General features: G+C 38.3%; 1 protein-coding gene across 2 annotated transcripts; it reads right to left on the reverse strand.

The window, feature by feature from the left end:
* Nucleotides 1-18,473: 18,473 nt before the first annotated feature.
* Nucleotides 18,474-235,877, reverse strand: LOC129774724 (neuroligin-2). Of its 2 annotated transcripts, none has more exons than XM_055778637.1 (10): nucleotides 234,504-235,877; nucleotides 211,786-211,817; nucleotides 162,846-164,385; nucleotides 47,620-47,837; nucleotides 47,406-47,555; nucleotides 46,275-47,337; nucleotides 34,692-34,810; nucleotides 34,330-34,584; nucleotides 31,073-31,834; nucleotides 18,474-24,242 (listed from the first exon to the last, which is right to left on the reverse strand). In XM_055778637.1, the coding sequence occupies exons 3-10, from the start codon at nucleotides 163,073-163,075 to the stop codon at nucleotides 23,911-23,913; spliced, it is 3,129 nt and encodes a 1,042-aa protein (XP_055634612.1). In that variant the 5' UTR covers nucleotides 163,076-164,385; nucleotides 211,786-211,817; nucleotides 234,504-235,877; the 3' UTR covers nucleotides 18,474-23,910. The 2 variants fall into 2 exon arrangements, with proteins under 2 accessions (XP_055634612.1, XP_055634613.1); XM_055778638.1 differs by having other exon boundaries at nucleotides 234,500-235,877.
* Between the last annotated feature and the right edge of the window lie 52,481 nt (nucleotides 235,878-288,358).

The raw sequence follows: 288,358 nt of genomic DNA on the forward strand, positions 1-288,358 counted from the left end.
GATAGTTTCTGCTTGCGAATCTCCTCCGGAACGCTGAATTTGTCCTCTGCGGAGAAGAACAACAGGCCCGGCAGCTGACGAAAGTCCGCTTTGACGTAGGTTTCGTCGTCCATTACCAGGCAATGCGGCATCGTCAGCATTTCGGTGTACAGCTTCCAGGCTCGCGTCTTCCCCACCATGTTTTGCCTTTCGTCGCGGTTAGGAGCCTTCTGAACCTTGTATGTACGCAGGCCTTCCCGCTGCTTGGTCCGCTGGACGAATGCACTTGACAAATTCAGCTTATTGGCGACATCCCGGACCGAACTTCTCGGATCACGTCTAAACTGCTTAACTACGCGCTTGTGATCTTTTTCACTGACGGAGCATCCATTTTTGCCGTTCTTCACCTTCCGGTCGATGGTTAGGTTCTCGAAGTATCGTTTTAGTACTCTGCTGACCGTGGATTGGACGATTCCCAGCATCTTACCGATGTCCCGATGTGACAACTCCGGATTCTCGAAATGAGTGCACAGGATTAATTCACGACGCTCTTTTTCGTTCGACGACATTTTTCCAAATTTACGAAAAATTGACAGTGAAGCATGGCCAACGTGATATATACACTCTTATCTGATTATAAGCGAAAGCTGAAGATATAATTCCTAAAAATTAAATTTCTACAGCTTTTTTTCCGTGATGCAATTTGATGTGACACACCCTTTATCATATTTTCTGTATCGAACATTTACTTCCATGTAAAACTGGAAGATAACTGGCCGTTTTCAAACAGTTTTATTTAAAAAAAAAACGGTTTTGATTTATCTGAAATAACCATTTTTACACAATCCAAAGCTGGATAAACAGAATTTTCGAAGCATTGTGTAGAATTTATTCCATGTAACGGAGAAACATGTTGTTTGCAAGTGGACGGAAAATCTTGCACGAGAACTGTGTCTGAAAATAATCTGATATTATAATGTCGAGTTTTGGTAGAAGAACTGAACTTTTATAGTGAAAATTTTTTTAGGGTAGATTAGTTGCGCTTAGTGAGGAAACGTGAATTTTTGAATGAAAAATAAACTTTGGGCGGAACGAAGTTTCTCGGATCAACTAGATACCTATAAAACCTTTATAACAAGGATGAAATCTAATAACAAGGGTGAAATCCAATTAAAATTCCAAAGCGTTAGCTGTTCGGTCGGTTCGGTTCAGCGGTAATTGACTACATTGCTAATGAAACCATTATTCGCGAAATCCATAGCAATTGCAAAATAATCGATAACACTTTGCGTCGACGGAATCAGCAACCGATTCTTCTCCCACAAATCCCACTTATTCAGATATTAGGCAAAATTTAAATTGGAATATAGAATCGGAGTGGAATAGAAAGCAAAAAAAAAACGCAAATAACGGGGGAATTAAACCGATGGAGCTTCGTCCAGAAAAGCCGAATGAAAATTGGATATTTACTCCACTTGTTTCGCGCCGGGAAAAAATCAAGTGAGATTATATTTATTTTTCATTATACACAATACCACACCATCACAGGCAGTATCGTTTCCACCAATGCGCATTGTTTTTTTGTACCCCTCATGAGGGGGTATGAGTGACACGGAGTTATGGTGTTGGTGGAACGGGGATAAGCTGCCTCAATAAAAGCACAATCGCATCATATATTTTTAATTGAAAAACAAACGATTATCATTTTCAAAAGTTCTGAATCTCGATATCATTTTATTTTGCGTTGCTTCCGTTGCTGTTGATGTTTTTTTGCCGCAAGAACGATTTATATTTTTCGGTGGTTGTTTGCTGTCAGACTTTTCGTAAAGATCGAATGGGGGATGAGAAAAACCGAAAATGGACAGTTCATTATTTTGTTACTCTTTTTTCTGTGCACGCAGTTTTTCTCCGTCGGACCAGCCAATGGGCAACGTTTTGCGGTTGCGGAAACATGCAAAATGTTGCACATTTTTGGGGTTTTTCGGGCTAAAGTGACGAATTTTGCGAACAACAGACCGCTGTTGATAAACGAGTGGGTCAAAATTTGCATTGTGAAGATAATGTGGACGGTTTCGACAAATTTTATGTAGTGGTTACGAAAGAGGGTGCTCAAAGGGATGATCAGAAATTGTTGATACGTTTGTCAACTTGGAAAACTTTCAATAACATTTCAGACTTTCTACATCCATTGTAATCGACAAATTTGTTTTTTTTTTGAAATTTTGCAGTTATACCTATTCATTAAAGGACATCAATTTGGCGATTGTTTTCCTACAAAAGCAAAATCATTCATGTTTGTCATGCCTTCTGACCTCCTTCATTGGTGCCATGCGATAAATTTCGGAAATATATTTGCACAGTACAAAAGCTACATAACTCTGAAGGGAGAAATGAAATATACCAATGCCGGAATTTTTATGCTTTACGCGATTTGCGATTGCGTAAATTCTATCATCGGACTCTTATTTATTCATCTGCAAAACGAAGTTAACCAATTATTGGTAGCCCTGATAAATATTTTTTTTTGCGTTTGTTTTCTCTTCCCAAACTCGATACGATTAGGGAGACAATAGTTTTGTCTCTATTGAATATACAGAAATCATAATTTCGTGTAACGAAATTACAGTTCAATTCTAAGAACAACGAAGAGTGACGATAGAAGATGCCGCTACTATGTTACACCGAAATATCAGGTAACAGGGTTTGATTGAATCTTTTTTATGGAATCTCATGGATTCATGATCATACCACAAACCGGCGACAAGATAACCAAAAGCATGATATTACTTAACATGTTGAGCCCCATTTTTCCGTAATTGTCAGACTCAGTCAGTCGGCGCTTTTCTACCAAAAAGCTCAATGTCATCTCCTAGGGACCGACGCGGGGCTCAACGTGTTAAGGGATTTTAGTCATAGGGCCCAGGTTAGCTAGCTGGTGGAGTTCGGTTGTTTCGATATGAAAAACCTTCTCTCCAATAGATGTTATGTGCTCCCGTGGTCGTGTGGTTAGCGTCACACCCTCACACACACACATTTGACACCGCGGGTTCGGGTTCGATTCCCGTTCTGGATAGGGGAATTTTTTATCAAAAAAAATTCTTCCAACTTGCACTGCGGTTACACGTACTGTGTAGCATGCCACTTAGAATACTTTCAAGACGCATTGTTTGGCATAGAAATCTCAACTAAGTACCGTTTTGATTCATATTTCGGACACTCTGTAATAATAATTTGAGATGCAATCCATGTCAAACCGACAAACCACTATGTCGGTTTGACATGGATTGCATCTCAAATTATTATTACAGAGTGTCCGAAATATGAATCAAAACGGTACTTAGTTGAGATTTCTATGCCAAACAATGCGTCTCAGATGTTCGTGGAGAGTGTTTGTTTTATTCCTTATCGCAAAATATTAGACCCGTATTTTGTTTATTTTGGCATTAGGGTCCACTCTTCCTTTTTAGGGTGGTCAAAAAAAATGCCTTTTTTCAATTTTTTAGAAATTAGGAAATATAATGAGTATTTGTAAAAAACCTTTTAGGTAGCATTAAATGTTTCTATGGTGGTTCGCAACTCCACACTATGGTTGGGAGGGAGGTGCTACACAAATGGGAGGGAGCTGCTACACAAATGAAATACAAATTTCTGCATATTCCGAGAACTGATCAAGCAAATGGATAAGCGCAAAACTCGAGGAAGGAATCGTCCGATTTTAGATGTCATGTTTAGAAGTCAAATTAGGAATTGTAATGTAGTGTAAAAATACACGAATTAAAACAAGTAACCAAAATGTAACCATGTTGTAGTCGCTACAAATTAATGTAGGCGCATGATAGCATGCAAACTATATAAAACAAATACAATCAATGAATTCCTTGAAAGCTCAGGCAGTTTTACATAACTTATCCGAAAATCAGAGAGGCGTTTTTTTTTGTTTCTGAGTAATTATTTTTCAAAGTTAACATACTTTCAATCTTCGTTCAATATTCCTATGCGACTAGACTACCATGCGCCTACAGTAATCTATAGCGAGTATAACCAGGGTTGCCAATAATATTTTTCAAAAAACTGGAAGAGAACTGGCCGTTTTAAAACTGTTTATCTGAAATAACCATTTTTACACATTTCAAAGCTGGATAAATAGAATTTTGACATGAACCTTTAATTAATCATATTATTCAAGCAGAGACGGACGTTTCCCACCATTCGAACATTACTGTGAAAAAATATGTGAATATATTTTTTTTCTAGAACCTCTAGAAAATACGGTTTTTTGGGCATAAATTTTAAAAATCTCGTATTTATTGCTTCCTGTCCATAAAATCGTTAATAGAAAATCGTCGCTCGTAACTGCTTGACAATGTGATTAATTGAGGTGCATGGGGACGTAGATTCAGGTCATAGATCACTGTATCGAACCTCTGTTTTTTCATCCAATTTTTGACATTTCTGTAGTGTTTCATTTGACCATCTTCGTTGCTATCCTTTTCGCACTCGCGAAGAATGTGGAATAAAAGCAATCCGCTCAAGTATTACTATGGTATTGAAATGATCGAATTTTGGTAATGAAAATATGTTTCTCCCTAATTTTTTGGTCTTATTCTTTGATTATCTATTTCTTATATCAGATTTGTCCAAACCAATCAAGATCAGAATGAAGTATTCTTAAGTATTTTTGAAAGAAAATATACATAGCATACATATAATATTTGCAACACAAAAACATTATCTCTTATTTTGCATTTTATGTAAAGTATGTGAACGAAATTTAAATGAGGTGTCCAAAAACTTTTGTGCCGCCTTAAAAGGTCAACCAACCATCCAACCAGCAAAAAGTGGTTTACGCAATAGAGAAGCGAAAAAACCTCTTTTATCTCCACACAGACCAGTTGAATTCCGACCGAGAAAGAGATCAGATCCAATATTATATCCAATCCATTTGTATAAACGTGAACGGTGATTAAACCAATTTTGAAATTGTTAAATCGAAAAAGGTGTCTTTGAAGAAAATTACATCGCTGAAGGTGAAATAAATAAAATCAGCATCGTGAATTAGTGCATGTTCGAAATCTTCGCAACGATTTATAAAAGGTGTCCGAAAATAGCGCGAGATTTGCGGTGCGGTTAATCTCAGTTTATGGCTGAGATCGTAAGCAGGAAAATTCACTTTCGATCCTTTGGGCCGCTCTAGGAAGCGGAAGAAAATCCTTCGTCACCGGACCCCCTCTGGTAAGCCCCCATCAGTATGCATTATTCTTTTTATTATGAACTATGCGTAAAATAGGAGACTTTAAATCATGCGTAATATTAATGCTATTTGAAATCAAAAATCCTTTGATCGACCATGAGAAACTAGTATCCCATTTATGTAAACGGGAGCAGGGTTACTTGGGTTTTATATTCATACTAGCCGACTCAAAAAACATCGTCTCGCCCAAAATGGTTTTTTGTTATAAATACTTTCAAACATTAACGTTTTCTCACTAGGCAAACGTTCATGGGTTAAACGCAGAACTGTTCATTGAATAATTTTAACCCTTTGGATAATTTTAATTTTGTGTTTCATTTGTATGGCAGCCCCTCCCTTAGAGAGAGGGGGAGAGGTTTCGAGCCACCATAGAACATTTATGGTTCCCTTAAACCTTCACATGAAAAGTTTGATTCCATTTGTTAAATTGTTTCTTGAGTTATGCAGAAGTTTGTGTTTCATTTGTATGGCAGCCCTTCTTACGGAGGAGGAAGGAGTGTCGTACCACAATAAAAACATTTCTTGTCCTCTAGAAACTCCACATTTTCATTTTCAGTCTCAAGTTATAGCGCGTCAAAGACGGAGTCCACCAAGCAAGAAATATGCCATATTTTACGTTTTTACTACCTGCGAGGTAAAACTGTAACGAAGGCGGCCGAAAAAAATTCGTGTATTTAAGGACCCGATACCGTAACGATTCGCACAGCACAGCGTTGGTTTGATCGATCAATAGGAATGGGTTTTTTCTTCACCAGGACAACGCTCGGCCTCACACATCTTTGATGACCCGCCAGAAGCTACGGGAGCTCGGATGGGATGTCCTATTGCACCCACCGTATAGTCCGGACCTGGCTCCAAGTGATTATCATCTCTTCCGGTCCATGCCTAACGCTCTTGGTGATACTAAGTTGGCCTCAAAAGGGGGTTGCGAAAACTGGCTGTCTGAGTTTTTTTTGCAAATAAGGAGGGGGGGATACTGAAGTTACCTTCTAAATGGCAACAAGTTTGCGAATAAAACGGCGCATATTTGACTTAAATTGGATAATTTCAAGTATGTTAAATAAAGCGTCAAATTTCGATCAGAAATACGACATATCTTTTTCCCCAACCCTATACATAGATCAATTTTAAATGTAATGGAGTGTAGCATGTTGCTGCTTAGGTAGGCTGTTAAATAAGATAAAAATGAAGCGATAGATGGTTTCCTGTATGTCGTATTAGTAATTAACACCAATTCTTTGATAGAATATTTATTGTAATAAACTAGAGATGGGCGAGCGCTCAAATGAGCCGGCTTGTTACTATGAATGAGCGGCTCTGAGCAGCTCACTGAAATGAACCGTTTTGCCCATCTCTATAACAAACACAAACTTTACATATTTTCCATGTTTTCTGGACCTTCTTCGTTATTTCTGGCACTTCTTTTAATCTGCTCGTATATTTTGTGGTTATATTCCAACTTTATAGTCTCGATTATGTTTTATCCCTCCTGATTTTTTTTTTCATTTTTAATCCTAGACTATCATGTTATACGCTGAGACTTCAATCAATATCAATGAATGCTAATTTTATTCCGAATCTGTCATGTGCATAACTAAAAACCAAAAAATTGTCTTGTCAAAATATTTAATCTAAACAAAGTTGCTTACAGTCCGGAAAAGATGTATTATCTAATTAATTTATGCAATCATTGATTCAAGTCTCTACGTATAACATGATACAGTGGTAGACATTCGTTTAACCGCACCCTATTTTTCGTCAATATTTTTAAAAATAAGTGAATTCTTTGTACAGTTTTGCTCATAAAAGACGATTATTGTTTATTTTCATCGAATTCATTATAAAAAAAGTATAAATTCACTTTTTGTTTTCTAAGTAATTCAAATATGTGGAATCAGGGTGGACATTCGTTTAGGCGCATCCTAAAATTTCAATAAAAGAAAATTTGTGCGGCAAATTTCGAGTCCAATCGGTAGCTAATATTTAGTATGTCCACCTCCATTTCGGATCACTTTGAAAACTCGTTTTGGCATCGAGTCAGACAGCTTTTAAAGTGTTGCCATATTGATTATAGGCCAACATTCCTGAATTACTGCCTTGAGACAGGAAATGTTGTCAAATTGTCATCCGTTTGCACAGACCATCTCGGCTAAGATTCTCCATAGGTTCTCTATGGGATTGCAATCGACTGCCAGCAAGTCATTCAAGAAGCGGAATGTCCTTCTCGGCAAACCAAGCCTTCGATTGCTTGGAAACATGGATCTATACATAATCCTGCTGACAAAACGACATCCTCGGTAGCGTTATTCTCAATATGGTTAATTAAAACGTCCTCCAGTAATTGAAGATACTTTTCGGAGTTCATTCGGGTGAAAATGAAACATATGAGAAGCTTGCTGTGATAGGAAACGGCTCTCCACACTGTCAAACTTCCGCCCCAAAGTTTCGCTTCGATATCACGACATGCCGACATTGACTTAAATTGTACCAATAGCAACTGTAACAGTCCGGACCATCCGAATTGAACTTTTTTCGCCGGAAAATACAACATTTCTCCATTCTAGTTTCCATTCCATGTATTGCCGGGCGAAAATGAGATGGTTCTGCTTATGGGTGACGGTCAGTTTCGGCTTCCCTTGAAGTTTCTTCCACATGATGTTTGGTGACTCATTCAAGATGCGCGCAATATGCCTCTTCGTTACTGGAACAACCGATTCTGCCTTAATGTATGAGCAGAATATCGTTTCCTGGTTGCTTCGTGTCTTATTCGACCTTTAAAACGCAAAGTAACATTGGTGTTCCCATTTGTTGGTCGTTATATCCCATATTTGTGGCACTATTTAAAGAAATTCCGTACTACTTTCTCAGATAGACCAATTTTTGTTACGATCGAGCGATTAGAAAACTTTTGTTCACTGAATATCTTCATTATTTTCCACCCCTCTACCGTCAACAGAATACCTTTCGCCATTCCTTTAAATTCTACGCAAATCACTAATATGACCAACTTCTTACGTTGCACATCTAATATACTGAAAATGTTACAAACGAGGCATCGGAGCGTCGAAAATGCGAGCGAAGCGTTAATTTTTAGGCACCCAGTTTTTATCCTCCAATCCTGCACATGTTCGTTTTCTGAAACTGTGATTTCCCTACGGAATAGTTTTACCATTAGGGTACGCAGTTCATTCCCTAGATATTGTATATTAAAGGGTGTGTCACATCAAATTGCATTACGGAAAAAACGCTGTAGAAATTCGCCCAGTAGACCGATCCTTTTGAAAATTTTAGACAGTAAAATAAAAACTATTAAACAACTTTTGGCATTTTCTTTTTATTCATACTTCGAGCCCAAGCCCGTATGCTCGCACCTTCCTCTTTACCCCGTCCATAAGGTTCTGTACAACGTCAGGTTGTAGTTTTTTTTTAACAGAAATCCATTTTCTCTTGAAGTCCGCCTCCGATTTGACAACTTTTGGGTTCTTCCGGAGGGCCTGCTTCATAATCGCCCAATATTTCTCTATTGGACGAAGCTCCGGCGCGTTGGGCGGGTTCATTTCCTTTGGCACGAAGGTGACCCCGTTGGCTTCGTACCACTCCAACACGTCCTTTGAATAGTGGCACGAAGCGAGATCCGGCCAGAAGATGGTCGGGCCCTCGTGCTGCTTCAAAAGTGGTAGTAAGCGCTTCTGTAGGCACTCCTTAAGCTAAACCTGCCCGTTTACCGTGCCGGTCATCACGAAGGGGGCGCTCCACTTTCCGCAAGAGCAGATCGCTTGCCACACCATGTACTTTTTGGCAAACTTGGATAGTTTCTGTTTGCGAATCTCCTCCGGAACGCTGAATTTGTCCTCTGCGGAGAAGAACAACAGGCCCGGCAGTTGACGGAAGTCCGCTTTGACGTAGGTTTCGTCGTCCATTACCAGGCAATGCGGCTTCGTCAGCATTTCGGTGTACAGCTTCCGGGCTCGCGTCTTCCCCACCATGTTTTGCCTTTCGTCGTGGTTAGGAGCATTCTGAACCTTGTATGTATGCAGGCCCTCCCGCTGCTTGGTCCGCTGGACGAATGAACTTGACAAATTCAGCTTATTGGCGACATCCCGGACCGAACTTCTCGGTTCACGTCTAAACTGCTTAACTACGCGCTTGTGATCTTTTTCTCTGACGGAGCATCCATTTTTGCCGTTCTTCAACTTCCGGTCGATGGTTAGGTTCTCGAAGTATCGTTTTAGTACTCTGCTGACCGTGGATTGAACGATTCCCAGCATCTTACCGATGTCCCGATGTGACAACTCCGGATTCTCGAAATGAGTGTACAGGATAAATTCACGACGTTCTTTTTCGTTCGACGACATTTTTCCAAATTTACGAAAAATTAACAGTGAAGCCAACGTGAGCTATACACTCTTATCTGATTATAAGCGAAAGCTGAAGATATAATTCCTAAAAATTAAATTTCTACAGCGTTTTTTCCGTGATGCAATTTGATGTGACACACCCTTTACTATCGTAGAACCAAAATTTCCTGTGTTACCTCGAATTCGTTAGTTCTTTTTGGGATATTGGATATATAGGTATAAATGCTCATGATCGTCAGGAATTTTCTCACATGAACAACTAGAACACAAAGCCAGCGAATGACATGTACATTTGACGATTACTAGATCTGGGCAATCGATTTTTATCGAGCGCATTACGGAATTCGAAACCCCCATCATTACGGTTGCACCGTCCGACGCGGATCCTTTCAGACAATCCTTGTAAGGAATTCCGTCCTTAAGAAACTGATCAATTATTGCACTGTAAATGTTTTTATGATCAGCAGCACCAAGCGATACTGCGGCGTAAAGGCATCATGTACCGTAATATAGCTTTGTTAAAGTTTTAAAAATTTCACACGCGAAAAAGTTGATGTGTCTGGGCCAAGGGGCACGGACGGGATCTTGACATAGGACTGTGATTGTGTGTAGTAATTTCATTTGAATTGAGTCTCAAAATTTGTATTTTTTTCACTTTTGATATCTCAAATGGAAGTCCTGAAAAATATGCTTGAGTATACCCTTTCGAACTTATAAATCAGCAGCCAGTTAAATTCATTAATTGCATTTTTTACATAACCAAACAACATGCTCGATATAATGACATCTTCGTCCACCATTACATAAACTGTTAGTAGTAAAACCTACACGAAAAAACGTGAATTGAGCACGAATTGATTCAATAACAATCTGTACCTTAATCTAATAAAATCACTATCAACGTTAAAACTTTTAGGTCAGGCTCTCGTCAAATCTTTGGGGGAGAATAGAGAGGAACCATTCTATACCATCTTCAAGATCATTTCCAGATCATCACTCCATTGATTCTGCGAACTGATAAATGTCTATTATCGGCAAATTGAGAATAATTCATAATACGCATCTAATTACATTGTGAGCTATCGTCGAATTGGGGGCAAAAGGATTTCTCGTTGCGTTGTGGGGGAAAACGAGTGGCAAGTGAAATCGAAATACCCATGCTTAGCGTAAATCTGTACCCTGTACCGTACAGAATCTGTAGCAAAAATAACGAAAAAATTTGTACCATTCCAGATAAATCTGTGCGTGTGTCAACACTGGTCCAGAGGCACATTTCTACCGGAGGACCGTGTGCTACCCGATGAGAACTCGGTTGGACACCGAATTGATTCTCTTGCCGTTTGGTGGAGAGTTTTTTTTTTGTAATTTTGCATCGCACGAATACATTGATAGTGTTTTTATTCGATGCCAAAGGTGCGGCATACAAAACAAGGCAGTCTACTTCCGTCAGTAAACAATTGATCTAAATGTAAACGCATGGTGTCAACGATGCCAGACTGGGTTTATCTGAACATGGCAGATGAAAATCACTTTGTTGACGTAGAAATACATCTTTCATTAAGGGTGCCGGAAATTCCCTAAGATTTGTTTGATATGCTATACATTACAATCCCATAGTCGGTACCGTTCTGAATCATATTTCGGACGCTTAAGGCATATGATGCAGAAAACAGATCGAAACTTTAATCACAGGTATTTTTGGTTGATATTTTCAATAAATTAGTTCAATATGCATTTAATCTTTCTACTTTGGTACCTATTTGATTGAAAATATAAAAAAATCATCGAATAAAATGCTTTTCAAATGAAGCGAATAAAAATCAAACTTCGGACACTAAATCAAATTTCGTACAGATTGAATTCATATTTCGGACACTTTATTTTGTAATTTTTTGGACGAAAAAATACATTACACTTGATTATATTTTATAATCAACTGCGACACACTTACCAAGCAATCACAGTAAACTGTTAACGATGATGAAAACTGATGAAACACGGGAGAAATTTAAATGTTTATGAACGGGTAAATTCTACGTTCTCACGCTAAGCAAACGTCAAACACAAACGATAATGAGTAGTGTTGTCAGATTTTTGCCGATTATGTTAAAATTCAAATGTAGTTCTCATATGAAATGATAGTGAAACCAAGATATTACTCTAAAGAAGCAATTGTGATATTAATTTTATAGTTATGTCATCAGTGCATTAAGTATTTCAAGATATTAGAACAAAGTGTCCGAAATATGATTCAGAACGATATATGGTTTAAATTGATGAAAATTGGAAGCATTCCCATTTTCTCATACATTTGCTCTGTCCATTTGTGTGCTTTCCCGAACAGAGCTGTCAATAACGAGCAACTTATCAACGAGCAACGAAGGGGAAATCGTAAGATGTTAAGTCTCCGTGAGCAAAGGAAAAGAAGAAGAACGAATATTTGCCTAGAGTATAAACGGCGGATCTCGCTCGCTCGAAGCAGGTGTTAAGGTTGTGCACCAAAAAATTTTTTGGGGAATACCAAGTTATTCAAAAAGTTATAGTTAAGTTATTAATTTATTTGGGCTCGCGTGCCAGTCGCAAAACTGCTTTCAACGAGGATTGCATTTGCGCTAATCTTGATCATAATGAAGCAGTGCTACTCTTTTCGAGGTTGTTGAGATTTATAGATAGAGTTTATTTCGTTTATTTAGTCACCAAGAAAGTAAATGTCGTTCTGGAATTTTGTATGTGATTTGGTTTCGCTTGCCAGTAGCAAAACTTTCTCCACTAAGGATGACAGCTGCGCTTATCTCGAGCTTGTATTGTTCTGCGAGCACAAGAATGACAATTATAGTCAAATAATTCTACAATAAAAAAAAACATTTCAGGGCGACCAAACTGGTAGAATGGTTATTTCAAAGTTTTCGTAGCATTATAAAATAATATCCGTAGTTATAAACAAGCGACTTGAATCAAACTACAGCGTAGTTCTACGTCAACAATGCGGTCGTGTCTTGAACACAACCACCTATAATTTTTGACGTAGGACTACGTCTTTCATTTCTATACCGGGGTGTAAAATCAAAGTTTCGAAAACGAAAGCGTTACGCCGGAGACCGAGATTTTGAGCGTTAATAGCTCCTAAACAACTGAACGAAATGGTATGATAAACACTTCATTCGAAAGATAAAATGTCTACGCGTTCTATACTTGTTACTTTCTGATCCAAAACTTGTTTCAATAGTCTTAAAATTGCTTTCAAAACAGGCTATTGAAATCACCAATCGGTATGTAAGCGAGCGCAGCTCGGAAATCCACTCAGTTCTAATTGAACAGTGATTGGAGCATGTTGTCGCTGTTGTGGTGAAGCTCTTCGTTTATCATGAAAGCGCGGATGAACGGTGTCACCAAGAGCCTGTTTGTACACCGTAGGCCAGAAGGGAATCCATCAGGAGGAGAGTGATGCCACAAACGGTTCCCCGAGAAGATCTCGAAGCAGCCGCTACACACACACACATACACACGCGGAATTCTTTCCGTTTGGATGCCATTCAGCATCGAGAAAGATCCGGAAAATAATCTGCCAGTTCCGCTGGGAATTTAAAAATACATTCATGTGAAAGAGTTCATTTGAATGTTTTCTATCCATGTAACACTGTGACCAAATATGTTTCAATCAAGTGCTATTAACAGATGGTTATCGAGTTAGCATTAACCACTGGTGGGCTTCCAGTATCGAGGAAAATGTGGAAATATCTAATCTTTACTGCAAATAATCTGCCAGTTCCTCTGGGAATTTAAAATTACATTCATGTTAAAGAGTTTATTTGAATGTTTTCTATCCATGTAACACTATAACCAAATACATTTTGTTTTGTGATTTTTCAATCAATCGCAAGTAACAGGATAGCTTCTGAAGATTATTCTTCCCCATCAGTAGGATATTTCCATATCCAATATTGTATGCGCCCGCAATCGATTATTGCTCAGTCGCCGAAAGTTCCGAGCTCAGTTCATTCCCCTCTAGTTTGCCTTCCAAATTGCCATCGTAAACCACGCCTTCTTTCGATTCAATCACGCACAAAAAGCATGCTTAAGCGATATTCTGGTGGTGAGACGCATTCATTTTTCGTGAGGACATCGACAAGACAACATTGTTGCTGAGGATGCTGGACGGCGAAGGATCGAGATCTGCCCTGAAACGCAAGCAGTTTGTTTGAAACTGTGAGGGAGCACAGAGAAGCCGATCCTTCAGGAGAAGAGAAGGTGACCATCGAAGCAGCCGCTACACACACACATACACGCACGGAATTCTTTCCGTTTGGATGCCATTCAGCATCGAGAAAGATCCGGAAAATAATCTGTCAGTTCCTCTGGGAATTTGAAATTACATTCATGTGAAAGAGTTTATTTTGATGTTTTCTATTCATGTAACACTGTGACCAAATATTTTTCAATCAAGTGCTATTAACAGGTGGTTATCGAATTAGCATTAACCACTGGTGGGCTCCCAGTATCGAGGAAAATGTGCAAATATCTAATCGTTACTGAAAATAATCTGTCAGTTCCTCTGGGAATTTAAAAATACATTCATGTGAAAGAGTTTATTTTTAAGTTTTCTATCCATGTAACACTGTGACCAAATATGTTTCAATCAAGTGCCATTAACAGATGGTTATCGAGTTAGTATAAACCACTGGTGGGCTTCCAGTATCGAGGAAAATGTGGAAATATCTAATCGTTACTGAAAATAATCTGCCAGTTCCTCTGGGAATTTAAAAATACATTCATGTGAAAGAGTTTATTTGAATGTTTTCTATCCATGTAATACTTATGACAGACATACAGCTGTACTTGCGTTGTACTTCGAAAATTGTATGTCTGTCACCATGTACAGCGCTAGAACCATGCAAGCAACTTGGTACAATCGTTGTACCTGTACCGCTGTACATGGCTACAGTTGTACTGTGCGCAGCGCCATAGACGGTTAGTGGTGGGTAGCATGAGCAAGCAGAATCAAATCACTTGATAAACGTTCTTTTCATTGACTTTCTTTTGAGTTAATAACTCAGATTGGAAACTTTTTTGTTGTGTTGGATAGTTTAGACACTAAATAAAAACCTTTTTCATTGAAATATGTGGTGAAAATTGGAAAAATATCTGTTTGTCAGTTTGACATACGGTACAATGTACAACCAAAGTATGTCTGTCATGGTACGATGGTACCTGTACAACGCTGTACACGCACAACGCAATTACAGCTGTATGTCTGTCCCTGGTATAACACTATGACCAAATACTTTCAGTTTTGTGATTTTTCAATTAATCGCAATTAACAGGATAGCTTTTGAAGATTATTCTTCCCCATCAGTAGGATATTTTCGTATCCAATATTGGATGCATAAAACCTTGTACCTCCAACGTAACGCTCTCGTTTTCGAAGTCCCCTAAATATTCATTTATTCATTCATTCAGAATGGATTCAGATTCAACTTCAAACAAAGGATTACTGAATCAACGATAGTCCTACGTCACCATTGCGGTTATACCATAGATATAACCCACTTTCTGTTTTTTCAGAATAAAATGATTGATTTCTTTCGTGAGCTAATATATGACACATTGGATTAAATCGTTTACTACACTCTTACGCTGCAGTCTATGCTCTTACGGTGTGATGTTTTTAATAATTCTATATCTAATTCGGACTAGGACGACATACATACGATACAATGGGTCATACAACTAAATCAAGCATGATCAAATGCTTCCGTGTATTTTTATGGTGCATGTTTATTCAAAAACTTCTATTATGGCCTTCACATTAACCAAGGAATGTTATGACAGTAAGAATTTACAATGTCTAAAATTGGTTTACGTGGTTTTTGGACAATCTTCAGGCTAAAATATAGTTTGTACCCCAGGTTGAAAGCAGTTTATAGATATACTAAATTCAAGTTACGCGAGTTAGCTGAGGACGTAGGCATTTCAAAAGAATGAGTGGGATACATTTTGCGAGCCACGAAAAAGTTATCCGCGCGATGGGTACCCCGTTTGCTGACTGTCGACCAAAAGCAGCGGCGAGTTGATGATTCAACAGCCGGTTTGGCGTTGTTGAAGCGTAATCGAGTGGACTTCTTTCGACGTTTTGTGACAATGGATGAAACGTGAATCCATTACCACACTCCTGAGTCCAATGGGCTGTCTGCAGAGTGGCACTGAGGTATATTTCGTTGACTTAGGCGTTTCGTATAAGTATAAGTTTTTTATGTAGAAAGGGAATCGAAATCTTGGAAACTCGCTAAACCACCATATAACATATACACCCTCAAAGGAAACTATGTTGAGGAATGAATACAGCTTTGCAAAAAAATTACAGCAGGTTGTGTCCAAGACCACATTCTTGACGTAGAACTACGCTGATATTTTGTTCAAGTTCTCCGCTTTGCGCTCTTCTCGACAGAAGCCCTTTATTGATATTTCCAGTCTCAGTCTCCAGAGCTTAATCCGAAACGAAGACATGTGATGACGCAAAACAAGGAAGAACAAGCGATGCTCATTGCTTTGTATCCAGAACGATACTAAAAGTTTGCCTCAGCGAGATCCAATATCCATGCTCTAGGCAAATATTCTCCTTCGTTATTCTTCTTCTTCCCTTCTTTGTTCACGGAGGCTTTTTATTCCTCTTCGTTGATCGCCGATGAGCTACTCGTTATAGATTACATGGGTAAGGAAGCTCACAAATGACAAATGTATGGGAAAATGGAAATGCTTTTAGTTTTCATCAATTTAAACCGTTTACACACCAGGGGATTCTAATATGTAGCATAAAAAACAAATCTTAGGGAATTTCCGATTCGTTTGGTATGTAAAACGTCAAAATCCGTTCGAGACAAAAATAGTTATTAACATTAACTTTATTTAAAAAAAAACGTGACCTGTTTTCTGAATTGGCACCCTTAATGAAAGACATAGTTCTACGTCAAAAAAACGATTGTTTTCAGACTTTTCAGCCCATGTAGTTGTTAGTCATAGCTAGTGTTGGAAAAAATCATCTTCCCTAAGATCAAATGCATAGATTTTCGGGCTAGGTTGCATCGAAAACCTATGTATTCCAAACGAAAATTAAAATGACAGATCCAGGCAACCAGTGAATATGAGCAAATGAACTTTTGTCCTTCAATATGTTTTGATGTTTATTTTTTCCACCCAGTGTCATTTTCATCTTGATTATTGGAACTTATCAGAACTGAATTTCATTTCAACCAAATGAGTTTCGGCTGTTGTTAACTTCTATCCTGAGGCTGCTGTGTGCGGTTGGGTTTTGCAGCTGCCGGATGCCGTATTCGGAAATACCTTATGAAATTCCCGATGTCGCAAATGACTTGACGGTAGCTACAAACACTCCATTCCATTCTGTATCCATTCTGCATATGCCGTTGCTACCATCCCGCCAAATAAAATTTATTTTGAACTTAAATTCACTGCCAGAACGAATATCGTTTCGGATGTGATGAATATCAATTTGTTGCTTTTGATATCCAAAGTATAAATAACAGCGAAGTTATGAACCCCACTCAACGTCGCATTCATTCATTATAGCAAATTTGTTCAAGCAACAGCGATATGAACAAAATGAACTGGAGGCGATCTGGCGTAGTGGTAACATCCATGCCTCTCACGCTAAAGGTCACGAGTTCAATTCTCACTCCCGATATTCTTCCAAAAATGGAAGTAAAAGTGACGAACCAGCCAAATGAGTTGAAAGTCACTATAATACAGTTAAAAAAAAAAAAAAAAAAAAACAAAATGAACTCGTTTGTTATTGTCATCAATATGATGAGGGCAGTGTGTTTCAAGCTGAAAAAAAGTCATCTACACTGAAATAAAATCATGTTCGTTACTCGTGAATATTTGTTGATATTATAAGACACTGGTCATAGCTACTGTGACTCGATTGACACAGTCGTTCAGACTTATTCAGCAGTATTTGGCGTTGTTGGAATGCAATCGGAATAATTTTTGTCGTCAGTTTACAACTGTTGGAGGTACCTGGATTTATTACAGAATATCACAGCTAAGTGAAAGCACTACTAATGAAGAGTTTTATGTCAACTTATTGGGTCCTTTCTGCCACACTCCATCCTCAAGTTAATACAATGTCGTACACGTGAAAACAAATCGTGAATTGGGGTATTCCTGCCCATCGACCAGGTGCTTATCATACAGTTCTCGTATGAAGAATACAACAATGAAGCGCAACCTAGGCGATATTTGCTTGTCGGGAGGGAATTTTCGATTTCCTGCCACATATTTTCCACATCCCATTCCCTTCGGGACACGGCACAGAGGGCATCGAATGCGAATAAATTACATTATATCAGCCCCGGTCCTGGAGGAAAGGATCATATTCCCAACACTCACGTCTCGCATTCATCCGTGGTGGGGGCGGTGGCAGATGGTTAGCTGGTAAGTAGCCTCCGGCGAAAGGGGTTTGCTGATTGGAAGGAACAGCCGGTCGTTTGTTTCGATAAGTTAGCTGTGGTGGCCGTTTGAACAACCGTAACAGCAGTAGGGCGGGATTGGGTGGAACCTGATTGCCGAAGTTTAATATATGAACCGCAGCAACATCGGGGAGCAGCTAAATGCGTGAAAGGTTTGATTATGTTTGCTTATACGTAATGAAATTTTCTGAATTAGGTTCGGAAACGGCGCAACGGTTCATTTCAATGGAATGGAATGGTAATACGATGTGCGTCACTGAGTAAGCATAATATTCTCCATCACATGGGTACGATTCGAATCTAAATTCAGTTGAGAGAGGAATACTTACCACCACCTTTCCCTGGGATAAATTAAACATAAAAATGAATGAAACACAATTTGTTATTTATATTACTCAGATCGTTACTTTTTACATGTTCTTTTTTATTTTTTTCCTCTTTCACTTCCATACTTCCATTCCCTCAGATACTCTTCTTTAAAACAGTTTTGAAATTATCATTATTTACCGCGACTTACATTCAATCAATTTAATTACTTTAGTTTAACACTTAACATTTTGTGATTCGCATTCGTTTTTGCTTCAACTCTTTCAGTGTGAATGTCTCTGTATTTGTTTCTGCTGTTACATTTGCCTAATTATTTAGTGTCTGTGACAAACTTCCTTTTCCTGGTTCCGATCCGGCTTTGCCATTCGTTATAAAGATTTACCTAAGTGTGAGGAGTTGATTCCTTCGCTCCCATTCGAATCGAAATTTTATTCCGATGAACTTGTTTTTGAAGTGTGTGTGTGTGTTCCAGTAATTGTATCGGGGTTTGACAATTTCGTTTTCAACCATATGTGGGATTGATTTTAGTTTTGAATTTCAATATTAGCTATAGTTCTGTTGTTTGTTTGGTATTTGTTCTATTTGGTAGGGTTTTTCTTTGTTTCGTAGAAAAAAAGTAATTTACAAAGTTTGGTTTTGCGCATCTCGATAACGAGTTTACCTCCGACCGGCGCGTCGATGTTTTTGATGAATGATTTGTTTTGAGATTCCGATTGTTGATGCAGATCGATCGTGGTGGATATTTTTTTTCTAGTCTATTCAACAGGGAAAATATAGCAATAAAATATATACCGTTGGTACTTCGTGGGTATAGCGTAGGGTATCATCCCTCTTCATCATCAGGGGCTGCTCAGCGTCAGTCTAATTTTCGATTCTGACTATTGCTTCATTAGTACAGCTACTTTACAATCAATATTTGGAGCTCGTGGTTTTTTTTTAATTGAAACGTTAGGCGAGATTTCACTTCAGTGAAACATATGTTTTGAACTATTTTGAAAGGTGTATATTACTTTGAAGGTGTTGTACAACAGAGCAGGAATCAGACCGCATTTAAAAGTTGACCAGCCTATGCGATTGTTCAAAAATTCCTCGGTCAGGATAAGAACACGAGTATGCCGATCCATGCATTTCGCAAAGCCTAATCCTGCTCCAGCATTTAAGGGAATGGATTATCAAAATTTGGTCAAATAGGCGTTTCATGTTTGCTCTACAGTTCTCAAAATAGCGTCCAAGTAAGAGAAGCAACGCAGGTAAATTTAGCTCGCGCAAAATGTCCAAGTTTCTCTCATAACAATAATAACCATAATAACCATCAAGTCATTCATACAGAGGAGATGCAAAACGTTTTTCTAATAACGACTTTGTCGTGTTTTCTTTGAAATTTTATTAATCCTATTTTTTTAAGGTCAAGATAGCGATAAAGTGTATTCGGCAAAGTTTAAGATAATATTAAAATATGAACTTCTGTCAAAGACGCCAACTATCTATCTCTTATAGGTTTTGAAATACATAGCATTTTTGCATGGAGACTCCTGAAAAACTAATGTTTTACTCGTAACATTTTTGTGTGTAAATTTTCGGGAATTACATGTTCTTCCGATGTATGGATAGCTTGTTGGTTTTTGTATGAGATATTCATATTTTTTTTCAGAATGTCAAAATATACTTTTTTATAAAAATGAATTTTTATTTTTAAAATATTTTTTTTCAGCATTTCTTTAAAATTTTAATAATCAATGAAATTCAAATAATTTCATAAATTTCATTCTTTCACAAAAAAAATCTCAGTATTAGAAATAGAAGTGTTCTAGTTCTATCTTTTTTAATTTCGCTGCAATATTGTCATAAATCAAAATCTCAAAAAATCACGATTATTACTCCATTGTACTTATAATAACCAATTAACTTTTACGTTCACGTTGAAATATTATATTTTTCTTGAAATAAAAAATTGAAACATAAACAAAAACATATTTAGTTTTCAAACTGTATGTAATCAAGTCATCTAATTCAACCTAAAAAAAAGGATCACTACGTATTACAATATGACGGAGCATCCTCTAACATGACGAATGTGGTTCAGAACTGGACAAATTTGACCGCATTTTTGTTCAAAGGTGAACGGCCTCCCAGTTCGTCAGATCAGAATTCTTTGGATCATTTCGTGTGGGTATACAGGTCGGACTCGATTACATATGATTCGATTAAATACATTTTGAAAAAAAATATTTTTTACAGTTGAGTAAAAATCTCGATTTTCGAAGATTTTGATTGAATTTTCACCAGGACTTGTTTATAACGACATTGTGTCGAAATCCAGAAAGATATATTGGGTGTCAAATTGTAGAGCTTGTAGAGTTTGAGGGCTTTAATTTGGTTGATAGAAATAATCAAGAATTTTTGGGTTAAAATTAACATCTTCAAAACCACTGTCGTTTAAGTTTTTCACTTTCAAAATGTTATTTAAATGCTCTAATTTATCCTGCACTAAATTTCTCATCTTTCAAATCAACAGTAGACAGAATTGTCCTACGTAGCGTACTTTTTGAAGTAGAGTCAGTTTAACGCAAACAGATTACGGAACAATAAAAAAGGTCAAAAACTTTGTCATTGTTGAAATTCTATATGATCGTAGCAAGATTTTTTCATCAAATATGATCCTCTTTCATCTCCTGAAAGATTCTGGATAATTTTTTTTTCGTGTGAGAAATGTGTGTGTTTAAGGGGATGAATTAAACATTAAATTCTTCTTTTATATTCAAACAACGAAAAGTATAGATATGTATAAAAACAAATGAAACAATTTTTTTTTGACTCGTTTGTATACAGGATTTGATTATATCCGATGAAAAGAAATAGGAGACTGTATATAATCGAGTCCGCCCGACAATATGTGCCGAAAATGAACAAGTACAAGGGTACCTGCCCATTTGAAAGCCGTTATTTTCCGAATACGGGACGAAATGCGTATGGATGTCGTGTGTGCCACCTGCGAATGATTTGATACACGTCATGAGCTGGTCAAAGAGGAATACCGAACTTCTGGAGTTATTCCGGAATTTATGCTGTAACTAATCAATATTGTATGATCTTTCAACAAAAATAATTGAAAATTAAATCTGAACATCTGACGCTAAATAAGCGGGGTTTGAATTTGTATGAGAATATATTGGACATATGTTTCGTTTGTTCTAATTCGACAAGTAGTTTTCAAGCAATGTTTTCATTTTAACAGAAGCAAAAAAATTCGCAAACGCCTTAAAAAAACTTCTTATCAGCCATATGAAATTGAAAAGTTGCATTTCGTGAAGCTACTGTTTAAACAGAGATTAGGAAGAAAGGAGAGGGTCGATTACATTCGAGCTGTTTTCGTTTCTAAAACTCGTCTTACGCCCCTTGATCTCGATGAAATTTTTGAAGAAGACTGAGCTTTATAGCCATTTTTCTCATGTACAAAACATCAACTTACAAATATTACGAATAGTCTCGTGAAAGATATTCAATTCACGGGCTAGCTCTCTCAAACTTGAATGACGATTTCCGAGCACCTCTCCTTTTATTTTGTCGATGTTCTCATCAGTTCACGAGATGGATGGTCGTCCTTGACGTGGCAAATCGTTCATTTTTTTCTCGGTCATCTTTGAATGCTTTATACCATTCCACAATGGTCCAGGAAGTGCATATAAGTGGAAATTAGCATCAAGAGTTAGTTGACAAAGTTTTTGCATGTGTTAAAGCGCTCATTTTGATGTTATAGAAAATAGGGTGACTAACATTTTCGATACAATAAAAAATCTAACTTTCGTATCTTTATAGATAGAGGTAGGTATGGTTCGACAATGTTTCAGCCTCATTTATTTTAAGCACATTTGTAGAACAAAGCTTCTTCTATTTCTTGAAATAACCGATATAGCGCGCTTTTTTTGTAAGTTGCGTTAGGGTCACCATGAAGAAAAAACGGTTTTTTGCTCTAACTTTTATATATCAAATTTTACATGCAAACTGTCTTCAGAAGACTTTTAAAGCTTACCAAGACAAATATTTTGTGATGCAGAACTTGTCAATATCGCAACTCTACTCAAAGTTGTTGATATTTCTTCCCAAAAAATACACTCTCTTCATTCTTTTTGGGGCAAACTTAAAAAAATGCTCGTTGACGGCATTTGAAAGAGCATATTTGACTCTACTTAATGTGGGATTTCCAAAACTATGTTATTTTTTGTATTTGAGTAAACTAAAGTTGAATTCATGAGTTTTTGGGTGAAAAAGCATCAATAACTTTAAGTAGGATTAAGATAGTGACAAAAAAAACCTGTTCTTTCATGGTCATCCTAATGAAACTTAGAATAAAAAGCGCTATATCAGATATTTCAAGAAATAGAATAAAACTTTGTTCTACAAAGCTGCTTAAAATAATTAAGGCTACAACATTGTCGAACTATATTTGCCTCTATCTAAAAAGATAAGAAAGATAGATTTTTTATTTCGTCGAAAATTTTGGTCACCCTATTTTTGATGACATGAAAATAAGAGCCCTATCATATTTAACAACTTTGTCGAAGACAGTTTTTGTCTAGAAAATAACTATCGAGCTCTAGATGCTAATTTTCACTTAAATGCACCTCCTGGACCATTGCGCATTCATACACCCATGTTTTCGATATAGTTGAGTCACCAAATGTATTCTGCAACATTTGCAACGTTTCGGCATAAAAATTGCAACACAAAATTTCATACAACAGCTTTGACCAATAGAATTACACCCAGGATGCGTACCTCGTAAAGAACCGCGTTGATTAGAAAATCCGCGTTAAATCGAAAATCCACGTAAAAACAACCAGGTCACGTAAAAATCCACGTGAGATTCGTCATAGGATGCGGTACTAATATTCCGTCATAAGCACATATTACCGTCATATGCTCTCAGGAGTGATATTGCCGCGTTAATTGGAAAATCCGCACAAAAAAAATCGTAACAAAAACTGGTTGTATTCATATAAAAAACCACGAAGCAAAAAAAAAAATAACCTGTTCTTATTGACGCTGTTAACAAACTGAATGATAGATCGGGCTCGAAATTGACATGAGAACCACTGTCAGTAGTACCAACTTAAAAAAAAGAATTTTAAAAATATTCAGCGGATAGATCTAATGAGAGAATGTATGATTAAAAAAGAATCGTCAACTATGGCACTTCATGGAATTCAAATTTTGCAAAGTTCATTGAACGATATCTGGACCGATCGGCTTACTACCCTAGGATGATGAAAGGAACAAATATACACCCACTATAACAATTAATAACAAACATCAGTAATAATCAGTTGGTCAACAAGGAAATATGTGTGGGCATCAACAAGCAGTGAAAAAGGAACTCCAGCTGACCGAAAGCCACTGAGCCACTGGCCGAACCGCGGCATGGTGGCGTGGTGTGGACAGAGATTATCCGAACAAAACATTAAACCATTTCACCATCAACCGGAGAGTGTCAGTCGCAGGAAAAATCCAATCAAACACGCATTTCACTCATCGCTGCGTGGGGCAGCTGCTGGTGGCATCCCTTGAGGCTTTGAAGTTGCGTTCCTGTGTCCTGCTGCTGCTGCTGCTGCTGCTGCCCAGGATGGGAGTGGGAGTGATGTTGGTGCGAGTGTTGATGTGCGCTGGGCGGCGGCGGGGGCGGATGCTGTGCTGTTCCGGACGATGGCGTGTGATGCGACCGGTGGTGATCCGGTGAACTATTACTACAGGATTGTGTCCTGCCAAGGGTGGCCGTCCCCGCGCTGGAGCGCATGTGGACACCGATCGCAGTTCCGTTTGGCGGAAGTTTAATTTGTTGAGCCTCTAGAAATAATTAGATAATGATAATGCTGTGTTTTTCTGAATCATAATTCGTGTGTGTACGATCGTTATTCATAGTTCGAACCGAAATGCCGGAACCGGTGACCGGAATAAATCGCCACAGTAAACAACTGCAACAGAAACAACCGCTTAGAAAAAGTGTAGTAGGCTAGAAATATTTGGCGCGGGAAAAACATCATGTGCCTCACATTTCTATTATAAATTTATTCTCTTGTTCTCGTTTTTCGAAATTTATTCTGAGGACAATGTAATGGGGACGAAGTCCCCATTTGGCGAGGATAAGGAATCGAGGCGGCCCATGCCGCCAAGATGACGCAATCCGAGTCCACCGCCGACCCGCCGTCGGAAGCGGCGGTGTCTCGCACGCAAACCTGGGATCCACTGATTGCCCGGTTAGTTTGAAACATAGGATACGATCCTTTAGCAATGTCCGACCGAGCTCTAGCGAGCGTCGGACGGTATACGTCTGCCCGGGGCGTTACGTTTGCCTGGGGCGATACGTTTGCCCGGTTAATTCTTGTTTTGAAATACAATACCGCGCCACAATATTTATAGCCTACTACACATTTTATAAGCGGTGGTTTCTGTTGCAGTCGTTTTCTGTGGCGATTTATTCCGGGAACCGCCGGAACCATGGAGTGTCTGTTTAATTTGTGTTTTAGCGTGTTTTTGCACCATTTCACTAGCCTTTGTGTTAGATGAACCTTGCAAAATGACCATTGATTACGCACTACTGGGTCTCGAGAGATGGGCTGACCTCAACAATAGAATAATCTCTGTTCGATAGCTAATTAGGGAATGCAATTTCAAAAAAAAAAAATTCCATAGCAATCCGTGCATTTACGCTAACAATGCCTAATTAAATCATTCATTTGTAATATGATTATTCTCATCAAAACTGGCCATTCGGACAATAGTTAGTTCACCATGATGGTCTCAATTTGACATTAGTATTATCTGAATTAACTGCTTCGAAAATTCATCCCTAACGGCCTACCCTCTATTGAACCCACCAATTAATTTCGGGTCATAAAACCGTTATCATTTGGCGGACCCAAAATGATTGATGGTTTCTGCCTCCGGAAATTTGGTGTTTTTCTCCCGGTCAAATGAAGCAGTGGACCGTGTAACTCCGTCAACGATGGAGTTATCCATTAATTACATCTTCTCCAAATGCGTAGCAGTGACGACATTGGATTTGAATTTGTTCCACACCAAATGAACTGAATCATTAAAATATAATCCCGGAAATTCCCAATCTAGATTTGCGAATTATCTCTCCGTCCTACTTACTTTGGAAGAAATCCGAACACCTGCGACGGTTTCCAGTGGTGGATCTGGTGTTGACATTGTACATTCTGTTTCTGTTTACAGGTGTGGGGCAAAAAGTGCGTTTTTCCGCTGTAAACAAATTTCGACCCATCAATCTCCGGTCTCGCAATGAATTTGATTTATTCCGGACGGACCTGTTTGGGATGGAGCAATCAATTTGCTTCATTGCATACTGGGTTGCATGGTTTTTTGTGCGTTTTTCCTTGTTTTTTTGTTTCGTGGGAACAAGGTTTCTTTTCAACCTACCAATTCTTGTTGCGCTGGCCGTCCGTTGGCTGGTGATAATGATGAAAAATGTTCCGGGACTCGGCTCGGAGCACTTTCCGGCATTTTTATTTTGCAGCTCATAATCGCTTTAATCATGGCAAATTTTGCGCGAGCCGTTTGTACAAATGGGGAAAATAACATTTTAAATCGTTGCGATAATGAGGCAATTTGTTTTGCGCGATAATAGGGCGGGATAAAGCAGGAGGATTTTTCTTTGAACGTCCCGGAGCGATTAATCGAATAAATACTGGGAGGTTCACATCGGCGTACCGACGCGGGAGAATTATTGTCTCGGTAACCAAATCTGGACAGAAAATCTTATTATTCGTGACACTCCCTCGGAAGCAGAAAATTTACTCCCCCGAAAAGCATAGACTGATTTGACTCAGCCCCACTAGTATATCGATGGACATTTTTTGTGTTGTATATTCAGTCATTCCATGCCAAACCGATATATTCGTTTTCAGATTTTGTTCCTTATCGCAAAATATTAGATCTGTATTTTTTTATTTTTTCATTAGGGTGCCCATTTCCATTTTGGTGAGGGTGGTCCGAAAAATCAAACAAAAACATCACAAAAATATCATGCAGATGAACAATACGTGTTTTGGCCGAATAAAGCGTCATCGAATTATGCCAAAAATACACAATCGTTTTTGAATATCGATCTCATTTGTACTCAAAACCCTCAACCCGACAGATCTGCCTAATCGAAGATTTCTTCAAGATTTTGAGCTCCTTGGTGTACAAAAATAACTGGAGAGCTAGAAACAGCAAAAAGTCGATTGGTAGTATCATTAGATGCATTCGCAAAGTTGACATGAAAGCCGTAAAACGCTCCTGTTCCGACATCAAACGGAAGCTCCGCCCAACAGCCGATTACGTTTTCAAATGTTCACTAATATTTTGTTCCATCAATGGACAATTCTATCTTTCTATTTTTTCTATCTTTTAAAATAATCGATTTAGCGTTTTTTTCTGAGTTGCATCAGGGTGACTACGAAAAAACGTTTTTTTTTGCTTTAATTTTTATATTTCAAATTCTACATCAAAACTGTCTTCGTACGACTTTTAGAGCTTATCGATACCAACATTTATCGATTTTGTCAATATCTTAATCCTACTCAAAGTTATTGATGGTTTTTACCCAAAAACTAATGATTTCAATTTTAATTTACTCAAACTCGAAAAATAACATAGTTTTGAAAATCACACATTATGTAGAGTGAAATATGCTCTTTCAAATGCCGCCAATAAACTCTGTTCATGTTTGCCCCAGAAAGAATGCCAAATAATTGAAGAGAGCGTATTTTTTGGGAAGAAATATCAATAACTTTGGGTGAAGTTGAGATATTGACAAGTTCTGCATCGAAAAATATTTGTATTATTTGTATGAAGATTGTCAGTAAGTAAATAATACATTTGAAAAGATATACATTTAACAGCAGGGTTGGCAGAAATACTAATGTTCCAATGTAAACTGCACACTAAAGGAAATAATTAGTAAATGTAACGATTTTTTTTTTTGGTAAATGCTACCAATCTATAATCATTTTCTACCGTGCTGATGAACATGTATGTCAAGCGGAGCCATGATTTGTAAGCCCAATATCAGCTACAATTTTCCCGGCGAAAATGCACATATTAGAATTGTATCCTTGTTATACTTCCGTATTGCCTTGTGTCAACGGTGAAAATGGTTTATACGCTCACCAGTCTTCAGAGGTCACATGGTTCAAGTTTACTGGTGTTATCGAGTGAAGTATGCTAGCCTCTGGTAGGGATGTGGCATAGTTGGCAATATGTACAAGGGATTTGTACATTCTACTAATGTTTGCTATCAAAGGTATTTGGTAGTTTTCCTACCGAGGATTTTTCTAAGTGCATAAACTTGAATGGAAAAATTGAAACTTGTTGCCTGAAACAACGATTTTTTTTAATTAATGCAGGTCTGTACTTTGATTGCTATAGAGTAACAACACAGAAATGAGAGAAAGAAAAGACGCAGACCACAGACGAACGTGAAAATGACAATATTGATTAGATTTGGGTTTTATTTAATAAAAGATTGATTCTATTATTGCATAGACGAGGTTATTGCATGCATCTCCTCTCAGGTACATCTTTGATCTCGAAAATGTCGATAAAATAATGGAAGACGATGGGTTTATGATGGATTTAGATCAACAGAAGACTTACATTGCATCACGACTGTTTGGAACCGCTTGAATAAGGCTAGATAAAAAAGAAGCAACCATATACTGCCACGCGGGTTAACGAAAAAAACCACATTGTTCAAATTGGCATCTACTAGTGGTTGCTGAATGGCAACATGATCGATAATCGAAGAGGCGCATTCTTGACGTCGTCAAATGAGAACGGTCGTGGTCAAAAAGTGGTAAGCCAACACACAGGGTGGCCAACCCAGTGATGACAAACAAAAATGTTCTGTAGAATCGGAAAACAATATGTGTTTGGGGGGATTGGCAGAGGACCAACTACTATGAGCTACTTCTTCACGGTACAACTCATAACTCGTAAACTCTTGCATATAGCTGGACCATCTGAGGAAAGCAAGCAAAAGTGTTCGAAATTAATTCACCATGATCTCTGCAAACTTGGTTGGTCATATTTATCCAGTTTATGTCCGGACCAGAAACCATGATTATCATCCGTATAAGACGAAAGATTTGTTACTGAATAAAGTCTAAAAAAATTGAAGTAAAAATATTTGCGGATCGGGATGACCGCATGAAAAAAAATGAAAATGATAAGAGTGCAGATCGGGACGACAGTGCTCCTTAAAAATGGAAGTAAAAATATTTGCGGATCGGGACGACCGTGCAGCTTAAAAATGGAAGTAAAAATATTTGCGGATCGGGACGACCGTATGAAAAAATGAAAATGATAAGAGTGCGAATCGTGACGACCGTGCTATGTAAGAATGGAAGTAAAATTATCTGCGGATCGGCACGACCGCGCAGAATAAGTACGGGCTCGGGACGACGCTATGGATAACAAAACTTGGCTCGATATTTTGTTAGCTAGACGTCATCAATTAGCTCATACGTTCTGAAAGTGGTTCAAATGTTTTATGTGAAGGAATACATACAATACAATAACTGATAAATGCCTATTATCGGTGAATGGAGAATAATTCATTATACGCATCAACTCACATTGTGAGCTAGCGCTCGAATTTAGGTAAAAAGATTGCTCGTTACGTCGGAGAGGAAGCGAGTGGTTAGTGCAATCGAAAGAAAATATACCCATTTCAATCATCATATTGTTAACTTTTTTACTATATGTGTTCATGTTTTAAGCAAAAAAAATTGCTGGATAAATTTCCTGTCTAATGGTATATATCACAACATATGTCGCAATAACGATCTTGAGTAATATGCGTTTGAAAACTCTTAATGAATCGTTACATTTTTGACATTTTTGAGAGTGAACCCCCTATATAGAAATCAAAGACATAGTCATCATTTTCTTGAAAGCTGTGGTTATGTCAAAAACCACAGCTTCCAAGAAGAAATATAAAAAATTGTCCTTATTCCCAAGGCCATCTAAACTATAAAAAGCAAACACAATCAATCATTACGAAGGGGGTCTCCGTAGCCACATTGGTTGCGCGTTCGCTTAGTAAGCGATCGATCGTGAGTTCAAAAGTCAGGACCCTCATTGACCATCTTTGTGTTTTTACAGAATAGCTACGTCCACGCAACAATCATCAGCGATGGAGATCGATCCACGGTCGAAATAAGATCGATTCATCCATACAACTGCTCTGCTCTGCAAGACACATCGGGCTGCTGTTCTATACATAACTCAACAATGATCAATCAACTGTCTCCGCTGTCCGGTGGTCCAACTGGATTGGATAATGGAAGAACAGAAAGAATACTCTAACGCCTAAATGGCTACTGTGTGAATGTACCATATGAAGGAATACTGGCGAATGGCAACTGTGTAATGTGCTAATTATAGATATGATACGATTCAAATTCGGCTCTGTTACAGCTAAAATGCTAATGAGCCTTAAATAAATAAATGGGATAAAAAAAATAATTACGAAAACCAAATCTAATTGTTTAATGTAATAATTTTTGGCTTGGCTTCAGTTTTATATGTCGATCATCTGAATCGGTCTAGTGGTTGAAAAGTAATGAATTTTGGTAAAAAAAGGGTTTTCCCATTTCCACCCCGGACCACCCTAAAATGGAAATGAGCACACTAATGAAACAATAAAATATATGGGTCTAATATTTTTCAATTAGGAACAAAACTACCATTTTTTATGAAAATCTGAGAACCCCTGTATCCGTTCGGCATGGCATGAATGTATAGATATCGGAGTGTGTTATACCTGAAAACCCATTACAATTTTCGAACGAAGATCAATCCCATGAACGCGAATATCGAATAGACTAACAACGCTTATCAATATGTCATTTTGGACCAAATGGGAAATTAATTTTTCGGGTTTTTCTCGCCGTAACATTGATCTATGGGCAGAGTCGAATAGCTAGCTCAAATCGAACGATCTATTCTCGAGTATTGCGCCCAGTAACACATTTCCGATCTATTTTAATGTACATAGATAATTTAACCGTGGAAAATAATAATTCAACCAAAGCCGCTGATGCAATTAACACGTTGAGTGCCACGTTTCATAGCAATTGGATAGACATTTTTGAACGTTTTAGGACCATCGTTTCTTATCGTAGTGGAAGGTATTTCTGCTCCAAAGGGAATGTTTATGTGCTCATATGATTATTTAAATTATTTACCTTTATTTTCATATGTTATACTGTCAGTCACCGGTGACTGACGCGGCCTGAACGAACACTCAGTGTCAGTCACCGGTGACTGACGTGGCAGTCAACGTGTTAAAAATCATGTTTCACAGGTGTCCCAAATGGGATGAAAAACAAGCTTTGGTGTGAGAGTACGTAACTGGTACACTGTTGCATACCGCTTTTTTCACGTGTTTTTCAGAAAAGTTATTTCGTCAAAAACAAAACATCTGAAGGCCGTAGTTCGATTTCTAGTTTGGGAGAAATTGACCCATCCTTTCGGTGTATCTGGTCATTGAATAATAAGCTTCCGCAGAAACTTCGGGAGAAGAAAAAACTTCACACGTCGCTAATGAAACGGGAAAACAGGTATAATGCTGGACACGTGTTATGTAGTAATAGTCTGCCACCCACCTGTGTTACCGCCCGTGGTGTTAATCCCCGCATTTCGGGGCAGTGTCATACACTCGTTCCGATTGTAGCTCATCGGGATGTGAACCGTACCGGGTTTGGGTAGGGTCATCATCCCTGTGCCCCCCGTGAAGGTCGAATTTTTGATTGGTATCGTAATGTGTTCGGCTCGCGGTTTGTACGAGGTGTTATTGGCCAGTGGGATTTTCGGATTATTTGTGGTTTGACCCGATGGGACGGTGCAGCCTCCTCCGACGTCACCACCCCCGCCCCGATCGTCATGCCCCGGCGAGCCGCTCTTCATCACGTTGATCTGCATCGAGTTGGAGCAGATATGGGGTGATTTGACGTCACTGGCCAGGATGAGCGCACCGGTGTCGTGGTTTTCCACATCCACTATCACGTTGGCAGACTGCGAGTGGCCCAGGTGGTAGTGGGCATGTTTAATCGGATCAAACGGTCCCTGCTGGTGCATTCCCCCCCGCTGCTGGTACTGCTTCTGCAGACTTTTCACCTCGAGCCGGGTCTTATCGCGCTGATAATACACCCCGGCGAAGATCAACACGTTCAGTATCAGCAGACTGCAGCCGATGGCGATGGTCACGCTGAGGGCGGTCGAGTATGCGGCATAACCGGCCGCCTCCAGTCCGGCCAAGGTGTCCATGGTGGCGTTCAGGACGGTCGATGTGGGCTGGACATACACCGTGTAGTTACCCACGGGCATGCAGGTTGTCAGCAGTGATGGCTCGGCCGTTGTCATTCCCACTGCGAGGGAAGAAAACAAATGAAATACGACTGAAACGGAAAGTCTCTAGCCCTGTTGGAATCTGCTAATGAGAGGGATGGAACACGTGGGATTGGTGTTGTGAATCGAAACGGATAAACTGCAGTGATTGCTTTTCACGGCTGGTTGGATATCGGAGGATGTTTACAATGCTCCGGGCAGCAATCAAGAGATAAAAACTTCAGCACTGGAAGGGTGGAAACTATGGGAATAGGCTAAACTGATGCCTCAGGTTCATTTAGCGAGAGGATTTCAAATGGCCGTTTTGCAGTGCCCAGTTAAGACATAATTTGTTTACGATAGTTCGATTTTTCCGTTCGTAACTTTGGGAGTCGTATAGATTGGCCCGGTGACGGCACGAATCAAAGTATTGTTCTTTATCTTTCGAAAAAGGTGTTGTACATGAAATATCCGTATAACTCAGCGCATTTATTTTCCCTCTCGAGAATTTTCAAACTGATCTAATAACACAATGTAATTGTGCTGCCAGAAAAGGCTAACCAACAATTTAATACAAGTTTTCTCATACGCGGACTTATGTTGCAACTCACTATTAGGAACTTTTCAACTTCGTCTCTGTGTTTGAATTCAAAACTACGGAAAAAGAAATACATAAAATACTACTCGGAACGTAGAACACCATTCTAATGGAAAGATCAAGCAGCAGTTGAAGAATTCGAAGAGTAATGCTCCTGGAAAGTGAGGTTGAAGGCTAGAGTGAACTATGACACGAGAAATGTGTGTGTGGCGGAGACAAGGGCAGCAATATAAGAAGCTTTTCCTTGAACTGTAACGAGGAACAGTGAGTGTGGTGAAAAGTTTTGTTGAATTTTTAGTTTGCCTCTTTTGTTGCACCAGAGAGAGGAAGTGAGTTTCATCATATGTATATACACACATTTAATACGGAGAGCTCAAGATGCCTATGATGTTCGCTGGGCTATCGTAGGAGTAGTCCATGGGATATACCTTGGAAACCAACTTCATGCCCGGGGCAGCATGATGATTGTAAAGGGTGTGTCACATCCAATTGCGTCACGGAAAAAACGCTGTAGAAATTCGCCCAGTAGACCGATCCTTTTGAAAATTTTAGACAATAAAATAAATACTATTAAACAACTTTTGGCATTTTCTTTTTATTCATACTTCGAGCCCAAGCCCGTATGCTCGCACCTTCCTCTTTACCCCGTCCATAAGGTTCTGTACAACGTCAGGTTGTAGTTTTTTTTTAACAGAAATCCATTTTCTCTTGAAGTCCGCCTCCGATTTGACAACTTTTGGGTTCTTCCGGAGGGCCTGCTTCATAATCGCCCAATATTTCTCTATTGGGCGAAACTCCGGCGCGTTGGGCGGGTTCATTTCCTTTGGCACGAAGGTGACCCCGTTGGCTTCGTACCACTCCAACACGTCCTTTGAATAGTGGCACGAAGCGAGATCCGGCCAGAAGATGGTCGGGCCCTCGTGCTGCTTTAATAGTGGTAGTAAGCGCTTCTGTAGGCACTCCTTAAGGTAAACCTGCCCGTTTACCGTGCCGGTCATCACGAAGGGGGCGCTCCGCTTTCCGCAAGAGCAGATCGCTTGCCACACCATGTACTTTTTGGCAAACTTGGATAGTTTCTGCTTGCGAATCTCCTCCGGAACGCTGAATTTGTCCTCTGCGGAGAAGAACAACAGGCCCGGAAGCTGACGAAAGTCTGCTTTGACGTAGGTTTCGTCGTCCATTACCAGGCAATGCGGCTTCGTCAGCATTTCGGTGTACAGCTTTCGGGGTCGCGTCTTCCCCACCATGTTTTGCTATTCGTCGCGGTTAGGAGCCTTCTGAACCTTGTATGTACGCAGGCCCTTCCGCTGCTTGGTCCGCTGGACGAATGAACTTGACAAATTCAGCTTATTGGCGACATCCCGGACCGAACTTCTCGGATCTCGTCTAAACTGCTTAACTACGCGCTTGTGATCTTTTTCACTGACGGAGCATCCATTTTTGCCGTTCTTCACCTTCCGGTCGATGGTTAGGTTCTCGAAGTATCGTTTTAGTACTCTGCTGACCGTGGATTGGACTATTCCCAGCATCTTACCGATGTCCCGATGTGACAACACCGGATTCTCGAAATGAGTGCACAGGATTAATTCACGACGCTCTTTTTCGTTCGACGACATTTTTCCAAATTTACGAAAAATTGACAGTGAAGCATGGCCAACGTGATCTATACACTCTTATCTGATTATAAGCGGAAGCTGAAGATATAATTCCTAAAAATTAAATTTCTACAGCGTTTTTTTCCGTGATGCAATTTGATGTGACACACCCTTTAGAAGATTGTTTTTTGCTTGCACAAAATATATGCAACAAAGTTGAAAGAGAGGAAGGGGATTCTATGGAAGGGTTGACAAAAGACGGAATGAATAGTTGCCTGAATTCAGTCCACATTCTGATACTCTGCGATGGGGGAGTAAACTGTAAGCAGGAAACAAACCGTACCATTGCTGTGAAGCGAATGGCCATACTGTGGCCCACTCATCCCTCTCCGTTTGAGGTCCTGCTCCAGGAAAGATAATCGGGCCAGCGGATTCGGCTTGACGATGCCCTCGTAGATGTCCAGATCGTCATGGTTTTTGAACAGATTGTGTCGCGCCACGACGTCCTCCATGCCGGCCTTGTGCAGCTCCGGTATCAGTCGTAGCCAGATCGAGAGCTGATGAGCTCGGAAGTGATTCTTCATGCGGGGTTTCATGCCTGAAGATGGGAAGGGTTGAATAGGGCAAACAAAAACAATAGCACTCGTTAGTTAGGAATGGTGAAATGGCTGGGTGCATCTTTTATTTTCTCTCGTGCAAACCCACCTATCTCAAGGTACTTCTGGTGCACTGGATCGTACTCGTCCCAGTTGATGCTGCGGAAACGGTTGCGCTCTTTCGAAGCGGTCAGAACTGAATCCTGACGATGGTGCTCGTTTGGGTTTCTGGGGATGAAAATAGGGACGTAAATCAGTGAAACGAAAAGTGATTGTGATTGAAAAACGACGACAACATCGATTTAATGAAATTTTGAATAGGCTCACACATTTCCTATCAAATCAGAATTAATTCAATTCGGTGCGAATTTAGGTAAACTGATTAACCCTAAGCATTTTATGAACCTTTTGAGGGTACACAGTGATAGACCGCACTAACCGCACTAACCGCACTGGTGCTGTTGCATGAATGTGTGAGAATATTACGCCTCATTATGAAATGAAGCTGGAAAGTGATTTCTTAGAGTCAAAAGGAAAGCATAAACGTGAATCTATATCTATCTCGGCCATGCATGTGGCAAAGTATGCGAAAAGCTTTAATGCGTGCTTATCTGCAATGTGTCTCTTGTTTCGCTCGCTCATATTGATCTTATATTGCTATCCCATATATATTATACAAATGCTATACCAGTATTCGATTATCATGACATTTTCTGTTATTTTTAGGTGATTTTATGTGATAAATCGGGATGACAAAAAAATTTTGTTTGTTTGTATTATAGTGACTTTCAATACTATTGGCTGGTTCGTCACTTTTTACTTCCATTTTTGGATGATTGTTGGGAGTGAGAATTGAACTCGTGACCTTCAGCGTAAGAGGTACAGATCGCCTCCCTCTATGACAAAACATGTGTTAAAAATTAATTTCGGGTGCACGTTAGGGTGCCAATGAAAATGGTCATCTCGAATTTCAAGAAGTTACCCCATAAAAAATGTTCACCACCTCGAAAAAACACTCTATGCAAAATATCAGCTCAATCGAACTTAAGGGAGAGTGGCGCATAGCGGTCAAAGTTTGAGTTTTCTGAAAATCAAAAAATCACCCAATAAAAATAATCATTTCGATTTTTCATTTGGAACTTGCTACGAAATGTTGATTTGCACGATAATATACCCTATGCAAAATATTTGCTCATTCGTACTTCATTTACTGGTGTCATAAACGTTAAAATTAGAGTTTATTTCGAAAAACAAAAAAAAACACCGAAAATCGAGGTTTTAAAAAAAAAAGTTTGATGCAAAATGTCTTAAAATTGCATTAATCATCGAGATTTACAGTTATCTCGAATTTTTTTTGTAAATTCAATTTTAAGACATTTGGCATCAACATTTTTTGTTAAAAATCCCGATTCCCGCTGATTTTTGATTTTGAATCAGCGGGAATCGGGTTTTTTAACAGAAAATGTTGATGCCAAATGTCTTAAAATTGCATGACACGTCAAGATTTACCGTTATATTTAAAAAACATTTTTTGTCGAAAATCGATTTTTCAGGCGGAAAAAACGACCAAGTGCCGAAAAAAACATTTTTTTTACAAAAAAAATTCGGTTTCGGTTTTCAAAAAATCTCAAATTGTAACGTTTGTGACACCAGTAAATGAAGTCCGAATGAGCTAATGCATATCAACATTTCGTAACAAGTTCCGAATGAAAAATCGAGATAACTATTTTTATTGGCACCCAAAACCATACTTTTCTTTTCGTACTCCGAAAAAAAAAACAATTCCCAGAATGCCGATCTTAGAAAAAAAAAATTTTCGAGATGACACTAGATCTCGACGTTTCATGTAACTTCAAGACATTTGGCATCAACATTTTTTTTCGAAAACCCCGATTTCCTTTACTTCCCCCTTGGGTGATTTTTCGATTTTCAGAAAACTCAAACTTTGACCGCTTTGCGCCACTCTCCCTTAAGTTCGATTGAGTTGATATTTCGCATAGGGTGTTTTTCGAGGTGGTGAACATTTTATATAGGGTAACTTTTTGAAATTTTAGGGTCGATTTTTTCCCATACATGCCAGTGACGTAGCGTACGTATATGTGTGAGTATCATCACGCATGAAAACAAAAGTTACCAATCGTTCATTTTGAGGGTACGCATAGCATTTTGTTGTTTTGGTATAGTTTGCGATGAAGTGAACGGCTGAACTTATCAATATGAAACAATCACAGGAATGTAAGGGATACACTAGGGTAAAAATTTACCTGCAAACATTAGAACTTACTGCAATATTTGCGAAATCACAAATGATTTTCTAAAATACTCAAAAAGACGTGTTTTTGGACCTTTGCAAATTTTTTTTTGTTAAAGCAAGAAATCACCTTTGTATAGAATACATACACCCACATAAAAATATGTTGGTGAAATATTCCAAAAGTTGGAGGTTCAAAATGAGTTATAGTAACGTCTCGTTTATATCACTTAAAATGTTTCGTTTATATCACGTTTTTCGAAACATAATAAACAAATAAAGCCGGAAAAAATTTAAGTATTCATACCGCCTCAAATGATCAGCCGTATCCACAGAGCTTACGAAAAGTTCTATTACTGTGGGATTTGTAGCGAATATCACGTATTTCTATTGAAAGTCCCTCGTACTTTTTTATAAGCTCAAAATGAACAACTATGGATGATTCTGAGCAACTTTCTTGTTGATAGTTTGGAATGAGATGTACTCCCATATCAAGACTTGTTGAGCATATTAAAGATTATAAATTATTTAAGTTTAGGAAACTAAAAATTGATTAACTGGTAAATTGAGAATTTTTTAACGTAATTTTAGAGCACTTATGTCGTTCTAAACTAAACAGTAGTACCTTAATTTTAAAAAGAGTTCCGGCAATCGTAAGCTTAAAATATTGTATGTGGCGGAAAGCTTTCGGCCGATTATCGGGTAATGGATAATTTCAACCAGGTATATACCGTTTTGTCTCATATTCCGAACAGTCTCAAATTCCGAACGCTTCATTTTTAAATGTAAATTTCCTAAAATTTTATGTTATAAATAATTGAATAATGAAAACACAGACATATAGACTAGAAAACATTGGGATATGGGCTTGATTTAGACATCATTTACAGGTATCGATACAAACATTTACAAAAAAGTGACAGTCAAAACCAAAGATAAAATGTTTGCGTTAGCAAATTCCATAAAAAACAAGCATAATTCATTTTTTCAGTTTTCGTAGTTGTTTCAACTATTTTGTTTACTGTTTTCATGTTAAGTGTTAGAGAATGTAAGAATCTACAAAAAATGGATGAAAAAAATGATATTTTATGCAGAAATTTTCATTAAAATTATTATTGAAGTAGTGTTCGGAATATGAATCAAGTTTCTACGCATGATTCAAATTCCGAACACTTCATTTTCAAATGTAAATTTACTAAACTTCAATGTTATAAATCGTTGAATAATCAAAACCCTGACATTCTTTGGGTTAAAGCCTTCATTTTAACATCAATTACAGGTATCGATACAGCTTATAATTCATGATAATAAGCATTTGCAAAAAATGTGACTGTCAGATAAAATGTTTGCGTCAGTAGATCCCGTAAAAAACGAGCATCGTTATTTTTTCAATAAAAAGCAAGTACAATCAATAATTACTAAAACAAAATACGAATTTTTGTGGGTATAGCATTTTTCAAAAGAAAGACTAGCTAATTGGCTTGAATTTGATGTATCGATCAAATAAATCCGTACAGTAGTTCAAAAGTTATATTTTTTTAAAAAAGGCTTTTTGCTGTTCGGAATTTGAGACATAAGTGTTCGGAATATGAGTCAGAGGCAAAAAAGGTGTTCGGAATTTGAGACAAATGTGGTTTTTAGTTTTTTGCCGTGAATATGTATTTGTAAATCAATTTTATTGCAGTCAAATGGAAAAGAAGGCTCTATTGTATTTAGAGTAACGAGACACTGTTCAATGACCATCAAAGCTTAAGTGTTCGGAATATGAGACAAAACGGTAATTGCGACGAAACTAGTAGGAATAGCTTTCATACCGTGTTTTTATTTTTATGATTCTCTGATACTCTCGAATTGCCATTGATAATCGAACTTGATCGGGCGATCGAATATTCATCGGTGTTCCAAAAACTTATCACTTCCAGTGCACTACCAAGGTTCTGTTGTTGCTTGAATGAACCGGCAGCTATTTTGTGAATGGTTCGGAAATTCAGCCGGCCTTGGTTCAATCCCTGCTTGGCATTGTTTGGGATTTTTTTTGGGTACAATTCCAGGTTAACATTCAGTCTGAGAGAATGAGAAGTCTGCTCCATACATACAAACATTTTAACACTCTTAAGAACAGTGGCTTTTTTTGTGCATTTGACGTACTAACAATAAAATACATATTTTCTGCCAATGATGATATTCTTTCTGCCAACGCTAGTTTGGGTTTATGCTCGAGAGTAGAAATTCGTGAGCAATGTTATATCGCGAGCAGTAGCTTCACTCGCGTAGTTATGCGAACACAATCGTATGTGAGTGAATCATGGGGCTGTCCATATACCACTTGGACAGAAAAAGCATGATTTTAGACACCCCCTTCCCCCTTCGTGGACAAACGTGGACATTCCTTATATCCCTCCCCCTGTTGTCCACGTGGACATTCCTCCGATTTTGAGGAAAAAATCAAGATATTCAATTTTTTTTTTCGCTTAAATTTCACTTCAAGTTTGTTTCTATTTTCTATTCTATATGATTATTGATAAAAATTATAGCCTTAGCAATGGTAACGATTTATCTTGAAATCTTTGATTTTTTCAACATTGTCCGGGAGCTCTCATTATTTTCTTCCGAATTCCATTTACGTTATTATTATTTTCCTCCGAATTCCATTTACGTTATCTCCATATCCATTTTAAAATGCAGTAAGTTGAAGTTCTTACAAGAATCTTAACAGTTAATAATCTGAAGATGCAATATGGCGGGTGGAATTTTAGAAGTGCCCTAGAAGCGTTCTGGATCGTTGATTTTCATACGTTCAGCCGCTAGCAGTACTTGTTGAAATTCATCGAAACTAGTTTCTTGGTAGAAGTTCATGATACAGATTTTCCCCCAGACCCAGCCATAACTTTCTTCGAGCGAAAACTGCTTCGGGGTTACATTCACTTGCTAAGATTTTTTTTAAATCAACATTCTTGTAAATTATTTGCCCTTTACAATTTGCTACAAATATGTATTTTCGTCGCGTTTATGAAACAGAGCAGATTGAGATAAGTCCCTTCAAGTGTTTTTCGGTAAAATAAACCCTTATTTCGGAATCCGGTAGGATTTGAAATTTGATTTGAATTAGTGCACCCGTGGCCGAGTGGTTAGCGTCATAACTAACATGCCGGGTGTTCGGGTTCGATTCCCGTTCTGGTCGGGGGAATTTTTCGTCAAAGAAATTTCCTCCGACTTGCACTGTGATCACGCGTATTCTAGAGCTTGCCACTCAGAATGCATTCAAGGCGTGTTATTTGGCATAGAAATCTTAACTAAGTACTAATTAAAATGACGCAAGTAATACTACGTTGAGACGGCGAAGTTCCTCTAGGAACGTTAGTGCCATTGAAGAAGAAGAAGAAGAAGGATTTGAAATTAGCACAATGTTGCGTTCTTTAAAAGGGTATTCTAGTCTAGAAATTTGAAAAAAAATCATCTAATTCAGACATTTAAGAATGTACCATAGAAGAGACTTTCCCCAAATCTCATTATTTGCCAAGTTATAGCCATTTTAGTGATATGCGATATCTTATCTAGTACGGCCAAAACAATTAACTTCAAACGCGTTTTTCTCGAAACATGTTTTTTCAAACTTGCGTACACGATATCTCAAGTTCTACTTATCCGTTCTATGTTTATATTAATACAATCTGTATGTATCTTTCTATCGCATGAACCTATAAAAAATCATAATTTCGTAACTTTACTATTTTAAAAAAATAATTTTTTTCTTCAAATTTCCGTCATTTTATCAAAAAACACGTTTTTGACTTGTCCGAGGTTCATGCGATAGTGGCATCTTTACTGATTCAGAATCTGATCGATTTGTACGTTTCAGAGAACCAGAAGTGCTGGAATCTTGTTCGCCATGGCACAACTTTTTTTTGAACCCCCTCACCTGATCAGCTTCTAATTATGGATATATTTTTTTCCGTTCAATTTTTGTTTTATTGTTGAAAGATAGATAAACAAAAATTGTTTTACTTTTTCGGAGCTCTATGAAACGTCCGAAATTCGTGTCTCTTTTCCCCTTAATCTGATCGAGATCAGATCATTCAAATCCTATCGGATTGTGCAAATGTTGCAACCTTGAAATGCAGAATGCAAAGGTTTATTTCGTTCGGATTGCGATATGTCAAATCCGATCGGGCTCAGTAATATGGGTTAATATGTAGTCCATGCATTGTTGCATGTTTGCATGTTGCATGCATGTTTTTCGTGATGTTTCGTTTCTGTGATTTCGGAGATTTTCGACATCTGTAGCGAATCTTCTAATTCATGTGCATGAAAGATTAATCTTTTCTTTTAATTAATCAGCAGTAGCAGCATGAACTATCCAGACAACTAAAAACCGCGTATTACAAAAATTACCAGACATCAATGAAGAACAACATCATTGCAAGAAATAGATCTCCAGAGATACGGTCCGAACACTCATGGAAGAATTTGTTGTTCGTTTCAATGTTCAGAAATCATTGGGAGTTCTCGAAAAAAAAACAGTTTTGTCATCAAGAGCAAAAGCTGAATTCAACCCGCACTTAAGTCGTGATTTTTAATACTACCAAAAATCCAACATTCTTTGTGTTATTGGGTGTCTTTATCCTGGCGGATTTAATGGCCCTCTATTACCGATTGGAATAAATTGGATCCTAGTTCATGTGCGTTACCTTCAGAATATACATTTCAGGAAAGAGGTTCAGTCATATGGAAAAATATGGATGTTTGACCGAGCAGCACTCTCAGGCAGTTCAGTTTTTTTATTGATGAATACTGAGTACTCAGGGCGGGCGTGAAGTTAAAAAAATCGTTTAAATACAAAACAGATCTCATTCATTTTTGACTATAACTTGAATGTTTTACGTGTCCACATGGACATTATCAAAACCCCCTCCCCCCTCACCGTGGACAAGCGTGGACATTTTCGTAACTATACCATGGACTTTCGAGGTACGCCAAAAACTATCGGAAGTCCATCGACATCGTAAGCTGAAGAAAGAATCGATGAAAAACCCAAATCAGCCGGACCTGTTTAGAGTATTTTACATGAAATTGAAAAAAAAACACTTTTTTACCCCGAATTTTTTTTGTTCGTTGGATTGTTCGTGAATTTTATTCCGAACCTAACATGAATACCATTTATCTTCTTGAAACTGTTGTTCCTAGAAGCAAATCGTTTTCTGATCATTGTATTATTTGCATTATCTTTATTCGTACTTGATATTGATATTCCAAATCTAAATAACACTCTCTGATTGTATTGTAGAGCTGACGGAAATCTAAATAACACTCTCTGATTGTATTGAAGAGATGACGGATTTCGCGCCAACCCGACCAGACGACCACTCAAAATTGACTCAAACTTTCTGGGCGTGAAGACCTTACCTAATTAAGCAACTTGGCATACTAAGTTTTCCGAAAATTTATCTAGACTAACATATGGAAAGGGCAAAATATTTTTGATCATTTTTTTTGCTACTCGATTCACCCTGTTAATCTTCTTAAAATTGTGTTTGACAATTGCCCTATCTTCCGTGACGCCTGAAGTAACTCGACTCGACTGTAGTAACAGCTTACAACAGCTTCTTCTTCTGTAGGCGCATTGTACCACTGCGACCATTAGTTTGATCTATTGTAGTGCACTCCAGTTTGCTATGTATGCAGTGTCAGTTCGTTCCATCACTCAGAGAATAAGTGATAGCCGCACCAGGACTTTGCATAGGTATGACTTCCTTTATGAAGTTACTCACCTGTTTTGGTTCAGTTATCATCTGCCAGTTTTCCGATTTTTTTAAGGTGTTACCTGCTCGGACAGTGTCCGGTCAATAGACCGGTTAATGTACTCAAATCAGCCTTATTCAAGCTGAGTAGCGTGTTATTCTGTTGTAATGAATAATTTGGATTGTCTTGGTGTTGATAGAGCCCTCCAGTTGGCTACAATCATTGATATTTCCCATGTTTTGAGCTCCGATTTCATGCATGATGTAGATGATCCACAAAATGGCTCATGCCCGACGAATTTAGTTGAAGATCCTAATCTTGCTAAGAGATCGGCTTTTTTATTACCTTCTATACCGCAGTGACCAGTCACCCAGTATAGGTTAACTTCGTTAGTAGCAGCTAGTTATTTTAAGGATAAAATACATTCCCAAACTAGCTTTGACTGACATGTGTATGCTTTTACTGCATTAAGAGCTGCTTGGCTATCTGAGAAGATACAGATATTGACATACCTGTATTTTGTAGTCAAACAAATATTTGTACATGTTAGAATAGCTTGTATTTCTGCTTGAAAAACTGTAGGCCACTGTCCCATTGGAATTGACATGTCGATTCCTGGTCCAGTAATACCAGCTTCCGTAGATTTACCGACGAGATCCATCGGTATAAAACACGAGTGATCCTGGACGAGTTATGGGACCATCTTCTCCCATTCGTTGCGATTGAATTCAATCGCTTTGAAGGGAACACTGAAGTTAGTCTTTGTTTCCATCCAGTCTTTATTCATGCTTACTATAGTGTTCAGTTGAAAAAATTGAAAAATTTGTAAAAGTTGAAAAAGTTGATTTGTAAATGCCCTGTGAGATCTCCTTCTAGAAAATGTTTTATACGTTTCAGCCTGAAAGCACCTTTTTCCGCTTCAAGTTGCACATATTGGTGCAAGGGTAGAATGTATAAAAGAGCATCTAGGGCTTTGGAAGGTGCGCTGAGCATTGCTCCAGTTATTGATAAGCATGTCCGACGTTGTGGTCTGGGCTTTAGATATTGCATACTCCAGTTGGTCGTTCCAATTTAGTTTTTGGTCAAGCATGACACCTAAATATTTGGTTCGTTTTCAAAGCTCCAATTGTACACCTCCCAATCTAAGAGGTGGAATCTTATACTTTCTTTTTCTGGTAAATGGAATTATGACTGTTTTTGAAGGATTAACACTAAGTCCTTCCAAGTTGCACCAATTGAGTGTATAGTTAAGGGCTGTTTACATTCTATTGGAAATAGTATACTCACATTTAAGATGATTATGTCATCACATTAAGATGATTATGTCATCAGAAAAATCAATAACTTCGTATCCTAAATTAGCTAGGTTATTAAGAAGATCGTCGACAACTAGGGACCACAACAGAGGAGACAGAACTCCTCCTTGAGGGCAACCGCCCTAGACCGCCCTAGCTAATTCATTAGCTCTATTCTCGTCTCTGATTAGATTGAGCTGTGTTGAAGACCTATGCGTGTCCGGGAATCAATTAGATTTAGCCTGGGAATTGTGTTTCCATCATGATACTAAGTGTTTCCTGGGAATCGGTTGTACAAGGTTTTCCAGCTTTAAATTCCGAAAGTAAATTGAAATAAAACACACTTAGAATTCTAATTTCGATGAAACTTTTATTTCAAATTAAAGTTTGGTTTATGCCATTATGTGTGAAATACAACATCATTCAAATGTCCACTTAGGGCTTCTTCGCACACCTTGATCCGGAACAGGTAATTTTCGATGACTTTTCGGCACATATGGGGCGGTATCTCGGTCATAACTTCACGAATGTTGTCTTTCAAATGTTCAAGAGTTTGTGGAGAGTTGGCATAGACACGGTCTTTCGCATAACCCCACAATAAAAAGTCTAGCGGGTTCAAATCGCATGATCTGGACGGCCAATTGGCATCTCCAAAACGCGAAATTATGCGTCCCTCAAATTTCGTTCGCAATATGGCCATGTTCGGTCGGTTGTGTGGCACGTGGCGCCGTCCTGCTCCGTATCCATATCTTCAATTTGTGGCAAAAAAAATCGGTTAACATGCGGCCATAGCGCTCACCATTCACAGTTACCGTCTCGCCGTCCTCATTTTCAAAGAAATACAGCCCGATGACTCCACCAGACCATAATGCGCACCAAACAGTGACTTTTGGCGGATGCAATGGCCTCTCAACAATCTCGTGTGGATTTTCTGAGCCCCATATACGGAAATTTTGGGTGTTCACATAGCTACCGAGCTCGAAATGTCCCTCATCGCTGAAGAAAATTTGATGCGAAAATTCAGCATTTTGCTGCTGTTGTTCGTTCACCCAATCGACGTATGCCCGACGCATTCCATGGTCACCACGCTCTAATTTTTGTACCAGTTGGACTTTATATGGATGTAGGTGCAAGTCCAAATGCAAAATTCGCCACAATGATGTGTTTGACAATCCCAATTGCTGAGCACGCCGTGGAATCGAAACATTCGGGTCATCCTCCACACTGGCAGCAACAGCAGCAATATTTTCGGCCGAACGCACATTACGATGATGCACAGGTTTCACAATATCCGCTACGGATCCAGTTTGTTCGAATTTACGCACTACATTAGCGATTGTGTGCTCTGTAGGCCGTCCATGACGACCAAAATCCGTCCGTAATGCTCGAAACATTTGCCGGTTTTTCAGGATTTTTATAGTATAATTTAACAAAATTAACACGTTGTGCGATGCTAAAACGATCCATATTGTAAAATGGCAGACATTCAACTAACGATATGACGCTTTGGTTGACAGCTATGTCAAACGGTTGTCAGCGCAGGGCTGTATACTTTCGGAAGCCCGAAATGGAAAACCCTGTATATTGACCATTTCCTTTTTTCAGACTACCAAGTCCGTTGGTATGATGCTTAGAAAGGGCTTTATGAAGTCTAGCTACAACCAGGTAAACTTTCTACCTGTTGACAGGTGAACTTCCAATCCCTTCTCTTAGATTTACGGATTTCTTTGTTATATTCTGTTAGACAGTTTTTGTAATCTGTCCAATCAGAGGAAAATTTTGCTTTGTTGAAAAGTTTTCTAGACAATTTTCTAAGCCTTTCAAGTTTTTTGTTCCACCAAGATGCATCCTTACTTGATTTTTTTTGCCTCAGTGGATAGTTTTCTTCGAAGGTGGATTTAATATTGGTTCTGATTCTGATGAAACTATTTCAAGCTGTTCAGTGGAAGAAATACTGAAGTTTGGAATGATAACTATACCAATTTGTTTTTCTCGGATCTCTGAATTGTTCGATCAAAAGATCACCAGAATTATAATTAAAAATTATATGTTTATGATCAGATAGAGATTCTTCATTTGACACATGCCAATTTTTTATCTTATCTGATAGTTTAGAACTGCAGAGTGTTAGATCAAGAACTTCTTGTCTAATAGAGTTAACAAATGTTGGGTCGTTTCCTTGGTTAATATAATTTGACATTAAATATTCAAGCAAACATTCACCTCTAGCATTGATGTCGCTACTGCCCCAGGCCGTATGGTGGGCATTGGCGTCACATCCTGTGATGAAGTGTTTGTTATTTAATTTACAATGTTGTAACAGCTTACCATATATGGCACAAATGCTTCGTAGGCTCTAATGTGTCTCATCATGTGTGTTCAATTTCTGTAATTCACCATTACTCACCCCGTTCGCGCGAAATTCGCCCAGTAGATCATGATTGCCTCCGACAGCGCCACCTCCGACTTGGTGTAGTTCCGGGGGAAGTGGTTGAATCCATCCACCAGAGGAGCGCCGAACACGTACGGCAGATCCTCCCCGTGGACCGTTCCCATTCGTTGTGGATAGTCGCCGTCTTTGGTTTGATAGTCAAACACGTAGAAAAAACACTTTGGACCAGAGGGTTCCTGGCCGGGTAGAGGCGGCGGCGGAGCAAGCTGGTCCCCAGTGTGTACCAGCGGGGCAACGAATTGAGCATCTGAGAGGGCTGCCACAGCAGCGTCTCTCGTGTTGATCGGATGCATGCTGGTACGCTCCCAGTCGGTGTACTCGTTGACTACGGTGTAGAAAATTTCACTAAGATGATACGTATAGGCGTTTCTCACGTATGTTCGGAGGATCCGGTCCCGCCGTTCGCCCTCGAAACCACTCTGAATGTCGGCCGCACTGAATCGCCACAGAGCTTCCCCAGTGACCACCCCGAACAGTAGATCATACCGACCGGCAGCACCCTGGGATCGCTTCGAGTTTCCACGGATGGGCATTTCGTCGATGTCCTGGTTGGTCCGACCGGGGCGTATTACTACTCCGTCCACTGAAGGGCCGAAGGCGCTAAGGAAACTAGGAGGCTGAATATCCGCTGCGAAAAGGTCCTCTAGAGGTACGTCTCGCAGACAATCCACGATCTGTTCGTGGTTTTTTATCAGATCCTCTGGTATTGAGCAATTGACTTCTATCGCCAGCTTGAGAGCGTATACTACTGGGTCCTCTACCAGGGCCCAGGATGAGTACGCCGAGCCGGACAGGAGGATGGCCCGATGGAACAGCCCGGGAACCATCGTCGGTGAGGTCATCAGGAAGTTGATACAAGCGGCGCCGCTCCCGTGACCGGCTAGCGTAACCGTCGACGGATCGCCTCCGAACTTGGCAATGTTCTGCTGGACCCAGTGTAATGCTGCCATCTGGTCCATCAGGCCGTAGTTGGCCACTCGGGCTCGTATTTCTGGACTTGGATTGGCATTTAAAAAACCTATGTGAGAATAAAAACGGGTTTGAGCGTTAGTAATTTTTTTGTGGTGTGTATAGAGTGGACTGTACCTAAGATTCCTAACCGATAGTTAAGTGTAACTACAACTAATTCACCATAACCGGCCAGTACGGTCCCATCGTAGGGGTTTCCACTGTTCCACTCGAATGATTCTCCGTGTAAAAATACTATAACAGGTAATCTCTTGTCGCTTTGAGCGGCTGAAAAAAAAAGATTTGGTTGTAGCAAGAGATCGCTTGGACCGCCAACGAACTCCGAACTCACCGTGTGCTGGTGAAAATACGTTCAAATATAAACAATCCTCAGATTGGTTCATTAAAAAAGGTAGCAAACGTTTCAGATACTCCAGTCGTCCTTTTGGCATCTTATCTAAAGCTGCTGTTTCGTTATTCACATTCGGCAGCCGCTGAGGGCATACCGGGCTGAACTTATCGGCTATCCGGACGCCATCCCACGGTGAGGGCGTACGGGTTGGACTAAACCTGGAACGAAAAAAAAAAGATGGAAGGGAAGGCTGTCACTACCAACGGTACCAATTTGTTTTTGCAAGCTATTGCATTCCAATTGCAGCTTTCAGGAATGCATCAGTTTTCAATGCTCTCTCTTGATTATGTCATTCAATTACGTAACATTAGGGTGCAAGGAAAAAAAATGTTTAATTGCATTCGCCGCCATTCTCGAATCGCATTCATTCGAACGGAAAACATGATACGAGGTAGAAAAAAAAACCAAGTTCCAATGAATTTGGAATGGAATCGACTTCCGTTTCCCCACTGTTTCTCCATAAATTAAGTGAAGACAGAAAATTGAACAGACATTCATAGAAGTTTAATTTCCACCCTTCGATAGCGATTGGAGGGAAAATAGTAAGAGAAAATTTCTCCACTTGAGAATGAACGAATCGAACAAAGAAAAACAGAAATGATCTAAATAATTGCATTCAATAATGAGATTTGTTTTCCGTACGTGAGACTGACTCTTCCCCACCTTCGAGTGGCAGTTTTAATAATAGCTCAATGGTAGATGTTTTTGCATAAATATTTCCTCGATCAGCTGTCGATTGCAGCATCGTTTGATTGGAAAGTGGAATGCGATTTTCCAGCTCTTATTCATTTTTCATTTCGAATTATGTTCCATCTTGGACTCGGCTTGAGGACCTAGTGAGCAAGAATTGAAAAGAAGCATCTGGTTCGGTTGAAGTGTAATGTTTTGAAATAATCCGAGCTCGATGTACTTAGGTGTAGATTATCGGGAAGTACCTCTTCTGTATATTATAATAATTCATGTACTTGAAAATCTCGTGAAATTTGAAGAGTTTTCTTAGATGCCAGTCTGGGGCTTTTCTGAAAAACTAAGTATAAAACATTAATTATTGCAGAGTGTTTCTCACAATTTTAGTAGCTATTCATTGTTATGCATATTATTGATGATGTGGAATAATTTTAATGCCAATGCACATATCCTGAGAACACGTAACAATAGTTCAATAATTTTACTTGAAATTATTGAATATCAATTAATTCGCTGTCGATAGTTTATTTATTCATCTAATGACTAGGATGTTATCGGTTAAAATGCCATTAAATAATTCGCTCCATTCCATCGCATCGCAAGAGCTCTATTTGCCACCTTCTGGGAAGTGAATTTCTTCCCAGCAGCAATATTCTACTTCGTCCAGCAGCTAATTCAATTAATTTTCATTCCCGCTTTGATCAGAAACCGCAAGCTTCTGGCTTCCCGGGGTGGACCTCATCCACAGCTGAATTCGCTGCAGAAGCCAAACGAAGTCTTTTTCCGCTTGGTAACCATGAATGCAGCTCACAGTAAGGACCGGAGTCCGATGCGGGCGCACCATCAATTATGGTTTTCCAGGGTGTTGGGGGTTTACTGGCTGCACAAAAAAAATGAAGTTGACACTTTGACACTTATCCAGCAGACCAGCAGATTTTAGAGAGAACGGAAGCGAAAAAAAAAAGGTTTTTAACATATTATGCTCTAAATGCAAAATATGCACCCAGGGAGGAGAGTCATGAATATCTTCCCTGCTGTCCTGAGAATAATGCGCCACTACAGGTGCATGGAATAAAATGAAATTTTATTAGCATTTCTCCGTTGCTTTTTTTTGTGTTTTTTTGCTGTTCAGTAGGAGTCTGCTGTGCTGGAAACGAAGAGGGACAGAGAAAATGATGACCCCTGGGGAAGCATTTGTTCTCACATGCTGAAAATACCGAAACAACACACGCTCCTCAGCACTAAAACGCTCCAAGCTGTACTGTAGTGAAAATGATAGCGAAGATTGCGGTGAAATTTGATAATTATACAATCATGGGAAATTGAGTGATATGGATGATATTATTCGTTTTGAACTGATAACTCAAATCGCCCAAATCACTCACAAGTGATTCATTATGATTATGAGGAAAATAAACAAGTTATGAACCAAATAATGAGGGAAATAACCAAATAATGAACGAATGAATGCTGATATTTCTGATTTTTTTATATTTCAGGAGAGCTGAACAAGTTAAATATTTGACAATTTGCACGAAGTATAGTCAATATTTCACAAGCTAGGAGTGTATTGGAGTGTATTAACAATTGTATCGTAAATTGTGAAAAAAAAATAATTTTCAATTCTGAGTCCTACACAACATTCATTAAGTGCACCATAAGTGCGGATGATGTGCCTGTCAGGCAATTTACGAGATTTTTAAGAACAAGTCTTGAGTGCTGTAAAAATCAAATCAGTGTAAACACGAGATGCTTCAAAAATATGGAAATATGTTTTCACACATTTGAAGTGTTGGAAAAGTGTGACGCCGGTCTGTGAAATCGGTGTCCAATTGAAATGTTCTCAAGCATAGAAGACATTCTGAAGATTCTGATCCAGTAGTCATTAAGCGCAAAATAACATGTGATGAGACGTGAGTATATGAGTACGACATTCGAATACGACATCAATCAAGCGAATGATGAGCTAAATATGTACCAAGACATAAAAAACAAGGTTGTTTTCAATCAAAGAAAAAGTCCAGCTTGGCTGTATTACCTAATACAGCGTGTCTGTTTTTCATCTTCTTTTTGAATGAAACTAGCGTTCCTGAAGGAATTTCTTTTTTTTCAGGAATTTTTTCGATGATTCGCATTCACCAGTGCAAGTCAGACGATCTTTCTTCGACGAAAGATCCCCTTGTCAGAACGATTATCGAACCCGGTGTGACATTATTTGTTCGGCTATGGAATTATAGTGGGATGGTTCATTGTGAATTCCGACATTCTCAAAAGTAGGGGTGGTAGGGTAGGTGTAAAGTTAATTAACAAGGTCTATTTATTTTTTCAAAGAAAGACGGCGATAAACATATTTTGGAGTTCTTTTGTAAGTTATGCGTTTTCTTCATCGAAAAATACGAACAATTTCATCTCAAACATCTAATCTATCCTCAACACCTCCAACGATAGACAACATCGATGAAGTGAAGGAAATGATGTCTGAAAGGCGTCATTCAAATGGCGAGTCTGATTCAAGAAGGTCAAAAAAATTTTTTTTTGCTCCAATCGATTATGTACTTGAAAATATTCACATAATGTTACAGATTTTAATTCAATGTTTCCATACATATAAAGCCGAAAGCAGGCTAGCGTCAGGTAAAATCAGGTCGTATCTATACTAAATGTATTAAAATATATTTTTTTTTCTAGTGAAATTTTTTTATATTTTTTAGATGTTTTTAAAGAAAATTTTTTTCACAATTTCACACAATTTGTTCCATGACAAAAATTTTAATCCAAAAACTATGAAACATTTTTAGGATTTTATAGTTTTTGGATTATAATTTTTTGTTATATTGTATTTTTCTAAATTACATTTTTCAACTAGCTAACTTTTTACAAAAGATTGTACTTCAATAATTAAATAATTTATTTTTTGGAGACTCCAGTGAAGGAACCCTTTGGTTGTTTAGAAAGATTTTCCACATCATTTAGTGAATAATGATCCAAACAAAACATTCATAACTTTTAAAGTAAATATGTTTAATTTGTTTAAAAGCTTTCATTTACTAATTTTGTTTTCTACGTGATTTTGTTTTTTGTGATTGACGATTCTACGGTCAGCACAAATCCCTCAATAACGCCGACCAAACCGAATGAACAGCTTCGAAACCTGTATCACGAATTTGTGTAGGATGAACGCAGGAAGTACGAGAAGCACAAGCAGCTACTGAACGATTGAGGCAGCTGCGTAATCGCAGGCCAAACGGTACCGAACGCCGAATTATAACGCGTCGCTTTCCAATATGACTGCACTGTTTCTGGTTTGTTTTCGAATGTGATATGCCAATTTTGCAATACGGTAAAAGTTCATTACGAGACATCAATGCAAATCAATTCTTCCGCCCCGGAGGCAAAACCTTCACTCGACGCCACTGGCGATATGCATACTTTTTGGCGCAGTACTCCGTTCAGCGCTAGCACTGCGACGGAGCACACTGCCGTAGGTTAAGGTACATGACTTTTACGGCGAGGTATCGCTTGGTGCTGCTGATCATAAAAGCATTTACAATGTAATAAAAGGTCAGTTTCATACGGATGAAATCCGTTGTGCTAGAGGCCAGGGTCCTACGATAGGGATATACAAGATCTTCAGAATGAATTAATCCGTGAGGGAATCATAGAAAACGAGCATGTGCAGGATTGGTGGACGATAATTTGATGTCTAAAAAGAATTGACGGCTCGCTCGCATTTGCGGCGCTTCGATGCCTTGTTTATAAGTTCCCGCTACGCCTCACTTCTCGGCCTCGGAATATAATCAGAACACCAAAAAAAAAAATACGGTTCTAAATCGGCGCAGCTATGAAACAATTAACACTATTTTCAGATTTTCAGAGAAATTATTGATTGAATGAAACAATTTTCGAATTTATTTGAATTCAGCATATTTGATTTGTAAGTAAAGAATTTGAACAAACACCATGTAATGTAAGGCTCCTTGGTTTTGCTGGCTGTGATGGGGAAATCGTAAATCGGACCAATCAAAACGGGGCAGTTAGGGCGTTTAGATAGCGCTTGACATTTCGCGGTTATTCAATTGCTTATCTCAGGAAAAATAACATTTAATTATCTATTGATGGAAACATCTTTCCGATCTATTGAGAAATATTTGAGTTATAAGTCTAGATCAACATGTCAAAAGGGCATATCTTCTTTGATCGATTCTCTTCATCTACATTCTCTTTCATTAATAACTCGCCAGTAATAGCATTTCCTGATATGTTTGACGATAAGGAGTATGGAAGGGAACCTCGATTATCAAACTACATGGCAAAACTGGAGCAAAATCTCTCTGAGAGTCCATGGTTAACGAAAGAGAAAGTCGATGAAAAGAATCGATCAAAGAAGATAGGCCCTTTTGACATGTTGATCTAGAAGTATTCGAAATCTTTCATTTTTTCCTGCATGTTCTGTGTATAGCTTTTTATTTTACCCCCCATATATCCAGTTAGACGTAGTCCCACGTTAAAATTTTTTTTTTCTACAACCAATATTTTAGATGGTACAGATTTTTTGAAGAAAAAGTACAGATGAAAAAGGAACCTTCTAGTACAGATGAAAATGTGGCAACACTGCTTGTCACTCATGCTTGAGGAAATGCTTAATGAAAAACTTCATGTGTTGCGGCACTATGTATTCGTAAAAGAGCATTGTTCTACATGTACAAGCAGAAAAATAAAAGGTAGACGACATCAAACTAATTATTTTTGTGATGCATGCGAAAACCAGGACTATATTTTGGGGATTTTTCGAAAGATATCTCACGAAGGAGAATCATAACATATATTTTTCATATGAAAACAACACATGTTATTTAGTAAATACTTATCTGATGTTTATAAAAAAAATATCTTGTTCATCTTTCATGACCTATTTCGTCAGAGAAATTTCTCCCGACTTGCATTGTGGTCACGCGTATTCTAGAGCTTGCCACTCCAGAATACATTCAAGGCGTGCTTTTCGGCATAGAAATCTCAACACAGTACTACTAATAAAAATGACGCATGTAATACCTACGTTGAGAAGGCCAACGTTCCACTGGGAACGTTAGTGCCATCCAAGAAGAAGAAGAACAGGATGCCAATCGTGGATAACGCTATTCGTTAGTCATTCATTTAGTTGTTGACAATCATCGATCCATGGGAAGATGATGGCTACTATGGCTCTGTCATATATATATATATATATATATATATATATATATATATATATATATATATATATATATATATATATATATATATATATATCTCTATTTAAGGCAGCACTAAAGTAACTACCAGTGGCTTCTACTTCTACTATTATACATCTTTTGGATTAGTGGTTATAAGCGCCAGACAGAAAATTTCTAATAAATCTGTTATCTCAACATCATTCGACGAACAGGCAATTTTCAGCAGAATAAATTATATACTTGTTGCAACAAAAATGATTTGCATCATTTTCATATTGTGTTCTTTTTTTCAATCGTCTACAAAAATCAAGAAAAGGTAAATTCATCAACATACGATTTCATTCAAAAACTTTTACGCTTACTAAGATGCACTTTTATTTTTAAAATTATATTTAATGTTGTATCACATCATATTTTAGTTATTATCAATGTATATTCATTGTTATTATAAAAAAATTATTCGCTATCAATCGAATACTGAAAGATTGTTGGCACAGCTGACAAGACTTCGGACCACCGTTTAGCAAACTCGTTTTTAGGTTATCTGAGTTGCTTTTAAGGTTTTTAGTCCTGCTTGTGTTAGGTAATCTGCTGTCCAACGAAAGGTGCAAATATTTGTATTTTAACTATATTTTAACTGTGCTGCTTCGTTTGACGAAATTACGCCGCAGTCGCAGTCGGACACTTGCGGCGGAATTCATCACATTGTTGAAATTTGTAGTCAATGTCAGGGGCACGCCTTGTGGTCTGCAATGATGTATGAGAAATGAGAGGTTCTCATTCCTCCGCGACATCAACGAACTAATTATTGAAACATTTATAATCTTCTATTTTGCAATAAATTGTTAGGGGATATCCAAATCGATAGGTGCAAAAATCACGTAAATCCATCAAGAAATGACCAAACAATAAGCGCCCAAAATTGGAGGCTTTCCATGATGAAAACTCATCCAACATCAAAATCTTTCCACTTGTGGAAAATACTTAGTAACATTCAAATATGAAAATGAAGAATAATCTTTTGTATGTGTACATATATTTTCAGATCATTTTGGAACTACTCTTAGGTGGTAGTAGCATGTCCGAAAAAAAAAAAATCTGAAACTATTGAGAACCAGATCAAAGAGCCCAAAGTTTCTAAGGATGATGGTCGTAATAGCTGTTATCCATGGTTATTACGCAATGAAAGAAATGGATAAGCCCCCAAGTCAGAGATTTCTTCTGTGACCTTCTCAGGAGGAAAATTTATCGTTTATTCGAAGAATATTGAATGAGTTTCTCGGCGACCTTCTCAAGTTGCCAAAAATAACCTAGGTCGAAAAAAGGTTGAAAAAATTGAAAAGGGAAATGAGCAATGTATATGAATATATAGTTCGAGAGTTTTTGAAGAAGTTTTCTCAGTTACCTACGCAGATCAAGAAAAATACCTACCAACTACGCACTATGAATAATGTATAACTGGATTAAAATGGATGTTATTTTCGAAATTTTGTTCCGTCGGATAGTCTCTCACCACAGTGAATCCTAATTTTCTAACCCATCCAGACTAACAATTTTTCCATTCCTTTCTTTCAGTTCCCGAATATCATACTAACATTCCTTGCCTTCCTCCTGTAAGGACTTAGTCGGTGTCATTATTGACTATTTAAGACTCGAATCACTGAAATTTTGACAATGAGAAAGATATGCTACTCCCAAGCGTCATACAGTGTGTTCTTTGTGCAATTTCGCTGGTTCAGGTCAGTCATGGAGAGCAACTACGAAGTTTACAATCTACCCAAGCAGAAGCTGAAGCTGTATATTTTGAGAACAGCTGGAAATGCTCTAAAGCAGGGGTTGGTCCTCTTGGGGTGGATATCGGTTTCCCAGAGGTCGACATAGAGGAAAACATATTTTGGGAGTCAACGCAGTCTAAAAATCGATCTTTATAATCAACACAAGCTCTTATTTGAAACTTTCAAGATACTGTATAAGTTGTGGGAACCAACTTGTTATAAGAATGTCGAATATTATAGTAGAAAGTATTATTGTTGTAAATTGTATTATTAGTTATTAATTGCACTTTTTTTTCCAAAATATATATTTTTATCAAGGTTCATATGGCGTTAGCCTCACGGGGCCGGGAGTTCAATACTTTGACAATTTTTCTTATTATCTATGTTTGTAATATGTAACCGATTACTCGCGGTTGGCTCGAGATTAGTATTACAAGTGTTTTCGTAATTGGGATGTTGTTGTCTCCAATGCTCTGTACGTGTGCCCGACACGGGATACTTCCTATTGGGATGCAGCTGACCATTAATCAGCAACGCCCCCCTAGTATGTAACCCATATCTAGCGTGGTGCATCTTTCTCGACTCGAGGAATCCAGGATAGAATGGTCACTAGCCGGCGCAATCATCAGTTCGTGTAGAGTTGTCATGAGCGGTACAACCTTTGGCTCTTGTTGAATGTTCAGTGGACTGCACAATTAATTGCACTTGATATTTATTGAATTTTATGTCTATTTATTGATGAGAAAATCATGTCAAGTTTACTTACTTTACTAACCGCAAAGTTTTTGAATTAGTAAGTATTTTCATGAATAAAATAAAGATAAAATGTTTATATAAATTTAGCAATAAGGGTCCTAAATAGTTTGAGAATCCCTGCTCCAAAGTATATGTGAAGACTAAACGACAAGATATTGTTATTTCGGGTTCAAATAACAAACACATTTTTCGGACATCGATTTTCTATCATCTTATTCTATGAACATTCTGTTTTCAAGCGACGTGGAAGAAATGGTCGAAATTGGTCAGCTTGTAATTTGATCTACTAATTTGGATCTGGAATAAAACGAACGATAGATCAAACGAATGGTCACAGTGGTTCAGTGCTCCAACAGAAGAAAACGGGAACAAAAACGCCAACAGCTTTAACGGTTTGCTTTAACAGAAACCTACAGAATGATACTGTCGACGGTGTCACAAATTCCCTCACAATGAAAAATCTTTTTCTATGTAGATTCGATCTGAAACGTGATAAAACTCCAACCATAATAATTGAATCAATGTTGAACACTATAAAAGTGTTTCGTTCTCAAAAGATATTTGAAAACATTTTACGCATCAGCAGAGGGGTTTCTAGTGATTTACTCTATTGCTGGATGAAAACAATCATGTGCTTCAAGCGTACGATAACTTATCCTCGTTGTTGTATGGGGGTGTATACGTGCTGGTTGAGAAGAAACTGGGGAGGTTCATCCTCGGATCCTTTTGGGCGGACATTATCTTTATGACTTGGGCCCTACCTGCCAAGTACACTGGACTTTTCACGAGCAGAAAGGTAGATTTTTTTTCTTCTACAAATGTCGATTATTGCTGGCTAAATGTGCGAGAGGCGGTAATGACAGACAATCATGGGGAGGATTCGGAACGAAAGTTTTCCTTTTTCTATTTGAGAAAAGGTGGGGCTCATTCTCGCCGAGAATCGAATTATGTCCGTTAACTTTTGGGTGATTTAATTTGTGACATCATCGAAATGCTAAAGGTGGTATTCCACTGCAGCAACACTGAACGGTTGCACCGTTTTGATTCGAAGGAAATACTATGTGTGGGGTATGTTAATGACGCAGGCTACATGTTACAGGGTCTTTCAGATTAAACGCTCACGCAAAAAAATCGAATAGCTCCTTATCTTTTTTTTCGCTACGTCATTGGTAACAGCGTTCATCGAAAATCGAAAATGTCACAAAATAAGCTTTATTTTCGTTTTTCAAAAATAAAAAATCACTTTTGTAGAAGTTATTAAAATTTGTTGCGTGAGCGTTTAATTTGAAGGACCCTGTACTTAAAAATTGTCTCAGTGGAATCTCGAGTTAAAGCTTCGCAAACAAGCGAATAATTCCAAATCAGGATAAATTTATCATAACCATTCACGAGAAAATTGAATGCCGATGAAGATGTCAAGTGTACGATAGAGCTGTTTCGGTGCTCCATTCTGAGAAAATCGAAAAGGATCCTGCTTCCAAGCCGAGCAGAAGGTGCAAATGTCACAACGGCTGATAAATTGCTAGCGAGATTACGTGGCTGAAATTACACATTATTACGCTATGAGTTTTGGCTTGGATCTCCTCTGAATCGTCACCTCCAACTGACAGTGGTGGCATATTCATATTCGTTATGACAGCTCGAGAAACACTGACACAGACTTCGCAATGGGAACCAATTGTTCAATTTCTCGGTCCGTCTGAGGCGTAAACTGGCGTAACTGGATACGCACCGATGTAGGCCGCTCTGAATGTTGGTCCGAATAGGAAGCTTGCGAAGCATATGATATCAGATGTAATCTGGAATTGTTGATCCTACGACATTGTGCTTCTTGGATTCATTGTCGATGGCATGAGATAATTTGAAGGATTGGGAATGGCAATTCCAAGCGACATTCTAATTCGTTGCAGAAGACCAAGGGAATGCTTACACATTTTTTACTTATCACAAATTATAAACGTTGCTATGAAAAACAGAAAAATTGAAGGCTTTTTATTGCACTTCACGATAAAGAATATCTTATAAATTATTAAATTATAATTATTGTCAGTTTTTGGACACTCCGTTTGATCGCACCGTTTGATCGCTAAAAATATTCGTTAGAGTTGTCATTGACACTTTCCATGACTAATCACCCTTTAGTATTAATTCTTTAAAAATGACAACATAATTTGAATACCGAAGAAATTGCGCTAAACTGCATAATTGCGGCATTTAATAACTAGACCTATCGCTTGCCATCTAGCTCAGCATTGAAATTATTGAAGCGGTAGAACTCGAACCGAAAATTACTTATTTCTCGTCAATAAAACACACGTGCTTCCGGCGCTGGCACAGCTGCCAACCGTTCCGGTACAGTAGTGTTGCCAAAAATTATGGAGAACCGACCGTTCCTGGAATGCAATCAAATTTTAAGCGAGAAGTGAACTCGGATCGAACCTGAATGCAGAGCGCTCGTCTCTTGCATAATTCATGCAGAACAGTTTCCAATATGCTTTTCATAAAAGTTTCATTTGCTGCCTCTACTATCGAAGTCCTAATGGATCCCGGGCTGAATGCAGATGAGAACTTATGAGAGTGGAAAGTTGTGCTTATTCTGTGTGCTGCTATCGCAAGCAAACCTGGAGCACGTGATTGAATGTTTGTTTGCTCGTGTATGTGTATGTGTGTGTTGATGTTATTGAATGAAGAGCATGATGATTAGATTTATGAGCTAGATTCCGTTGCTGCAGCTTTGTGCCGGAGACTGGCGGCAAAGCTGGGAAGATTCTGCAACCGCTTGAAATTAAATTTAACATTGAAGCCACTCACTCTACAAATTCCCATTTTCTATCGTCTCGCTATCGGTAATTGCTTCAGCAAAAAATACTCACCAATCAGCTGTCTCTACTCTGGCATCTGGATTGATAAGTGAATTTCCAAGGGGCAAAATCTCCCAGGAAAGCACAAAGAAAGCAGCAAGTCATCGATGAGATTAACAACAGACCAGCGGGTTGTGAGAACAAAGAAAATCCACCGGTCATGTTTGCTACGTCATGTCATCGGGAAACATTGCCCAAACAGCGGCGAAACAAAACCGAACGTGGGAAAATGTTGACGCTTTGGTGATAACTCTGGATTCTCTTTGTTGGGTGAAACTTTGAACGAACTTTTAGAGTTTTGCCTTCGAGGAAATTCTGAAGTTTTACACATTTCGGAATATTATCGGAATTACAAATGATTTTAATCGCTGGGAAGTTGCTCAGCTCGAGAAATAGTCGTTTCGATGGGAGAAATTGAAGGAGGAAACGAGCGTGTTTTCTTGAAGGTTCAACTGACAACGTTTGATACGATGATACAATAATAGTACTGAGTCTTTCTGTCACCCTGGCTTTAACAATATCCAAGATGTGAACTCTGCAACGTAGCATTTTTTCTTGTAAGTATATTACAAAAACTGGAAGCAATTAGTTGCGGAAAAACGGACCTGCCATGTCGTGCTTGAGGTCAGGCTTTCGTAAAATTGCTCTGAAATTACAGCACCATATCTTGTTGCTCACATGTATCCAAACAAATGGAATTGTACCGTTTCCGCCGAAATGGTTTCGATTTTTTCCCAAGCAAAGGCAGTTCCAATCCGACAATTGGACTCATGCACGTTTGTTTTATGTTTTTACCCCCGTTCCGTTCCGTTTCTCGGATATGTTCACTTGAGGATTCTCGGTTGTTCTGGCGCCAACCAGTTCCATTTTCTGTGGCCTGGTTTGGATTAAATATTGATTATGAAACGCAAGCCTTTCCGGCAGTGCTTGATTTTTCATTTTATCGTGCCCAGCACTCCGGAGGACGATAAATTGTAATTGGGCTTCTAATCTGGGCTCAACCCAAGCACAACACGCTGCCCCCCAAGTATCCACATAATCAAGGGGTACGTGAACAAATAGCCACCCTCAACGTGGAGTATGAAGTGGAAGGCATGCTTGTGGAAAAGGTTCACCTTTTCGGTCCCATTCTTCATTACAACTAACAAACAACCAAACGGTTGGTATGGGTCAAAGGACTGAAGTTTATTTGAAGAGAAAATTTGCACTCGCGTCCAGCTCGCATCAATTATTCAAGCGTCGAAAATTTTCGCTTTAATCTTGCCTCCTACAGATGACATCGTTTCAGGCCGTTTCTAGGAATCGAGTCCGACGAAAGTTTTGGTTTCATATTTATACAGAAACTTGACGATTACCCTCCGTCTGCAGTATTCTAAAATAACTGTCCATTTTATCACACCATTGACGTCAGAGATTCCCATGTTCTGCGAATTGCTCCGAGCTAGTTTGTAATGTTGTCTCAGCAAATCAAGATTTTTGGGAAGGAAGGATTCAAAAATTACATTATAATGGGCCTGATCACGAACATCACTGCCACGTACGCTTTCACGTCACTTACACTTCACTTACTCTTTTTGTGTCTATCATCATTGTCACGGACAGTTGCGTGTGAAAATGAACTCCGTGAAGTGAAAGTGTTCATTCACGTTTATAAGAGACATGTTGGTTGCATAATTTCGGACGTTTGAACGTTATTCAGGTAAAATTAATACAGCGTATGAGATAATATTCCATTTAATCAATCGTATATTTTTGAACGACAAGTTTGCGATTATACCTCGATGATTAGTTTGCTGATTCAAATGCTGGCAAGAAGATGAAGAGGAATACTTGGTTGCTAGGGAATAATGTAGTTGTTGAACATATGGGAACGTAATTCTACGCTAGAGATAAAACATGACTATTATGTTTAATAATGATGTATGAAATCTCGCATACTCTTGTACTTAGCTCTGTCTTACTCGTTTAAATAGTGAGAAATATTTAGAATCATTTTTTATGAACCGTTTCTACAATTTTGATGAATAAAAATATATAACAGAACAAACCCGAATTTATCCAGCTCACGATCAGTTTAATCTGAGCTACTCCCATATAGGATTCTGAAGTTTATTCGTCTTATCCTTCCCATTCTCGTGTAATTTGGTATACGGGACATGAGGTTTGATTTAATTATTTAAACAGAAACTGTTCAGCAGCGTCGGGCAGAAGCATAATCCTCATAGAAAACATCTGATGGGTTTCAAGGAATTTGACAAAAGCGGAAATTGATTCAGATTTTCTTTAGACGGATATCAAAATTATGGAAGCAGAACTAGAGAAGAATTTAAAAACATGATAGACTCATTTTTTCCTTTTTCAATACCGTTGAAAATATCTATAACGTAAAAAGTTATAACTATCGTCCGGATTCTGGTCTGGTCCGCCAATTGTGAATGTTTGAATTACAAAAAAAACTAGCTCTGCAATTTTGGAAAAACTTTACAGTTATTATTTTATATTCAAAATATCAACAAATCAACATTATACATAATCAAACATGATCGTATTTAGGCCAGTGGCCTCCATTGCCATTTTATGGTGTTGCAACTCTCTCTTAGTCTAATCCTAAACATAGAAACAAAAAATTACTATTCATTCAGGACAATCGGAAGTAGACCTCCGCCATGTTTCAATGGGCCTACGGGAACTACATTTATAATCCTTAATTACATCCCATAGCGCATTTACTGAATCCAAATAAACAAATTTACGTCCTCTGGATACGTCAGAATTTCGTTCTAAAAATGCCACCAGGCGGGTAAATTGCTGTTTATTTATCTTTTGTTTCTTAAACAAGACAAGACAAGATCCAAAATGTAAACAAAAAAGCTAAATAAATACATTAAACTTACTCCCTTCCTCGTGACTAGCTTTCACCATCTAAAACACAAGTGACAAATATACCTGTTTTTCTCCGTGACATGACAGTATCGGGTATTCATAATAACACCTAGTTCATCAAAGTTGTCACGACGGATGAACTCTTCTGAATTCTACACACACGGTGACAGCCGTAATAAGGTTGTATACAATTCACTTCGTTTTCATCGTGAAGTGACGTTCGTGATCAGGCCCAATGCTCCTTAAGCTCCAGAGTCGACTCGGACATTGTCTCAGCATTCACAAAGTTGTGTGTAGCTTTTTTTCTGTTCCCTAATCTCATCATTTAGCCGGAAGGACCCTCGAATTTCACATGTTTGTTTAGAGGGAGCCGAGGAGGAAAAAACAACAACATAAAAAAATACATTCGCCGTAAAAGCAGCGCAAAAAGTTATGACTCATTAAGACGGATTTAGAATTCAGAAAACACGGAGTGGAATTGAAAATGATCATAAAATCCATTACCATTTCGCGACATGGCAAGGCAATCATAGACATGTCACTTTTTTTTACTTTTCATTAGTATTTTGTTTTCTTTTGCTGCTTCGTGAGGAGAAGCAGCGCACCACCCCGAATTTAGCTCTGTCTAGGATTAACTTGGCGCGGGGAGGGGGTAAATTTGAAATACAAATGTTTGTTGACCGGGCGTTATCACGGAAAGCGTCTGTCCCCACGCTGTGGGGTACCAGGAAGGAAAGCCTATAGAAAGATTAATCACTTTTTGACCGCCGCTGTGTTCTGTCGTCTAAGAGTACGGGATCATTTGAGGTCGAAAAAAGAAATAATAAATACTCTGACACAATTATGACATTCCAGTACTTCTTGACAATGATTAATGCCTGTTTTGAGATCTGAAAAACATGTGTTATTGATCAACAATTTATTTTCGGTTCTGATTGCCGAACATTATTTTGCTTAGGAACTTAGTCCAGCAGCCATATTTTTGCTCTGTTCTATGCCAATTTTGTCGCTCTCATAGTATTTCCCTTCAAAAATAAACCGATTGTTAACCCTTTGGAAAATTGAAATGATCTAGAATTTCAGTTCCAGCACGGACGAATTGTTCGAACTGAGAATTAAAGTCGGATCAGCATGGAGAAAAGCGATAGAACGAAGAATTGACGTTTAACAGGAAGATATTGGATGAAAAACCAAAATTTGGAAATTCTACCCAAACAATGTATAGAAAGAACCACATTGTTCCATACTTCCCCGAAAAAATAAGAAAAATACTTCGAGCGAACGGAGGATAGCTACACCCAAATTTGATTTTTAGCTCATGTTATGTCATTCCGATTTATTACATTAAATGAGCCTAAAAATAACATAAAATGTCATGACTCTCAAATACTGGTCAGCATTAGTATAATATATATGGTACAGCAATATAAGATTAATACGAGCGCAGCACCCATCGTGCGGATAGTTTTTTCATGTCTAAAATGCCTACGGCCTCAGCTAACTCGCGTAACTTCACTTTACGATCGTTCAAAACGCACTTGTTTTAAGATTTCTGGATTCGTAGCCTTTTTTGACCTTTCAGAGCGAGATGCATCTGCGGTGCTTGTACAGCCCATTTTAAATCCACTAAACCATCGATAAAATGTTGTTCTCGAAGGAGCAGTAATGAAATAACATTTCGTCAACCAACTGCATTCATTGTTCAGTACGTTTTCCCATCGAAAAACAATCTATATATATATATATATATATATATATATATATATATATATATATATATATATATATATAAAAGGATTTCTGTCTGTCTGTCTGTCTGATTCTTATGGACTCGGAAACTACTTAACCGATCAACATGAAAATTGGTATGTAGGGGTTTTTGGGGCCGGGGAAGGTTTTCGTGATAGTTTGAGACCCCTCCCCCCTCTCCTAGGGGGGGGGGCGCACCGTACAAATTAAACACAAATTTCTACATTACTCGAGAATTAATCAAGCAAATGAAACCAAATTAGGCATATGGAGTGAATACACTCCTCCCCCCTCTCCAAAGGGGCTGCCATAGAAATGAAACACAAACTTCTGCATAACTCGAGAACTAATCAAGCACAATTTGGGATGTGAGGGTTTTTGGGTATGAGAAATGTTTCTATGATGGTATGACACTCCGTCCAAACATGACAATTGAAAATTTTCGGAGAACTCTGAAGGAAAACGGGAAAATTCGAAAAAAATCAATTCGTATGTGTTCTACAATTGCATATTGACAAGCGTTGTTAGTCCATTTGATGTTTGCGCTAGCGAAATTGATCTTTGTTCGAAAGTGGAAATGGATTATAATGTGATGAAACGCACACCTATATCTTTTTCTATCTATACCATAAAAGGATCGCCGAATGTGTTGATAAGAGCAAAACTCGAGCAAGGAATTGTCCGATTTAGGGCTGTCTTTATTCTATCATATTTTCTGTATAAACCATTTATTCCATGTAACGGAGAAACTGCGATTGGACCCATGAACTTGCTCATAGTAAGAAAACGCGAATGTTTGAAGGTATTGATTACAAAAAACAAATTTTGGACGGGATAAATTTTTTTGATAAAATTCGATATTCCTCTTCTTTCATTTTCTATACGAATGCTCAGATAGTGACACTCGAACAACTGTTCATTGTGAACAAATAAACGAAATGTCATGAAACTTCACACATAAGCTAGTGACAGATGAACCTCTCGAAATGAATCTTGTTCATTTTTTAGTGGCGCCATCTGTTGAAAAATCCCGGGACTTTTCAGCCCTTGTAGTAAATCTTTGAATAGAACAGTCAGATTATTCGTATAGTCTAGTCTAATTAAAATTATTTAAACAACAGCAATGTAATTTATAGTTCTAATGCATTGTAATTCTTGATCATGCAACACCTCATCGGTTTTCATGACGCCTGCTTGGGAGTGCTTGTATGTTTTTGCATCACATGCACATATTGTTGTTGGTTCAAGCGATGACAAAGAGAGCTCGCCTCTTAGGCCGCAATATCTGTGTCAACTGTTTTCCATCATTCCTCGACATAATCGGTTTGTGTGGCATGACATGCTCGACAGTATTGGAGGAACTACGTCATTTGTTGAAGATCATCATGATTCACCAGAATAATAAAACAACAAAATTAATTATTATGAAATCAATAATATCAGAAGAAATACGTGGAAAAGTTAGCGATAACATGTGTCATTTGGAGAGCATGTTTCGCATCGCTATCTCTCACATTCAACCTGATTTAGATAAAATGGCTCAAGAAAAGCAGCTCGAGTGAAATCGAAACAGTGTTGGAGTATGTTTAAGGATTTTGTACATTGACACAAACAAAAAATATTGTAGAAACTTTTTGATGATTTTTGCCAAATTTAATCGTGATACCGTATTCACAATATTAATATAGCCATAATTCTGTCAGTAAAATCTCGACTGCTCTCTGCAGAGAAATTTGGAGCGAAGAAAAATCGGAACACTGTAGTCGTGTAGTTCGATGTCCGCCTTCACTCTCACCAAGTTTCGTGGTCCCATCAGTAGGGTGACACGGGGTGAGTTGGACATACGGGGTGATATGGGCCATCCCTGTATCTCAAAATGTACGGTTCAACTTGGATTTTTTATAATGTCATCTCCTTTTATTGTTGAACCGTATGTACCTAACGTAAAAAAAAATTGGTAAAATTCGACAAGTGGAAGGAAACGGTAGCATGAACACAGCAAGCACATTAATTTTCTAATCGTGATTTTAAGGTTATTCCCGCTGATTAAACGAACTTCTCGTGTATTTTGCAGTAAAGATCTGTTCGCCAACACTAGAGGAGCAATTTGATACAGCGAAACTGTAAGTTTGATAACAATAAATTAAATTAATAGCATTTTAATTTTTGCTTGTTGTGTGGGGTGACATGGATACGTCTCTGTGGGGTGAATTGGTCCTACAGGTTCGAGGCTTTTTTTGGTCTAAAAAGAGGATGGACAGACAACGTTGGAAGAAGGACGAGCTTGAAAGAGCAACGCAGGCCATCATGAATGGATTTTCTTTGACCAAGCATCGAAAGTGTTTGAAAATGCTCGAACAACAGTGAAAAGATCCATACATAATTCGAGATGGTAACATAATCCCAAAATACTTTACATAAACATAAGTAAGTTTTTTTCGATGAAACACACACTGGACCAAATCACCCCACAGACGGTCCAAATCACCCCGCATCAAATTTTAATGTCCAAAATCTCTTCTACTTTATGATATATTTGGTAATTTGAAAGTTGATATAATGATTAAACATGATTGATTGAGAGAAAACAAGTCTAGCTCAGTACAATTTTATTTAGACCGTATTGGTTTGGAATTTCCCCCATTTCCCCTACTTGTTCGGTTTCCTAGCAACGTTAAAGTTCGGTCTGTACGAGAAGCTTGTGGCAACTGTTACGTTATTTGAGTGCGGGATAACGGTAAAACAGATCTACGAGCTGCTCAAATCGTTTTCTATGAAAAAACGATTCGTGTTCTGTACACTACAACAGTAGTGCACCTGTGGCCGAGTGGTTAGCGTCTCACTTTATCATGCCGGGTGTTCGGGTTCGATTCCCGTTCTGGCCGGGGATTTGGACCAAGTAGGAGGAGCGTGCTTGTGGATGTGCTCATTGGAATTACCAATCGCAATTGACGTTTAGCCTTAGCGTTTTCGACTCTGCGTGAAGAAGAGATGGTCGAATAATTTTGCCAAAAATGATTCTTGATACTTTTATACCTTCAATTAAAGTTTTCGGTTTTTATCTCATTTTGTACGCGAGTTATGAATTTTACAGATATGGAATGGAATGTTTTCTAATTTAAAGTAAAAAGTGAGTCGAAAAAGTACCAATTAAATACGTATATGAAAAGTTGCGAGAAAAAAAAACATTGCGGCCCGCGGCTATAATGAAAATTCTAATGCGGCTCGCACCATGTCTATACCTGGGCACCACTGTTCTAACTAGTCATTTCTAAGGTGAAAGGCGAGAGAAGAGAAGAAGAAGAAAGTTCGCGGTGCAGTGCGTTTGTTGACTTATGGGAAAAAAAAAGTTACAGGAGGGGTGTGTCCGAGATACGACCGTGTAGTTTACGAAGGATTCAGTTAGATCGTATGTTTGAAAAATTTCATCATTAATTTTTTTTATGATAATTTGGTGGCCCTGATAAGGACAGCTTAGTTTAATTGTTGAGAATTATTGTTTGTTCACTCCACCAGTGATATAATCCAGCGATGATGACAGAAGGAAATGAGTCAACACAAATTTCAATTGGACAAGTTGTTCCGTCTGCTGGGAACTAGGGGTGGACTGTATTTAGAAGGTTGCTCCCCTCGTGGAGACAACCGGTGCGTGGAAGGAACCCTTGTGTTCCTCACGCCTTGTTCAATGGGTGGGAGCCCTTGTGGCTCCGCTCCAATGCTCTGAAAAGAGCATGTAACTCTTTTGGAATGTGTTTCAGAAAACTCTTCGTGGATTCAGGTTTCGAGTAGCGCAGAATGAAACATGATGTATAACTATTTACACTTTCCTCATTTTATTATTGAATTCATTCAGTTTGAATCGTAATATTTTCACTGTTGCGCATGCGAATGCACCACTCTTCGGCTGCTGCTTATGTTGTTGTTGCTTGCGGCTGCTCCTATTATCGCACTCTTGCGATGGTTAGTTGGCGGCTTCTTGAGTTTGTTCGTTCCTTTTATTGTTTGTTGTTGCACTCTTGCACTTGTTGCTTGTTGGATGGTTGGATGAAAACTGATACTCCGCACAATCGGGTGGCTCGTTTTATACCCTCGCACCTCCTTGTCGAAAGAGGAGGGGAAGTGCTAAAGACGTCATTTATTTTCCCCTTCCGTACGCTTCGCGGACGGAACACAAGTAACACAACCACATAGACAGTTCAAATCCACTCTCGAATGATGCGCGAACGAACATTTTTGGAGATTGATTTTAATATTTGAAGATTTGGATCATTTGTTTCAGTTTTGAGGGTATTCCCAACAAACCTGCTACCAGTTAGTGTTACACCTACACTTATGGGGGATCTGGAGGGAATACGGGCAGGTTAAAACATGTTTTATAAAACCTCAATGCAGTTTTAGGGAGTTCAATATACTCTTTTCCGAATTAATCCGTGACATGTTGCACAAAGAGTGTTTCCCAATGGTTTTTATTTGAATATAAAAAATAAGATGAACAGGTAAGGCTTGATGCACAAATTACATAATGCTAGATAACCGGATTTTGAAACTAAACCACTCAAACTGCTTAATATCGAGGCGGCAAAAATTACATTCGCGCGCAGAATCACCTTTTCCACGGTTGGTCAAGGGTGATTCAGATATCATAGAATAATATGTAGGAAGTGTATTCGTTAACATTAATATGATATTCAAAATGAACCACTGTCCGTCTCAAAGCCATCAACAATGCAAAATTTTTATATCGACTCAACCCACAAAGATCTTGAAGGGAATTTTCAGATACAAGAAAAGCAATTCGAATCATCCAACGGCATTCGTTTCCTATTATTCATTTAGCCGACAGCCTCATCAGCAACAGCGACATGAATAAACGGAACGAAGATGTTGAATTGGATATTACACCATTAGCAACGATGATGATCTGCAGAATCTAAGAATCAGTTAGTGAGTCATTAGTGTTCAGCCATAGGTTCCATTTTAATTAACGCAGAATCAATAAACAATTCGTTGTTTAAATATTGAAATAACAAATGTAGCTGTGTGACATCTGCGAAGTTTCGATATTTAATCGCAACTATCGCAATTTGTTCTCTCGTCAAACTGCTTCATGGTTGTGGTATACACAATCATTGTACTATTTTATATGAATTTATATGAATGTAACATTACTGACCTCAACATCATGAAATTGGAACATTCAAGAAAACGTACTCAAACTGTACTTCAAAGTACACACTTCATGGTAGGTTTTCGAGTCACGTTAACCCACAATATATCTAGAGCGAATGAGGTCCGCGGGGCAACATAATCTATCTAACGTCTTAATCCGTATGGCGATGATTAATCCCACACAAACCTAAGAGAAACTGGTCCGAGCGTACTTCCTACTCCCACTAGGCTAATTTATACGTCTTTCCACACTGATTGGGTATGTTATGAGGCGCATCTGGGACAACAAAAAGAGATAAATTTATCCGATAAAAACGAAAACCATGCTTCCGGATGACCACCAACTTTTTTTGTTGTTGCATTATAGTATTGTTTTTGCGTCTACTGTTTGATCGTTGGATTCTCTGAGCCTGAGCTACATCAATGTTGAAAACATTTTGCCATCGAAATCCCAACGTGAAATCGATCATCCCCTCATTCCAGGTGGAATGTCACCAGCAGATACCGTGAGAAATGGTCATATTCCTCGTTACGAAATCATGTTACAGTGGATTCCCAAACGAGGGATAACAGTCAGAAAATAATGGTGCACAATAAACGTAAATAATGGCAACTATTAGCTCTTTTTATTACAATCCTCCTAATGCTAAAGGTGAAATATGAAAGCGGTTCCTGTCCTGCGAATCGCCCGGCAGGAGCAAACTTGAGATTTCAGGAATCACAGCCATTCCGCTAGGCCAAGCGATGATGGTATGATGAAATATCATTGAAATCTTAAAAGTGATTCGTATTCATTACGCGGGTTCGCCCGCTTCTAGAGCTTTGCGTTTTTATTTTATTGTTTGTGCTCATCGTTGGGGCCGCCGGTTCCGCAATAAACATGTAAACGTATTACGCGCGGAATGTATTGCACTCGGAAATGTTGCTCTGGCTCTGGAAAAAAATATCTTTATGAATTTTTGATTATATCTCTGTTCTGATCCTTCTCTTTCGCACGCTGTCACATCATTGGATAATAAGGGCCCAGTGGGAGCGAAGTAATACCGGGGACGTAATGTAAGCGGATCTTTCTCGTCTCGTCCTTGAACGGAAGGGACACACACACACGCCGGAAAAGGTTCTAGAAAAATCCAACGCTGTGCGAATGTGCCACCGTAGCTTTCTCGTTGATGGATCGCTTGGGATTATCGGCTGGCGGCCGCAGCACGCTTTTCCTCGGCGGCAAGCTAACAGCTGCCGCTGTCAGCTTCGGTCGACTAATGAAAATTCAGGAGCTAATATTGCGAATTTACGGTGTCACATAATTTGCAAATTGTCGTCCTCATTTTCGACTCCAACAGCGGATGAAGCGGAGGTGTCGGTGGGCGCGTTTGTCAACGTTGGTGCCCAGGGAGTGCTTTGCTGATGACACATGCCGGAGAGTTACGACATCCACACATTGGGCTGCGCTCGGTTTCCCATTGCCGGTGATAAATATGGTTAGAACCCTTTCTGTGTGGTAACATATCGTTCACCCCACATTGATAGGCATACAGCATTGAGCAATACACTTTCCGAAAGAGTAGTGATTTACAAATTGATCCAATTGATACACCAACGAATCCCCCTTCAGTGGCAATTCATGAGAAATAAACACAATATTTTTCCAGTTCCGGCAAGTAAATTATTTCCGGGACAGCTTGCAATATATGAAGCAATATAACATGTATTGTTGTTTTAGTGCTGACAGCAGCCTCCGCAGTGACGCTCAATATAAGCGAAGAAAATAACTCTTTCTTTCACTGCAAGCACGTTCACAGGGGGACCAGTTAGGAAAAAAAAAGCAGAAAATGAGAAACCGGTGGACATCTTTCTCTCAGCTAACCGCTGCGATCTCCATTTGGAAACGCCATCTTGGCTGGCTTCCGGATTTATGGTTGCCTCTTAGGGACGACTTCAGTACACTCGTAAAGAAGCAAACTTCGTCGTCAGCCAAGAAGCGTTCTGCGCCGTTTGGCCCGAGCGACGATGAATGTCGATCATTTCTGTAGCGAAGTTAATTTCAAGGTAGTGAAATATATGATGGTTTATTCCAACTGCTGGCGCTTGATGGTGGAGTTTTTATTGTGGCATAAAGTTGCCACTAACAATGGGTTGAGACGGGGGAACGAGGAGAGGAAACTTTTGCCTCACCCAGTGCCACCTGTCGATTGGGTGGAATATACTGCAGTTGGGCAAAAGTTTTTTCGCTTCACAGGTGCAGTCATTGTTCTCAGCATTGTTGATGATGCGCGGAATTGCCAAGCAAAGGTCGCTCACTTATTTAGTGGACCTGATTTATGGTTTTGCTCAAGTCGATAAATTTGGTTCTTCCGTCAGAATTTTATAAATGACGAACGAACGAATTTCGATAGAATTTTGAAGCGTTGTGAAGAACTTTCATGCTTTTACGCTATTTCTGATGAATTAGGGTGTTTCAATACAAAATTCCAAAATGATTCATTGAAAAATGATACAATTCGTATACGATATTTTAGGTTACAGCGAACGTCTGTTTGTAAAAATCCGCATTCAATGGATATACCACCTTATAAATTAGAACATTTTCAGTTCGTTGAAACAGTTCGATGATAAATTGAAGAGGCGATGGTAATAAATGGTAATGGAAATAAATGTTGAATGAAACGAAGTCATTTGATCGGAGGGTGTCTTCTTAGTCAGATGTGTTGCGTGTGCTTACTAAGTGAACGATTATTGGTTCAATCTCAGTCGTGCAATTCGAACAACAAACAGAGAACAGAGAACAAAAAATGCAAATTTCAAAAATTTTTACCCTTCCGTTTGGGTTGGATCAAATATGAGTTTTCCACAGCATTCGGGAATTTTTTGACTCAAGTGTAACTTTTGAAAAGGGCGTATCGATTTTAGTAAGATAAATTTTTGATAATTTATATCACAAAAGCTATGAGTCGTACCTAAATAGTATCTTAAAAAGAGTTATAGAGTATTGATGTTGAAACGTGAAAGAAATATACATCGAGAAAAAAAATTAGAACTTTTTTCTTATTTACAAAAAAAAACTTTAATTGGCAATACCTAAAATACAGGTCGGACTCGATTATCCGGAGTATTGATTTTATTTTCACTCCGGATAATCGAATCCTCCGAAGAATCGAGTCAAAACAATTTTTTTTCTTTATTTGTTTTTTTTTGCATGTATTTTTCGTTTTTTGAAAATAAAAGAGGAATTTGATTTTTGATTCATCCCCTTAAAGTCAGAAAACACCTTTCTCACATGAAAAAAATAAATTTATCCAGATTCTCTCAGGAGGTGATAGACGATCATATTTGATGAAAAAAATCCTCCTACGCATATGTTCGAATTTCAACAACGACAGAGCTACAGAACTTTTTTTGTTTCGGACTCTGTTGCTTCAAACTGGCTCTAAATTAAAAAGTACGCTACGGAAGACGATTCTGATGCTTTCATTTGAAAGATGAGAAAATTTGGTATAGGATATAGTAGTGACAACTAAATTAGTGAATTTAAATAACATTTTGGATGTGAAGAACTTAAAAGTTAATAATTTTTAATGTGTTATTATTAACTTTACACTAAAAATTTATATTAAACTAGATTGTTTCTATCAATCAAAATGAAGTACTTTAACCGCTCCACAATTTTTTCTTTGACGCACAACTTCTATCTTTCTTAATTTGGCTGCAAAATTGATATAAACAATTCCTGGTGAAAATTCAAGCAACAACTTCAAAAAACACGATTTCCACCCCACTGTACATGTAATAGCCACTTAAACTTCACCTTAACGTTGAAAGGTTACATTTCTTCATGAAATTAGCCATATTTGAAATATAAAAAAAAAATAATTTCAAACTGAATATAATCGAGTCCAAAATTGTATATAATCGAGTCTGTATATAATCGAGTCCGACCTGTACTGTACAGGTAAACTTCGATATAACGTACATTTCTCTTTCAAAATTGTACGTTGTATCGAATTGTACGTTATATCGAAGCATAATAAAGCATAATGAAGTACAAACGTAGTCTATAATACATTATTGTGTTGCTGTTTTAGTAAAGTTAATGAATAAATTCAATCAGAAGACGAAGCCAGCCTTTCTCATGATGTTTTCCTTCGTACTGTTGATTAAAGCTTTATTCATTTAGAATCCGGAATCACAAAACCAGCTGTATTTCGGGATTTATTGAAGGTACAAAACTCGTTTTAGCATCACAATACAGGTAATTCATTGTTCTATCAGAAAAAAAATATTGAAAAAAAATTTCCTTTACACTTTGGAAATGTCGAGGTAAAATGTATGTCGAGTGACGTTATATCGAGTGTTGGCAACACTTGCCTGAACGCACCTTCCAATTAGACAGACTTTGGCCAACACGTACTTTCAGTGACGGGTAGACCAATACGTCACTGGGTGAGTAGAAGGAAACGTAAAAAAAACAATAACACAGATCAACAATTGAATTCATCGCTTATGCATTGCTCATGGAAATCTTATGAATTGTAAAGTGCTTATATTCTATTAATCTTAAAACTAAATCTCAAATTTAACTATCTAAAGCGTCCAATAGGTAAGAGATGAGATTTGTACTAAAAGGTATCTAAACCTAAACTTAAACTAACTAGGACTAGGACTTATTACATAATTACAAACTACGACTACGGCTACGACTACGGCTACGACTACGGACTACGACTAGAAACTACGATTAGAGACTACGACTAGGGCATACGACTAAACCTACTGAAGAGTTAACGCTCGGGAACTCATTAAATTGGGAAAAGGGAAAACTAAACGTAAGTCTAAATCTATCCTTTTGTACCTACCTGATGAACAAAATAGTTAATAATTAAAATTGTAACAGGAAATTATATTCTCGCAAAATTGGATCACACGACTTTCATTCACTTCCAAGAATTCGAGAATTATATATTCGGAAACTTCCCGTTGAAATTCATTTCAACATCGAGGGTACGTTATAACGAGGGTACGTTATATCGAAGTTTCCCTGTATTCATTAGTCAAATCATTTCATTTGATATTGAGGGGATTGCAAAAAATACATAGTCGACCATTTTGTGGCGGCGACATTTTCGAATTTATGTTGTTCATAGTGTAGTGTATTCTCGAAATCAAACCATTCAGCCATTTTTTTTGCGGCGGCCAAATCGAATTTTTCAAGATCATAAATTACGCAGTTTTATAATGACAAAATAGAATTAAATGTTCCAAATTACAGATCAATCATTCAACAGGAACGGGGTCAATTTTCTATTAATGCGGGACAACCCAACAAACAATCCAACATACATAGGAACAGGTCAAGCTTGAATGACCCCATTCAAAAAGTAATTAGTTGTTTGGGGACTGCGGCCATCTTGAAATTGGATTTTTCATTATCTGCTATGTTCTACTAGTCGAGAGCCTAAATTCGATACATTTTTGGGCATTTTTCATAAATAACTGTGTTCTACTAAGCAAGCCTTTTCATTTGATACCCATATTGATGGGGTTCTGAAAAAATAGGTAATCCACCATTTTGTAGTGGCCGCCATCTTAGATTTACATTTTTCATAAATAACTGCATTCTACTAGTCAAGCCCTTTCATTTGATACTCATATTAAAGGGGTTGTGAAAAAAATATATATGGCGCCATCTTGCGGTGGCCGCCATCTTGGATTTGCATTTTTCATAAATAACTAACTTCTACTAGGCAAGCCTTTTCATTTGATACCCATATTGATGGGGTTCTGAGAAAATATGTAATCCGCCATTTTGTAGTGGCCGCCATCTTGGATTCGCATTTTTCATAAGTAACTGAATTCTACAAATCAAGCCCTTTCTTTTGATACCCATATTAGTTATTCAATATAGAATTATTATACAAATTATTCAAAATTTCCGAAAATCAAAAATAAAATACTCCGGATAATCGAATCTCGGATAATCGAGTCTTCGGATAATCGAGTCCGACCTGTATATTTTTAATTTTTTTTAAATTTTTTTTCATATAAAATAGAAGTCATGTAGAAAATTTGAAAAATGAGTCCACGATGGTAAAACTATCTTTGATGAACTTATCGCTACGCTACCCACATGCCTTCAAATGTTTTTCAACATAACTCCTAAACATATATTTTTACCATAATGATGTATTTGGAAAAGTGGTTGAAGATTATAAATAAATTCCTTAAATTTCATTAACATGGCGGCATAACACGACAAACATATTAAAAGAGCTTATTTATTACAAAAAAAAAAAAAAATAAAAAATAAAAAATAGAAAAATTTAGTACCTTAACCTTAACCTTAAATGCAGACATATCTCGCGAATGTCTGCATTTCGAAGAAGATTGATAAAGAGCGTTTTTGTTTTAAATCACATCAGGATTCATAATTTGTGCCTAGAAAAGATTGTTAACATACAAAAATTCCAGGTTTCGAAAATTCATAAAAATTCGATGTTCCACAAAGTTCGTCAAAAATAGTATTACCACCTTGAACTCATTTTTAAAATTTTCGACGTGACTTTTTTCATATAAAAAAATAAAAAAAATTAACATAAATTAAAAAAAATGATTTAAAAACACAATAAAATAGAATTGTTTTTAAACACAATAAAATATAATTGTTTTTTCAAATATCTTGAGAATGGCAGCATATAGAGGGAGATTGATAAAGAGTTTTTTATATTATAAATCACATCAGGATTCATAATTTGTTGCTAAAAATGATTATTAACATACAAAAACTCGAAATTTTGAAAATTCATAAAAATTCGTTGTTTCACAAAATTCGTCAAAAATAGTTTTACCATCTTGTACTCATTTTTTAAATTTTCTACATGACTTCTATTTTATATGAAAAAATAAAAAAAAATTAAAAACATGTATTTTAGAAATTGTAATTTTTTTTCTAAGTGTATATTTTTACACGTTTGGACATCAATATTCTATAACTCTTTCTAAGACACTATTTCGGTAGGACTCAGTAGTTTTTGAGATATAAATTATCAGAAAATTCTCTTACTAAAATCGATATGCCCTTTTCAAAAGTTACACTTGAGCAAAAAAAGTTATGATTTTTCAAAGTTAACCGATGGTTAAAAAAACAATTTCCCCCCCTTTTCCCAAAAATGAATTTTCCAAAAATTTATAACTTTTGAACTACTAGACCGATTCAGATAATCGACATATCAAATTGAAGCCAATGAGCTAGTCTTTTTTGAGAAAAATATCCATGCGAAAATAAATGGATTCTAGTAGCATATATCATGTCCTGTCCCATATGAATTTTGAACGAAGGCTGAAAACAAGTTAGTTTTGAAAAATCATTCATTTCAGTAAATTGTAGGGTAAAAAAACTTAAATTTTTTTTCATATAAAATAGAAGTCATGTAGAAAATTTGAAAAATGAGTCCACGATGGTAAAACTATCTTTGATGAACTTATCGCTACGCTACCCACATGCCTTCAAATGTTTTTCAACATAACTCCTAAACATATATTTTTACCATAATGATGTATTTGGAAAAGTGGTTGAAGATTATAAATAAATTCCTTAAATTTCATTAACATGGCGGCATAACACGACAAACATATTAAAAGAGCTTATTTATTACAAAAAAAAAAAAAATAAAAAATAAAAAATAGAAAAATTTAGTACCTTAACCTTAACCTTAAATGCAGACATATCTCGCGAATGTCTGCATTTCGAAGAAGATTGATAAAGAGCGTTTTTGTTTTAAATCACATCAGGATTCATAATTTGTGCCTAGAAAAGATTGTTAACATACAAAAATTCCAGGTTTCGAAAATTCATAAAAATTCGATGTTCCACAAAGTTCGTCAAAAATAGTATTACCACCTTGAACTCATTTTTAAAATTTTCGACGTGACTTTTTTCATATAAAAAAATAAAAAAAATTAACATAAATTAAAAAAAATGATTTAAAAACACAATAAAATAGAATTGTTTTTAAACACAATAAAATATAATTGTTTTTTCAAATATCTTGAGAATGGCAGCATATAGAGGGAGATTGATAAAGAGTTTTTTATATTATAAATCACATCAGGATTCATAATTTGTTGCTAAAAATGATTATTAACATACAAAAACTCGAAATTTTGAAAATTCATAAAAATTCGTTGTTTCACAAAATTCGTCAAAAATAGTTTTACCATCTTGTACTCATTTTTTAAATTTTCTACATGACTTCTATTTTATATGAAAAAATAAAAAAAAATTAAAAACATGTATTTTAGAAATTGTAATTTTTTTTCTAAGTGTATATTTTTACACGTTTGGACATCAATATTCTATAACTCTTTCTAAGACACTATTTCGGTAGGACTCAGTAGTTTTTGAGATATAAATTATCAGAAAATTCTCTTACTAAAATCGATATGCCCTTTTCAAAAGTTACACTTGAGCAAAAAAAGTTATGATTTTTCAAAGTTAACCGATGGTTAAAAAAACAATTTCCCCCCCTTTTCCCAAAAATGAATTTTCCAAAAATTTATAACTTTTGAACTACTAGACCGATTCAGATAATCGACATATCAAATTGAAGCCAATGAGCTAGTCTTTTTTGAGAAAAATATCCATGCGAAAATAAATGGATTCTAGTAGCATATATCATGTCCTGTCCCATATGAATTTTGAACGAAGGCTGAAAACAAGTTAGTTTTGAAAAATCATTCATTTCAGTAAATTGTAGGGTAAAAAAACTCGGCTTTCTAGAAAAAAATATAAAAAATATAGCGCTCTCTATATTTAATCATGTAAACTAAAAAAAAACAAACACAATCAAGAATAACGAAAATAAAATCCAATTTATTTGCAAGTGTACTATTTTTCCACAAAAGACTAGCTAATTGACTGAGGCGTTCAAATCGAGAGATCAAATAACCTCGTAGACCAAATTTTGTTTTTTTTTAAGAACTGTTCTTCAACAAAGGGGAGATATGTTATATCATGCATTTATTATCATTAGAAGTATTACCTTGCTTTATGACCATTGAACCTTGCTTTATGGTTTCAATGGTACAGTGCAAGAAAAAAAAGGAACGAAGTTTGGTGGTAGCCACAAACGGCACATGATGAAAATCGCATTAATCAAGAAAAACGCGACCCTCATAACATTCTCGAATCCGTCACCCATGGCAACACCTTCCTCTTCCAGAAAGACAGATACATGAAAATAGCTATACTCAACCTGCGGCCCGGCAGGCTCTTCTGGTTGGCTCTTTTGGTTGGCCCATCTGGTGTTACTTCATTTTAAACTATTTTGTACGTATAACAATAACAAAAACCTAAGAATTCATTAACTCGTAATTTGATGTAGGGCTACGTCATTCAGTAATGGTGGCAAATCATGGCGCGTTTGTATGAAATAGAAATCGCAAATGCAGACGGTTCTACGGAATTTTGTTTGGCGGATACCGCGCTGATTTTTATGCCGCCTAGTGGAAAGTGCTTCTGTATTTTTACACCATATCATTTCTGCATCTGTACTGGGGTGTACAGATAAAATTTCGAAAACGATAGCGTTACGTTTGAGTGGCCATATCTCTTTGCCGGCTGAATGAAGTGCTACGACAATCACCTACCAAAGATAAAACGTGTATGAATGATGTTTTGGTTGTTTTGCTGCTTTGAAAATAAGTTTGAAATCACAAAAATCTTTAAATATTGGTGAAGCCACAAAAATCTATGAATAAGCATGAAAGACCATCGAAGTGAAGTTGATAAGCGGTAGATGCATGTCGTCGGAAGCACTATAAATATATTTTATAGCAGAATGCAGAATTTTTCGCCACAAAATGTATTCTATGCACGAAGTAAGCATAGTACAAAGCTTACACTGACTTCTACCCGTCAAAGCAAAGCAAAAAAGAAATATTAAATAGGAAGTACCGCGTCGGTCTCTAATCCGTTATGTGGAGATTGGTTGTGTATGATTGAATCACACGCGCAAAATATTGATTTTATCATTATCAAACGGTGGTGGGGAAACGAATATATAATCGCCTTAGCTATACTGTGTCTAGCACGAGAAGATTGTTCGCGATGCATACTGAGTGCGATACGTGCACTAGCAATTAGGACTACAGATCAAATGGATATCCGGTAACTGTCCGGTATCCGGCATATCCGGTCAATATTTGCTATCTGGCCGAGTACCGGATAGTGACCTATTCGATTTATTGGTGTAATGATGATTGATGTTTTGAATTATAGAGGTTTTCTCCGACTTTTGCCGTTTCAACATATGCATTAACTAGCGTCATTTATTAATACTTAGTTGAGATTTCGTAAGCCAAATAACACGCCTTGAATGTATTCCGAGGGGCAAGCTCTTGAATACGCGTGACCACAGTGCAAGTCGAAGGAAATTTCTTCGACGAAAAATCCCCCCGGCCAGAACGGGAATCGAACCCGAACACTCGGCATGATAATGTAAGACGCTAACCACTCGGCCACGGGTGCACTGACATGACTTATTGGTGACTTTTTCCAATCGATCAATTGATTTTCGTGAATTCAAGTATTGCTTTCGGGTCAAAAGTGGCGTCCAAGTTCAGCGCATTTCATGCCGGATGTGAAGAAGGTGTTCCAGCGGTGATTGCTGAGTTTTTAGTGGAAACTAAAGGTGAACATTTGTTCCGCAATTTGTGTTCTTTTGTAGCGTCGATTTTGGGAGCATTGTAAATGTTATTTTGCTAAGAGATACTGATGAACGTGTTTCAGTGTCGCTCTAGAAAGCGAACAATCAAGAGTACGTGTTAATTTTGAGACTTAATTTAAAAATCTGGTCAAATTGGAGTTTTATTGCTTCGCGAAACGCTCAAGCCCATCATTCAGTAAAATTGTTCCGTCCTAGCGGAAGCGAAAAACCCCCGTCGTATGCCACACCACCAACGAAGAAATCACGCACCACAGCAGAGAAAATTAACAACAACGCAATTCGCGCTCGCTATAAAAGCGAGGTGCACTGCCCGAAAATCATCACTTTTACACCGACCACCGCGACGACAACATCAAACGAAGAAGCAGCCGAACACCGAAGAAACAAGAGTTGTAGAGATAGAAAGAAATATACGTATTAGAGTAAAAGTTTTCTACCATCTTTCTTCTCTGCAATCATTCCGGAAGAGTATTTAGCCTTTCTCAAGGCTTTCGATCCAGCGAATCAACCCGCATCCGATCACGATCCCCGACGAGAGCTCCACCCGTTCAGCCAATTGGTCCCGAGCTCAGAAGTTCCCGAAAATACAGTCCACCGCAACCTAGTCTTTGTTCCCAGACTGAACAAAAATCATTCATTCATTGGTTTTTGTCAGTGCTACCAAACACTTATTCGTTCTGAAGAGTTTCATTCTTGAGCTTCTGTAATGTTTGTTTCTCGCCGGCTACATCGTAGTCCTACTTGATCAATGCGATCGCGTCTTGGAACACCACCCTTTTTTGCGGCTCGCGACACCATGACTAACACGTGTTTGTGGCCCCAATGAAAAAAGACTGAGTACCACTGCCTATCGAGTCTGCTAAGCAGGATAAATGCTTAAGTTTCTGCTCACTGCGAACAGTAGGGATAATCAGATACCTCCTGTATTTTCAGTTAGAAGCATTTTTATGGAATTTAGAAGCTAGTCGAATTTAAGTGTTTTAGTCGATTTTTTTTTGAAGATTTGATACTTTTATGAGCCTAATTCATTTTAGATCATTGTTCTGTGTATTTTGTGAGACACCTTTACAAAAAGAAAAAAAGATAACTGCAATCCAATTTCGTGTCATTTGCAACTATTCCCCCTCCCCCTTTTAAAGTGTCCACAGAGTATATGAATAGCCTCTTAGTACTTTGAAATTATTGTAACAAGTTTTCACTCGTTTCTCTTGCGGTGTCGGTTCTATCCCGACAGGGCGTCGATCTTTATTTCACAACATCAATTTTTGTATCAAAATTCAAGTTCTACTTAAACAAATGAACAATGGATACTGTAGAATGGTTCATGAATAGTTGAAGAGAAGTTTTGTAACGATTTGAAGACGAAGAAACAAGAAGTCTTGGAAATGTGTGGAAATCTTTAGGGTGTCGGTTTTTAACTTTTGATTTGGCTCCTGTATTTTATGTAACTGCTAAAAAACCATACAGCTGCGGAAGTCGGAAGACAGTCGAATGATCTTACTATACAATTCAATACGGGAGTCGTCAAAATCAAATGTTTAAGGTACGTAATGGCTTTTTAAGCTATCATTTCGAAAATGGAAAAAAGGGAAACTCTGATCAAATTACGAATAATTCAACATGTTTTCGATCCAGGGAAAATAAAATATGACAAAACCAATCCTACATATAGGTCAGAATCTGAATGAATATACAGAACTGCTGGCGTCAGTTCGTTTATTGATAACAAAAGCGCATGGGAATAAAAAAAATAGTGACAATCATTACCATGTCATGCCAATAACAATAATAATAATAATATGGTAAGCCAAGCTTGGTGCTCGCTGAGAAGTGCCAACACTCCATAATAAAAATAATTATGAAACAGGATACACGCATTGCGCCGGATTCCCTCCGGTGACCGCGTCTCCCCATACCCATCACCGGGGCTCATAAAAGCCGGAACTGATAGTTATTTATAGATTTGATTGGGGCTGCCTTCGCTCGCTTCAATCAGTCGCGTTTCGTAGCACAGTGCAATAATTGCACAAATGCTCGAATGGATCGGATTAATACGTGCTGCGCTATCTTGAACTCCGAACAGGGGAACGAATTCTGAGCAAATGATTCATTTGATAAAATGGATTCCAATTTCCCGCTGATGCCGATGCAATGCAGCGGATATTATTAAGGCCATTGTTATTACCATGGATATTGTTATGATATTATCTGATAGTTGTCCTGCTCGGTGAATGTCGCGATTAAACACGTAGTCGGATATTTCTATGCTTCAGGATTCCCGGAATTGTTGTGTTATGAATTCATCCGCAGAAAGTCGTTTGAAACATTAGGTTGGGGAAAAAGTTATCCATTATTTTCTCGATAGCTGGCTTTAGTGATCAATATCTCGCGTTATATCGATCATACAATTTCAGGTATAGGCTCGTTGTAAAGGTTAAAAGGTTAAAAAAAAAGGTTAAAGGTTAAAAAAATTATCTTGCTGTGTTTTGTTTGTTCCATCCAGTTGTGAGTTACAGGGTGTTAACAATGAAGGTCAACAAAGAGAAAATTCGGTACATTTTACACTTTTGCTTTTATAAATACGAAAATGCAAGCCAGGCCGCTGAAATTGCGATTGGTGTGGTGTCGATACTGCAACAGTAAAAAACGTGCAACTCAATTTATTTTTAAAACAATTTTTTTTTATTTTTCTTTCTAAATTTAAAAAAAACAATTTTTTTAAATTTTTATTTTAGTGCAGTATACTAAATTGAGATCTCTGCTATCAACAAATGGACCGTTTGAAGCTAGTAATTGACCAGAAACGTTCAAAACTGGATAACAGAAGAGGTTTTCTGCTCCATCAGGGTAACACAAGACCACAGATTTCGGAGAGCTTGATTGGGATGTTTTTATGAATCCACTATATAGCCATCACCACCTATTCCGCGCATTGCTAAATTTCCAGAATAATAAGAAATTGGGATGAAGAAAAGATTGTAAAAATCAATTGCTAGAGTTTATCGCCAATAAGAACCAAGACCTCTATGATAGAGACATTATGAAGCTATCTTTAGAATTGCATCAAATTTTGCAACAAAACAGTGCAAATCAGGCAATCCGAAGCATATTAAAAATAGTTTTGAATTTCACCCAAAAATAATGGATTACATTTTCCCCAACCTAAAATATATGCGAGTTTAATTGTATCGTTTGAAGTGGAGTTGTCATCCACGTAGATGGAATTTTAAGAACAACATCAATCAGATTTGCAACATTTCAAGCACACACTGCCGAATGTCCTGAATCATCAAATGTTCCGCCATTTGTTCCTACTGACGAACGCATTAGTTCAATTTGGTGCATCATTAGTTGGGTCTCATTTTTGTCAGTTGTCGCCACCAAGATAATGACACCACTTTATTATTCGCCGTCAAAGCGGCATTGTAATTTTATCAATTTTTAATGCCCCGCAACAGCCACTGAAATGTTTTGGCGGAAGAAACGTCGAACGACACGAAAACATTTCCCAGAAGGAGGTGCCATTTTCTCAATGGCGCTTCCACCGTGCCATGCTGTTGATATTGTTGGCAAATTAGTTCCTTCCGCGCCATCATCGCCTCGCTAATAATCCGTGCAGGGAATATCGCGTGTTGACACCTGGGACTCAGTTACGATACCCACCGAAGGGCTGCCTGAGCTTAACGTCAAAAGCCGGGTTAGATTCTTTCCAGTGAAGTCGAAACGGTTTCCGGGAGCAGTTTTTTTTCACGAACCCGTTCCTCCAATGTTTAGCTTTGTGCGTTTCCGAAATTGAATCCTCATACTGACGTTTGACAACAGATGGTATCGAGCAGCACATACTTACAGTTATTGCGGAACTCGGAGTCGACTGAAGCCTATACATGACGTGAAACATGATAATTGAAGCTGAAGTACTGAGTAATCTGTTTCAGGCTGACAGCGAACACATTCCCTGGCAACTGGATTATTCAATTATGGTATATTTTTTACGATCACACCGTTGTTGCAATTAACCACATAATCGCATTGTCATATTTTATTCATTTTAATTATTATTTCAAAAGCAATATAAAGATAAACAAACTGCATACAAGTGATTTAACCTCCATTCAGTTGAAATCATTGCGTTGAATAAAGGCAGTAATAAATTATCGCACCGAGATATTCGCCAGTAAATAACCTCTACCCACTTTTGTTCGACACGACAGCAGAACAAAATAAATGTATTTCTTCGAACATTATCGAACGATTAGATCCGCAAAAGGTGCGATTCTCGCGCTCACACCCTCCCATGCAAAGCAAAACACTAGCTTAAGAGTCCATTGAATAAAAAAAAATAAAGGAGGTGGTGTCCAAGATACGACCACATTGTTGACGTAGAACTACGCTGTTATTTTATATAAGTCGCTTATTTATACCTTCCGATATTATTCTATAATGCTGTGAAATTTTAGAAACAACTGCTTAGTAGAATAATCTCTGAAATGGTTTTTTTCATTGTAGAATTGTTGACGATAATTGATTGATGATTCATTCTTGCCCTCGCAAAACAATACACTAGCTGATCGTATGTCGCAATTTATTTCATGTCAATGCATTGAAAATTTATCTCGAACGCTATTCCGGTGACCTTTTTCGCAATTGACATAGACTCGGCTACAGTCGATTGTATACATGTTGCACCAGCACCATTATTTCACATCTCATAACTTCATCAATATATCTTTGGCACCGCATGGAAAAACAATAACAACACTTGCAAGTATCAAATATAATGCTACATGTTATTTAGTATTGCCTCAAAGGAATCGCACCTCTAGGCATCGTTCGTACAACCAAGCGCCAAACAAGCGTTCACCATAGCATGCATACAGAGCCATGCATTGGTGACTTGAAACTACTTAGAATATAAACACTTCTCATCATTTTGCGCTATTCTCAAAAGAAACGCTTCTGTTAACCTCTTCACGTATAACGTCGAACCACACTCGTCGCGATTATACGGTGCCAGAACGTACAACATCGAACCTCACTCGTCGTCTATCGATGTGAAATGCATACATGCTTCAGGCGTGTGATGATGCGAGACTGCTACGATCGTAAGTAAGATACACACACTCAGCAGAGTATCGAAACGACTCACTGTGCTCGTGTTTGGGCCCTGTTGTTGGAAATCAAATCGTACGGCAAGGGGTTAATATTACTGGCCTCGAAAAAAGTTGCATTACTTTCCCATGCTCGAGAGAAGCGCAGCTGTCATCTTTAGTGTAGAAAGTTTTGCTACTGGCAAGCGAAACCTAATCACATACAGAATTCCTGAACGACATTTACTTTCTTGGTGACTAAACAAGCGAAATTAACTCTTTTTGTTAATAACAACCTCGAAAACAGTACCAATGCTTCATTATGATCAATATTAGCGCAAATGCAATCCTAGTTGAAGGCAGTTTTGCGATTGGTACGCGAACCCAAATAACTTATAACATTCTAGTGAGACATTCAAGATGCTTGGTATTTTCCAAATAATTTTTTGACTCAAAACCTTAACGCCTGCTTCGCCATAACGTCAGTTTAATGCATTGATGCATTCTCAAAGGCACCAACGAAGCCCTTATGATGACAGAAAACAAACAATGTTAATTGCTTGGAAAAAAACTGAATTATGCCAAACAGCTTGTACTCTGCTGTAACACCTATCGATGCGAATTCGCTGATGAGTTTGATAAGAGCGACCACCTTCACCACCAGCGGGGGGAGCTTGATTTTGGTTGCTGCCTGGGTAACGGCGTATACATTTTCGACCGACGCGTTGAAATCGCCTACTTCACTGTTGTTCGATGCGGTGTCACACTCGCGAAGGCTCGGTTCAGTGCGAACGCTTTTCACTGCATCAACATCGCGTGCATCATTAGCCTCGAAATTTTATTGACCCTGGCAATGCGTTCGTTTTTTGCAGGGCTCGAGCCTGCCTTTCTCTTCTTCTTGCTCATCACACAATACGCGAATCGTCCAATTTATGACGCGGAAAGAAAAACACACGATACGAATAACTCGAAAAACGAACAATAAATCCAAACGACGATATCCAAGTTGGATTACCATTGGTGGGGTCCAATCTTAGATCGAAGCGCAGCGAAAGCAAAGTAAACTGGATTGCTCAACAGTCCGATACCGAATGAAAGTTTGCCTCATTCTTTCTTTCTTTGTTTTTAAGAGGCTTTAAACTTTGAAATTCATTCGCCTCTATGGGTTTGCCTCAGCGAGATCCACTGTTTATACTCAAGGCAAGTAAAGGGTGTGTCACATCAAATTGCATCACGGAAATAACGCTGTAGAAATTCGCCCAGTAGACCGATCCTTTTGAAAATTTTAGACAGTAAAATAAAAACTATTAAACAACTTTTGGCATTTTCTTTTTATTCATACTTCGAGCCCAAGCCCGTATGCTCGCACCTTCCTCTTTACCCCGTCCATAAGGTTCTGTACAACGTCAGGTTGTAGTTTTTTTTTTTGAACAGAAATCCATTTTCTCTTGAAGTCCGCCTCCGATTTGACAACTTTTGGGTTCTTCCGGAGGGCCTGCTTGATAATCGCCCAATATTTCTCTATTGGGCGAAGCTCCGGCGCGTTGGGCGGGTTCATTTCCTTTGGCACGAAGGTGACCCCGTTGGCTTCGTACCACTCCAACACTTCCTTTGAATAGTGGCACGAAGCAAGATCCGGCCAGAAGATAGTCGGGCCCTCGTGCTGCTTCAATAGTGGTAGTAAGCGCTTCTGTAGGCACTCCTTAAGGTAAACCTGCCCGTTTACAGTGCCGGTCATCACGAAGGGGGCGCTCCGCTTTCCGCAAGAGCAGATCGCTTGCCACACCATGTACTTTTTGGCAAACTTGGATAGTTTCTGCTTGCGAATCTCCTCCGGAACGCTGAATTTGTCCTCTGCGGAGAAAAACAACAGGCCCGGCAGCTGATGAAAGTCCGCTTTGACGTAGGTTTCGTCGTCCATTACCAGGCAATGCGGCTTCGTCAGCATTTCGGTGTACAGCTTCCGGGCTCGCGTCTTCCCCACCATGTTTTGCCTTTCGTCGCGGTTAGGAGCCTTCTGAACTTTGTATGTACGCAGGCCCTCCCGCTGCTTGGTCCGCTGGACGAACGGACTTGACAAATTCAGCTTATTGGCGACATCCCGGACCGAACTTCTCGGATCACGTCTAAACTGCTTAACTACGCGCTTGTGATCTTTTTCACTGACGGAGCATCCATTTTTGCCGTTCTTCACCTTCCGGTCGATGGTATGGTTCTCGAAGTATCGTTTTAGTACTCTGCTGACCGTGGATTGGACGATTCCCAGCATTTTACCGATGTCCCGATGTGACAACTCCGGATTCTCGAAATGAGTGCACAGGATTAATTCACGACGCTCTTTTTCGTTCGACGACATTTTTCCAAATTCACGAAAAATTGACAGTGAAGCATGGCCAACGTGATCTATACACTCTTATCTGATTATAAGCGAAAGCTGAAGATATAATTCCTGAAAATTAAATTTCTACAGCGTTTTTTCCGTGATGCAATTTGATGTGACACACCCTTTATTCCCCTTCATTCTTCTACTTTTCCTTTGTTCACGAAGACTTTAAATCCTACGATTTCCCCTCCGTTGGTCGTCGATAAGTTGCTCGTTATTGACAGCTCTGTTCGGGAAAGCACACAAATGGACAGAACAAATGTATGGGAAAATGTAAACGCTTAAAGTTTTCATGAATTTTAACCATTTACAAACCAGGGGATTCTAATGTATAGCATATTAAACAAATCTTACGGAATTTCCGATTCGTTTAGTATGTAAATCTCCAAAATTCGTTCGCGGCAAAAATAGTTATTAACGTTAACTTTATTTCATAAAAACGTGACCTGTTTTCTGATTTGGCACCCTTAATAAAAGACGTAGTTCTACGTCAAAAAACAAAAGCAGCGTTAATAAGATTTTATTGCGCCTGCAGGAGTTATATATTAGCAACCGTCCATATGATCCATTATACCACCCCCACCCCCAACACCTGTTCTCCTACACACAAGTCCACGTACTGAAGCACACATCTATGAGTGTAGTACATTACAAACCGCCTTGGTACATAGGTGCTCTGTGACTTTCAAAGAAGAGTCTCAACGAGGATGACTCAGTCGTGATGGAGTTGGGGTCAACAGGATTATTAACAACCATTTTGTGAGTTTTTTTCGACGATTCAGTTTGAATGATACTTCTTGTTATGATTTGCGTGGGTCATTTGGATAGAAGTTGGAAGAGCTCAGGGTTATCTATTGGTGCTGAACTATAAAAAAGGAGGTACAATGAATGTGGGTGGAAAGTCATCTTTCCAAGTTGTCCTTTGGTAGATTTTTATCTAAAATGAATATTTTCGATGGTACAGATTTTTTGAAGAAAAAGAACTAGTGTACTAGTACTAGTGCACTATTTGATTCAACCAGTGTTGCCACATTTTACTAGAAGTACCAGAAGGGGTAAAATATTATTCATCCGTACTTTTTCTTCAAAAAATCTGTACCATCGAAAATATTCATTATAGATAAAAATCTGTTTTATTAACATGGAAAAAATACTCATTTATTTACTACAAAACAAATTTACCTACTAACTTTATATCTGCATTTACATGCTACAAATACTATATTCTTTGCAAATGTACATTTACAGTTGCAAGCCTCGAATCACTCGTGTGTCTGATGATGTTTATACATAGTCTTTCTAAATTTAGATAGTATACTATCACTCAATCGAATTTTCGAGTTGCCGCCACGATGTTTAATCAAATTCTTTGATCTTAAAAATGCATTTATCATGATGTTGCTGAGCCCTTTTCGAATATAATCAAATGTTCCTGTTTTGATTACATCCAGAAAAAGATCACTCGCCGTTTGCCTAGAAGTGAGGAATAGTGAGCACGTTAGAAACAAGGCAGTGAAATGCAGAAAATGCGAGTGAGACGTCTATTCTTTTTAGGCATCAGTTTTTTTTGGGAACAAAATACGGCTGTTAGCCACGAACGATCAGGTACGATCTCAGGAAAAGGTCACGTAACTACACGTGAACTTTTCTGTAAGAAACTCAATTCGGTTGATGCTCGGATTCCGCGAACGCGCAAAGAAATATTCCCAGAAATCTAACTAAGTCGAATGCAAGAACTTGGAGAGAGTGGAGTAGCCAAAATATTCTTTGAAAAAAAGACGGGCGGGTCTTGTCGGAGACATAGCCGAAGAGACGTAGGACTACACCAAGGACTCTGTTTTAAATAACTCATCGAATATCCGAGTAGTTTTTCTGTACCTATTAACATCATTCAAAAACAAATAATCAACAACATATATTTTTCGGCATCTTTCGCAGCACGGCAACAAAATTTCAAAATCGATTGTGTTGGTGTTAACTATAACAATTAATACAGTTTTCCCTTTTGGAGAATTTCTTAATTTTCGAATTCGTAAAAACTGAGTGATTGATCTTTGGTTGATCCACCAATTCATCAGTACAACTGATGGAAACATCGACAAAATTAAAGGAACGGTGCTCGGAAATCGTTATTTAAGTTTGAGAAAGCTGGACCGCGATTTAAATATATCTCACGAGACCGTTCGATCGGGGGGGTTGGTTTGCATAACTCGAGAACTAATCAGGCTAATTGAACCAAAATTAGCATATTGAGGTTTTAGGAAGCAATAAATGTTTCTATGGTGATTCGACACACCTACCCCCTCTCTAAAGGCAAGGGGACTGCCATACAAATGAAACACAAAATTCTGCATTACTCGAGAACTTATCAAGCAAATGGAGCCAAATTTGGGATGTGAAGGTTTGTGCTCCCTTGGCCGAGTGGTTAGCGTCATAACTAACATGCCGGGTGTTCGGGTTCGATTCCCGTTCTGGTCGGGGGAATTTTTCGTCAAAGAAATTTCCTCCGACTTGCATCACGCGTATTCTAGAGCTTGCCACTCAGAATGCATTCGAGCCGTGTTATTTGGCATAGAAATCTCAACTAAGTACTAATAAAAATGACGCAAGTAATACTACGTTGAGACGGCGAAGTTCCTCTAGGAACGTTAGTGCCATTGAAGAAGAAGAAGAAGGGTTTTTATGTACGAGAAATTTTTCTATGATGGTATGACACCCCTCCCTTCTCAGGAATGGAGAGGGGGTCCCATAATAATAATACACATATTTCAATCAAACATATTCCAACCAAACATGACAATTGAAAATTTTCGGAAAACTCTGAAGGAAAATGGCAAAACTCGGAAAATTCAATTCACATATGTTCTACAATTACATATTGATAAGCGTTTTTAGTTCATTTGATGTTTGCGCTAGCGAAATTGATCTTCGTTCGAAAATGGAAATGGATTTTAATGTGATAAAACGCACTCCTATATCGTCTTCTATCTATATAAATTAAAATGGATTACCAAATGTGTTGATGAGAGCAAAACTCGACAGAGGAATTGTCCGATTTGGGGCTGTCTTTGTTCTATCATATTTTCTGTATCAATTCCATGTATGTAATTCCATGTAACGGAGAAACATGTTATTTACAAGTGGTTGGAAAATCTTGAACGAGAATTGTGTCTGAAAATAATTTGACATTATAATGACGAGTTTTGGTAGATGTACTAGGAATTTTATAGTAAAAGGTAATTTTAAAGGATATTAAAGGATATATTGGAACAGTTCTGCGATTAGACCCATGAACGTACGCTTAGTAAGAAAACGTGGATGTGATAGTGAAAAATGAATTTTGGGCGGAACGAAGTTTGCCGGGTCAGCTATAATAAATAAAAAGATCAGGTTATTTAACATAACATATCAAAAATATATAATTCATCCTATTTTTATATTGATTTCGACGAATATACGCTCTTATATTCTAAAAAATGTAATATCAATTTGGAGGTAATTGTATTAAACTTCTTGGGAAAACGTTAGAGAGTTAATTTTTTAAAAAATGAACGTAATGACAAAACACGTTTGTGCTGACTGTCCCTTATCAGCGAGTACACCTCTAAAATATCACTGTGATAGTAACAGATAACAATTAGGTTAACGGCTTTGCACCAATGCTTGGTCATCTCTATATTGAGAATTATAATTATTTTTCGCGATAAATTCCTGTTTATGACTAGGGAAATAGTTAAAATTTGACTAATTAAAAATTCATAGATTTAAGACTTTGCTCAAATTAAAATAAATTGATCGAGGATTGAATTGTTTTACACGGGGCAAGGCGATAAGACTGAATTCTATATTCAAAGTTTTATCATAGTAAATTTTAATGTAAAACACCGTAGCAAATTTCGGAAACCAATATCTTTTCGTTGCAACGCATAACAACGCATAAAAAATTATTTGGAACAAAATAAATATGGGACGTTTGAACGAAACCAGAGCGACTTTTCTGTAGATCTATTTTTTCATGATGTTGCTGATGTTTCGTTGCTATCGAGATATTCGACAGGTTGTACAAGGTTGTTTTTACTGGAATCGAAAGGGCACTAAAAATAAAATAAAATTAACTAACTGAGTTGTTAGTTCAAGATATGCTTCCTCACACATCGCCGAACCATTCCACCGTGAAGGGAAGAGGCTTACTAAAAGATCAAACACCAAAACCTAACCAAAGTTTCTCTTTTTCACAGAATCAAGATCCGCTAGGGAAGCATGCTGATTTTTAATGATTTCATCAGCGTAAAAGCTTGCGGGAATTTCTGAAAGCTCTGCTAAGTGGAACACGCTGAAATGGCGTTGGGATGGGGATTGGGAATGGGTGCTGCGATAGCGTGATGTTGATAGAATGAGAGAAAGTAAGGAGGTAAATTAATCTCCCAATGGTAAGAAGCTGTAAAGCTAAAAGGATTCTGTTTTCCGGAGAAAAGAAAATGGTTTCAACTGCTGTAGGATTTGACCGGAAATTATGTGAAACAGCGCCGTTTACTGCAAAATGAAGCCTCCATTAGGTTAGCCCTATTCGGGGAGAGGCTGTTTATCGGTAAGTGTTTTCAAATGGTTTAGAGATAGGACATTTGTAAACAGTTTCTGTCTGAGAATGTGAGACTACAATGTAAATCTTACCAATACTGCTTTTTGATGGAAATTTACCTGAGAAGAGAAGAGAAATAGAAGATTCATTATTCTCAGTACATGTTCATCGAGTTAGTAGATATACTCATGAAGGGATTAGATATGGGGAAATTGGGGGTAAGATGGACATGTTAAGAAGAACTTCAATTGTATCTTTGGAAACTCATGTTTCCCAAAACTTAAAAGGAATTTCTTACAATTCAAGATACTGTTCTTCGAAATAATTGGCCAAATGTTTTATGAAAAAGTGTTTTCAATGTTTTTACTGGAATTAAAATAAGCCGAGAAGTAGACCATTTTGTTCTACGCGGGTGATATGGTGGGGAGGAGGAGGAGGTGTGTTGTGAGATACGGGCAGGTATGTAAAATAAGAGGCGTAGAAGTTTATCGCTCGCGAGAGGAACATTTCGCTCTATCTCTCAGTGTTTGTGTGCCTAACAACTGAAATAGAACAAACAGAGAAAACACTAGAAAAAAGAGTTAAATATTCTTTCCAACACTTTCCATCATGCATTATCCAATCTCAACATTTCTCTGTCCTTTTCAACCCCACCAGCAGTGTTGCCACATTTTAATCTTTACCAGAGGGGTTCAAAATCTTTCTCATCTGTACTTTTTCTTCAAAAAATCTGTACCAAAAATCTGTACCATCGAAAATATTCGTTGTAGGAAAATATATTTTATTAGAATGAAATAAAACACATTTATTTACTTCAAATACAGTCATACCTCGATATAAGGCAACCTCGATATAAAGCAACCTCGATATAACGTAACTCGATATAAAGTAACTTTTACCTCGATATAACGTAACTTTTTAAGATGTCTTAGAATTGAAAATAAACAATACAGAAATAGTTTTTGGAACATAAATTATATCGAATAAATGTTTCTAGTAAGTTAGATATAGAAATAAAATAGAAAATAACTTGCGGAAAAGCAATGTATGGATTGCTTTGTATTACAGTTCAAAATAATTTCCCTTATAAAATACGCATGCCTTCAACCTGATTTTTTTTTATCCCATTTATTTATTTAAGGCTCATTAGCATTTTAGCTGTAACAGAGCCGAATTTTAATCGTGTACATGTCACAATGGTTATCATTTATCTATAATTAGCACATTACACAGTTGTCATTCGCCAGTATTCCTTCTATACTATTACATATGGTACATTCACACAGTAGCCATTTAGGCGTAAGAATATTCTTTCTGTTCTTCCATTATCCAGTTGGACCACCGGACAGCGCAGACAGTTGAATGATCATTGTTAAGTTATTTATAGAACAGCAGCCCGATGTGTCTTGCAAAGCAGAGCAGTTGTATGGATGAATCGATCTTATTTCGACCGTGGATCGATCTCCATCGCTGATGATTGTTGCGTGGACGTAGCTATTCTATAACAACACAAAGATGGTCAATGAGGGTCCTGAGTTTTGAACTCACGATCGATCGCTTACTAAGCGAACGCGCAACCAATGTGGCTACGGAGACTCCCTCCTTCAACCTGATATTCGGAGAATCTGTTCTGTTTGCGATAAGGGCGATTTCTGCTGGCCCCGGTAGAAACTATCCAGTATCGGTTCGCTAGTGTTGTCGTCTCCTCTGACCCCATATCCAAGCTCGAGCCTTCAATCTGATATTTTGGGCGATTTTTCCACTTGGTTTTTTATGGCATTTTTTGAACTTTTAGCATTACATGTTTCAAGAACAAAATTCAGAAGAATTTCCATTTGGAGATAAAGTAGGGCAAACATAGAAACTATAAAATAAACATCGATATTAGAGATGAAACAAATATCCGGCCAATATTTGCCATTCGGCCGGATATATGGTATTGTAGAAAATCAACAATTTATCATTAACACAACATAAATCATAACAAAATAGCTCATCAGCTAGCTAACAAAGCATAGCAAAATCATTTATCCATAATTAAAAATAAGGTTTAATTACTGAAATGCCAGACTTTTTTAAATCAAATTATTGCTTACTCATAACATTCATTTATGAACTGTACTCAAAATTACTCAGTGGAAAATTATGGTGATAAATAATAAATTTTCAGAAGTTAATGATGACAAACGATTACGCTTTGCTTCGTACACCAGGCCAACTCCAGAGAACAATCTTCGTTGTAATACTATTGCTAAGAACTGAAAGATATACTCTAACAGTCCATGCCCTCGATTGACTGCTTAGATTTTAGATTTCAATGACCACCAAATGTAAGGATCATGATTGCGATCGATTCTTTTCACATTCGTCGTCGTCACATTTCGTCGATTTCGTTAGCAACGGGATTTTTTTTTTCCTGAACGCGACGCTAACTATTACTTCCATTTGCCACTTCGTTGAAACAGTCCCAAAAGGTGTGTGGTGAGTTTCGTGTATAAGGTTTGATTCAGTTTCGTCTCTTTTGTTTCATTTGCAGATCTTGAAGAAGACGGTAAGCTGTTACTCTCAGAAGATTTGTCGCAAGATATTTTATATACTCCAAAAACATTGCCAGCAAGACTGTTTACCTTTCAAGAACTCCTAAAAAGTCTGACTTAATCCTAAGAAGGTTGCAATTAAGTAATTTTGATTTTCTCCTAAGTAATTGAATCCTTATCAGAAAAAAAAACCCGGTTGTAGATTCCTTGCAGAAAACTTAATACTCTATTGAAGGATATCCATTCGAAACGGAAAGTTTATTCATAGTTCAATATTTTTATGTAAGAGTTATTTTTATGTAAGAATGTGTTTATTTTTTCTAAAATGTAATCCTTTTTTCGCTTCATGCACATATACAGTGTCTTCCACTTTCGTATTCGCGAATAAAAAGCCGAATATATGGCTGCAGAAAATTAGTTTTTGCGCATTTTTTGAGTAATCATAAACAGTTTTGTATCAATAAATTTTTTTTTGCGTCGATATAACGTAACTCGATAAAACGTAACGAGAAAAAAATAAAGTTGCCTTATATCGGGGTATAACTGTACTACATTTACATTTGCAAGTCACTCGTGTGCTTATACAAAACTACTATGTTTGACTAAATTTTTGGACTCAGAATAGTGTTCATCGTATCATTGCTGAGCCGATTTCAAACTATATTTTCGACAACAAATTTTTGTCCACCAATCCTGCACATGCTCGTTTCCTGAACCTGTGATTTACTTTCGGACTAATTTCACTTTTAGGGTACGGAATTCATCCTCCAGATCTTGTATATTCTCATCGTAGAACCCTCGAAACGTCTCTAATACAACGAATTTCCTTATGATGCTAATCAATTATTGCATTATAAATGCGTTTAAGATCAACACCACCAAGCGATACTGCGGCGTAAAAGTCGTCATGTACTTTAATGTTGCTTCTTCAAAAGTAAAAAATTTCACATGCGGAAAAAATCTGTACCAATCTGTACTTTTTGTCGAAAATCTGTACTCTGTACCGTACAGAATCTGTACCAAAAATAACGAAAAAAAACTGTACCTTTCCAGATTAATCTATACGTGGGGCAACAGTGCCCACCAATAGAATTATTCCAATAATTTAAATTTTCCACTCACAAATGAATTTACCCGAGACCATGAAAACACTGAAAAACAAATACAATCAATAATTACGAAAATAAAATTTGATTTTTTCGCAAGTAACATATTTAAAAAATAATGCTAATTGGCTTCATTTTGATATGTTGATCATCGGAATCGGTTCAGTAATTCAAAAGTTATGAATTTTTAGAAAAAGTCATTTTCTGAAAAAAGGGGTAAAAATTTGATTTTTCGACCACACTAAAATGGAAATGGGCACCCTAATAAAAAAAGGGTCTAATATTTTGCGATAAAGAACAAAACTACCACTTTTCACAAAAATTTGAGAACCATAATATCGGTTTGGCATGGAATGGCTGCAAATTAACCACCTGTCCATCTTACCCCCACTTACCCTTTTTTTTGTTCGGTGTTAGAAATACTTCCGTTGTAATTAGGGGCCCTCCATTCTGAATAAACATGACGCCTGCTGGCACACAAAAAGCGGATATAGAAACCTATGCACGCGGGCGTGTTTCGATAGGTTCGAGAAGTTGTTTCAGTGATGACGAGATTACCCCGTAGCAGCCAACATCCAGCTTTATTTTGGTAGATTTTTCAAGGGTATCATGGTGACGGTTGAAAGAGTCACTCCCAAAATGGAGCGATGGAAGTGATGGCGATTTGATGAAAGGTAAATATTGCAACACTATTCGGAGCGCCTAGCGTCCACTCGGTTGGTCGATAGGCTATAGCAGAGCCAGGTGGCCATTACCATTTGCGAACCAAGGGAGATTATCGGGAGTTGGTTCGTTGTGTTTAGAAATGTGGAAATTCTACCATTGCTCCCATCACTGGTGGCAGGTAAACATCATTCCAATGAACATTGGGTTTCATCAACCTTTTGTAACGAAATTCGAAGACACGCAGAGCACCTGCCATCTGCGAGCGGGACGTGCTGTGGACTCCATACCACGTTGCAACAGCTTTCGAAAGATTTGGGAAAGCCATCCCGGGTAATGTGATATTGATTATGTGCCGGAGTATGATATCAGTGGGGGAAGGCTTTCACGGTGCTTATAACTTGGAGGAGTGTTTCGAAATTGAACGATAAAGCCAATCAGGATTTGTGGCCTCTAATGGAAACATCGGGCGCAACGTGACTCTGCACAGGAGAACTTCCGAACTGGAAATGAAGGCAGAAAATATTTTCCGTATAACCTGGAAACGCATCAAATGCTGATGGAAACAAAGAACCGATCACTTTTCATCATCGTCATGACAGTCTTGTATCGATGAAAAGCAAATATGCAACAGTTGCAACTCTTACATGATGTACGAAGGATTGTGTTTTACATAATGTTACATAATATTACTCTGTGACAAGCCGTAAATGATGACGCTTCGTGTTTTGTCAACTAGTTGTATTTTAAGCGTATGACGTGTCAAAACCGCTGCTCCCTATATGCTCACTGTGCAATAAATTGTATATGAATGTTATACGGGGACTACATGAACATTTGCAATTCTGTTCTAATTTTCCAATTAATTTTACCAATAAAAAAGAGAAAAAATCGAATATCTGGTAAATCTATTCATCTAAAATGAGTTATTTTGGAAAAAAATCATATTCTTTAGAATTACATTGCGTGCTGTTACTTTTCATTTTTGTATGTCCTTTTAACATTATCCTAAAGAGAAGCGCACAAATTAGACATGAAGTTCGTGCTATGCATGATAACCCTCGAAACCACCCCTCATTATAGCGTCCCAAGATCTTGATGCATCAAGCGTAGGGAAAGTTTCATCCATCTCTCAACACTTGGAAAGCGTGTCTTCCGTCATCCGACTGCGATGTGCTGAATGTTTAATCCCGATGTCGGAGCGGGAGGGAAGCTTTGAAACTTCCTCACTGCGCTCTGCATGTATAAGGTCCTTCGGTCTTTGTTTCCATGGTTTATGTTCCCCAGCAGTTTATGTTTAATTAAAGAATCATGTAAGCACTTTATCATGGGTGTGCCCTGCGCAAAGGATTCCCGCTGGTGTAACATGGCGTTTCCTTTTTTTCTCCACCACCTTGATGACCGGGGAGCGATAAGAGGGTCCTGGTGTCGCTCTGCCGTTAGCTGTGATTGTGCGTTCGGGTTTAATGAGCAAACATGGTTTAAGCTGCTGCGGGAGGGCTTGTTTGGCGATGGTGTTCTCATGTGTTCTTCTGTTGATCAAAAAGCCAAACGAAAACGCTTCATCAGGTAAGATTTCTCGCTAATCATAATCCACTTCAGACGCTATTTGAATCATCGCATCAACGTATTGATTATTCATATGAAGAGAACAAGAAAAAAGTAGAAGGGTCTGGGCCTAGGGGCACGGACGGAAGTTTAACGAAGGACTGTGATTGTTCAGAACAGTTGGTTTTTTAAATGTAATTCTTTTCATTGTTCAGAAATCTGTTATTTTAACTTTTTTGAAACTCCGAGTAGTAGCGTGGAAAAAGGCCGTTTGTTATATATACTCATAACCGTCAAACGGTTCATACCGAACAAAAAAAATTAGCTTTTAACAGGAAATTCAACTGTCTAACTGAAAATGATTAATGAATATCAGTATGACACATAACAGGGTGGAATGGTAGATGAATGATATGTGGTTCGATAAACAAAAAAATTATATCGTCATTGATTACATTGAATATGAAGTTTATGATGAAGAAACAAAAAAACAAGTTAAAAATACTTACGATTTCGTGATATTTTGAGGTAAAATACACATGAAATCATGATGTTGCTGTTGTCATTCGCTAACTGGACTATCTTCAACTAGACTTATCTACAACAGAGCGTACGTTTACTGGGCTGCAAAGCAGTTATGTATCTATAAAAGATGTCATCCAAAATTTGAATTTGAATTTGCTGTTTTGTAGTCCAGTTAGCGAGTTGATTACTTGTTCACATTCGAAAAAGGTCTTGCTATTTTGTTTGATAGAACGAATTATTGCACACAATTTTGTGTTGTATACACCATTCATGGTAACGAAGTTGAAAGAAAGAATACATAATACATGATTGATATTCGCATCCGCTCGCAAAACATACCTCTTTTATTTGTTCAATTGCTCACTTGTTTTATTATTTTCACTGTTGATGTCTTAGGCGCAAAAATTGCTGGATAAATTTGCCGTCTAATGGTATATATTATAATATATATCGTAAGAATGATTCTACGTAATATACATTTGAAAACTCTTAATAAACGTTAGATTTTTCGTAGAGTGACTCCCTTATATAGAAATCAAAGACGTAGTCCTACGTTAAAAGCTTCTGGCAACGCCGAGCTTCTAGTCTCTATCTGATATTGGGGAGAACCAAATGAGAACAAACTGCAAGCAAGCACTCCGAGAAAACCCTCTGTCAGTACAATCACCATTCATCATTGGAATGTGTTTACTTCTTACTCGGGTATGTCATTTGCTGACTCTCGAAAAAAAATGCCCCCCGTTGGTGTGCTTCATAGTTTGAACCATATTGTACCACACAAATCCATATCTAAATAAAGAAATCTGCTTCCAGTCGCTCGCGCTTGGGCAAGGGCACGCAAACCCACCGCGTACCTGCTGGGAGACAGAAGATAAATCTCGTTTTCTTCGGTGTGTTCTTCGCTCTCGAAAACGCCTTTTCCCGTTCCACTTCCACCCAGCACGTGCGACACTCTCCTCCCAGAAACTCCCCCAAAACATGGGTGAGCACCTCGTACGTAAACCACTTGTCATCGTCATTCGATCGCAACCTCAAAACAAAGCTTCGTTGACTGGAAGAAAGCACCGACGCACCGAATTAGCATTTCGCCACCTTTTTTCCCTCCCGCGGCCTCCTGACGACGGCGTGACTGATGATGAGCCGACAGTGTGAAAATATCACGTTACATGCACCATCGGAGAGGTAAGCCTCTGCAGAGTTTCCGCCAGCCAGCCAGTTTATTTGCGTACATATTTATGTAATGTGGAGTTAGTGCCGGGTGTTTCCCAGCCGAGTCGTTACGGTAATTCATCGTTCCTCGCGGGCACTCTGCAGAGTGTGTCTTGTCATAATATCGAAAGCATTGCGTAGCTTGATATTTATTCACATTATGGATGATAAATGCTCGAGTTTTACCTGAACGAAAGAGGTTCCTTCGGGTGGGGATGAATGGAATGGGTAAATGATGTGATCATCATGCTGAGCCGATGTCAGTTTCATTGATTAAATTGGAAAATATGACGCGATCATTAGGAAATATTATGAAACAGGTTGAGCGGTATTGTTCAATTCGATTGGCAAGTAATAAGCAGTTATAAGCATATTTATTGATGAGTGTAGATAAAATACTGTTGTGGGAATGTGGATGAAAGATGAAGACAAAAAGTCACAGGAGGGTTGTGTCCAAGACACGTATAGTTGACGTAGGATTCCGTTAGGATGTTGGATGGTCCGTCAGATAAAAGATACCGAAGTGGAACGAGATATGATGAAAATCGCTCTCTGTTATCCTAGACGAGATGCCTCCTGTGTTATGTATGGATGAAATAAAAATGAAGAAAAACTCACCAATGTGATATAAGATAATTACTAATACCGATTATCAATAATTAATAATACCGATTATCAATTTTTCTCATCTGTAAAAACATGCTTGATTTTGATTTCTCTGTTAGAGCATGTGGTGTCAATTTTGACCTATCAGAAGTGGGTATTTCCGTTAGGATAGGGGTTGAGATTTTTCAATTGTTCGATAGTTATTTTCATGACATATATTATTTTCTTCAATATACAAAACTGTTATGGAGTGCCGAAATCGATTGACGCAAAAATTTCATCAATCCATAATGAAATGACTGAGTAATAAGCGTTTCAAATTTGGACAATTTTCACTATGTGCTCGATTTTCGATTTTCAATTTGTACCCCAATATGTTCCCGAAAGACGTAATCCTACGCCAAAAATATTAAGTCTGCTTCATTTAATATTGGAACAAATTCTTTTGCTCATTGTGGCGCTCCTAGTGGACGGATTTGGAAACTTTTTTCACCCACGTGTCGGGAAATTCATTACCTTTCACCATGTATTTATGTCATAACACCAAACGATAGCATTTTGTAAACAACCGCCATGGAAGCCGAACGGAGAGATAAAATTGTGCACAGTTTTCTTGAAAATCCTTTGTTGTTGGCATCTAAGCTAGCTAAACAGCTTAAAATGCCCAGAAATACCGTATGGCGTGTTATCAAGCAGTACAAGGAAACATTGACGACGGCTCGGAAGCCGCATTCGAAGCGTCGGAGTGGAACTGTCGACCGGAAACTGCGTGGGAAAGTCATCAAGGCCGTCAAGAGGAATCCCAATCTTTCAGACCGCGATTTGGCCAATAAGTTCCAGGCCGCTCACAGTACGGTTCGACGAATTCGTCTCCGGGAAGGAATAAGGTCATTCCGAGCCAGCAAACAGCCAAATCGGACGCTGAAGCAGAACAATGTGGCCAGAATCCGTGCTCGAAAGCTGTACGACCAAGTGCTGACCAAGTTCAACGGATGTATTCTGATGGACGATGAGACCTACGTGAAGGCGGACTTTGGGCAAATCCTAGGTCAAAAATTTTATTTGGCGACGGCTCGGGGGGATGTACCTGCAAAATTTAAGTTCGTGTTTGCGGATAAATTCGCCTGCAAGTACATGATTTGGCAGGGGATATGCAGTTGTGGACAGAAAACCAAAGTCTTTCTCACTGACAAGACAATGGCATCAGAAGTCTACAAAAAAGAGTGCCTACAGAAACGGATTCTGCCGTTTATTCGTGCCCACGACCGTCCAGTAATGTTTTGGCCGGACCTCGCAAGCTGCCATTACAGCAAAACGGTTATGGAATGGTACGGAACGAACGGGGTCAGCGTAATACCGAAGGACCTCAACCCCCCAAACTGCCCCCAGTTCCGGCCGATAGAGAAATACTGGGCAATCACGAAGCGGAGGCTTAAGGCAAAGGGAAAACTTGTTAGGAACATGACTCAAATGAAGAACTGGTGGAATCAAATCGCCAAAACGGTGGACGAAAAGGGTGTGCGCCGCCTAATGTGCCGTATTACGGGAAAAGTACGAGAATTTCTTCGAAACAGCAATGAATAATTTTTTTTTATGAAAGAGTAAAGAAAATGCTACATTTGTATGAAAAACAAATTATGAATTCGTTAATAAATGACTGAACTACACGCAATTGTTGGGGAAAAAGTCTCTATATTTTACAGTTCTACTACAATAACGGGGAAAACACAAGCTAGGCGACTATAAGTGTGGATGTGATCTATGGTCCTGTTTTTGTCGCAATGTAACACGTAATGTTGGCTTCACCGATTTAATTTCAGTAATGTTTATACAGGGTCCTTCAGATTAAACGCTCACGCAACAAATTTTAATAACTTCTACAAAAGTGGACCAATTTTTATTTTTAAAAACCAAAAACGTTTTGAACAGTGAACAAAATTCTTCACACAACTCTAACATTGCGATTTCGATGCTGTTGAAAATCCAAGTCATTTCTTCTTTAAGTTCCTCCACATTTTGTGGCTTATTAATAGAGCAACGGTCTTCTGAGGGTACCAGGGGAAATAATCGACCACGAGAAATGTTGAATTCTTACCATAAGAGGACAAAGTTTCATTAAGGCTTCGGTTGCTCGAGTAATACGATTTCACTACAAATACACGTTCGTGTAAACTGTACATCTTGACACTAAAAACCATCCGACCAGACTGAACGAGTAGCCGAATATTATCGTCCCGAAGTGGGGAATGCAGTGTTATCATCGACGAAGCAAATTTTTTTTTTTTAAATGAGCTATTCGATTTTTTTGCGAGAGCGTTTAATCTATTACAGATGTCAAACGCTATGTCGATCAATATTGGACTGAGTGTCGATTACATACTGGAAATCGTTGAGCTCGTCATGTAAGCGCCCCCAGCAGCTGAACATTGAAAAAAAATAACACCCATTCGATGATCCTTAAATATTGAAGATACAAGAAAGAAGCTCGGTTAAGCAAAACGCAACTCGTAAACTGAATTTCCACCAGCGAAACGCTGCCTTTTCGGACCTGTATTACACTCATTTGCACCGTCTGAAGGAAGCAATCGCTCGACAGTGGCTAGCTTTGGTCAAGAATTGTGTTCCATCAGGATTACTCCAGGCTACAGATATATATATATATATATATATATATATATATATATATATATATATATATATATATATATATATATATATATATATATATATATATATATATATATATATATATATATATATATATATATATATATATATATATATATATATATATATATATATGCGAACTTATAGTTCGAATTTACCATTAAATGATTACCATGAGGGATGATTTTGATTTGAATGTTAAAAATTCGCCTTAAGAGAAGCTTGGGAAAATCAACAGTTTTCTTACAATACGAACGACGGTTTTCACAAGAATTGAATAATGGTATTACATTAAGAATAGAAACACGTTATAGAACCATACAGTGCAAGTTTGAAAAGGTGCTAATTAGAATTCTTCTAACAATACTGAATAGAGGCTTGGAAATTACGGTGAAATAATGGATTTATTCCTCTCCGACCTTATTATTGGATGCAGACTCTAAATGATTAGAGAGTTTCGCTAAGTTGGGAACTATGTAACCAATTATTAATTAGTTTTTTTTATTTATGAGACTTTCACCCGTAGGCTGGTTTGTCTCTGTGTAACCATTTATTGTTTATTTCAATGACACATACAGTGGTAGACATTCGTTTAGCCGCACCCTATTTTTCCTTCATTTTGACGTAGGACTACGTCTAACCGGAAGATATAGGGGGTGAAATGGAAATCTAGGCACTGAACAAGTACGAAAAAATGCAAGATTTGGAACGCTTATAACTCGAGCATTTCTCAATAGATCGCAAAGGTTTTTACATCAATTGATAGGAAATATATCTATCATCTATCATAACGAATAACATTTAATTTTTCTTGAGATAAATAATTGAATAATTGTGAAATATCAAGCATTGTCAAAATGCACTATGTGCCCATTTTTGATTGGTCCATTTTGTGCTTCTCAAATCGTACCGACCAAAACGGGCAACCAGAGCAGCAGCGAAATAGAATGAAGCACGATTGGAAAGGAAAAAGAAAAAAATGAACGAAACATCGGTCACAGTCTCACACATGCGTAATTCTCGAGCCAGCCAGTCAGCTTAAAAATCCCCGCTCCGCTGCTGTAACGATCAACACGTGGACACCGACTGGACAACATCGTTGCTGGACGAGCTGGACGGCGAGGGATCGAGTGCCTTTCTCAAGGCAAGAGGGTGGAGGTGGTAGCGCTGGAGTAGAATAGAGTAGAGTTTTCAAAGGACCTTTCTCAAGGCTAGAGACGAATGAACTGCAAAAGTTTAAAGTCTCTATAATACAAGACCTTCCTTCCTTCCGTAACGATCATTCTCATTCAAACCGTACACCACATCGGTTCGCATCACAACGCATCAACAAACCAACCCAAGCAGCCATGTCTAGACATGGTAAAGGAGGAAAAGTGAAGGGAAAGGCAAAATCCCGCTCGAACCGTGTTGATCTGGAGTTCCCCGCAAGAGTAGCTAGGCCGAGCGCGTTAGTACTAGTGCACCAGTCCACCTAGCCGGCGTTATATAGTTTCGGTCGCCGAAGTGTTCGAGTTAGCTGGCAAAGCTGCTCGCGACGATAAGAAAACCCGCATTCGGAACAGAACACATTCGGTTCGGTGGACATCAAGACAACAGGCAGTTGCAGCGAGTGGCGAGTGGCAAACGCAATCGCAAAACGGCATCAGGTAGCAGAAGAAAAAAGTTTGTTCTTTATACAAACTGCTTTGGTGGCAAATCCAGAATAAGGCGGCATCGAGGGCGTTCGAAATGGTTTTTTTTCAAAACCACGAGTTCTAAGTTTTCTAAATTGGAACCATTCCATAAAACAAGGCGCTTTTCAGGACCATTAAACCTTCCAAAAAAGAGTTTAGGAAATACAGTTCAATGCTTTCTAAAACAATATCCAAAATAATAATAAAACACAAATTTATTTTTTCATAATTTGTTTGCCAGGATATGATGAGTATGTGAATTTGGCAGTTGTTCTGAGCTTATTGATTTTCACAAATTCTTAAATTGCTTCTAGATTGAAAGTACAGTAATTTACACTTATTACTGTACTTTCATTTAGCTAATTGGACGGACCTGTAATGCGACATATTTAGTTGGACATTTTAGTAAACATAGAGCTCGGGGTCCAAATTATGACCCCACATTGAAAGTCGACACTGTACCACTGTCATCGCAAATGTTCAATTACAGGTTAAAATTACCTCCAATCCGATACTAAGTGGTGGTAATGCGACGTACCATTCAATGTAATTTACTGTAAAATATGTCACAAGCTGAATGGGAAGAAATTTTCCAACTGTGAAAGCTGTAGCGAGTGGCAACAAATCGCTAAACAGGAAGGTTTAGCCGAACAAGATGGGGATATCGAGTAATAACAAAACAATAAACTCTTTAGATTGAAGATAATTTTGTGATCCTGAAAAGAACCCTTTTTAGCCGACATGTAAATCCAACGAGCGAACAAATCGTAATGAATGTATTTTTTTGCCATCGCTCCCTTTTAACGCTCATTCGTTCGTCTCGTTGGACTCGCCCCTCTGGCTGAGTCTGCCGATTTGTCTCTATCCTGTGAGTGTGTACCGCTAGAGTATAAAACACGCGGACCCCAAAAAAATATCTTATTTTCTTTCAAACCGTAAACCCGTGTGGTTGTACGGCATCGGCATCGTGGACGTAACAAAGGAGGACAAGTTAAGGGAAAGGCAAAGTCTCACTCGAACCGTGCAAGTCTCCAGTTCCCTGTTGGTCGCATTCACTGATTGCTCGGCAAGGGTAACTAGGCCGAACGGATTGGTGCCGGAGCACCAGTATACCTAACAGCGATTATAGAGTTTCGGCCGTCGGAGTGCTCGAGTTGGCTTGCAAAGCTGCTCACGACAATCAGAAAACCCGCATCAAGAACAGAGCAGCTTCGGTTCAAGGCAACAATTAGTTTCAGTGAGTGGCAAAGTGTTTCTCCGGCACGTCGCATCAAATGTAATTTACTGAACAACATGTCACAAGCTGGATGGGAAGAAATTTTCCAACTGTGAAAGCTGTGGCGAGTGGCAAACGCAATAGCTAAACAGGAAGGTTTAACCGAACAAGATGGGAATATCGAGTAATATCAAAAACACAACACCAAAGGTTCTTTTCAGAACCATCAACATATTCATGAAGAGTAAACAGTAAACTAATCCATTTTTAAGGTAGATAGGTAGGTATTCACGTAGGAGAAGAAAATAAAACAATATATTTAAAATATATATTTAACAAAAGCTGTCCCCTTTGTATAGTCCTACGTCACTCCGGTTATGTCCCCGACATTACCCACCCGTCTTTTTTTCCATAAATAAGTCAATTCTTTGTACAGTTTTGCTCATAAAAGACGATTATTGTTTATTTTCATTGAATTCATTCTAAAAAAAGTATAAATTCACTTTTTGTTTTCTAAGTAAATCAAATATGTGGAATCAGGGTGGACATTCGTTTAGCCGCATCCTAAAATTTTAATAAAAAAAAATTGTGCGGCAAATTTCGAGTCCAATCGGTAGCTAATATTTAGTATGTCCACCTCCATTTCGGATCACTTTGAAAACTCGATTTGGCATCGAGTCAGACAGTTTTTAATGGTTGTCATATTGGTTATAGCTCAACATTCCTGAATTACTGCCTTGAGACAGGAAATGTTGTCAAATTGTCATCCGTTTGCATAGACCATCTTGGCCAAGATTCTCCATAGGTTCTCTATGGGATTGCAATCGACTGCCAGCAGGTCATTCAAGAAGCGGAATGTCCTTCTCGGCAAACCATGCCTTCGATTGCTTGGAAACGTGGATCTATGCATAATCCTGCTGAAAAAATGACATCCTCGGTAGCGTTATTCTCAATATGGCCAATCAGAACGTCCTTCAGTAATTGAATATACTTTTCGGAGTTCATTCGGGTGAAAATGAACAAATGAGAAGCTTGCTGTGATAGGAAACGGCTCCCCACACTGTCGAACTTCCGCCCCCAAAGATTCGTTTCGATCTCACGACATGCCGTTGACTTAAATTGTACCAATAGCAACTGTAACAGTCCGGACCATCCAAATTGAACCTTTTTCGCCGGAAAATACAACATTTCTCCATTCTAGTTTCCATTCCATGTATTGCCGGGCGAAAATGAGATGGTTCTGCTTATGGGTAGCGGTCAGTTCCGGCTTCCCTTGAGGTTTCTTCCACATGATGTTTGTTGATTCATTCAAGATGCGCGCAATATGCCTCTTCGTTACTGGAGCAAACGATTCTGCCTTAATGTATGAGCAGGACATCGTTTTCTGGTTGTTTCTTGTTTTATTCGACCTTTAAGACGCGAAGTAACTTTGGTTTTCCCATTTGTTGGTCGTTATATCCCATATTTCTGGCACTATTTAAAGAAATTCCGTACCCCTTTCTCAGATAGACCAATTTCTGTTACGATCGAGTGATTAGAAAACTTTTGTTCACTGAATATCTTTATTTTTCGCCCCTCTTCCGTCAATAGAATACCTTTCGCCATTCCTTTAGATTCTACGTAAATCACTAATCTGACCAACTTCTTACGTTGCACATCTAATATTTATCTTGTAAATTGAACATTCCCAAGTATTTTTCAAAAATCACAGATAAAGGCTTGGTGACTATGCGAAAACTCGATTTTTATGCCCTGCGGCTAAACGTATGTCTCGGGAAAAACGACGTTTGAATGTTTATGTCCACCGATGCCGCCTTGTGTGTGTGTGATTGTGACGCACGTCCTTTCAATAAAAGTGACTTAAATATACTATCACTACAGCAAATAAGTATCCCGATAAAAAGAACATTCCTAGTTGTTTTGTATGTGATTCAAGTTTTTTTTAAAGTGCGGCTAAACGAATGCCTGTCACTGTATGGTGAAAACCGTACTTTTCAATTTTTTGTACGCCATCCTCAACAGCTTCGAGATTAAAAGTTGAAAAATGACTGGAAGTGCATCTTCCTATGGTGTATCGAGAAATATTATTAAATAGGGCAGAAGTACGTATTATCGCAATTGTACCTATTAGGCGGCTGGAGCAATAAGCAACTAGCAACGATAAGCAATATTATCACCAATGCGCAATGGTCCAGGAGATGCATTTAGAGCTCGACAGTTATTCTCTGGACAAAAACTGTCTTAGACGAAGTTGTTACATATGATAGAACGCTCATTTTTATGTTATCAAAAATAGGGTGAAATCTCTTCTTTGTCGATTTTAGTACTTGATTCCATGCGAAATATTTGTCTTTTGTTGAAAAATCAAGTTTGAAAATAGTGTTTCCCATTGATGTTTGCTTCTTAGCATTTTGCTAAGGATTATGTAATCAAAATAATGATATTCCCATACTGTGAAGCGGATGTTTTGATGCAAATACAGTGCAGACGTATAGATTACAACCTTCTTGATGTTGTGATTCGACCAACAATTTACACGATTTCATCGAAACTAACTTGTATTTTTGTATCACCATAATTGGTACAATTTTACATCTAAAGGGTGTGTCACATCAAATTGCATCACGGAAAAAACGCTGTAGAAATTCGCCCAGTAGACCGATCCTTTTGAAAATTTTAGACAGTAAAATAAAAACTATTAAACAACTTTTGGCATTTTCTTTTTATTCATACTTCGAGCCCAAGCCCGTATGCTCACACCTTCCTCTTTACCCCGTCCTTAAGGTTCTGTACAACGTCAGGTTGTAGTTCTTTTTGAACAGAAATCCATTTTCTCTTGAAGTCCGCCTCCGATTTGACAACTTTTGGGTTCTTCCGGAGGGCCTGCTTCATAATCGCCCAATATTTCTCTATTGGGCGAAGCTCCGGCGCGTTGGGCGGGTTCATTTCCTTTGGCACGAAGGTGACCTCGTTGGCTTCGTACCACTCCAACACGTCCTTTGAATAGTGGCACGAAGCGAGATCCGGCCAGAAGATGGTCGGGCCCTCGTGCTGCTTCAATAGTGGTAGTAAGCGCTTCTGTAGGCACTCCTTAAGGTAAACCTGCCCGTTTACCGTGCCGGTCATCACGAAGGGGGCGCTCCGCTTTCCGCAAGAGCAGATCGCTTGCCACACCATGTACTTTTTGGCAAACTTCGATAGTTTCTGCTTGCGAATCTCCTCCGGAACGCTGAATTTGTCCTCTGCGGAGAAGAATAACAGGCCCGGCAGCTGACGAAAGTCCGCTTTGACGTAGGCTTCGTCGTCCATTACCAGGCAATGCGGCTTCGTCAGCATTTCGGTGTACAGCTTCCGGGCTCGCGTCTTCCCCACCATGTTTTGCCTTTCGTCGCGGTTAGGAGCCTTCTGAACCTTATATGTACGCAGGCCCTCCCGCTGCTTGGTCCGCTGGACGAATGAACTTGACAAATTCAGCTTATTGGCGACATCCCGGACCGAACTTCTCGGATCACGTCTAAACTGCTTAACTACGCGCTTGTGATCTTTTTCACTGAAGGAGTATCCATTTTTGCCGTTCTTCACCTTCCGGTCGATGGTTAGGTTCTCGAAGTATCGTTTTAGTACTCTGCTGACCGTGGATTGGACGATTCCCAGCGTCTTACCGATGTCCCGATGTGACAACTCCGGATTCTCGAAATGAGTGCGCAGGATTAATTCACGACGCTCTTTTTCGTTCGACAACATTTTTCCAAATTTACGAAAAATTGACAGTGAAGCATGGCCAACGTGATCTATACACTCTTATCTGATTATAAGCGAAAGCTGAAGATATAATTCCTGAAAATTAAATTTCTACAGCGTTTTTTCCGTGATGCAATTTGATGTGACACACCCTTTACGTGCAAATTATCGCAATATAAAAAGTTGCCCTGTTCCTATTATGGTTGTTCGAAATCGCTTTCGTATTGCGGTAATAGGAACATATCAGAGTTGCTACCTCACGTTTTCATGATGTGCAATTGAATATCATAAGACGCGTCAGAACGCTCAGCAGTGTAGTGAAATTGCACTATGTGTGACAGACCGAAGCATACAGCAGAACCTCGACTATCCGCAAAATAGTCTGGCAAGGCCACCGTGAATAACGAATATCGCGGATAACGCGATAATGGGTTAAAAATGAGGGGCAAACACGATATTTCAGCATGAAAACTATGTTTTATAGATACAGAAACCATTAAACTATCAATCTGTAAGGTCACGTATACCAGTGGTCAGATATTTTGGAAGCCATTATCAAAACAAAAAAGCAAGTGTCTGCCTCTCTCTGACAAATTTCTGGAAGCTCTATGAAATTACTATAGAACTCGCTTTATCGGATAATCCTTACCACAAATCATCCCCTCGCGGATAACCAGGATTCTACTGTATTTGTTTGTTTCACTCTGTTGAATATTAAATCTTAGGTTAATGGGTTAGTATCCTTTGTTCAATTCATGAAGAGAAGCTAAAATTGCATCCCAACCCTCATTCCTTTGTGATTCACCTGTCAGCTAGCAGAGAGGCCTAGCAACGAGGAGCAGACCGTTATTTTCCAATCGAGAAGCACTCAACAACAGTCTAATCTAGAGATGAAACAGATATGCTGTAACTATCCGGTATCCTGTCTCCGGATATTAAAAACAAAAAAAATCTTTTTAACAGAAGTTAGATCATAACAAAATAGATCCAGAGAACAGTCTTTCGCTGTAAACACTACTGCAAGGAGCTGAAACATAAGCAAAACTTGCCAGTTGAGGGTCCAGCATAGAGTTTCTATTGGGTTTGAATCTCGGCAGATTTTAAAATGCAGAAGTCGGCCTCGTTCGGATTACAGAATGCAAGTCGATCTCGTTCGGCTTACAGGATCCAAATACGTTCGGGCTCCGGAATAGGAGTGTTTGTCTTTTTAAGAGGCGTTAAAATTAACGCTTTATATTAGAAAATAGATGTATTGCAGAATTTCGTAAAGCCAAGCAGGGAAAAATTGTACGGGAATGATCATTACCTGTTTTAGAGGGATGCAGTTCCTTCTCATGCCGCAAATGTTTTGGACAAAGCTGAATGGTCTCCTAGTTCACCAGATCTAACCTCTTGGATTACTTCGTATTGTCATACATGCTGTCGAAGGTAAACGAGCAAGAGGTCCAGTTTAAGACCGTGATCCTCGAAATTTGGGACGAAATGCCGATGAAATTTTAAAATTCAAGCAAATTCTGAATTTCATCGGCAGGTTCGTAAGTCTGAAATTCTATTACAATAACGATGTTTTCATGTGCATTTTGTACTAACCGTTATTTTGGTGGTTATTATTTTTCAACGAATTGGCTTCCTCTGACGGCGTTTAACAGCCAAATAAATGACTTATCTCTGACTTTCGGGCAAAAACTCTGACTTAATCAAAGAAAACAGTCAACACTACCTTCACTACCGACTTCGACGTAACTTTTTCGGTTTCGGCTAAGTTGGAAAGCACCATTCGGATGTTTGTCGACGGATTAGCAAGTCATATTCGTGAACCCTTGACTCATGACCAGTTATATTGAGTTTTATGAATGTGGGAACGAAAAATGACTTGTTCTAGAATGTCTTCAACTGCTTCAGTTGAGGTCAGTTGAAGACGAAACTAAAACGAGATGAACCTACACGCTTTACCACTCATACGCAATGATTTTAGATTAAATCGTGGAACGTGTTCTGTAATTATTTTAACATTTCCAGTAATTTGGCACAATACATTTAATATTTACAATACAAAATTTTAGAAAGATTCTGCTAAACACACGTGAAGTGGACAGACATAATCATGCATTTCATTCGCGTTTTATGTTTCCCGAGTAATTTCTACAGAAATCCGGATATTGTCAATTTTGTATCCATCTTTTTGACAATTTCACGGTGGAGCTAATACGGGATCCCATTTATTTACTTTCCGCAATGAACATGTAATCAACGCGAAAGCTAATTTTTGGAAATTGCACTCGATAGATAAACTTGATGTATACCGTATACAATATTTTCTCATACAAATTCAAACTTCAATTATTTAAGATCATATAAGATATTCAGATTTAATAGGCTTCTGTTTTCAATCGGATAGATAGACAAACCTTAGTCGTCGTTGGAAAATCGAAACGACGAAAATGGGACGGAAGAGTGTGTCCCTAATGAAAATTTACTCACGAAGGTGGTGGCATATCAATGAACAACCCCATGAAAAGAGGATCCTTTAAACAAATGGAACGTTCGGTCCTAGTGGTGGTAATTCTGCCTTAGCTGACGGGTTGTGCCAGTACCTGTGCTTCGTTCTCATGCATTCGCTCCGGAAGACCACACCCCTCCCCGTGGTAAGGTTTTGGGATCACAGCATCGGTGGGAAGAGGGTTTGCTCTCTTGTTGCGCACTGGAGAAATAGTGGAAAATTTTCATCTGTGAGTCAGCGGAGTGGAAAGTGGGAGATGAAACTTTTTTTCCTCCTCTTTTCCATGTGCAATATTTCCATGTTTTTAAAGGGAACTCTTGAAACACAACGCTGCTTCAACCGGTCAATCTTGAAAAGCCTTTGGCTTTCATTGAATATTTGAGAGAACAGGTTTGTTTTATACAGGGTTTTCCATTTCGGGCTTCCGAAAGTATACAGCCCTGCGCTGACAACCGTTTGACATAGCTGTCAACCAAAGCGTCATATCGTTAGTTGAATGTCTGCCATTTTACAATATGGAACGTTTTAGCATCGCACAACGTGTTAATTTTGTTAAATTATACTATAAAAATGATGAAAACCCGGCAAATGTTTTTCGAGCATCACGGACGGATTTTGGTCGTCATGGACGGCCTACAGAGCACACAATCGCTAATGTAGTGCGTAAATTCGAACAAATTGGATCCGTAGCAGATATTGTGAAACCTGTGCGTCGCATGGAATGCGTCGGGCATACGTCGATTGGGTGAACAAACAACAGCAGCAAAATGCTGAATTTTCGCATCAAATTTTCTTCAGCGATGAGACACATTTCGAGCTCGGTCGGCTATGTGAACACCCAAAATTTCCGTATATGAGGCTCAGAAAATCCACACGTGATTGTTGAGAGGCCATTGCATCCGCCAAAAGTCACTGTTTGGTGCGCGTTTTGGTCTGGTGAAGTCATCGGGCGTATTTCTTCGGAAATGAGGACGGCGAGACGGTAACTGTGAATGATGAGCGCTATGGCCGCATGTTAACCGACTTTTTTTTGCCACAAATTGAAGATATGGATACGGATGACATGTGATTTAAGCAGGACGGCGCCACGTGCCACACAACACGACCGAACATGGCCGTATTGCGAACGAAATTTGAGGGACGCATAATTTCGCGTTTTGGCGAAATTATGCCAAATTAAAATGTGCCGAAAAGTCATCGAAAATTACCTGTTCCGGATCAAGCTGTGCGAGGAAGCCCTAGGTGGACATTTGAATGATGTTGTATTTCACACATAATGGCATCAACAATAAAGCTACTTTTTCGGGCATTCATGAGGGCATATCTAGGTCTTTTTTCATGTTGCCATGAATTTAGAACTGATTGGCAACTTTCAACACTAAACCTACCAAAGCGACCAAATGACCGCTTTTGAAAGTTCAATCAAAATTAAGTTATTCAGTGAAACGGTCAATCGGCAAATACTACCCACCTGACAATTATTTTGTGTTGAATCACCTTTGGTAATACATGTATTACTTATGTTGAACTTGAAAAAATAGGAGGTTTACTCGAAAAGCGGTCATTTGACGCCATCGATAAGAATAGGTACATATACAAGGTAATTAAGGGGCTGTCCACATACCACGTGGACAGAAAAAGCACGATTTTAGACTCCCCCCTCCCCCTTCGTAGACAAGTGTGGTCATTTTCATACTCCTCCCCCTGTTGTCCACGTGGACATTTTTCATTATTTTATTAGATTAATTTAGAAAACAACTGAATTGCGCATAAATTAAAATTTAATTCCATTTAATTTTATTTTGTTTCAAATTTTACTAGCTACACCACATTTTGTTGTGGCATATTGCAGAAAAGAAAAATGAGAGAGAGAGAAATGAGAAATGAGTATGCATATTTTTCATATGAATTTCATTTGAAAATACTTGTAATATTTTGTTTTTTTTTATTATCTGCGAAGATATAAAGGCTATTTGATTTGCAAACATGGAAACGCGCAATATCCAATAATAATAAGTTAATTTAATAATAATAATCTAAAGTTAATTACTATATATATATAATAAAAACTTTATTTACGTTCACAACTAAATTTCAGAAGTGTGCTTATTCCATCTGGTAATTTTGAAGCTTATTGATGTGTTGGTAGTAGCAACAACAATTCTTGATTGTATATTTTGTCATAATATGAGCCCTCTCAGTGCCGAACTTTTGAATTTTTGAAGCGCACAAAAACGAACTGAACAATTTTATATGGAATTATTTTCTATCAATTCAAAGAATTTCATGAAAAGAATCGATTAAATTGAAAGCATACACTGATATCTATAGATCTTCGTTTGACAAAGGATTTAGAAGCAAAGGGTCGAAATTTTTAAGCGAATTCGAAACGCCTATACTGCCGTTCTATGCATCGTTGTCCCATGTTCCGAAATCAGCAACCGAGAAAAACGCAATCGAAGTTTTCTAGTATATTTGTCTACCAGAAGCTTTAAGTATTTAAAAAGTTTAGCAATCCACCGGGATTTTTATTAGCAGTAAACTGTTGTCTAATGAAATCTGAAAAGTTTCCCTCACTTAAATCAATCAATCTTGATTACGGACTCAAAAATACATGGTGGGACAGTTATATCTAGAATATCAACATGGGACAATTAAACATGATGTTGTCTCATTGTTATTAGACACTCACTAACAAGGTATACACGTGTTCTTTTGAACTTTTTTTCGTTTGTTTGAGAATTCCAAACCAGAAATGAGTGCGTTAGCCCTGCTGGAAGCGTGGCATAAAATTCTTGTACTTGTACCGTTTAATTTATTATGGATCTACAAAAAATAGATGATGGGACAGTTATGAATAGAATATCAACATGTGACAATTGAGCATGATGTTGTTTTTCTCAAAGCTGGGAACAAACAATAACTTGTCTTGTGTTTTACCGGAAGATTATGCATAAAAACATCGTTTTATGAAGAAAAGTCAAAATTGTCCAAAAGTAACATGGGACAATTAAGCGTGGAACGGCAGTATTGCTTTGATATAAATGATGACATGATGATAAAAAATACAAAAAAATTCTAGTTCAGGGATATCGTACGTAAAAGAAATTGCAATAAAAAATGGAGCGTTTTTGGTTTGCTTTCAAAGTTTCAATAGATTTTAAAAATATATTCCCAGTAACAATCCAATCAACCTGATTATTTCGCTTCCTTTTGATTTATAGAATATTTTCAGTAGAACTATTTACTACAGAGACATTCTCTATCGAGTGAAAAATTATCCTTTAATTTTAAATTTCATGGAATAATCAGCACACAGCAAATCGATGGCCAAAAATGCCCAATTCAAACTAGAAAACATTCTATACAAGATCCAGTTTTCGATTTGACGAATGCATTGTTACAGAGTTACAGCGTTTCAAAAATCACTCAAAATTTTCGTTGTCGCATTTTGCTCCTCTTTTTTTTTTGTCGAATGTAGTTCTTTGCTTACTACGGAATACGATCGATCACAGGAAATGTCGGTTCATTTACACACTCGATTCCCTTTTAGTCGTCAGCGCAATACGAAATGGTTTCCGCATTCGTTCGGGGATTTTTTAGCGGACGCTAATAGCGTATTAAAAATAGTTATATATATATTAAACATGGAACACAAAATTTTAAGTTTCTTTTTTACCTCTAAAAGTTACTAGGTTCCATTAACTTTCTAAATTAGAGTCAGTTTGAGAAATAAAATTAGGCTCGAGAAAAGTTCAAAAATTCTGTTTTAGGTTTGAATTGACCATACACGTAGACGGTTTTTTCCATCAAATATGGTCCTCTATCACCTCCTGAAATATTCCGAATCAGCTATCTAATTCCATGTATATTTTTATCAAAATACTGAATGCTATCAGAATACTATCACTCAACTGTTTTAAGTCTAGACTAGTGGAAAATGGTTTTACACGTAATTCTGTATGAAAATCTATACAGACTAACTGTTCTATATATAAAACATTAAATTCGATGGAAAATCATTTACGCATATCATGAAATCTCAACCATTATAGATTCGTTTAATTTTTATGGTTTTGGGCTATAATGCTTTATAACTCCATAACTATGAAAATGTATTTTCCACGTCAAAGCTCTCTATAACGACAATCTTCATAGCGATAAATCTCTCTATAACAACATGTTTGGAGGTTCCTTCAAAATCGCATAGAAATTCTTTTCTTTATTGTGATATTTCACTATAACGACGGTCCCTTGCGATGTCGCTATAGAGAGCTTTGACTGTACGATCATAGGAAATAGCTTGGTCATTCACTCATATTTTATAATAAATATTTTTATCATCCTATTTTCTTATTTTTATAATACAGATTTCACTGCGGAAGATAAATGATATAGGAAAAAAATATTTGAACGTTTGACTGAGCAGCACTTTTAGGCGGCTCAATCCGTTTATTGATGAATACGGAGAGTTTGGCATTTTTGAATATGTATTATCAAATTTAATTTTAAACGCATAGGTGGTTGTATTGAAAAAAAAACTTCATGTCCACGTGGACTCAGTCCATACTCCCTCCCCCCTCTCCGTGAACAAGCGTGGACATTTCGTTACCCACTACCCCCCTAAAGTTGTCCACGTTGTTCCAGCGGACTGAAGCTTTCGTTTCAATGTTTCGCTAGATTTATTTTTATCAGACGCTTCAACGCAAAATCCTTCCATACTATGAGACGCATGCCTCATTTAGGTTAGCCTTTGTCGATATTCAAAAATATGATCATGAACTTCCTCGAAGAATCTTATATTATAAATAATTTCGACCCAACTCTTATCCCAAAAATTGAAAAGACTGACTTCGACAGAAAACGGCAGCTTTTGATATTTTCATAGTATTTCTCGGATAACTAAAATATTATCATACAGATTTGTAGGTTTTGGTCTGATGTATCATTTTTATTGAGATTCGATCCTTGTAATTTTTCTTTCAGATCATATTTTTGATTAAAATGCTTGTAAAATTTAGGCTTTATGTATTCCATACAGACCAAATCGGCATTCTCAAGAACGTTACGACTCCACCAATTAGTTCGACATGCCTTTCTAACCATGTCAGTCGCTCAAGAAGACTATTGAGGCATAAATGATTTTGTTAGTGAATAGGGTAAATGATGTTGGTTTGTCCGGTGTATTCACGCAACTGGTAAATGGAAATCGATTTTTCTTCATGAAAATCACATGTAATCAAGACAAGTTTGGGTTTGTTGAAAAGCCCCAACTCTCTAGTTTCTAATAATACCAAAAGGCGTTCAAATGATTCATTTTTTATGTGTTTTAACGGTTCTCTTCAAAGAGAAATTATTATTATGATTTGTCCACATCTGATCACGGTTTGTTCGAAAAATGATCATGGTTTGTCCGATTTCAAAGATCACCATTTTTGAACGAAGATATTCGAATTCTCAAGTAGATGTTGCATTTTTCTGAGTTTACTATCATCATATTGTTCCATTAATAACTTAACCCTTTGCCATAGAGACCTTTTCTTGAGCATTTTAAAGGTGAACAGCATTCAACACAGAGAAACTTTCTTTCTGCTACGCGCGAAGGACACCATAAACACCATAAACATGGATAAAAAAAAAATGGATACTATGGCACGCCAAGCGGCTGCCATAGAAATCATGTGGACAAACCAACATCAGTGCATCGGACAAACCATGATAAAAATTGAGGTCATCGAGATGCATTCATCACATGGTTTAGATATATAAATCTGATACAAATGGTCTGCAAGCATGATTTCTACAATATTTGTAAGTGTTATAATCCAGAAAGCTCAAATGAGGGGCGCATTTACACCAATATAAGGTGGACTTTATAAACCTTTATAAACATGTGAAGCCTTAAAAACATCCTATAAAACTACTGTAAATCATGAAAAAGTCAATTTTATTTTTATGTTTGGAAACATTTCAATACCTGATTTGACACAGGTGCGCTGAACTAGAGCATGCGAAAATGTGGACAAACCAGGATCGTATTTTCGGCTGGACGAACCAACATCAAATACCTTAAGTTATTGTCAATCAGGGTCATTTGAATTTCGAATGCGCTTCATGAAATGTCCTTTTCAGTCTGAAACATTCATCAGCATCGCAACAAGCCAGCTGTTGACAGGTTCAAAATTGTAATGATATTCATAAACATGCGAACGAATTCATGAACCATAATTGGCGTGATTCAAAACATAACGAACAAGCCTTCACTCCGAACAAGAAAAAAACATTTAAAACAAGCTTTACTTTCAACGCTAGACCCTCATTAGCGTAATTTTGAAATTTTAAACTAAATAAACACATCCCCGTTCGGTGTGGTATTTTATACCAACGAAAATATATTCATACGAAACACACGAGTCCGGAACCTTCGGATCCTTCAACCGGAAAAACTTGGAAAAATTATGCCACAGAACAAATAAAGCCAGTTTAATCTGGGTAGAGAAAAACAAGAATTAGAACGAAAAACGTGGCACGGGCTGAACCTAATGCACACTCAGAGCTGGTCCCATCGAAATTTTATCTCGTTTTTTCAATTAGTCTTTCCGCACACCGAATAATGGGCAAATAATTTCCGTGGGATAATTTTAATTCCACTAGGGTGTTGTAAACCCCACTCGTCTCATTATCGCGGAGTCTGCGTGTATGATGTCGGGTGGCACCTGTGAGAGTTCGCCAGCCCAAGCAAGCTTTAAAACTGCCAGCTTTCGAAATTTCCGCTGACGACGGTTTGGAAAATGCACGAAGGAAAGGAAGAAAGTCCTCTCATCCAACCGTACACGTCTTCTCGCACACGTTTCTAAGGTATGCGAACAGTTTCACATGAGGCTTTTGATGTAGAAGTTAAAAACCACTCACGTTATAAAGTTAAAGTACTTCCCCCCCGAGGTTCTCACGAAGCTAACCGAACCTGAATGGCATTTGGCAATGGCTCGTGAAGGTCACCACAACGAGTTGATGCCTTCTCCTTCAACTTCAAACCAACTCCCATTCGGGAAAAAGAGAGTAGCAATCACACATGCAACCTGATATCGTCCTCAGTCGCTTGGATGCTGGTAGTTAAATGAAGTTTTTTTCCACCGTCGCTCTGTCTCATCCGGTTTCAGACGCTTTTCGCTAGGCTTATGGCTGGAAGGATCCGACCAGGCATAAACAAATGAAACCGAGTGTAATAAACGCAATGATGATTTCTCTTTGTCCCTCGCGTCATAGTCCATAAAGATGAATCTCGACTCGGTTGGTATGGAGAAGGAATTGAAGAGATCTTACAAACCTGGTCGCCCACCAACTGTTGGAATGAGAAATCAAGCATTTCCCATATATTTACAATGTGTTTGAAATTAATAGGTGGATTGATTGTATTCACCAAGTTTCTGACTAGACCGAAAATCAATTGAAAACTCATTCAATATAACCGACCCACTATCAGATGGATCGGAAGAATTTCGTGCAGATAATTCCAAATTATTATGTTTGCTCATAATAGAGCCAAAGACAGAAAAAAATGAATAGATGGCTGGGGCCCTTTCAGAATTTGTACGAGGCCAGGTCACTTGGAAATCATTCCACTAGATGAAGTCGAAAGGTATGGCTCGGAAAGCATCTCATACCCTTGCTGGTGGTTCTACCCTTTCAATTTGAATTCTTTTTGCGAAGAAAAGATGGAGGCTTTCCTGCAGAGCTAGGTTACGCGGGGAAAGTGGTTACTTTATCCCATTCCTTTTTTGTTTTTGTTCATTTTGCTCCATATTTGAGGAACGTGCTCAGAACCGTATCAAAAGGCAAGTTGCCTGTTTGGGTATGGGGACGAAGGGGGTTTGTAGTTCTAGAGTGCATGAAAAGTTGCTAGAATTTTCATCCTTCAAACGGGGATGGAAAAAGGAGAAATCTCTTCATCTCATCAAACGTCCATAAATTTGACGTTTAGCATGTTTGCATCTTACTCGGTTTCCTCAGGCAAATGAGGGACGAAGAAAAGAAAAGCTGTTGGCAGTAGCTTCGATCAGTGTTTCGACGGAATAACCAAATCAATTGGGTAACCAAAGGCATATATATTAACGATGATGAGGGAAAGAAAGGATATTTGTGTATAGAAATTTCCTGCAATAGTTGATTCAATAGGAATTTAACGCAATGCTTTCATATTTTACTTACCTCATCGAAAGACGCGTACATTTTTTTTACTTCTGAAATTAGAACTGTTATGTAATATCTGAGATTCGATCTACGCCCATGATGTTGTCATCGAATTTAACTCTTCAGGTGGTTAAAAATTATCCATCAATCCATTGTCCGAAAATCGGGCAACAGCTTTTCGCCGCATGTTCAGCATTTGAGTGCCGAACTTTTTTTTTAAATTAAGGCACCGAACATTACCGAACGATACGTGCGTCTTGGCTACAACTTTGAAGCAGGATCCAGAAGCGGTCACTTCCCATATAACAATGAATAGCTGAGCTAGAACGAATACTTTTACATATATATTTTTCTACGTAATTCTCATGTTTTATTCAATAATTTGAGAATGGAATAAATGGAATGGAATTCTTTGTCATAAACATTTGGTAGTATTGACAAGGTTCGATGAATAATGCGTGCACTCAGGGGCGCGAACGATTCACAAAGCATCAAAAAGCCAATTTGAGCAATTTGGCAAATTCACTATTAACATTAACATGTAAGGGAAGTGGGAGTAAGACGGACATGTTAAGGAGAACTTCAATTGTATCTCCGGAAACTCATGTTTCCCAAAACATGAATGCAGTTTCTTACAATTCAACATATCGTTTTTCGAAATAATCGGCTAAATGTTTTACAAAAAAGTTTAATGTTTTTACTGAAATTAAAAGAGACTGAAAAGTAGAAAAAAAATTTCGATGAGGGCAGTATGGACAAGTTGATAATATACGAAACGTAGAAGTTTATTGCTCGTGATAGAAATAATTTTATTCAATCATGGTCTGAAAATATCCCGAATTTCCATTAAATGACGAACAAATTAGATTAATCCACCTAGAAGGGATATTGGGCTTTTCAACAGTGTAAACGGAAAGATCCTCAACTATTTTTTTTTTGGTTCCAGTCAGCTTCTAGACAGACCACCTTTGGCGGTTTGATTTCCGTTTATAGACGCAGGGCATTCCTCAGGAATAGATTAAACTTTTCACAGTCCATCTCACTCCCACTGGCAACTGGTCCGTTTTACCCCACCAGTACAATTATTTCAATAATTTAAATTTTCCACTCACAAATGAATTTACTCCAGTCAGTGGTTATTTTAACTAACTAACTAATGAATACAAATCTGCCTCTTCATTCAACTGACTTCAATCCACACTCCCATTTCCCCCTGACACTAATTTTATACCCGCGTACGCAATCTCATTTTAAGTCCATATAAAGAGGAACGAAAACTTGATTTCTGATGCAAAAAAGCAGTTATCCCATCAATGGACGGTTTTTTGTCTACCCATCGTGAACTCAAATCGACGAACTTAGACATTAATCAAGTATGCTATAAAGGTTCTCGCGTTAGTATTAGTAAATAACGAGCAAAATAGCGCACACACACTGCACGATATTTTATACGTGTGAGTGATTTTCGTGTACGATACAAAAAAAATCTAGCCTGATCTAACCTGTAGCGTATGTCAAACCACGTTCAACTCAAACATCGATGCATGCATAATGATACATGGGAAAGAGAGAGAGGAACGAACTCGTTTTGGGGGGAGACAGTTCAAAATGCAATGAAGACAATTTGACTGGAAAGAATTAAACGATATAGTCGAGTCGGTAGAGGGAGATAGCGACTAAACGCCCGACTGACTGTTTAGTCGTTTTGGCGGTGAAACTGCGTGAAGAAGCCAAAAGTAATTTCCGACATATATTCCGACGGGTACAGTCAGTCAGATAGTCAGCTGACTATCCTCAGTTGACTATGACTATGCCGAGCCCTGTCCAGTATTCATCGAAGAACAAAGCTCACTGGAATCACTGGAAAATACCTTTTTTTTATATCTGGCTTGAAATACACCACACTTTGACGCCACTTTTAACCCGGAAACAATGCTCGAGTTCACGAAAATCAAATGATCGAGCTGAAGCGGTTTTAGGGATCTCAGTAGAACCGATGGATGGGTGGATGGTTTTGTAGAAACAGTTGAATATAGTTAATTGATGATTTGTTCTCGTCCTCGCGAGAGAAATAGATTCATTTAGAATTCGAAATCATAAAACCAGTTGTATCTTGAAATTGTTTGAAGGTACAAAAAATGTTTTTTTTCATCGAAATACAGATAATGTATTGTTCTTTTCAGAAAAAATATTGAGAAATTATTCCGTTACAGTTTTGATCAATTTCTGTACTTTTCTTCGGATACCCTTAGTCAGAGTTTGAACTATCTGTTGACCAACCTCCGCGGCCACCGAGTCACCATTCTTCAATTTCCGCTTGACAATTGCCCAATATTTTACGATTGGGCGGAATTGAGGCCAATTGGGAGGATAGACGACTTTTTCTATGTCCCCATTGTCACGGTACCACTGAAGTACCTCTCGACAATAGTGACAGCTTGCCAAATCTGACCAAACCTTCACCGGATGAGCACTACTAACGGATGGAGACGATTCTGTAGGCGCTCTTCCCTATACATTTTCGAGCCCTTTGTCTTGTTTGTGACGAGAACCTTAGTTTTCTATCCACAGCAGAGAATCGCTTGCCAAATACCTTGCCAAACTTCCTGGCGAATACGAACTCAAATTTGCTGGAGACATCTCTTCTGGCAGAGGCCTTATAGAATTTCGGGCCTGTGAGCTGTGTACGTTTCGTCATCCATCAGCATGCATCCTTCGTGCTTCGTCAAATCCTTGTTGCACAATTCTGGTCTGTAGAGTTGTGTATTTTGGCGATGTCGTAGTCCGAGATTCTCGGGTTTGCCTTAATAGTTCTAAAAACCTCTAACATCAGCTTCCGATCGTAAGTTACACTATGACGCGTCCTCTGATCCATTCGAACTACAGTTCATGGAACCATTTCAGCACATCATACACAGTCGAGCCACTTCCAGCGATTTCACTATTTTGGTACCTGACCACGCCGGATTTTTGATGTGAGTGTCCAGAATCAAATTTCTTCTATCGCACAACTTTTTCGAAACAAAACGAATCGACGTGATGCGTACTACATTGCGTTTCACAACTATAGAACCACTCCTTTTTTCTGAGTTTCCAGAGATATTTAAGAAGTCGGTTGAATTGAAGTATAATGTAGGAATAATATAATAAATATCTTCATTTAAAAGACTGGCCATTTGAACTTTATTGTTGTGTTCGTGGGCGAAACATTCAAAAAACTAGAATTCCACTACCATTTTGTCTCAAACATTCCGAACACTTAAGCTTTGATGGCCATTAAAAAGTGTCTCATTACTCAAAATGGTATTCTTTCGCGAAATTAAATTGATTCTTGGATACAATAGAGCCTTCTTTTTGATTTGGCTATAATAAAATTGATTTATGAATACTTATTCATGGTGAAAAACTAAAAATATGTTTAATCACTTTTGTCTCAAATTCCGAACACCATTTTTGTCACTGACTCCGAACAGCAAAAATGCATTTTTTTCTTTAATCATATCTTTTGAACTACTGGACCCCATCATAGGTTCGATATATCAAATCAAAGTAAATTAGCTAGTCTTTTTTTGGAAAAATGTTATACTCGCAAAAAAATGGATTTTGAATAGAATATCAACATGGGACAATTGAGCTTGATGTTGTTTTTTTAAAAGCTGGGAACAAACTATTTATTTTTTTGTGTTTTCCGTTAAATTATGCATAAAGACAACGTTCCATGAAGAAAAGTGAAAATCGTCAAAGTAAGTTCAGTAAATTCACATTGAAAAATGAAGTGTTCGCAATTTGAATCATGCGCAAAAAAACTTGATTCATATTCCGAACACTAATTTTAATGAAGATTTCTGCATAAAATATCGTTTTTTTCATCCATTTATTGTAGATTCGTGTAAATTCTAGCACTTAACATGAAAATAACAACCAAAATAGTTGAAAAAACTACAAAAACTGAAAAATTTACGATGCTTGTTTATTGTAGAATTTGCAAACGTAAAATTTAATCATTGGTTTTGACTGTCGCTTTTTTTGCAAAAGCTCAATAGTATATGTTATAGGCTGTATTGATACCTGCAAATGATGTTAAAATGAAGGCTTAAAGCCAAAGAATTTCGATTTTTCAATTATATATAACATTAATGTTGGATACCTGACCTCTCTGATGCTGTCCAACAGGTACCAACAGGTACCAACATCACAATTTCACCAAACGACCAAACGATAAACCATGCGCAAGCGTATGTGCCGAAATGCACCTTGATAATAATGTGAATGATACCGACGAGAACCACATCAGCGAACGTTCATTGATCAATTTCACGTTTATTTGCCATATATGCACTGAAGTGCCTACAGCGCATAATTAAACCAACACTTGATAACAGCAAACAGTTTATTCTTCACATTGCAGTCATTACACAGTTATACATATATTTTGTTTCACAACATTACAATTACATTTACATTCTTATTGCATTTTATATCACATTCGAATGCATTTCAATTTACAACATTTATTTTACAGGTCTTCAATAACTATCAATAACTAGCACAGTCTTCTCCATATAAGTTCTCCTGCGGTGGACCAAGTTGGAATGATCTGCTCTGCAGATCAGCATTTTTCCCATCCGCAGCTCCCGAATTAACCGAATTAACTTCGGCTGTGGTGAATTTCGCCCTCTGCTTTGATGTCTGTTACGAAATCCTGCAGCGGGAGCGAGATGTCCTGTTTCACGTACAAGTCCCTTTTTTTTTGTTTGATGTTGCTGTCTGGTCGAATATGATTGTTGCGCATTGTTTTTTTTTGTAGTGAAGAGCGTTCATTCAAGACGCAAACAATTAAAGTTCAGTAAATTTACATTTTAAAATGAAGTGTTCAGAATTTTAATCATGCGTAGAAATTTGATTCATATTATAAAAACTACTTAATGAAGATTTCTGCATGAAATATCATTTCTTTCACCCAGTTATCGTAGGTTCTTACATTTTATAGCACTTAACATGAGAACAGTAATCAAAATAGTTGAAACAACAACAACACAAACTGAAAAATGAACGATGTTTGTTTTTTTACGGATTTTGCTAACGCAAACATTTTATCATTTGTTTTGACTGTAACTTTTTTGCAAATGTCTAATATTATAAATTATAGGCTGTATTGATACCTGTAAATTATGTCAAAATGAAGCTTATACCTCATAGAATGTCTGTGTTTTCATTATTCAATTATTCATAACATAACAGTTTCGAAAAAATTATATTTAAAAATAAAGTGTTCGGAATTTGAGACTGTTCGGAATATGAGACAAAACGGTATAGAACCAGATGGAAAAACTCTTACTCCTTCACAAAATTAACGTCGATTTCACATACATTACAATAAGTTTCTGATTCGTAGGTCATCTTTAGTTCTCAATCAGCTCAGATGACCCATTCGAGGTGGTTTTCGCCAAGCTGCACCATGTTGTAGTGTGTATCTCGTTCTACGCAGATGATACTGCTCGTTTAAGCTCTTCAAATCATTCATACTGCTTGTAAGCTGCTTCTACTATTTGTACGATCACTCTTCATAAGTTCTTGATAGGTATTGATTTTGTTATTTTGTAAGCAAGCTAACCAGGCCAGAATCTGAAGCCCCTATTCAATAAACTATGCCTTGACTTTCAGGATGTTGTGAATTGATGCCAAATTACCCAATTGTCACGGTGTTTTTGATGCAAAAACAGAAGTAAATGATTCTGAAGTAATTCATTGCTCTTCTTACTGTACATTGGTGTTGATGAAAAGCTATTTGAACCAGGCCGTTCTGAAAATATTTTCCTCAAATCATCAAACTGCCGCCTGCAAAATTACGAGTAGAAAAATCACATAACACGTTCCGTAAGTCCTTCCAGTATGAGGAAATTCTATTCAAGTTGGATTTCTTTTTATTAGAGAAGTTCTCCTGAAATAGTGAAACACATGGTATTAGCTTCCACATTAGTTTTTGGACCCGCAGCTTTGGAGGTGGGATTTTTATGGTATGGGTAGAATGTTTTCAAAAAAGGTCTGGTTTAGGTAGCTTACCATCAACACGAATGAACAGTCAAAGGCGCAACAAAGTACTTCAGAACCATTTACTGTTGTTTTTACATCAAAAACAATGTGATAATTTGGTAATTTGGCATCAAATCATTAAAGAATGATTTGAAGAGCTTAAACGAGCAGTATCTTCTGCGTAGAACGAGATACACACTATAACATGGCGCAGCTTGGTCAAAACCACCTCGAATGGGTTATTTGAACTGATTGAGAACTAAAGATGACCTACGAATCAGAAACTTATTTCAATTCATGTGAAATCGACGTTAATTTTGTAAAGGAATGAGAGTTTTTCCATCTGGTTCTATAGTTATGAAACACTGGAATTTTTGTTTTTGAATGTTTCGCGCCTGAACACAACAATGAAGTTAAATGGCCAGTTTTTTAAATGAAGATAGTTATTATATCCTACACTAAATACTTCAATTCAACCGACTTCTTACATATCTCTGGAAACTCAGATAAAATGAGTGGTTCAAAAGTTGTGAAACGCAGTGTATGAATATGAAATAAAATGAACAGCAATAACTGATTCAAACTTTATGTAATAGATTAATATGTTTTCTTTAATAGGTGAAGAAATATTAAACGAAAGAAGGCGAAATGATTTTATATAATTACGATGAATTTTTAGTGTAATATTTGGAATTTCTTTTTATAATAGCTGAGTAAGGGTCAGGACTACGTGTTTGAAGTTTTGATGAATATCAAGCAATTATTCACATTCTATGAATCCAACTTATGTATACACAATTTTGCGTAGGAAAGCATAGTTGTGTTGGATAGCACCTCATTAAACACTGCCTGCTTTCTAACATAAACTTGTCATGAATAACAGAATTCATGGAAGGTCCGCTCCGAAACAGGATCAACATGATAGTACTGTTTTGAGACTTATTCATCCCACCATCCGACCATCCGACCTACGCCTTCGCAGAAATCTATAACGACATAATCGGATGCAGAGTTGGAGTCGTTTCAATCCATTAACCGGTGTCATGGTGAGAGGTGGTATTCAATTGAAAATTATACATGGAATGGTATTAGGTTGCGAGCAATGGCACCATAGTTATCCGAAAAAAGAAAGCATTACCTCCTGAAGGAAATTGCTCACGTATGAAATTTTCCCAAGCTTAACAAAATCTATTCCAGGTAACGGAAATTGTACAAGTGAAAAACGCATATATCCCAAGGAAACTATTTCCGCTACCAGGAACGAAGCTGGCTTGACATAATATGAGCCAAAAAAAAAAGAGAAAACTTCAGCCCCTATGGACTCCGTGGCGGTTCTGATTTCTGAGATCATCAAGCTTGATTGCATTAGATACCGCCAGCGGTATCGCTTCCGAGGCACACCAAGAAGCTGTAAAAAGACCCACAAGCTAGCGGCTGTGATGTGAATCCACCATCTCCGCTCCGATCCGAACAGCAGCCATCGGCAGTGATTTCAACTTCAAAGTGTGTATGTGCGTTTGTTTCCCTTTCCCCACGCAGCTTTCGATCGTCTTCGGAATGAATTTGTATCCGAGCTCGAAGGTTCAGAAATCTGAAGCACAATGGTTGATTGGGGACATCACTCGAATGGAAATTATCGCTAGGAGAAGCAATCCAATCGATAATGTTTCGAACTGTTCGGTTCGACGTTGAATTGAAAGCGTGAGCGAATTTGGTCTTCCATGTTGGTAATGGTGTTATTGTATCAAACGGGAAAAAGGAAATCTGGAAATCGAACTCTGGTGAACGATCGTGAGAAATTTTCGGCGAAGAACAGTGTCAATAATGCGATTATCCTTTGAAAACCTTTTTTCCTCTGAACAAAACTTTCCATAACTGTTTGGTGCAATTCATGTCGTTCAGTTTTATATCTTTTTCTCAAGCTTATCAATAAATTATCAATACGATCGAAGAGCCGATATTTCTGAAATCTATGGGAAGTCATAAGGAATGAATCTTTGAAACTTTTTGGTCGCAATTTCAGATAGTGTTTGAGATTCCATGGATCACTCTTTGAAAATACGAACATGGAGCCTGTTTGAACTATGCATGAAAAGCCGCCGACGGAAGCTTCCCATCTAGGTATAAAATCTGCACATTGTGCTAGAAAAATAAAAAAGAATGTATGTGAGGGCAGCAGCTTTTCTTTCGACAACAAACATTCTCAACCCAGTATTATGACAGTGTGTGCGAGAAAGGAATTTGTCCTAAATATCAGCAACAATAGCTGTGTACACATACCGTGAGAAGATACACACACGGATGCCTTTGTGACTATGAACTAGCGTTGAAAAGTGGAGAAAACCTTGAACTTATGTGCCCCGGGTGCACTGGGACTGTCAGAATTGAACGGGATTCCTCGTACGAGCAACATATGTTTCGGAGAATTTCAAATGAGTGTTTCGGAATGACTTTGACATTTTTTAGCGATCCACTTGATTGTCATCAATTCCCATTAAATATTGCACCACACTCTTTTGAATGTTAGCCTCTCCGAAACATCTCACAGCGAATCATTCCACCACCCGGATCGATATGTATCCATTAATATTCATCTTCATCCGGAAGCTATAACAAAATCATCAGCATAATGGCTTGATTTAATGTGTCCTTAAACTTGTCCCATTCATTGGTCATAATTCGACCACCTCTCCCCCAACACACCTTCAAGCCACGAACATAACTTTAGACGTTTTCATTTGCACGAAACGTCAAAGTTTCCCGGCGTGGTTTTATGCTTGATGGAAATCAACAGATACTTATATAATGAGAAAGTTTTGCTCACCTTCTCGAACCGGGGCACAAATCGGCAATGCCATTTTCTAATACATACTTGTTTGAGTTTTAGCTTCGAGTGCCGCGAAAGGTAAGACGCAAAACACATCAGCTAACTTTGACAGAGCCATCATAATCGTCATTCCATAATCTGAACCATGTAACGCAACGAAGTGTGGAAATGGAATTTTGCCACAGGACACGAACCAATCACGGTCGATAAGAGGCGCCTCCGATTCGTATTTTTTTTCCTATAGCCATCGGTTGAATCTTCGTCCCATTCTCGCGCCGGAAATGCGCATTATTTCCGACGAGCGTTAGGAGAATTTATGGCTGCCATTCGTGCAAATAACGAGAAAAAAAGGTATAACCGTCTCGTCACAAAATGTCACTTTTGCTGAACAAACACATCACTCATTTTCCGTATTTTTTCTTTTGTTTCTCGCCAGGACACTGGCAAAGTTCAGAGTTGTGTACAAGAAGACGCGTGTCACGTATCAACCGGAAAAGGGAATATCTATATTATTCTGGTTGAAGTGCGCGCGAGAATCGGATAAAAGGGGTGGGGGATTCGGTAGCGGGGGAACGAATCCAAACAAAGGGAAAACGTCGCCTTTCCGGTCGAATATTCATTGAACTGAAATCACATTGTGTTATTCTTGGGAATTTTCTCGGTTGTCACGCAGATATGCAATATGCGCGAGTTTTCGGTTGGCGGAATGCTTTGTGACAGTGACAAATTGCAAGATAAGTAATCAAAGTAACAATGTAATAATGTTAGCTATACAAAGGTGTAACTTGGTACACTAGTATAGTTTTTTATTTTCATAAAATCGAAATGAGACCTTCGATTAGTTAGAATAATCAAATTTAGGTCAAATGTGCACCGTTTAATTTTGTTTTGTATCTAGCCTTGTTCGAAACAGTGAAAAACGATTTTTTTTCCTGTAATCGATACGATTTCAATGGTCTTGTCATATGACTCGTAATCTCATCCATACTGTTAACCGTATGAATAATGGATTTACATTTTTTATATTTTGTCTCACAGACTTTAGATTCTATTGCGTCCAACCAGAGAGGCCAGCCATTTTTTTGAAAAAACTGGAAATTTTTTTAAAAAAAGTGAAAAAAGCTGGAACAATCGATTTTTTTCCCGCAATTTTGTTTACATCTACACCCAAAGTTAATTTTTAGCACATGTTGTGGCATCCCAATTTATTACATTGAATGAGCTGAAGAATAACAGAAAATGTTCTACTCCCCCATACATGTATATCATTTGTATCATATATATGCTTGAGCCAATATGAGCGAGCGAAACAGGAGACACATTTAAATGAAAGCATATGCTGAGACGAACCAGCCCAGGAGGCTGAAAGTCTCAAAAAAAAAGAAAAAAAAAGCGCTGTATCCTCTGTCTGCGCCGCTGACAGAGGATACAGCGCTCTGCACTTGGCGCAAGCGGAGTACCAACTAAACTGCAATCTGCAGACAGTGGAGGAGAAGATTGCAGCTTGGAAGCAGAAGGCAGTGCATGGTGCCCACCCCCATCAACTGGACCGGCCACACGTCGACAAGGCCGCATCTAATCTGTGGCTAACGCGTGGTGAACTCTCTTCAGTAGTAGAAGCCGACATGATAGCCATCCAGGACAGGATAATGCCGACGAGAAACTGCAGGCGGTACGTCTGGCATCAAGACGTTGATGACATTTGCCGGATGTGCCATCAACCAGGTGAAAACCTAGAGCACATTATGGGAGGCTGTCCCGTTTTGGCCAACGCAGCCTACACCGAGCGCCACAACAACGTGGCCCGTATTGTTCATCGACAACTGGCGCTCAGAAGTGCTCTACTGGAAGACAACGTACCAAACTACCGGTACCTGCCTGCACCTGTCCTGGAAAATGACCGTTTCAAGCTGTACTGGGATCGCACTGCTCTGACCGACCTCTCGATCCACCACAACCGTCCAGATATAATGGTTTACGACAAGAGCGACCGCAAAGTCACCATCATCGATGTCGCTATTCCACTGAACCAGAATCTGGAGGAGACCCACGGTCGCAAAATCTGCAAGTACCGACCATTGGCCGTGGAGCTCAAGGAACTGTGGGGGCTAAGGGAGGTCCCAAGAATTGTTCCAGTCGTTCTCTCTGGAACTGGAATTGTCCCGAAGACACTTCTGGAAGCGCTAAAGGTGTTGAACATGGAGAAGGAATTGGCCGGCATCCAAAAGTCGGTCATCCTTAGCACCTGCGCGATTGTCCGACAATTTCTCGGTCAGGACTGAAACAGCACGAGCATGCAGATACGTGCATTCCGCAGAGCCTAGTCCCCCTTTGGCATTCAGAAGCCCGGGGGCAGGTGAAAATTCTGGCTAGGTTCGCCTAGTTAAGAAGTGAGATAAGTCTGCAAAAAAAAAATGAAAGCATATGAAAGCTTTTCGTATAGTTTGCCAAATACACGGCCCAGCGCTTGTTTCCAGTGAAGTCGGTACAATTCAGTTTTCGGATCTCCCTAAATTCATCATCGATATTCTGAGTATCATTTCGATTGCAAATATTTGGAAGAGTTTGTAGAAGAGGAACAATTGAAATATGCTTCATTTTTTCTGACATTAGTTGGATCAATTAACGTCATGCAGATGATCAAAGGACCATTGAATTTAAAACATTGTAGAATTTGATTGCAGAGTGTAATGTGAAATCATATCGAATTCGTTGTGAATTTAGCTACGGCGCTGTGTTAAAATTTACATACTGGCAAATAGGCATCAATCAACATTTTAGTCGCAGCACTTTCATGAACATTATCCAAACTGACATAATATTCCTGATCGAACCGAATGTTGTTCAGATTGGTTAAATTTTTCATATAGTCTACCTTAAAAAAGTTAGTAAAATTGTCCTGAATAATCTTGAAATGCTCGAATGCAAAAGTGAATAGTTCCGGATTTTCGCTTTTATCTGTTAATATAAATCATGCTTAGAGCATAAGACAAGAAGGATAAATAAATAATCGTCGAAGGGTCATCTAAACCGTCATTGTTCTACTGCATTGAAGTAAATTGAAAAATAGAAGGCTAGTGTAGGCGACAGGTTCGATGTTCTAGGATTTAGGCACAGTCTAATCACCACAAGTATGGTTCGACGTTTTAGGCTGAAGAGTCAAAGTCCATTCCTGAGCATTAGTGAAATACTTCCTGGAATAACAGGGAGTATAATTGATGAGATAAAAAAGTGGAACAAATAATTCTTACCTGTTCAGAATCGTGTTTTCAAAAACGGAAAAAAAATTATAGAATGTGAGGCTTGCTGATTATATTTTGCGTTTACCTGGTAGTATCGTATCTGTTGAAAGTATTTTTTCTCAAGAATCAATGTTTGTACACAAAATTGTCGTGACTCAATGTTTAAACCATAAACACGATTATAAATGACAAATAGAACTTTGTTGCGTAATGTGACAAATTTTATGATTAAATTTGTTAAAATAATAACCTCCTTCGCACAGTCTCTACAGCATCTAAATATTCCTTCGTTGCTGAGATCAAAGCAGGTACATCTAAGAATGGTTGATTGATTGGTTTTATTATCGGTTTTATTTACTCATAAAATACATTATAAATATAATTTTTGACGTAGAACTACGTCATTCAGGAAGGGTGCCAAATCAGAAAACAGGTCATGTTTTTATGAAATAAAGTCAACGTTAATAACTATTTTCACTGTGAGCGAATTCTCGTGGTTTTTTATACCAATCGAATCGTAAATTCTCTAAGATTTGTTTGATATGCTATACATTACAATTTGCTAATCTCTAAACAGTTTAAATTCATGAACACTGGAAGAACTTCCTTTTTTCCCATACATTTGTTCTGCCGATTTGTGTGCTATCCCTACCCGTATTTCGAATGCTTATAACTCGAACATTTCTTAACAGATCGGAAAGATGTTTGCATCAATTGATAGGAAATATTTCTGCGCGTCTATCACAATTAATAAAATGTTATTTTTCATGAGATAAAGAATTGAATATAATGTCAAACTGCCATGTTTTGATTGTCCCGATTTACGCCAACACAGACTTCAAAATCGATGTACCTGTGGAAATCTGCTTGGCAAATATACATGCAAGTCGGGGGTATTTTTGACGTAGGACTACGTCTTTCATTTCTATACCGGGGTGTAAAATCAATGTTTCGAAAACGAAAGCGTTACGCCGGAGACCGAGATTTTGAGTGTTAATAGCTCCTAAACAACTGAACGAAATGGTATGATAAACACTTCATTCGAAAGATAAAATGTCTACGCGTTCTATACTTGTTACTTTCTGATCCAAAAACTTGTTTCAATAGTCTTAAATTTGCTTTCAAAACAGGCTATTGAAATCACCAATCGGTATATAAGCGAGCGCCGCTTGGAAATCCACTCAGTTCTAATTGAACAGTGATTGGAGCATGTTGTCGCTGTTGTGGTGAAGCTCTTCGTTTATCATGAAAGCGCGGATGAACGGTGTCACCAAGAGATTGTTTGTGCACCTGGCCAGAAGGGAATCCATCAGGAGGAGAGTGATGCCACAAACGGTTCCCCGGGAAGATCTCGAAGCAGCCGCTACACACACACACATACATACACGCGCGGAATTCTTTCCGTTTGGATGCCATTCAGCATCGAGAAAGATCCGGAAAATAATCTGCCAGTTCCTCTGGGAATTTAAAAATACATTCATGTGAAAGAGTTTATTTCGATGTTTTCTATCCATATAACACTGTGACCAAATATTTTTCAATCAAGTGCCATTAACAGATGGTTATCGAGTTAGCATTAACCACTGGTGGGCTGCCAGTATCGAGGAAAATGTGGAAATATATTTTTAGTTTATTTTAATGTTTTCTATCCATGTAACACTGTGACCAAATACATTTGGTTTTGTGATTTTTCAATCAATCGCAATTAACAGGATAGCTTCTGAAGATTATTCTTCCCCATCAGTAGGATATTTCCGTATCCAATATTGGATGCATAAAACCTTGTGCCTCCAACGTAACGCTCTCGTTTTCGAAGTCCCCCAAATATTCATTCATTCAGAATGAATTCAGATTCAACTTCAAACAAATGATCTCTAAATCAACGATAGTCGTACGTCACCCTTGCGGTTATACCATAGATATAACCCACTTCCTGTTTTTCCCAACTTCAACGCGTACAAAACAAAATTCTTCGTATGATTCTAAACTCTTCTTCCAGAACGCGAAAATTCGGAGATACATCAGCTGGCCGGGATTAAAACCTTGGATGAAATTATCAATAATAATTGCATGAAATTTGAACAGAGTTGCGCTCTATCAATACACGGAATGATACAAAATCTGTATGATTATGCTACTTGACTTTCTAGTCGTTACATTTCAAGGTAACGGCTTTGGATTAGGGTAGATATTTTTATTTCCAGTTAGATAAGTAAATTAAGTTGGGACAATGTAAATATTTTGGGGAAGGTATCTTATAAGTTAGATTTAGGTATATAAAAAAGGTAACAAAAAAAAAAAATAAACTAGAAAAGTTTAGGCATGATTTTACAATAGGAATATGAAACAATCGGATAATGTGTATGATGAAAATCATTACAGAACTTGACATTGCAATTTAAAGATGTAGAACCCTAGGTTGATCGTATGAAATGTAGTATTATATTATAATGTAAACCAATTTAAGAAATAAAAAGAATTTAAGTGAAAAAAAGTTTTTTTTCCCACCGAGCTGTGTTTCCCTAACACGGACTTCAAAATCAATGTGCCTGGGGGAATCCGCTACATCAAAACATGCAAGTTGGGGGTATGTTTTTCCCATTGAGCTGTGTTTCCCTAATACGGACTTCAAGATTAATGTGCCTGGAGGAACCCACTTTGCAAATACATACAAGTCGGGGGTAATTTTTGGTGTTGAGTAGTGATCCCCGACGGTATTGAGTTTCGTTTACGAGTTTAAGGGAGCGTCAAAGATAATGATTGAATTTCAGGATGAAACTGCAGCGGCCGTACGTTTTTTTTTCTCTGGGTTTGAATCGATTAATCGACGTAAATTATTCGTTCGCTTCGATTATTAGTTGCGCAGTATTCGTTCGGTAATAATCGATTTCTGTAGGAAGTATTCGATTAATCGATTAATCGAACGATTATCGGGGATCACTAGTGTTGAGTACTTTTGTACTCGCTTTGTACTGAGAAGCCTGGGAAAATCGTCATTTCAGATGCTAGAGGTGAATGAACTTTCGCGGTTCGAGAACTACGAAAACATGAGATGTGCAATGATTTCAGAGGTAAATGTAAAATACAATGATCGTTTGACAATTTTTCCGTTCAAATATTTTGGTAGTCCTAGGCATCATATTCATCAAATTTATTCGCGACGAAGAACATAATCTATTAGAAAAATTTCGATTCATTCTAAAATAATATTCGAAGTGGTAAACAAGTGAATTCTATAATATAATTTCGTAGTTCTACGTCAAAAATATGCGATCGTGTCCTAGATACAACCCCTTAAAATTTTTTTGTTTTTTTTTGAGCTTACGTGTCCTCTTTTCATCCCCGAACTATTTGGTTAGCCTAATGTTAGGGAAACACATTCTGGTCTGCATACATGCGGCTTGCATGTTTTGGAAATGATGATTTCCCCAGGTTCCTTGGTTGTGAAGTCTTTGTTGGGGAAACCGAATTCCGTTGTTACTCTGGTTGCTCCTTTTGGTCGATACAATTTGAGCAGCACAAATCGGACCAATCAAAACGTAGGTTTTAGCGCGTTTAGATAATGCTTGATATTTCACAATTATTCAATTGTTTTTATTAATAAAATTATAATTATTCATTGTGATAGATGCGTAGAAATATTTCCAATCAATAGATGCAAATATCTTTGCGATCTATCAAGAAATGCTCGAGTTATAAGCATTTGAACTTTTTTTTTCTACATGTTCAGTGTTTAGATGTTCATTTTACACCCATATATTCCTGGTAGGCGTAGTCCTACTTTAAAATGTTTTTAACTGGTAGTCAGAGGGTGTCGATTCTACCCAAAGTGTCGGATTTACTCTGGTTTTCCCTCTGCGAATATTTATGCCGGTGGTTTGTGCTTTCTCTGTCCACGTAGTATATGAATGTCCCCTTTTTTATGTGTTAGAATTAGCCATAAAAATTGTAAAATAATCCTCATTTGAATTCCCGTGATACCGTTCGAAATGAAACGGACTGGAATTTTATGCTTCAATCCAGATTCAATAGATTAGAGATTCAGAGCTAGAGAGAATCAGAAGAACGAGAACTGACCGATAGCCGATAGTGTCCACTATATAAGCAGCATCTTTGTAAAGCTTGACCCTCTTTTACCAAATATACGTTCAATATCACAGTACGGTCTCTTCATTTCATTGGTCGGTCGATGACACTGGACATTGTCCCTTTCGCGTGTGATCTATTGTGCGTTCTTTGGAGTGCGTGCTTTTCGGTTGCTAGTATCATCTAGCGAAGAAGTCCTTCGAGTGCGGTAAAGACGAGTGTCTTCTTCTTCTTCAATGGCACTAACGTTCCTAGAGGAACTTCGCCGTCTCAACGTAGTATTACTTGCGTCATTTTATTAGTACTTAGTTGAGATTTCTATGCCAAATAACACGCCTTGAATGCATTCTGAGTGGCAAGCTCTAGAATACGCGTGATCACAGTGCCAGTTGGAGGAAATTTCTTTGACGAAAAATTCCCCCGACCAGAACGGGAATCGAACCCGAACACCCGGCATGTTAGTTATGACGCTAACCACTCGGCCAAGGGAGCACAGGGAGCACAGACGAGTGTATCGTCATCATTATGAATACAAAAAATCCTTCGGTCGAATATGATCAGAATCAGGATTTTGATCGTTATTCGATCCGTCATCTGATAGTGTCCGATAATTATGAAGTCTACAGTAAATGGACTTTTTTTTTTTAACTGAAATATGTGTTACTCACCAATGCGCACGATAAATATTGTTAGCTTACCTAGAACAATAGAAATAAAATCAAATTATCATTTTGATGAGCAAAAAATGCTGGTGAAATGCAAAAGGTTGGTAATAAGCACACAAAAACACACGCGCTCACATATGATTTTCATAAAAGCTTGCATCGTTTTATCTTATGTCATGGGTTGCGTTGCCATTGCAGGATGTGGTACGTTTATGGAGGATTTCTGTCGGTAAGCACATTTCCAGGAAACAGTGCCAGTCGCTGAACTGGATAAGACCGGTTAGAGAGAGTCAAAAACCTTGGAGCCTCACAATCTTGTCACGCCAGGGCGTGAAACGAGTTCTCAGATTCTATTTGGGTACAAAATTTGAATGCAAATGTTCGTCATAAACGCAAATCTCAGATTGTAATTCGAGTGCAATTGTTTGGAAATAATTGAATCAGATAAGCTTCCCGTCAGTTTGTGCTGCGAGGTGGGAAGAGGGAAAAAAAGGATGTCTCAGCCCTGAGCAGCATGCAGCATTCTGCTCACGATGACAGAAATACGGAACGAAACAAGCGGCTTGATTTTGCGTTGGAGCCGGGCTTCGCTTGGTGTTCGTGTTGGGGTGGGGAAAGGCCAATTCATTGGAGCCAAAAAAATGTTTGACTCACGTCTGTGATTTGGATGCGCACCGAGCATGGCTTCGTTCGTGACGGCGATAACAGGCGAGGATGTTTGAATGATTGACGAAACTCGTTTTGGTTCATATTTCTCAGATTGCCGGGATTACGGAGAACGTTGGCTGAGTGTAGGGCTCTGTATTTAGCGGCTTATCCTGAACGAAGGTATTGCTCGGACCGTTAGTCTAAGCGGACAACTTGGTTGCTTTCTCGGAGAATAGTTCCACAGTACCAATGGTACCATTTGCAGTTCCATCACGTAGTTTTAATTTGTTCTTTCCCCGAAACTTATCCAATTCTGATTAATTATTGTTATCGTTGTAATCAAACAACTTTATCAATTAAATCTAGACGAGGGAGAACTTTATAGTGGTTTGATTAAAGGATTGTTTTATGCTGTTGATTCTGAAGCATTTATAAAGAACGCATATGTCTGCCAGTTGCATAAGTGGATTATATCGTTGGAGAATCAAAACCATCGTTGGCTAAAATCCTTCCAAGAAAGTCAAATAAGCAACTTTCGATGTGGGCAGGCACTTCTCGTCAAGAAGCAAAATAGAGAATGCTCTGCTACGGTCAACCACTCCAAAATCTCTCTCTTCTGATTTGCATATTGTTCATTTTATTCAAATCGAATTGTGTAGTTTACTGAGTGCTGAGTTGAGGAGGGACGCGTTTGAATTTGCTGGCAACGATCTAGTTAATGGATCGGAATAATAAATTGCAGCGAGGGCCATGAAGTGGTTTTCATTTTTTCCACAGTGTTCTTCATAGTTTTTCATGTTGCGTCAACAAAGATGTTAAATTTACGCGACCATCTTGCATTGCTACGCAAATAAACTGCGGAATCGACTCTTGTGAGGCAATGTGAAATCCTACGAGTTCGTCCAACATTCGAGCTGAATTTTCATGCAAAAATGCTAGCAATTCATCATCTTCCAATTTTCCGGGTGCCTTGAGCGAGGTTTATAATTGACGTGAAAACCATTGCTTTTGAATCGTTTATAACGTCGAACTTTTACCATACGATACGATTTGGAACACTTGAAATTGGTGATACTACAATGTGAGCTTTCATGCTTATTATGAATTCAAAGCGTCGATTCATGTAACGTACCAACATATTTCGAAATCTTGTACAAATAATACACATGTTTTTCAACTACAGACCAGCAAATAGATATATAGAGGGACGTTGAATAATTAGTGGACAATGTGCAACTGGATGAACTTCTGACAGAAGAAACGTTGAAAGATAAATTGGTACAAAAGGAAAATAGATGTAACTATGTAACAAAAATTAAGAATCAACATTCATACTCTGATGCCTACAATTATTTTATTACTTTGAAAAAAAAACAAATAATCTGAATTCAAATATATAATTATGATTTAAGCAATATGAGCCTTACGGTATTTTAAACCATGAAGCTATAAAGAAACATCAATTAACGAAAAGCATTTTGGGGGAAAATAGATAATATCACGAAAGAGGTTGTTGAAAATTATTTCAAGCCAATTGAAAAACAGTTCTTGAAAGTTCTATTACAATTTAACCAGCCATCAATTATAAGACATTTGTGTGCACTTGGAAGGTTGCAGCACACTTTCAAATAGGCCAAGTCGTTGTTGTTTTCGGATGTTTGATCATTTTATAGCATTGGTTTTTGTACAGAAATCTAAATTGTGCTTAAAATCACAAGAAACTGTAATGCAAACAGAGTGTCCGAAATTTGAATTCAATTTGTCCGAAATTTGTTTTTTTTATTGAATAGTTTTCGAAGATTGATTGTTATTCGCTTCATTGGAAAACATTTTATTCGAGGATTTTATATGTTTTCAAACAAATTGGAACCATAGTAGAAAGCATGAAAGCATATTGAACTAATTTATTCAAAATATCAACCAAAAAATACCTGTGCATAAAGTTCAGATCTGTTTTCTGCATCATATGCCTTAAGCGTCCGAAATATGATTCAGAACGGTATCATAGGGAGTAATTCAATGTTTTAGATCATGCTCGATTGTTACAAGCGCTACCGAGCGACAGAAAAAAAACTGCCAGCATAATTTTCCTGTTAGCTCCATCGATCCAGTATTGCAAATCGCTCCACCGAATATTACATCTCCAGCCGATAGACCTCGTCGTCAGGCATTTTCCAATTCGCCTATGCTCGCTATTCCCCTGAGGGGGTTAGGATTATTTAGTAGTCCTTTCCCGTGCCATTTCATGACCGGGAGGAATGATGACAGACTTTCACGAAATTTCATTTTTCCGCTCCGCTCCGGAATTGATTGCTCGGGGCTTCTTTTGTGGCGATAAAAGTAGAATCGAATTGACAAAGTAAATCGGAAGTGAATGAGAAACGAAATGGAAACCGAGCGAAAAAATAAAAACTTTTTCGGGACGACTGGTCTCTATATATCTTCCCCCAATCGTTGGACGAGCCGATAAGATGGGGTGACCGGGTGGCGTAATTTTTCTCCAAAGAATAACAAAACAAGGATCCGGGCCTGTACGAGAGTGGTAAATCAAATTACGTAAACGATGGTTTATTTTACCCCTCGCTTGAGCAGCCCGAATGTTGAAAATTTACGGTCTACGGATGGTTTTTATCACAGCGAAAAGACACGAATTAAAGCGAGTTTGCTTCGGAGGGAGCAACAAACTTTTTTTTATTAAAACATCGATGGTGACTAACTTCACCCGTAAATTCGAGTTTAATTCCAGCCAATAACTGCCCGTTTATTGGTCACATTTATTTAATTTATTCTATCAAACAAAATATTCCTTCTCGGAGAGAAGTTAAATCCAGCTGCCGATTTACTGGCGAGGGGTGCGTGGGTTTCATTGCCTTCTTGCTCCGGGTGGTAATCCACGTGGAAAACTTTTTTTTGTGCGTTTTTGGTTCTTATTAAAAGTTGTTGTTTCTACCTCCACTGCTGTTACTCCCGCTCACGCGTTGCAGAAATCCGGTTTAATATCAGGCTCAGTAAACAGTCGTTAGGTGTAACTAGAACTAAAGGCACGTTCATGTTTTCCTGCTTACCCAAACATAACCCAGATTACGTTGCTCTCGCACTGCCTCCCCACCCTTCGGGGGTTTCCCGCCAGCGTTGATTCTGATGATGCTGCAGGTGTAGGGCAAATTATTCCTAGAACCAGCCATGGATACAAAGTGTCCTTTCGTAGATTTTTTTTCTTCCCAGAAATGTCTTCATTTCGTTTAGCCAAATCTTTATCGATCTCAGAAACAGAAAAGGTTTCACTAAATGTTATTGGTGAATGTGTCTCTTGAGTTTCGTTATTTTATTTCTTTTGGTTTTCCTGGAAACATTTCTGTATTTCAAGTGAATTTTATTCGCTGACATTCGACATCGTGACATTAGAAGTACTTATGAGCAATAATAAATACGTTCTATTGAGTTATAAGAAAAAGTCTTTACGCCACATGTGTTCTCATGCAAACTATAATTGTGCAAGTAGTGTACATTTTACATGAGAACAGAAAGAATGAGTAATGAATAGAAAGGATGAATTTATATGAATACTAAAGACCTCATAGTCGTCACACAGAGTGTGAAAAGACCTATTGGGAGTCCAAATAGGACCACTACTGAATCATTCATCCAACTGGTAAAAAAAATTTAAGAATCGTTGCCGCTACACTTTATGGAGATGAAATGAACTATGGCCGATTTTTTTTCAATAAAAAAAGCAAACGTTCTATCAGCAGAGAGTCTTTTTATAATGAACAACTTTTTTGTTGTATGCTTAATTTTGACATATAGTTTTACGAAAAAGATGTAATAAGAAGAGTTGTTGAAAATTATAAGCAAACTAATAAAATTTCATGGAAATGGCGATATAACACGATAAACATATTAAAAGAGCCTATTTACTATAATAAAGACAATACATTAGGAATATTTTTTGAATATCTTGAGAAAGGTTGCATTTAGAAGGAGATTAATAAAAAGCTTATTTGTTTTAAATCACATCGGAATTCAGAATTTGTGGCTAAAAATGATTGTTCACATACAAAAATTCGAAGTTTCGAAAATTCATAAAAAATCGATGTTCCACAAAGTTCATCAAAAATAGTTTTAGTTTTAGCGTTGTCATGATAGAACACAACACCTCCTCAAACGGCCCATTTGTTGACTGTGGAGATCTAAATTTTGTGTATTGCATTGAAACGAAAATTAAAAAAAAAATCAAAAAAATTATTGAAAAATGGGTGGGTTATATATATTATATAACCGCAAGGTTGACGTGGGACTACCTTAGCTTAACAATCGTTTGTTTGTATTGATTGAATTTTTGATTGAATGGAACAATTTCCGAATCCAATTGACTTCAATATATTTGTGAGTAAAATGATTGTATAATGCCATGTAAGATCAATTCATGCATTGTGATATATTATGTTCTTCGTTACAAGTTAAATTAATGACAGTTCTTTTACGTTCGGTATGATGCCTAGGACAAAATATGTGAACGGAAGAATTATCAAACGATTATTTTATTTTACGTTTCCTTCTGAAGATTGCATCTCACAAGTGTATGTACTTCTCGAACAGCGAATTTGCTTTATTTGATAAACTACAGACACTCAGTTTCAATTTTGATATGTGCGTCGAACGCATATTGTTTAATCAATAGGCATTATCGCAGCAAATGGTTATCAATATTCAAATTCAGTGAGCAGAAGATATGAAGGCATATCCTTCTATGCAATCTTGAATAACCGAACCAAAGCGTTGTGTTCGTACCCGCTTTTGTAATCCGTGTTAGGAAAACACTTTTCGGAGTGCAAAAAAGTACCCCCGGTTTGCATGAATCAACAACTTCAACTTCTACCTTTTATACTATAGAGGATTTATACTTGAAAGTTCATTCGCCTCTAGTATCTGCACGATTTTCCCAGGTTCCTATGTTTAGTAGAACGTCTTAAGAAAACATTTTCTAGTTTGCACAAAGGCAAGCGAGTACAAGAGTATTCACTATTTGCATTTGTTTGCAAGGCCGATGTTGGTTCTGAAGTCTGTATTGGGGAAACATATTTCAGTCGGAACAAAATTACCCCTGACCTGCATGTATTTGCCAATTAACAATTTCCCTACGCTCCATGGATTTGAAGTCTGTGTTAGGGAAACACACTCAGTCGGAACAAAAATACTCCCAACTTTCATGTGTTTGTAATGCCGATATCCCCAAGGCTGCTTGTTTTAGATGGCTGTGTTAGGGAACCCGTAAATCGGGCCAATCAAAACGAGGCAGTTAGGGCGTTTAGATAACACTTAACATTTTACAGTTATTCAATTGTTTATCTAATGAAAAATAACATTTTATTAATTGCGATAGAAGCGTAGAGGTATTCCCTATCAATTGATGCAAAAATCTTTCCGATCCAGTATGTGTCAAAAAGTTGAAGCGTTAACAACATAGTTTTTCGCCACTTCGAATATGTCGAATTTCGTACCAACGAGAGTGATTTCGCGGGGGTGTTACTTCATTACTTCAATATGAAGAAAAAAGCCGTGTAATGTCATCGCATTTTGGTGTAAGCTTATGGTGACCATGCTCCAACGGAGCGAACGAGTCAGACGTGGTTTGCACGGTTGGAAAGCGGTAATTTTGACTTGGAAGACGAAGAACGTTCCGGACCGCCAAAAAAGTTTGAAGATTAAAAATTGGAGGCTTTACTCGATCAATATACGTCACAAATGCAACAAGAACTTGCAGATACACTTGGGGTAGCTCAGCAAACTATATCCGATTTTAAACAATGTTTAAAGCTATGGGAATGATCCGAAAGATAGGACATTGGGTGCCGTATGAATTGAAGCCACGAGACATCGAACGCCGTTTTTCCCGTGCGAACAACTGCTCCAATGGCATTAAAAGAAGGGTTTTTTTTTCATCGAATCGTTATTGGCGATGAAAAGTGGGTCCATTACGACAACCCTAAACGTCGGGCAACGTATGGATACCCCGGCCATGCATTAACATTGACGGCCGCGCGGATTATTCACGGCCAGAAGATTATGCTGTCTATTTGGTGGGACCAGCTGGGTGTGGTGTACTATGAGCTGCTAAAATCGAATGAAAACATTACGAGGGTCCTCTATCGACGACAATTGATGCGTTTGAGCCGTGCACTGAAGGGAAAACGGCCACAATACGAGCAAAGACACGATAAAGTTATTTTGCAGCACGACAATGCTCGGCCGCATATCGCGAAACCGGCCAAACATACTTGGAAATGCTGAAATGGGAGGTCCTAATCCACTTCTCCAATTTTGATGAAGTCAAAAATTGAGTCGATTCGTGATTAGTCGACAAACCGGCCGATTATTTCCGCAAAGAGATCCGTGAATTGCCAAAAGGATGGGAAAAAGTTGTGACTAGCGATGAGCTGATACTTTGAATATTAAATTTGTAACCATTTTTGCAGAATAAAGCATTAATTTTGAAAAAAACGAAGAAATTAAACCGGTACTCCTATTAGATAGACAAGGACACCATGTGTTCAATAGCTCGCTCATCTCAAAGATCATTAAAACTTCTCGAACTGTCAAATTGTCATCGCAGGAAAGTGGGTGAATCATTTTTTCTTTCCGTTGGAGAAAGAAACATATCGATAACGTCGCTTCCCCGCTATCACCACAACTCACCATCCAGCTCCCCGGTGAGTACACTAGACAAGGGCCAAATTAATAACCGTATCGCTTCAATGTGACAGCTTCAATTATAAGTTATCCTCCGCTGAATGTTCGCACTCGATTCTCGATGCCTCTGCTGCGGTCACGTTGTGCGGGCGTTGAAGGCCGTAATACCCATAAAAAGGCACGCAGCCGATGAGATAGCTTTTCCATCGCATAATCTATTCGATCACCGCAAGGAAAAGTAAACGGTAGAAGCGATTGCTAATGGGACGGTGGCTCCGGATTCGTTGTCCGCCACTGTTGCCACCGATTGGCAGCAACTTTCTTATACAGCGCATCCGTACCGATCAAGCGTGTAATTAATTAAAATTGATTGAAATTAAAATTATCGCCAACCTTGTCCGTGGAGTGAAGCCAACAAGCAAATCGATTCCCAGGATCACCAGACCCTTCAGCTGGGATGTGAGCGAGCAAACTGAACACAAAAAAAAATCAATCAAACATCGGATCGATTGTGGGTGGACAGAGAAAGGCAAATAATGGCGGATAGGTGCGACGCTATTCATATCACGTCAGCATTCGAGATCGAAGCGAAATAGGACGAACTGGGGCAAAATTCAAGCAAAAAGGGTGTTGTGCGCGTGTATAAGTGGCACTCGGTTTAGTTAGTCACGAACAGGATCTCGGTATCAGGATAGAGGGAGGTTTTCGTGCGCAACGGTTTTGATTTAGGATATTTTGTTCACTCTTCGTTCACTATCACAGTGTTCCCTATCATAGATCATCCTGATTGAAATTCGATGAAGCAAAACTGTAGCGATTTTTCATCAACGATTTATCATATTTACTCGTTCGTTGCGACGTTCGTCCAATTTTCGGTTGCGCATGTTGGGTTTTTTTAGCAACCATATATTATTCGAGGAGAGAACGGTGTTGTGCGGATAGCAAACTTTTTTCTTTCATCAGAAGTTGGACTACAGTAAGGTGGTATTAATTATGGAATGCTTATAGGATTAATTGTTTGAAAACTCATCATGCCTGGATAGGTCAGACTTCCGGCAGTGCTGTCCAACATCTCGTGCTATTAATCCAAAGTACTATTAGATCATCGTGAGTGATGTGCTGTGCATATTCATAATCCCTGAGATACAATTTGCCATTTCCGAATCGTCCATATCATCGCTGCCGCATCCAGAAGGCTGAATTTAATAAATATATAACGTCAGCAATAATTTATACGACTTGCAGATTAAGTTTTGTGGATTATCATTCGGTTGGCCAAAGTGCCGAGACATGACCTTCTTTTGCATGGTATAATGTGGTTGTGTATACGAGCTGAAAATATTTTTAGTATCCCGGATCCGTTCCGGCCGGCTGGCTGCTGCTGCTTCTGCCTGGTCTTGATGCCGGTGGTTGTGAAAGTGCTTGCTTATGAGTTTGATCGTTTGTTATGTTTTGTGTGTATGCCATTCGGATACGAGCCATAAAGCTACACCATAATATATCCATTTGCTGGCGACATGGGAAGATATGGGAGACGAGACCGTAAAAACTGGTGAGTTATGTATCCTTCGATGTTTGAACATTTCACCACGGATAAAGCATGCATTGATAGGTTTTCGGCTGGGCTGGAATCGTGGGGAGGGCGGCAGGATCTCTTAACCGTAAAGTGAAATGTACAATCGAGACTTCTCCAACACCGAAACGAGCGTAATGTTGTACCATGTAGAAGCGATGGATGAGGCTGAGGAGCAAACTTTTTCATGCTGGGATATGATAAATTCTTTCATGATTTCACGAGAGGTGCCATGGGGGGATAGACAGGGAATGTTTACGTAATCGGTAGTGTGGAAAAGCGATGCTAATGGCATCGAGTAGCAATAAATAAAAGTTCAATCAATCTGGTAAGACGGACGTTTTTTGACGGCTTTGATAGGTTAGTCCAAAAGCCTTCTATGTGAGCGTTGTCAAAACCAACTTTAAGAATTGCGATTATAGATTGTACGAGAAAATTAAATTGGACACCTGAAACCACTCCCTTAACGGAAATCGGTCATGAGTGTCCCACCACTTCTAGTGTGATCAAAATTGAGGTCTCATGCGTCTCCATTGTTTCAATATATATATTAAATCGATGGAGACGCATTTTTTTGCGAGGAAGAAATTAATTCTTCGTTTTTTTCTCTACTTTCCTACATTGGGAACATTGATCATAAAAAAAGAAGCTCTAGATTTTTTAAATGATAGTTCGAGAGTCGAGTGTCTATTGTCATTTACGACCTAACAAATTTGAAATACTAGGTTGTATGAATAAAACAAAGTATTTACTTATTCTGTCCGTTTCCAAGTAAAGTAAACTTTCCTAGTATTTACTTGAATCCGTATGAATAAAAGTTTACTTTACTAATTTGATTTTCGAATTCGAACATAGTTTTTACTTTGTCAAACATCTATCAACTGATTGTTTAGGTTTCGTTTCAAAACGTTTATTTTGGACAAAGCGTGAATTCGCGATGAAAAAGGAATAGTGTCGACGTCTGGTGGCGACTTTCAATTAGGGACCATAGTTTGGGTCCCTATCTCGTTTGTGTGATACCTATCATATTAGAAGACACGAAGCCAGTTTTCAAATGTTAAAATTTGAATGAAAATGTTCACATCATGTTATTTAGTCACTTAAAACACTTTCTTCCGACTTTTATTTAACCCTTTGTCTATACATTTCCAACATCATTACTGAAACTTTTCATTATAATATAAAGTTGTCTTCAAAAACAATATCGTACAAGATTTTTTCACCACCTGCAAACAAAAGTGTTTTCCATTTGAACAGAATGCCAAATTGGTACGGAAAGGTTATTTTTTATTCATAATTTAAATTTTAAAAACGTGTTCATTCCGCCTGAAAATCAATAAATTTTTTTACGCTCCCCTGAACTAGTGAACGAAGCTCAATGCCATCAATGCGGATCGTTAACTTGTTTAACTTCAAGCGCAAGATAGCAGCATTAAACATAAATCGGATATGACATCAAAACGAATGATAGTGTTTTCAGATCCACAGTATGCTCATGAGCATACTTGATAATAACGAAGTAAATACTTGATGAATGCTGTTTTATTCATACGAAATCAGCTAAACATCCATTTTCGAAAAGTAAATACTTTGTTATTTCTTTTATTCATACCAAACGTAGTAAAAACTTAATCTCACTGCTCGACTGCTCGAATGAAGTAAAGTAAAGGTGAATTTTGTTTTTATTCATACGGCCTACTGTCTCCGCTGAGTCTCGAAAGAATATTTGAAAACTCTGCGCAGACGGATGAATTACTATCATGAGTACTCTGCGTGGATGGACAATATATCAGCTCGTTTCTGTTATAGGTTGCAATTTCCGTTAATTTTTCTCTCCACGGGATGTCAATATCAATGTGTTTGCGGCTGTTTACAACCTAAATTATGGTGAAGAGGGGCAGTACAGGAATATTTTTTTTCGCTTGTACACCGAGCGCTTGAGAAGCATTTGTGGATAATTGGGCTCAATCAACGCAGTGGTGCGGGGAAATCAAGTGACTATCGTATACTTCTGCTGTTAGGTAAAAGCTTTCGTGAATTCTCCCGGGTATTTCATCCAGTTTAGCCTGAATACTTCCCTCAAGTTACAGTTTAACGACTATAAACAATCATCATTCGATGCGCACGATTCTTGTATTTTTTCTACTCAAAATGTAAACAAAAACAGAACAGAAACGAACATTTCTGGCCTGTTCAGGATGAGAAAACGGAGAGAAATAGATAACGGTATGAATCGTCTGGAATATTGCCTCATTTCACCATCCCCTACATCGCACGGTTGAGGGATCGAGATAACAGCTCCGACGGTAATAGCCACAATAAACATAGCTAATTCTATTTGCGTTCAGATGCTGCAAACTTTCGCCTAGCGGAACCATATGGAAAACATTGACTGTGTGAGTTGACCGGGATATTTTTTTTTCGATTTCCCTCGCGTTACGTCTGCCACTCAATGCCTCTCCTCAATTGGTTGAAGTGTCAGCTTTATTTAGAGGTCGACCAGAACAGCAAACGAAACGTGGGAGCTTTTAACAGAGCTTCAGAGAGGCAGGCGGTAATGAAGCGGAAACGCAATTTCACTTTTACTCGGAGTGCTGGAGGTAACGTTCCATCCCGCTGCTCGCTGTCTTAGGGCTGCATTTTTCATTGCAATGGGCTTGCTTTCCGAGCGGATAATGTTCCGATTGATGCTACTAATTCTTCTTCTTGAATGGCGTTAACGTTCCCTGTGGAACTTTTGCCGTCTCAACGTATGCATTAATTAGCGTCATTTATTAATACTTAGTTGAATTGAGCCAAATAACACGCCTTGAATGTATTCCGAGGAATGCTCTCGAATACGCGTGACCACAGTGCAAGTCGAAGGAAATTTCTTTGACGAAAAATCCTCCGGCCAGAACGGGAATCGAACTCGAACACCCGGCATGACAATGTGAGACGCTAACCACTCGGCCACGGGTGCACTATGCCACTAATTGAGATTGTTTAGATATGCCAGACTGCCATTGTTCTACTCCATCTTTGCTAATGGAGTAGAGATTCAAGTTCAGGGAGAACGTGTGTAAAATCGATAATGTGCCACGCTTGAACGCGAACGTGTACCTTCGGCTTTGAGTATTGGAACAGAAAAAGCTGTTGATAACAGAGTTTTCTCTTTTTTTTGTGAGTTTAAAAAACCGGGTCCGTCAATGTACATGATTCAGATTCGATTGTTTGATATGATTAGTTCACGAAATATGCAGAAACTTGTGTTTCATTTGTTTGAATGCTGAATTTCGGATTGAACGCTTCCGTCTCTGGGATGGCAAAATCGTTTTACCGCGATTTTTGATATTTATCATTTACTAGCTGACCCGACAAACTTCTTCCCGCCCAAAATTTGTTTTTTTGTTATCAATACCTTCAAACATTCACGTTTTCTGACTAAGCGCAAGTTCATGAGTCTCTTCGCAGAACTGTTCATTGATTGATATTCTAATCGACCCCGTTGAATTTATCTTTTACTAAAAAATTCTTAGTACTACTACCAAAACTCATCATTATAATATCAGATTATTTTCAGACACAATTCTCTCTTCTTCACTATCGCTTTTCTTCCTAATCATAATTCTAATATACCGCTCTGAATCATATTTCGGACAACATCATATTTCGGACAACATCATATTTCGGACACTTTGTTCTAATATCTTGAAATGCTCAATGCACTGATGATACAACTATAAAATTAATATCACAATTGCTTCTTCAGAGTAATCCCTTGGTTTCACTATCATTTCATATGAGAATTACATTTGAATTATAACATAGGGTAAATGATCTTGGTTTGTCCAGTCGAAAATATGATCATGGTTTGCCCACTTTTTTGAATGCTCTAATTCAGCGCTCCTGTGTCAAATAAGGCCTTCGAATGTTTCGAAACATATAAATGATATTGCCTTTTACATGATTTATAGTAGTTTCATAGTATATTTTTAAGAAATCACATGTTTTAAAAGATTATAAAATACACCTTCTATTTGTGTCAATGCGCCCCTCATTCGAGCTAACTTTTAATCGATCACCAGATGATTATTTGGCACGTATTCAGACCTTTTCTGGATTACAACACTTATAAATATTGTAAACATCACCATTTGTATCGGATTTACATAGCTAAACCATTAAATTAACGCATTTTGATGAACTCAATTCTGATCATGAGTTGTCCAATTCAATAATGTTGTTTTGTCCACATGATTTCTATGGCAACCGCTTGGCGCGCTGCAGTTTGTTTATGTTTGTTTATGGTGTGCTTCGCGCATAGCAGAAGTATGGTTTTTCTGTGTCGATCGTGTTGAGGTGAACACTTCTAAAATGCCCAAGAAAAGGCAATATTCTGAAGAAAGCCTAAATTATGAATGAATCAATATGATGACAGTAAACTCAAGCAATGATAAATGCAACATCTAATTGTGAATTCGAATGTTTTCATTCAAAAATGAAGATTTCTAAAACCGGACAAACCATGATCATTTTTTTGGGCAAACCATGATCAGAGGTGGTCAAACCATGATCATAATTCTTCTTTAAGGAAAATCGTTAAAAAACATAAAAATTTGAATAATTTCAACACCTTATGGTAGTATTAGCAACTAGAGACTTGGGGCTTTTCAACAAACCCAAACTCGTATCGATTATGTGTGATTTTCATGAAGAAAAATCGATTTGCATTTACTAGTTGCGTAAAAGCACCCCAAATTGGACAAACCAAGATCATTTACCCTTGTAGGAAAAAATCCAATAGCACTATTCATTATCGTTTGTGTTTGACGTTTGCTTAGTGTGAACACGTTTCATCAGTTCTCATCATCGTTAACAGTTTACTGTGATTGTTTGGTAAGTGTATCGCAGTTGACTATAAAATATAATCAAGTGTAATGTAATTTTCGTTCAAAATATTACAAAATAAAGTGTCCGAAATTTGAATCGAGCTTTTTCCCTACGATTCATGTTTCGGACAGTTGAAATTAATAATATTAAAATGTGAGTTTTTATGCTTATTATGAATGCAAAGCGTAGATTCATATAGTGTACCAATATATTTTGAAATCTTGTACAAATAATACACATGTTTTTCAACTACAGACCAGCAGATAGATATGAGGGAAATTGAATAATTAGTGGACATTGTGCAATTGGATGAACTTCTAACAGAAGAAACCTTGAATCCTCCCTATGTTGCCGTGTATCCTGGCAACTCATGGTAAAAGTAAGCCTCACGTTACTCCTGCAGTGGCAACAAGCGAGTCCTGGGATATTTTGTATAAAGAAGTTGAACCTGCGAAGAAGTTGATTGGAATAACGAAGCGCCAGTTGAAACGGGAAGAAAAAGAAATCCAAACATTAGCTAAGTTGAGAAAGCAGGAAAAAAGAATATAGCTGAAAGAAAATATTGAAGAACTGAATATTCAAGAATTAACAAAGAGAAATTGGTACAAAAGGATAATGACAAAATAGATGTAACTATGTAACAAAAATTAAGAATCAAGATTCATGCTCTGATGCCTTCAATTGTTTTATTACTTTGAACAACAAATAACCTGATTTCAAATACATAATTATCTTTGAAGCAATACTGTTCTGAATCATATTTCGGACACTTTGTTCTAATATCTTGAAATGCCTAATGCACTGATGATAGAACTATAAAATGATGATATAACTATAAAATTAATTGCTTCTTTAGAGTAATCCCTTGATTTCACTATCATTTCATTTGAGAATTACATTTGAATTATTACACAGTAGGAAAAAATCCATCCAAAATCCAAAATCCACTTATTATCGTTTGTGTTTGACGTTTGCTTAGTGTGAGCACATAGAATTTACCCCTTCATCAATATTTAAATTTCTCTCGTGTTTCATCAGTTCTCATCATCGCAATCAGGTTACTGTGATTGCTTGGTAAGTGTTTCGCAGTTGACTATAAAACATAATCAAGTGTAATGAAATTTTCGTTCAAAAAATTACAAAATAAAGTGTCCGAAATTTGAATTCAATCTGTCCGAAATTTGATTTTTTTATAAATAGTGTCCGAAGTTTGATTTTTATTCGCTTGATTTGAAAAGCATTTTATTCGATGATTTTTTTATGTTTTCAATCAAATAGGTACCAAAGTAGAAAGCTTAAAAGCAAATTGAACTAATTTATTAAAAAATCAACCAAATAATACCTGTGCATAAAGTTGAGATCTGTTTTCTGCATCATATGCCTTAAGCGTCCGAAATATGATTCAGAACGGTATAAGCCTTACGGTATTTAAAACCATGGAACTTCAAAGAAACATCAATATGCTTGTCGTTATTTTGGGGAAAATAGAAAATATCACAAAACAGGTTGTTGAAAATTATTTCTAGCCATTAAAGAAAAAAAAAATGGTTAAAGTTCTATTACAATTTCACCAGCCATCAATGGTTGTAGACAAATTTTAAGAAATTTGTTTGAGCATGGAAGGTTACAGCACTCTTTTAGGCAGGCCAAGTTGTTGTTTATTTCGGATGTTTGATTATTTTCTAGTATAAGTAATTGTACAGAAATCTAAATTGTGCTTAAAACCACAAGAAACAGTTATGCAAACAGAGTGTCAGAAATTTGAATTACATCTGTCCGAAATTCGATTTTTTGTATAAATAGTGTCCGAAGTTTTATTCTTATTCGCTTCATTTGAAAAGCATTTTATTGGATGATTTTTTCATGTTTTGAATCAAATAGGTACCAAAGTAGAAAGCTTTAAAGCATATTGAACTAATTTACTAAAAATTTCAACCAAATAATACCTGTGCATAAAGTTTAGATCTGTTTTCTACATCATATGTCTAAAGCGTCCGAAATATGATTCAGAACGGTAATATCAAATTGAATTTGTTTTTCGGCATTGCTTATTGCAATAGCCGTGCACTTTGCTTTGTTTACGAACCCAAAAATTTTACCTTTCTTTTCGAGACAAATTTTTGCTCAAAATTGAACGGATGTGCCATCGCCACCGAGCTGGATACTTTCAACATGTTTTTAATGCTGTCCCTTGAGCTCCATCCTCTGACAGTACGTAGAAAACAGTACATATTCAGCACGCTAGCGCACTTCTCGCAAACTCGTGAATTAATCTGCAAAAAGCGTCAAAAGCACATCCACTCAAACCATGGCATGCGGTTCATGCATATGGGTCCTCTTCGAACCAGTGCTTATTTCCCGCCTTTATACCACGAACCGGGAAGACCGAGCGTGACATATCGGTATAAAGTTCATGAAATAATGGTCCTATTTATACACGCTTAATCGTTGGTTGCACTTTTCGGAGCGGAGAGTGTTTTGTTTGATACCAGTATACCGACGACGTGCGTTGACTTTAATCACTCCAACCATTGTGTGGTTAGAATAAATAATTTTGCTTTGAAATAGCCCAGAAATCTACCTCATTTTCCAGCACAATGAATTCCGTTCGCGCGAGGAATCATCGTCGCAATTCCCACACTTCATCGATAGTTGCCAGACCACAATTGTGGGTTGCTTGCCCCGGACACTCCATCGCTCAATCGCAATCTTCTCCAAGCACGGCGTGAAGTTCAGCCCCAAAGCACTTGAACCCTGGAGGCACCGTACCGAATAAGAGGAAATAATCGGACGGCCCAATAGATGACGCAATGGGGTGACTTTCTTTCTTTCCCCACGGAATGTCGTGGCGTGGCCCAGATTAAATCAATTACACTCGATGCTCATCCCAGTAGTGAGTGGTATGTTGGCATGATTAGAAGGAGAAAAGGAGTCTCGTCGAAGTCAAGTCCCTGGAGAGTTTTTGTTGCTTGTGATGACGGCGTGAAGATGGAAACGATGATAATGACGAGCACAGTCCGAGAGAACGTTTCACTAGTAAAGAGGGGAGGATTCAGTGGGATGGACGGTTAGATACCCCATTTTAGCTTCACTACCCCAAGCTCTTCTTTAGTAAGATCAGCAGTTTGTTTATCCGTTCGCATTCGCCTTATCGCTTGATAAAGCGATGCCAGAAAAGTGGTTAGCGATTATTGTCAATCAGTTCAATTTCGATACGAAAGAAATTAACATAAAGCTAGAATCTAATATTTTTTCTGAATCGATCGCGATTTGCATCCGTTCACAGCTGTTCTGTATGAGAACACTGCCTTCCTAAAAGTTTGTCAGTAAACGTTTGATCCTCGAAACTGATTCAGGTCGTTTGGTCATACTTAATAAAAGTAAAAGTTTTAAAATATGAAGAATTTCATGAAGACCAAAACATGTTATAATCCAGTGCTGTCAGTTCTCCCACTTTGCAAACTGGAAGTCAACATGAGGGTCACCATTGCTGCCGTTCTGACGAATAAATTTCGACAATGTCACAAGTTCGTGCAACTTCCCCAAAGCATTCCATGTTATGGCGTAAATCGGGAAACCGTGTTAATAAACCAGAAGCTTGTTTCGTGGCATCCGCGCCTGAATTGAGTTCCGGTCGCGCGACATTTGTTTACTTGGCGTGTGGATGTGTGGATGTCCGACGCGGTGATAAATTCATATACTCGGTTCTGTTTCTGGCACATCGTGGGTGAAAAACATTTGCGCGCCCTGGTGAAAGTTGAAGTGGACGTTGGGCCGGCTCTTTCGGCGAGTTACAATGAATCGTTAATGAAGGTGTATGCGAAGCAATTTCGTGTTATGTGGTGCATAAAAAATATGAAAATGATGGAAATTTATCGTATGTCACACATTTTCGGTCACCTCCTGCAGCGGGAAACAATTTCGATTCACTCCATGTTATATTTATTATTTCAGTGAATCTCCTTTTCTGCAGTCTCTGGAATGTTTTGTCCCACTAATCCACGTCCGTCGTCAATGATTATTCTCAACCATAGCTAGGAACATGTTTTCGATACATTTGATTTCGTTTCTCTACCAATGTATAGTAATGCATCGAAATCCGGACGCTTAAGCGCTGACGAACTTCAACTACTAAAAAATATTTACATATCATAGTATGAAAAATTAGCGTTCCTATAGAATTAGAAGGCCTTCATCTAAGTTATGAATCACAGAATTTCACAAAATTATGTTGAATTTGTTCAGAATTTGAAATTCCTTTCATCGTGTCGTGATTTTAAATCCGGACACTTTTTTAATCATGATTGAAATCCGGACACTTTTGTTTTTAAATCCAGACACGTGTTTTCTTTGCAATTCTTTGAGAGAAATTATATAATAATTATTATAGAACTTATTAACGGGTGCGTCATAAGTAGCGGGACTAAATGGAAGCACGCGTGGCACAAAAGTTTTTTAATAATCCAATTATTTCTTGTATTTTCACAAGATGACCACTACAAGATGACGCCATATATAAATATTTTCAAAATCCCAATAATATGGGTATCAAATGAAAGGGCTTGATTAGTAGAATACAGTAATTTATGAAAAATGTAAATCCAGCATGGCGGCAGCTACAAAATGGCGAATTACATATTCTCTCAGAACCCCATCAATATGAGTATCAAACGAAAGAGATTTAACGCGGTTATTCATGAAAAATGAAAATCCAAAATTTTAAAGAATTTATTAAATGGTTTATTCTAGAGAAATATACTAATAATACAGATAATGTACTAAAAACCACAAAATAAAATAAGTAAAAAACACTTTTTAAGTTCAACGGTTTCATTATGATTAAACATAATAATAATACAGATGATGTACTAAAAGCTAGAAAATAATTAGGCAAGTAGCAGTTAGTAGTTATTACACCCCTTTCTTCATTAATCTAGGGCATTGATGAGACTGGGGCATGTAATAAAACAACTAACTGTAGATAATGGAAATCTGACGTGGCCTATTTTAGATAGGCATTTTTCAAAAATAACTGTGTTCTAATAGTCATGCCCTTTCATTTGATACCCATATTGATAAGGTTTGAAAAAAAAAATATGACGCCATTTTGTGGTGGCGGCCATTTTGAATTTGAATTTTTCATAAATAACTGTGTTCTTCTAGTCAAGCCCTTTCGTTTGATACCCATGTTGATGGGGTTTAGAGAAAATATGAAATCCGTTATTTTATAGCGGCCGCCATTTTGGATTTTCGAGATCATGAAATACGCAGTTTAATAATGACTGCAGAGATAAAGGTGTGTTCTAAATTTCAGAACAATCGGTCAACAAGGAGGGGGTTAAATTTCTATTAATGTGGGACAGCGCTACAGAGAAAGTTACAAAGTTACCCACGTACATACAAACGGGTCATATAATCGACCCCGTGCTGTATACCGAAGAGTTTTGTGGTTTCCCGGATCGAAAATCTTTGCTCCACACTCCATACTCTATACTAAGGCTTGTAACATAGCCTTATGCAACTCCTTCAATGAGAAATTGATTCGTCAACTTTTGACCGTCCGGATTTAAAAGCATTTTCTGAATGTGCTTTTTATTCCGGACATGGGTTTGTGAAATTTACATTGATTTTTGATTTTTTACATTTTATTTGTTAACATCTAGGTACTATGTTTGACACTAAACTAAACTGATACAATAGTAACTATCAGTCACATTAGTTCATCATGCAAAAAATGTCATGGTTTTGGCATGATATTGAATGTAATGAAAAAGTGTCCGGATTAAAAAGCGTCCGGATTCAGAAGCATCACTGTAAATAACGGAACCGTGAGGATAGAGAAAAGCGATCTGGATTCCATTGATGCGCCCTCGTGGAATTTCCATTTGGTGATTGCCATTGGAGAAACAGTTTAACACGTTTGTCGCCTAATGCGCCGTTTTTGAGTTTCTCGAGGGGCCCAACTTGCGGATGAGTTATAAAATGAAGATCAAACTCAGTTTGTAGACAATTTTTACATGATATAGTGTTTTTTTTCTATTTGAAGACGAATTGACAACAATAACACATGTCAAAGTCACATTATACTGGTTTCGAAAAAAACTGCAGTACAAACTATATTATAAATTGTATTATAAATTGATAAAAAGTATAGTTTAAACATTTTATTAATATGGTTATGATTTTATTATTTTTCTACATATCCTATAGTTACATTTAGGTGCCTATTCTGTGAAATTCCTTCTGAAGATCCTATTCAATTTGAACGAGGAAAGTGTCACCCATATCTGGGTGACGGAGCGACGAAAGTGTTAAAAACGCATAGCGAATTCAGGCGCTCACCCTAAAATAACAATCCACACAGAAGACCAAATGCTTCACTCTCGCTCTGGGCGCGCTATTGCAAGAACAGCTCGATTAGAAACCATACCCAGTATGGTGCGAATGATACTTTTGCGGGATTCTTGCGCTGGATTTGTGGACTAAGGAGAGGCGGACAAACGAACGTACATCGCGGAAATCATTCAGTGTGGCGCAAATTAAAAAAGTGGAAAATGATTACAAGGTTAGAATTCGCAGTAGTGAATTTAGGCGGAATAATATTCATGTAGTTTTTTGACTTTTTGCTCCTATCAGAGCGGAAATTGAATTTTGTATTGTCCATCGAGGTGAAACTGTTTTGGCGGATTTTTTTTTGCGTTATTTTTTCTGACTTTGAACTTTGGAACATTAGTAGAATTAATTTGAAATGAATGTTAAATGTTAAATGTAAAATGTAAAATTAAATGTAAAATGAATGTCACAGTCATGTTAACGATAGATGAAACCAGCTCGCGTAACAGTTTGCCCATAAACTTAACGATATCCGAAAGAATATCATTAGCATCATCCCAAAGCTACACATCGATTAGAGCAGCCGAAATCGAAGGTAGTCAATTTTTTTTTCAGAGAGGTTACAAACACGTGGTGTCGGGGGTCGCATAAAAAATAAATAAAGAAGGGTGGTGTCCAAGACAAGAGCGCAATGTTAACGTAGGACTACGAAATTATAAGCGGCGAGAAACTAACATTATAGAAATTCTAGAATGAAACTCTTCTCTCATCTAAATTCATAGAAGCTCTCTTCCAGCAAAAAATATAAAAATCAATTCAGTTTTGATTACTTTGGATATCATTTTTCCAATTTCCACATAACGGTATGAAAACCAAGGCGGTACATTTATATTTCTCTTCTACTTTGCTTCTGCTTGTCAGTGCAAGTTCTGCACTATGCTTACTTCGCGCATATTCTGAGAATGGATTTTGGGGCGAAAAATTTTGCATGATCGTTCAACGCGGTAGCAAAATAGAAACTGGAGGTGGCCCGAGCGAGCACATTATTTATAGTGCATCTACCGCTGACCAATCTTGACTTCGATTGACTTTCATTTTATAGATTCTTGTTGATAGTTGGTTTTCATACAATTTTTGATCTATGGAAAAGTTGGGTCGAAACGTAACAAACATCATTCATACACCTTTTATCCTTCGAAACGATTCAGATTTCCATACCACTTCTCTAAGCCGGGAAAGAGGTATTACGCCCAGATCCTTGTATCCCAAACGCTCTTGCTTCGAAATTTTATCAACGGATGCAGACGATGTGGTGCAAAAATACAGAAGCACTCTCCACCAGACGGCATGAAAATCGACGCGGTGCCTCTAATCAACAAAATTACATCACTTTTTGCGATATCTGTTTTCCATTCGTCTTTTGTATAGTAAAACAGTTTTGTCTGACATTAGCATTGCGAACGACTGCCGTCTGCTAGTTGAAGTGATACTGTGACCTGAATAATGATGATCATGGCTTGAATCATAGAGTCCTCAGCAAATATAAGTTCGTTTTCGCTGATAAATTCGCCAGGAAGTTCTTGATTTGGCAAGTGATTTACAGCTCTGGATGCAAAACCAAGGTTCTCGTCACAAATTATTAAGGCTCGGTGAAGTTTTGGCCAGATTTGACAAGCTGCCAATACAGTTGATAGACTTTTCAGTAGTACCGTGACCATGACATTGAAAAAGACCTCAATCCTCTCAATTCCTCAAGCTTCCCCAATTTTCACAAGCAAGATACAAGAACAAATTATTGTGGCACATAGCGATGAAGTTGCATATCTGTGGTCGGTGCTGCAAGAAAATCGAAGACCCTAACACAGAAGCAATAGAGTGCTACGGTAAGTTCCATGAAGTAATTCACATTAGTTGTTCACCAAGCACGGTGACTGAAAACATAGACGTTTTTATAAAAATGACAGCTAAAATGACGTGACAAAATTTAGGACCAGTTCCTCATTTCGGCTATTTTGAGGGTTGTTTCGACTGATTTTTTGAGAAAATTGATTGTTTCTCGGTGGTATTTTGTATTTTTCGGATCCAGGTATGTATTTATTATGTCAACAAGAAGTATGCGACTGGACACCCGAGCAAAACGACCGCGAAGGATGACTCTGCCATGAAGCGAGCCTCCAAGAAAGATCCATTCAAGGCATCGAAAAAGATCTGGGACGAACTGAACTTGTCCGTGAGTTCCCGAACAGTTCAGTGGCGGCTGGTGGAGCAGGGGCTAGGCGGTAAAAGCCACCGGAAGGCCCCGATGCTGACGCCAAAGCATCTGAAGGCGCGGCTGAAGTTCATGAAAGACCACTTCGATTGGATCGCCCCGGAAAAGTTGGGAAAAGCAGCGGCGAAATATACTGTGGTCGGATGAGACGAAGGTAAACCTAATCGGCTCGGATGAAAAAACTTGGGTCCATCGTCCAATAGGCTGCGCTTACATGGCACAGTATGCTACGAAGACATTCAAACATGAAGGAGGCGACATTATGGTGTAAGGGTGTTACTTCTGGTACAGGGTTGGGCCCCTGTACTGGGTGGATAAGAACATGGATCAGTACCTCTACGCCCAAACCCTAAGGGATGTTATGCTCCTCACGCCGAGTGGGAGATGCCCCTGAAATGGCAGTTCATGCAGGATAACGACCGAAAACACACCGCCAAGACCATCGAAAAGTGGTTCCAGGATAACAAACTCGACGTCATGGAGTGGACAGCGCAGTCACCGGATCTGAACCCTATAGAGAACCTATGGGAGATCGTTAAAAAGTCGGTGTACATGGAGAAGTCGAAGAATAAGCAGCAACTGTGGGATAGGATCCGAGCTTGTGGGAACGTCATCCCTGTCACCACGTGCCAGAAGCTGGTGGAATCTGGGTGCGTGAAGCGATGGGTAAGGTTACACGACCAAGTGCTAATCCTAGAAGTTTTTCACGGTATGAATTTTCTTGTTTTTATTTTTTTACCATGAATTTGAAAACCGTTCTTAATTTTTGTCGCGTCATTTTAGTTGTTGACTATGCTTAATACGCATTTTTAATGAATGACTGTTGTTTTAACTACAGATGTTATAAATTTCTTTGAACAATGCAAATAAATTATTATAAATGGATTAAAGCACTGGATTGGATTATTTTTCCTCAAACTTTTGTCACTTTCTTTTTTACTCAGAAATATCAGTGCAAACAAACATTTCATGGCGTATCTTCCCGAGTATGATAACGGCCTTTTCTTTTATGAGGATCACACGAATATGGGATCTGTAATATACTGTGGAATGCAGTGCTACAGACGTTGACCGCCAACGGAAATAAAAAGAAACGATTCATTAATTTTCTTAAATAAATGTATGTAAAAAATGTAAAAGGTGAAACGCTAAAGATATGCAAAAATTAAAATTATTACTCGATTACTTTCAATACTTAAAAGACATAGTCTAACATAAATATTTTTCTTGACAACCTCGCATTTCAGTCAAAACTGTATCCATGATATGAAATTATAGTCAGAACACAAATTTGATACGGGACAGCTAATTTTCTCTTATAGTTTTTGTTTTAAAAACGTGTTTGTTACACCTGAAAATCTTTTTTCGTTTTCGCTTCATATAAATGGAACACCTAATGTCGTTCATGACTAATCACATGGCAAGATTGACACATTTGCACAACTCGGTTGAACTTGAGTCGGACGGATCTGGGACTCCCGAGGAAACTACACTATTGATTTCTTAATGGCGTATTCTGTCAACTAACCAAACTAAAAACGGGTGTATGAGGTAATCCTCGCTTTTGCCTTTCAGACGAATACATCCAACAACGTGTGGGATCGGATGCGTGTAATGTTGTAGTAAAGCTGATTAAAGACATCATTTTCTGTTTGAACAAACGTGCTGTAATTCTTGAAAATGCATTGCGTTTTGACAAAAGCTGTGACGGCGTTGCTCATGATAGCGTCTCGAAAAAGAATGTATTCTTCGTAGGAATCGCAGTCGTTCGCCCTCTACCTTTGCGTAAACGTCGTGAACTTTTAGCACAGCTCAAAACATCGTAGAATGACGTTGTCCCGGCCTAGTCGAATAGTCACATACACATAACAATCACCCCTATTCCGTATTTCGATCGATTCGAAATATTTCGAACAACTTGATAAAATTCCATTCTGTATTCCGTTCGAGTTATTTTTGCATTTTGTTCGATCTGTTTCTCTTCGAACTTTAAATGGGTAAAACGTTCGAAATAGGGAATGCGAAATTATTACTTAAACGAAATAACAGTTTCAAACGAAATGGAAATCAGTTGGAATACAGAATAGGGCTGATTACATCGAGCTCTCACCACCCTGTTGTTTGTTTCGTTCCCTCTAACCGCATGTTCATAAATATTAATTCAAAATGAGAATTGACGAATTGAGAGGAGACGAAGTCCTCATTTAGCATAAAGAATCGAGGTGTCCCAAGCCGCCAAGATGACATGATCCCAGTCCACCGCCGACCCGCCGTGGGAAGTGGCGGTGTCTCTCACGCAAACCTGGGATCCACTGATTGCCCGGTTAGTTTGAAACAAAGGATACGATCCTTTAGCAATGTCCGACTTAGCTTTAGGGAGCGTCGGACGGCATACGTCTATCCGGAGCGTTACGTTTGCCCGGTAATTTTTTTGTTTTGAAATACAATACCGCGCCACAGTATTTCAAGCCTACAACACTTTTTCTGAGTGGTCGTTTCTGTTGCAGTCGTTTTCTGCACCGCTTTATACCGGGAACCAAACAAATATAGCGCCCTCGGTCCCGAGACCATGTAAACTATAAAAATCAAATACAATCAATGATCACGAGAACAAAATCCAATTTTTTGCAAATGTAAATCGGTCTACAAGTTCAAAAGTTATGAATTTTTGAAAAAAGTCATTTTTGGAAAAAATAGGAGAAAATGATTTTTCGGCCCACCCTTAAACGGAAATATTCACCCTAACGAAAGAATTCGGGTCTAATATTTTGCGATAAGATACAAAACCATCACTTTTCATGAAATTCTGAGAAACACTATATCAGTTTGGCATGAAATGGCTGTATATGTGTGTTGCGTCAAAATGACGCGTGTTCGTAGACATAGGTATATAAGAACCGTTCGTAAACCTCGTGTTAATGTTTCAAAAATGATTCAAGCCATATTACTGACTCTGAACTTTGGAAAATTAGTGTAATTGATTTGGATTGAACGGCGAACTTATTGTGTTACCACTCGGCTATGGAAGCCACAAAGTCAAGATCCAAATGTGCATGTTAACTATGGCTTTTCACAGCCATGTTAACGATCGATAAAACCAGCTCGCGTAACAGTTCGCCCATAAACTTAACGAGAACCAACAGAATATCATTAGCACCATTCCAAAGTTACCCTTCGACTAGACGTATTTGCTGATTCAACAATCGTGTCGATAAGGGTTATAAAAATGGAGAAGATTTCAAACATTCCGACTATCAAGATGACAGACATAAATAATGGGCTAGCGTAGACAAAAGTTTTATTTTCTTTAATCTCCCGACTTAGACGTTGGTTTCGGTTGGAAACTTTCAGCATTTTCAGCGTCAGCGAGATTCGACCTCAATTCGGTTTACAGAGTGACTGCATTCGTTTTTTCTGCGAGCGCCACCTGATCTATCCCAAGTATACCCCACCTAAATACTTGACACAATCCGAAATCATTCGATACCAAATGGAATTGAAGTACTGCCGAGCTAAAAGTTGTTTTAATATTTTTCCGATGCCACATGCCGGTGTCAGTTTGCAAAACTTTTATTTTCTCACGAGAAACTTTTTCCATCCGCCGCAATCCCTTGGAGGCCTCCACAAGCGGGTGGGGATGATACGATTTTCTGCACTCGAGAATAGAAGACAACGGCTATGCCAAAGTATTTGAGAGGCTCCCAACAGTTTAGGCCCCCGCTGCAAAAAGCTGACTTTTCAACATTCAGTCTGCAAAGTTTTGAAAAATGGTTTTCCGGCAAAACTTCGCAGTTTGAGTAAAGTTCATCTGACAGGATGTAATCTCGGACAAAGACAACGGGAAAAAAATGAATTGAAGTCCATGGAGTTATATGCTAACTCACCTATTCATTTTGGTTGGCGGTGTGGCGTACGGAACACCCAGGAACGCTTCGATGGGTTTGAGGAATTTGTAGCTCTCCAGCGGCAGTATTAGGCCCTGCAGCCTGCCGTAACGGGTCTGCACGATTCGCTGGCTGAGCCGCGAGTTTTTGTACAGATCCATCGTGGAACCGTTGAGATGCCGCACCAGCAGGAAGTAAATGATACAGAAATACTGGAACTTGACAAACATTTTCGGCCTGTTCAGCTGTATCTCTATCTCTGGAAACGGGCTGTCGTTTGTCTCAAAGGAGGATAATCATCTGGACACTAATCTTTTGATGTTTCACTTCGTTCACATTTTTGTCCTCCTACCGTAGATTACTGTCCGATAAACGGTCTTCTGATTCTTGTTTGAACTCTTTTCGTAAGTACACCACAAAGTCCGACAGTTTCTTGCAATGTTTCTCAGATTAAATCGTCCGATAAATTCCGATTGTTGGTTTTAATTTTACATCCTTCTCCGGAACTTTGGAGGGAGCTTTCGATTCCATTAGCGAATCAAACCGAGGAAAGATTCCTTCTCTCCCATTTTCTTATCACAAAATCGTTGAAGTGTTTTTAAAAATTATTTCCCTCACTACTCGCATTTACAAACAATCGTTGGTCTGTTTGTCTTTTTCCCGCCTGCTAACAACCTCTCCTGCGTTTGACCACCCACACCGAGGCGAGTTGAGTGCTCTTGGGGTGCAAAAAATCATCGGATGGATGGCACATGATTGCGAAATAACGACTGTCAGTGTACATCGCTCTGCCGCTTCCTAGATTGCATTCCGCTTGTACCGATCTGATGGCCCACTTCCAGGAATTTAACCCATTGTGAGCTTTTCGGTGAGGACGAGGCGTTCAGGATTGGTCGCGAGCGCGCAGTTCTGTGCAGACGATGCTCGTCTTGCACAAGTCAGGTTGTCCCCCCGGACCAATTCCACTTCATTATTGGATTCCAACGACGATAATGCTCGCCTCCGCCGTGATGAAGAGGGAGACAGAGTGGGATAGTGGAAAAGAAAGCTTCACTATTTATGTCTTTTTCTTAACGACTGCCAATAAAGAATCCGGACACGGAAGATCTACAACTACGGGTCGCTCTCTGGAGAACATCCGTGCTAAGTCCGGGCAGCGATACAAGCGAAACGTGGGGTCATTTATTACTGCCATAAACAAGATTGAGAACCTGAGTGTATGATGTGTACACTTCCGTACAAAGCTTCGATTGCTAACAAGCGTCCGTCTCTAGGCTTTTGCAAGGGTGTTTTGCCGGATCAGGTGTTTGCTTAACTGTGAGCTGCAGTTATATGGAACTTAATAACGAATGACGTTTATTATCTGCTAGTACATGGATGACCAAGGGAACGTGGTGGACTCGGTGAGGGAACAGTTGACACTCTAGATGCAGCACTTGACGCTGACTGCTTGCTATCACTGGCCGGGCCGGCTAAAGTTGACTGGGATAGCGTCTGCTCAACAAGTGTTCATGGAGAATGTTGAGTGTTAATTGGATGGCTGGAATGAAACGAATGAGAGAGAGAGAGAGAGACATACACAATTAGATGATGCTGTTGGAGAGTGGGTGGATCTTCGTTCGAGGAAAAGTGAATCGTGTCAAATTGATTTGACTTGTTTGCTAGTGGAAAATTGAGTGTTCCTTACACACTAAGAAGAAATAATTTCCTCCCTTCGATCCTTGGATTGAAGGAAGGAAAGCAGAGACTGTTTAATATAGTGTCATGTTTCGATATATCTTACCAGATGAACAACGTTTCGGAATGAAGCCTTCGTACATGGGCCTTTATTGAATGGGTTTTGAAGTCATTGGATCTTACACAATCTGACAAAATTATTTCAGAAACTCTGTTATCAAAAGTCTGGTATGATATGTTTTTTTTTTTTTTTTATTAATTCGTTTATTTTTACAGGCTCAGTTACTTAAGTTCAAAGGAGCCGAATTCTTAAATATAATTTTAAAACTATATATAAAAACAATTTTCTTACATCTATGGTTAGTAAGGTGGAAAACCGATTACTCGCGGTGTACTCGTGTTTAGAAGGGTGACATATTTTTAGGAGAAGGATGGGGTATAAGGAAACTGTAACAATGTTGATGAACACTCAATTCTTAAATCTGTTCGTATATCTATTGTGTTTTTACATTTCAACTTATTCTACTATTTATAGCAAGGGGACGAATTACCCGCAAAGGAAGGAAAGGAGGGTATAAGGACATAGGGACAATCACACACGAAGATCAATAGCTTTAAGGAAAACATATATATGGGACATGTAATCAAGGTCTAACCGAGCCAACACATCTCTCACCGGTACATTGGGCTGTCTTCCTCGGGCCCGAAGGGAGTTTTCTAAATTCGATCTGGCGACAAGATACACCTCGCACGACCAAACAACGTGCTCGATGTCGCGATAACCTTGGCCACGAACACAGAGATTGCTGCTGGCAAGATTGAAACGAAAGAGTAGTGCATCTAAAGAACAGTGATTGGACATGAGTCGGGAGAAGGTGCGAATAAAGTCCCGACTCAATTCCAGACTTTTGAACCACGGATTGAGGCTAACCTTAGGGATAATCGAGTGAAACCAACGGCCCAATTCATCTTCATTCCACTTGCGTTGCCAGTTAGCGATGGTATTTTTACGGACTAAAGAATAAAATTCATTGAAGGCGATTTGACGCTGATAAATATCGCCTTCAATTGCACCTACCTTTGCTAATGAGTCAGCCCTCTCATTACCCGGAATTGAGCAATGAGAAAGGACCCAGACAAAGGTAATGACATAACAGCGTCTGGATAAAGCACTCAAAATTTTCCGTATTCTCTCAAGGAAGTACGGCGAGTGCTTTTCCGGCCTCACTGAACGGATAGCTTCGACAGAGCTAAGACTATCCGTTACAATGTAATAGTGTTCAACAGGTCGTGAGGCGACGCTGTCCAGCGCCCAATGAATTGCTGCCAATTCAGCAATATACACTGAGCAAGGATTCTGAAGACTGTGTGAGGTGCTAAAAAATTCGTTGAACACTCCAAATCCTGTGGACTCATTTATAGTGGACCCATCAGTAACGTACATATTATCACAATTGATACCCCTATATTTTTCATCGAAGATCGTTGGAGCGATCCTCGATCGTTGGTAATCTGAATATCCATGGATATCTTGCTTCATGGACAGATCAAAATGCACAGAGGAATTGATGTAGTCAGGGAAACAAACACGGTTGGGGATATACGAAGAAGGATCAACCTGCATGGAGATGAATTCATGATATGAACTCATGAATCCGGTGTGAAAATTTAGCTCGATCAGCTGCTCAAAATTTCCGATCACCAATGGGTTCATGACCTTACACCGGATGAAGAACCGAAGAGATAATAAATTGAAGCGATCTTTTAGTGGGAGTAGGCCTGCCAAAACCTCGAGACTAATGGTATGCGTTGAGGGCATACATCCCAACGCAATACAGAGACAAAGATACTGAATTCGCTTGAGTTTAATGAGGTGTGTTTTGGCAGCTGATTGAAAACAGAAACTGCCATACTCCATCACTGAGAGAATAGTTGTTCGATACAACATTATAAGATCTTCGGGATGGGCTCCCCACCAGGTGCCGGTAATTGTACGGAGAAAGTTTATTCTTTGTTGGCATTTTTTACTCAGATACCTAATATGGGCCCCCCAAGTACATTTGGAGTCGAACCAGACCCCAAGATACTTGAATGACATAGCATGAGTGATCGGTTTACCCAAAAGTTGAAGCTTTGGTTTTGCTGGTCTATGCTTCCTAGAAAAAACCACCATCTCTGTTTTCTCCGTGGAGAATTCGATCCCTAGCCCAATGGCCCAGGTTGAAAAATTGTTCAAAGTATCTTGTAAGGGTCCTTGCAGGTCGGATTCGTTTGATCCTACGACAGACACCACTCCATCATCTGCAAGTTGTCTTAGGCTGCAATTTTGTGTAAGGCAATTGTCGATGTCGCTTACATAGAAGTTGTACAAAAGGGGGCTTAAACATGAGCCTTGGGGGAGGCCCATGTAAGAGAACCGACTTACTGCCGAATCTCCCTGAGAAAAGTTCAAATGTTTCTCACAAAGCAAGTTATATAACATATTATTTAATAGAGGCGGCAGACCCCGAGAGTGTAATTTGTCCGACAAAACCTCTATTGAAACAGAATCGAAGGCCCCCTTTATGTCCAAGAATACTGAAGCCATTTGTTTTTTTTCGGCGTAAGCCATTTGAATTTCTGAAGAAAGCAACGCAAGACAATCATTCGTCCCCTTGCCCCTGCGGAACCCATATTGTGTATCTGAGAGTAGGCCATTCGTTTCAACCCATCGATCAAGGCGAAACAAGATCATTTTCTCCAACAATTTCCTTATACAAGACAGCATTGCTATTGGGCGGTACGAATTGAAGTCGGACGCGGGTTTTCCGGGTTTTTGAATAGCTATAACTCGTACTTGTCTCCAATCATCTGGAACAATATTATGCTCCAGAAACTGATTGAATAAATTCAACAAGCGATGTTTCGCCACATCAGGGAGGTTTTTCAGCAAGTTGAACTTAATTCTATCCGATCCCGGAGCAGAATTGTTACAAGAAAGGAGAGCAAGAGAGAATTCTACCATCGAAAACTCGGAGTCAAGATCGCACCTATCTTGTGGTATACCTCGATCAACTTTTTGCACAGGTGCGGAATCAGGACAAACCTTCCGTGCAAAATTAAAAATCCATCGATTGAATATTCCTCGCTTTCATTCGATGAAGAGCGATTTCTCATGTTTCGAGCCACTTTCCATAATTTTTTCATTGATGTTTCTCGTGATAAACCTCCCACGAAATTTCGCCAATAAGCACGTTTTTTCCCTTTGATCAAATTTTTGAACTGATTCTCAAGGGCTAAATACGTTTGAAAATTTTCAGGGGTTCCACGTTTCCGAAAAGCTTTAAATGCATTCGATTTATCCTGATAAAGCTTGGAACATTGGCTATCCCACCATGGATTGGGAGGCCTTCGACGAATAGTGGAGCCTGGGATGGGTTTCGTTTGAGCGCGAACCGCGCTGTCATATATCAAACGAGAAATGAAGTTATACTCCTCCAATGGAGGCAAACCATCTCTGGAATTGATGGTTAGAGCAATCGCGTCCGCATATTTTTTCCAGTCAATGTGTCTTGTGAGGTCATATGCCATGTTTAAAGATTCAGAAGAATTCGACCCAATGGTGATGGAAATTGTGATTGGCAAGTGATCACTACCGTTGGGGTCCTGGATTACATTCCACTTGCAATCTAACGATAGTGAATTCGAGCAAAGCGAGAGGTCAAGAGCACTTGGTTTAGCAGGAGGTTTAGGTACACGTGTTGTTTCCCCAGTGTTTAAAACGGTCATATTGAAGCTGTTACAAAGGTCATATATCAACAATGAACGATTGTCATCGTACTGTTACCCCCAGGCAGTTCCGTGAGAGTTGAAGTCTCCCAAGATCAATCGTGGCTCAGGAAGGAGTGAGCACATGTCAGCAAGTTGCTTGCGGCAAACCGCAGCTCTCGGAGGCCAATACAAGCTGACAATACAGAGGTCTTTGCCTCTGATGTTTGCATGACAAGCAACAGCTTCGATCCCTCCAATAGGTGGAAGGTCAATTCGAAAAAATGAGTGGCACTTATTGATCCCCAATAGCACCCCTCCGTATCTGTCATCACGGTCCAAGCGTATAATATTAAAATCGTGGAAAGAGAGATCATTTTGAGAAGAGAGCCAAGTTTCGGACAGAGCAAAAACATCACAGTTGAAGTTATGAATTAAAAATTTGAACGTATCCAATTTAGGTATAAGACTACGACAATTCCACTGTAAAACAGTGATATCTCCGACCTCTCTATTTGAATTAGACATCAAGAGAGATAATCATTGCAAGGAGGGGCCATGTTTGCATCAATTGTTGCAGAATTGTCTTTAATACTGGAAGCATTGAGATGACAATGGTTCTGATGGAGTCGGAAACATTAAAACACTTGAAGATTTGATCCACAAGGTCAGTCAACTTTATAAATCCCGATTGGGAAGTTGAGCTGGACGGACAAATAGGGACAGTTTGGGTTTTTGATGTCCCCTCGAGTGCTGGGTCGTTCGAAGGTGAACTATTCCCACGGAAGCCAGGAGGAACCTGATTTGGCTTGTCCGCTGCACTCGATTTTTTAGGCAAGCTAACAGGGGTTTTCACCGGGGGGACTTGTTCTTGAAATTTGGGAGTGGTCACATTTTTGCGCCGGGGATTCCCTTTGAAAATACACGGTGTGTCCCCGCTAGCTGTGTCCGCTTCCATTTCGTCAACTGGCAACGTGGAAAAGGTATTGTGTGTCGATATTGATTGTTGTTGTTGGGCCAGTGGAGAAGCGCCCTTCAAAATTTCCGCATAAGTGCGCTTCGAGCGTTCCTTTAAAGAGCGCTTCTGTTTCTCCCAGCGACTCTTGTAAGTTTCACAAGCTGAGAGCACATGTGGAGTCCCCCCACAATATGGACACTTATGCTTAGTCGCACTGCAAGATTCGCCCACATGTTGCTCTCCGCAAGTTGCACAGCGCTCCTTGTTGCCACAATAAGCTGAAGTGTGGCCGACTGACTTGCATTTTTGGCAAGTCATGGGCTTTAGCACGAAGAGTCGCACCGGTAGCCTCAATGTGTCCACCATAACGTAGTCCGGGAAAGCGGAACCAGCAAAAGTTACTCTAAACGAGTCGGACGGCGTGAATTTTGTTATTTCCTTTTCTTGGGAGACTTTACCGAGTTGGCGACAGTCCAAGATTATGACTTCCGCCGAAGGGAGCTTCTTGAACTTGCCAACTCCTTCACTTCTATTTTTTTCGCACGTCAGACCCGTTTTAGTTATCACCCCCCCGATTTCTACGTCATTGGAGGGAATCCATACGCGATATTCGAGGATGAAATGCTTATCAGCAACAATCTCGTTTGCATCCTTCCGTTCAGACACGACAACTCGTAATTTGTTCGGTCTGACCTTGAAAATTTCTTCTACGGAAGTGTATCTGGTCAGATCTTTCATGATCTGAATCACGTTAAGGCCTTTTCCATTTGGTTTTGGCCGGAAGAAAACAACCCACGGGCCAGTTCCAGGTGCATCTTCTGGATAGACTCTGATACGTGGAGCGGAGACAACAGAGGGAGAAGACGAGGACGAGGATTGAGTTGTAACAGTAATATCAGAAGGAGGAAGCGAAACCGAGGAAGGGGGTGGGAGAGTGGGAGTATTGGAGGGCTGGGGAGGGAGAGTGGGAGAATCGGAAAGTTGGGGAGGGAGACTTGCGAGTTTTTTCGAGGGGGGCTTAGTAGGGTGAGTTGACTCGTCCCCGGAAGAGTTATCGCGTTTGAGTGCTCTTCCTGTTTCCTTTTTCATACATAAGAGGGAATCACTTGTTTCCATGTCGGAGATCTCCATATAAGGAGACTCCCCACCACCCTCTGCCATTACGTGGAACTTTAATTCTAATTATGATTTTTGTATATAATATATAGAAAATAATAATGAAATAAAAATAATGAAAAAAAAAACTATCTTATAATTAATTTTTTATGACTATACCTAAATTTGCACACAGTGCGTATGATTCAATGACTGCTTCCGCTGACCACGCTCTCCACACTATCGTCAGTGTATTGGTGTCGAACGGGCAATCAATGCCGATGCACGAACAAAAGATGACAGCGCTCGCTGTGGAATAAATTCTCCTCTCGTTGATTTATTCACGGCTGTGGTCCGGTGCACGCAGTCGGGGCGCGTTTTCGCTTTCGTGTACGGAACGCACCACTGGCTAACTCAATTCACCAACTCAATTGTTCTAACACAGTCTGATGCGAAAGAAAAGAAACCACTTCGACTTATGAAAGAACGATGATGGACGTTTTCGTTCTAACCACCGCAGGAGCTATGAATAAATACATCCGATCCGAATGACTACCGATTACCGAATGAATGATATGTTAATTATTATCAGATATTTCCCAGATTCCAGATTTCAAGTATGTTTCTGTGTATCGTTATTGGTGGCCGGTTTTGCCGAAAACATATTTAAATAAACTGGATTTTTCAGAAATAGAACGTCTGGCGAAAGGTTTCCGGGTTAAGGTTCATTTTCAATGAACACCATTAAAAATCATGGAAAAACAAAGATGTCCCACATCCACTGCAGCAACAAAGGTGCGATGATACTCAGCTAGCAACATTTGATCAATTATTCACCAAAGTCGGGTTAACCTTTTACATACGGCAGTGTGCGTCGAAAAGTATGCGCTGGTGTCTATCGATGTGCAGTATCACTTCGTCTAAAGACGACGCTCGTACAGGTTAATCGCAGTTTGCTGTCAATGAAATTAGTTCCTTAAACACTATCTATCTTTGTCTCGGGGAGAAGTTGGTACGATGCATTATATCCATTGCGTCATTCTACCGCTATCCTTAGGTTCGAAGCGAAAAAAATTCTATCCGCTTTACTGCTGCTATTTCGCACTGAAGGTACAAAGTTGCAGCCCGAAGGGAAAACTTTCTTGATTTAATTAGTACAAACTTACTGCGCCCCTCCAAATTAGCTCCATCGTTGCTGCTGAGCTACCTGGCGATGATGGTGATGGTATAACCATCACCCCGTCAGCACCGCTACTAGAACACACGCTTCGCATAATCTGGTGGGGAATCAACAAGACAGCACAAAGTGCCACTTTGGGAGATCGTTCCGGGCGCGCGCTAAAAGGGTTTTCTCTCATCATTCTGGTTTCGGGTGATGAATACCACTATCTTCGTGCTCGCTAGTGCTGGAAACATAATGCGTCAGCAATTTATTGGGCCATCCCCGGCTGCCAGTTGATCTCTTTTCATGAACCCGCACGCAACCGCTTCGCAATGTTGTGCAGTAAACATGGAAACAATTCCATGTAGGGGCATATGATTTCGAGCGCTTCCAAGTAGTCCCAGCATTCAAATGAGAGATAGTATAAAGCGACAGTTTATGCAAATACCCTCCATCTAAGCGAGCTGATAGATGCCGTTTTGTGTCTTTCTGCAATTGTTTTGTAAGCCTCGTCTTGAGTAGGCGATAAGTGTTATTAAATTATAAATGCAATACTGGTTTCCAACGGGCAGAGATATGGGTTACTTCTATCTCCGAATGGTCCGAAATTGTGCCACTGGTCGAACACAAAGGACGACCTCGATGTGCAATACGGCCGTATTGTGAAAGATTTATTTCCACTGGACCATGCTAGTCTTTTCTTTGGCAGTTCAATGTTGCCTGTAGAAATCGATATACTTACAAAACAGTCCAAAGTGTATCCAATCTACTTGCAAAGCAGTACGACACAGTTTACGCATAGTGGTGAGTAATTTGAATTTGGGTCAACCAATGGATGTTGTGTTTTCCAGTACGGCATACACATCGCTACGATGGCTGTCAAATTAATATTCAATTTCTCAAATCGTTCCCAACCAATAGACACAGTTCGGACTACCAAAATGATGTGCTGTGGAAAATGTTGATTTGAATATAGATTATTGTGAAACGTTGCGAATCCATAATAGTTTGTAAAGATTCGAATCGAATTGGCTCCACTTCAACAATTAATTTTTTTTACGTAGTCCAACAGTAAATATAGAATGGAAAATTAATCGAGTCTAAAATTATTATAATTGAATCATATAATCGAGTTCGACCTGTATCAATATTATTGCGAAAACAATCTTAGCTTTCGTTTTTCGTTCGATTCTGATGAATTATTAATTTATTTTTACACAATTTTTTTCTTATTATTATTCTTCATCGTCATCTTCTTGTTTTTCTTCCTCAATTTTTTCTTCTTATTGGTGTGTTTTATTGAGGCTTTGTACTCAAACGTTCATTCGCCGGGAATGTTTTGGTGACGACGTTTTCAAACGTTTTCAGTTCATTCGCCTCTAGTCTTCAAAGAGGCCAAATTAGAAAACCTATTCTATACACGGATGCATTGGAAAAAAATACGTCCTCGCCGCCATTGCTAGCGGGTTGGCTGCCATAATCTTGATGATGTATTGGCGTATGCTCATATTATTCTATAAATATTATGTCCATGAAAAGGAATGTATAGCTTGCTCATCATCTCACTTCCTATCATATTAACCCTTTCACGTACAACATCGAGCCTCACTCGATATGGGATGATTGTGCCAAAACGTACAATATCGAGTCTCTCTCGTGGCGCGCTTGCATATCACAAGGCGCTAAGACGCTCAGCAGAGTAGTAAAATTACTCGATGCGTGACCCATCGAAGCGTTTGCATTTGGTCCGCTCTTTTGAAAACTAAATCGTACGGGAAGGGGTTAAAATATCGAGCACATTAGAGTATTTTAATCTGAGGCTTCTTAGGAGGCGATCTGGCGTAGTGGTAACATCCATGCCTCTCACGCAAAAGGTCACGAGTTCAATTCTCACTCCCGACATTCTTCCAAAAATGGAAGTAAAAGTGACGAACCAACCAAATGAGTTGAAAATCACTATAATACAGATATAAAAAAAAAAAAAAAAAAAAATCTGAGGCTTATTCAACAAGATGAATAAACGACGTGGAAAAGGTGAGACATCTGAAGTAACAGCTTTTTTATTTTACAATCACTCAATAGTTTGTTTGAAAAAAATGAGTGGGTTAAATCCATGATATAACCGCAAGGTTGACGTAGGAATTTTGAGCTTAGCAATCATTTGTTTGTATTGATTAAATTTTTGATTGAATGAAACAATTTCCAAACTTAATTGAATTGAATATGTTTGCTTTGTAAGTGAAAACATTGTATAAATGCTATGTAAGGTTAATTCATGCATTGTGATAGATTATGTTCTTCGTTACAAGTAAATACTTTTACGTTTGTACAGGGTTTTCCAACTTTAAATTCCGAAAGTAAATTGAAATAAAACACACTTAGAATTCGAATTTCGATGAAACTTTTATTTCAAATTAAAGTTTGGTTTATGCCATTATGTGTGAAATACAACATCATTCAAATATCCACCTAGGGCTTCCTCGCACACCTTGATCCGGAACAGGTAATTTTCGATGACTTTTCGGCACATCTGGGGCGGTATCTCGGTCATAACTTCACGAATGTTGTCTTTCAAATGTTCAAGAGTTTGCGGAAATTATGCGTCCCTCAAATTTCGTTCGCAATATGGCCATGTTCGGTCGTGTTGTGTGGCACGTGGCGCCGTCCTGCTGAAACCACATGTCATCCGTATCCATATCTTCAATTTGTGGCAAAAAAAAATCGGTTAACATGCGGCCATAGCGCTCACCATTCACAGTTACCGTCTCGCCGTCCTCATTTTCAAAGAAATACGGCCCGAAGACTCCGCCAGACCATAATGCGCACCAAACAGTGACTTTTGGCGGATGCAATGGCCTCTCAACAATCACGTGTGGATTTTCTGAGCCCCATATACGGAAATTTTGGGTGTTCACATAGCCACCGAGCTCGAAATGTCCCTCATCGCTGAAGAAAATTTGATGCGAAAATTCAGCATTTTGCTGCTGTTGTTCGTTCACCCAATCGACGTATGCCCGACAAAAATTAGAGCGTGATGACCATGGAATGCATCACGCTCTAATTTTTGTACCAGTTGGACTTTATATGGATGTAGGTGCAAGTCCAAATGCAAAATTCGCCACAATGATGTTGTCAAACAGCCCAATTGCTGAGCACGCCGTGGAATCGAAACATTCGGGTCATCCTCCACACTGGCAGCAACAGCAGCAATATTTTCGGCCGAACGCACATTACGATGATGCACAGGTTTCACAATATCCGCTACGGATCCAGTTTGTTCGAATTTACGCACTACATTAGCGATTGTGTGCTCTGTAGGCCGTCCATGACGACCAAAATCCGTCCGTAATGCTCGAAAAGCATTTGCCGGTTTTTCATCATTTTTATAGTATAATTTAACAAAATTAACACGTTGTGCGATGCTAAAACGATCCATATTGTAAAATGGCAGACATTCAACTAACGATATGACGCTTTGGATGACAGCTATGTCAAACGGTTGTCAGCACAGGGTTGTATACTTTCGGAAGCCCGAAATGGAAAACCCTGTGTGATGCCTAGGACAAAATATGTGAGTGGAAGAATTATGAAACGATTATTTTATTTTACATTTCCCTCTGATGTTTGCATCTCTCAAGTGTGCGTACTTCTCGAACCGCGAATTTGCTTGATTTGATGAACTTCAGGCACTCAGTTTCGATTTTGACATGTATGTCGAACGCGTATTTTTAACTTATACTTTAAACTTTTTTAAAAAAGTTCATTCGCCTCTAGTGTCTGCACGATTTTCCCAGGTTCCTGAGTTTGAAAGACCGTGTTAAGGAAACATATCTGCACAGAGGCAAGCGAGTACAAAAGTACTCGCAGTTTGCATTTATTTACAAAGCCGATTTCCCCAGATACCTTGGTTTTGAAGACTGTGTTAGGGAACACATTTCGGTGAAAACAAAAATCCCCATACTTTCATGTATTTGCAATGCCGCTTTCCCCAAGGCTGCTTGGCTTTGATGGCCGTGTTGGGGAAACCATAAATCGGGCCATTCAAAACGAGGCAGTTAGGGTGTTTAGGCAACGCTTGACATTTTATTGTTTATCTAATGAAAAATAACATTTTATTAATCGCGCTAGATGCGTAGAAATATTCCCTATCAATTGATGCAAACATCTTTCCGATCCGGTTAGAAATGTTCGAGTTATAATTCGAGCATTCAGAATCTTTCATATTTTCCTGCATGTTCTGTGTTTCTTCTTCTTCTTCTTTTTGGCTTTAAGAGGGTTTAAACTTTTCAGTTCATTCGCCTCTACGTTCTGTGTTTAGGTTTTCATTTTACCACCCATATACTCCGGTTAGACGTAGTCTCACGTCAAAAAAATTGTAAGGGGTTGTGGCTAGGACACGACCGCATTTTTGACGTAGAACTACGGAATTAATTATTCAATCCGCTTGTTTATTACTTCGGATATTAGTTTAGAATGCATCGAAAATTTTGAAATAACTTTTTAGTTATTTAGTTATTTTTACTACTTCAGTAGTAAAAATTCTAATTTAAAATTTGAACAATTTTAAACTGCCTTTGGTAAACTGGTAGAGAATAATATGCTTCCCTAAACGGATATCGCTACCATTCGTTGACACTGTATTAGATATATAACATGCCACATATTAGATATAGAAAAGTTATTTTCCATTTATAATTTTCATCTCGAAAGTTCGTTCAGTCACATTTTGTGAAACATCCAAAAACAAACCATATATATTTTTATTTTTCTATTTTGTAACTGTCAGTCCCAGTTAGTCACCGCTTTCCTCCCAAAAAACTATAGACAGACGCGGGGCTCAACGTGCTCGAATAAATAAATAAATAAATAAATTTGCTACTTGGATTTGAATTCATACTTTTGTGAAAGATACGTTGTATCTAAATAAATGCAGTGTATACCAATATTCCAAAATTCTGGATACTCTCTCATATCCGCACAGGTACGGCAATTTCCCGTACCCTGTAGGCATCTTCCTTGTCGTAGCAAACTTCGATAAAGAAGGCTTCCTCCTCTTCTAGGCTGTGTAGTGAATGTGAACGAGATTGAAATATCTTAAATTCATTCCATTCTTATATAGAGCTGTGTGTGTATATGTGTGGGTGAAATCAGCATTAGGAATAAATGATGTTCGCTCGTTGTTTTGTGCTGGCTAGCTCGCTCGCAACTGTGGTTTCATTCAATTCCATAAGTTGGTATTAAACTTCTTTAGTTCATTCGCCTCCATCCCTGAGAAGGGCATTTGTGGAAAGAAAAACTTCTCCATACTCCTCCTTCACTTGTCGCAAGAAGACAATCCATTCCCGCTCGACGCTCACCGGCAACGATGTTGCTTCGATTACTACCGTGCGAGAAGTGGTGTGGTTTCATGATGATGATGTTGGATTAAAGAGGCTTTAAACTTTTCAGTTCATTCGCCTCTAAGGGTGTGGTTTCAAATCGGGAATGGCTTATTTATACCAAGTAAGTTGAAAACGGGCAGAAACAGTTGTATTAGTTGCTCGTTATTGATGGTATGGGATGGTAAACACACAAATTGGCAGAACAGATGTATGAGAAAATTGGAATGCTTCCAGATTTCATTAATTTAAACCATTTACAGACTATCTGATTGTAATGTATAGCAGATCAATCCTAGAGAATTAGCGATTCGATTGGTATGCAAATCGTCAAAATCTGTTCGTAGCAGAAATAGTTATTAACGTTAACTTTATTTCATAAAAACGTGACCTGTTTTCTGATTTGACACCATTGATGATAGACGTAGTTCTATTTCAAAATGCATTTATAAATAAATTATTCATATTAAGGTAATACGGGCAGTGGGGGTAATATGGACAGGTGGTTGATTTATATAGTTACATTTTGAATTTCAGATTTGTGTTAATGAGAACATCTTCTGCATGTTATTCTATAATATTCAAGCCACCCTACGGCAATGAAAAAAAAGTGGGAAAGGAAAACAAAAACCGAAAATCATACATGATTCCGCGTATGTATGTTATTTCAGTTGCTTCGCTATTAAGCATTTTGAGTGGTTTGATATCAAAATTAAATTCGCTGATGAGAATATTACGATTTGTGACTTAACAGAGGAGCGATATGAGGTATGTACGGAAAAGTAAATTCATTTTTGATTGGAAAATTAATATTATTGAAATAATTGTACTGGTGGGGTAAAACGGACAGTTGCCAGTGTGTGTGAGATGGACTGTGAAAAGTCTGTTTAAACTATTTCTAAGGAATGCCCTGCGTATATAAATGGATATCAAATCGCCAAATGTGGACTGTTCAGAAGCTGACTGGAGCCGAAAGCAAAATACACTCGCAAAAGGAACAGAGTGCGAAGTCGGAAATTTTAAGTGATATTTGACATGCTGTATCTTCGTGAAAAATCAACGCATATCGATAGAAGACGCATCATTTTGAAGCTACAACTTTCAGGTATTAGAATATTTTTCGTACATATTTTTATCTTGGTGTGTGTAGGTATAGTGGGCAACAACATCTGGAAGAAATGAAAAATAGATTTTTCTTTATTTTTTCAAGAATATTGTGGACTAACACAATTTTTTTCCAACCAACTCAACAGCAAATCCAATCAACCTCATCAAACAGCTTTTATTGGTTTTAAAAATTTTCCTGTAGGACCTTCCCACACAGAGATATTTCAGTTTGAATGAAAATCGCCCCTTCGTCTTTGATGATGAATAATTCAATAAGCAACCATCGCACCTCGAATCGAAAGGCAGTTTTGAAAACTCCAATAAATTCTGCACAAGGATAATTTGTTATTTTGACGAAAAAAAAAATTATTTCAATTTTTTGCATCGATTTAAAATAGGCCAAAAACAGGATTTTCATAGTGCTTTATAGTGCATAGTGCATTCACTGTTGTTCTGCAAATATCGCAATAAGTTCTAATGTTTGCAGGCAAATTTTTAGCCTAGTGTATTCCCTAAACATCTGTGAACGTTTTATATTGATACGTTCAGCCGTTTTCTCTAGCCGATTTTTCAAAGTTTGGAATAAATTAAAGGAGCATTTAATCGCAATCGTCTAGAAGAACAAACTCCTACATGACTCTCAGAACAAACGATTCGTAACGCCTTATTTAACATACTTAAAATTATCCAATTCAAGTCAAATATGCGCCGTTTTGTTCGCAAACTTGTTGCCATTTAGAAGGCAACTTCATTAACCCCACCTTATAAACCCCCCCTCCTTATTTTCAAAAAACTCAGACAGCCAGTTTTCGCCTCTTTTGAGGCCAACTTAGTATCACCAAGAGCGTTTTGCGTGGACCGGAAGAGATGATAATCACTTGGAGCCAGGTTTGGACGACACGGTGGGTGCAATAGGACATCCCATCCGAGCTCTCGTAGCTTCTGGCGGGTCATCAAAGATGTGTGAGGCCGAGCGTTGTCCTGGAGGAAAACAACACCATTCCCCTTGATCATTTCTGGCCGCTTTTGGTCAATCGCCTGCTTCAAACGGTTAAGCTGAGCACAGTAGAGAACCGAGTTGAGGGTCTGGCCATAGTTGAGCAGCTCATAGTGGATGATTCTCTTCCAATCCCACCAAACACTCAGCAAAACCTTCCTGGCCGTCAATCCGGGCTTGGCGATGGTTTGGGCCGGCTCACCGCGCTTCGACCACGACTTTTTTCGCTTTAGGTTGTCGTACGTGATCCACTTTTCATCACCAGTCACCATCTTCTTAAAAAATGGGTCGAGTTCGTTCCGTTTCAGCAGTGCATCACAGGCGTTGATTCGGCCTGAAAGATTTTTTTTTTGCATCAACTCGTGTGGCACCCATACATCCAGCTTTTTTTGGAATCCTATCTTCTGCAAATGGTTCCAAACGGTTTTATGGTCAATACCCAGTTCCTGGCCAATCGAGCGAGTGCTCACATGCCGGTCTACTTGGATGATTTCAACGATGTTATCGGTTTCCACGACGATTGGCCTACCAGTACGGGGTGTATCTTCGACAGCCACTACACCAGAACGAAATCGATCAAACCAACGCTGCGCTGTGCGAATCGGTACAGTATCGGGTCCATAAACTATACGATTTTTCGCGTTTTCGATTTCTCGCAGGTAGTAAAAACGTAAAATATGGCGAATTTCTTGCATGGTGGACTCCATCTTTGACGCGCTATAACTTGAGACTGAAAAGGACAATCACAACACTGTCGAAACGACACTTGTAGCACAGATTGTCGTCTTTAAATAGCCATATAGTATGACCCGATGCGATAAGTACAACACAAGATAAGTTTAAGTGTTGCCATATATTGACAATATACGATATTTTTTTCCCCAACCCAATATTACAAACCTGTCCATATTACCCCCACTATATGTCCATACTATCTGCATCGAAAAAAATGTTGTACCATCGGTCTGTTTGAATTTCAGTAAACAACAATGAAAAACACTTTTTTGTAAAATATTGAGTCTATTAGGTAGAGAAACAGTATATTGAATTGCAAGAAACTGCATCAAAGTTTTGGGAAACATGAGTTTCCAAAGATATAATTGAAGTTCTTCTTAACATGTCCTTTTTACCCTCACCTCCCTACTGTTCATTGCTCGCTGTCTGCAGCGGCACTGAAACACTGAACTTGAGCTTTTTTTTATCCCTTTTGTTTATTTTAGGCTCATTAGCATTTTAGCCGTAACAGAGCCGAATTTTAATCGTGTACATGTCACATGTTTATCATATCTATAATTAGCATATTACGCAGTTGCCATTTTTCGGCGTTAGAGTATTCCCTTCTATACCACTGCATATGGTACACATTCACACAGTAGCCATTTAGCCGTAGGGGAGCCGCGGGTAAGATGGACAGTGGGGGTATAATGGACAGATGGTTGATTTGTATAGTTGCATTATGAATTTCAAATTTCTGTTGATGGGAAACCCTTCTACGTGCTATTCTATACTGATCAAAAGTGGAATAGATAAACAAAAACCGAAAATCGAACATGATTCCGCGTGTGGATGTAAATTTTGCGGATTCGATATTAAGCATTTTGAGTGGTTTAATTGCAAAATTGAATTCGCTGATGATTATATTTCAGTTTGTGAGTTAACAGAGAAGCGATATTAGGTGTGTACGGGGAAGTAAATTCATTCGTAGTATTCGAAAAAGAAATCAATTATTTCCTCGGTAGATGGCTGTAGTGATCGATATCTCGTATAGTGTCGATCAAACAATATATACTATCTCGATACATATTATCTCTGATGTAGTCAGCGAACCGTGGGAATAATTAAAAATCTCTGCCTCCTGCAGAGAAAAACTAAAACAATAAGTGAAATGTAGCGTTTTTTTTTGAATCCGCTCGTCATCAGCACTGATGGATGTTATAATCCGTTCCGTTCAGATAAAAAAAAAAAAATTTGAAAAGCTCAAAACCTTCTTACTACTGTTTTCAGTTACACAAATTTCCAAACGTAATCTTGGGAGCAATTCGGCATGACAACAGTGAACCGAAGTAAACGAATGCGGCTCATGTCTTGTCATTACTACACAAAAAGACATAACAAATAGGAATTTTGTGTGCGTTCATATGATGTAGGAATAAGAATAATTACACATTTGTTTCAGCTTTACGATAACTTCGCAACCGGCCTAGAACATATATCCAATAACACATTATATTGCGTGCTATTAAACAAATTCAAGCTCAACGGAGAATTAGAAAACTGATGATAATTACCGCAATCAATTTCCGAGTATGCTTAGTCGCAAAGATAATACTTTTGTTATACATCGAGAAATAAAATATTTAAAATCAGATCTTAAAGTTTGACTACGGCAATCATTTTTTGTTCCGCCCATTTACTTGAACCTGGTGGTCTTAACCACCGAGCAGCGCACTCAAAAGAATTCAAGTAATAACGATTATAATGAGATATAATAATACTGAAACTTGTGTTTTTTTTTGTTCTTGCATTTTGATGTTATACTAAACGCTCTTGTGCACTGAGCACTTTTCCGTTCCGGCTGTTCTGGGATGAAATCGTGCTCCTTCGGCATTATTCAGCGCATATTTCCAGGAAGCCTAGTTCCATTCGTGGCTGAAGGATGTAGCCACTCTTCTCTTCCGATTACCACACCCTTCCAACCATCAAATCGGAAGGAGCATTATCTTCTTGTGATATTGCGCCTTTATCTCGTTGATCGTACATCCAGTGCTTAAGCAGTTTCGCTCCCTTTTTCCGGCAGGGTCGAGTGCAGGCAGAAAGTTCGCTCTACACTGGCGAGGGCGTTTGTTCGAAAATAGACCATAACGCACCACGGAATACGATGTAATGAGTCGGGCGGAACTTTGTTTGATTTGTTTCCGAACAAATTTAATCAAAAAATGTTTCGTATATCTCATTATTTTTTTTCAATTCCCGGCCATCACAACCTGGCAGAAGAAACAATTTGGGAACTTGAAATTATGGCAAAATGTGAACAAAACCAAAACATATCATTCACTGGGTAGAAATTATCCACAAAAATAAAGTGCTTTCGGAAGTGCCGAACTTCTCTACTCATGTGAAAGGCTGCTGTTGTAATGCCGAATTGCTCCCGAGATTACGTTTGGAAATTTGAGTTAACTGAAAACATTAGTGAGAAGGTTTTGAGCTTTTCAAATTTGATTTTTTTTATCTGAACGGAACGGATTATAACATCCATCAGTGCTGATGATGAGTGGATTCAAAAAACGCTACATTTCACTTATTATTTTAGTTTTTCTCTACAGGAGGCAGAGGTCGTTCTGGCTACATCAGTGAATCATGAGAATAATTATAAATTGGATGGGAAGACGAAGGGTGTTAGGGGAACTATGGATAAAATGGACAGCGGTTGATTTGTATATTAATTACAGTTGATAAGTTGTTTGCTAAGTTGCGTCTGCTCGAAGTTCGACATACACACGAATGTGCCTCGCGCATTATACAGGGTCTTTCAGATTAAATGTTCACGCAAAAAAAATCGAATAGCTCCTTATTCTTTTTTTTTCGCTCCGTCGATGGTAACACTGCATTCCGATAATATAATATAATATTCGGCTACTCGTTCAGTCTGATCGGATGATTTTTAGTGTCAAAATGTACAATTTACAAGAACGTGTATTTTTAGTGGAATCGAATTACTCGAGCAACCGAAGCCTTAATGGAAGTTTGTCCCCTTATGGTAAGAATTTCAACATTTCTCGTCATCGATTACTTCCTCTGGGGGTACGTTAAGGATCGTTGTTATGTTAATAAGCCACAAAATTTGGAGGAACTTAAAGAAGAAATAACTCGGATTTTCAATAGCATCGAAGTTGTAATGTTAGAGTTGAGCACGAAGAATTTTGTTCACCGTTGAAAACGCGTTATCGAAAAAATGGGTAGTCACATCGAAGATATCCTAAAATAAGCTTTATTTTCGTTTTTAAAAAATAAAAATTGGTTCACTTTGAAACTATTTTCTTTTTAGAAGAATTAATAAGCATGGTATAAATCCTCTCATAAGCGGAAATGCTAGTGTTTCGCCTAACCTTTTGATCGTTTATATTTTTTTCCGAAAAACCACAGCATCACTACAGTCAATTGCAGAGAAATTCGAATTTTCACCGAATTCATCGTCCATGCTTTGGAATGAATCTTTGCTCAAGAAATGAGGAAAGCATATCAGCAGTAGAAAACTTGTTGAATTCTTCCTAATTTTTATGATATTTAGTACGGTTATAGATATATTTACCATAGTGCCATCATTAAAGTTGATTCTACTTTGTATCACACGAACAAATTACATATAAAATCTTTTTATATTGACCGTGGATTTAAAAATTTTTCCTTGAGGAATACGTTTCAGTGTGTAAAACTAACACACTGAAACGTATTCCTACATTAATAATTCTGGGAATACGTCTACATGCACATTATCCTCAATAAAGCAATGTTGTTCTTCAAACTCAATCTCGTTGTTATTACATAAATTCGTCAGACAACCTGGCTTCATGAAATTTTCTAGCACTGTTTTGGAAAGCCACGAAACAATTGAGGGTAGAGATAATAATTATGGGGGTTGTGTCCAAGATACAACCGCATTGTTGACGTAGAACTGTAATTTTATATAAGTGGCTTGTTTATAACTTCGGATATTATGCTGTGAAATTTTAGAAATAACTTTTTAGTATAATGGTTTGATCGCCCTGATTGATGATTTATTCTTGCCCTCGCAGAACAATTCACTAGCTGATCGTATGTCGCAATTTGTTTCATGTCAATGCATTGCAAATTTACCTCGAACGCTATTCCGGTGGCCTTTTTCGCAATTGACATACACTCGGCTACAAGCGATTGTCTACTTGTTGCACCAGCACCATTATTCCACACCTCATAACTACTTCAATATATCGTTGACACAGCATGGAAACAACAACAATGACAATACTTGCAAGTATCAAATACCATGCTACATTTTATTTAGTATTTTCTCAGTGGAATCGCACCTTTAGACATCGTTCGTACAACGTAAACCAAGCGTTCGCTATAGCATGCATACTGAGCCATAAATTGGTGACTTGAAGCTACTAGAAATATAAACATTTCTCATCATTTTGCGCTATTCTCAAAAGAAACGCTTATGTTGATATCACTGGCCATTGCACTACTTTTTCATGCTCGAGATAAGCGCAACTGTTATCCTTAGTGGAGAAAGTTTTGCTACTGGCAAGCGAAACCAAATCACATACAAAATTTCAGAACGACATTTATTTTCTTGTTGAATAAATAAAATAAATAAACTCTTTCTGTTAATCTCAACAATCAGTAATCTCTGTTTCAGCGTAGCGAAGAGTCACTATTTTTTTTTTATTTTTTATTTTTTTTTTTTTTTATGAAGCACGCACATACTCGTTGGCTTAAAGCAACTAAATATACAAACATCTCCGTTTTTCTGTGAATACTGTCGGTCTAGATTAGCTTAGCCAAATCACAGGAAAAATTTCAGAACATTTATTTTCTTGGTGAGCCGACGATAGCCTAGCTTGATGATTCCCCACACAATTGTGTAGCTCAAAACATTAATGCAATGGCATCGGTTTAATGCAATGATTGAAATGCCAGAGACATCAGCGAGTGAGTAATTTGGTCGCGTTCACAGCTCAATCCGAAACGAAGACATGTGATGGCGCAAAAGAAGGAAGCGATGTTCATTGCTTCGTATCGAGAACGATACTGAAAGCTTGCCTCAGCGAGATCCACTGTTTATACTCTGTAAAAATTTTCCCCTTCGTTCTTCTTCTTTTCCTTAGTCTACTTTGTATCTTGCGATTTCCCCTTCGTAGCTCGTCGATAAGTTGCCCGTTATTGACAGCCCTGTTCGGGAAAGCACCCAAATAGACAGAACAAATGTATGGGGAAAAGGAAACGTATATACTTTTCATGAATTTTAATCATTTACACGCCAGGGGATTGTAATGTATAGCATATCAAACAAATCTTAGGGAATTTCCGATTCATTTGGTATGTAAATCGCCAAAAATAGTTATTAACGTTAACTTTATTTCATAAAAACGTGACCTGTTTTCTGATTTGGCACCCTTAATAAAAGACGTAGTTCTACGTCAAAAGTATAGCTTTGCGTTTAGAGAATTTAACTTAATATAAGATACAGGCAAACCTTTTTTTGTGCGGGGGATAGGGACCGCATAAAAAAAATCGTCCAAAACATGACCAGTAGCTTTAAAAACCGTGTTCGGTACACATTTTGAAAAAAAACTTTTTTTGTGCGGTAGATAAGGACCGCATAAAAAAGTATCCCCCAAGAATATAACTCAAATCCACGTCGTTCACCGTTCAATTTCTTTTTGTTTCCCTGCTTTGCGATGGGACAGTTTGCAACTCCGGTTGCGCGTGGCTGTTTTGTGCTTTTAGTTGCATGTCGGAACGTGATGCTGTTAGATATCATGTCATGCAAAAACTTAGAAAAACTTGAGGAGGGGAATGATTTCAGAAGAGGATAATTGGGACGCAAATATGCTTTTTCCGCACTGGAATGCATATAAACCGTCGAAAAAAAGTAAATGGACGATAATTTCGTCGAATATGCTTCTTTTCATATACCGCACAAAAAAAATCGCACAAAAAAACCGCACAAAAACAGGTTTTACTGTATGTACAAGTGCTAATCGGAGAACTACCATGACAGAAAACTTTGACATGGAAACCAGTATATTTATTACGAATAATGTGAAGAGTTCAAAAATCAGGCAAAGTCAGGATCATTTCAGAAAAATCAGGATAAATTGAGTGTTCGTCAGGATATCAGGGAGCGTGCTAACAGTCTGAGAAATTCCGAAAAATCAGGAAGGTTGGCATCTCTGCATCAGGGTGATCCTGCACATCGATCACATTCTCGCAATATGCATACTTTTCGGCGCAGTGCTCCGTTTACTGGTAGCATTCCGACGCACAGTCCCTCAGAAACTCTAGTGTTTGTTTGAAAGTAAGTGTATTTTATACATTGAATTTATACAAAAGTAGACCTACAAAAATCCTCCTAAAACCTAGACTTTCCCTTTATGACTTCCGCCCGCAACCGACCGCTTTGCGAAAAAATGCCATAAATATTTTGATACCCCACACGTGCTTTTTGATTTTTTAAAAAAATTTATCCCCTCCGCTTGCACCGCCTTTTGGGTTTTGGGTAAAAAGAATATTGAAAACGTTTTCAGGAAGTTTGAAAACATATATTTAGACACCCCACACGTTTTTTCAAAGTTTACCCCCTCCCTCAGTCCCTGTTTTGGAGTTCATAACCAAAATGACTCAAAAATAGATTCAGCACCTTCGAAAAGGCCCGTACACCAAATTTTAAGGCATTTCCATTCATTTTTCTATTTTTTTTTATCTTCGCTTATTTTTCGTCGGCCTATTTCCGCACCTTTAGTGCCAATCACCGACATCAGGGAAGCGACTCCACCTGTTCCTACCTATCAGACTCAACAACTCATGAGCCGGGCCAACTTCTTTTACTTCCCCTCCGAAGGAAGACGTAACCAGAGATTTTTCGCCTCAGAAAATCCCAACGACGCCAGCTGGGATTGAACCCAGACCGATCGGATTGTGAGGCTGTTACGCTAACCACACAACCACTGGCGCCGTCTATTTTTCTATTTAATGCCACCTATAATTTGTGAGGGACAACTGTGCGACGGAGCACACTGTCGTATTGAAAAGGTTAAATATTTGACAAACCATCTTGGAAAACAGTTTACTGAACTGAAACTTACAGCATTGAGGTTTTGGAGAACGTAAATATGCAATGATATTAACAAAATTTCATCTGTTCCTTCCACCCCTCGTTCCCCTCATTAGTTCGATTCATTAGAACTGTAAGCAGTCTTTTGCTGGTCTAATAAAGACCTCCTCCAATGAAGAATGACGGTGGGAGAACAAAAAAAATCCTATTTCCTCTCGTTCATTGTTAGCGTCGGCAGCTCCAAGCAGCTCTTGAAAATATTTCTCCGGAAGAGAATCGTCCCACGCATGTCTATTGTTCCGCAACGGCGGACAGCGGGTTCTCCACGGAGGGAGCATGAAATTCATTCACCCCGACCAACACAGAGAAGGAGCACCAGTCTTGTCCGCAGGTCTTTCCCCATCCAGAGAAAGCTTAGCCTATTGTACCAGATCCTTTCGAGTGATCCCGGTGCCATTGTTCACCGGAAGGGAGAACAGCACGCTCCGCAGTCCAAGTCATTTACATTCTATTATGCTAGTTTATTTTATCCCGTTCCTTCTCAGCTGTTTCCTTGTTTTTCGAGTAAGACAAATCCATTTCCCCACCGGCCGAAGGCAAATACTAACTTTTCACCTTTGTTATCCCCCGCAAAAGAAACGGGTTCCATCCTGTCGAGAGTATAACCTCCAAAACGGAATCCGAAACTACGGACGGTGACTGATCACGCTCAATTTGCACGTGTAGATCCTGAAGCTTTGTTTTAGTTTTTGTTTTGTGTTAGGAGCCAACACGAAAGTAATTAACTCGAAAGGTGGAGTGTTTATGTACTCAAGATTGTAGTCTTTTGTTATCGAGCGATTATGCATTGGAAGAGATATGAAACACAAAGTGGAGGTCTGCTTCACGTTTGGTGGAGATGAATTGAATGAACAATGAGTTATGATTGGACTCATATTCGTAGTATTCTAATAAAGAAGCATTTTCTTCATTGTTGAGCTATTCGGATCAATTATCGGAAGTGGTTCGATCTTATTGATTTTCCCTGCGGTAATTCCACTAGACGAGCACCCAATTAGGAGACTGTATAGATCAGTGATGGCCAAACGGTAGTCCGCGGTCTACCGGTCACCCGCGTAGGTATTCCTAGGCGCCCGCCAGCTGGTCGAGGATAGTGTCACCCACAAACGCAATGGATTAAGTATTCCTCCACCTTTTGCCGTAATCATGCTAACCTGAATTAAACATATTAGTTGTAAGAGTAGATATTTCTCCATTAAAGTTTCCGTTTTAATATTTTCTTTCAGATTGTTAGTTATTTTGTATTAACACATGTAGCTGTCCGACCATAACTTGTACTATTTTTTTTAAAACTGCCTTTTTTTTAAATGTTTCAAATTCCAACAATGTTTTTACCATCATTTGTTGAATGACCAATTGAAAATGCTCGAAACATCCGACATAAGGTTTCGAGAATCAATAAAAACTATATAAATTAAAAGTGCAGATTTCTCTCAAGAAATATAGTCATGAATAGAACAACAGTGATGAATGAGAAATTATAAATTTCTAAAATTAAATTCTAGTTGAATAGAATTTTGCTCGTTAGCTCTGATTTCCTGGTATAGATAGAGTTTGTATAATTTGTCGAGCTGTTTGGTTTGCTTGTTTCATTCTTGATATTTTGCCTTGGGAAACATTCCGGCAACATTTCAAAATATGAAATTCGCAATAGGATGATGGCCGGAAGTTCGGCTCTTTATTTGCAAATACGAGACTGGGAGGAGCTGCATGTGTGCATGAAGTATATAAAGGTGTAATAAACGCATTTTTATAAACAAATAATGAACTATGATTGAATTTTCCGTATAAAATGAATATTCCCTAATAAAGTACAAGTTTTCTGATGGAATATTGAACAGATTATTTTTTTCTGTTTAAGATTTTGTGTTATAATTATGAAATTTGTGTGAATATACTGGAATAATTTTAATACTAATCGAGTGAAAGTAAATACTACGGATTCAAATATGTAAAGAACATCAATAAATAAGTTTCATTCAAAATTAAAAACTTGGAACTGTATTTAGGAATGATAATCTGAGAGAGTGTAACTTGCTTGTTTGGTGGTCATCAAACTCTAAGCAGTACCTCCAATTGGCAAGGTTTGCTAGAGTTTATTTTTCAGTTCCTTGCAGTATTGTTTACAGTGAAAGACGACGAAGCAAAGCGTAATCGGTCGGTTAAAAAAATTATGTCAATGTAATAGTCTTAATGAATTAATGTAATGAGTAAATATTAACTTTTTTGGGAAAAAAGTATGATTTATCTTGTGTTAATAAGAAATAATTGAATTTTCCTATTATCCGGTATCCGGAAGGATAGCAAATATTGGCCAGTTAGGCCGGATACCGGAAAGTTACCGGATATCCGTTTCATCTCTAGTGCTTATACCTCTCGGTAATTGAGGAATATAAAAATCATCTTGGGTGTATTTTCATGGAAAATGAAGGCTGTGTGTGTTCATAAATGGTAATTTGCTTAAAACAAATCAACGATATTGATTGATGAGACTTGACAGAAAATAAAATATTACTTATCAATTATTTAGTTACCGATAATCATTTTTATATTATAGTATAGTTGATCATTGGATATTTATAAGTATGATACATGATATATGATATATGATGCGCTACATACTGTGTATTAGAAATAGGAATTGCGTTACGTAAGGAAGGGGGAAGGTGGTCCAAGATCCGAATTTTTAACGTTACGTAATTTGTATACCATGAGCTATCGAGCAAGCAACTGATCTATTTTACCTCACACACTCCTTTACCCACAGTTCCCCTACATGCTGTTTCATAGTAATCTTGGAGATTGTATTTCAAGACCCATTGTTAGAAGATGAGATCAATGCTCAATAGTTACATGGTTTCTAACATTAGATGGTACATGATAACGGAATGTCGGAAAGCTTCTCTAGGAGCATAACGTGTATGATCGTTGTTGTAGATTTGAATTATAAAGACTTTGAGCTGTAAAACAGTATTCGACTCTCATAATATGTATGGTGAACATTTATGCAATCCATTTAAACAATTTCGCAACAGCAATCGGATAATCATTTACTGTCGTTCGCCGCTGGGTGTCAAACAAATATAAAATAATGTAATTCCAGGGAGATAAACCGAGTACTAGCAATTAGTGGGAGTGTCACTGACGTGCTGCATTCCGATGATTACATAATCTGTGCATGATGTTGGGATGTCGTTACAGAGGAGGAAAAAACCATACTGGTATCTGATGACAAACAGGGAAATGCTCACACGATTGAAGCGACAAATGGATACTCCTCTCCACATGCGTTTGTATTTCGAATACTTTGCAATAATTACGGTGATTAATGCCAATTTGCAATTCAATTACTGCATGTGACGTAATCGGGACTATGGCGTTCGTGTTGCATTCGCAATATAATTTACATAAAACATACCAGAGTGAGTAATTATTCTGCAAGCTATTTAAATTGTTTCCAGTGCCTGTTAGAATGACCTACTTCAGAGTTTTTTTTAAATTTAAATTTGGAACCGTTCAATGTCCGGTTTCGTTTCCTGCTTAATTTTTTTCTTGTTTACTTTCGTCATGTGAAAGACTAGCGGGTGTTTATTAGTGAGCTGCTCAAGCTAATCTGGCTTTCATGCGTCCTACGGGTAATCGAATCCTGAAATTTGAAGGAAACTCTATTAAAGAAGGCGTGCGAAAAGAATAACCTTTTGTTTTTATCTCATTTTCCATGTGCGAAGAAAACACGCAAAGGTAAATATCTAAATGCTGTGTAATTATTCACATCCTAAAGAACTTGTCAGCCTTTTAATACTTTTTTGTGATCTAACCCAAAACGGTTTGCCAAAAGCTGCTGACTGCTGAAAGAATGAAGAAAGAAACATAATAAGGTAAATCTGGGATATTGGGTATGAGCTTGGAAAATTAACATAAACAACAACGCAGCTTCATAGAATTAAGGAAACAACTTGTTAATATATGCTAGTTGAAATATAGTTAAGAGTTTGGCTCCTTTAAACTTAGATAACTCAGCCTGTAAAAATAAACGGATAAATAAAAAAAAACAACGCAGCTTTTCGAGAAAACAATGCATCGAAATTTGTTCTGTAAGATCATCAGAGGACCTTCACTTGACGCGGGCATCTGCCTATTTCTCGCAGAGTCGTTTGGACCCAAGCTTATGTATGTTTCATTGCTTTGTCCCGTTTTTAAACGGTTTTATTTAGTTTGCCCTGAAACATGTATGTTTGTAACATGTTTGTCTGCAGCGTTGTAGACCTCCTTCCTTTTGACCGATTAATCTGAAATTTGGAACACACCTTTATCTCTGCAGTCATTTCATGATATTATAAATCCAAGATGGCGGTCGCTACAAAATGGTGGTTTCCATATTTTCTCAAAACCCCATCAATATGGGGATTTCCAAAACCCTAACAATATGGGTACCAGTTCAAAGGGCTTGACTAGTAAAACACAGTTATTCGTGAAAATTGCAAAAACAAAATGCCCGTCACCACAAAATGGTGGATTACATATTCTCTCAAAACCCCATAATTATCCCATTATTAATCTTCAAACTGGAAAAAAACATAGGAATAGCACACAGTCTTTTGAAATGACTTAACTCATATTTAATAGAACGCAAACAAATGGATCGTTTCCAATACAACAATTCAAATCCCATTAACGTCACTTCGGGAGTGCCGCAAGGATCCCATCTTGGCCCTCTTCTTTTCATTTTGTACATAAATGACATGTTCTTTATTTTTGAGCTTATAAATGCACTCATATATGCTGACAACATGTAGGAAATTGGAAATGACAGCGACTTTGAAGCATTACAGAATGAAATAAATCTACATGTGGTGTAAAAAAGCGTCTTACAACTTAATGCAAAAAATGTAATTCAATAAAATTCAACAAATAACAACAAACACCAAATATTATAATATCCCTAGGAAACGGAACTGTAAAAACATGTAAAATAGTCAGAGATCTAGGGGTTATTCTTGACTCTAGACTCAAATTTATTGAACACAAAGTAATAAACAAGGGGGTCTCCGTAGCCACATTGGTTGCGCGTTCGCTTAGTAAGCGATCGATCGTGAGTTCAAAACTCAGGACCCTCAATGACCATCTTTGTGTTGTTACAGAATAGCTACGTCCACGCAACAATCATCAGAGATGGAGATCGATCCACGGTCGAAATAAGATCGATTCATCCATACAACTGCTCTGCTCTGCAAGACACATCGGGCTGCTGTTCTATACATAACTCAACAATGATCAATCAACTGTCTCCGCTGTCCGGTGGTCCAACTGGATAATGGAAGAACAGAAGGAAAACTCTTACGCCTAAATGGCTACTGTGTGAATGTACCATATGTAATGGTATAGAAGGAATACTGGCGAACGGCAACTGTGTAATGTGCTAATTATAGATATGATAACCACCATGTGACATGTATACGATTAAAATTCGCCTCTGTTACAGCTAAAATGCTAATGAGCCTTAAATAAATAAATGGGATAAAAAAAAAGTAATAAACAAAGCAAATAGAGTACTAAACTTCATAAAACGCTCTGCACAAAACTTCCAGGACCCATATATAGTAAAAACATTATACACCACATTTGTAAGAAGAACGAATAGAGCATGTCCAAAAAAAATCTTTTGTATGCACATCGTAAATTGAACTGGACATCATTCCCTCTTCCCTCATACGAAACACGTTGAATGCTCACCAACATACAAATACTTAAAACACATATAATACTTATAATGCTTTTCTTTGTATACGATCTTATTTCACAACGCCTACAATCAGCGGAATTATTATCTGGCTTAAACCTTTATGTACCAGGACTTCTATTAAGAACAAGAAGAAAAGAAAAATTATGCAACCAACGCTCCTGTAAATCGCATGATGCTTATGTACAATCGTCATTGCGACAAAAATCCATGGAATCCCAGATCATCTACGCTCAGATTCTATTCCGCCGATATTTTCGGCAGAATATGGGGGCATAGTTAGATCTGATAAAATGTTCTTTACTGACGGTTCATTCATAAACGGGTCCACTGGCTTTGGCATCTTCAATGAAAATTCCAGTGCCTCTTTCAAACTCAAAGATCCTTGTTCCGTGTATGTTGCTGAACTGGGTGCGATATACTACGCACTGGGGATCATTGAAACATTGCCCATCGACCACTATTTTATTTTTTCAGACAGTCTCAGCTCATTAGAGGCAATCCGCTCAATGAAGGTTGATAAACGCTCATCTTATTTCCTAACAAGAATAAGACATCTATTGAGTGTTTTGGTCGAAAACTTATTCAAGATTACCTTAGCATGGGTTCCCTCTCATTGCTCGATTCCGGGGAATGAGAAAGCGGACTCGCTAGCTAAGGTGGGCGCTTCAGAAGGCACACTTTTTGAAAGGCAAATTGCTTATAACGAATTTTTCCACATTCCTCGTCAGTATACGCTCGTAAGTTGGTAGCGCATGTGGAGTGGAGATGAGTTCGGTCGTTGGTTACACACGATTATCCCTAAGGTCTCGACGAGGGCATGGTTCAAGGGATTGAATGTAGGTCGTGATTTCATTCGCGTGATATCTCGGCTTATGTCCAATCACTACAACCTAAACGCGCATCTCTATCGCATTGGACTCGCAGCAAACAATCTTTGTGATTGTGGCGATGGCTACCACGACATCGAGCATGTTGTCTGGTCGTGTATCCGGTTCCATGCTGCTCTCTCTCAGCTCTCTAGAGCACTAAGAGCACAAGGCAGACGATCGGATATCCCCGTCCGGGATATCTTAGGTAGCCGTGATCCTGATCTTCTGCTTCATCTATACCTGTTCCTCAGAAACGCCGATGTCAACGTTTAATGATGTTTCCTTCGTTGTGTCCCCGTTTCATATCCCTCCTATCCGATCGATAAACTTTTACTTAGTCGCGGCAATACATACACACACTCTTTACAGACACACGGACCAAAGGTTGTGCAGTCCACTGATCATTCAACAAGAGCCAAAGGTTGTACCGCTCATGACAACTCTACACGAACTGATGATTGCGCCGGCTAGTGACCATTCTATCCTGGATTCCTCGAGTCGAGAAAGACGCACCACGCTAGATATGAGGCACAGACTAGGGGGGCGTTGCTGATTAATGGTCAGCTGCATCCCAATAGGAAGTATCCCGTGTCGGGCACACGTATAGAGCATTGGAGACAGCAACATCCCAATTACGAAAACACTTGTAATACTAACCTCGAGCCAACCGCGAGTAATCGGTTACATATTACTAACATAGATAATAAGAAAAATTGTATTGAACTCCCGGCCCCGTGAGGCTAACGCCATATGAGCCTTTATAAAAATATATATTTTGGAAAAAAAAAAAAAAAATTGCGACAAAATTGACATCACAATGAATAGAGAGCAAATTAAAACAAATGTGCCGTGGAAATGACAATTAGTATATGGGTATCAAATGAAAGGGCTTGATCAGTACTGCCCATGTTTGTATAGGAGACGTAAGCGACAAAATGAACAAAATCGACTTTTTCGCCGTTTTGTATTCTCCACAATGTAATACGTTTGCTCAACATGCAAACAAACATTTTTTGTTCGAAAAAAAAGAGCAATTTTGTTTCCGAAAAATCACTGTTTGTCCGCATAACAGACGTAGTTCCATACAGCTTTCATACATCGTACGAAAATCAACAATTATCAGTATTATGTGCTATAAGCAAAATCTACATTTGAATCACATTCTTTGTAGAGTCAGAACATGCCTGTCACGATAGTGTCTTATTACTTAGTATTTACTAATAGATGAATATAAGGATCATAGAAACCATAGAAACACTGCTCATATAATTACTATTTTCTGTACACTGCACTGCGATGAACAAAGAGAAGCAATTGTGTTACCTAAATTTCTGAATTTGAATCTTCAAGTAGATAATGAAACAATCAGATCAGTAGTAAAATTAAAATAATATTGGTTCTTAGTATTATAACTCCTCGGATTCGATATCGAATTTTTCCACATACTCTGTATTTACTCATACCGTTGGTATAAGTCACTCTACCATCTTTATGCGATTGATCGTGATATCGGTAAATCATGTTGCTAAAATTACCAACATTGCAGATTGTCTTTACAAATTCCATTAATTGAAAAAACGAACCTGCTGTTCTTATCATATCCCGGAGTATTCAGGAAAAAAGTACTATCATAGACTCGCAACAAATCCAGAGCACCTTTTCCACCATTTTTACTAAATTTCTTCCAAACCTTCTTGATTTATCCGATTACAAATGAAACTACCGACGGAAACGTTTTGACTATTATCGAAAATGTAAATAGTAACGCAACAGACAGAGCAACCTGATGATTACGTCTAGCTATGCGAACAAATGTTCATTGAAACGATTGATTGTCCGCATAAATAGACGTAAGCGTTTTCCAAATGAAAAAAATATTGTTTAATCCGAAAAATCTCTTAGGCTCTTTTTTTTTTGTCCTTCAATTGGACAGATTATTTCATTGGAAATCTGCATGGTTACTCTTGTAGGCAAAAAAAACAACAAAATTGCGTTTTCCCAACACTAATGGTGTTGGTGATTACATCTCGTATGCAAACATGGGCAGAGTAGATCACAGCTATTTATGGAAAATTCAATTCCAAGATGGCCGCGATAACAAAATAGCATTTTTTTTAAACGGTTTCATTCAACTTGACGTGTTTATATGTATGTTTGTATGTCTGTAGGGTTGTAACATATTAATGAAAATTTGACCCCGTTCCTTTTGACTGATTGATTTGCAATTTGCAATACACTTTTATCTCTGCTGTCAGTATAATACTGCGTGTTCCATTATCTTGAAAAATCCAATTTGGCCGTCGCTAAAAAAACGACTGATTTCATATTAGTTTAAAAATATGTTAATTGGGATACGTGTATCAAATGAATGGACTTGACTTGCAGAATAAACTACATTATGAACAACATAAATTCAGAAAGAACGCCGGCACAAAATGGTCGACTATGTATTTTTTGAATCATCAATCATCATATCATCAATCAAATTAAATGATTTGAATAATAGAATACAGTGCTTCATGAAAACATTCCGAAAAAATGAGGCGACGATAAACATTTTAAAAAATTGTGGAACGTTTTTATGGCAGAGAAATATACTGATACAGATAATGTACTAAACACTAGAAAATAAAAAAGTAGAAAAACTTTTTAAGTTAAACGACTTCAATGTGATAAAACATAATAATAATACAGATAATGTACTAAAAGCTAAAAAATAATTGGGAAAGTTGCAGTCATTAGTTATAAAAGCCCTTCCTTCAATCTAGGGCATTGATGAGACTGAAATAAAATCGTGGGGCACGTTGGATTTCCGTTAACTATAGTTAATAGTTCCATCATATTCCACAGTGAATCCCAACAAGTGATACTGTTCTTCAAAAAGACACGTTAATATCCAGAGTGGACAGTGACAATGTGGATGAAAAAACCCCGCATCAGAATCGTTCCGAGAATGGGATTTGGAAAAAAAAATAACGAAGTGAACGGAGAGATAATCATCCGATTCACTTTCTCTGGTCGCTAGCAGTGGGAGGTGCGGGTACTGATACATAGATTATGTCGCGTTTGACTGTTTTGATGTGATATTTTGGAATGGCGATAAGCACACTGTGAAAGGAGATGAAGTCCTCTGGTATAATGTTCATTCTATTGTAGTCAAGATTATTTTACAAATGAGAGAACAAGATGCGGGATTATTCTGATACGCTGCTCGTTGAATTGTGGCGACGTTCAACAACTGAAAATGATTATTTGGAATGCTCATGCCAGATTTACCGAAACGACTAAGCATTCAGGAAAAGATAATCCCAATTCTGTTATTACACGCCATCAATCGGTCTTTACTCAGCACATTGGATGCTCAAACTATTGTTTCGACATGCTGCAAAACAGCCAGTGCAGATTCGCCGATTATTCCCTTCGATTTATTACGCCCTCATTTACCGTAATCATCACTTTTCCGTTGTGTTTTTCCAATATTGCACCTAATTGCAAATACTCTCGGGGGTTTCCCCCTCCACCATATCGAATCATTTGTCCGATGTCGGCATTTTTGGCACGATAATAAATCATCTGTTTGGTTGGCTTTTTGTGGTCTTTCTGTTTGATGTTGCAGAGCATGGTTTCTCATCTCCTGTGCATCTTGCAACTGAAATTGCTCAATTTATCAGTAAGATATTAGCATCCCTTCGGGGTGGCTAGACATATTATACAACAGAAATGAGACGCAATTTATCTATGTAAAGCAAAAAAGCAGCTGCCTTGGGTAAAATCATTTCATCACATACACCATGGTTTGAAACTAATTGGAGCGGCATCTGAGGGAAGATTATGTAAAATTCGATCCCCTATCAGTGGCAAGTGATGACGGCGTTGTATGTCGACTGTATAGTTGTATGTATAGACTGCATGGAAATTATTTCCTCCTCGGGGCGCGGAGCGGACAATGAAATCCCCTTCGATTAATTTCGGGCCTTCAATGTTTCCGCTTTCGAAATTTCTCTTCCGGGTCCAATTATTTATTTTATAGCATGTCGAGTCTATCCTGATTTATATATAACAGATTGGATACCTTTGAGTCTCACATAAGTTATCATAAATAATCTGTCGCATCCTAAAATTCAGCGCTGCATCTTATTTTGTAAGTGCGATATTCGCAGTATTTGTGTATTGTTTGCAAGCAATGATATGAGTGCATTTGTCTCAGTGTTTGCTATATTGTTTTCCTGTTACCCAGAGCTCAACCGCTCCTATAATAAAGTATTCTCAAATGATCTGAGAAACCACAAAATGCAAAAATTTAATTTGGAAGAAGCACCCATTGGCCGCACAGGATAATATCAAGGATACGAATCAAATTTAATTAATTTTCGAGCATTCATCATCACATAAATTCTCCAAATTGATATCAAAAACAGAACAAATAAGCTTCAACCTCTTCGCTGCAGTGTACAGCTAAAATAATTCCCAACAAGCAAGCGCATTCTCATCCGACTTAATGAACATTCCAAGTTTCCTGTCGGGAACCTGTACGTAATCTACGGACCTCCGGTAAAGGTCCTGTCTGCATTCTTCAACCGAGATCGGCGTTTCCTTCTCTCTTCTAAGAGACCAATGCAAAACAGTGGCAAAGTTAGCTTTTTCCGCAACACCCTCCTTCTAGTTGTAATGTCTCCATACCAGTGCGATACCCTTAATCCTCCACCCCAGTAAAGGAGCGCTTTCCCATTTAAACTTTCATCTTCGAAAGTAGGCAAGATTTCACATTACACTCACACTCTCGGTCGTCTTCTTCCTTCTCTCAGGCAACCCTTCTTCCAAAGATAATTAAATTGTCTTTTGAAGAGAGCTCCGGGGCTGTTTATCTTGCAGAAATTAATTAAAATATTTCTGAAATAACTTACCACTTCTCCTCCTGTGGCAGGAATTTACATGCGAACACTTTATTATGACGTATGCGATTTGGAGACAAACCTCCTGGGGTTTGGGACGCACTAATGGTGAGTTGGACATAGCGCTGTGTCTTTGGACGACGCACCGGAAGGCACTGTCACAGCGGTGAACTTTTATTCTCAGCCCCAGACGCTGAATGTGGATATGCAAAAAATGAGATAAACAGTAAAAAAAACGAGAATCGTATTTCATACGCTTGATACTATTATGCTAACACAATTGGTCGTTCGAATGGAACGTGCCCAAGTGCCGGGACAGTTTGCCTTCGAACAGTATAAACAAAATCAACCAACATCGAGATATCTTCTTGGAACTGTCTCGAGATGCATCGTGGAAAGCGGCCTCGATCATTTGTTTGAATAGCGGTGTGGATGGGTTCGGTATGGTGTGATGCATCTTAAATTGTGTCCATTTGATGTGAACTTATCAATACTGATCAAATTGTCAGAAATCTGGCGAGAGTATAAATATGCCCACCATTTTATAAAATGAAATTAGATATTCTTTGCCTCTCAGAGAATACGGTGTTAGAGTTTTCTTAGAGAAAACAGAGTATTTTAACGTGAAATCTTTGAATGCGTGCTTATTTGTGTGTCTCTTATTTTGCTGTTTTATATTGCTACTAGCTGACCCGGCAAACTTCGTCCCGCCCAAAATTTGTTTTTTGTTATCAATACCTTCAAACAATCTCGTTTTCTTACTATGAGCAAGTTCATGGGTCCAATCGCAGAACTGTTCATTGATTGATCTTCTAATCGACCCCGTTGAATTTTGTATGGCAGCTCTCCCTTAGAGAGGGGGGTGGAGTGTCTATCCACCGTAAAAACATTTATTGCACCCTTCTTCTTGGATGGCACTAACGTTCCAGTGGAACTTTTGCCTTCTCAACGTAGCATTACTTACGTCATGTTTATCAGTAGTACTTGGGTTGAGATTTCTATCCCGAATAATACGTCTAGAATGTACTCTGGAGTGGCAAGCTCTAGATTACGCGTGACCTCAGTGCAAACCGGAAGAATTTGTTTTGACGAAAAATCCCCCGGCCAGAACGGGAATCGAACCCGAACCCCCGGCATGATAGTGTGGGACACTAACCACTCGGCCACGGGAGCACAACTGCATCCTAAAACCTCCATATGCTAGATTTGGTTTTATTTTCTTGATAAATTCTCGAGTAATGCAGAAATTTGAGTTTCATTTGTATGGCAGTCCCCCTCAGAGAAAGGGGAGGTGTGTCTATGCGTCATGGAAACGTTTCGTGTCCCCTAAAACATTCGCATGACAAATTTGGCTCCATTTGCTTGATTAGTTTTCGAATTATGCAAAAAATTGTCTTTCATTTGTATGGCAGGCCCCCTTTAGAAAGGGGGGGTGGAGAGTCTAACCACCATAGAAACATTTATTGCACCCTAAAACCTTCACATGTCAAATTTGGATTCATTTGCTTGATTAATTCTCGAGTAATGTACAAATTTGTGTTTCATTTGTATTGTAGCCCCCCCCTTAGAGAAGAGGGAGGAGTATCTAACCACCGTAAAAACATTTATTGCACCCCAAAACTTCCACGTGTCAAATTTGGTTTCATTTGCTTGATTAATTCTCGAGTAATGTAGAAATTTGTGTTTCATTTGTATGGCAGCCCCCCTTAGAGAGGGGGGGGAGGATTATCTCACCACCATAGAATCATTTATTGTATCCTAAAACCTCTACATGCCAAATTTCGTTTCATTTGCTTGATTAATTCTCGAGTAATGCCGAAATTTGTGTTTCATTTGTATGGCAGCACCCCTTTAGAGAGGGGGGTGGAGAGTCTAACCATCATAGAAACATTTATTGCTTCCTAAAACTTCAATATGCCTAATTTGATTTCATTTGCTTGATTAATTTTCGTGTAATGCAGAAGTTTGAATTTCATTTGTATGGCATTTGTATGGAATCTCACCTTTTGCATTGGCAGAAGCTCGACCGGGGCTGACATACAATAGAAAAGTTATTTGGGATTATTGAAAAAAAGCCGACGATTGTTTTTTTTTCTCCGAACCACGAAGGACGTGTCTGCATCCGAGGCGTTTGTTTCTGAGTTCAGCGAGGAGAGTAGGGCACTCCACTTGCCCACGAAAATGATGAATGGCTGCTGCTGAGGCTGACGTGGATGGATAAAAAATGTTATCTCACAAGGCTGCTAAGGGAGAGCGAAAACTTTCCATCCAAAGTGCTGTTGAAATTGAATATTCATGCGAATACACACTGTGCGCAGGAAACGATACTGACAGTGGAAGGGAACGAGATTGAATCCATTCAGCGGAGCATTTGTAAAATTAGAAACGTACAATCAATCATTCGTCCCCACCAGCTTTGAACCGCATCATGGAGGCGCCTTGTGCTTGGCAATAAATCGGCCGGCAACCAACCAGTCGGCGCTTATATTTATTTAAATCAGTTATTTGCCTCTTTTTCAACATCACAATATTTCAATCTGTTCAAGGCTCTTTGAACTTGAGAAATTGGTTCATCCGAAAACCCCATCCGATTTCGGGTACTTGTAGCGTTTAATAATTGATTACCTTTCAATTTAGCCTCACCATCATTTTATCCGGTTTAGGTTGGTACTCGTGCTCACAATAATTTATTGATCGGAATTCAGAGTATTCATCGCTCGTTCGGCTGCACCCAGCTCGGGTTGGCTGTAGTGACACATCTTTCCGGTTGCATAACGAACATGGTTTCGCTCTAATGCTTCACGTTGTCTGTCATCGTCAGAGTGGAAGAGGCAGACGCGATAAACGAGGGGTAGTGCGAGTTTTAATTAGTATTTAATATGCTTTTCCGAGTTGATTTTGTCGGAAACGAAACCGGTGTTTGCCTGGAAATCCCTGCAGTATAGATTGGATAAAGTTCAAGCATGCCTCATTTTCATAAAGAGACAATCCATTGTATTTAATCATTTCATTGAGGTAGTCCCTGAATTTAGTGACTTCCATGACCGAGTGGATAGTTTCACGTCATTGAGGGAGCTTCGGGTTCGATTCCCGTTCCGGTTGGAATTTTTTCGGCAATTCAGGTTCTTCCGACCTGCGAATTAAAATTCGTTCAATATTCCTGTTTTTTTACAAAAATTAATTACATAAATGAACATCCCGTTTCTATCGTACATTATCATTAAAACTAGAAGTTTCATAATTATAAATTAGGGACGCCTACGTGTAGGCATTCTGTAATTTTGAAATAATATGTGTATAATTTATTTCATATTTTCAAATATAACGAAGAACTGATGTTATGATGATGATTGTAAGTTGAGTAATAGCAATACAAATGTTGCTATTAATTGGTCTAAATACTTCAATAACTCATGATTATTATGAATATACCATATCGCGAAAAGTACGAATAGAAAGAATCATTGAATGTGAAAGCAGAGATACTGTTCTATATGATTTCTCATTCTGAATTATATCTGAATATCTGAATATCTATCTAGAGATAACTTTCTTCTATATTCTATGGAAGCTTTATCTGTTTACCTAGTGCCAGAGATGCCATAACATCGGGTAAAATATGCAATCTTCTCAAACATTGCGTCTTCTGTCCAATGATAGTACTATTTGCCCGTCACACCATTCACGCGATCCGCCGACGGAAACCCAAGCGAGCCACAATATTGTCAACATTTTATCGATAGTGTCTATACGAGCGAAGTATCGCAAACATAAACACACGAATAACGATCTCGATTACGAGAATATGTGACCCACATCCCGTGTGTACTTATAATCAAGTCACATAACATATCGACATAACTGGCCAATATCGGAAGCTTTGTGGAAGCGGAAGCACTTCGGGACCCGAGGATGGAACATTTTGACGCGCTCATGTGCCACAATCCACCCGGGGCAAAGAATTTGTCATGCACTTTATGGCAGTCCGAGTTCTTTGGATTATTGGCAGAAATTGAGAAAAAATAAAAGCCCCCTACAATAACAGGATTTTCGCCCACAGAGAAGACACAGAGAAGTGTAAAGTTTGCGCATGAGTTCGTTAGCATAAACGGAACGACCCCGTGTCAGGCGAAGAGTTTCGGTTGTTTTCGTATGGGGGAGGGCAAAGCGTTGGGATGGAGTGAAGTGTGTAATCCAAACGACACCAATTTTGGGAGCCGTTTGTGTTCGAGCGAAAGATAAACAGAAGTGTCCGCTTCGGGACATGCAGCAAATGAATCGATTATGGGGTTCCGGTTATTGCCTGGAAGTGTGGATGTGTTTTCGGGAAAGTATAAGCCTTCCCAGCTTCAGCTACCCCTTACAATCTTCTTCGGATTAGTGATAAGATCAAAAAAACAGTGTCTTACTCAAGTGTTGCTCGGGGCGAGTACTGTAATTACCATATTTCGTTGGTAAATTGGTTGCGAATGGAAGAAAAGGGAGGGCTTATCCAAGGTTATAACAATAACTGAGCATTGCGATTGGGGTGTGGGTATTTTTGGAATCTGTGTTTCCAACGGATTCAATGTTCGTTTTTCACCCATGCCTTGCTAATCCTCTTATATAGGTTTCGATGCGTTCAGAGGATCCTAAGTCCAGCAGATTTATGATGACGACAAAGAAATTCGGATTCGATATGCTCTCGGTAGCCTTTTGTAAATCGGCTTTTGTTTGGGAAAATACATTCTTAAGCATGTTGTTTGTACTCCAGTTGAATATATCCGTAAGCTCCGCTATTATTGATTTTTATTCATATAAAGGAACAAACCGCTTTTGGAAACCTTGAATCTGATAGAAGCATCATTAAAAATAAATTTCACGACAGCAGCGATGATAAAATATTTCTCCCTGAAGCAAGCTCACTTATGAGCTATCTCTCCATCTGACCACAATTTAGCACATTTGTCTGCTCTCAACAGCACTTTCTTCTCTGCCACCTGAGCGGAACGCTCTGATTCCATGAATAATTGGAATAAAGCAGCTCATGTCTAACGAGGTATAAAAACAAAGGAGTTTGAGAAATTACCATATTTACAAAACCCTATCGAGATCCGCTCTCCTATCATCGAGGCTTCAGACGCTGAAAAATAGCGTAAGTATTCGTTGAGGGGAGCCATCCTTTGTTTCCCATTGACGCCCACATCAGTTGATTTCAGTTTGTATGCGTGTGTGTGTGTGTGTGGAACGATGAGAACGAGGAAAAAACACTCATCTAATCGACATCGGTCCATGAGCGGATGGAAAACTCGTCTACTCCATCAATTTCCCATTTGTGGTGGCTTTTCATGGCATCAACGCTGGAAGCAAAAAAAAAGCTTTTCCCTACTTTACTATACGCATCGTCTCTACAAATGAAAATATTGACTTCGTGATATGTGTGGATGTCGTCGAAGACAAATGGAGCAGGTGGAATCATGAAATGAAGAGTATGTGACATTTCTGCAGTATAATTCCACATACACATACATATGAAACTCAAAATCACAATTTTCATTATCATATGACCTATTTAAAATAAGACTGAGTTTTGAAAAATGTGTATTCAAGATCATTGATTTTAAAATCGTCAAAAAATCGTAACTTGAATTCTAGATATCTGATTAAAATATGGCGTTTGAAAAAGTTGTTGGGAAATCGATGAGCTATTAAGGAAAAATTAGATTTAAAATTCGCTTTTGAAAATCTTTCTCGGAAATGGAATTTAATATTAAAAACTTTGATATCTCAAAACACCTCTCTTCGATATTTTTTTTTGTATATTTTCATTAGAAAACCTTTTCAATTTTACAAAATTTGAGTCATAATAAAACCGCTTCGGACTGACCAAAAAGAAGATATGAAGAATTCTATGTTAACACGTTTTAGGAGTTGGCAGCACCCTCTCAGATTGCAGTGAAACCTTTGAGGGTAGAGACATTGGTCATACAAACAACTTTGCATACTAGAAATGTCCATAAAAATTGGACTTCTTTTTTTCTCAATTAAGAAAATTTAAAAGTTTATTTAAAAAAAAATCAAATATTCAAAAAATTACAAAATTACATTAATTACATTACATTACAAAGAAATACTTTCAGACGATATTTTTTTTGAATTCTGGAAGAAATTATGGATTACTCAGAAAAAATATCAACAAATCACCTATACACCGGAAGAAGGACACTGCCACACGGAAAGAGTTTTCCTAAAAAAACTTTTCCAAGTTTTCTTCAAAAAGTTGCTATTACGTTTTACTCGTAACATTTTGTGTGAAATTTATCGTGATTGATATGTTCTGAAAATATTTTTCTATTTTAAAACATGTCAAACGCGAGAATATACACACAAAAATGCTACGAGTAAACTATTTTTTCCAGGAGTCTCCATACAAAAATGCTATATATTCTAGAAACTATAAAAGATATGAAGTTGACGTCTTCGAGAAAAAATCCATATTTTGATGAGATCTAAAACCTTGTCAAACACTATATCATGACTTTGAACAAAATTAGAATTAGTTGTATTTTTTTCAAAGGTGATGATAAGCAACTTCGCAACTATAAGCAACTATAAGCAACTATAAGATCTACAACATTTTGTACAAGAAACGAAATGTAGAAAATTGTAAAAAATTCCATGATAATTTTTTTTTAAATTATATAAATAAACAAATATTAGGCTGTCAAAAAAGCTAGGTATTTCCGCGAGGTGTCGTTGTAAACGCGTAGTTCTAGTTGTATTCATTCCATCGAGTCATACTATAGCTTGTTGGAAAGGTATTTTTGCGTGCTATAATATAGTCCTTGATAGTGTTTTGTTTGGTTAAGTCGTTCGTGAGTTATAGTGTCGCAAATATGGAGCAAAATAAAGAGAAAATCCGACATATTTTACAGTACTACTATGACAAAGGCAGAATTGCATCTCAAGCTGCCAATAAAATTTGTGCAGTTTATGGACCCGATACAGTTTCCATTTCCACCGCACAACGATGGTTTCAACGTTTTCGTTCTGGTGTAGAGGTCGTCGAAGATGCGCCACGCTCCGGAAGGCCTGTCGTCGAAAATTGCGACAAAATCGCTGAATTAGACGAGAAAGACCGGCATAGTAGCAGCCGTGTAGAATCGGCCAAGAGCTGGGGATAAGTCATCAAACCGTTATTAACCATTTGAAGAAGCTTGGATCCACAAAGAAGCTCGACTGATGGGTGCCACACACGTTGACGCAAAAAAACATCTTTGACCATATCGACGCATGTGAATCGCTGCTGAATCGCAACAAAATCGACCCGTTTCCTAAGCGGATGGTGACTGGCGATGAAAAGTGGGTCACTTACGACAACGTGAAGCGCAAACGGTCGTGGTCGAAGCCTGCTGAAGCGGCTCAGACGGTGGCGAAGCCCGCATTAACGGCCAGGAAGGTTCTGCTGTGTGTTTGGTGGGATTGTCAAGGAATAATCTATTATGAGCTGCTTCCCTATGGCCAAACGCTCAATTCGGACCTGTACTGTCAACAACTGGACCGCTTGAAGGTAGCACTCATGAAGATGATACCATCTTTGATAAACAGAGGCCGCATTGTCTTCCATCAGGACAACGCCAGGCCACACACTTCTTTGGTGACGCGCCAGAAGCTCCGGGAGCTCGGATGGGAGGTTCTTTTGCATCCGTCGTATAGTCCGGACCTTGCACCAAGTTACCACCTGTTTTTGTCCATGGCGAACGACCTAGCTCGTTCGTCATGGCCACAAAAGAGGCCTGTGAAAATTGGCTATCCGAGTTTTTTGCCAATAAGGAAGCGAGCTTCTATAACAGGGGTATTATGAAGTTGGCATCTCGTTGTCATCGAACAAATCGGCGCATATTTGACTTAAAACAGGTGGTTGTAACTAATTTTATGAACAAATGAAAATTAAAAAAAAATACCGCAGGACTTTTTTGACAGCCAAATATATAAAAAAAATTCTAACAAAATTTTTTTCTCTGTAAATGTGCCCATCTTATGATGTATGGATGACTTGTTGGTTATTGTATGGGCTATTCATATAATTTTTAGGACAATTTAAAAAAATCTGTTTGAGAAAAATAAATTCCAATTTTTTTTCCAACATTTTCCATCAATAATTGTATTCCACTAATCAAGCCCTTTCATTTGGGACTCATATTGATGGCCTTCTGAGAGAATATCCACCAAATAGTAATCCACCATTTTGTAGCGGCCGCCATCTTGGATTTATATTTTTCATCAAAAATTGTATTCTACTAGTAAAACCCTTTCATTTGATATCCATATTGAAAAGGTTTAAAAAATATACATAGCGCCATTTTCTGGTGGCGGCCATTTCGGATTCGCATTTTTCATAAACAACTGTGTTCTACTAGTCAATCCCTTTCGTTTGATACCCATATTGATGGGGCTCTGAGAAAATATGTTATCCACCATTTTGCCGCCATTTTGGTTTTTCAAGATCATGAAATACGCAGTTTTATAATGACTGCAGAGATAAAGGTGTGTTCCAAATTTCAGATCAATCGGTCAGCAGGAAGGGGGTTGAATTTCCATTAATGTGGGACAGCGCTACAGACAAAGTTACAAAGTTACCCTAGTACATGCAAACGGGTCATAGAATCGACTTCGTCCTGTATACCGAAGGGTTTTGCGGTTTCCCGAATCGAGAATCTTTGCTCTACACTCCATAGGCGAAGTGGAGGCATAGTGGTCACCCTAAGGAATATGCCCAGTTCCAGCGCCCACATACCGATTTAAATCCCGTTTTTCGAAGAATATTATGGTTCAACTCATTGTTCTTCAAGATAGCAAACGGCTTTCACTATAAAAATTCAAAATAGTACACTTTTCCCCATTAGAAAAAAGGTGAAAAATCGAACTTTTATTTTGCTTGGAGGTAAAGTGATCACCTAGTGGGGACAAAGTGGTCACCCGCACATATCAAGCTAAATGGGATAGATTTATGCGTTTTTTTTTTGTTCAAATCATATTTGTTATAGTAGGTACATGCATGAAATAAGCATGGCCTATTCACCTAGAGACTCAATATTAATTTTCTCTTTCATACAAAAACGTAGAAAGAAACATATAACGTTTCGCATAATGAGGCTTGGTTTAGTTGAAGTGGCATATTTATCCAGGGTCAAAGCCACAAAAGGATCTTCTGCAAGAGCAAAATGTGATGAGGTATATCAGCTTGAGTAAACAGAACATTGTAAGTTGTTATTCACCTATGACCACTTTGCCCCCAAACATTAAAATAATTTCTATGCTAATTAATCGCTGAGATTAAACAAAATATCTGTTCACGTCTCCTAGAATATGTGAACAGTCGTCCAAACTGATGATTTGTCCAACATATCAGATTGACTAAACTAAATTTCACGAGAAATTTCTTAGATACCATTCGCACAGAACTACGGCCGAATGGCTATCGAGAGAGTAATTTCTGTTTTTATTTGTATTTTGACAAGCGACAGCTCTACTGAAGTACAGGGTGACTCAAAAGTCATTAAATTCTTCTAACATAGAGTGACTATAAATACGACATCTATAGTCAATAGCTATACTACCAAACAAGCAGGTGACCACTTTGCCCCCCCATGACCAATTTGCCCCCACTACCCCTACTCCATACTAAGGCTTCTAATATACCTTTATGCAACTCCTTCAGTGAGAAATTGAATCGTCAACTACTGACCGTCCGGATTTAGGATCATTTTCTGAGTGTGCTTTTTATATATGGGTTTGTGTGTGGGTTTGTGAAATTCAGATTGATTTTTGATTTTTTAATTTTCTTTGTTAATAACTAGGTACTATGTTTGACACTAAACTAAATTGACACAATATTAACTATCAGTCACTTTAATTCATCATGCAAATAATGTCATGGGTTTGGCATGATATTGAATATAATGAAAAAAGTGTCCGAATTAAAAAGCATCCGGATTCAGAAGCATCACTGTATCGTTTTTGACAGCCAATCGAACAAATCTCAAAGAAATGCAGTTTATTGTATTGTGAATGGAGGGCCATCGAACGCTCGCTTACTAAGCGGAGGCCATTTTGCCTTCAATTCTCTTCTCGAAGCCTGAAGAAATGTCTGAACCGTTCGCTGGCTGGATCGGAAGTATAGTAGGCATCGAAGAACGATTAAGTGTATACTTTTCGATCGTCGCAAGAAGCTGCCAGTGGTGCTTTTGTTGCAATATTTCCTTCAGCTTAGCACTTAATACGTCTGGAGCGAAAAACTCCACCGAAACCACTGAGAACCCCCAAGACAAAAATCCTAATGAATTACACAAGAGAACCGTTTGCCAAACACATTCGGCTTGAAATACGCTGCACTTCGACGTCTCGGAAACAATGCTCGAATTCAACAAACGGAATGATCGATCAGAAAAGGTCTCCACTAAGACCGAACACCTCTGAATTCACACAAACTCTATCCTGGAAAAAATCTTGTCTAATCATGCCGAAAATTACTTCAGAATGCATCGATAAATTTCAAATAATTCTTCCGCAGAGAGTTGTAAGCGCGCTTAAAAGGACCAACGGATGGTTTTGTACAACCAAAGTTAATTTTTAGCACATGTTTTGGCATCCTGCATTATACATTAAAAGAGCCTAAAAATAACAGAAAATGTGCTACTCCACTGGTACAGCATTTGTATAATGTATATGCCATAGCAATATAAGAGCAATATGAGCGAGCGAAACAAGAGACACATTGGAAATAAACACGCATTAAACCTTTTCGCATACTTTGCTACATACATGGCCCCGACCGAAATGAATATCGGTTCACGTTTGTGCTCTTCTTTTTACTCTTAGAAAACATTTTATAATGTGATTTAATATTATCACGCATTTATGCAAAAGTATTAGTGGCTATGTGGATAGTGAGTGGTGTAAAACAGACTTGCATCCGATAACCCGCTTGGAATCGTTTGGACTTTTGTTTTGGGTACAATCCCAAGCTGACGTTCAGTCTGGTAGAAAGAGATATCTGCTCCCATACCTACAAACATTTTTAAATTTTTGAAAAATGTGCTTTTATTTGTTCATTTCAACCTACAGCACAAGGCAAAAGCATTTTTTTTCTGTCAACGTTAGTTTGGGTGTAGAAACAGTGGAAGTAGATTGATTGATCATCCATTTTTGTCCTCGCGAGAGCAATACGCTATCAATTTGTTTCCTTACAGTAATGCTGCAATGTAGTATTCATAGCGAACGCTATCGCGAAAGTCAATAACACATTCAAACATATGCAATGATATATTCGGCACCATTATTGTTCATTTCTTAACCACTTCAATCTTCCTTTGGAATCGCATACACACAACGAAGTGTGCGTGTCATATGAAAATACAGGAGCACACTACCAAACGGCGAGAAAATCGCCTCGATGCTCCTATCGAGCAAAATTGTGCCTCTGATTGCTTTTTCCTCCATACTTCCTATGTATCATGCAAAACCTCTGTAAAATCTCTCAGCATCAGGGAAGACTGATGTTCTCTCGCTAGCAGGAATGAGACTGTGATTTGCAATTGCGATTGGGTGTTATATATTAAGTTGAAAACAGGCGGAGCTTACATTGCAATATTTTCTCTCTCCACGACACTTCTAGAACGAACGCTGCGTTTGATTCGCAGTGGTATTCGAATATTGTACCTTACATACGTATGAGCTGTGCCTTATTGACAGCAAGGGTAGGTAAGTACAACAGAACAAGTGTATATGAGAATGGGAATGCTTCCAATTCTCGTTAATTTAAACCGTTTATGAATAAGGGAAACATAATGTATATCATATCAAACAAATCTTAGAAAACTTCCGATACGTTTGGTGTATAATCCATTAATTCAATTTAATTCGCAGCGAAAGTAGTTTTTTAGCGTTGACTTTATTCCATGAAATCGGGACCTGTTTTATTATTAGACACCGTCACTGAAAGACGTAGTCCTACGTAAAAAGCGAAAGGCGAGTGGGGGTGTGGTGGGTGGTTTGGTGAGTGTTGTGGTGAATGTGGCGGTGTCAATTGAGATATATAAGTTTTGATTTTAGAATCCAATTTTTGAGTGAGTGTTCTTCAACGATGTATTAATCTAGGAAGCCCAAAACAAAAAAAGAATCATAATTAAAATCTTATTTTAAATTGGTGATATGTTGATGAAAGTTGCATGTTTAGTTAGCTTATGTACAAAGTAAACAAATCGGATGGTGTCGGATAAAAATTCGCTGATTTGGCGTGGGATTGCTCTATTTCAAAAACATATATAATGTATTCGGTAGACTTAAACGTTGTTGAATTTTTCACTTGAGAGAACTTACATTCACGAGAAACATACTAATTAAAATAAGCACATTAATATTGGAAGCATTCCAGTCCCATCAAAAATGCTTGATTTGGTACTCGATATCGGGGTGTTTATTTAATCTCCTGTAGCATCGTTTCGTTATGAATATTGAATATTGCCTCCCATACTCATTGTCTTGAGAGTTGGTTGGTTTGTCGTTTCCAAACATAGAACCAATAATTTATACGGTGAAATTTTTCTCGAAAATTCAAAGCAAACTCATATTTTCAGGTATACCTGAGCCCTTCTCTGAACACATACACCCCCGTACGGTATTAATCGATTTCAAACCTCCGAGGCGAAAACATTCTTTCCGTCCAAGCTTCTGGGAAGGCAAAACGAGAAGCTAACTTGAATCCACTACAGCTCCCACCAGTTGCCAGTTTGTCTTAGCGTGTTTTCGAGCCCATTTTGGTTCGCAAGGAACTTATACTGAAAGCAATCTTACATATATGTCTGGTAATGATACGTTGATTTCCGAGCCGTCGAGCCGTGTGGGTGCGAATAGTCGTGGTTTTCCGAACAGATCCCTCAAGGGTTTAGAGCAAAAATGCTCCGCTATAAGCTAGCGGTAAAAAAGGGGTTTCACCAATCTAATTCACACACACACGTACATGTTCTATTGGGAAAACTGGCAGGAAAAGATGGACCATTCGCTTGTTAAGATTATCACGCCAACCCCCTGGCTCACGGATGGTAGACCGACTCATGGTTGGGAGCATTATGTGAAGAAGCAGACCCCGATCTGATCATGGCTTTGCGATAAGTGCTTTCCAATATGCATTATGCTATTCATTGATTATGTAAATTTTTCTGTATTTTATATAAACATAACATATTCATATACAAACACTCATACACTCTAATTGGGGCGAAATGTGAACCCCCGTTAAACCGATGACAAATCTATTAATGAGTGGGAAAATAGTTTTAATTATTCAGTTGTATAATTTACGTGTTTTGAGATAAGTGAGCAATGCAGATAAGTATTTATCATCATGATTGAATATGCGAGTAATAATTTGAAAACGAATTATGGTTGTTTCAATTTACCTTTTGAGAAATGTGTGAATACTGTGAGTTTTCTGTGAAAAAAAAGAGAGAAAGTATCGATTAGTAGATGGAAGAGAGGCTTGGATATAATTAATCGATCTACATTGAGCAGTAAATAATGGCGGACTGCCTTTGTTCGAGCACACATTCCTTCATTTATTTTCTCATCGATGTTGACCATGAACTCAAACATCGCACTCCATCAACGGCCACGACGGAAAGGGGACGTGTAACTGGACATAGCACTCAGCTCACTTGAAGTTTATTTTTAGGGATCTAGAAGCTACGTAATTTAATTACCGAAAAATTGCTGGTTTGCGAGGAAACTCGTTCGCTTTCATTATCAGATTACAATAAAATTAGGTTTCAGCACTACATGTACCCCAACTGAGCACGGGACAGGGGGTTAAAACAAATTACTGAGAGAGGCAGTAGCCTGCATCGAGTTTATCAACAAATAAAATTAATCTATGATGGAGAATACTTTTACACCTTGCAGGCGTAGTAAAAGCGCTATCTAGCCATTCCAAATGTGTTGATCTACGTCTACATCAATCCAATGGATTCAGTTTTGATTTCGTTGAAGGTGATTAAGTGGAAAGAAATGAAGTTGTGACTATAACGGGAACTGTGAGGAGAATTTTGAGTTCTCATATTCATGAAAATCTTTTCTAAGTGCAAAAATTCTGAATGAAGTGTAGTGTTTTCTCGTAATAAGATGTATGATCCTAAATCGGACCCATTTCCGAATTAAATGTCAAGAATATTGATGGCACCAGTCGACCCTACGATGAAACCTCACCAACAAAGGAAATATGTCATATTACACTCTACCAGCTCGCAAAAAAACCTTTAATGAGAAAAATCGGAACCCCGATTGACACAGCTCTAGTATGCGTAAATTTTGAAATATTTTTGCTCCAAAGCGGAACAAACCAACAACACCACTTCCCGGCGTTGTCCGTTCACCCGAAAGGATCTCATTTCCTGACTGGATGCTTCAGCGAATAACTTTCCATTTGTCGACCTCGGACGGTTAAAATGACACCAGCCGTGGGACAGAAAATGCCAATAAAGCAACCCCTGGACCATACCGGATGGAGGCCTTCGTAAAACGAAAAAAAAAAGGATTTATGACACGTCACAACAAGGTTAAATTATGTTTTTCTCCACACATTTTTTTTCTTCTATCTTATAGAAAGAGAAAAAAAATTGGATCAGAGATGGTTTCCAGAATCTCGTATGAAGTGAAAACTTTGAAAATATCACGCTCACTTCTTTCTGAAAACAGAAGACGGGAGATGTTAACCAACACAGTTGTGAAGCAACTAAAAACCGTAACATCATCTTGACAGAGAATTTTCTGAGAACAGAAACCACTTTTCCATTACTATTCTACCTCGTGTTGTCCAGTAGCAATGAAAATTGATATATCTGTTTGCAGCTGTTACATGTTAAGAGTGAGAAGATCCACAAATTCCCAGGATTCAGTCGTGAAGCCCAACGTTTCAAGCTCCGCTGACCCAATCCTTGAACCGAGGACCACTTGGAACGTGCCGATGCTCCGTCGTAAATACGAAATATGCGCGTGCGTGTATGTAGGCCTCATATGTGGAATAAGTTCGTATGATGTTGAGTATGAACAACCAACGGGTAGAGCAGAAAAAACATGCGAAATTTGATACTACCAAAGTGGGTCTATTTGATTGCGGTTATATCACCGGGATCACAGACTATGTAGAAGTGGGGATAAAATTATCCGCCGCCCGGCCCGTAGGATGGTTGGGTAAAATTGATGGAACGTGAGATGAGAATGTATATCTTATCCCTGATGAAACTGGTCCCAATCCCAATCAATTAATGGATGTGTAATCTCAAGCGAATGTTGTATTTCAATCGTATGCAGACAAATATATCAAGGGTTTCTTATGAAAACAGAATCTGTTTTCTATGACCGGCAGTATTGATGCTGCCAGGGTATGATTTTTATGGCTGCAATTCATTCAGTTCTGGAGGGAAAGAGAACTAAGTGTTTTCGTCAATGCTCTAATGTGCCCGTTCTCGTCCCATGCTGCATCGAGCAATGATAAAATCAGGTGTGTCGTTAATCCAATAAATCCGAATCTGAACGTCATCCCGAAGCACGATTTTTTCTGCGTTGACGTTATCTTCCAGCGGGAATGTAACGAGACCCAGGGCCTGATTCTCGAATACACTTCACGGTGGAAACGAAATAAACGGCACGCCATTGAACTACGTTTTACAAGTTAGTGAAGTGTCGAAGATAATGATGAGTTTTCAGGCAGAATGAGCACTTTTCAAATAAAAAATCGTTAATGAAAATTAACGTATCAAACTGGCATTTAATGTGAGTGGAAAACATTGTTTTCTTCATGTGGTATAATAATCTCATACAAAAATTTCATCCGAAGATAATTTTATATTATAATGATAAGTTTAGTGGGAAACTAATCTCGTATCCAGATGTCGACACCGTACCGTTGTCATCGCGAATACGTTTCATTCCGTTTCCATCGTGAAGTGTATTCGTAGTGTATTCAAGAATCATGCCCCCAATATACTCTTTCGTCCATGCTTCGTGCAGAGTATATTTTTGTTGTTGTCGCCGGTATTTGCGAGAACCATTGATCCATGTGCCATGTGGATGACGCTACAGCTAGGGATGCCCACAGCAGCAGAGAACAACAACGGAGCGGCAAAATGAATGAAACTCAATTACATTCGCTGACTGCATCCAATATTTTCGCACTAAATCTTCGCGGCAAACCAACGGTAGAATGCAGACACTACACGCGAACCAGACGTTATTAATATGAAATCGGGAAGGATTATTACCGTTTTTCTATTACGCGAGCATTTGTTTTACGGGAAATATTGGCTGCAATTTTTGACTGGGAAAGCAAATGGCTACTTTGCAGTTTTTTTTAAAGATGGATGTGATTAATGTTTTTCATTATTCATAACGCGAATGATTGAAAAGTGCTCAAATTGCGAGAACTGTCGACTCAGAGATATGCTCCCGGTTCGTTGGCATACTAAACTGATAATTTATTTCTGTCTTATTCTGTAACCCGAATTACATGAGATAACAATATCACTAGCTTCATACTTATCAGTTATCTTTTAGCTTCTGATTTATACCCGAGTCGATAACAGAGGAGGACAAGACTGCAAATCCCATCACACCATTCGCCTTTACAACCACTGCGATCTTTAGTTCGACCTATTGTGGGGCACTCCAGTTTACTATAACCGCACTGTCAATTCGTTCCATCATTCAGAAAATAAGTGGTCGGGTTTCTGCCAAAACGAGCCAAGCGCTTTTTTTTTAAATTGGATTACTCACACCACTGGATGCAGAAACTGATAATCTATCCACAATTAATTAACCGTGTAATTCGGACAATAGACAACGGCTCCAAAACAAAAAATCTGTGTAGCAGGTTGTGAAAAAAACGAAATCGCATTCAAGCAGAGCGAACCCTAAACCAACAACATGGAATCGGAGGACAGTGATTCGTTTTCCCCAAAAACATAGTTTTTCCCATTTTTCTAAATGTTTATCAGCTTTTCTGTCTCGGACAGACCTCGGAAACAGTTGTCGTCGTGATCTGAAAGGTTAGACAGCCTAAGAGCTGCCCTGAAGTGTAAAACCGTGTTAACTCTTTGTGGTCGTTTGTCTGGTCTCAGCCACCATACCTTTTTTTACCGTTCTGGTCGTTTGTCTGCTCTCAGCCACCACAGCAAGAAACCATGCTAATCTTATATTTCACTCAACCAAGTATCAGTTTATGCTTTACCTAAACGAAGTTTGATGTCTAATGAACCTGCTCACGAATCAATACGGTGCTCCTATGAGTAATAGATAACGGTATTCAGTATCAAACAAAGTGGTCACCCACACAAGATAACGCACAGTGCGTAGAATGCATAAGAATGTGGGAAAAAATCATAACAGCAGAATTTAGTCATTGTAACACTTTGGTGTGATGAAAAAGATTGTTCATAAACACCACAACTACTGTTTGCATAAATGTCTCATGTTGTTTGAAAAATCGTATAAGTGTCTCAAGCCACAAAATCTTTGTTCATCTGAAGTGAAAAGTTCTGATCATTTCGGGTACACAGAAATCATTATTTGAGTAACTACTGGTTTTAGTTATTTTGAAGTAGTTGTTTTTGAAGAGCAGCATAATTGTTTGCATAAGTGTTGCCTTTGAATAATATGTAAAAAAATCTTTATTAAAATTGAAGCGTGCTGATCTTTTATTGATTATACTTCATTTGATTTACTCTTGGAGACTATGTCGAAAGATTTCGTACGAAGACGAATTAAAAAATATATTGTTTATATAAAAACATCACATTGAAAATACATTGTTAACACTAGAAAGACTGAAACTTTATATATACCTAGATTGCCCATAGATTTCATTGATGCAGCAAAGTCGTTTTTGACAAAATAAGTGTTTGTTAGAATGGTTTACATATGGATAATGGATAATTTTGCAGTTGATCTTTATGCGTCTTCATATTCAGATGATTTTTTCTGTCTTGCTGCTTTGTATTCGATAAAAAACTGTTCTGCGAATTGGAACAAGAGCTCTTTCCGGTTTATTTGGCATATACAGTGTAAACCTGCACCTGGCATATGACGGAAATAATTGTTCATCAACTATCCTATTTTAGTCGATAGCAAGCCTGACTATTTGAAAATGTCCCATATTTCCAAAACCGAGGCGAATTTATTTGTTTGTAGGCGTCTACTTTTTTAGTTATTTTGTCAAAGCGAAAAAATCGTAAGATTTGCTAGAACTTTCATGTGGCCATAATTTTTCTAAAAACATGGGATCCCGTTCTGGTAAGTAGAAATAAACCAGTTTTATTTTTTGGTGATCGACTATTCACCATTCATTCATTGAGTTTTTGTTTATGGTGATCGACTATTCACCGTTATCTTCAGTATCAAATTTTTCACTTTGAATATAATCCGCTTCATCTCAGATGGTGGTTCAGAATTTGTTGCATCTGAATCTATATCGGTACAATTTTCATTTATGTTCATTAGAATTTCAAATAGTTCTGTTTCATATTCATTTCCTGAATTTATGGGTCAAAAGACGTAAAATAAACAACTTGTTAGCACAAGAATAGCTGCATAGAGATTTGAACAACAAGTACTACTTTAGCTTTATAGAAATTGAAACTAATCAAGTATATGCCCAGGGGGTCTTCGTAGTCACATTGGTTGCGCGTTCGCTTAGTAAGCGATCGATCGTGAGTTCGAAACTCAGGGCCCTCAATTGACCATCTTTGTGTTGTTATAGAATAACTACGTCCATGCAACCATCATCAGCGATGGAGATCGATCCACGGTGGAACAAAGATCGATTTATCCATACAACTGCTTTGCTCTGCAAGAAACATCGAGCTGCTGTTCTATAAATAACACAACAATGATCAATATCAACTGTCTCCGCTGTCCGGTCTGCTGAACAATGGAAGAACAGAAAGAATACCCTTACGCCTAAATGGCTACTACAGTGTAATTTACCATAATGTAACTGAAGAGTAAAACCTAACGCCTAAATGGCTACTACTTCTACTGTGTAATTTACAATTTATAGAAACATAAACATATGTACATGTACACGATAAAAACCCGGCTCTGTTACAGATAAAATGCTATTGAGCCTGATAAATAAATAAATGGGATAAAAAAAATGTATATGCCCAAGTCTACAATTTACCATTTACTTGTATGTAATCATGTGATGGTTATCGAAAAATAATGAAAACTGTCATTTCAATACAAAGCAGAACTGTTCATATAAGAAATTCACTCAATTATTGAATTGAGAGTCATTTGATTATCTAAAATTCCCAAGCAGTCAAAATGACTTCCTTGGTCAATCTAGTGTTAAGTTAATACATATATTAGGCTGTCAAAAAAGTCCTGCGGTATTTTTTTTTTAATTTTCATTTGTTCATAAAATTAGTAACAATCATCTGTTTTAAGTCAAATATGCGCCGTTTTGTTCGATGACTTGTTCCCAACGAGATGCCAACTTCATAATACCCCTGTTATAGAAGCTCGCTTCCTTATTGGCAAAAAACTCGGATAGCCAATTTTCACAGGCCTCTTTTGTGGCTAACTTCTGACTACCTAGCTCGTTCGCCATGGACAAAAACAGGTGGTAGTCACTTGGTGCAAGGTCCGGACTATACGGCGGATGCAAAAGAACCTCCCATCCGAGCTCCCGGAGCTTCTGGCGCGTCACCAAAGAAGTGTGTGGCCTGGCGTTGTCCTGATGGAAGACAATGCGGCCTCTGTTTATCAAAGATGGTCTCTTCTTCATGAGTGCTACCTTCAAGCGGTTCAGTTGTTGGCAGTACAGGTCCGAATTGGGCGTTGGCCATAGGGAAGCAGCTCATAATAGATTATTCCTTGACAATCCCACCAAACACACAGCAGAACCTTCCTGGCCGTTAATGAGGGCTTGGCCACCGTCTGAGCCGCTTCAGCGGGCTTCGACCACGACCGTTTGCGCTTCACGTTGTCGTAAGTGACCCACTTTTCATCGCCAGTCACCATCCGCTTAGGAAACGGGTCGATTTTGTTGCGATTCAGCAGCGATTCACATGCGTCGATACGGTCAAAGATGTTTTTTTTTGCGTCAACGTGTGTGGCACCCATACATCGAGCTTCTTTGTGGATCCAAGCTTCTTCAAATGGTTAATAACGGTTTGATGACTTATCCCCAGCTCTTGGCCGATGCTACGGCTGCTACTATGCCGGTCTTTCTCGGCTAATTCAGCGCTTTTGTCGCAATTTTCGACGACAGGCCTTCCGGAGCGTGGCGCATCTTCGACGACCTCTACACCAGAACGAAAACGTTGAAACCATCGTTGTGCGGTGGAAATGGAAACTGTATCGGGTCCATAAACTGCACAAATTTTATTGGCAGCTTGAGATGCATTTTTGCCTTTGTCATAGTAGTACTGTAAAATATGTCGGATTTTCTCTTTATTTTGCTCCATATTTGCGACACTATAACTCACGAACGACTTAACCAAACAAAACAATGTCAAGGACTATATTATAGCGCGCAGAAAAACCTTTCCAACAAGCTATAGTATGACTCGATACAATGAATACAACTAGAACTACGCGCTTACAACGACACCTGGCGGAAATACCGCAGGACTTTTTTGATAGCCTAATATATAGCTTACGAAATAAATTAGAAAAAAATGATTATTTTTTCATGATCTTGCATGTATTACCGCTTTTTTAAGGAAAAATAATTCCGACCAGGACGATACCCATGCCCAAATTTGATACGACCGCAAAGGGTTAAGGCAATGTTCTAGTCTAGAAATTTGAAAAAAATCTTTTTTTTTCTTTCATATTTCTGTAGTTTATGCATTCAAGAATATACCCTAGAGAGGACTTATCAAAAATCGTATTATTTACCAAGTTAGAGCCATTTTAGTTATGCGGTATCTAACCAAGTACGGCCATAACAATGAACTTCAAACACGTTTTTCTCGAAACAAGTTTTTTTTTTCAAAGTGGCGTACACGATATCGCAAGTTCTACTGAACCGATTCATGTCGAATTTATATGGATACAATCTGCAAGTTTCTCTCTATTGCATGACCTCTAGGAAAACGATATTTTTTAATTTATACTATTTTTAAAAAACCGGGAAACGTAAGAAAACAAGTTTTAAACCGCATTTTGTTTTTTAAACGATCGCCATTTTGTCAAAATAACCAGATGACCAGAAGGGCTGGAATAGTGTACGCCATGGCACAACATTGTATTGAAACCGCTTACTTCATCAGCTATTAACTATTCCAGTTATGAATATTTCTAATCAGTTCAATTTATATTTTATTGTTAAAAGATAGATGAACAAATAATGATATAATGGATGCTAACAATATTCTTTGTTTTATTTTTACGGAGCTCGAAAAAACGTCCGAAATTCGCCCCATAAGTCAATTTATTTTCATTAATTAGGATATTATTTTGTCAAAAACAGTAAAAGTGAGTCAATATAAATATTAATAATGAAATTAGTCAAGAACCGTTACAAAATACTAACGTGTTGTGAAGTTACTTTTGAATCTATTAAAAAAATCTCGGATTCTCACCAGGAGAACGTGGATTCGCCGGTGTGTCTCAGAAAACGTAAACACACTGAGAAACCTGAGTAGGTTTGAAAGAAAAACCTACATGAGGAAGAAATGCAGGCAAACTATACAAACACGCGCGGGCGGTAGTTGCGGGCAAGAATATTCAAGTCGATTACGTCTGTGGTTGTCCAAAAAACTTTTATAACAAAATGTCTTTTGAGCAACGTCTGCCAAATTTCAAGCTATTTTACGAGAAAGCCTCATGAGAAACACACCGGCCCAAATGATCACTTTTTGAATTAGACTTCAGGAATATATAAGGAGGCCCTCCACCTTTTTTGATCAAACCAAAATGGAACTATCCCATCCAAATGGGCGCAGCATTCCTTGTGCGAAGTACAACGATTTTCAACATCTGTTGAAAAATGTACCTCCTGTAAAACACTGAATTCTTCATGAAGATGGTTTCCGATGATCAAAACATTGTAGATATTAATTACGATCTGACCAGCGACAAAAATCATAAGTTTCTTTCATCCATTTTTGCATAATTGCAGTAATTAATCAGACTAAAATGCATCCAACCGCACTGAATTGAAAATCATTCTTCTGTTTTCATTTTGCCGAAATGAACTGAGTGCATGCATACCAAAACTAATAGTAATTTCTTTCTATATTTTTAGAGATTTAGAGATTTTGAGAATTTCAGTGCTTTGTAGACATCCTGTTTGTAAAACGTGAGCGATAAAATAATAGATTTGATCAGTCCAGTTCAATTAGTAGGAGCCCAAACTTCAGATTGAAATATCTCAAAATAATGTTTTTGGCACTTGGTTCGTTTTGGCAGAACCCCGACCAAGTGATAGTCGGACTAGGACGTTTTTTTCTATTCCGAGCGGGAAGTGCGTAGCGTCCAACTTATACTTGCAGCTGCCGTGCCTGAGAGATCAGTGGTTATATCTAAAATGTTGCACATTGATTGAAAGATAACACATTCGCAGCATGTGATACTTATCAGAAGCATTGTTCAGCATATAATCCCACCGTCACCATGCTTCCAGAATGGCCGTAACAATTTTATCCGACAAATTGTAATAACAATACACCCTCCGACACCTGTCCCGTCAGTTTGGCACCATCAGACACCACCACTTTCGAACGAAAACATCCCACAAACAACGTCCATTTTAGTTAGTGGTTGAACGATAAAATCGATGCCGATGGTAGGGGCAGCTATTTCGCTTCTCCAGGCGGGTGCGTGAGGGGTGGGAGAGGGCGTTAGAAACGTTCACTCAAAGTGTGGCACCTTTCCAGAATTGAAGGGAATTGAAATCTTATATCGATTTGCTCGAGGGCTGGGCGGCGTTTTATTTTATTGTTGTTGAACGAAGTTCGAACTTCGTGTGTGGGTGTTTATATGTTTTGAGGATGTATGCAAACGACGCAAACGGCGGGTCGATGAAGGTGGTTCTACCAACGCTGGGAGATTTCGATCGAAATTTGTATATTTTAAGATTCCATTTTTCTTTATTTGCAGAGGCATAAGCGAGAATGTAAGCAAATTTTAATATAAACCTTCCATGTGTCAAACTGGTTTCGATTGTGGAAATGTATGTATGTTGATGCATTTTAAAAATAGAATGCATGGAAATCTAAGTTAGAGCGTCCCTTTTATCGTGATTGTGTGTATGTGTCGCTTTTCCACGGAAATACGAAAGAATCCTCACACCAAAAACAACCATCTATGCATTGCCATTTAGTCTGCTGTACCGACTAGGTATCGATTTTAAATCGGGTTAAGAGAGAAATCTGATCATTAAATCGTCCCTACAATGGATGAAATGATGTTTTTTTTTACTTTTTTCGCGTTATTTATTATCATATTGATTTTAGGACCTTATCATATGATCAATGGCATCTGTTCTTCTTACAAATTTACAAATTTATATTCCAACATCATCATATTTTTTTTTATTCTACTACTATTCATTTTGTGTATTTCTTAAAATTTGGTTTCAAAAAAAAAAACATTAGAACCCAAATTTTCATCCTTTTAACCCCGTCCCATTTTTTTTATTTTTTATTTCGCGATTTTAGTATTTATGTAAACACAATATCAAAATAAAAAAAATTACCGCTGCTCAATTTTCCAACAGGACGAATTGATTTACGTTGTTCAATAACAAATGACGCTACGTACACTTCCTCGAACTTTCGCCCACACATGCGGAAGTAACCTCAATTCTCGTCTTAAGCTAGGGGCATCGACGAGGTACTGAAAACCTTATCGAATAAGCAGAATGAATTATTGAAATCCTTCAGATCACACATGCTCAGAAAAATGTTAATCACGCTATTGTCATCAATACAGATGAATTATCAGCTAGAGAACACATATATTGATTCAATGATTCGAATTAATATTTATGAATATGTAGTTACAAGAGACGAACCAAATGAGAGAGGTAGATGGATGTTTATTATCGAACGATGCCTCAACGCAGCTAACGCAACGTCATGTACGGCATGTACGCGAAGGTAGGGGCGAAGAACTGTCATTCCTACGACATTATCGACAGAAGCAGCATGATTACGAATAAATTTACCTACGAGAAGCTATCAAAAGCAACGCCGACACAGCCTTTGCTATTGCCAGGCTAAAACGCAATGCATTGATATGGAAATCGATAGTGTAATTGCCTTGGAAATTCCTGATCCGTCTACTGCTCATCCGTATTCTGAATTATGATCGAGTCAGAATAACTCGAATGGATCGTATTTTCATACTGTAATCCGTTCGACTCAAGTTCAATCAAGTTGTGATAATGTGATAATGCATGGAAATTTGACATAGCCGACATTGAGCCTCGTGTTCTATTTCTGTAAAAAATAGAAACGGATTTTCGGGTGGTGTAAACACGTTTTTGAAACGGAAAATATTGATGAAAATTAGCTATACCTATAGTTTTGTATGTAACACAGTAACACATTTTCTGCAAGTGTGTAAAAATCGTGTACGAAAATTGTGTCTGATAATGTTTTTATATTATGGCTAAAGTTTTAGCGGAAATCTAGTTGAAAAATATTGAAAAAAAAAGTTGAGTTAGGGTCAGGACTATGTCATCTAAGTATTCAAACAACATGAAGTAATGAGTTAGTGTTTGATTTTGTTCCCACAAACATGATTCATGTCCCATGTGGAGATCTGACGCTTTTACCGCCTTGCGTTGCAGATGGAAAACACAATCACAAGGGTAGGAGGATAGCAATAGTAACTAAAAGTTCGTGAAAAAGAGAAGCAATATGGCTATGTTTCAAATTCAGAATTTCGATGTGACTACTTCTCGATTGGATGACAACGACTAAGTAATGCGCCAACAAATTGGCCGATATATCAGCACCAACGAAGTTGTCTGTCATGTCTTTGGTTTCACAATTCATGTACGGGACCCAACAGTCCCGTGAAGTGAATTTAGCTGTTCATTCAGAAAACCTATTTTTCACTAACGAGACCGTAATTGAACAAAATTAATATTGATCTACTTTATTTCATTTTCTACTCTAAGACAAAAATACATTACTTCCTTTCACTTTACATTTTACTTATTAACATTATTTATTTTTTATTCATTTACATATTAACGCTTTACATCAAACACATCAGTGACGTAAATGAAGTACATTGAAATAAGATGGTTTGAATGATTTGATTTTTATTATTGTTGTCGGCGGTCATCGTCTAAAACGCTCAATTCTGTATGCCATAGCTTTTATTGCCACATATTCGTTTGATCGTCATGAACGAATGGATCAAAAACGTAAAACAATTCAAAAATACTTACAACATATTAGTTATTGTTTATTCAATCACCAAAATATTCACTAGAAATAAGTTATTTGGTAGAACAACGTTTGTCGGGTCAGCTAGTTGTATTATAAATTCGTGTCTTTAAAAAAATAAATAAAAAGCACATATTTTATAGGTGTGCATGTATTTATCCAATTTATTCTGCCTAAAAATTTCATTTTCCCGGAAGTTTTTCAATTTTTCATCGGAAACCTGGTCAATGTGCTTTTTATGCTGCCGAAAGAGTCGAAGGTCCCCCTAAAGAGATATTTTCCGGGATAATTCAAAGGTACAGTATCCGTTGAATACGGCGGGTAAACTAGTGCATCCCAGCCAAAAACCTACTTTTTTACCGAGATGTTAAAGATGTATGAGGTTTAGCATTATCCTATTGGAACACGACGCCTTTCCTAATGAACGTTTTATCTGGATGCACCGCTGTTCTTAATTTGTACTGTTGCGAGCAGTACTACTTGTTTAAATTTATCGATTGGGTTATTGGTAGAAGATCATAATACAGACATTATTTTGAATCCCACAAGACATAGAACATTACATTCTTCGGGGAAAGACTGGCTTTGGTGGTGGTGGTTATTTTTTTTTCGTAATTCCTTTTTCGTCACTCGACATGAGAATATTGAATCATGATTCTAGTAATCTTCTATATATATATAAAAATCTCGTGTAACGATGTTCGTGGTCGAACTCCTTCGCAACGGCTCGACCGATTTTTATGAAATTATGCTCAAAAAACTTACTAGGGATGAGAATAGGTCGTAAACGATATATGATACCGCTAGGATACCGATAACCGTATGTTTAATATCGAATAGGGTGGCCCTATGCAGAAAAAAAGGATTTTTCTGAATATTTTTTTTGTATTGTTTTTGTTTTCCTAAATTTGTTATAAAAATGCATGTAACCTTCAATTTTCACTGCCATCACCTATTTTTAATAGCGATTTTAGTATTTTGGTATAAACTATGTCCAAATAATTGATCCATAGTTTTCCAAACAGAACAAATATATATTTAGGTTGTTCAATGACAGATGGCTACGTCATCTTCATCGAACTATCATCCACACATACTCCTGTAACATCAGTTCGGCTAAAACCAGGTGCATCGTCGGCGAACTGGAAGCCTTTTTGAATGAGCACAATTAATTATTTACATCCTTCATATTATACATGCTCGGATTCCAAGGTGACAACCAATCATCAATTCTGATAAAACAACTGGAGAACATGTGTGTAGATGCGCATGTTGTTGAAGACTTCGCTGGAATCCTGGTAGAAGACTGCACAGCGACTCGAGTAATCGTGATTCGAAGAAGAAACAATAATCTGGAGTTCATCGTTGACACACATCTTCTTTTTCAATGATACTAACATTCCTAAAGTTCCTTATGTTCGCTGTCTGAACGTAGAATTACTTGCGAACACTAGAGAGGTAGAGAGCGACCGACTGTGATTTCTACGACACAATAAACAGAATACATTCACTTGCGAGACGCTGTCATGAGCAACGCCGACCCAGCTTTTGCTATTACCATCACGTTTGTTCAAACAAAAAATGAAGTCTTCGGTGACCAGTTACAACATCAACCCGATCGCCATCTTGAAACGCAATCCGATATAGATATCATTGGGCTTCGTGTTTCGTGTTCCGTGCGAAAAAGGAAGAGAAATTCCGGGTGAAATAAACACGCTTTTAAAACAACAATTATTATGAAAATAGACCCTACCGAAAAAAATATATATGAAAATATGCTCTAATATGAACTCTATGTAACAGAATAACACATTCTCTGCAAATGGGAAAAAATCTAGAACAAGAATTGTCTCTGATAATGATTTCATATTATGAATAAAGTTTTTGCAGGAATGCAAAGAGATTTATAGAAAAATAGTTAAGTTAGCGTCAGGACTTTGTCCTTATAGTATGTAAACAACATCGAGTAATAATTTCCATTCAATTTTTAATAATTTAAAATTATTTTCGAGTCTGCTAATGATGGATTATGAGTGACTGTACGATACTGTTACCACAAACATGATTCATGGCCCGATGTTGATCTAAAACTTGTATCGCCTTGATGAAAATTGTACAAAGTGTTTTCCCAAAGATTTCACCAACGACACGAACGCAAGCGTAGGCGGATGTCCAAAGATTTCGCCAACGTACTGATAATGGCGGACAACCATTCACAAATATCAACAACGCAGCATTGACATTCACAATCGTTGGGTAGTACACAGCGTCAGAGTCGAAATTATTTGAATGGATTGCAATTATGCATTCTAAAATCCGTTCGACTCAAGTCCAATCGAGCTGCGCAAATGTGTCAACCTTGCGACGCAATTCGACATAGACAACATTAAGCTCCGTGTTCCATTTCTGTGAAGCAAAAATGCAAAATGGATATTCTGGAGGAATAAACACGCTTTCAAACCAATTTTTTTAAATGAAAGTTAATTCTACGTATCATAAATGGGTAGTTGAGTTCTGCAAATCGATGAAGAGCAATAAATACAATTGCAAGTTCGTGAACAAATGAAGCAATATGGCTGTGTTTCAAATTCAGAATACCGATGTGAATTCTCCTCGATGAAATGACAACGACGCAATAATGCGCTACCAAATTCGTCGGTACATCACCTCCAATAAAGTTGTCTGGCGTATCTTTGGCTTTCCAATTTATAAACGGGTTCTAACAGTTATAAATTTAGCCGTCCATCTTGAAAACAGCAAACGTATATTTTTTACCAAATAATGTATACGGCAGAACAACGTTTGCCGGGTCAGCTCGTCTATATATATATAAAACTCGTGTCACGGTCTTTGTTACCGAACTCCTCCGAAACGATTCGACCGATTTTGATGAAATTTCGCACAAAAAACTTGGTAGGCATAAGAATAGGTTGCAACCTATATATTGTATCGCTAGGATACCGATTACCATATATTAATACCAAATAGGGTGATCCTGTGCAGAAAAAAAAGTTTTTTCCGAATAATTTTTTTCTTTAATTTGACTTTATACCATACATATAAACTCAAATTTTAAACCCACTTCCCTATTTTTGATCACGATTTTAGTATGTTTGTGTGAACAATATTCAAATATTTTAACCATTGTTCGTTTTTATTCAATAGCGCTAACATTTCCAACATTCGCCTTCTCATCGTAGTATTACTTGCATCAATTTTACTTAGTACTTAGTTGAGATTTCTTTACCAAACAACACGCCTTGAACGTGTTTTGAGTGGCAAGCTTTAGAATGTGTGTGTGACTACGATGCAAGTCAGAAGAAATATTATTGACAAAAAAGTCCCGACCGTTCTGAAGAACAAGATGAATACTGCATAAACATTAGACAACGTGATCCTGCCACAGGTACTCCATTCATTATGAACATCATTACTCATTTTGAAATAATATTTATGAATAGCTATATCAAACTAATAAAATATGGATTTTATGTGTATCGTATGATGTCATTATATGATATCGTGAGCTGTACCAACAATTCATGGTCAGCATGTACGTGAAGGTAGAGAGCGAACGACTGCGATTCCTACGACCTAATCAACATAAGTGGTTTGAGTAAGGATACATTCATTTGGGAAATGAGTCGAAATTATTTGAATGGATTGCAATTTTGCATTCTAAAATCCGTTCGACTCAAGTCCAATCGAGCTGTGCAAATGTGTCAACCTAGAGATTTCACCAACGACACGATCGCAAGCGTAAGCAAATATCTAATATTTCAACGCATAAGTGCTGTTAATGTCATTCAAAAATATCATCAACGCAGACATTGAAATTGAAAATCGTTGAGTAGTACCCTATTCGTCTCAGCTGAGCAAAGAGCAATTAATAAATACATCTGCAAGTCCGTGGATAAAAGAAGTGGCAATATGGCTGTGATTTTGAATTAGAATACCGCTGTGAATACTCCTCGATTGAACGACAACAACGAATTGATGCGGTTCCAAATAAGAACGATACATCAGCTCCATTGGTGTCTGGCGTATCGTTGGCTTTCCAATTCATGAACGAGACTCAGCAGTTATTAGTTTAGCTGTACATATTGAAAAAGCGAAGCGCGTATTTTCCTCCAACGAGACAGCATTTGAACGATATGAATATTGATTTTCTTTATTTCATTTTCAACTTTACGACAAAAATGTATTACTTTTTTCTCTTTACATTTAACTTCTGAGAAATCAAATATATCAGTTACATTCATGAAATACATTGCATCAGAAAACATCATGCCAACTTCCGTTGAAATCGTTTCATCCGTTCTTTTTGTCGATCACGTTCGAATACTTTTGTAGATCGCTTGAATACGCTTAAAATAAATTAGTTATGTTTTATTTACCAACCAAAATATTCTCTAGAAATAATTTAAATGGCAGAACAATGCCGGGTCAGTTAGTGCTTTGATATAATTGAAAACGGATTCACACGACAATCATGAAAAAATTGGTGTAAATAATTCGATTCGACAAAAAAGTAATCCGTAATTCCGTAATTGATTGACGGAATGTACGAAAACATTATAAAATAAAACAAGTTGTGTGAATGCCAAAATTCAATAAAAAATTAAGTGTAGATAGTGTTTGACCCAGTGTTTAATTCAAAATAAAAAATAGTTGGAATATCAAAGTTGAATTCCTCAGAACGTAGTGTGTGTAATATTTAGCAGTTTGAGCATTTTATTGTGTGGTTTGGATCGTATTCCGATTTCAATTATATTCAACGATGTCAGAGTTGGGGCTATTCCCATGGTAGCTAAAATTAAAAATACCGATTCTGTGCTATGCGATCAGCATATTAATTTTCTGCACAGTCTTTTGCCTTTTGCAAGCTCTGTCATCACCTAAACATTCACCGCAATCACCCCGTCCGGGAAGAAAGAATTATCTCGCTTAGCACGTATTGCGTATAATGGTTCTCTCCACTTTGCAATTTAGAACCGCTTTACGCCACGGTATGGATTTAGACATAATTTTTCAACAACAAACTTTTTTTTTCTCCTCTACCAAACGACAAACAACGCTACAACGCTAAACCGACGAAACAAATTGCTTCCCGGCGGCTTTCGGCTACAAGAGGGTATCCCCTAATAGGGGACCCCTATTGCTGGGGGAAAGTAAATAAAAAAGGACGAGGACGAAGCAATGTCACGTCTTCTATTTGCTTTTTCGGGAGTGTTATTCATTCCTTCGTCTGTTTTATTGTTTCTCCCTCTTGGTCTTTGCTTTCTTTGATACGATGTTGTTACTTGCAAGTTATCAAGATTCTTTAATATTTTTCTTCGTATTTTGTTCCACCAACTTGAATGATTACCGAAGACTGTTCACAGAAATTAATTTTCTTCTGGTAGGGTTTATTTTTCAGGGTGACCGAAAATTTATCGAATTTATTTGTCCCAATCTAACATTCTATCAAAAGCATTCTGAAATTTACGGTTTTATGCGTTGATTGATTGAAATGACACCGAGAATTTCAAAGAATGCTGAAATTATTTAGGGTTATTTCATTATACAAAAACTATTAATTCTTCAGATTTAGAATATTTATCCATCCATATCCTTTCGAAGCCCGGCTTATTGCAATGCGGACGCTTCTTCGCGCTCATAACATCATTAAAACATGGTTGCTGTTGAGATGACTGTTTTAACAAATGATGTGGCTCGAGCGACTCGAAACAAAAATCCACACTGTCATAGCAGTTTTTATCGCACGGTGTGGAATCCTGAACTTCAGACGACTCCGATTCAAAAACCTGGTAAGTTTTCAAGAACTTTTCTAGCAAAACATATCTTGGCTAAGACTAGAAAATATAGCCTTAAAGTCACCGAAATCTCCTGGAATGTCATCTTGCAACTTTGCGAATTAATAATCACTACTAATTTTTGATTGGGAGAAAAAAAATCCATCTTCTCGATAGCAGGCTGTAGTGATCGATATCTCGCGTAATATTGATCATACAATTTGGCTTGTTGAAAAGGCGACATTCGACACTAAAAAATAATTTGCTGTTTTTTGTTTGTCCATTCAGTTGTGAGTTACAGGGTGTTAATAATGGAAGTCAACAGAGAGAAAGTGCTCTCGTGGCTGAGTGGTTAGCGCCACACCTAACATGCCGGGGGTTCGGGGAGTATTTTTCGTCAGAAATTTACTCCAAATTGCACTGAGGCTACTTGGCATAGAAATCTCAACTAAGTACTAGTAAAAAGAAAAAGAGAGAAAATTCTGTCTGTTATAAAAGCGAAAATGCAAGCCAGGCCGCTGAACTTGTGAATGGTGTTTATGGTGCCGATACTGTAACAGTAAAATACGTGCAATTTAATTTTTTTATTTGAATTTATTTTTTTTATTTTTTTGGGGCAATACACTAAATTCAGATCTCTACTGTCAACAAACGGATCGTTTGAAGATAGCGATTGTTCAGAAACGTCCATAATTGGCCAATAGAAGAGGTCTTGTGTTCTATCAATACAACACAAGGCCACACAACTCCGGGAGCTTGATTGGGATGTTTTAATGCATCCACTCATTTGACTATACGGACCGGGCACCAGGTGATTACAACTTTTTTCTAGCATTGAGAAAACTTCCTGAGTGATAAGAAATTGAGATCAAGAGAAATCAATAAGGACCAATCATTCTATGAGAGAGGCATTATGAAGCTACCTTTAGAATGGCAGCAAATTTTACAATAAAACGGTGCATATTTCACCCAAATCGGACAATCCGAAGCATATTAAAAAAGTTTTGAATTTCACGCACAAATAATGGATTACTTTTTCCCCAACCTTATATATTCTAGCAGTTCGTTTTTATCACGTCAACTGAATCACTGAAAGGTTGTAAACAATATCACACAGCCTTAGCTGTCATAAAATATTGAAACGAGGGGTTACTCAAAGGTTTTGAATGAATTGAATATTTTTTTTGGGTGTGGACTTTCATTTTTGTCTTCGCATATTTGCACACTTCGAAGAAACTTGTTGATTACTTAAAGGGGAAAAAGTTAGTATACAATTCTATGAAATTACGGTAGTAGTTTTTCAAGAAATAGTTTATTAATTGGGAAAAGTTTTTGATAATGCAAGGTGGGCTTTTTATGCCTATCACCTATAAGATCGTAATTGAAGACATATAACATCATTTTATTAATTTGACACAACAAGATTGTTATTGTTTATTTCAAGACGGATCTATGGTGCGGTCGCTTGGTCACTAAGTGTATTAGGGAAGCAGTATCTGAAAACAGTACGAATGAAAGCGTTTACCCTAAACATGGGAGAGAAAGGTTAATCACAAGCGTTCGAAATTCTACGTTCTCTTAATTAGTTCAGTGGTATTCAGCTGCTGATAGTACTTGTACGTTCGTTTAAAAACAAAACACAATAAAATTTCAAGATGGCTGCAGAGTGGTTTTGTTGTATTGACCAATCTGGTAGCGCCTTGGTTTATTTCGTTTTGCAAGGTTGCCAAGTTGGCTTACAAATAGTATCCATTTATGTAAAACTTCACCCTGAATAAATTAAAAGAACAAATTGTTCTCAGACAAATGAACAAAGATTCTTTAAAATTGGGTTCGTTCTTATGAAATTCCTGGGTTATCAATTAACGAAACTATTTGACTCTTTTTGACAGATAAAATTCGATCAACGTGTACTGATCGAATATATTGGACACAAAACACGACAGGCAAATATAAGTTATTCGATGCCAACAATATTTTTCCGGTTACCGGTAAGGTTACTTTAAATGTTTAAGTCAATTTGTTTCCTTGTTTGATGTTTGACATTGTTTGCCATCGTTGATAATTGAAGAGTGGCAAACAAAATAGTGTTTGTACAATTTTCAAACCAAACTTTATCTGTCAAAAAGTGTCAAAAATTTGACCTCTGGACAAATAGTGTACAGCCACATTGGTTTGTTTGATTGGGATGACTTTCTTTTGTTTAGGACACAGTTAAATAAGTAAAAATCAGAAACCAGGAATGACGTATCCAGTTGCATCTCTTTTGTATCATATGTGCGAGTTTTAAGTGCTCCAGCATTATATTCCAGATAGACGTGCGAGCTAGCTGCTGTTTAAAATTCCAAACAAGCAGAGTTCGAATCCCATCGGAGAAATTTTTTAGACCATCGCAACCAACCATCTTTAAGATATATAATCCCTCCCACTAAAAGCCAATTGAATAGTCTCTAGCTGACCCAGTAAACTTCGTCCCACCCAAAATTTGTGTTTTCTTATCATTACCTTCAAACATTCACGTTCTCTTACTAAGCGCACGTTCATGAGTACAATCGCAGAACTGTTCATTGATTGATCTCCTAATAGACCCCGTTCCATTTACCTTCTACTATAAAATTCCTAGTACTTCTACCAAAACTCATCATTATAATATCAGATTATTTTCAGACACAATTCTCGTTCAAGATTTTTCAACCACTTACAAATAACATGTTTCTCCGTAACATGTAATAAATGTTTGACACAGAAAGTATGATAGAACCCTCCCCTCTTCTCCCCTTTGACTGTCTAACCACCATAGAAATATTGATTGCACCCTAAAACCTCCATATGTCTAATTTGGTTTCATTTGCCTGATTAATTCTCGCGTAATGTAGAAATTTGTGTTTCATTTGTATGGCAGCCCCCCCCCACCAGAGAGGGGAGTGGAGTATCTAATCACCATATAATCATTTATTGCACCCTAAAACCTCCACATGCCAAATTTGGTTTCATTTGCCTGATTAATTTTCGAGTAATGCAGAAATTTGTGTTTCATTTGTATGGCAGCCCCCCCACCAGAGAGGGGAGAGGAGTATCTAATCACCATATAATCATTTATTGCACCCTACAACCTCCACATGCCAAATTTGGTTTCATTTGCCTGATTAATTTTCGAGTAATGCAGAAATTTGTGTTTCATTTGTATGGCAGCGCCCCCCTCCCCCTTCGAGAGGGGGTGGAGTGTCTAACCACCGTAAAAACATTTATTGCACCCTAAAACCTTCACATGCCAACTTTGGTTTCGTTTGCTTGGTTAATTTCCGAGTAATGCAGAAATTTGTGTTTCATTTGTATGGCAGCCCCCCCCCCCCTTAGAGAGGGGGGAGGGGTCTCAAAATATCACGAAAACCTTCCCCGGCCCCAAAAACCCCTACATACCAATTTTCATGTCGATCGGTTCAGTAGTTTCCGAGTCTATAAGAATCAGACAGACAGACAGACATCACTCCATTTTTATATATATATAGATAGATAGATATATAGATAATAACCTCACAAATATTTTCCGACATTTGCTCTGTCTGTAATAAATCTTATATTCGCATGACAATAGTTGAATAAAAGGCAATAATAAGTTGTATATTTATCCAAACCAATTCGCAAGTATTTGCAGTCGTTGTATATTGCCTCCACCTCTGGATGTATATGCTAGTTAGGTGCAGCATATATTATCCAAAATATGGAGTATATGATAATGTATATGCGTTTGTTATACAATTTAATCATTATTCGTTATACGTTTGCTGGATAGTTCCGTAGTCCTAAGTAAACTGAGCGGTCGTGTCCCAGGCATCAATCGAGATGTCGAGACCAGAGAAACCCTAACTGTTTACATTATTTCTGGCCGAAACATTTTTTTACAAACTTACAGAACTTCAGGAATCTTCGTTCTTTTTTCGCTTTTGAGATGCAGTAGAGCGCCGATTATCAACGAACGTGATTTCACAAAATATTTCATTCGCAGATAATCGAGGTTTTATTGTAGAGATGTGATATATTGTTTGCACATTTTTGCTGTTTTGCATGTCGAATCTTTTTTTTCATGTTTGTACCTCATTTAATTTTTTTTATTGCCTTATCCGCAATTTTCGTTATCAACGGTGACCTTACCACTCTATTCCGCAGACAATCGGGTTTTACTGTATCAATTTTTTTTCGACCTACCAAATTGAATGATTCGCCTCAAATCAACCATGCGTCTCCATTAATTTGATATAATTATGGACCGATGGAGACGTGTAAGTGATTCGAGATGAACATAGAACTTGACAGTTTAAAAAGTATTCGCTGTTAATTTTAAAATGATTTTTTTTTATTTGAAAATAAATTATATTCATGTATATATTGGCCATTGTTTTCTTATGTCTCAAAATATTTTTCCATCGTCAGTGTTCTGCAGAAACCAAAATAAATGGTAGTCAGCCGATGTGTCCCTGTGTCCTGGCTATACGATAGATGCATCTTAACATCCCAACCAAACTCCCTCAGTTTTTCGGCACATCATCAAATATATGTGTGGTGTCGCGTTCTTATGATAGAAGACAACCCTTTTTCAACCCTTCAACATCCCTTACGGGGTGAATTACGTTTCATTTCAAACAATAAAAATTGTTTGCTTCACGAGATTATTCCATCTTTATCATAACCTTTCACAACGGCCAGAGCCAGTTTCGAGAAAGTGCTTCACTGAAACTTCTTCGCTCCAGCTGACTGCACTAACGGCACTGTGACGCAACACTACCATATCAAATATTTAATAACCCATTTCCCATAGTCATTAAAGTACTTTCTTCCGCTTTCGTCTTGGCCGTGGACGATAAAAATTGAAGCCATAAAAAAGCTCAAGAAAGTTGGGGACTGTAAGAGCTTACTCACGTGCTGCCAAGCGATACGCGAGATTTAGTTTACACTCCTCTACGCTTGTTACGAGTTCCGTAATCCTTTGAAAGAAGCACTTGACAAAGATGACGATGATAACGATAGTGGTGCTTTTTTTTCCTTATTTCTGTTGGCTTCGGTTGTTATTTACTCAAAGTGTCTCGTGGTAATCCTCTGTTTATTACAGCTCACTAGTCAGTAATCCGTACTTCATATCATTTTCTACACCACCCAGTGTAGAACCCAGGATTACACTCTTCCCTGGTTAGATCCATATGCCATTCTAGACGCACATCACATCAATTACACTCTTCTCGATTGCTGACACAAGTACAATTATTTCAGAAGTACTCTTGTGGAACGCTTATTTTACGCTTTTGTGCACTTCACTGATGGCTGATTATCATTGCATCTGCGGAATCGAAGGCAAAACAACACCATAATTTCCGATGAACTTGACACCGCTTTGTGGAACTAACGCTGGTTCATTGGTGGCATCGATTCGCCGATTTGGATCACGTCAATTCGACCTTCTACGAACACGTTTATTGGTAAGCGTCGAATGTTTTGCACTTTGACAGAAGATCCCAAACTAACTTTTTCTGTGATAAACACTGAGAGGAGATTTTTCTCGGGAAAACAACACCCTTAAGCACTCATTTTTTGTATACTTGACACGCATACATGCAGGACGAAACGGGGAAATTCCTCCAAATCACTAGAACACGGTCGCTGTGTTTTAATCCATCGCCTGTCGGAATGGCTCGAATTTTCCTGCCACTCTTTGGACCAAGCCAACTCACAATTAATCACCAGTTTGGGGCGGCCAATTCCAGATTACACAAACAGTCCCAGCCCAACATGATGTGAGATTTGTTTTTCTTCGCCCGAGGGCACTCACCAAAATCAGGCGAGAAAAGAGAAAATATCCATCGCCAGCATCCGTCACTTTTTGCAGCCTCTATCTCGCGCTGTCATCCACCAGCAGCAGCAACACTCCCCAAAATCGGGTAAAAAATTGATTTTGTATCATATTTCACTGCAGGCTACGAAATGGGATCCACCCCGGAAGAATGGTGAAAAAACTCGTTCTGGGATTCCAATCGTAGCCTAACCGATAAGCGCCAATTCTTTCACACACATACACTAGTCACAACTAATTTTCCGCAGCCCTGCTTCCCACCGTCAGACCAAATGACAGCGCTCAGCATCGGCAGGCAGGTCGCCGTCTTCACTTGCCTTATCTTTGCTGCGGTGGGTGGTCTGATTATCCACAACCAAACGCCAACCATTCAAGGGGGAATGATGGCAGCACCTGGGAGGACGACTACGCGTGACTACCGCAACAGTACAATCATGCAGCAAGCACGAACACCCGAAGACTGACACGACAGGACCCAGTGCAAGTCTCAGTGGCGGTGGCGACCACTCCATGACGCGAGGTGAGCGAGCTTGTTCGTCCAGGAGGAGCGCATGTGCCACGCTCCTGTGCCCTGTGCTTCAGAAGGCTCGGCATTGCTTGAGAGACACAGCATCTCGAAACGCTAGCCGCAGGGGATTCCCACAGCAGGACATCTCACAGCATTCACGCGCTTGGCGTTTGTTGGACATGCGTCGTGCGTGTGTTGTGTTATATTCTCAGCTTTTGTGCGGGATGTTCTGCTGCATAGGTCAATCGGGAAACTGCCGCCTTGATTCAACTTCAAATTTTGTCCTCTTGAAGTTTTTGTACCTCTCAAATTTAGTTAAATGTTTAAGCCTAAATTATATATGAAGTACTTTATATTTTATATTTGAAGCCCTGGAATGTTCAATATTTTTGAAAACAATCATTTATTACAACTTGCTGATGTAGGTTTTTGTTTCAATCGCCATTACTGTTACTGTGAGTCTGACACTTTTGACATTTTGATTTATAACATTCAATGAGCTTAAAAATAACAAAAAAATGTTCTATCTTCCCATAATAAAAGGGTGTCCCACATCAAATTTGAAAACGGAAAAAAACGCTGTAGAAAATGACCCATTGGGTATTTTCTCCTGAAAATTTAGGTAAAAGTAGTTCAGAGTGAATTGTTTACACTGTATTTTTATCGCTGTCAGTATTTCGAAAATTGAGAAAAATGATTTTTTTTACGTAATCTTGGATACATTTCCTGTCATCGTACGTAGGATTTTTTCAAAATATTGATTTTTGACGAAATGGCGACATTTTTGTGAAAAAAATTGCGTTTTTCCTCAAAAAATCAATACAAAAACATTCATCAGAGTTTTATTTTTCAAAATATAAAAAAAAATCCTACGTACGATGACAGGAAATTTAGTGGAGAATTTCGGAAAAACTATTTCAACAAAATCGGGTGGATCGTTCCGGAGGTAGAACTCCCACCAGTTTGCAAAACTTAGTTTCGAGAAAAACACGTTTCAAATTTTGGATCAGCGCTTCTTACGCGATGACTTATGTCCACTAATTGGCTTGTCACTTCGGAATGGAGCATCAGACCTAGGATAAAAACTACAGTAAAAAGAACATTTTAAGGTGAAGATGGAAGCTAGCCATTGTAGTAGTATAGGTAAAACCACGTGTAAAAATGGGGTAATAGTGTTTGTGAGAGAAGAGCAAAGCACACGTAAATAGATTAATTCACTTATTAGACTGTGTGGCGCTTCATTGACACGAGTCTTTGAATACATTTGAAAAAAATAACAATTTAATACTAAAGTAAAATGCATAAACGATATGTTCCGATGAACGATTGCAAGTATAAATATGTATAGAAGGTTCATTTGCATATGAAGTAAAAATATGATTAAACGCTAGCGTAACATGAGCAAATATATAACACATGCAAATTGGGGCTCTTTTGGTATTTACAAGTTTTTCCACATAATAACTCGATGTTCATAATTCCTTAATATTTTCCTTCGTTGATCGTATTGTTTTCACATATTCACGTTGGAGAGCCTTAACCCTTCTCTTCGCTGGTCGAGGCATTTTGATTGAATGAAATACTTTTCCGTTTACTGTTTTTGAAAGCATAGGCAGCCGTGGCAGTGTTCCGAGCTCTGCAATACAATTTTCTTACCCAATGTTAAAGTTGCTAAAACTTACATTATATACCCATTAAACGTAAAAATGATAATTGTATTGATATCAACACAATTTAATTCTATTGATTTTCATGACATGAATCGCTATGACTTAGGAATAACGTTTTATTAAAAGGTTTTTATAGCTGTTTCGATGATGTTGTCTGGCATCAGTGTCGAAAAAATAACGATGCTTTCAACAACACAAACAATACCATTGCCGAAGATTGAAAAATGAAAATTTAACTTTCAGAGCACTTGCTCGAGCTGCAGATGAAAATTTAATATCATGTGAGTAATCGATTAGAGTTTGATTGATATTACTTGATGGGAAGTGTGCGAAAACGATCATTTTATTCACACTGTTTCGCAACATCATTGATTTTCGGGCGAGGGGTGAGGGAGGGAGATGAAAGAAATAAGCGCCATTGTGGCAGCCATTTGTGGCTAGCTTCCACCTTCACCTTAAGCCAGAAATATATTTTTGATTTTTTTAAAGTTTCCATAGTGTACTACCCCCTTAAGCGAAATCCCAATGCTCCGGTCAGGGTTGTGGCCAAAAGTTGAATCTGTCCAAGCCTTTTGTTCACAGAGCCAAACACTGGGGGGTACTGCATACGTACAAAGTGCAGAAGGCTCCAAATCGTGACGAACGCAAAGTACGGTGGGGAAATCACGGGTCCGGAAAATGTACACCCAGACGCTGACGAAAAAAGATATTTTTTTGTTTTCTCAGCATTGAAATCGGTTTAGTCAAAAAATTGCAATGTCAAAGGACATGCCAATACTCAGTCTTGTCCGCCACAGAGCCGATACGGTCCCGACAAGGCCCTTGCAGCCAAATGGTCCACCAAGGCACAAGTCCAACCGCCAGCCTTGTTTTGGATTGACTTTAAATATCCCCATCCAGAGAAATCGAGAAATTTTTCTTTACGAACAATTTCTGAACCGGCTCTTACAAAACTTTTGAATTCTTATCCTTTATATCTATACAACGCGCGCGACGCTCAAACTTTTGTAGACTACTTTTTTTCTCAACTACTACAATATAAAAACAACAAAATAAAAATAAAAATAAAAATAGTCCATCATCACCAAGATCATCACAGACATAATAGAGACGAATACAAATTGAAAAACAAAAAATATAACATAGAAGAAAAATTGTTCAAAACTGTCTAAACAATATAATCCGTTTAAAAAAAAACTTCGTCAGGTCATACATTGAGAATAATAAAAACAAAAAAAATCAAAAAACTGTTCACTTTAAGATATCCGTTCGTAAAAATCCATGATGAGACGATGAGGTTTCGTCAGCGTGTGGGTGTACATTTTCCGGGTCCGTGATTTCCCCACCGTACTTTGCCGTTCGCTTAACATCGCGGATGTCCACAATTTCTTTTGGAGTCGGAACCATTGCTTGTTGCGTGCGGGTTGAACGCTCAAGAACGTTTGCTTTTGAATGCATTCTCAGATCATGCACAAAACATGCTCAGTATAGAGTTTTAACTGACGTGCAGAAGCATAATAGAAGAGAAAAAATTGCCATTCAAGCTCCGCCCTCCGTACCGGGAGATAATATGGAAAAGATGTAATTTGCGATTTTGATCAGCAGAAGTGAGCGAAATGCAAAGTTTAAACCTCTTAAATTCAAACGAAGAAAAAAAAGATTTTAATTCTAGTCTGGTTACAGGCAACATCCAGTTAAAAACATTTTCCGAGGCTAATAGCTTACTTTTATGTTTTTAAACCGCCTATCTAAAGGTTACGAGAGAATTGGTTCTGATTTTCCAATTGTTTTCTGTTAGGTGTTTACGATGTGGCCCGAAATAAACGCATCAACTGACGATTTCTATGTTCGGTTGATGCTTCATGTTTATTCTTGGGCTCCAGGTATGTATATTCAGTGTAATAAACAAGCGAATGGTATAATTTTTAGCACTACGTCAACAATACGGTTGTGTGTTGGACATCACCCTCTATATTTTATTTCTTTTTACAGATAATAAGACCGGTTCCAACAATTTTCTATCGGAGAAGGCAAGGTATAAAAGAAAAACTACATAATTCTGGACGGGTAATGTTTTTATTCAACGATGAACAGTCGTGGTAAGGAAAACTCGAATCAGTGGATTGAATGAATGCAACACCTTAGCACTTTTCAAGATTGGAGGAGATGGAATGCATTTGATGACAAGTTTCCTAAGTAATAGCTTTTTCCGGGACATTTCAAAAAATATTTCGAAAACAAAAAAAAATATTTAATAAATTATTCCTTTTTCATTCTTCAAACAAGTTCAAACGAATCTTGCGATATGATTTGCGTTACGTAATTCGTGTACGACAACCGATTTCAAATCTGCTAGCATGCAGGAATTCATAAACTTTTACAACAGAATGATTTTGATTTGATTTCTTTTTTCGGCAGGTCTCAAACAACTAGAAATGTTCTAATCTCATGGTATAATTATTATTAGTATGATAGAGTAGGAAGTAGGATGAAAAACTGATAACTTGAGAGCGACTTCAGATTATTATGGTGATGTATCATCTTTATATAAATTATCTTTATAAAAAGATGTACTAGATGTATGAAAAGACGAGATTGCGCGCCTGGGGGGCGCCCTAGAGGGGTGGGGGTAAAACGAATAGTGCGTCCGGTAGCTTGAAGTGTCTGCTATAAACGTACGAAACACGTTTTTGTCACTATATTAGTTTGCGAGCAGAAGTGGTTTGAATGGAACGTGATTTGTAGTGCGCGTCTGAGATCATGTGTGACGAAAAACACGAACAACAACGCACCTGGCCATAACGCCCTGTCGGTGAAGCAGTTTTTAGCCGATAAGGGCATTCCAGTGCTCGACATGCCCCGTACTCGCAAGATCTAGCCCCATGCGACTTTTTTCTATTCCCCAAGGTCAGATCCGCGTTGAAAGATACCCGATTTCAGTCCGTAGAGGAGGCGAAGGAAAAAGCGACGCGGCTTTTGAACGTCATCACAAAAGAAGAGTTTCAGCACTGCTTCGAACAATGGAAAAAACGTATGGAAAGGTGTGTGAGGAGCCAAGGGGAGTATATTGTAGGGGAGCATATCGTTGTACCGTAATTTTCAAAATATAACAATTTTTCGTAACCAGTATCGTTATTTAATACCCATACCTCGTATCATCTTTATAAACAAACATATTAGGAAATTTGTTTGACATTGACAATCATACACAACGATTAATAGCCTAAATGAAAAGTTAGATTTGAGAAATCTAATCATGGTTTCACCAAGACTTCTCTTCTCGGCACTTTGGTTAAGTTATATTTTGTGCGTGGGACTATAAGTGAAAGATCATCATTATTATAAAATAAACTGACCAGACGTCCCGTATTTCAACAAAATGTCCCGCGTTAGATTACGTCCCGCGATATCAATCTATTTCAATATTACAATTTGATCATATTGATTTTCTTAAGACAGTATTCTAGTCTAGAAATTTGAAAAAAATCATATTTTTTTCTTCATATTTCTGTAGTTTTGACATTCAAGAATATGCCCTAGAAAGGACTTATCGAAAATCCTATTATTTACCGAGTTAGAACCATTCTAGTGATGAGGTATCTAACCTGGTACGGCCATCACAATGAACTTCAAACGCATTTTTCTCGAAACTAGTTTGGCGTTCACGATATCTCAAGTTCTACTGTATCGATTCATGTTGAATATACGAGGGTCACTATTTATATTTCGAGAATTGGCAACACTGATGTCATGTGAGTCCATCTGACGGTTCCATCGTGAAGTTTGACATTTTAGACGATATACGTACTCAAAACATTTTGTCATACGGACGCTATTTGTTTATTTTATGTTTAGTTGAAAGTTTGGTCTCGGCAATAAAATGGAACTGAATCGTGAACATTTTCGTGCGATGATTTTTTACGACTTTCGACGTGGATTATCACAACAAGAGTGCGTCAATCAACTTAATTTGACTTTTGGCGATGAAGCTCCATCAAAAACCACTGTGTATCGCTGGTATAGTGAATTCAATCGTGGTCGTAGTTCGCTGTCCGACGAGTTTCGTGAAGATCGTCCAAAATCGACTGTAGTGCCAGAAAACATCGATGCTCTGCACGAAATGATTAGGCAAGATCGTCATGTAACCTATTGTGAGATTGAGGCATCCCTAAGCATTAGTTCCACCAGCATATATGCGATTTTACATGAACACTTAGTTATGCGAAAATTATGTTCACGTTGGATCCCACATAATTTGACAATCGCTCAAAAAAAAAAGGCTCGTGTCGATTGGAATAAATGCTTTGAAAATTGGTTTAATCGCATGCAAAAGTGTATCGATCATCGTGGCGAGTACTTTGAAAAACAATAAAAATATATTCGCAGCTTAACTATTTGTTTTTGTTCCTATTCCCGAAATATAAATAGTGACCCTCGTATATGAATACAATCTGTTTGCATCTCTCCATCTCTCTATCGCATGAACTCAAAAAAAAGGATATTTTTCAAAATGACGGCCGTTTTAAAAACAAAATGCGGTTCAAAAAAAATGGGAAACGTGCGAAAGAACATCTTGAACCGCATTTTGTTTTTAAAACGGCCGTCATTTTGTCAACAAGATGTTTTCGACCTGTCCGGGGTTCCTGCGATAGCGGCATTTTTATTGATTTAGAATCTGTTCGATTTTTTTGTTTCAAATAACCAGAAGGGCTGGAATCGTGTACGCAATTACCCTTTTTTTTCACACTAAAATCGATGAAAAATGGATTGGAATTTTCGAGCGTTTCAGTCGGTAATTTGAAGAAAATTGTAGAATTTGAATCGTGCTTGCCAGGCGTAAATGCTCTGACTGAGCTAGTGATTTTCAGACGTAAACAAACCACCGAAAAATCACAACTGAGTGCCGATACTTAGAAGGAAATAATGAAGATCAGGTTTAACTGCAAGAACAAATGTTAAGAGTTTCATTTTATTTTTTTTATACCCTCCACTCACCCCCAAAAAATAGGCTCATAGGGAACCCACTAGTAGTGGACACTTACTAATAGTTAAACAAATAAATAATTGAGGAAAACTCGAAGAGTAAAATACTAACTAATAAACTATACTATACTATACGAAGTGAAAAGTTCCTTTGAAGGGATTCACTTAAGATAGGAAGTGAAGTGAAAACAAAAACAGTGATAACATTTATGGCTTTGATGATGTTTTGAACTAATTTCCAATATAAGAATACAGAAAAGAAAATTTAAAATAAAAGAAAATCAAAAAAGAAAACAAATGGTAAATTCTAAATGTGTTTCACTTTATTATAAAAGCTTTTCGAACTTTAAAACAATGCGAGTAATCTTTCAAAGCTGATGACCGTTACAGATTGTTCTTCTTTGATTTATTCGATGAGTATAATTATGTATAATGAAAAACGATGTTATCGATGTAGAAGCATATTCACAATCGACAAATGCCCTGATATTTGTTTTTCAGTTGGAGATTACACACACACACGTTTTGACCTGAGTGATTGTCCACTAAATGTGGTACATCAACAATCAAAGTGTATCAAATTACGCCCCCACCAGCCCGTTATAACTTGCTCAATTAATCGCTCCACTATGGCTATCAAATCAATTTCCATGGGTGAACAAGCGACGCTTCCTCCATATGAATATGTTAATAGATAATGATTTACGTACCTCCCACATACATGTATGTGCATCACTACCACCCTGGTCTTCTATGGCGTCCTCCGAGGAAACCATTTGGGTCGTTGACACACGTGTGAAGTGACGGGTTCGAAGCGTTCATTACGAAACGAACTGCTAACCAGCTAATAAAATGTCGGTTAAAATTACCTCGTATGGTCGGGGGCCATGTGGGGTAGCCTTTGAGGCGGAAATAGAGCAAATAAAATGAAAACCCGATGTTATCGGTACCCATAGGCCCAATGTGATTTGTGTAGTTTCACTGTGAGAGGAAGTGATACATAACGACAAATTGGGCACAGTGGTGATGGTTGGTGGGGTAGATTTGAACTTGGCATCGGGAGGGGCGTTAAATCTAAAGTGATTACATCTATTCACGTTTGTTATATAATTAGTTTTGATTAAAAGCGACAGTTCATACGAATGAATTATTCTGCGCCAATTTTTTACGCTATTGAGAGGCGAAAATGTGTTGTAAATGTACACACAGATCCAGTCCTGAATCACTCCCGATAGCGAGGGATTTGTGGTTCACCTTGGTTGTCCTCGCAATTAGTGGCTTTTTCAAGCGTTATACGAGTGAACATTGAAAGGTGCTTGTGCGATTTTAGCCACCAAAAAACCTGCCATTTCGGAGATGCTTTATGCTTTGTCCGCGGAGCACACGTCTTGCCTTCACCGCTGACAGAATGCCGAAGGACGAGAGCTGGTGCTGCGTAATGTGCGATTCACATAGCACGTTACGGAGAAGAACGTCTACGTTCCGTCAACGTCTCCACCAATTCACACATGCAGTCAATGCTTCCACCAGCACCGTTCCGTCAAATGCCAAACGAATGATTTATTTAATTTTATTCATGGTGTCGCCACCTACAACAATTTTAAATTGCAATGTCCTCTTTCAAATCAGCATGCCTAGAATCAGTTCTAAATTTTGAAAAATTCAATGAGAATCATTGAATTCAATTATTTAAATGCTTAAACCCCGTAGTCCGACCCTCATGCAACAATAATAATAAATAGAATAATTCTTTCAACTAGTCGCGAATGATTTTCACTCCGAAATTTGGAGCTAAGAGATATGTTGGCATGAAAAGTACAGTAAGTTGCTTATAAAGCGATATGCTGAGGCACCACTCAGTGTCGCATTGGAGTCGGTTTTGACCAGTAATTGGACATTTGCGACTGGTGGCGACTTTCAATGTGGGGCCATAATTTGGGTCTCGAACTCAATGTTTACAAAAATGTCCAACTAGAGGTAAAAATGTCTAATTAAACGTGTTGCATCACAGATCTGTTCAATTAGCCTAATGTCGATGTAGATGTAAATTACTGTACAACCAAATCAAAACAAAAGCCGAGACACAAAGCCCAGACAAAAACCAAACGAGCCGTCCGTCTCCGTCAATTATTCTTTTCTACAAACCCTGCCGGTCGTTTTCGTTGAACGTATGCTGACGGGTCGTTACGTTGCTGGTGTATGTGAATGTTTTCATGAGAATTGCATGGTAGAATCATTGACGTATCGTGACGTGACGGGACGTGAACGTGACGTGTATGTTGTATGTGAATCGCACTTAATTCGATTGGACGACGCAGGGTTGGAGCAAACCGCAAAGTGGGCGAAGTATGGGCGGCAGGGCTGCGTCGCATATGCACGGTACCTATAAAAGGGAAGACAACACATTGCGAGCGAAATACATTGGATGTAATAGAAGGATCACATTCACCCTCCACACAGTGCTCTGTCACCAACAGCGCCGGAATTTAAATACACAGAACTTCTCAAATCACTTCTTCTTTTCTTCTGAGCTGAGCTCACAGTCACAAACATACTCGCATGTGGGCATCCATTGCTTCAATTTTACGCTCGCAATGTTGTTTATAGCCATCTTTCAACGCGGGCCGTATTCACACATAAATTTTCCGCACCTCCGGACCAGCTAAACCAATGGTACAAATTGTTCTTCGAAGCTTTTGATGCAGGATTACCGAAAGCGGAACAAAGTAAGTATACGAGCGGATGTTGTGACTTTCGGTATTCTTCCCGATGTCGTCTCCTGTTCGAAGGAATGTTTTTTTTTCGTTTGTCTGTTTCCAAACTTCCGAGCAATCCACAACTTTGGGCAAGGTTATTTTTTACGAGTCGAGGAAGCATACTTACATGTGAAAATTGGGGTAATGGAATTTCATGCGCATTGAATGCTTTCATCTTTTATGCGGAAAATCGACACCTTGGATCGGGCGAATATTTTTTCCTTGTTTCTACACAATTTCTCACTTGCTTCTCACTTTCTTTTGGCTTCTTCTTCTTGGTCGGTTTCATTGAGGAATAAATCTTCATCTCCAATTTTCAACCGGAAACACAGCCCTCACGCATAACTTCACATTTGGCTTGCGCTACACTTTGACGCCATTTTCAACACGGAAACAATACACGAATTCGCGAAAATTTAATAATCCCTCGGAATGCCCGGATGTATTTTTTTTGTCTGGCTGTACTCCAGGTAAAACCGGCAACACTCTCTAATGAGCAAAAACAACTTTCCACCTTCGGATACAGTAATGTTTTTGAATCCGGACACTTTTTCATTACATTCAATATCATACCAAAACCATAACATTTTTTGCATGTTGAATTAATGTGACTAATACCTACTATTGTATCAATTTAGATTAGTTTCAAATATAGTGCCTAGTTGTTAACAAAAAAATGTCAAAAATAAAAAATCAATGTGTGTTTCACAAATTCATGTCCGGAACAAAAAGCACATTCAGAAAATGATTTTAAATCCGGACGGATCGAAAGTTAACGATTAAATTTCTCATTGAAGGAGTTGCAAGAGAGTCTGTTAAAAGTCCTAGTATGGAGTATGGAGCAAATATCCGGTGACCATAAAACTCTTCGGTATACAGGACGGACTCGATTATATGACCCGTTTGTACGTATGTGGGTTACTTTGTAACTTTGTCTGTAGCGCTGTCCCACATTAATAGAAATTTAACCTCCTTCCTGTTGACCGATTGATCTGAAATTTGGAATGCATCTTTATCTCTGCAGTTATAAAACTACGTATTTCATAGTTTTGTAAATCCAAGATGGCGGCCGCTACAAAATGGCGGATTTGGTATTTTCTGTGAACTCCATCAATATGGGTATCAAACGAAAAGGCTTGACTAGTAGACACAGTTATTTATGAAAAATGCAAATCCAAAATGGCGCCATATATGTTTTTTGGCGTAGGACTACGTTTTTCATTTCTGTACCGGGGTGTAAGTTCAAAGTATCGATAACGAGAGAGTGACGCTGGAGTGCAAGGTTTTGAACATTAATACCTCTTTGCCGACTGAATGGAGTGGTATAATAATCACTTCATTCGAAAGATAAAATGTCAAAGATATATGATTGTCACTTATTGGTCCAAAAAATCGTTTCAATAGCTTCAAAATTGCTTTGAAAATAGGCTATTGAAATCATAACAATTTAGCTCATTGATGATGATTGCAAGGCAATGAGTGTGGAGGTATAGTGCTGGAAGAGTAGTTTTCCAAGGGCGTTTTTTCAAGACTAGAGACGAATGAACTGAAGTCTCTGAAATCTCTATAAGTCTCTATGATTTCTGATTTCTTTAATTACTTTTACTCGCTTGCAAATGCGTTCGAGCAAAGGAAGATTTGCGCATTCGGTTCCCGTGATGTAATCGTATTCAAGAGCATTAGTTTCTATCCTGTCTTCGCATGAAATAGTGAAATTGTTTGCTTGAGTTTGCGCCCGAGTGGAGGAATATTCGCAGATATTTGGCTTGGTGTTCCGTGATGCAATAGTATTATAATGCTAGTATTAGCATTAGTTTATATTCTGCTCTCACGTGAATGGTCATAAACAATCTATTATTCTCACGAATAAAAAAAACAAAGCAACTCAAACCCATCGGCTCTTTTCAGAACCACCAACAAGTTAGAAAGAGTAATTCTATGTTAATAACAATCCCATACTTATACTCATCCACCCACACAGTAAAAACAAAAAATCAGCAATCTTTCAACAGATTCATTCATTCATTCATTCATTCATTGAGAATTGATTTAGAAGCCATTTCAAATAAATGATTACTGAGACAGTGGTAGTCCTACGACTACCTTGCGGTTATATCACAGATATAACGCACTTTTAGTTTTTTCCAAACCTTATCAATATGGGTATCAAATAAAGGGGCTTGATTAATAGAATACAATTATTGATGAAAAATGTAAATCCAAGATGGCGGCCGCTACAAAATGGTGGATTACATATCTTTAATAATATGAATATCAAACGAAATGGATTAACTAGTAGAACACAGTTATTTATGAAAAATGCAAATCTAAAATGGCCGCCAGCACAAAATGGCGCCAAATATATTTTTTCCGAACCTTATCAATATGGGTATCAAATAAAACGGCTCGACTAGTAGAATACAGTCATTGATGAGAAATATAAATCCAAGATGGCGGCCGCCATGATTATTTCCATTTTAGAGTGGTCCGAAAAATCAATTCTTCCACTTTTTTCATAACTTTATGATTTAAAAAAAAAGTTATTTTTGGAAAAAGAGGAAAATGCTGATTTTTCGGACCACCCTAAAATGGAAATGGCCACCCAAATGTTTTGCGATAAAGAACAAAATTACCACTTTTCACGAAAATTTGAGAACCACTATATCGGTTTGACATGGAATGGCTGTGTATATAGCCGGGAAAGGTTGAAGAAAAACTCTTGCTAAGCCAGTGTATTTCTACGAAAAAATCTTCCAAGGTTGAAGAAAAAACCCGAAGAAAGTTGTCACTCCGTTATTTCTTCGGCCCAAATGAAGTTTTATTTTTTTACTTGTTTCCTTTGCACCTCTGGAATTAAGGAAAAAGTAGCGTTTGATTTGATTTATGAAATCATTGATCTATTCTTCTTTATTCTTCGTTTTTATTTGAGAAGCCTCCGGTATTCAAGAAGCTGCTCTAGTTGCTCCTTTGGTTGATACAATTTGAGGAGTACAAATTGGGCCAATCAAAACGTGGGTAAATCGTGTTAAGATAATGCTTGATATTTTACAATCATTCAACTGTCAATTGTCTTAAATAAAATATTTTTTTCATTGTGATAGATGCGTAGAAATATTTCCAATTAACTGATGCAAACATCTTCGCTATCTATGAAGAAATGGTCAAGTTACAAGTGTTCGTTTATTAATTCGTGTATATTCAGTGTTTATATTTTCATTTCATCCTCCATATTATCATGCAAGACGTGGTCCTACGTCAATAAAACAACTAAACAATGTAACGAATAAAATAGGTATGAGTTCGCACATGCCACATTGCATCAAGAGAAAGGAGGCATAAAAGGCTGGTCAATCAATTCGGAAATCAGTAACACTCTAGAAAGTGATGAGCTAACACCATGCATTGAAGTTGAGAGTTAATTTGGGAGTAGTTCCGCACAGCTGAAGTATTCTGTGAAATTAAATATGCTGTTTCTCTCTTCTGATTTGATAGTTTATTTCACACATATTCCGTTGCACCAAGCGAGAAGCAATAATTTTCCGCTCTGTGGTTTCAATTTGAGTCAATTAGTCACAATTCGGCAGTCATCCAGCAAATAACGAGTTGACGACGGCGAGGGCGTCCCAGTTCCCTCAATGGAGACCGACAGATGAAAGTTTAGGAATGTTTATAAATTGGCCTTCTTCAAGGCTAGAGGCGAATGAACTAAAAGGTTTAAAGCCTCTATAATTTAAGACAACACCGTCATAATAACCAAAACATCCACTACGAATTAATGTTAAAGTACGAAGTAAAGGAGAAGAAGAAGTAAAACTCGTAGTTTTTGTTGCTCTCTCAGTTGTCGCGTGATCGATTTAGCGTTATAGTGCTCTCCCTCCGACACGTGTAAACATTGGCATGACGAACAGTTTGTTTGCCTTCGTCTAATACATCGAGTGCGAGGTTATCGTAGGGAGTGTATCACAACCGAAAGCCATCGAAAATGGATGGACTGAGCATGCAGTGTCGTCAGCTAAGTTTTCTTTTTCCATACACACATACAGCTTAATTTACTTTACAGTCTAAATTGTAGACCATCTAAAGAGTTTAAACCCGCTTCTCTCTCCACAGCAAACGATTGCAATTGTTCTGGTGTACTTGTCTCTTGTGTTCTCATTATTATTTTGCTTCTTTCTTTTCTGGAGACAGTTGCAGTAATGGAATGGAAATGTGAAAAACTTATAGAGTCATAAACTCAGGAATTCTTAGATCCACAGATGCATAAATCCATAAATTTTAAAATCCATAGATTCAAAAAATTCATATCATTTTTTATTATAAAGGGTGTGTCACATCAAATTGCATCACGGAAAAAACGCTGTAGAAATTCGCCCAGTAGACCGATCCTTTTGAAAATTTTAGACAGTAAAATAAAAACTATTAAACAACTTTTGGCATTTTCTTTTTATTCATACTTCGAGCCCAAGCCCGTATGCTCGCACCTTCCTCTTTACCCCGTCCATAAGGTTCTGTACAACGTCAGGTTGTAGTTTTTTTTTTGAACAGAAATCCATTTTCTCTTGAAGTCCGCCTCCGATTTGACAACTTTTGGGTTCTTCCGGAGGGCCTGCTTCATAATCGCTTAATATTTCTCTATTGGGCGAAGCTCCGGCGCGTTGGGCGGGTTCATTTCCTTTGGCACGAAGGTGACCCCGTTGGCTTCATACCACTCCAACACGTCCTTTGAATAGTGGCACGAAGCGAGATCCGGCCATAAGATGGTCGGGCCCTCGTGCTGCTACAATAGTGGTAGTAAGCGCTTCTGTAGGCACTCCTTAAGGTAAACCTGCCCGTTTACCGTGCCGGTCATCACGAAGGAGGCGCTCCGCTTTCCGCAAGAGCATATCGCTTGCCACACCATGTACTTTTTGGCAAACTTGGATAGTTTCTGCTTGCGAATCTCCTCCGGAACGCTGAATTTGTCCTCTGCGGAGAAGAACAACAGGCCCAGCAGTTGACGAAAGTCCGCTTTGACGTAGGTTTCGTCGTCCATTACCAGGCAATGCGGCTTCGTCAGCATTTCGGTGTACAGCTTCCGGGCTCGCGTCTTCCCCACCATGTTTTGCCTTTCGTCGTGGTTAGGAGCCTTCTGAACCTTGTATGTACGCAGGCCCTCCCGCTGCTTGGTCCGCTGGATGAATGAACTTGATAAATTCAGCTTATTGGCGACATCCCGGACCGAACTTCTCGGATCACGTCTAAACTGCTTAACTACGCGCTTGCGATCTTTTTCACTGACGGAGCATCCATTTTTGCCGTTCTTCACCTTCCGGTCGATGGTTAGGTTCTCGAAGTATCGTTTTAGTACTCTGCTGACCGTGGATTGGACGATTCCCAGCATCATACCGATGTCCCGATGTGACAACTCCGGATTCTCGAAATGAGTGCGCAGGATTAATTCACGACGCTCTTTTTCGTTCGACGACATTTTTCCAAATTTACGAAAAATTGACAGTGAAGCATGGCCAACGTGATCTATACACTCTTATCTGATTATAAGCGAAAGCTGAAGATATAATTCCTAAAAATTAAATTTCTACAGCGTTTTTTCCGTGATGCAATTTGATGTGACACACCCTTTACTCATAAATTCTTTAATTCTTCAATTCTTTTTTTTTATTTTTTAAAATCATTAGTTTTTTTAATCTTTCATTTCATTAATTCATAACTCTCTTCCACTCCATCCCACCGTCGCAATCGAAGTTCTATAAAGAATACACTCGATGGTTTACGGAATTATTCGCAGGTCCGATTGATTTCTGATTGCTCTCGGTGACCTTCTCAGGTTTCCTAAAGATCTCCGTTACTACGAATGGGGTTGAGTGAAGACTATGCGTGTGGAATAACGGATTATAGTTAAAGGTTGTTATTATACATGTTTTATGGTTAGCTTCTCAGATTTCCTCCAGTGAATTCTCCACCGTCGTAGTTGGATTGCGATAAAAAAGTGCGATGGGTACGATGCGAAAAGAATCGTTAGAATACCATTTTGATCAAAAAGTTCCCGGAATTTATTTAGAAAATGAAACATACAAGACTATACAACAATTTCCCTTTGAAGGGGGGGCAACCCCTTCGACTGCAACACACTTATGCCAGCGCTCCAATCCTCGAGAATTATATTCAATTTGTGGTATGGCCATCAGCGCCATCTTCGATTTTCTCTCATCTCGGGTGCTGAAACCTAGTTTCTTGAGTCGTTCGAATAGGAAAACGTCGCAGGGAGCCAAATCAGGTGAATTCGGAGGTTGCGGATGTTTTAGTCAAATATTCACGAATAATGATTGATTTCGCAAATTTTGCAAATTGTACAGGCATACACAATAGCAGATGTACCCAATACAGTGTAACTTTTGGAAGTGTAAGTGTATTAAAGTGTATCCCACTACAAATTTCATAGTATGTCAATGACAGATGAGCCAACCTACAAAATAGAAGAAAAATAAAACGGGTGACTAAAAGCGCCACACGGTATTGATTCCGTGAACTTTTTTGATCAAGATGGTATATAGGAGTTCAATTAATTTTATAGGTTTTCCTTCTCAGGATACCTAAAAATAATTTCTGCCGCGTGTAGTGACATATCAGAGTTTCACATTTTCGTTTCGTAGAGTGGTCGTTAGTTAGCGTTCATATAATCACATCACTTACCGCAGTGAATCCTGATTCTTACTTCGGCCCACTAACAACTATCCGCCCCATGATAAACGCTAGGGAACCACGCTATGGAGGCGACCCTTCTGGCCTTCGGGCGGCGAATATCATACTAACATTCCTTCCCTTCCCCCTGGTGACTGTAAGGACGTGGCCGGCGTCGTTATTGACCATTTAAAGCTCGAATCACCGAAAATTGCACAACGAGAATGATTTGCTAGTCCCAAGCGTCATTCTGTGTGTTCTTTGTGCAATTTGGTTGGTTCAGGTCAATCACGGAGAGCAACTACGAATTGTACAGTCTATCTAAGCTCAAGCTCAAGCTGAAGTAAAGGAGAAGAAGAAGTAATCGAGGAATAGCACTACTGACTAAAATGCAACAAAATCTACCCATCTTTGTAATTAAAAAGGTAATTGAATGAAATAATTTCGTAGTCCTAGGTAAACATTGCGATCGTGTATTGGATACCACTCTCTTCAATTTTCTATCCTGAACAGGCGGCTATTGTGGGGACGGCTCCATCCACACTTTTCCGGCAATAATTGGCTCGTTTTCGCTTTCGATTATCGCTCGTCTCCTGTGCTGCTCCATTTCTGCCCCCTCAAACAGTGTCGTGAGGCTGGTTTGGACGAAATTTTCATAACTTACAATTTTCCGGGACGAGGGGAGTTTTTACACTGATTTCAACGAGACAAGATATTGTCTTATTTATGCTTTACATATTTCACCAAAGCAAACCCTCGAGTAGAGATCAAAGTGAGGAGATAATTGGAATAATTTGTCCGCTTGAAACACTTGCCCGTTTTGTTCTCTTAAGAAAGAGAAAATTTGTATCACTGCTGTCCCGTCGGTTACCAGGGAAAATACCGATGTGGACAAATTAAAATAAATCGGGGGTCTTCGTAGCCACTTGGTTACGCGTTCGCTTACTAAGCGATCGATCGTGAGTTCAAACTCAGGGCCCTCAATTGACCATCTTTGTGTTGTTATAGAATAATTACGTCCACGCAACCATCATCAGCTATGGAGATCGATCCACGGTGGAACAAAGATCGATTCATCCATACATCTGCTCTGCTCTGCAAGAAACATCGGGCTGCTGTTCTATATATAACCCAACAATGATCAATATCAACTGTCTCCGCTGTCCGGTCTGCTGAACAATGGAAGAACAGATAGAATACCCTTACGCAGAAATGGCTACTAGAGTGTAATTTACCATAATGTAATGGAACAGAAAACCTAACGCATAAATGGCTACTACTACTGTGTAATTTACAATTTATAGAAACATAAACATATGTACATGTACACGATAAAAACCCGGCTCTGTTACTGATAAAATGCTAATGAGCCTGATAAATAAATAAATGGGATAAAAAAAAAATTAAAATAAAACCAAGACCGGAGGAACACAATATGCACGTTTTGATTTTGATGAAAGTAAAACAGGTTGCCTCATTGTTTTTTCATGATACGCAGGGAAATTTACCAATTTTATGCCTCCTATCATAAATCGCGTAGGCGTGGGAAAACAGCATCAAAAACAACAACAACAAAACTGTCGTAAAATCAAATTTATTCCAAGTCCCCCGCTCCATCGCCACTCGTGAGAGGGATGAATAAACACATCGACTGGTCCAACTGTGCGTCTCCAAAGTGAAGAAAAGTAAAAACAAGAGAGTGAGATTGAAAGCGTTTGATGGGTCATAACATAATTTAACGACGCTGCAAAAGCATATTTTTTGCCCCACATCCGACTGCAATCCGAACAAACAACTGGGTTCTTTTGTGTGGTACAATTTGGGAACGGAACAAACTTTTTGAGCAGATGAAAGGGTTGACCCAGTTATCGTCATTCCGAATAACGCATAGCAAAAGGATCAATCATTTTTGGCAATCATTCATCATATATTGCTGAATACTTCGAGAACTGGTGCTTTATTCAACAAGTGGCTCGGGGAACTACGGGTCACGTTAAAGTTTAACAAGTCGGACGTAGTCGCAAAAAGTTCATGCTTTAAACGTTAAACCATGGAAACTGAATCAAGATAATTCTCTGCCAAATTTACAGTCTGCCATTCTCGGAAAAGTGTCCCACAAAATCGTGGATGCGAAATGAGTTGTTTCCAATGAATTCCCAACAGACAGATAGAATCATGAAAACTGGAACAATCAGTGTTTATTTTTGCAATCGTCAGTGAGAAGGGGAAGGTGCTTGGAACAAAATTGAACCGTCCTACGTACTGGTGTTGGATTTAGAATCAGAGTGAGGTAGAATAAATCCCATGCTGAACGTGTTCCGAATTGCTGAATTTTCAATAAACTACTGCTGCAGCTGCGTGTCATTTGGGACGGTTGTTTGTAGGTGAAACTTGTCGCGTTCAACTTGGTTTCAGCCGTTTTCGAGAAAACTGAGTCGCAACACTAGTTGTCTGGTTAAGAAAAAAAAAGCTGTTTTTCATGGTACTTTTTTGTAAAACTTATTTTTCTCACTTGTTTTAATTGTAATTGTAACTATCTGTAACTACTGTTTTAACTCGCAAAGAATCAGCTGTGTGTAAATGAATATGTTTAGCGTTTAGCGGTTCTTATTTCGTCGTCAATCGGTGTAGACGCATTTAAAAATTGCTCCAAACGCGCGCGCTTTCAATTCGATTGTTTTTGAATTTATTTGCGAATTTATCAATTTTGTACATCGGTGTACATCGTAATAAGGTCGTGGAAATCACATCGTACGCAAAAATGCCCCCGACTTTCATGTATTTGCAATGCCGATTTCCATCAGGCAGCTTGGTTTTGATGTGGGAGCAAAAGCTCCTCCTACTTTCATGTATTTGCAATGCCGATTTCCCCTAGGCAGCTTGGTTTTGATGTCTCTGTTAGGGAACCGCCACATGTGTCGTCAATTTCGACCAATCAGAAGTGGGTATTTACGTTAAGATATGGGTTGAGATTTTTCAATTGTTTGATAGTTAGTTTAGTGATATATATTATTTTATTCAATATAAAAAAAATTGTTATGGAGTGCCGAAATCGATTGACGCAAAAATTTCATCAATCCATCATGAAATGACTGAGCCATAAGCGTTTGAAATTGGACAATTTTCGCTATGTGCTCGATTCTCGATTTTCAATTTGTACCCCAATATGTTCCCGAAAGACATAATCCTACGTCAAAAATATTGCTACCAGATGTCACGAACTTCGACATTTTTTGCTACTATGGTGCTACTCGCCCGTGTAGTTGGCGCAAAGGCACCGCAAAAATATTATTTTATAGAATTCCTTCATGCATTTGTCTAATACCGGCTGTGTATCGTTCGTTCTTGTTTTTGAAGGGACTTTAACCCAAAGGTCATTCGTCCCTAACGGGCTGTGTATGACTGGAGCGTTCCGTTATATACATGCATGCCTATGTCCTTCGCTTCTTTTGCCAAATCCAGTAAAAGGTGGTTGATGAAACGTATGTTTTTGACGTGATACGTTCCATGTTAGTTGTTAGTAGAAAATGTAAAAATAAACAGTATTTTTGATCATAGTTTTATATAGTTTTTGTGGTAAGTGGAAAACAGTAAAATAAACTCTTTTTTTTCAAAACAAATTGATTGTCCTGAGAAGGACTGGAATGGTTTAATGGGTTGTACGGAATTTGCTGCGTTTCAGTCGGATTTAGCAGTTTAGTTTTGAGAGCGGTAGCTTTTACGGATTCGCTGATGCTTTCCTTGACTTTGGCGCCATCGGCTTCTGTGCTTCGATTTGCGAGGGTTTGATACGAAGCGATGCGATGCAATGCACTTCGCTCCTCTGCCTCCTTTGCCGCATCCAATTGTTGATGTGAAGAGGAGCGCACCAGCAATGCACGCTAGATTTAATTCGATGTTCTCCGCTGCTTCCTCTTCTTTGCTCCCTTTGCCGCATCGCATCCATCGTTGGTTGCCGATGGCTTCCTCTCCTTTGCCGCACCGTATGGTGTTGGTTGATTTGTAGAGCACTGCACACTAGAAACTCAGATGTTTGTCGATCTGAGCGTTGAACGAGATTGAGAAATCCAAAAAAGCTACCGTCCTTTTATATCAGTTAGTATGTGAGAAATAGGCGCCCCCCACTCGCTCGACATGCAAATATTTGACATATCGGGGAACGGAAGAAGCGAAGCAGGCGAAAAAGAAATGACGTCAATTTCGACCAATCAGTACCGTTTGGATAGGGGTTGAGATTTTTCAATTGTTCGATAGTTAATTACATGATATATATTATTTTATTCAAGGTAAAAAATTGTTATAGAGTGCCGCAATGTTATGATGTAAAAATCTCATCAATCCGTCATGAAATGACTGAGCAATACGCGTTTGAAATTGGACATTTTTCACGATGCGATCGATATTCGTTTTTCAATTTGTACCCCAATATGTTCCCGAAAGACGTAATCCTACGTCAAAAAGTTGCATTACTTTCTCATGCTCGAGAGAAGCGCAGCTGTCACCCTTAGTGGAGGAATTTTTGCTACTGGTAAGCGAAACCTAATCACATACAAAAATAAACTCTTTTTGTTAATATCAACAAACTCGAAAACAGTAGCAATGCTTCATTATGATCAATATTAGCGCAAATGCAATCCTAGTTGAAGGCAGTTGCGACTGGCACGCGAACCTAAATAACTTATAACATTCCAGTAAGACATTCAAGATGCTTGGTATTCCCCAAATATTTTTTGGAGCATAACCTTATTGCCTGCTTCGCCATAACGTCAGTTTAATGCATTGATGCATTCTCAAAGGCACCAAAGAATCCGTTTACATTTTCGATCGAAATCGCCTATTTTGCTGTTGTTCGATGCGGTGTCACACTCGCGAAGGCTTGGTTCAGTGCGAGCGATTTTCACTACACCAACATCGCGTGCATCATTAATTGACACTTGCTCGAAATTTCATTGCCACTGGCAATGCGTTCGTTTTTAGCAGGACAAGAGCCTGCCTCCCTCTTCTTCTTGCTCATCACACACTACGCGAAACGTCCAACTTATGACGCGGGAAGAAAAACACACGATACGAATAACGAATAACAGAAAAAGCAAACGACGATATCCAAGTTGGATTACCACTGGTGGGGTCCAATCTTAGATCGAAGCGCAGCGAAAGCAAAGTGAACAGGATTGCTCAACAGTCCGATGCCGAATGAAAGTTTGCCTCAGCGAGATCCACTGTTTATACTCAAGGCAAATATTCCGCTTCATTCTTCTACTTTTCCTTTGTTCACGGCGAATTCAAATCCTACGATTTCCCTTTCATTGGTCGTCGATAAGTTGCTCGTTATTGACAACTCTGTTCGGGAAAGCACACAAATGGACAGAACAAATGTATGGAAAAATGGAAACGCCTAAAGTTTTCATGAATTTGAACCATTTACAAACCAGGGGATTCTGATGTATAGCATATTAAACAAATCTTAGGGAATTTTCGATTCGTTTAGTCTGTAAATCGCTAAAATCCGTTCGCGGCAAAAATAGTTATTAACGTTAACTTTATTTCATAAAAACGTGACCTGTTTTCTGATTTGGCACCCTTAATGAAAGACGTAGCTCTACGTCAAAAAACTTAATATAAATTCAAAAACACCAGTATGGTTCACTCGTGATATCAAACATCTCAAAAACAAAAAAAAGCTCATAAAAGATACAAAGCAAACGAAACTTTGGATAATTTAACCATATACAAAGATATTTGTAAAAACCTTGATGCGAAAATATCACTACAATATGAAAGCTATATTACAAGGATAGAAAATAATATTAAATCCGATCCCAAGAAATTTTTCAATTTTGCCAGCGATAAGATGAAATCTAATAATTTCCCATCAAGTATGAAATTTGGAGAATACGTTGCATCAAATGATAGTGATATTAGTAATCAATTCGCCCGTTTTTTCCAAGGTAACTACACAACAAATAACGTGGTTCGAGCTTACGATTATTTTTCGTTTTTACCCGAATGTGCAAACTCGGTCTCAATTGATAATATTACCGCTAACGAACTTCTTATCGCACTGGAAGATCTAGATTCATCTAAAGGTCCCGGGCCGGATGGTATCCCTCCAATGTTGTTGAAAAAGTTGGCATCGGCTTTCGTTCATCCTTTGTCCTTGCTTTTCAATTTATCGCTAAAAATCGCAATATTTCCTTCTGTCTGGCAAAAATCATTCCTACTACCCATTTTCAAATCTGGTAACCGTTCTGATATAAATAACTATCGTGGCATCGCCATATTATCTTGTATTCCCAAATTATTTGAATCAATTGTCAATACTAAAATGTTCAATCAGTTAAAACATTATATTTCACCGAATCAACATGGTTTTTTTAAAGGAAGATCCACTGCCACAAATCTGTTAGACTTTGTATCCTATTCTCTTGCGGTAATGGATAGAGGCAACGTTGTCGAGACTCTTCATACAGACTTCAGCAAGGCTTTCGACAGAGTAGATATTCCAATGCTTATTTTCAAGCTCCAACGTATGGGAGTAACTGGAATTCTATTGAAGTGGGTAGAATCTTACCTCACCAATAGAACACAGTTTGTTCGCTCTAGAGGGAAAATCTCTAGTCCAGTTTATGTGACACCCGGAGTTCCACAAGGCTCTCACTTAGGCCCTTTACTTTTCATCCTATTCGTAAATGATGTGTCACTAGTATTAACTAACCTCATCATTCTAATATATGCTGATGATATGAAATTGTACATGGAAGTAACCAAATGTAGTGATCTTGTGATTTTTCAACAAGAAGTAGATGTTTTCTTCGAATGGTGCGTGAAAAGTTTTTTAGATATTAATGTAAAAAAATGTAATATTATATCGTATACTCGAAAACATGAAACATAAGACTTAATATGTTCTCTAGGATTTGAAATTGTAGAGAGATGCGTCAAAATTAGAGATTTAGGTATAATTCTTGATTCGAAACTCACTTTTGGCGAACATTACAATACAATGATCAATAAAGCAAATAGTATGCTCGGTTTCATAAAAAGATTTAGTTACAATTTCAGTGATCCATACACAATAAAAACATTGTATATATGTTTTGTAAGATCTATTTTAGAATATTGCAGTGTTCTATGTGCACCCTATCAAGAACTGCACTCCAATCGAATAAAATCAGTACGAAAACAATTTTTATTTTTCGCCCTGAGAAAGCTAGGCTGGACAACATATCCCCTTCCCCCATATGAAGCCCGTTGTATGTTAATAAATATTGAAACACTTGAGAAACGCAGAGAAAATACAACAATTTCAATTTCAATTTCACACAGGATTAGTTCTGAAAACTTACTTGAAAATCTAAATTTTTATGCACCAACACGAGCCTTGCGAGCACGAAATTTGTTCAAACCAACTTCATTTCGAACTTTATATGCTATGAATGGTCCACTTACTAGAATGGTGAGAACGTACAATAAGTACAGTAATGTAATTGATGTGACAATGACGAAGAAATTATTGAAAAAGTCATTGACTGAAAGATCATTGTATTCGTGAATTACAGTTTTGTCATATATGTTTGCTGCGTTGCATTTCGTAATTCATTATTAATACAAAATACATGATACCTTTAATAATAGATTTTCATAAATATAGCTATAAATTATTTATTAAGTATATTGTAATTGTAATGTTATGTATGTAATTGTTGTCTACTATAGTTTGACGAAATTAAGAAATTATTAGCCCTTTGCGGTCATTTGTCTGCTCTCAGCCACCAGAGCAAGGAACCAAACTAAATACTTTATTCAACGATGTAATAGATTACATTTTTTTCTAAAGGAATTTTAATGTCTAGTGAACTGTTTACCGAATATATACGAAGTTCCTAGGAAGAATAGATATAAACTTTTATTAGCGTGGAAAGATAAGAGGATCTCGTTCAAGGGAAAATGATTCCGACCGCAAAGGGTTAATTCCGTTTTGATGTGTTGAAAATAAGTTTTTTTGCCATGTTTAAAAATAGAAACGAAAATGCTGTTCAGAGAAAGATAAATTTTTATACAATTTAATACGCGATTCGATGAGAACTACTGATGAAAAGAATTTGCAGATGATTGTTGAACGCGTTAAATTAAATCGTTTTTTAATTGTAAAAATTCTAAAATTTCAGTTTGTTTTCATTTTTACGTTTGATTAATTTGGCCCCGGATGACGGTACTATAAATATCGTGCGCATAAGAAACAGTGATTTGTCAGCATCATCGATTGAGTACTATAGGGTGACTTGTATAAATAGTCAGATCGTTTTAACGAGCGACTTCACATGAATATTTCATATGAGTGTTCGTTACGAGGATTGTTTTCCGCATATTACGCATAAGCAGTTTGAACTTTCTGTGGTCGTCTAGTGTATTTTAGACGCCTAGGTATGAACAAGAGTACTGGTACTACGCCACTGCGAATCAAACAGTGTGCTGTTGTCGCATTTTCAAAAGAACAACGCTACCTCTTCGTTATTCGAACGATATAGCTTCATTTGATTTTTATTTGTTTCCACTACTCAAAGTATACTTGAAGGTTTCCCTAATAACTACGCCTGAGTAGATGAGGTGAAAACAGTCAAGTCTTGGATTGAAGAAAAGTTAATAGGATTCTTCAGTGACGGAGTGAAAAAAAATTGTTTCGCGTTCGAAGCAAATTTATGAGCATTGAGGGTGGTTATTATGAAAATCTTGAATGAAACTTGAAAATTGAGTTTCAATACAGTTTTTGTCCGAACCAGGATACTTTTCTGTTTTCCCCTATCTTAACAATAAGTGCCTTTTTTTCAGCCAGCCATGTTATTACTACTTTGGAGATAATAAGAAAACGTAAATGAGCGATTCCATTTGAATACGAAGGTCGTTTTTTTGCATTTTTTGATATTTTGGCTCAAATTTTGCAGACTTATTCTTCATGATCATTCTTTTGAAAAAGGCCTGAACAAAAATTGCTTACAAATTTAAAAAACTCAGAAACGGTTGGTCCGATTGATTTTGTGTCTTCCGCAATGTTTTAGGATATGATTGGGGTTGTATGGAGAAAGTATACACTTTTCAAAAAAAGTTAACACTCAATTTTCTCATAGATTTTGTTTTGTTTTTTTATATATATCTGAAATATTGCAGCGGACAACTAATGAAGTTTATGGTACAGTGTGTCAAAATTGTGAAATAATGGGCAAAAAAGTACTCAATGTTCTGAGAAAAGTTGTATTTTTGAATATTGTTGAAATGTTTCTTATAATTGTTTTTAAGTCCGATTTCATGAAAGTTCGCATAATTTTCAGTCAAAAAGGTACACGACAGAATTTTGGTAAATGCTACCGTTTCTGAGACACAGTGCTTTTTATATAAAATTTACTGAATATCCTCAACTTTTGGTCGTTTTCGAATGTTTTTTGAGTCTATTGTAAATTTGTCAAGAAGAGTATATAATTTTCGACTGCAAGCATGAATTAATTAAGTGATGTGTTGAATATTTATAGTATAAGGTTGTATAGAAAATATACATTATAACAAATCTCATCATTTGTTTTTATTTTTGAATTGTTTTGGATGTTGCAGCGCATAACAAATATTACTTATAGCAAAATTGATCATGGTGGACCAAAATATTATAAGTTCATAGAATAATTAAATCACGAATAAAAACCAACTAATTTGTGAAATATATTTAAATCGATTTAAGACAATTAAATATGTTCAGATTGACTATAATAACTTAATGAGTATTTGTAATTGCACTTGTCAATATATAAAACAATAAGAGTCAACTGTCCGCTTCAAACACCTTCTGATAGCATCAACCTCTGTAACACAACACAAAAAAGAACATAGGAAAGATTTCTCACTTTTCTTTTCCAAACTATTATACGATGGCAGCCAATTGTATACACAAACGGAATATGGACAGATTTATAACGAAAATATCTCCACCGGACATCAAACACACGGATATCCTGGGAGCAGGAGGAGATGGCGGGCGAAAATATAGGACGAATTGATGGTGCAAAACTTCAAACTGCTCTCGAGCAGATAAAACCGTGTGCAAACGTCCAGCGTTATGGCCAAAGAATTCCATCAGAAGGCACGTAAAAAGGCCACGACAGCATTTGGTCAGGGTGGGAGAAGTCACAAACCCCGGTAGAGGAGAAAAGAAACAGTCGGAAAACTTCAATATATCATTTGCGGGGGAATTAAATTGGATAAATTGAGGGAAGTCAAGCCACTGACTATTCTCGACAGATATAAGACGCGCGTGAGCGCTCTGTTGTGGTCTCAGAAAGCGATGGATTTTCTCATTCTTTTTTCTTTTTTTTGTTGTTGTTGTCAATTTTTCATCATCTCGAGCAAAGGGAGGGTTATGTCGGAAAAAGTTAAAGTGTCCAATAACGGAGGAAATTTATTGCGGAGCTGAGTTTTCGTAACGACGTTTTAATAAATTTCTGCATCCGCTGGATTTTTTTCGCTCTCGATTCGTTCACGTTTTGATGTGTCCTCGCAATTGAAAAAAACTGTTATACAAATTACTTTTGGACTTTTTAAACAAAAAAAAAAGGTTTATCGAAGATCAAAGTCCAGAAACCTTCGTTGAAAGTGTTTTTTTTTGTATCATTCACCGCAAACACGCAAAGCTCACAAACCACTCAAGCCTCAGTATTTTTTTGCGAAAACATTTTCACCGGAATTTTCGAGACCGTCAGTGATTTCCGGTGCTACCAAGAGAGCGTCAGTTTCAAATAACCACAGAATCCCAAAAAGCGGAGCATTCTAGCTGTTCCAACAGTACGGTTTTTTAAACAGACCTTGCTGGATTGAGGGAACATTTTTTTAGTTCTGCACACAAGTGGCGCGAAATTGAACCACAGCCAACGGAATGCGTAAATGGAATGTTCAACGAGATCGTTAGTCGCTCTCATACCCCAGATGAAGAGATGAAGTCGAATGAATACGGATTATTTTGACAGGTGGCGAAGGCCTTTGTGGAAATGGAAAATCTGATTCCAGTTGAGGGTAAGAACACGACAGCGCATTCTCTTATCTACCGTTGAGTAGAACCAGTATTTTCCGGAGACACCATTAGTCATCCGATTCCGTATTTTGTCACATGACTTGGCGGTTGGATACCTATCACAATCGATAATGGTAATGCCAATTTTTCATAGCATAATTTATTATGATATTTGGTAGTGTGAGACGTTCAGGCAGCGGTTCAAATCGTAACAAGCGGAATTATAAATCACGAAGGCATAATTTGTTGAAGAGTAAAAACGTTTACACTTGACATTGGATGTTTAGCAGGATTCCCCTCCGCAACAGTGGGCACCAACGACAAAACCTAACGAGAGAAGTATTCGCTTCTATCTTCATAAAGCAAACACCCGGCCAATTTATTTTGTCTCGTACATTTTTAATTACGAACAACACCAAATGTTTTCTGGAGGACAAAGGATAATGTGGTTTTAGCAGCGGCACTCCGAGGGTAAGGTCCCGACCAAAGAGGCTTAAATGAAACAAAGAGGAATAGTGAAAAAAGAGCTCCAGAATCGCAAGTTTTACGCAGTTCGCATTCTGAATGCAGGAGCGATGTTTAATTTAAAAAGTTTTGCGCCACCCACCACCAAGCGACCAGCTGCCTATGTGCCGGCTACGACCTTTGTTGTGGTTTGTTCTTTGTATCAGTTTTACTCTTTGATATTATTATTTTTGTTCCGGGCTTTTGCTGGTAAAATGAGTTATGAAGTTGCATGAGAACACACGTTTTTCTTGCTTCGTATCTTTAATTTTGAGAACGATAATATAAACGTTTAGGGCTCTCACACTTTTTGAAAAACCTTTCGTAAAAAACAAAGTAAAACGTAAAACGTCGAGCGAGACGAGTTATCTTATTGATAATAATTTATTATGGAATTTATTTAATGGCATCATGCTGATCAGCAAGCAAATAAAAATGAAACGAAAACGGACTGGTTATTTAGCAGACATAAATTACTAATCGAAAAAACAACTTGAGCCTTTATCTAAACATATTTATTCCATGGCATATAGAGAGAATTTTTAACCCGGGAAGACCCTAGACCGCTGAGCAGCAACACTAAGCCTAATGTTAGCCGATATTTCAGACGCATTACTTCGCGTCTTCCAAGGCATGTCAAAAAAAATTTCAAACCAAAAAAATCCTTGAACGGTCAGGAATTGAATATCAGCATTAGCCATGAATTTACAAAGGAATTTTCTCGCTTTACTAGATACCCGACAACGGTCTGCTGAAGCGGTCGTTTTCGAGTCCAGCTGAGCAAACCTATACCTAATTCCAGTCGATACTTCAGATCCTTCATTCAACATAGGTTATAAACTTGTCAACCTGGATCTGCAATGAGATCTGCCACAACACAAAAAAAATCTCGTCATTATTATCTGTTGAGAAGATTAATTTACAAGTATTCCGGTTGAGCTATCCCCAGCTTACCTGAGGTTTCTATATAAACTCTTTCAATACGACAATACGGCATATTGCGCTGGTGTGATCGATGTGCAGTATCACCCTGATGTCGTCTATAGACGACGCTTGTACACACAGCTTATCGCGCGAATGTCGTCTATAGACGACACTCGTACACACAGGTCGTAGCGCGGATGTCCTCTGTAGACGACGCTCGTAGTGAAAGGGTTAAACCCATTGGAATACTTTTATTTTATTCGGAGAAATTTGCTTTGGTTTATGTTCTATCCCAAGTTGTCTATGTTTGTTAACGCGAGCGGGTTCAAATTATTGAAGATTCCACAAGCATTGTTAAAGTCTACAGCTAAAGGAAAAAATATTTAAAAAATTAAATAAATAACAACCTTCATCATTATAGTGTAAAGATAGGAAGATAACAAATATTCGTGAAAACTTCGTCATCTCACATACTTGATTGTATTCTGGGTCAAAAATCTAAATTATGCTTCAAAAACTCTTTACAAATACTACGGAACATTCGAAGATTTGTTGTTGTCTTTACTTCATTACTCAAATGTGTTAGATTAAAATTTTAATTATTTCGAGAACGGATGCTTTTATGAAGTTTATTAATTTAAACGTCCATCGGTATCATATTGTATTATAGGAATACGTTTATTCTTGCAAACTCTTGGTATTCGAGAAGTGCCGTAGAAGTTGATCTTCAAGAATTTTTTTTTTGAAATTCTCCATCCTGGAAATGTGATCTAGAGGAGGCGATCTGGCGTAGTGGTAACATCCATGCCTCTCACGCTGAAGGTCACGAGTTCAATTCTCACTCCCGACATTCTTCCAAAAATGGAAGTAAAAGTGACGAACCAGCCAAATGAGTTGAAAATCACTATAATACAGATATAAAAAAAAAATGTGATCTAAATTTCGGAAGAAAAATAATGACAATTCATGAATTGTTTTCGAGGTATTTTAGAACATTTAGCGAGTGCGTGTTCCGTCGATAAATGTAAATGGTAATTGAAGGGAGCCAAGTCTGGTGAAAAAGTCGCATTGATTTCAATTGAGTAACTCAACCGTTTCCCTGGTCGGGCTTGCTAGGTGTAGCGATACCATCTGATTTTGAAATACTTTTGGGCCGTCCAGATTTATTTTTTATATTCTAGTATTTGTCCTGATTTTAATAAAAATATCAATTTTGTTGACGAAACATAATTCATTTAATGGTTTTTCTGTTTTGTTTTTGAGTACAAACTTTTTTATTGGTGACCAAAATTTTGTAAGCGTTGCAAGCATTTTCTACGAGATCTTACATATGTTTTCATTCAGAGTTTTCATTTCACCGGATTTTTTTGTGTCGATATTCCAAGTTGGTTTTTAAATGTCTATACGGAAGTGTCAAGTTTCATACATCATATAAGCTCTAAATCCTTGGATTATCTCCGGTACACTATTGCGCTTGATATTTAACACTAAACCTACCACGAGGGGTGAATTTTCTTCCAAAATACATTTTCACAACATCATTTGCCTACACTACTTTTCGTAAAACATACATCGAATGTATTTTTCAGTGTTTACTCCTCTCTTGTTATTTTTATACTGAGAAATATACGTAATCTGCCCTAACATATGATATCAGAAAGATTTGTATGTGTGGTTATGATACAAAACCATTGCATTACACATTTTTGCTATTGCTTCATATATTTTGTTGTATTTGTGAATGAAGAGTGAATGACTAGAATTAATTTTATTGCTGACTATCCAAGCGATTCAACAGTAACCCTTCCAAGTTACAGTCCTATTTTGCATGTCTAAAATTGTAATTTATTTATTTTGCTAATAATTTTTATCCCAAAATATCGAAATATACAGGAGAAAGGTGGTATGCCACATTTCTCAACAAAACTATATAAATCGAATCATTGTTCACTAACTGTTCATAAAGGGTCACGTGACCTACTGTGGTAGGAATAGGTATACAGGAAACATCGGTAGGTTTAGTGTTAGTGACTTGTCACCTTTTTTTAAAAGAAAATATAGATTTTATAAAATACTAGCTGGCCCCGCAAACTTCGTACCGCCCAAAATGGATTTTTTCTCCCCCACCTCCCAACCTTAGAGAGGGGGACAAATCCGTGGTCCCTAAGTCGAAAATTCAGCCCGTGAGATGGTTTTTTTTGTACAAGGTCAATTCAAAAAGTTTATTAACAAAAGTAACAAAACAATTTATAGTTTTGTTTTTCGAACATTCTTCTTCTTGTGCTCAAACTAGTTCACTACTGTAACAACATACCACAGAAGAGATTTCATCCAACACGAAACCTTGAAAACCGATGTTTTCGTAGTGTAAACTTTAAACGCGTTTTTCTCGGAAACTTGATTTTTACCCTAAACCCCCTTTCTTCCCGGACGATCATAATGGTTGCTTTCCAAAGCCAAGAAATAGTATCAAAGTTACTGTTCGATTGTTCTAACGATATGGGTTGATAAGCCGACAGCGTGCAAGAGATTCAAATAGACTCGCCAGGAAGTTGTTTGGGATCTGTCTTAGTGGAGGTGTAAACCCGACAGGATCTCTAGAGCGAACCAAGATTGGCACCACGATACGCGGATCAGGCATTAGTACAACCATCGATGGCGTGCAATAAGATTCTCATGTGTTCTATTTCTTCAATCGAAATAGTGTAGGGATTATCAGATATTAGCCAGGTTTTTGTCAGTACTAAAATACCTTTATCGCAGCCAACCTAATCGTAAACATCTCAGTTTCAGAGTTATTGTAATCCATGGATACACATTTCGAGACATTTTTCAGAAAGAAAAAAACAAGGGGTATGGTTAGCAAAACCGAATTAACACTATAAAATGGATACACTTGAATCGCTTTCTACGCGGGGGTACGTGTCGCGTAAAAGAAAATCACGTAAATTGCGAAATCCGCACAATAAATCAGTTTACACTGGAGTTACTTTTTACGCAGTGTATACGTGTCGCGTAAAAACCGCGTAAATTCCGAAATCCGCGAAAATTCTGAAATCCGCGTAAATTCCGAAATCCACATAATAAAAACGCGTAAAAAAGCGAATTCAGTGGTGGAACCTCAAAAACGGTTCAATAAACTGAACAAGAACCAGTTGCATCGGAAAAACATCGTTTTATGAAGAAAAGTGAAATTTTCCTAAAAGTAACATGTGAGAACTATGTGTAAAACTGCAGTTTAATAGCTTCAAATAGTAAATACAATGTGGTATATGGTAGTGATATCGCTTATGAATCATACAGTGGTGTGAGCGCAGTGAGTGATCTGCAACATCTTTGCAGAATATAAATCTCATTTTTTTTTTTATTAAATCGTTTATTTTTACAGGCTCAGTTACATAAGTTTAAAGGAGCCAAACTCCTGACTGTATTGTTACAAGTATATATAAACATTTTTCCTTAATTTTAATGTTAATGGTGTAGAAAACCGATTACTCGCGGTCTACTCGAGTTTAGAAGGGTGACATATTTTCTTCAGGAAAAGGAAGGGATAAAAGGATAAGTTAACAATGTTCACTCTCACATTCACACTCACATTCATTACACTCAATTCTTAAGCCTATCTTATATCTAATATGTATTTACATTTCACCTTATTCTATTGATAAATCTCATTGTTATTAGGCATTCGCTTACAAGGTGTACACGTGTTTCGTTGAACTTTTTTTTATTTGTTTGAGAATGAGTTCATTCTTCCAAACCACACCCAAATTTAATTTTTTGTTCTGGCATCCCGATTCATTACATTAAATGAGCTGAAAGATAACTTAAAATGTTCTACTCCCCAATACATGTATATCATTTGTATAATATATATGCTAGAGCCAATATGAGGGAGCGAAACAGGAGACACATTCAAATGGAAGCATATGAAAGCTTTTCGTATAGTTTGCCAAATACACGGCCCAGACAAAGAAAGATATATTCTCGTTCATGTTCTTCTTTATCGTCTTAGAAAACACCTTTCAACTTCATTTTATGATGAGGTGTAATATTATCACGCTCCTTTTTAATAGCGCTGGCAGCCATATGGATAGCGTGGTCGTGTAAAGTAACTTTGCATTCCAGCCGGCCTTGGTTCGATCCCCATTGACGTCGTATGGACTTTTATTTGCACAATCCCAAATGAAAAGAGAAAAGAAAACAGAAAGAGATGTCTGCTCGCATACATACAAACCATTTTTAAGCTTTTAAAATAGCTCATTATTTGCGCATTTGACTCTCATGCACACGAAATGGCATCATTTCTGCCAAAGATGACATGTTTTCTGTCAACGCTAGTTTGGGTGCAGAAATGAGTGCATTAGCCCTACTGCAAACGTAACATTATATTCTTGTACTTAAACCGAATCATTTAATATGGATCTACAAAAAATACATAGTGGGACAATCATGCTTAGAATATCAACATGGGACAATTGAGTTTGGTGTCGTTTTTTTAAAAGCTGGGAACAAACAATATGTTTTTCTTGTGTTTTCCCGGAAGATTATTCATGAAAACATCCATTTATGAAGAAAAGTGAAAATTTTCAAAAAGTAACATGGTACAACTATACGTAGAACGGCAGTATAAATGTTGTTATAAGGAAGGGTAAACCCTGAAGAATATCGGGGTTTTCATAATTTATTTATTTATAACGATGATGTTCAGTAAATTTGTTTTTAAAGTGAAATGTTCGGAATTTGAGTCTGTTCGGAATATGAGCCAAAATGTTATCTCTTTCGAAAGAGTTTCTGTTTATGGGTCTACTTGGCCGTTTATATGATTTTTGCCGTTCTCCTACAAATTCGCAACGAGAGCTTTGTTCGGTAGTTCAAGCCATGATAATATTTAGACGAAAGAATAATTTTTACTAGTTCATCAAAAAGTGAACTCAGGTTGTGTTTTACGATCGAACGGCTCGACTCCATAGAGAACAACATGCACATATTGATTCAGACGCTCTGGAGATAGTTATAAATTAATCTATATATATATATATATATATATATATATATATATATATATATATATATATATATATATATATATATATATATATATATATATATATATATATATATATATATATATATATATATATATATATATATATATATATATATATATATATATATATATATATATATATATATATATATATATATATATATATATATATATATATATATATATATATATATATATATATACAGGTAAACTTCGATATAACGTACATTTCACTTTCAAAATTGTACGTTATATCGAAGCATAATAAAGTACTCACAAACGTAGTCTATAATACATTATTGTGTTGCTGTTTTAGTAAAGTGAATGAATAACTTCAATCAGAAGACGAAGCCAGCCTTTCTCATGATGTTTCCCTTCGTACTGTTGATTAAAGCATGATTCATTTTGAATCCGGAATCACAAAACCAGCTGTATTTCGGGATTGATTGAAGGTACAAAACTTGTTTTAGCATCACAATACAGATAATTCATTGTTCTATCAGAAAAAAAATATTGAAAAAAATTTTCCTTTATACTTTGGAAATGTGTACGTTATATCGAGGTAAAATGTACGTTATATCGAGTGACGTTATATCGAGGGTACGTTACAAAGAGGGTACGTTATATCGAAGTTTCCCTGTATAAAGATGGATTTCTATCTGTCTGTCTGATTCTTATGGACTCGGAAACTACTGAACCGATCAACATGAAAATTGGTGTGTAGGGGTTTTTGGGGCCGGGGAAGGTTTTCGTGATAGTTTGTGACCCCTCCCCCCTCCCTAAGGGGGGGCTGCCATACAAATGAAACACAAATTTCTGAATTTCTCGGGAATTAATCAAGCAAATGAAACCAAATTAAGCATATTGAGGTATTAGGGTGAAATAAATGTTTCTATGGTGGTTAGACTCTCCACCCTCCTCTCTAAGGGGGGGCAGCCATACAAATGAAGCACAAATTTCTGCATTACTCGAGAATTAATCAAGCAAATGAAACCAAATTGTGCATATTGAGGTATTAGAGTGCAATAAATGTTTTTATGGTGGTTAGATACCCCTCCCCCCTCTCTTTGGAGGGGGGGGGGGCTGCCATACAATTGAAACACAAGTTTCTGCATTACTCGAGAATCAATCAAGCAAATGAAACCAAATTAGGCATATGGAGATTTTAGGGTGCTATAAACGTTTCTTTGGTGGTTATTCTCTCCACCCCCTCTCTAAGGGGGGCTGCCATACAAATGAAACTCAAATTTCTGCATTACTCGAGAATTAATGAAGCAAATAAAACCAAATTTGGCATGTGGAGGTTTTAGGGTTATAAATGTTTTCATGGTGGTGAGACACTCCACCCGCTCTTCAAGGGATGGCTGTCATACAAATGAAATACAATTTTTTTCATAACTCGAAAACTAATCAAGCGAATGGAGCCAAATTTGAAGGTTGTGAAGGTTTTACGGGTTCGATTCCCGTTCTGGTCGGGGGATTTTTTCGTCAAAGAAATTTCCTCCGACTTGCACTGTGATCACGCGTATTCTAGAGCTTGCCACTCAGAATGCATTCAAGGCGTGTTATTTGGCATAGAAATCTCAACTAAGTATGTACTAATAAAAATGACGCAAGTAATACTACGTTGAGACGGCGAAGTTCCTCTAGGAACGTTAGTGCCATTGAAGAAGAAGAAGAAGAAGGTTTTACGGGGCACGAAACGTTTCTATGCTGAATAAACTCCTCCCGCTCTCTAAGCCATACAAACGAAACACAAACTTCTGCATAACTCGAGAACTAATCAAGCACAATTTGGGATGTGAGGGTTTTTGGGTATGAGAAATGTTTCTATGATGGTATGACACCCCTCCCTCCTCTGGAATGGAGTGGGGGTCCCATAAAAATATTACACATATTTCAACCAAAATATTCCATCCAAACATGACAATTGAAAACTCTGAAGGAAAAAGGGAAAATTCGGAAAATTAAATTCCCACATGTTCTACAATTACATAGTGATAAGTGCTGTTAGTCCATTTGATGTTTGCGCTAGCGAAATTGATCTTTGTTCGAAACTGGAAATGGATTTTAATGTGATGAAACGCATTCCTATATCTTCTTCTATCTATACCAAAAAAAGGATCGCCGGATGTCAAAAAACAAATATTGGGTGTGACGAAGTTTGCCGGGTCAGCTAGTGAGATATAAAAAAGTCGTTTTCCGACGTGGAATTCAAGTATGGTATGACATGTTTTCTACCACATTCGTAAATAAAGCATTGAAGTTACGAGAAATCTGCAATCCCAAATCCTCAGATCCCAATAACTGCAATTGTTTTTATCCTAGCCCTAATATACCCTGACGGTAACAAAACGGAATTATTTCAACTTATGAAATGTGCTTTGGGATGCCCAGCCAGAAACGTGCACCCATCCATTTAAATGACGCGAGAGTGACGTTTATCTACGCGCTCATCTTCAATTCGTTCTCGAAAATTGCTCCCAAGATGCAGAAATCCGGTGTTACCCTTTTACCGCACCACGCGCCATCAACTAATAATGCCTCCGAGAAATCAGGCCACAAAGCAATTGCTATGGAACATGCCTTGGCTAAATACTGGCGGAGCACACCACCATATTCCGTATTTTATCCACGAGGAGGTAACACACAAATCGTTCCTCTGACGTTCGTCCAAACCGCACTTTTGCTAAAAGTGTCATTATCTTGGCAGCGCACCTCCCATTCGCGTTGACGGCGGAATGGTGTCGACATCTGGATACGATATTAGTTTGTATGAGGTCAACTATTCTCTATCAGATTAGTCGACCCTAAGGCAGTTTTAAATTGCTAAAATTTGAATGAAATTTTTTTCTTTTCGTTATTTGCCTTCTATAAGTACGCTGTTCTGACCCCAATTTAAACTATTTTCTATCAATTTTCAGATATTCTCACCAAAACTTGCCATTATAATACAAAATTATCTTTAAACACAATTTGTGTATGATATTTTTTTACTACTTGCAAGCAAAAGTGATTTTAGTTTACCTAGAGTACTAATTTGGTTTGATAAAAATAATTTTCATTCATAATTTTTATTTTAAAAGCACGTTCATTTCTTTTGCAAACCCATATTGTCATGCCTGCTCCCCCATTTCGTAATACGAAGCTCAATGCCGTCAACGCGGATTCTCTTCGAACATCACAATCTTCGGTCGTTAGCTGTGACGAAGAGGACCGATTATGAGGCTGACATCAGCTGGATGAACAAGGCTGCAATAAATGCCGATGCCTCCGAGCTACCGTCCAATTCCCACATATGTACACACGTACCCCGAGAAGCAACGAAAGCCATGCTTTCACGAATTCCACCGCAAATACAGAATGTGTATATGGCATTGTTTGAGTAGAATGGGGTTTCTCCAAATGTCATTATTCAACCCACCCACGATCGCACAACAACCTTGCCAAAAATGGATTCATAATTGAGTGCTCAGCGAAGGCTAATTATGCACAATCATGAACCTCCAATCAAACAGTAGGGTGCCCAATTTCATCTTCCGCCAATAACTCAAATACTCATCGCAATCATCGAAATATGTGCGCCACATTCGCAATTTGCTTTTCACGGTGAATAATTAACCTCCGGAAGCGTCTGCTTCGTTTGCGTGGAACCATGTCAGCGGAAATAAAATCACATTTCGAGTCTTTCATATTGTCGTATCGTCGATGTTTTTCGTCGGTTTGATAGGACTCATAAAATATAATTTCGAAAAGCGAGGAAATAACAATTACTGTTCAATAATTCAAGTAGAAAAAAATGTGTGATGGTGAAGGACATGGAAATTCTTTTCATCTTCTCAGAGTATTCCGAATCACAAATGAATGTTGTTCAAAATTTATTAGAAACAAGAAAATTGCAAAAGAGCACAACCATGTAAAATGAGCTGCAAATTACCAAGGGGACAGTTTTCTTTCACAACTAGCAGGAAGCTCGTCAGTTATCACCCTGGGCTACATAATCTCACCAAAACCTCCAACACCAATGTCCAGCTTCTAGCAAATTTGAACAATAAATTTCCGTGCGTGACCGGAATTTGTCCATTACGGGGCTCGGTTTGTCTCGGTTGTGCAGCTCCTGCCCGGTGTGATTGGTAATTTACGATGATATTCCCTTCCCCTCACATTTGTCTGTCTACTCCAATTTGTCACAACAACAATGGGGATGTGGTGATGAAGATGGTGATGGAACTGGTTCTACAAAATCCTTCTTCTCTCTCAGCTTAGACACTCAGTAGGACAAAATTAAGATTGACGGCAGCTGGCAGGCTTGCAGTAGGGTCAACTCAATCCCTTGAGCGGTATCAGTCGTCTATTGTTATTTTATGTTAACCCATTAGTGCCCAGCGTATGAAATTTAATACGCAAAAATGCCCGTTTTTGAAAAAACTGTTTTGATGAAACTAAGGTGTTAAGCGCATTTTAAATGATACCACATGACAATTTAAGAGTGTTTTTGGTGTCAGTGTCATTTTATTTGTCATTTTTGTTGTTTTGTTGTGTATTGAAGCTTGCAAAGTTCGAGTTTCCAAAGCAAAGTAAACATAACCTACACCTGAGCAGCAATGGGTTAATAACCATTCCTAGTTGGACACCAGTCTGATTTTTCTTCTCCTGTTCTGAAATCTTTCAGTTTATTTTCTTACCACCCCCGAAGGTCTCAATTCTCAATGGTGGGCCTGTGCATTTACTGCGATATTTTTCTATGAAAGTGAGTGAGTTAACTCAAGCGGGATGGTGTAAAACGGGGGAGAAGACGATGAAGAGAGGGGACAATTTTCCATGATTGATATAAAATAGGATTTCACTCTCTTCCGCTTGCTGGCTATACTGGATACTGTCGTATGAACCATGTTTGTAGGAATAATCTGTTTTATCATTCTACCTAGCAATGCTGTGGATTTTTGACACTGGAAACGACATTAATTGGGTTGATTGTGACACAATCATATGTGTATAACGTTTGACGCGTTTTTTTTTCAAATTAAATTTTTTTCGACTTAAATTTATTCACAAATTTTCACAATTACAAATATTCCATCTCACTGTCACCAAAAAACCTTTCAAATGAAACATTTTAAAAAGCTTTGAATTCTCATCCATCCGGGATCCATTTTGTTTATTTTTGATAACACAATTTGCAAAAGTTTCTAGTAAGTAGAAAAAGCAGATGACCCATCAATGATGTATCTGTTCTTCCAAGGTGTGTTTTGTGTTTTCATTTTTTTCATTTCATCTGTCCATCTCAATATATGTATTGTTTCATTTTCATTTGTTCGAATTTTTGAATTCCTACTTACTTTCTTTTGGCTTTTTTTTTTCCTTGTTCATCTTGTTCTTCTTGTTCTTTTTCTGCTTCTTCTTCATTTTCTTTTCGGTTTGTTCAATTGAGGCTTTGTACTTGAACGTTCATTCACCGGGAATGTTTTGGTGATGATGATAATGTTTTCTTGAGTTATAGAGGTGTCAATGTTTTTTTCAGTTCATTCGATTCTACCCTTGAAAAAGGCCAGCTGGGAAAATATGAACTAAACTCTTCACCTTTTTTTTTTTTTTTAATTCGTTTATTTTTACAGGCTCAGTTACTTAAGTTTAAAGGAGCCGAATTCTTAAATATATTTTTAAAACTATATATATATAGAAACAATTTTCTTACATCTATGGTTAGTAAGGTGGAAAACCGATTACTCGCGGTGTACTCGAGTTTAGAAGGGTGACATATTTTTAGGAGAAGGATGGGATATAAGGAAATTGTAACAATGTTGATGAGCACTCAATTCTTAAATCTATTCGTATATCTATAGTTTATTTACATTTCAACTTATTCTACTATTTATAGCAAGGGGACGAATTACCCGCAAAGGAAGGAAAGGAGGGTATAAGGATGTAGAGACAATCACACACGAAGATCTATAGCTTTAAGGAAAACATATATATGGGACATGTAATCAAGGTCTAACCGAGCCAACACATCTCTCACCGGAACATTGGGCTGTCTTCCTCGGGCCCGAAGGGAGTTTTCTAAATTCGATCTGGCGACCAGATACAACTCGCACGACCAAACAATGTGCTCGATGTCGTGATAACCTTGGCCACAAACGCAGAGATTGCTGCTGGCAAGATTGAAACGAAAGAGTAGTGCATCTAACGAACAGTGATTGGACATGAGTCGGGAGAAGGTGCGGATAAAGTCCCGACTCAAGTCTAGACTTTTGAACCACGGTTTGAGGCTAACCTTAGGGATAATCGAGTGAAACCACCGGCCCAATTCATCTTCATTCCACTTGCGTTGCCAGTTAGCGATGGTATTTTTGCGAACTAAAGAATAAAATTCATTGAAGGCGATTTGACGCTGATAAATATCGCCTTCAATTGCACCTACCTTTGCCAATGAGTCAGCCCTCTCATTACCCGGAATTGAGCAATGTGAAGGGACCCAGACAAAGGTAATGACATAACAGCGTCTGGATAAAGCACTCAAAATTTCTCGTATTCTCTCAAGGAAGTACGGCGAGTGCTTTTCCGGCCTCATTGAACGGATAGCTTCGACAGAGCTAAGACTATCCGATACAATGTAATAGTGTTCAACAGGTCGTGAGGCGACGCTGTCCAGCGCCCAGTATATCGCTGCCAATTCAGCAATATATACCGAGCAAGGATTCTGAAGACTGTGTGAGGTGCTAAAAAATACGTTGAACACTCCAAATCCTGTGGACTCATTCATAGAGGACCCATCAGTAAAGTATATATTATCACAATTGATACGCCCATACTTTGCATTGAAGATTGTAGGAACGAACCCCAATCTAAGATAATCTGGATTTTCATGGATTTTCTCCTTCATGAACAGATCAAAATGCACAGAGGAATTGATGTAGTCAGGAAAACAAACACGGTTGGGAATATACGAAGAAGGAACAACCTGCATAGAGGTGAATTCATGATATGAATTCATGAATCCAGAATGAAAATTTAGACCGATCAATTGCTCAAAATTTCCGATCACCAATGGATTCATAATCTTACACCGGATGAGGAACCGAAGAGATAATAAATTGAAGCGATCTTTTAGTGGGAGTACGCCTGCCAAAACCTCGAGACTCATGGTATGCGTTGAGGGCATACATCCCAACGCAATACGGAGACAAAGATACTGAATTCGCTCGAGTTTAATGAGGTGTGTTTTGGCAGCTGACTGAAAACAGAAACTGCCATACTCCATCACTGAGAGAATAGTTGTTCGATACAACATTATAAGATCTTCGGGATGGGCTCCCCACCAGGTGCCGGTAATTGTACGGATAGTTTATTCTTTGTTGACATTTTTTACTCAGATACCTAATATGGGCCCCCCCAAGTACATTTGGAGTCGAACCAGACCCCAAGATACTTGAATGACATAGCATGAGTGATCGGTTTACCCAAAAGTTGAAGCTTTGGTTTTGCTGGTCTATGCTTCCTAGAAAAAACCACCATCTCTGTTTTCTCCGTGGAGAATTCGATCCCTAGCCCAATGGCCCAGGTTGAAAAATTGTTCAAAGTATCTTGTAAGGGTCCTTGCAGGTCGGATTCGTTTGATCCTACGACAGACACCACTCCATCATCTGCAAGTTGTCTTAGGCTGCAATTTTGTGTAAGGCAATTGTCGATGTCGCTTACATAGAAGTTGTACAAAAGGGGGCTTAAACATGAGCCCTGGGGGAGTCCCATGTAAGAGACCCGACTTACTGCCGAATCTCCGTGAGAAAAGTTCAAATGTTTCTCACAAAGCAAGTTATATAACATATTATTCAATAGAGGCGGCAGACCCCGAGAGTGTAATTTGTCTGACAAAACCTCTATTGAAACAGAATCAAAGGCCCCCTTTATGTCCAAGAATACTGAAGCCATTTGTTTTTTTTCGGCGTAAGCCATTTGAATTTCTGAAGAAAGCAACGCAAGACAATCATTCGTCCCCTTGCCCCTGCGGAACCCATATTGTGTATCTGAGAGTAGGCCATTCGTTTCAACCCATCGATCAAGGCGAAACAAGATCATTTTCTCCAACAATTTCCGTATACAAGACAGCATTGCTATTGGGCGGTACGAATTGAAGTCGGACGTGGGTTTTCCGGGTTTTTGAATAGCTATAACTCGTACTTGTCTCCAATCATCTGGAACAATATTATGCTCCAGAAACCGATTGAATAAATTCAACAAGCGATGTTTCGCCACATCAGGGAGGTTTTTCAACAAGTTGAACTTAATCCTATCCGATCCCGGAGCAGAATTGTTACATGAAAGGAGAGCAAGAGAGAATTCTACCATCGAAAACCCGGAATCAAGATCGCACCTATCTTGTGGTATATCTCGAACAATTTTTTGCACAGGAGCGGAATCGGGACAAACCTTCCGCGCAAAATTAAAAATCCATCGATGTGAATATTCTTCGCTTTCATTCGTTGAAGAGCGATTTCTCATGTTTCGAGCCACTTTCCATAATTTTTTCATTGACGTTTCTCGTGACAAACCTCCCACGAAATTTCGCCAATAAGCACGTTTTTTCCCTTTGATCAAATTTTTAAATTGATTTTCAAGGTCCAAATACGTCTGAAAATTTTCAGGGGTTCCACGTTTCCGAAAAGCTTTAAATGCATTCGATTTTTCTACATAAAGCTTGGAACATATGCTATCCCACCATAGATTGGGAGGCCTTCGACGAATAGTGGAACCTGGGATGGGTTTCGTTTGAGCGCGAACCGCGCTGTCATAGATCAAACGAGAAAGGAAGTTATACTCCTCCAATGGAGGTAAACCATCTCTGGAATTGATGGCTAGAGCAATCGCGTCCGTATATTTTTTCCAGTCAATGTGTCTTGTGAGGTCATATGCCATGTTTATAGATTCAGAAGAATTCGACCCAATGGTGATGGAAATTTTGATTGGCAAGTGATCACTACCGTTGGGGTTCTGGATTACATTCCACTTGCAATCTAACGATAGTGAATTCGAGCAAAGCGAGAGGTCAAGAGCACTTGGTTTAGCAGGAGGTTTAGGAACACGTGTTGTTTCCCCAGTATTCAAAACGGTCATATTGAAGCTGTTACAAAGGTCATATATCAACGATGAACGATTGTCGTCGTACTGTTCCCCCCAGGCAGTTCCGTGAGAGTTGAAGTCTCCCAAGATCAATCGTGGCTCAGGAAGGAGTGAGCACATGTCAACAAGTTGATTGCGGCTAACCGCAGCTCTCGGAGGCCAATACAAGCTGACAATACAGAGGTCTTTTCCTCTGATGTTTGCATGACAAGCAACAGCTTCAATCCCTCCAATAGGTGGAAGGTCAATTCGAAAAAATGAGTGGCACTTATTGATCCCCAATAACACCCCTCCGTATCTGTCATCACGGTCCAAGCGTATAATATTGAAATCATGGAAAGAGAGATCATCTCGCGAAGAAAGCCAAGTTTCGGACAGAGCAAAAACATCACAATTGAACTTATGAATTAAAAATTTGAATGTATCCAATTTAGGGATAAGACTACGACAATTCCACTGAAAAACAGTGATATCTCCGACCTCTCTATCTAAATTAGACATCAAGAGAGATAATCATTGCAAGGAGGGGCCATGTTTGCATCAATTGCTGTAAAATTGTCTTTAATACTGGAAGCATTGAAATGACAATGGTTCTGATGGAGTCGGAAACATTAAAACACTTGAAGATTTGATCCAAAAGGTCAGACAACTTTATAAATCCCGATTGGGAAGTTGAGCTGGACGGAAAAACAGGGACAGTTGGGGTTTTTGATGTCCCCTCGAGTGCTGGGTCGTTCGAAGGTGAACTATTCCCACGGAAGCCAGGAGGAACCTGATTTTGCTTGTCCGCTGCACTCGATTTTTTAGGCAAGCTAACTGGGGGTATCACCGGGGGGACTTGTTCTTGAACTTTGGGAGTGGTCACATTTTTGCGCCGGGGATTCCCTTTGAAAATAAACGGAGTGCCCCCGCTAGCTGTGTCCGCTTCCATTTCATCAACTGGCAACGTGGAAAAGATATTGTGTGTTGAGATTGGTTGTTGTTGTTGTTGGGCCAGTGGAGAAGCGCCCTTTAAAATTTCCGCAAAAGTGCGCTTCGAGCGTTCCTTTAAAGAGCGCTTCTGTTTCTCCCAGCGACTCTTGTAAGTTTCACAAGCTGAGAGCGCGTGTGGGGATACTCCGCAATATGGACACTTATGCTCAGTCGCACTGCAGGATTTCCCCTCATGTTGCTCTCCGCAAGTGGCACAGCGCTCCTTGTTGGCACAATAATCTGAAGTGTGACCAACTGACTTGCATTTGCTGCAAGTCATGGGCTTTGGCACGAAGAGTCGCACAGGTAGTCTCAATTTGTCCACCATAACGTAGTCAGGGAGGGCGGCACCAGCAAAGGTGACTCGAAACGAGTCTGACGGCGTAAATTTAGTTTGGTCCCCATCATGGGAGAGTTTCCCGAGTTGGCGACAGTCCAAGATCTTTACTTCCATTGAGGGAAGCTTCTTGAACTTGCCTTTTCCTTCTTTTTTTATTTGTTCGCTCGTCAGACCCGTTTCAGTTATCACCCCCTCAATTTCTACGTTATGGGAGGGTATAAATGTTCTATATTCGAGAGTGAAGTGTTGGTCAGCAACAATCTCGTTTGCGTGTTTCCGTTCATTCACGACAACCCGCAATTTGTTCGGTCTAACCCTGCGAATTTCAGATACAGAAGTGTATCTGGCCAGATCTTTCATGATCTGAATCACGTTAAGGCTTTTTCCTTTTGGTTTTGGCCGGAGGAAAACAACCCACGGGCCAGTTCCAGGTGCATCTTCTGGATAAACTCTGACACGTGGAGCGGAGACAACAGAGGGAGAAGACGAGGACGAGGACGAGGATTGGGTTGGATCGGAAACATCAGAAGGGGGAAGCGAAATCGATGATGGGAGAGGGGGAGTGGAAGTAACAGTGGGTTCAGAAGGGAGGCTTGCTATTTTCTTAGAGGGGGGCTTGGAAGGATGAGCAGATTCGTCCCCAGAAGAATTATCTTCTTTTTGAGGGACTCGTTTATGTTTTTTCGCAGATCTTGAATGGGATTCATTATCGGAGATCTCCATCTCTGGAGATCCTCCACTATTCTCCATTTTACAAAAATTTGTGTCTTATTTCTAATCTATTATTGATTTTAACAATAATCTCAAAAAAAAAAAAAAATAACAAAACAAACAAACAAAAAATTATGATGATAATATTAGGCAATGAACATATGAGTTGAACAATAATATTAATATTAAATATGTGTACCTTAATATAAAAGTTGTTCCGATACTGCGCTCTACTGCCCTAACCAGGGAGAGACAGAGGCTACGCGCTATGGATCAACACAATAGCGCAAGAATAGCTCACACGGTCACGTGATGATAATTCCCGTTAACGACAGCCACACGATGGCGATCTCGTTATGCCAATGTTCAACAGCCGCCAAGGGCTGCAAGCTGCAAGAGCGCTGCTTCCTTTGTTCCACTTCACAAAAGGTCAATTCGAAAGCGGACAGCAATGACCTTCACTCGTACACTATACCAATCGCACAATAGTAAAAGTGGCAACGCACAATAACGACACTGAACTTTACTCGTCAAGAGTTGGATAGTGAATGAACTCTTCACCTTGAGAAAAGCCATTTTGTATACCTGGCCGTCGGCACTGATTGATTGCAAGGTGGAAACTGAATCGTGAATTAAGTTTAAGTTCTTCTCAGTCTTTGCTTTGCTAACGAAGACTTCAAATCTTTCGATTCATTCGTCTCCAATAAACACATTTTTACCTAAAAATAATAAACGATGAATACATTTTTCGGTTCTAGTGAATATCCTTTGATGGGGTACCAAATTTTCTACAAAGAAACTTGAACAGATTTGTTTTTCAAAGGATTCTATTATTTCCATTACAATGATGAGATTTTTGTGGATACATCGGAATAATTTTAATACTGGTCGAGTAAGAGAAAGAACTACGAAATCAAATATGCAAAGTATGCAACCTATTACATTCACGGTCATTCAAGATTGTGAAGTCATTTCAACTGCTTAGGAGAAAATCAGATTATCTAATGGCAGCCTTTTTTGACTGGGATTCAAGTCAGACTATTTAAGAGTTCTTGAACGGAAACAGCTCGGCAGAAAATCTTATTAGAGTATAAAAAATATCTTTCGATGGATATTCATTTGTAATGGATCTTCATTCTAATTATCTTTCAGCCTCAGCATTTACATGTACTGGCATTAAAATGTACTGTCGCTCTAACACTGAAACACTGTATTATAGAATATCCTTGTAGTTTTTCAGTGTATTTCAGTAAAACTAAATCTCCAACGCCCCAAAAAACATCATTCTCAAAGAAACACTTCACAAATTATATTATGCGGTTTCTTTCACAGAGCGGCAACAAAAAAAAAATTCGAACCTAATCGGTTGTGTGGTGGCGGCGTGAGCGATGGCAGCGGCTTCAAAACAAATTTTTCACTTTCAGTTATCCACCATGGAATACAGCTCCCATCATTGGAAAATACCTTCTTCACACCCAGCTTGAAATGTGCTGCACTTTGAAGGAATCTATTCTGTTCCTCCAGCACCATTATTCCATCTCAATTCAAACTTTGGCACCGCATCAATGTATGCGTACGATGCAAAAGTGAAAATCAAGGTAGTGTCTCAATTGAACAATATTGCATCACTTAATGTGTTGGATCGATAACACGAGAGCAGGTGCTCTCGTCGAGTGACACACGATTCTCCGGTGGAAACGAACCTCTGGAGGCTTGAAATTGCAAGTCAATAGCGGAAAGTTTTGCGGAAAAATAGTTCTGAAAAGAACTAATTGATTATTTTTTCTAATTTATCTAATCTAATTTTTTAATATTTAATCAAATTCTAATTTTATACATACTGGTTCTATGTGACATCAGCATTTGGAATGATTGTTGTCTGCTTCTTTTTGTATAATTTATAAAATACAAAATAGACTCCTTCTAAAGCTATACATTTTTTCCAACGAACAATCCAATCATCGAGACACTTTTTATAAAATTAATTTATTTATAGAATTAATTTTTAAATAATTATTATCAAAAATCGCTAAGATAAAAAAGTTAACTTGATCTCAATGACGCTGTAAACAAACTAAATGACATATCGCGCATTAAGACCACTGACATCAGTACCAACTTACAAAAAATGGAAAAATTTAGCGGGAAGATTTAAAATTACAAATTCCTGGTATAGATTTGACAAAATGTATGAAGCGATTATTATGATGGTTTATTAAATTAACTTTTATATATAAAATGAAAATTCTATACTGTATAGTAACCATTTTCTGAGACTAGAAATAAATCTTAAACAAAAATTAAAGACTAATTTTATATTATCATGATGATAATATGTTGAAGAACGGCATTAAAATTGACCATCGAAAATGGGTGGGTTATATGTATGAAATAACCGCAAGGTTGAGGTGGGACTACAGTTTGCTTAGTTATCATTTGTTTGTATAGTTCCTCCAACTTGCATGTATTTGCAATGCCAATTTCCCCATGCACCTTGGTTTAGAAGTATGTGTTGGGGAAAGGGTAAATCGGGCCAATCAAAACGTGGCAGTTGGGGTGTTTGGATAGCGCTTGACGTTTCTAGTTATTCAAATGCTTATATCAGAAAAAATAACATTTTATTAATTGTGATAGATGCGTAGAAATATTTCCTACCAATTGATGCAAATATGTTTCAGATCTTTTAAGAAATGTTCGATTTATAAGCCATCAAAATCTTTCATTTTTTCCTGCATTTTCTGTGTTTAGGTTTTCATTTTACCTCCCATGTATTACGGTTAGATGAGTCCCACGTCAAAATATCATCAAATATTTATTTTCATTCGAATTTTTACAATCCAATGCCGCCTGCAGCTGTGCTAAGCTGTACTCCCTCTCTTTGGTTCATTGAAACGGATAATATTTGCAGGTGGCAACATAATACCTTCGTAATCCTGTATCGGCGGAAATTTTGGCTGTGTAAGGTAACAAAATATGGCTGGTCAAAGTCCAGATGGCATCGGTGACGGAACTATATCTTTAACAAGTTGAGCCCTGCGTTGTTCTTGCTGCGCTTTTTAGTCAACCCGCATCAAGGGCTTTTGTAAAATATCAGTGTCGGTCCCATCTTCCAAAGATATTTCTTCTATGAAAAGATAATAGTCAGAAATTTGATTAGAAAGTTGTCACATGTCGTAACACATCTGAAAACAAATCATTTATTTTTTATTTTCTCATGTTGAAACTGTGTAATTGTATAACTATTTTGTAACCAAGCGATCAAAGATTTTCTAACCAAAGGCTCAAAAGGTCAGTCCCAAGGAATCGATGTGAGATTCAACGTGTTAATAAATCTTTTGGAATGTACTGAATAACGCAATCACTACAATAAAAACATCATCTTGCGTGGACACCGACTGGACAACATCGTTGTTGGACGAGCTTGACGGCGATGATCGAGTGCCTTTCTTAAGGTAAGAGGGTGGAGGTGGTAGTGCTGGAGTAGATTAGAGTTTTCGAAGGGCCTTTCTCAAGGCTAGAGACGAATGAACTGGAAAAGTTTAAAGTCTCTATAATGCAATACCTTACCTTACCCTTACGGCAATAGAAGAATATTATTTAACATATTAGGCTGTCAAAAAAGTCCTGCGGTATTTCCGCGAGGTGTCGTTGTAAACGCGTAGTTCTAGTTGTATTCATTCCATCGAGTCATACTATAGCTTGTTGGAAAGGTATTTTTGCGTGCTATAATATAGTCCTTGATAGTGTTTTGTTTGGTTAAGTCGTTCGTGAGTTATAGTGTCGCAAATATGGAGCAAAATAAAGAGAAAATCCGACATATTTTACAGTACTACTATGACAAAGGCAAAAATGCATCTCAAGCTGCCAATAAAATTTGTGCAGGACCCGATACAGTTTCCATTTCCACCGCACAACGATGGTTTCAACGTTTTCGTTCTGGTGTAGAGGTCGTCGAAGATGCGCCACGCTCCGGAAGGCCTGTCGTCGAAAATTGCGACAAAATCGCTGAATTAGCCGAGAAAGACCGGCATAGTAGCAGTCGTAGCATCGGCCAAGAGCTGGGGATAAGTCATCAAGCCGTTATTAACCATTTGAAGAAGCTTGGATTCACAAAGAAGCTCGACTGATGGGTGCCACACACGTTGACGCAAAAAAACATCTTTGACCGTATCGACGCATGTGAATCGCTGCTGAATCGCAACTAAATCGACCCGTTTCCTAAGCGGATGGTGACTGGCGATGAAAAGTGGGTCACTTACGACAACGTGAAGCGCAAACGGTCGTGGTCGAAGCCCGCTGAAGCGGCTCAGACGGTGGCCAAGCCCTCATTAACGGCCAGGAAGGTTCTGCTGTGTGTTTGGTGGGATTGTCAAGGAATAATCTATTATGAGCTGCTTCCATATGGCCAAACGCTCAATTCGGACCTGTACTGCCAACAACTGGACCGCTTAAAGGTAGCACTCATGAAGAAGAGGCCATCTTTGATAAACAGAGGCCGCATTGTCTTCCATCAGGACAACGCCAGGCCACACACTTCTTTGGTGACGCGCCAGAAGCTCCGGGAGCTCGGATGGGAGGTTCTTTTGCATCCGCCGTATAGTCCGGACCTTGCACCAAGTGACTACCACCTGTTTTTTCCATGGCGAACGAGCTAGGTAGTCAGAAGTTAGCCACAAAAGAGGCCTGTGAAAATTGGCTATCCGAGTTTTTTGCCAAAAAGGAAGCGAGCTTCTATAACAGGGGTATTATGAAGTTGGCATCTCGTTGAGAACAAGTCATCGAACAAAACGGCGCATATTTGACTTAAAACAGATGATTGTAAATGAAAATTAAAAAAAAAAATACCGCAGGACTTTTTTGACAGCCTAATATATAGGGTTGGGGAAAAAGAAATGTCGTATTTCTGATCGAAATTTGACGCTTTATTTAACATACTTAAAATTATCCAATTTAAGTCAAATATGCGCCGATTTGTTCGCAAATTTGTTGCCATTTAGAAGGCAACTTCATTATTCTCCCCTTCTCAAATTATTAAAATCTCATTATTAAAGCCCCCCTCCTCATTTGCAAAAAACTCAGACAGCCAGTTTTCGCAAGTCTCTTTTGAGGCTAAATTAGTATCACCAAGAGCGTTTTTCATGGACCGGAAGAGATGCTAATCACTTGGAGCCAGGTCCGGACTATACGGTGGATGCAATAGGACATCCCATCCGAGCTGGCGGGTCATCAAAGATGTGTGAGGCCGAGAGTTGTCCTGGTGGAAAACAACACCATTCCTATTGATCATTTCTGGCCGCTTCTGGTCAATCGCCTGCTTCAAACGGTCAAGTTGCTCACAGTAGAGAACCGAGTTGAGGGTCAGCCCAAAGTTGAGCAGCTCATAGTGGATGATTCCCTTCCAATCCCACCAAACACACAGCAAAACCTTCCTGTCCATCAATCCGGGCTTGGCGATGGTTTGGGCCGGCTCACCGCGCTTCGACCACGACTTTTTTCGCTTTAGGTTGTCGTATGTGATCCACTTTTCATCACCAGTCACCATCTTCTTCAAAAATGGGTCGAGTTCGTTCCGATTCAGCAGTGCATCGCAGGCGTTGATTCAGTCTAAAAGTTTTTTTTTGCGTCAACTCGTTGGGTGCCCACATCCAGCTTTTTTTTTGGAATCCAATCTTCTGCAAATGGTTCCAAACGGTTTTATGGTATATACCCAGTTCCTAGCCGATCGAGCGAGTGCTCACATGCCGGTCTACTTGAATGATTTCAACGATTTTATCGGTTTCCATGACGATTGGCCTACCAGTACGGGGTGTATCTTCGACAGCCCTAACATCAGGACGAAATCGATCAAACCAACGCTGTGCTGTGAGAATCGTTACAGTATCGGGTCCATCAACTACACGATTAAAAAAATATTTTGTTTTTTCATAAAACTTTCTGTTTATTTTAATTCCATTATTTTGCTTTTTTAATTAAAGGTTTTCGGAAATAGCAGTAATTTTTTTTTGCGTATAGTAATGAGAGCCAAAATCTCTCAGCCAGAACGGGAATTGATGTTCATCGAGTATAATTCATAAAACAATATAGTAAATAATCAAAAAATAAGTGTCGGCCACAGAGACCGTGGCGATCCATTCTTCAAATTAAATTAAAATCATTCTTCAAATAATAAATGAAAAGATCTCATCAAAAGTGTAATAATTTTAAATTTACAATGAATACATACTGTAAGGATTCTCCAGGGAACACGTTTAGGAAAACTTGCCTAAGTTCCTAAATAAATCCCATCCCCTCAAAGGATGACTGTCATATCATAAAGAAACCCACTCGTTGGGAAGACTACGAACGGATGGACTCGACTGTCCCATTTTCTCCTTTCTCGCCTGTTTGGAATGAAAAGGATTCGTCTTGGGCTAGGTATATTATTCATTTCATGTTATGACGATACACTGGAGTATTTTGAATCCTTTTGGTGGTGCTTGGGTTCTGAAAAGTAAAACACTGTTTGCTTCCTCGCTTTAACTCGAGAACTCGCCACACGTGCGAGTATAACAAAATACGTTTCAATTATGCGTTCCCATAAAAGCACTCCTCGGTGATGTGCTTCTCTTTTGCCCCCCATTCCCATTCTCTGGCCGCCCCAATGGGGATCGGAAAAGATGAGACACTTTCGCAAGAAAACTGAAGGATGCCACTAAAATTTATAGCATGTATACATGAGGGGACGATCTGAATGATGGACTAGCACTGCCGGGTCGATGTTATGATTAAAGTTTGTGTCGGAATAACGATGAAATATAAGGGTTCATAGTGGTTATGAGCTGGAGCATGGAACATCTCAAATCTTATTCGCCCCTGGAGACTCTTGAGAGTCCTTTATAGTTGGCACAATGCATCGTAGAAACGTACAGTGGATGTCACGTACTTGAGCTATCTTTTCGAAAGCAGATTATGGAAAGTTTCTCACACATACAAATGATCAAGATTATTTGAAGTTTTCATGAGCTGAACATGTCAAGTCAAGAAGTATCGAGCGTCGGAGCGAAAACGCTTTAATCTACGTTCAAACTACCGAAAATTGCAATCGAATTTGACCTCATCAAATAAAGACCGGGAACGTTATCATCTCTTCTTTTGTCGGAAATGTACACATTTTCATTCCATTCGGTGCAAAATCGTGTTCCCGTTGCACGAATCATCAAACGCAGATTGCAATATTTGTTGCAAGCAGGTACCGATATGTAAATAGGATATTACACCGACACCTCCATAAATCTGAACGTTTGTTCTCCGTTGTGTGGCGATTCGGTTCCTCGCCTTCTCCTCGACAAAAAGGCTATAAATAACAATGTACAATGTACCATACCTACATGGAAGTTTACTTCACTAACAATCTTTTCCGAATACCCACAAATCGATTTCCGAAAGTCCAAAAATTGGCTACACTCTTTCGGTGCGGGGAATGAAATCGATCGCGTGGGCTAGCACTCGCTATGTGGACAAACTTCGTTTGCTCCTTCTTTGGCAAAGGACGGTCCATAAAATAAGAAGGACGAACGAAAAGAAAATCAACGGATGGGAAAAATATTAATTCTACCCCAGCCGGTTGCCGATAACTAGCGATTAGTGACTAGGCGGCTGGGGCTGGAGAATGCAACAACTTGGGCGAT

Source organism: Toxorhynchites rutilus, chromosome 3 (assembly GCF_029784135.1).
Source record: "Toxorhynchites rutilus septentrionalis strain SRP chromosome 3, ASM2978413v1, whole genome shotgun sequence".
In the NCBI taxonomy this organism is placed as follows: Eukaryota; Metazoa; Arthropoda; class Insecta; order Diptera; family Culicidae; genus Toxorhynchites; species Toxorhynchites rutilus.

Coding starts and splice junctions, on each gene's coding strand:
- LOC129774724 (XM_055778637.1), bottom strand. CDS start 163,075: ATGTTTGTCAAGTTCCAGTATTTCTGTATCATTTACTTCCTGCTGGTG. Junction 31,835..34,329: donor CCATTCGCTTCACAGCAATG/GTACGGTTTGTT, acceptor CTTCCCTCGCAG/TGGGAATGACAACGGCCGAG. Junction 24,243..31,072: donor CACCACGGGCGGTAACACAG/GTGGGTGGCAGA, acceptor AATTATTTCTAG/AGGCTCAACAAATTAAACTT.